The 288,358-nt window shown below is 46.8% G+C and overlaps 1 protein-coding gene across 4 annotated transcripts; it reads left to right on the top strand.

The window, feature by feature from the left end:
- The first annotated feature begins 58,310 nt into the window (after positions 1–58,310).
- On the top strand, positions 58,311–240,905 carry FAM135B (family with sequence similarity 135 member B). 4 transcript variants are annotated; one of them, XM_072774619.1, is made up of 19 exons: positions 58,311–58,409; positions 102,073–102,152; positions 141,293–141,432; positions 149,458–149,528; positions 154,575–154,748; positions 159,288–159,414; positions 196,710–196,863; positions 199,037–199,086; positions 209,312–209,428; positions 210,237–210,310; positions 216,402–216,556; positions 222,446–224,423; positions 226,346–226,512; positions 230,953–231,044; positions 232,749–232,846; positions 234,013–234,164; positions 236,145–236,255; positions 237,675–237,788; positions 238,135–240,905. In XM_072774619.1, the coding sequence occupies exons 1-19, from the start codon at positions 58,333–58,335 to the stop codon at positions 238,338–238,340; spliced, it is 4,137 nt and encodes a 1,378-aa protein (XP_072630720.1). In that variant the 5' UTR covers positions 58,311–58,332; the 3' UTR covers positions 238,341–240,905. The 4 variants fall into 4 exon arrangements, with proteins under 4 accessions (XP_072630720.1, XP_072630719.1, XP_072630721.1 ...); XM_072774618.1 differs by having other exon boundaries at positions 209,312–209,467; XM_072774620.1 differs by lacking the exons at positions 58,311–58,409; positions 102,073–102,152; positions 141,293–141,432; ... (1 more) ...; positions 154,575–154,748; positions 159,288–159,414 and adding an exon at positions 179,970–180,027 and having other exon boundaries at positions 209,312–209,467.
- Positions 240,906–288,358: the final 47,453 nt, after the last annotated feature.

Here is a 288,358-nt window from a genome sequence, read left to right as displayed (position 1 = left end):
AACCTGTAAAGCTCTGGCATTTCTAATTATTACTATGTCATTATTTTATTATTATTTCAACTCTATGTTTTGATTATTTATTATTATTAAACTATATCTTATACTTAATTTCATGTAGCAGGCTGAAACTGATTAAGAGATGTAGTCGGACCAACTACTTGGTATTTATAGACTCTGCAAACCTGATTACTCTGGACATTAGTGGCTTTGAAATCCATGATAGTTGTGCGCACTGAGGCCCATGGCCATTTGTTTCTGCCATCCGTGGTCAAAGAATTTACTGAGCAGGGGCGCCTAGGTGGCTCAGTCATTTGAGCATCTGACTTTGGTTTTGGCTTAGGTTATGGTCTCAGGGTCCTGGGATGGAGCCCCACCTCAGGCTGTGTTCAGCAGGGAGTGTGAGATTCTCTCTCTCTCCTCTTCCTGTCTCTCCCCCTGCTTGTGCTCTTGCACTCTGTCTTTCTAAATAAATAAATAAATAAATAAATAAATAAATAAATAAATAAATAAAATCTTAAAAAAAAAAAAAAAAAAGAATTGCTGGGCAAACAGGCCGAACCGACATAACTGCTTCAGGACATATTTAACCTCCATAGCACTGCAAGAGGACTTGTGTACCAACAACTGTATTTGTTGGATTCGAAGCAATCTTACTTCTACATTAAAATAGAGCCCCAGAGACTTTCTTTTTCTGAAGGTCACACACTTACTTCTAGTTCCCATATTTGTACCCTGAATAGATTGAGCAGATCATCCAGTGAGGCTGAGACTCAGTTCTCTCATTTATTTAACTCAATACTCATCTGGTTGCTTAAGATTTAAGTGAGATCATTCCTTTCCTCGACGTGTTGGCCGAATGCCTACAACATGCCAAGCCCCAGGCTACGGGCTGATAATATTGAGGTAAGAAATGGCCAGAGCTCTTGTTTTCAGGGGGACTGCAGTCTTGGGGAGAGTACAAGCTATGTACAGGGCATCTAGCTGACTACCTGGCATGTTGTAGGTCTGCAGCAACGAGCTGGTCCCACCCCTGCTGGTTCTAAGTCCAGGGGGACACTCTCTGAAGACTCAGCAGCATCAGAGTGAGCTTAAATAAATCTGTGACCACATAGATCCTTTTTTACCCTCCCCCCTACTTTTAAGTGATGAGCAATAGGGGAAGAAAGAGTACTCAGTCAGACCCTAGTAACGTCTTGGTTCTGCGCTATTTGCTTGGTAATATCAAGACACTTTTATCATATGTTTGACCTGAGTTTCTTCTGCCGTTTAATGAGGTGGTTCAGATATATAAACTCCTTTGTCCTTTTCAGGGGAAGATGCTGGAATTTGACCACCATTTTGTAACACCTGTCAGGTGTACTAAGCTTCTAAATCCCAAAAGAGCCCCCATTCCAGGGAGACACGGAGGGCAGTGATTTTCCATGCCAGTGATGAAGGGGAGAGTGGGACATGACATGACTATGTTCCAGTGACCCACTTGACCCTGGCTCAGCCCATTTTTCAGCTGGGAGAATTGGCCTTTGAAGAGAACCTTGCCCCACTCGATGGCTTAGACGCTTAGGCCATTTGTCACAAAGGCATTCTCAAAAGTATTCTTTTCCATTTTAAAAGCTGTGGACTTAAAAGGAGCTCTCCTGCAATCACTTTCCTTTCTCCTCCTGCCTGAGTGGATTTGTGCTTCTCTTCTGCTACCTGTTTGGAGAGAGCTCGGCACCCACCCCAGGCCATGGAGTTGGGACACAGGAGTTCCAGCCTTAGCTCTCCTGTCTGCATCACCTTGGAAAAAAACGCATACCCTGCTGAGAATCAGATCCTTCTGTGACGAAATGAAGAGTGTTAGGTTGTTGAGAGCGCAGGGTAGATCCTCATGCTTTATGTGGATGCAAAGTATTTCTTTCTTTTTTTTTTTTTTAAGACTTTATTTATTTATCCATGAGAGACACAGAGACATAGGCAGAAGCAGGCTCCCTGTGAGGAGCCTGATGCAGGGCTCGATCCCAGGACCCCAGGATAGCGACCTGAGCCAAAGGCAGACGCTCAACCCCTGAGCCACCCAGGCGTCCCAGATGTAAAGGATTTCTGTCTGGAGGATGAGACCTAATGTTACCTGTAAGTTTCTCAGTTATGATCACATTTAACACCCCCACCTGCCCCAGCTTTCCATTCCTCCTCTTTAATCTACAGCCTATGGTCATCGCAGGAGACTTGCACACAGAGGGTGCCTTTTACCCCAGTTAGTACAGCTGTGTGAAGTGGCTATTCATGAGAATTGCAACCCAATGCCTTCCTCACCATTAGAGTGTGAGTTTTTGTCCAGCCCAGGTCCTCAGTGCTTGGAATGTGCCAGATACCCAGGGGATGCTTTTGTCCTGTGAGTAAACTGGGACCTCGTGTGGCCTCAGTTTATTTACAGTAAACAGATCGCTGTTGGACAGAAAGCATTGGACAATACCAACAATAAAATGGAAGAAATTGAAGTATGAGAAAAGCTCCCCAAAGATGGGTGTTGGGAAGAGGGTTCTCTCTGGAAGAACAGGAGTCATTTTTTTTAAAGATTTTTTTTTATTTATTAGAGGGAGAGAGAGAGAGAGCACTAGCAGGGTGGGAGGGAAGTGGAAGGGAGAGTAAAGAAGCAGATTCCCAGCTGAGCAGGGAGCCCAGTGTGGGGCTTGATCCCAGGACCCTGTGATCATGACCTGAGCCGAAGGCAAGATGCTTCAGTGAACCACCAGGCACTCCCAGGAAGTCCTCTTTGAAATCTCATGTCTTTGGGGTGCCTGGCTGGCTCAGTCAGTAGAGCATGTGGCTTTCGATCTTCAGGTCATGAGTTCAAGCCCCACATTGGACGTATAGCTTACTTAATCACAAAAAAGAAAAAAAAAATATCCTTACCTCCTCTCTTTGCCCATCTCCAGAATCCCGCAGATAGTGAGGGTCTCCCAAGGACTTTCTCTCTGATTCCTACTTCCCTCCCCAAACCATCCTGATACCCAGTCCCAGGAGTTTTTGTGCTCTGACCTCTCTTGGGGAGAGTACACTGGAGCCGCTGCTCTTTGTGGCTTCCCTGCTTCTGATTTTACCCTTAGATTAGCTCCGTCCTGATTCAGCTCAATAAACTGGATGCCAGGAGGGGACGCCACAGGCAGGCAGGCGGAGGACGGGGAAGGGAGACCCAGGGAGGACCCTCACTTACAATACAGGGCGCTCGTGATTGTGGACCCCCAGCACATTGTCCCCTTCCCGTCACCTGACAGATGCTGCATGTCCTTGCTGCCCTTCGGCTGCTGTTGCTGCCTGTCCCCCCCGAGGAGAGGGTTTCTGTTCTGGTGCCTCAAGCACTGGGTCTCCCCAAGTCAGTGCCTAGGGAACACTTAGCGACTGAATTAATGAGTGACAGTTTTGAAAATGAAGATGTCTTGGATTGACTAATTAGAAACTTTGTTTGAGTTCTGCCTTCGATGTAAGATTTTAGAAGATCACATGGTATCTCTTGGTTTGCTTTTTATTTCCTGTTTTTGTTCCTTACAGCAAAAGGCCCAGACACCTCAGTGTGCCCGTGTAGCTGACTATATGAAATGGATTCACGTTTCCTGGCTCCTTTTGGAGAACTCCTCTGGAACCAGTATGACCTAGTTAGAAAACAAAGTTTATGAGAGTCCATTAGACTAGATTTCAGTTTTGTCCAAATCACTTACTAGTTTGGGAGCATTAGTCTCCCATTCTGTCATTTGGAGTTTGAGATCTCCTTCACCCAGGTGCCATGAGAAATGAGCAATTCCTGCCAGCAATGCGGTCGATCACAGCCTCTCTCCCTACCTCACACACCTCCACAAATACATGGCTCTTTCTGGGAATGGGACCTCGTGGGGTGGTTGCGTTGCACTTGACGTGGGCCTGAGTAAGGGTCCTGCTTCATCATCAGAAGCAGCCATCCAGCTGCGGTCCACCAACTTAATTCAAGGTAAGCCATCCTCCAGGTAAACCATCAGGCGATGCAGGCAAGCTCTCCCGAGAGCCATTGTCTGGGCCTTTCTGATCTGTCAGTGCCATTGCATTAAAATCGATCCATTTCCCAAACTCCATTGCTGTTCTTTTCTTATCAAATTATAGCCTGGGCTACAGCGCATCTTATCTTCCCTTTCCTCCGGAGAGGGAGGACTCCCATGCACAGCGAGGCTCTTTGACACAATACGGTTTGCTTGGAATTCATTACTCCGGGGACTTGGTGAATTGAAGATCTATTACTTTTTTACATTCTGCTTTCTGGGGCGTGCCTGGCATAATGTTCTGGCCACCCTCCAGAATCGTTTTGATGGCTTCCCTCCCCCCTCCCCTACCCCCCGTCTCTCTCTGTGTCCTTTAGCTTTGTTTTATTTTGCTTTGTGTTTGGTAGTGGAGGTCATTTGGAGATAATATAGTGAAAAAATACATCAATTTTAGGTCTGGAAGGTAGAACCCAAGCTCTAGATTACACACAACCATTTGACATTTTAAAACCTGTTGAAAGAAAAAAAAAAACCTGTTGAAAGGAGGTAATAAATGGCATCTATCTGAGGGATGTTGTATGTGCCTGGCACATAGGAAGTGTGCTTCGCAAATATGTGTTAAGCAAATGAATGTTACGCACACGCGCGCACACACACAGTGACCTGTAAAGAGACATTTATCAATAGTTACCACACTTCCCATCTTTTTCTTCTTACTACACTTGATTGTTTTTAAAGTAGAATGAGACTTAGACTCCGACAAGCTGAATTCTGTTCTTGCTTGTGCTGTATACCTTGGACAAGTCAAGTAATATTTCGAGACCTCTTCTTTCTCATCTGTAAAAGGGTTGGGAAGGGATAGCTAAGCAATCTTTTATGTCCTTCACCTGCTGCATAAAGACTGCTTGACACAACCTGGTATGTTAACTCTCCAGCTAACTGGCTCCAGTCTACACCTCAGTGTATTAGTATATGGAATTTTTTAGCATTCTCCTTTATCTACCCTCTTACTCCCTCTTCCCTCCCAAGCTGCTTCTTCTCTCTCTCTTCCTTGTCCAATAATTATTTCTTCAGTGTCTGCTACGTGAAGGCATTGTTTTTAGGTATTGGGTCAAGCAACAAATCAACAAAAATCCCTTGCTGTCGTGCAATCTGTTTGCTAGTAGGGAAAAGAATAGGAAAGCGATAAGCAACTAGCTTGTCAGGCTGGGTGAAGTGCGATGCCTTATGTTCTTTACACAATAATAGCAATGATGGCTAATGAGTAAAGATTCCCAGTTTGGTCTGAAGCCAGCCAAGGGGCGCCCATTCAAAGTGTCAGCATCCCACTCCTTCCCAGTTCATAGAGACTTGGTGAGTGACTTCAGCTTCACTTGTAATTAGGCAAGTTGCAGAAGTAAGGTGTGGTTTTGATTTGTAGCCTTATCTGTCCTGTCCTGTGTCTACAAAAAGTAAGAGCTTCTGTTAAAAGCTGCCATAGAAGCAGTCTTTGTTCTCTGACCAGAGCGGAGTGGAGATGGTACTCTGAAGCCTAGATCTTGTTTCTTCTTGTTGTCTCTCTGGTGAAGTGAGAAGAAGCCTTCCCACCCAGTGTCCTTAAGCCAAGTTCAGCAGCTACATGGTCTTCAAAGCCCTTGCTGGAACAGGTGCATCCTCCCAAGGACGCATAGGCAGTAAATAAATTAACTGTCCTACAACCTCTTTCCCTGAATTATTAGCATCCCATTTTGCACTGACATGGAGCTCAGCACCACATTTGGCTCTAAAGGCATAAGCAAAGCTGTCTCTGTGGGTGTGTTTTGGGGACTAGGTCTGGTTCCAAGGAACGTGGTTTACAAAGCCTCATTAGAAGAACAGAATCATCAGCAGTTTTTTTCAGACAGAGGTATTTAGTATAGGGAATTGATGATGTAAGTGTTAGAAGATGGGCAAAGCAAGAAGTTTGAGATGACTCGGTGATTAATAATGAGTAATTTTGATTATTCATGACGTATTGATGAGTGATAGTACAAGAAGAGGCAATAATTACCAGGGTCAGTGAACCAAAAGGAGGAATTAGAGACCAGGATTTAAGAGCAGACACCTCCAGGGAAACTTGCAAGCAGCAGGTGCTCAGTACTCAACATCTATGGAGCCTGCTGCTAAGCTATTGCTCTATCCTCTGGGGTGGGCTCTCTGGAGGTGATACTTTGAGTGACAGGGAAACAATCCATTGTGTTGGTGGTAGCTTTGAAGGGAAGAGGAGACAGGTGCCAAAGGAAACGGATGTCTGGAGTGGAGCTGTGCCCTGTTGCTAGGACCACACAGACCAGAATTGAAAAGATGAAAGAAGGCTATTTCCCCTCTTTGTTGCTTCCCATTCTCCCTCTGGCACCTTCCATTAGCAGCCTCTAATAGGAAGTCAGCCCGCTGGTGAGTCAGAGTAGTGTGGCTTACAGATTCCCAGCTCCAGACTCAGAGCATAAAGAAGTGGACTCGGAGCTGCGAGAGAAAAGGTAAATAGCCCCATACAGAGCCCGGAAAGGCAAAACTAAAACCTGTCGTGGCAGGGTATCTGCTGAGTGCTGGAGCTAGACAGACCCGTGATAGCAGTGACAGTCCTGATGGAGTCAGGAGGGCTCCTCCTTGCTGCTTCCTGAGGGTCCTTATGTGCAGGGACTTAGCAACCCAGGCTCATTTACATGGTGTGGTCTTTTGATTTCCTCTCCTTCATGCTCCACCTTCCACTATGCTTATCAAGTCTTGCTAGTTTTTGCCTCCTGTGGGTTTTGGAACTCCTGTTTCTTGTTCCCTCGAGTACAGCAGTTTTAGGCTTTTAACGCCTTTTGCTTTCGTTACTGCAGGACTTACCTGACCTCCTTCCTTCCCTGTACCTTGCTTTCATCCTTCCTTCATAGCAGATCATCTTTCTTCTAAAGAAGTGAATGTATCATTCCTCCGGCTAAAGCATCGCAGTGGCTCACCGTGGCACGCAGGATGAATCCAAGCCTCCTACACACTGGCTCACCTGGGCCATTGATGATGTTGCTTCATTTCTTCCTGCAGGTCACATGCTCTCGTGCCTCCTTCCTGCTCTTCCTGTCCTGCCTCTGCCTGTGATTTCCCCTACCCCTTGCCCATTTGTCTGTACGTAATCTGTGCCCACCAAGGCTTCCTTCCCTGTCACCCCTTCTTTAAAGCCCTTTCTCATCTCAGTCATGGTTTTCGAGCCAACATACATGTGGGGTGTGTGTGTTTGTGTGTATGTGTGTGTTTCATCACAGAGCTAGTGGTATCTCCTTTGCACTTCATTATCACTGAATTTGAGGCAGAAGTGCGAGGAAAAGAACATAGACTTTGGAGCTAGATGGTCTTGAAGTGGAACCAACAGTCTGACACTTAAATGCTAGGTGAGTGTGTCCAAGTGACTTACCCATCCTTGAATCTCAACTGTTCCATCTGAAAAGTGGCCTCTAAGGCCTTCCCCATAGAGCTATTTAATGAAATGGTGTCATTAATTTCCTGCAACAGAGCTTAGCATCCAGAGGATTTTTTTAAAATAACTACCACTTCTTTTCTTTGACCTGAGTATGGCCGGCCACCCCCACTACACTCTCAGCTGCATGAAGTCAGGAGCAAGTTCATAGTCATCATTACATTTCCACAGATCCTGGAGTGGTGTTTGGCACATAGCAGATAGTAGTACATACCTAGTTTCTGGAGCGGTCCTGTCTTCCCTACAGCTGGTGTGTCTGGGGTCCATGACATTCCTTGGGAGCCTCTACAGCCTGAGCTCAATAATGCTCACCTGGTGAAGGAGCTGGGATGAAATCAGAGACTGCTGTGGGACTGTAGAGGCTTTGCACCTAAAGAGCTTGAACAGGAAGCAGGTTCTCTCCCCTTTTGGTAATACGCAGTACCCCGCTCACAGAATCTGAAGGACCATGACCAGCAGTCGAAGGGAAACCTTCCTCTTGTGGCATCTGGGTTTGTGTGAAGCATTTCCTTCAGGGTTGAAGGTGAGACTGTTGCTGATGACCAGCGAGGACCGTTGAGGTCACACAGTGTGAGGAATGATCTAGGCTTTGGGACCAGGCAGGCCTGGGCTCACCCGAGATGGCTTCATGTGTAATTAGTTACTTAACCCCCCAGCCTCATTTATTGCTCCGTGTGCTGTAGATTTCCCTCCTGCTGACCACCCGGGACCATTATGAAACAACAAGGGATCATTCGAGTGGGGGAACTTTTGTGATCTGGCCGTCTTTGTGCTGGCCCTCAACAAAGATTTCCACGGATACATGCTCTGGAAACTTTGCTTGGTAAAGCTCCCCGTGGATAAATGAAGGTCTTCAAATGGGCAGGAAATAATTTAATTTCCATGAAAGTTAATTGAGATCTGTGTTTTCCAAAGGCTAATGGTCTGGTGAGAGATGTCCTGAGTCCAGCTAATGTGATGACCTACTTGTTTTTTTCAGGTACCAGTTATTGAACAGAAGTCCCATCTGTCACTGTTAACCTGTTTGCACAGTAGCCTCTCCGGTCCCACCCACCAAGTCTCCATGGCTACTAGAGGGAAGAAGGCCATCCCATTGAAAGACATGAAATGCTGAGGAGTAGAAGGCAGCTTGGTTTCAGTTATTTCTAGATTCTATTAAGCAGCCTGACCAGTGTTGGCCTAGGGCTACCCTGTGCCAGGGACAGGCTAGACACAGGCTGGAGAAAAAGAAGCCGTGACCTCCATGCTCAGAAGGCTCTCCTTTTTATTGGTCATGGGGAGGAGACTGGAAAGAAAGTGCAAATGTCGATGTATATTACAAGGGCAGCCACGATTCTTTGTAAAATATGCAGGAAGTGAGGCTGGTCCATCGTTTAGGGCAATTCATGCTACTTTAGGGTCTTTAATGATTTCTGACAGCCCAAGAGCAAGTACAAATCCTGTATTATAAAATCATAGGAGACAGGGAAATCAGCCACCCCTTACCCCAGACTTGCTTTATTCTGTTTTATTTATTATCTTCATCCCACTTATCATGATTCAAAATTATATTATTTTTTCTCTCTCTGCATGCACACCCACACATGCTCACAAATTGTCATGTGCACATACATGGGCTCATATATGCACAGTGCATGTGGAGAGGCAGCCTCTTGACACTTCAGTCAATAAATGAGGGCTTTGAGGAGAAGATGGGTACAGAATGCATGAAATGAGGTTTAGGAGACCCAGATAAAATAGTTTCAGTTGTCAATTATATGATATAAACTAATTGCCTCATGCAGAACAATGATAATCTTAGTGAATATAGAACAGAAATTTTAAGAAAGCTGGTAACTTGTTAAAGCCGGTTCTAGAAATATGTCTGGAACATGGTATGTGTGCGGTGGTTATCTGTTGAGTTAATTAATTGATTAATTAACTATTACACTGAGTTCTCAAGCTCCTGTAGCTGACCTATCCAAATACTTCCCCCAAAATATTTCAAAAGCTAGTATCTTTGTGAGAGAAAAAGCATCCAACCTTATAGGATTCTTCACTTTTTTTCATTTGAAGTGGGGGACATGCCAGCTTCATTTCCACGCATAGTTAATTTTCATTGATTGCGAACCTATTTTCCATTACAACATTGAGTACAGTTCTAATGTTGGCTAATTCCAACACCTGTGTCATCTGGGGGTCTGTCTCCATTGATTCTTTTTAAAGAATGGGTCACATTTTCCTATTTTCTGTCCTGTTAACCTGATTCTGGACTCTCTCCTGGATATTGTGAATGTTGCGTTGTGGAGACTCCGGCTTCTATAACATTCTTCTGATGCATGTTTTGTTGTTGACGTTCCTGTTGTCCTCTTAGCTTCTCTGTTGGAATGAGCAACTGACTTGCTTCACCTCAAACTGCAATCTCTGCCTTTTGGGCAGCAATTCAAATCTCGGTTTGTTATTTCATCTTTGATCTGGCTACCTTGGAGTCTGCCCCATACGTGCTTGGCGTGGGGGTCAGCCAGGGATTTGGACAGGATGTGTATTATACACACTGCGTGGTTCTGTTCTCTGCTTCTTTCCTTTGTAGGTTTCCGCCTCACTGTACAGAGGTTGAAGTTTTCCCAAATTCTTTCTTCTGGTCTTTGGGGCCAAGAAGACTCCAGTCTTTTTTTTTTGTTATTTTAAGATTTTATTTATTTATTCATGAGAGACATAGAGAGAGAGAGAGGCAGAGCCAAAGGCAGAGGGAGAAGCAGACTCCATGCAGGGAGCCCGATGTGGGACTCGATCCCGGGACTCCAGGATCACACCCTGGACCGGAGGCAGACACCCAACCACTGAGCCACCCAGGCATCCCAAGACTCTAGTCTATTATAGGGATGGTGCCCTGCCCTTGTGTTCAAAGCCATATAAATAGCAAACAGTTGTGTAATAATAGGAGTGCTCATTGCCCTTGATTTGTAGATTTAGGAGGGAGGTAGCTGGTGTTTGGAAGGCATGGAAATTCTCTTTCTCTTTTCTGTCTTCTGCTGTGTTTTCCAACTCTACCCCACATTCTTGCTAAGGAAGCAGAGGGCGTCCACAGGACCCTGGCCCTCAACTGGGTGGTGCAGTGCCACCTCCTAGACGAGAGACATGGAATTCTAGGAGCCCCCTTGAGTAATAATCATCAAAAGATGTTATAATAAAACTTTGCATTTAAATTGCCTCTTATTCTTAGGATGTCAAAGTGCTTAACAAACATGAATTGCTAGAAACCTTTTAGATTAATTAAAATGAGCAGATTTCCCAGACAAAGAAGGTGACTGTTTTTGTACTTTCAGGTGTTTTTTTTTCTTTGACATGTGAGTGAATTAAAGCACAGATAAATTCTTTCTTCAGACCAAGCTGTTCTGAGAACAGGTGAATTCAGCGTGAGCACAGCAACTGTACTGCCCAATTTCATTGCTCCTTAGAATAACAATGATGATATCAGGGATTCATGAATACTGTGCTTGGGTGAGAGTATTTGTACGGCCACTTCCCGAATGGCATCCTGCCTTGCACTTGGTTTGCATCATTTTCCTCCTAGTACTCCTGTGAGGTAGATCTTACCTTTTAGGCTGCTGTGAGGTGGGTCTTATCTTTGCTTTGCAGCCCAGGAAACGGAGGCAGTTAAACTGTGGTCCTCCAGCTAGGAAGCTTCAGAGCTGGAATTTTAACTCAGGTTTGGCTGATTCTTAGATTCTTCCGGTAGTCTTCTCTGTATTTTTTTATATTCCTATGAAGACTCCCACATTCTTCTCTGCCAATATCATTACCAAATATTACGTTCTCCGCCCCCCCCCCCCCGTTTCTAAACTCCTGAGGAACATAACACATTCTTGGCAGAAATGGCAGTTCATCACAGACCCCCTGACTGGGAACGGGGCTTTGGTCCTGGCAGTTAGAGGACATAAGGGCAGAGTGTTCGTCGAGGTCAGATGGGAGGCCGGGCAAAAATAAAGCTAAGACATTTGGACTTTTTTCTGTTTTCTATATCATCCCATTTGCCAGCTTTAATATTCAGCACTCAGTGGTCCAAAGGCAAGGGGAAGGAGATTTCCATTCTCTGGAGCATATCCAGTGAGCAGACCCTGTAGCAAACAGGTTGCCAAATGATATTCTCACAAAAACCCTTCTTGCAAAAACCCTCATCTCTGTTTTACAGAGCAAGAAACTAAGACTTGGAAGGATTAAAGGATTTTTCCAAGGTTGCATAGCCCTTAAATATGTCAACAGCTTGCTTAACTTCAAGTCAGTTCCCTGCCCTTCTTACACCATTTAAAAAGTCACATTCTGATCAGATCTGATGGCCAAATCCATCCGAGTCGATTATGCCACCTGTGTTGACATGCTGTGTAAGGATTTTCTGTTCAGGGTGGACACACAGTTGCCACGTTCACATTCGGAGACCGTTCTGATTTTCCATCCTGGCTATACCAGCGAAATCCAAGCACGCGCTTCCCATTATACCCATACCAGCCTCGGCATGCTTATGTTTTCAGGCAGCTTTGCCCAGGGATAAATCCAGTGGTGTGCCTTTGCTGTTTCATTTCCCTTTTGTTTGTAGAATTGTTTATGAAGCTCAAATCAGGTCTTTGATACAGGTTGCTGTGCTGGGAACACAGAACAGACATCCATGCGTTTCACAGAAGGCCAGACTCAGGACATGGTGTTCACTGCCCAAACCAGCAGGTGCCCTCATCCCTGCTGTCCAGCTCCAATGAATACATTTTGACAAGTATTTCTGTGGAGTGAGCCATCTCTCCACGATGCACTGCCATCACTCCCCTGATTTCACACTCACGACACATCATGGGAAGGACCGTGCGGGGGGTTTTCCAGGGAAATGAAAAATGTGCCCATTAAAGTGTAATCTTTCCAACCACTCCAGATATACCTTCCTGCCATGTCATACCCAATGAACTTCTCTTCTTGTGGATCCATCCAAAGTTATCTTATCATCTGATTACCAGGGACACCGCTTTGTTCTGTGTTTACCCTCTCCAGGGCCCAATGGCCACATCTATGACAAACCTGGAAGTAAATGCTCCCTGCATGTCATGTTGTATGAAGGTGGAGGACTCCGGCCGCACCCTTTAGGGGCACTGTCGTCGTTACAAAGTTGAGACTGTTCCAGCCCTGTCAGGCCAGTAGGGCACACAGCTTGTCACAGAAGCTGTGGTTGTGAGGCCTTCAGGAAATGTGGGATGTTAGGAGGTCAGAATATCTCTGGGCAACACAGCAGTGGTAACAAGATGGTTTGGGAATATCTGCTGAATCCAGACCCGCAGCCTTCAGCCGATGACGGCATGGCTTACTTCTTGCAGTTCCACTGGGGATCAGCTTTGAAGTTTCCCCTTGTTTTTAAACAAAGGAGCCACAGGACCAAAACTACAATTTAGAAAGATTGTTTTGAGAGCAGACCAGAGGGCCATTGGTGGCCTTCCAATAAGTGTTTTGATTTGTTTGTGTGATTTATTTATTTATCAGAGAAAATTGAGGTAGTGTAGTTGAGGAGACAGGGAAACTTCCAGAACTGTATTCGTAAACTGTTTTTTGGATATTGTTACTGTATTTGGTAAATAATATTTAGTACAGTAATGTCATTGTATTTTAATAAGTAATCTAATGGTATTACTGCCATATTTGAATACAGGGGTGATGCAGCATGGTAAAACAGCACACCTGTAAAACGAAGGTAATACTCTCAGCTTGCTGTGTGGTTAGGGGGCATCTGTGGGATGCCAAGCATGGAGCCTCACACATGGCTTCTGGCAGACTTGGAAGAGGAGGTGTTCCGGGGAGAAGACGGGGATGTTCCAGGAGCCTCGTGGTCAGAGGCAGGCAGTGCGATTGCTCAGGGCTTGTCCTGGAGCTGAGAGGGCCCCATTATGCCTGGTGCCACCATTCAGGAGTTACATGATACAGGTACAGGCCCTCACCTACTTGAACCATGCATTTTTCATTATTACCTCTGAGAACCAGATTTGGTTGGGGTCCCCAATTCATACATAGAGGACAGGTTCAGAGATAATTAGCTCCCCAACCACTATGCGGTGTGCTAAGGTGATAATGGACAGCAAACGTCATAGCCACCTTGGGGAGAGTTTTAAATGTTATTTCCAGAAGGAACTATAGCATGGAGTCACTCGGATGACCATTCTTCATGTTGTGACCTACTGAGACAGGGCAAACTTCAAGTTAGCATGGGATTTGGTGTCTAACTCCTCATAATTGGAATCCTAAAGTTCTCTTCTTACTAGCTGGGTTATCAGGGGGGAATAAATTGCTTATATATGCTTCAGCTTCCTCATCTGTAAAATGGGAACACTTTAACATCTACATTAACTTTGAAAAGCGTAGAGCAGAATCACGGACAAGGCAGGCACTCAGTATGTCACTTTTATTTTTTTATTTTTTGTACTTTCCTAATTATTTTTACTCCCAAAGAAAATGAAGGCTCAGAATTGAATAAATCCAAGAGCTTCAGAAACAACATTAGATTCATATTTAGACAGCAATTAATTTTTTCCTTGGGTAAGAAAAATTATACATTTGCTTCTAAAATATGAAGAGTGGTGATTATGATTCATGCACACATGATTCATAGCGAGAGCTGGAGCTAAAACACAGCTAAACTAATAATATTTCGTCCTTGTGACTAAAGCTCGTCTAAGCTTAGAATGTGTGCCCGCCGTTAGAGCAAAGAGTCCCAAGGGCAGCTTTGCTGATGCTTTGATTTGTTGATGGGACACAAGCAGAGAAGGTGTTGCCTCCTCATAGCCCACTTCCCGGGGTGGGGGGGTGCCTCTTCATCCTCTTTACCTGTTGCCCACTCTGCACCTGCTTAGTTTCCAGGTATGATTGGTGTCTGCTAACAATGCCCAGAGCCAGACTTCATCCTCTGCTCTAGATTATTGCAACAGCTCCTAATGGGTGTCCCAACCTTTAATATCTCTGCCCCTCCAGCAAGCCTCTTCTCTCTCTTCTTCCTGAATGGAATGCTTTGAGTATGGGTCACCTGTGCAGCTGAGAAGAAAGGTCACTGACTTGGGCACTTGCCATTTTCTCACATGTGACTCTCAGCCACCTCACCTTGCTGAGTATGAATTTCATTATCTCTGAAAGAGGGATCGCCACTATTTCATAGTCTTTTTTTTAATGAGGATTAAATGTATAAAAATTAGCTTACACAGTTCCTGAAATAAAATAGATAGACAGTAAGTTGTGTTCGCTCTTCAGTGGCTTCTTCATAACTGGAAAAATCAGGCCTAATTTTATTATGGCATTCTGTGTGCGCCTACGAAGACACCTCCCCCACGTGCATCCTCCTCCCTTCCCTGTCTGTGTACAGCACACTATTTCCTGTCTCTTGCCTCGCTGCTCTGACTTTGTACTTCTTCCCATCAGAGTCTCCCAGAGTCTCCCAACTGCTACCCTTCCATTGGTTTTCTTTCCCTCATGCCTTCTGATTTGATACCCAGACTGTTCCAAGAAGATTAGGGTCTTCTGGGGCCCCCTTATCCCCAGCACACTGGAGCAAGCAGTGCCACAGATCTGTACTTCTGTATGCGATTCAGTGGCTGTTCATCAGGAATGCATGTAGTAGTATGGTTCTGAATTGGGTACGGTCACTGACCTTGAGGATTCGTGTTCTGATAGGAGACGAGAAGGCAAAACAAATTCACACCTAAGTGTCCACCAAGGGGAGTGAGAGAAACATCAGGATGGGCTGGGGAGGAAGGCTGAAATGGGAGGACACCCTGGTTTGCGGGGCATGATCAAAGACTTGAGGAAAACCATGATAGGAGAGCCTGTAACTGAAGAAAAGAGGCAGTTTTTGCAGACAGCTTGGAGCAGTGGAGACCATGCAGGCTTTGGATCAGAGAGAGGGGGTTTGAATACCAGCAGTTCCTGTACCCGAAAGCTCTTTCACAAGATCTTTGCAAGCTTTGCCCCTTGCCGTGCTCGGGGCTGTGTTCAGAGGTGGTGTCCTGTGAGTCCTTCTCTGCACGCTCTTTCTAAAGGTAGCTGTGACCCTATGCCAACTGCAGTCACTCTTCACATCAGACATCATTGGTGGCTAATATCCTCACCCCCGGGGCTCTTAATTTTTTAGGTATGTACCCCTCCAAAACATGATTTAGGAGTCAGAGATCCCAGCGCCAGCCCCAGGGGATTATTCTGATTGACATTAGCCCAGTATATTGGTCCCCTTCCCTTCCCAGTGCCTGGTTCAGGGAGGAGAGGAGACTCAGTTCTGGATGGAGAGGTACAGAGGGACATTGTGAGGCCCTCAAGGAAGGATTGATTTTTTTTTTTTTCCTCCCAAGAAAGGCACTCTTGGGACTGGTCTCTTCTCTTTCTGATGTTGTGGATGTTAGCCACCCTGCAAACTTAAAGGAATACAGTCTTGGATAAAGCTGTAATTTGAAAGTCAGAGAATGGCAAGATGGGAGAAGCTCAAGCATATCATGATGGAAGTGACCAGGACACATGATGCCCTCTTCCTGTGAATCTTCAGTAATTAAGGAGCACAGGGTGGGGGTAATAATGTTTCTTACATGTCTGTCTTGCTTAAGACAGAGATGGACAAGCTTTTTCTGTAAAGGGCTAGATAGGAAATATTTTATGACTTGCAGGCCATGTGACCACCTGTGACAAGCACCTGATGCTTAAACCTAGCCATAAAGACAATGTAAGCCAATAGAACTTTTTTTTTTTTTTTTTTTTTTTTAACCAGGATGGGTACCAGCCCAGGCCCACGGGCCACGGTCTACGGACCACTGGTTGCAGCCACTGAGTAAGGATTGTCTGTTTCTTGCAGGTGGAACTGTGTCCACTAGCACATTTTCACTCCTTTTACCCTGATTCATCTAATGAAGAGCCGCATTACAGGAAACTCATTATTTACCTCTTTGATGATTTAGTTCCTCTGTTACTGGAATGTTAAGTTCCAATGTGGTAGGGGCACATTTTTCTCTCATTCTGGCACGTGGCATGGAAGAGCTCTGCAGATGTGTGAGGGAGCACGTGAAGGAGTGAATGACCTTGGGTGAGCTCATCCATTAATCTCTTCAAATTTCAGTTTGAGTTGGATTTTGCCAATTTCCAAAGGCTTAATGATAATATTAGGTAGAGGTGACTGTAAATCCTGTGTGTACCTGTTGTGTCCACATTGTTACCCAAAGAAGCCCCTCCCCCTCTCACGGAAAGTATCCTGAATTAGATGATCAGTTATATGGTCACTCTACAAATAGCAGCTGTTCATAGAGACTTGTGTGGGGGACAAGGGGTGAAGCTCATTTTAGGCATACTTTTATTTACTCCCTTATGTAAGTGTATGAGATTGGCTGCTATTATTTCCATTTCTGAGGTGCGGGATGCAGGCCTCAGAGAGGTAAGATAACTTGTCCTTGGACACACAGCAGAATGCACAGATGAGATGAGCATGGTCCTAACCAGTACAATCCAGTAGAGGCATTTCCAGAGGTACCTGTAAAGATAACTATAAAGCTACCTCCTGTCCCATGCTGCCTGCCATTTTGCAAGGTGTCCCTCCCACTCCCCCATCTTTCTCCTCTCTTGCAATCTGGGCCAACCCTCTCCCCTGGCCTGACATACAGGATGTGGCTGAGGTGCTGCTGTTTACCTTCCAAGCCTGGACCCAAAGAGACCAGCAGCTTCCACCCTCACCTTCTGGAATGTTCTCTTTTGGAGACGGGCACCAAGTCAAATCTTGACTGCCCAGCAGGAGAGAAGAGGCTGAGTCCAGAGGGGCCAGGCACCATTTTGCACCTTCCAGCCTCAATGGAGAGCTCCCAGGCTGGGTGTGGAGTCACAGCTGAGCTCTGCTCAGATGCCTGATCCACTGAATTGGGAGCAAACAAAACCCTCATGTCTCTCAGTTAGTGAGCTCCGGGGTGATGTTACACGTCAGTAGATGCCGAGAACACATGCCGAATGTCCTTGCAGAGTGCTTCTGAGCGTTAGAGGTGGTGTATGTCCAGAGTCTGAGTGGGCGGTGGCTCACAAGTGACCCATAAATAGTGGCTGCTCTCATGGGTGCAGATGGAAGTGGAAACCCCAGGGGCCAAGGCAGGTGCATGAGGACGAGCGGCACTGGGCGAAGGTGGGGCAGCTACGGCTCTGAAAGGGATTGGGTGCAGGAGTGAAAAATGCTCACTGCATTTGCAATCTGTGTAAGCTTTCCTGTCTGGGAAGTGCTGCCTCAGCTGAATCCCTTGCTTCTCGTGCCGTGGGTACGAAGTTACAGTCGTGTAAGACGAATACGTTCTAGAGATGTGCTGCACGGCGTCGTGCCTGTTGTTAGCAGTATATATCCTGCCAATTTAGAAACTTGAGAGGGTCGATCTCACATTCAGCGCTCTTACCACAACTTCAAAAAAACGTACAAAGTACATCCACAAAGTACTGGGAGGAAAAAAATAATAGAGGATAACAAATCAAACCTGCAAGGCTGGGGCCCAAGCCCCAGTGTTGTCCCTTGCTGGCTCTCTCTGTCCTGGAATTGATCTTCTCAGACCTCAATTTCTTTGTCCCTTGTGCTGCTTGGAGAGGATTCTGAAAGGGGCCTTCCAGATGTAAAAAAAAAAAAAAAAAAAAAAAATTCCAGGTCTGATTTTTAAAGTACCTACGAGTGGATTTTCTCTGGTGCTGAGACAGGGTCTTTGATCTCTGCTCTGGGCTAGATGACACCTCTGCGTGTACACCCCGCCTTGTAAGCTGGTGTTTTAAGCAGGCTTGATGCAAAACAGTCATGGCTCGGGGATTGCGAAGAGTCACAAACAGAAAGCTGAGCTGCTACAAGCTTCTGGAGGAGGCTGAGGAGGAGGGATGGAGAGCAAATTAGCCTCCCAGAGAGGAAGTCGGAGCTAGTCAGCTTTCTCATTCCTTTGACATCCACAAAGTGCTCTTTCCTTCCTTAGGTGTCAAGAAAGTGACCTTAAGTAGAGGTCATCACATGGGGATTGCACTCACTCAAACACTCCTCCCTACACTTTTCTTCAGTGATGGCAGTGGCCACAAGGCATAATGCCAAGAGGATAACATCCGTTGGCCACCTACAATGGGCCACCCAGGACTTCTAGGACATGGGATTGAAGCATGAATAAGACATGGTCTTGACCTTGTGTTACTCATAGACTATTGTGGGAACACAGGAAAACAGGTTACAGTGCAGTGATATGAGTGCTGATGGTACCGAGATAATTAACTCTGCCTGAGAAAGTCTCCCTGACCTCCAAGGCTGGATCCGGTGCCCCAGTATCCTGTTTTAAGGCTCCCCATACTCCTCACTCATAGCACCTACTGCAGTTAGACATTGCATTTGAGAACAATGCCTGTGAGCCTCCCTCACGCACATAAGCACTGGAAGGATGGGAAGATGGCTTTTTATGCACCGTCGAAGCCTCCGTACCTTGGCTACTGATAACCTAAATCATAGGCCTTTGGGGGCAATGTTTTGAGGGAAATAAGGGAGTAAAAGATCCGAGAAGACTTCTGAGGGAATGAGATATGTGAATTAGGTTTTGAAGGTTGAGTGGAAGCCTGTATCCAACACAGTAGGAACAAAAGTAAACCTGAAAATGTTGACAATTTAAAAGAAAAGTGTGACCCCATTAGCCCTTTGTTACAGAATCAGCAGAGATCCCTGCTAAGACTCATTGACATCTGAATCTTTAAGGGAAGAGGGTTTGTGCAGGCGAGAGCCTAGCATAAAATCATTAAGGTTGATGGTTCTAAGCCTAGGTTCCACTGCTGCTTAGCCCCTGTGAGGTCCAGTTAACACATATTCAAACTGAGGAGAATATTTTCTGTCCTCTTAGGATCAGATAAAGTAACACAGGTTGATTCTTTGACTGCTACAGAGGACATTCTGCACATACATGACTCCAGTCTTATGATTCCTCTGTTGCATAAGAAACAGTGACCTAGGGCAGCCCCGGTGGCTCAGCGGTTTAGCGCTGCCTGTAGCCCAGGGTGTGATCCTGGAGACTTGGGATCGAATCCCACATTGGGCTCCCTGCATGGAGCCTGCTTCTCCCTCTGCCTGTGTCTCTGCTTCTCTCTCTCCTCTCTGTGTATTCTCATGAATAAATAAATAAAACCTTTTTTTTTTTTAAAGAAAGAAACAGTGACCTAGGCACTGACATAGACCTCTGCCTCACTTTCCCTGAATGTAAATGGACAAATCATGATTGTGTTACCTCGAGAGATAGCCTTATGTCTGGATCCACAGTACTGGAAATCTGTCAGTCATTCGTCAGTGACAGGCTGAGGTAGTTTGGGATGGAGCATTCAGCATGACAGCCCACTACAACTAGTTTGAACCCCAGATCTTCTTGTTCCGAATTTTGTAAGAAATATATATTACTCAGTCACCTGGAGACTCTGTGTTCTTATTTGAAAACTGGTATAATAACGCCTAATTTCCTCTGTCCTTATCAACTTGTTTCATAATTTCTTTATTTTAAAACTGTCCAACAATGCATCCATGTTGTTTCAGGGATTGATTGGATTATAAAGTAGTGTGTGTAAAGCATGTATCCCAGAGCTTAACACATGGTTGATACCCAGTAAGTGGGAACTGACTATAATAGTGATACTGTTGTTCTTGGAGGAGTAGACAAAGGATGGGAGTTAAAACGTGGGAGAGGACTTTGGGTAGGTTTGCATGTGGTAGGCATGGACATTAGAAAAATAGGAATGCTTTGGACAGGTTGATGAGATGGGGATTCCAAAAAACAGAACATTGGAGTCAAGACCAGGTGCAGAAACAAAATGGGTTGAGTGTGGAATGAGTAGGAGGTTTATTATAGCAAGAATGAAAGGTGCATCCAGGCAATATAAACTGAAATAGGGGAAATTATCAGAGAATGATATAAAATCTGTTTAAACCCTCTATATTGTACAATTAAATTGACATAGCTGTGTTATAGGATATTAGCAAGTCCAGTTTTAGTAGATACTGCTACATAGTTTTCCAAACCATGGAGCGCATTGGAGTAATGGCGTTGCTGGGATTCACTCACTGCAAGCATGTGTTGTGCCAGTAAGTTGTTGGTACAGATTTTCTAATTTAATTTCATACCCACTTTGTGAAGGTAAATGTTATAATTCTTGTCTAATGGGTCAAGGCTCAGAAGGTTTACCTTGTGTCTTTGAAATGTAGTTTTTGCTTCAGGATAAAACATAATGACTTTTGGAAAAATCAAGGTAAAAGGCATATCTCAACATATCAGTGTTATGGGAAAAGCTTAACATTTTTAATTGAGGGATCCCTGGGTGGCTCAGCAGTTTAGCACCTGCCTTTGGCCCAGGGCATGATCCCGGAGTCCCAGGATCGAGTCCCATATCAGGCTCCCTACAGGAGCAGGAGCCTGCTTTTCTCTCTGCCTGTGTCTCTGCCTCTCTCTCTGTGTCTCTCATGAATAAATAAAATCTTTAAAAAATTAATTGAAATATACATTTATATAATCTCAATAGATGTTTTCAAACTCAAAAACCTAGCTTAACTGGCAGACAATCAAGAAATGACATCATACAAGTTCTGATAAATCCCCATTGTGCTTTTTTCCAATTACTGCCCACCACCACTGCCAAGTGTAGGTACAACCTTGACTTCTAGCACCATATACGTTATTAGTTTTGACTGTTTTTGAGCTTTATAGATATGGGGTCAAAAGTATGTGTTCTTGTGTGCTTGGCTTCTTTTGCTCAAACATGATTATGCAGTTCATCCATCTTGCTGTATATGGTAGTGTCTCATTCTCATTGCCATAGAGTGTCCAAAGTATGAATATACCACAGTCCATTCACCCATTCTACTAAGATCTGTGTAATCGCCATTGTTGGAGTATTGTAAAAATGATATGAATGTTCTTTACCTGTTTTTTAATTCATATGTATATGCATTTCTGTTGGGTGTATTATGGAGAATGAACAGCTGTGTTATAGGGTATTTGCATATTCAGTTTTAGTGGACACTGCTACATAGTTTTCCAAAGCGGTCATCTCAGACTTTCTCTAACAGTACATAACGGTTCCCATTACTGCACCTCCTCACACACTTGGTATTGCCTGCCTTTTTGCTTTTGGCTCTTCTGGTCAGTGTAAAGCCGTATCATCTTATGATTTTAGTTTGCATTAATAAAATGGTAAATGAAATTGAGTATCTCTTCATTTGATTATTGGCCTTTTGGCACAGTATTTTGGTGTATGATTTAAGACTTAAGTTCCTTTCTTGCTGAGCTAACTGTAATGTACTAAAATTATCCAATTCCTGTGAACTCTTGTGGGCATCACCTGAGCCTCATGCCTCTGTGTGATTTCAGCACCAGGGGCAGTGTCTCAAACAGTCCACTGGCCAAAGCTCAGGTAAAGCCCAGGGTCAAAATTGCCTAAGAGGCAAAGTTGGGATGGAAAGCCACGCCTGGCCAATCCTGATGCCAGTCCTGTGTTCTCACCACTTTAAGGAGGATGAACAGGCTTGGTTCACCTTTACTTCACTGTTGCCCCAGAGCCATTCCAAATGGAATGCTCAAATAATCCAATGAGTAGAGTCCTTATGAATAATGGGCATTCTAATATGGCCACTGTTGGGAGCAGACCTCCAAGAGATAAGACTGCATTCTCTCTGAACGGATTTATTAATTCAAGAATGGGCTCCATTCCAACTCTCTCCACAACCACATCTTATTGATAGGGCCTTACTCAGAGTGAGATTTGTCTTCTCAGGGACTATACTTGGTGTTTCCAAGTAAGTACTTGGAGCTAAAATACAGTGCCTAAAAGTATGTGCTTTAGGATCTAGTTCTGCTTCTCATTTACTCTGTTTGAGCTTTGGTTAAATTATTTGCCCTCTCTGAGCCTTTTTCAAACCTAATACTGGGGTAATCTCACCCACTTCAAAGGTCATCATTGTAAGGATCAAGTTGTCCATGAGTATAACATACTCAGGAGAGCTCCTGGCAACTACTTATCGCTCACTAAATGCTAGATCTTATTATTAATGGCAATACTTGGGGGCTTAAAAAAGATAATGATGACCATGTGGTTGGCCCAGCATGGCTTTGGGATGCAGACCAGTTTGTGACAGACCTGTTTTGAAGAGGCAAATCAGTGGAGCAGACTGCGGGTAATTGAGCATTGCAAAGGTTGCATGGTAGCAATGCGTAGAGAGTATACTTTGAAAAACCACCCAAGAAATAATATTTATAAAATAAGTGTGTGTTGGGTGGCTCAGAAAATGTTGTGGCTAAGGGAAGGAAGAGGAGGTTCCCTGGAAGCCTGGGGTGAGAGATGACACTAAGAAAGTACATTGAAGCCAACACAGAGAGGGCTTTGAATGACTGCTATGCCAGAGAGGAGGACTTTAGATTCCAGAAATTCCAGAACCACTGGAGGCACGTGATGAAGGAGTAAGTAGATGTACCTAAGGGGAGCTGAAGGGTGAGAGGAAGTTAAGTTACTGTGTCACTGTCATTAGCAATAGGATTACCCCTGGGGCCATATCCCCTTAATTAGCTTACACTAATGAACTGCTTCTTGTCCTTCTGTCTTTAGCCACTTAGATCATTTATGATCTCCTGCAAAGTCATCTTTGGCTCTGCTTTTTGGGAAGCTTCATGATAAATATAAGGAGGTCGGCATGAATTAGAGAGAACTGGGTCCCAGCTCTGTCTCTGCTGCTACCTTGCAGTGTCCTGGTCTCCCTGGGATTCTGTTCCAAACTCTATATTGAGAGAGCTGGCCTGGAAAGTTACCCACTGGGCAAAGATTCTATGATTAAATCCTTTGTCATTGTCACCACACAGATAGCTAAACTGGGAACCGTAGAGCATTTCAGGAAGGTCAGAGAGGGAACTGCTCCTTACTGGACACCTGCTCTGGGCCAGAGACTGTGTGAGGCCCTTTAGTCATGGTGACATAGCTCACCAATTTAGATTTACAAAAGAGGTAGCTGTGTTTCTCTAGGTGAAGCTTGTGTCTCTTTTAACCTTGAGACCATAGAGAATGACAACAAAATCCAGAATCTCTCCTCACGGTTTGGTGAGGTTGAAGCCAACTTCTTGAACTTGCAGAAAGCCACAATGTTAAATATGGTGGTTGACGGTGAGAGATTGGGTGGTTAGCCCCTGATCATCATCTACCCTTACCAGCATCCTTTGAGTTAATGTCTTCCCATAGGATCCCCAGTCATCAACCTCTTGGCCCTTACCCCAGGGCTTCCACTCCTGGCTCCCTGAGCCTTTAAGGTCCTTCTGATAGGACACCAGTTGGTGCCTGAGGAATTCTATGGACCTGCTGTGTCCCCAAGCTCAACCCAGGGATGAGGACACAGGTAATAGGTACTTTCTGCACAGAGTTTCCTCCAGGTCATGTGGGGATTCTCATTCTCTCTTTAGAATAAGAGCACTTGGCAGGGTTTGAGGGTGGGGGAGGAGCACGGGGCCTTTTAGCAGAGAATGAACCAGGAGTATAGTCATCTCTGCTTCCTCTTCAAGTCTCCCTCAAATTGCTCTTATCCAACCAAACTTTATCTAGTTTCTAGGTTGGGGAAGGAGAAAGACGATTACATTCTAAATTTCTGAACTTCTTCTAATTCCTAGACTTTGGAAACTCTAAAGTCATTGCTATGAAATGACATTCTTTCCCATTAAATTCCAAAGTCTGTTTCGAAGCTTACAATCAAGAACCGACTTTTCCCTTTGTATGTCTGCAGTTCTGTTGTCCCAGCTCTCTTCTGGAGGTGGGAATGCAGAGTTCCCAGTTACCCTGAGTAGAGAGTGGTTCAGGGACAGAGGTCTATACTGGAAGGAGCCATCTGTTTAGAGTCAGATGATTTCCTGTAACTGTCACTGCTGTCCATCATGTGAGGCCATGTAGGCCATTATGGTCTCAGTTTTATAGGTGAGGGAACTGAGGCTTAGTGGCCAGGTGACTTGTCCCAGTTCACATATTCTAGGAGAGGACATATCAAATTTCCCCTCCATTCATTACATAGTTGGAAACTAAATGAGCTATCTCAGGTAGTAATGAGCTTCCCACCTTTCGAATGTGTGTGCATGTTTGTGAGTATGTATGTGTGTGTAAAGGATTTTAAGCAGATTCAATTATTAAATTATCCCAGAAGTTCCTAAGTATTTTAAAGTCCACAAAAAAAAAAATAAAGTCCACAATCTGTAGACACATTTCTCAGGTTATAGAGCTTTGGATGCTTCATGTGTTTGCTCTTGAAAATAAAGCCCTCATGGGAGGTGGGGTGTTAGGAGGTGAAGGTGGTTGGCCTAGCCTGGGAAAAGGGAGATGTGAAAAATACTTGCCACCCTCTCCCCAGATTTTCTCTGCATGTTTACTTGGTGATTTCACAAGCTCTCAAATGCACAAGGAGTAGGGCTGGATCTTTGGCTTTGCTAAACTGAGCCAGGGGCTTATCACACTGTCAGCTGAATTTAGAAATGGTAGGAGAATATGTGTTTTTATTCCAATCCCTCTCTTCTAACAGGAGTGAAGAGCTTTTGGATTTATGTTAAACTTGTCATCACTATGTTCAAGGGAAAATTAGTTTTTGCCATTCTTCTTTCATTATTCAATGCACCCATTCATTCAAAGAAAAGTAATGAAGCACTCAGGGTGCCAGATGAAAGAGCATGCATCCCTGTCAGAGTTAAGTTTGCCATGTTTTTTGAGAAAAATGAATAATTTAAGCAGACATATTATACTCAAGGTACTTCCAACATCTCAGACAAGAGATTATAGACCAAATGTGGGGTCTTTGGGGAAGATGTCCTAGATTACTGGATAGGATGACCCTTAAGGCATGTTATTAAGAATACTTAAGAATTAACTGGAAGGTGGGAGGCTCTTCAAAGCAAAGGGAACAGATGAGCAAAGCCTTGGAGGTCTGAAACAGATGGTGAGGTGGAGGACACCTAAGGTGGAGAATGTCAAAGCACGCAGGACAGGGAGGGAGAAAGGGAACTGGGAAGGAGTAGGTCAGATCCTGCTCACTGCCCATGTTCTTGTCACTTCCATTTTACTCTGTGCTCTGCTGAAGGTGGGAAGCTATGAGAATGATGTAACAATATTTGTAACCGTTAAACTTTCAAACTAGAAGGGACACAGTTGGGGACACCCAGCCATGGAGAGAGAAAGCTTGACCATTCCCATGGATTCAGCATCTCTGTTGTGTTGGATACTGTCCGTTTTGGGCTAGCTAGCCCAGGGAGCAGAGCTGGAGATAAGAGCTGTGTGCACACAATACTAGGGAGTGTGATCCCAGGGTCAAGGAAGCAAAGAATGGGAGAAGAGAGAGAGCCAGGTGGCCATGTCCACAGTTCTGTTTACCTACTCCCATCGGTGCGTGGACAGTGCCTGATAAGCAGTATAAAATGTATCTCAGGATGAGATACCTGGAAAGAGGGAAATCATGTATTTGTTGTTCCTCTGTTCTTGGACTGAAGTTTGTTCCAGGGCAAGTTAATACCCCTGCATTTCCAGATTGGACGTGCAGGGGTGCAAGGCAGGTGCAGGAGAGAGTGCAGTGTAAGCTCAGTGTAAGCTCAGGCAAGATCCCTCCTTGACGAAGCTGACTGGAGCCCCAACAGAACTGGTCATCCCTGAGATGATTTGGATCAGAGTCAGGTGAGGTCAAGAATATGTGAAATAGTTGGGGTGCCTGGGTGGCTCAGTCAGTTGAAATGTCTGCCTTTGGCTCAGGTCTGATCTCAGGGTGCTGGAATTGAGCTCCTGAGAAGGAGCTTCTCCTTCTCCCTCTGCTGCTCCCCTTGCTTGTGCTCTTGCACTCTCTCTCTCTCAAATAAATAAAATCTTTATTAAAAAAAAAAAACAAGAAGATGCGAAGCAGCACATAGGAAGCATGTAGCAAGCACACTGTATGAGTTACCTCTGACCTCAAAGGGCAGCAGCTTCAAACAACATGCAGTGTGTCAGAGGGTCAGGAATCCACGTGTGATTTAGCTGGGCAGTCTGGCCCGGACTCACCAGTGAAGCTATTGCCTGGGAGGGTGCAGTCCTCTTACGGATGCTCCTTTTTCAGGCTCATTGAAATGGTGGTCTGCGGGATTCGGTTCCCAGAGGCTGTTGGCTGGGGATCCCTCAGACCCTTGCCATGTAGGCAGCAGGCTCTTAACAGAGAAAGAGGGCAAACAGAGTGGGAGCCAGAACCTTTGTGGTCTTGGGGGAGGATTACACAAGGGCACAGATATCAGGACATCAGGTCTATGTGGCCCTCTTAGAGGCTTCCTGCTGCATGACCCATATCACATTGAATATTCACCAAAGTCCCAGGGGCATGATCCTCTTCTGCCACCAGGAGGAAATCACCTTAGAGGTTTTGTCATCCTCTCCTAGAGTGGAGCCCTCCCTGAGAACGTCAGCCTCATGGGCTGGGTGTCTGCTTTCTCTAGGTTTTCTTGCACACACGCAGCACCCCATGACATCCCTAGTAGACTCTGGCCTTGATTCTATGGTTGGTGCTGTGCACTGTCTCACTCCTGCCACCGGGATGAAGTACTGACAGTATCTTAGGACAACAGTGTTGAGTGTGGGCTCCGGAACTGGCCTTTGGGGTCTTAATCCCAACTCTGTAGCCCTGAGCAACAGGAGTAGCGTCTCGGGCTTCCATTCCCTCCTCTTCCATGGAATAGGAGTATCACAAGGCTCATAGTCCCTTTTGGAGATGGCTTAACTCAATACATGAAACGCACTCAGAACAGTGAAGGATTTTTCTTGGCATTTAATGTTCTCTGTGTCCCTTGAGCCCAAGATTCTCAAGCTCTCCAGGATTGCTGTGGGAAGGACTTGCACGGCAAGACATGTACCCACATCTCTGGTCTCTCCCCACTGAATGCCAGTGGCCCTCCCCAGTTGTGAAAACCAAAAATACCTCGATGGATTTCCAGCAGAATTGCCTCCAGTTGAGAACCTCTGCCCTGTACTAGTCAAACACGCCAGAAGATTTTTTTGAACGTGTGACCACGGATGGATGCTGAGGGGATCATGTGTTTGTGATGAGGTGAACAAAGGCAAGGGGAATGTAGCTCAAATTAAATCTCCTTACAACTTGCAGTCCACTGAATAAATAAATCCCCGAGACCTGCAGAGCGTGACATTCATCAAGGATCTCATGGCTGCCTTGGTGTTCACATCTCGCTAGAGACTCAAAGCAACCTTATCTTGACGAGAGCAGACCTTCCAGGATCCTGCCATTCTTCCTTCATGTGCAAAAGTCCCGTTAGGGACTGACACGTTATCTCTATTGCTCCCCCCAAACCTAAAAGTATATCAGCAGTCCCTCCTCACAGTCACAAGTGTGGCTCTTTCTGCCCAAGCGTCCTCTCCCCATGTGATCATAAAAGCACCTTTTTTGCACAATAAGGCACCTTGAGAAAATGCTTTCTTGAATGTTGCGCTGCACAGAAAAGGGAACGGGCAGAGGGAAAGCTGGGGGGGCGGGTGTAGAATGTGCTGAAGGGGCCAAGCTTCAAGGCCACTGTCCCCCGAGCACAAGGTCAAGGTCCAGCCCACTCTCCGTGGGCGCTGGGAGCCACTTCAGACCTGCGGCCTTGTTTTCTCACCCGTAGAACAGACGTTAAAATCCCTACTTTCTGGATTGTTGTAAGAATGAAATCAAACAATGTCTGTGCAACAACGTGAGATGGTTTACCTTTCATGGCACCAGACTCCCTTTTACACGCGGAGCTCTGTGTTATGGGCCAGCGATGTGATGAGTGGGCTTGAACCAGCCATCCTGAGCCACCGGTCTGCGGGTCCTGGTTCCTGGGCCTCTTTCCGAGGTGGTTCTGGTAGCTTCTGCTGGGTGGGTGGGGCTCGAGAGTAGAGTGTGAGGACCTCGCCTCGACTTTGGGAGGGTCGAGCAGGAGAAGGCATGGAGGAGGCTTGCATCTAGAGGGGAGCGCGTTGAGGAGCTGTCTCCTGGGACCATTGCGGAGCTCCGCTGTGCAGTCAACAGAGGTCATCTTTTCTCATTTCCCCACAAACTTCAGTTGAATCTCTGTTACCTACTTTTGCACTGGGAGCAGAGACCGGTAGCCACACAGGGTGGTGGCTGAGAGCCCCAGTTCTGGAGCAGACTGGAGTGCTGGGTCCCAGCTTGGTCCTGTCCTGACTGCTGGGCCTTGGACAGGTCACCTGCTCTCCTGTGCCTTCCTCTGCCTCACTCCTGGTAGAAAGCACCCAGGTCCTTGGGCAGGAGTGAGCTAGCATAGAGGGCCAGTGTGCACAATGTCTGGCCCAGGGTGAGTGCCTTTCGACTGTGCCAAAGCTGCGGGTCCTGCCTGAGGTGGGCATGGTAGGAAAGAAGCGGTGTGTCCTTTCATACCTGCGTCAGGGACATCCAGGGCTGAGCACGGGATTGGACATGACAGTTCTTCCCTATTTATTTACATGTATGCCTGCAGGTGTGTGTGTCTGTGTGTGTGTATGTGTGTGCCAGCTTTCTTACTATAGTGGAAACACTGTCCTGGCTCAGGATTTTGTTTTATTTTATTTTTTTTTAAGATTTTATTTATTCATTTATTCATGACAGACACACAGAGAGAGAGAGAGAGGCAGAGACACAGGCAGAGGGAGAAGCAGGCTCCCTGCAGGGAGCCCAATGTGGGACTTGATCCTAGGACCCCAGGATCATGCCTGGAGCTGAAGGCAGATGCTCAACCACTGAGCCACCCAGGCGCCCCAAGGATTTTGTTTTAAAAAACTTTTTTATTAAAGTATGATTGAGGGATCCCTGGATGGCTCAGCGGTTTAATGCCTGCCTTCGGCCCAGGGTGTGGTCCTAGAGTCTCGGGATCGAGTCCCATATCAGGCTCCTTGCATGGAGCCTGCTTCTCTCTCTCTGCCTATGTATTGCCTCTCTCTGTGTCTCTCATGAATAAATAAATAAAATCTTTAAACAAAAAATAAAGTATGATTGACACGTAAAAAAGCCATGTCTATTTAATATATACAACTCCATGAGTTTGGGGGTCAGTACACACCTGGGAAACCATCACCGGCATCAAGGCCCCACATGCCCCTCATCCAGTCAAGTTTCCTCCTATCCTCTTTCTTATTCTTATTCTTTAATTTTTCTACAGTAAGAACGTTGAATGCAAGATCTACCCTCCCCACAGGTTTTAAACTTGTAACACAGCATTGTCAGCCGTGGTTGCTCTGCAGTATAGTGGATCTCCTGACCTTATTTGTCTTGCGTAACTGAAATTTTATGCCTTCTGACCAATCACCTCCCCATTTCTCTCTCCCCCTTACCCCTGGCAACTGCTGCTCTAGTCTCTGTTTCTAGGAGCCTCTTTACAATTCTACACATAAGTGAGATCGTACAGTATTTGTCTTTCTGTTTCTGGCTTATTTCATTTAGCCTCATGCCCTGCAGGTTGTTGCAGATGGCAGGATCTTTCTTTTTTAAGATGCAGAAGTAAAGCTATGTATATGCCACATGTCCTTTATCCATTTGTCCATCGTTGGACAATTAAGTCGTTTCGATATCCTGACTATTGTGAATAATGCTGCAAGGAGGATGGGATTACAGGTGTCTCATTAAGATCCTGAATTATAGGGGCATCTGGGTGGCTCAGTGGTTGAGCATCTCCCTTTGGCTCAGGTCATGATCCCGGGGTCCTGGAATTGAGTCCCACATCAGGTTCCTCGCAGGGAGCCTGCTTCTCCCTCTGCTTGTGTCTCTGCCTCTCTGTGTGTCTCTCATGAAAAGATAAATAAAATCCTTAAAAAAAAAAAGAGGGGATCCCTGGGTGGCGCAGCGGTTTGGCGCCTGCCTTTGGCCCAGGGCTCGATCCTGGAGACCCGGGATCGAGTCCCACATCGGGCTCCCGGTGCATGGAGCCTGCTTCTCCCTCTGCCTGTGTCTCTGCCTCTTTCTCTTTCTCTCTCTGTGACTATCATAAATAAATAAAATTTTTTTTAAAAAAAGATGGATTATAATCCTCTGGGTACATACCCAGATTTGGGATCGTTGGATATGTTGGTTCTGTTTTTAATTATTTGAGGAACCTCCACACTCTTTTCCATAAAGGCTGTGCCAGTTTGCATTCCTCACCCTGTTTCTTGAACGTGCATTCCATTTCCCAAGCAAAATAAGAAATCCCTTACCTGGCTTTGTAGGACCTAGGACAATACCAGAAATGCCCTTTGTGTATACCAAGCCAATGGGAAGGGTTGATGCTGCCTGAGAGGAAGTGTTCCAAACAGTCCTGAGTCCACAGGTTTCTAAGACCCCAGAGATTTAGGAGTTTATCTTTAGCTGCCTTTTCTTCCTGTTGCTCTGCATGGAGGCCCTATTGCGTGGAGGGCTTCTGCAGCAATCTCTGTCTTTCTGTCTCACACACATACACATACATGCACACACACACGCATACACACACAACAGTGACAGACACACAGCAGGCTCTCGGTAACTCTTTGCAAACCAGCTGACTGGCATGTGATCTGTACAACTCTCTGTGGAAGTCAGGGCTTGCCTGGGTCAACTGTGCCTCTATTCCCAGGACGCTGGTACTTTCTGTGAAGATCCACTTAAGCCCGACGGTGCTCAGAAATGATCAGGTCTCATAGCTTCACCCTAAGATGTATTACGCTGGGTGGTGTGTTCCTGGCCCATCAGTCCCATTCATCACCAGGCTCTTGAAAAAGGAAATGCAATTGGTCGTTACTGCTACAGGAAGAGACTACATTTACTGAAGATTGGGATGATAGATGTAAAATCTCCCTGGGACCAGCATTTGGCTCAGAGGCCACGCAGGTAAACAGATGGGTTCCTTCCAAGTCTGCGGCTGCCACTCAGGAGAAAGCCAACATGAGCGCCATGTGTCTCCTGTGTGCTTGCTCATGGTTTTCCATTATACCACTTGTGGTTCTCTAGGATGGGGATTGCAAAAGATGCATCCAAAATTCCAATGTTTCAGTGGCTTGCTCAAGTTTTTTTTTTTAATTTATTTTTTATTGGTGTTCAATTTGCCAACATATAGAATAACACCCGGTGCTCATCCTGTCAAGTGCCCACCTCAGTGCCCGTCTCCCAGTCACCCCCACCTCCCGCCCACCTCCCCTTCCACCACCCCCAGTTCATTTCCCAGAGTTAGGAGTCTCTCATGTTCTGTCTCCCTTTCTGATATTTCCCACTCATTTTTTCTCCTTTCCTCTTTATTCCCTTTCACTATTTTTTATATTCACCAAATGAATGAGACCATATAATGTTTGGCTTGCTCAAGTTTACAGAGCTGGTAAATGGGATTGTCCTGGTCTTTAATAGGATATTTATTTGAGTAGATTAGGTTTTCTATAGAAGTATACCACGGTCTAGCAATCCAGGTGATAACCCACAAAATAAGAATTCCACATGAGGGAAGGTGGAGAGGGAGTCTGTACTTTTTGGAGTGTCATAGAGGAAATAATCATATCAAAGTCTCTAAAAAACAAAAGTTTCTGAGAAATACTGTGGGTTTGACATCTGTTTAACCCAGTTTCTTCCAAGTTTCTTTGAACATGGAAACCTCTTTTGATATAACACCAACTGATGTTTCATATAAAAGAGTGTCCAGGTTCATAATTTTACAAGTAAATGCTCAAGTACAAGACTGCTAAGGGCTCTCTCTTTGGGCCCCAAGCATTTTGTGAGTTTCCTGCATTTCCAAGTTGCTGGTTAAACATACTGCATTGTGAAATCCGATCAGAGGTATTAAGATGGTTGATGGGTTAGTTTGTGCAAAGCCACCAAACTTTAGTCAATAAGCAGCAAATAGCTTACCTGTGTTTCAGCTCTTCAACGGAGACAGTATTTCTCATATATTCCATGTCCAGGGCATATCAGAGCCTGGGATTTGGAGGAGTCACTTCCCATAGGTGTGGAATGAAGCGGTGGGTAGCCCAGGGAGATGAAAGGTCTTGGCAGCCTTGGAAGGTAGTAAGTAGCCTGTCTTGAATGGGTTTAACCAAAGGCTGAGCAACAAGATGCTAAAGAAGTAGGGGGACTCCTCAGGTTGCATCAAGCAGCTCCTTCCACATTTGGGGTTCTGCTGGAGAGTAGGCGTCTGACCTACTTTTCCTGACTCATCTTTCCCGGTCCTCCTCCTCCTCTCATTCCTCCCTCCTTCCCACTTCTGTGCAGAGGTAGTAGATGGAGGCTAAGACTTGGAGAAACCAGGGAGACACTGGGACCTCAGCCTTACAGGATGATCAGGCTTCTGGTTTACCACCCATTCTCGGACCGCTGGCGCAGCATCCTTCCTACTCCCCAGCCATTCCAGAACTGAGAGTTGGCATGCTGACACTCTGTTCTAGGCCCTGGGTAAGGAGCACAGTGATTTGCCTTATGTTTCCTGGTCTGGGACATTAGCATCCTCCCATCCTGTCTGAGCTGGGGTAGCTGAGCAGTGCCTCTGGCTGCAGTATTATTAGCCAGCCTTCTGTTTGACCTTAGGCACAATCCCAGCTAAGCACTGCCAGCTTCCAGTGACCCGAATCCCAGGTTCCAGGGAGATCCAACACAGGGGATTCCTTGACCTCAAGCATCCATTCACCCATCTGCTATTTATTGAGTCTTTACACAGTGCCAGGTACTCACAGGAACTCTGGGGAATAGATCCAAATAAAACCTAAATCCTGGAGCTTCTGGCATGAAGGGAAAGACAAGTGAATAAGAAGCTGTCTTATGCTCTGGGTAAGCATAATGGATGCACATACAGGCACTGGGGGTTCAGAGAGTATGCATGCTAATTAAAGGCCAGCTTTGAGGAGAAAATCAAAAGTTTGCTAGATCACATCAACAGATGATGATATATATTCCTGGTTTCTCTTTATAACCTTGCCAAGGGTATATTTTTTACCTACAAGGCCAAGTGAGCTCAAGGATTCCTTCTATAATTAGGACTTTCTGTGGTGTATTTCCATGATATGCCCTCTGGAGTTGGGATGGATCGTTCTAACATGAGTATTTTGGTAGTGAATTTTGCTGTGACTATAATTGGTCACTAGGAAGTCTGTGTTAGTCAGTTCAAAGTAGCTGTTAGCCTGGGAAGTTAGTAGGTAATGACTAGAGTTCATTCAGTCATTTATTTGAGAAGCATTTACTGGGACCCAGTGTTCCCGGCATCGTTCTAGGTACTGGTGGTACAGAAATCAAGAAATCATTTTGTTCAATTTTTTAAAATATTAGACTTTTCCCCCCTCCCCCAAGGAAATCTTGCAGAGACCTCCCCCTCCACCCTGCCTCTGTAAAATACATAGAAGGAGTTTGGTCTGCCCACGGTGGGGGTAGTAGGACCCCCCAGCCCTACTCTCTTGGTTTTCCCAAGTTCCTTTGTGGATCCAAAGGAATGCCTTTCCCTGCCCAAGGCTAAGAGGCACCATCTGAAAACCACCCATTTTGAGAGGTAATGTTTGGGTAGAGATCAGAGCTCAGCCTCGATTTTAGACAGACTAAATTTGAATCCTGGTCTGCCACTTAGCTGAAATAATTAATCTGTCTGAGCTTCCATCGCTTCACTTGTAAAGAGGCAGCAGTAATAAGGCGTATTTTAGAGTGTTGCTATGGGGAGGATGATCATACAAGGTCTTGTTCACACCTGACCACTTCCGAACACAAATGGGGACACTCTTAATCATTGTACCGGGACACTAGATGTTAACGGGGCAGTCTCCAGAAAATAAGGACGTCTGAGTTAATTAAGATGATGCTATGGAATGACAGCCCTAAATTGATGTTTCTTTTTTAAAAAAATTAGTATTATGACTCCCATTCTTTTATTAATGACAAGACTGAGAGTGTAAATATCCTTAACAAGGTATTGTGGTAGAATGGGCTCTGTTCCAGGGTCTTGGAGATCGGAGTTCAAGTCCTAGTAACAGGTGTTTATTCTTTTCCTAGTCAAACTTCCGGGAAGAGTCTGTCAAAGGATTTACCATACTGTACATTAGGGGAAACAGAGGCTGAGGTGGGGCCAGGGCAGGGTGGGGACTGAGCCACAATGAAAGAGGAGGCATTTTTACTTCTTTCTCTGGGGTCAGACCACTGACAGCTCAGTGGCTTCGTTTCAGTGGCTGCTTCACGCAGCTTCCAGCATAGGCGTAAAACCATCATGTCAATGTTCTGCCTTAAAATTCATGGGAGATCTCCACTTTGGGAGAATGTCATCCACCCATTTCCTGCTCCAAGCACCGCCTCTCCCAGCCCACCCATCAGAGCTTTTAATGATTGCATTATCCCCAGAGCAAGTCTCTACACAGCCTGGCGTTGGGTCTGCAGGTTGGTGAGCTGGACTCCTTTCTCCATGGGCTCTGAACTTGGCCGATTTTTCTTAAAACCCATGGCTCACTCTTGCATGTGCTGTGAGCATCTGTTCCAGGTTACCTGAGGCTAGCAGGGGTGGGGAAGAGAGGTAGCAAGGTTTTGACATGTAAATTGAGTAGATTTAATGTGAAATCATCCATAGAAGCACTGCTATTTTTAGCATCCTCATACCCTTGAAAAGCCGGTCACTCTATCCTGGGCCTTTTCACGGCTTGCACCCCAGAAGCACCCCACCCCTGGGAGTGAATATGTCTTGCTTGCTCTCAGCCCCCATGAGCATTGGCGGTGGCATTGTCCCCATGTTACAGAAGCTGCAGTGCGGCTCACCCGGCATCCCAGGTCCTTGAAGAGCGGGCTGCAGATCCCTGTCCTCCCCTCTGAGTCTGCATTGTCTCCTGCTGAGCAAGGGGGCAGGGCTGATGGCCTGGTGAGGAGGCCTACGTCCAGGGGAGCTCTGCACCCAAGCCCAGGACGTGGAAAGGCACCAGAGCCTGGGCTGCACTCACTAGGATTGGGAGAAGAGATGCAGTGCCCACGGGAGGGAGGTGGCCGCCGTGGCTTGGCACTATGATGGGCAAGGGGTGAGGCGGTACCTCTTCTCTGAGGCTGAAAGACCAAGCGTGTGTGTGGTCTTCAGAGGAAAATATTCTGGGGACGTGAACCCTGGAGCGCTGTCCTGTGCGAGATGGAGACTTGGTCCGGGAAGTCTGAACCTACAAGGGGAGCCCGAGGAGGGCGGGGCAGCCTTGAAGTCTGTTATGATAAAAATCATAATAGTTCTTTTTTTTTCAGAGTGAAAGAATTACTTTTTACTGAGCTGTTGGCTGGGAGAGTAGCATAACACAAGCATATTGGCGATTGCACGTTTTCCTGGAAGCGAAGCTGATGTAACATAAAACTTAGGATTTCAAGTGTCTGTTCAGCACCTCCACGATGCGGTGCATCTAGTCCCCAACATCTGCATCTGTCAGCGGCCCTCACTCCTGTGTCTCGTCCCCTCTCCGGAAACCACAAGCCGGGATCATTAAGGAGTTCCCTGTTCTGGACATTCCATAGGAACAGAGTTGTAGGATACATGACCTCCTGGGTCTGACTTTGTTTCCCTGAGCGTAATGTGTTCAAGGTTCGCCCATGGTGGGGGGCTGGGCTCTTGCTTGTGGGCCGAGTTTGTGTAGAGTTCGGGGAGGCGCACAGGCAGGCTCACAGGATCACATCTGCTTGTGGGATCTGCTTATGCTGATGCCGTGCGTTGACCTTGGGCAGCTGGGGCTGGGGCTGATCACCTGGTTAAGCTGGGTCACTGCGCTCCTCTCCCAGCGAGGGGACTGCACACCCCAGCTCAGGCGCATGTTTGCTGGGCTCTCAGGCAAGTTGGTCAAGGAAACTTCTTTGTTCCCACGTTTAGTGTGGGCCCCTGGGCCCCTCGGGCTGCGGGACCCAGTGAACCACCTGAGGGGAAAGGCGAGGGCCCCGTGTATGCTTTGAGAGGAAACAGCTCCAGCCTTGGGGCAGCTCCGGGGAGAGGGCAGCCAAGTGTTCCCTGCTCTGCGCAGCTCTAGGTGGGGAGGTGGGGCGAGCCCAGTCAGCACCCCTGTAGCTCCGGGTGAGGTTTCTCTGAGTGTGGGGGAAGCTCGTGGGAGAGGCACGCACACCCGTGATCTGCACTTTTGCCGTGGGCCCTAGTCTCCCACCACTAGTCACTGGTGGACACAAAGTGCCGTGAGGGTTAAGTGAATAAATGAACGCATCCATACTTTAGTATTTACTGAGCTTTCGCTGACCGTGTGTCAGGGCCTGTGTTGGATGCTGGGGAGATGGGGCAGGTGACCCTGCTCGGGGTCTAGTCCCCTCTTCGTCCTTCCCACCCCATCCCTATGTCCTGGGCACTCAGTACATTAGATGACACCTGAACAGACTCAGGCATGAGTTTACCCTGGGGCACCTGGCTGGCTCCGTTGGTAGAGCATGTGGCTCTCAATCATGGGGTTGTGAGTTTGAGCTGCACATTGGGCAAAGAGATCACTTAATAAAAAAAAAAAAAAAAAACGGAAAGAATGAGTTTACGCTATTTTGTATGGTCTACACAACACAGTTGCCAATCTCCACCTTCTGTCCCTTTCCTTCCTTACTCATGCTGAGTGACAGTGGAGCCTCGCAGGCTGGCCACTGTGCTTCCCTGATAGACGACACATGGTCAGGGGCAGGGGCAGGCACGGGGCTCATGGTTGTGTGGGGAGACACCAGTGAGAGGATCCCCCAGAGGATCTGGAGCCCGAGGCCACTCCACCAGGAAGGGGCGAGTCTGACCCCAAAGCCCATGCTCTTTTCAGCAAGCAGAGATGCGCTTTCATTGCACAGGTGGGTCAACTCGGGTCCATACACGGGAGAATAAATGACGCGAAGCTACAGCAGGGAAGCTGATGTTGTAGTCCGAATGCCCTGAGTCCTCTTTGCAGGAAATAAGCAGAATAACCACATCACTCTGTGGAGCACAGGCCGTGACCCGAAGACCGGGGTCGGGATTCTGCATGCATTATTTCAGTCATCACAGACCTGTGCAAAGGTGACCACTGTTCTCATTTTGCAGATAATGAAAACAAGGCGCCACAGAGTCAAATAATTGACCTCAAGCCATCTCTTTGTTAAGCGGCAGAGTGGCTGAAATCAAGGTCTTAATGGGTCCAGAATTTCTCTGCTCTCTGCCCCCACCCTCAGAGCACAGAGATCAGCAGTTCTCTGTCATGTTCAAATGCCCAGTGCCACGCATATTATTTCGCACATAATATGTGCTCAATAAATGTTTGCTGTGCAAATGAGACCTGTTTCCAAGGAGACCCACCTGGGACCTAGAAAGATGAGATCCCTCCTCACATCTGCCCACATCCAAACCCTGGGATCTGGCAAGGCCGAGTCTCGAGGAGGAGAGGGGACAGCACCAAGGCCACCCCGCGGGTAAGTGGCAGAGCACGGAAGCACACCCAGGCGTGCCTGACCCTCAGTTTCTCCTCTTACCTGAGAGCTCCTTTGGTGTTCCAGGAGCCCTGTGCTGCTCAGAGCAGAGCCCATCTGCAATGCAAAGTAGGACCAAACCTCCTGGCAAAGGATAGGAGTGTCATCTCTCCTCCAGGCTCCTTCTATTTTGGGGCTGCTGCTTCTGCAGGGAATTCCTCAGAGGACAGAGACCACGAGGGAGTCTTGGGAGCAAGGTAATAGCAGGGCTGTGCAGGCAAATTTATGTACAAGCGGATACACTTAAATATAATTAATGTAACTGCGGTCTTATTAGATAAAGGCACTTGGGGTTGGGCGTGTTTCCCTGGTGCGGGGGGGCAGCACTGAGAGAGGCAGAGAGAGGTTTGAACTCCCTGCAGCAGGAGCATCCTGCTGGCTCAGTGCAGGTGCTTGAAGTGTGTGTGGGGGCAGGTGGACGAGGACAGAGACACAGAGGCTCAAATGAAAGTCTCGAGAAGGGACGCTGTGACCCAACTGTACCCACACCCGTTAAATGGTTGGGTCACGGTGTCCCGTCTCCTGACTTTCATTGGCCTCTGCGTCTCTGTCCTTGTCCACCTGCCACCCCTCGTACCTCAACCACCCCACCTACACATGCCCCTCGTCTCTCAGGAAGTAGGGTGAAAGCACCAGCCTCCCCGTGTGTCCACAGGGGCAGCCTCACCCCAGCCCCGCTCTTCCCATTGCATAGACCTGAGTTAGGATCCGTCTCCACCAGTCCGTGGCACTGGGACCTGGGCCATCATGGCCAGGTTGACCCTCTGAGCTCATCAATAAGACAGGAACGCTGACCGTCCCTGTGCTGCTGTGGGGTCTGGGGAAATCCTGTGGCGGGGTCAGGGACCAGGGGAGGGGGCTCCTAGGTGACCTCCTCCAATGCCATTCTCTGATGGTGGAGAAGTTGCTTAGCCTTCCTGAGCCTCTGCTCCCTCATCTGTAAAATGGGGATGATCATAGTAGCTGCGCTGACTTTGCTGGAGGGCCCACCGTCCCTGGGGCTCAGGGCACTGTCCTCTGACCCATCACCTGTCCCTAGAGCCTCCATTTATTCAGTCATGTCACCTGCCTGACCCCAGTCTGGCCCAACTGCCTGGTTCCTAAAGGAGGAGACCAAGTCTCAGAAGGTGCATGGCTGGGTCGCGGGGGTATGGTGTGCCCGAGGGAGATCCGGCTTCCAAACACAGGTGTTATAAATCCTTGGACAGAACTTTGGCTCTCACAATTCCATCTGTCCATCAATCTGTCCATCTCTTGATCCCTCCCTCCATGCATTCAGCAGTACCGTGCACTTGCTTAATGTGTGGCACATGCTGCTGTGCTCCCCAGGACATCAGTGTCTCCAGAGACACCCAAAGGGATAAGGCAACGGCACAGAGGGTGCGGGTCCGGGAGGGGAGTGCTAGGCACATGCCCAGTGGCTCCTGGAAAGTAAACTGCCTGACATTCAGCCTGTGGATACCCACTGAGGTTCTCCTCCATGCAGAGGACTCCATGCTGAAATCAAAATAATCCTTTCCGGCAAAAGGGCGATTTTCTGCTAGTGCGTCTGCCCCTCCAGCCTGGAAGCTAAGTTCATTGCTTGTAGATGACCCTGTTCGTGGCTCATAGCACACTCTTAAATTTTTTTTTTTTTGAACTAAATCAGTGTCATAGAGAGTACCCCCACCCCCAACACCTTGGAGACTGACACTAAACACTGGTGTGTTAAATGCTGCTTAGAGTCTCTGAGAAGTCCTGCAGGATCGAGGGCTGACCTTGTTTAGTCTGGGGGGGGTGCCTAAATTTATTTGACCAAGAGAGTCTTTCAGGAAGAAATACTTAATAAAGAATACATTCAGAGCACAGTCTAATTCTTCCAAGAGGCTTGGGGGAGAGAAGAAGCAGGGGGAGAATAGAGGTTAGTAGCACAAGGAAGAGAGACCCACACCCCTGTCCCCTGCTTGCACTGGGACCGTGTAGGGCTAATCCCCCCAGATCCCTTTGACAGGTGGACACCTGGGAGCTCAGAAGAGGTGAGGTGACTTGCCTGAGGTCACAAAGCTGGAAAGCAGATGGGTTCAAATTCAGGTCTCATTCCAGAGCATTGTTCTTTTTCCATTTTGGCTTAGAAAAATCTCACGCTGGTGGGATCAGTTCTGTGACCTCGAGAATGGACGGGAGGCGGACGGGCCGATGGGGAGTGTTGGCGGTGAAAGGTCAGGCCCGTGCAACCAGCACAGGATCTGTGTGGCTCCTGCCTTAAAATGCATCCCCCTCCCTGCTTCCTTCCACCTGTTGGCTTCATCCACACCTTAGTGAGAATTACCCTAATTAGCTAATGTTTTCACACACAGCAAAGTGCTGCTTTATCTTCTGGCCTAGGGAGCTCTGCGAAGCAGGCTCTAGGTACACATGGCTTAGGAGCAGAAGCCAGCAGAAGCTAGGTTTGGGTGGGAGGGGTCCTAGGCCAGAGGCCAGATTAAGGGGTAGTTTGCAAAGACAGTTGCAAAGTCCAAGAGGCAAATGTTTATCGTGATGAGATGGTTAAAGCCCAAACCCATTTGAATGTGTGGCATTAGGTGTGCAAGATGTTTTCCATACGCTGTGCAGTTTCATTTAGTTAATTCTATTCACCACGTACCCTGGGCCCCCGTGCTCCCGCCTGGGCTAGGTCCGGGAGCCAGTGAGACCCTCCCTGTGTGGTGCCTCCTGGGGGCAGAGGCAGGGCAGCTGTGGGGAGCTGGGACCACAGCCAGACCCCCTTGGCTGCCATGTGGGTTTTGCTACTTCATGAGCTGTGTGACGCTCCGGCAAATTGCTTAAACCGTCTGTGCCTCGTGTGTAAAATGGGGATGATTGTAGTTAAGTGGACGGGGTTGTTGGGAAGATTACATCAAAGGTATGAAATCTTAAGATGGGGCCTGACACACAGGGAGAGCTCAGGAAATATCAACTAATGTGATCGGTACCGTACAACCATGGGGGCTGAGAGCAGGTCTGGCTGGAGCGGGGCCGGGACCGAGGGCCTGCCAGCTGCCCTGCTTGGTGTCAGAGGGCAACTGGCACTTGAGTCCTTCTGGAGGGAAGGTGGGAGGTTGCTGGGTTGGAGAGGTGAGATCAAGGCAGGGGAATAGTCTATGCAAGGCTAGGCTGGAGGGCACTAGGAAACTGCTTGAATATTCTGGACAGCAGTAGGGTCTCCGCGATGCTGGCAGGTAGAGAGGTTGACGGGGTGGGTGGAGAAGGGGGCGGGTGCTGGAGGTGGGGGGTGGGAGAGGCCCAGGAGGCAGAGGGCAGGAGGGGTTCAGCGCTCTAGATCCTCATCCATAAAATGGGAATAATGACACCCACAGGCCAAGAGACATTCGCTGGAAGGGATTGGGACAACTAGCGTCTCCCCAAACCCTGTGTCTCCAAGACCAGAGAGAAGGAGGTCGGCTAGTGGAGAACAGGGCTGCAGGAGCTGGTGGGAGGGAGGGAGAGGGTGGCCCCACAGCGTGGGAGCAGGTGGCCCTTTGGTTTCGCAGCGGCCCTTTGCTGCGTCTTACTCATGTTCATCCCATCTTCTAAAATCCTGCTGGAGGGTCCAGATCCTTGGAAAGTCACTCTGAGGGTGACCCTTCCTCTCTGTGTGCAGAAGCCTCTGCTCCCCAGGTGGCACTCACAGGGTCATCACGGCTGCTCCCCTGTCTCCCCCTTCCCATTGCAGATTTCCCAAGGGCAGTCCCACGTTGCTTATTTGATATCTCACGTGCTTATTCTGCTTCTGCACCACCACAGAGCCGAGGAAGGGGACGGAGGGAAGGAGAAGGCCTATCTAGATGTGGCCACCTCACCACCTGCCTCTTCTCATTTTGCTTTCTCTGCCCACCAGAGTATTTCACTGATGGGCGCGCACACAGGTACTCATGTACACACACACACACACACACACACACACGGTGACAATTCCTCATTAGTGAGCACAGGGGTACCGGGCTAGGGACTTTGTCTTTATTCACCGTTTCATAAATATGTATTCTGTACCTACTCTGAGCTCGTGGTGAGATGGGCTGCCCGGTAAAGTACAGGAAGCTCCGTTAAATCTGAATTTCAGATAAACCAAGAAATAGTTCATCTTTTTTTATTTGTTTTTAAGTGCAAGTAGGTCCCCCACTTTGCATTACTTGCTGTCTTTTTAATTGCTCTGTCTGGCAATGCTAAATGGAGAACGAGGTAGAGGAGGGTTATGCTGGTTGGGTCCATGCGTGCATTCCGGAGATGAATGTGTAAGAGGATAGAAACGCATCATTACCATAGGGCATCCTTGTCCTAGCTGGCCTCGTGCTGGGGCTAAATTGTTCAGGGAGGAGAGTTTCAGAAGAGGATGAAGGGGAGGGACCCAGTTTTCTTCCCTCTTTTATGATAAAATACACAGAACAGAAGATTCACCTCCCCCCCTCCCCCATTTTGCAGTGTAGGGTGGCATTGAGTGCATCCGCAGTACTGTGCAACGGCCACTACTGTCCTGTCCTGGACCATTTCATCACCTGAAAGGGAAACCCGACACCTGTTAACATTCATTCTCTCCATGTCCCTCCTCCTGGTCCTTGGAAATCACTGATGTGCTCACTGTTTCTATGACTTTCCTATTCTGGGCATTTCTTATTAATGAGATTTTATGACACGGGCCTTTTGCGTTGGCTTTGTTCACCTCGCATAACGTGAAAGGTTTGTACATGTGGCACCACTTCATTCTATTTCATGGCCGAGTAATATCCTACCGTATGGAGAGCCCATGTTTGTGTATCCATTCATCCGTCGAGGAAGATTGAATCCTTTTCTGCTCTTTGATTATTGTGAATGATTCTGCTATGAACATTCAGGGACAGATTGTTGTTGGAACACTCAGTTTCAGTTTTGAGGGGCACATACCCATGAGTGGAATTGCTGGGTGAGGCAGTCATTCTGGATTTTGTCATGGAGGAACCACCAAACTGTCCTCCCTAGTGACCGTGTCATTTTTACATTCCCATGGCGACATCCAAGGACTGCAGTTTCTCCAAATTCATGCCAATGCTTGTTTTTGGTTATTTGCCCGTTAATAGCCGTCCTAATAGCCGTCCTAGCGGATGTAAGCTCATTGTGAACGGCCTCTCACTGTGACTTTGATTTGCATCTTCCTAATGACTAATGATGTTGACCCTCTCTTCATGTGCTTGTTGGGCATTTGTACATCTTTAGAGGGACTTGATTTTTACTTAAAGGTGGAAGGGAAACTAATGAAGTTAGAGGAGTGGATTCTCATAGGAATAGACCCTCTGGTTTCTGGGTGAGAATAGATGAAGCAGAGCAATCACTTGGGGAGAGATAACAGGGGCCTGAGTGATGCTGGTTCACAGCTCAGTCATTGACTTTCTGACACTGGGTAAGTCAGCCCCTGACCCTGACCCTCAGCTAACCCTGTATGGAACAGGGGCCCTAACAGTACCGTCCACCCAGGAGCAGGCTTGGGGTTAAGTGGCCGGGTGGTCTCAGAGAGCCTACCATGGGCCCTACCATGGGCTCTGCATGAAGCAGAGCTCTGAGAAGCAGAAATAGCATCGCCACCAGCAGCATGAGGATGCGTTCCTGCTCAAGTCTGATGAGGATGCTGAAGATCCGGTCCCCTGGCAGCTCTATCCACTTCCTCTCCATCCTGTGGCTGCCAGGCTATGGGGAAAACAGGGACAAGGAGAAGGGAGAGGAATGTGGGATAGAGTAGATATATTTCAGACTGTATTTTCTTCTCTCTCTGTCTCTCTCTGTCTCTCTCCAAAGCTCTCTTCGTGGACAGACTCCCTTGTCCCTGACCCACAGAGCCCAAGGATGCCAGAGGCTCCTGGGGTCCCTGTAGCGCTGGCCATGGGGACTATGGGAGGCTGGGCAGGGAGGACCAGAGAGGGACAGATCCTGTGAGGCCAGGCCCCAGCTCCTTGGGGAAGTCTGATTCTGCTTATGTTCACCTCCATGCACCCGATTCCGCCCTCCCCGTGATGCTTGGCTTGTCTACACAACTGTAGGTCATGTTTATGTGAAGTGTTTACCATTCATCTTTAATTCCTGAATGTCAGATAACACTTCATATATGGCTTAAATATGTCAAGTTGAGTCGGAGACAAGTGTCACTTGGCGGGCGCTTTCATACTCGCTCAGCCTTTATGGGGCCTGGGGCCTGTATGGCGGTTTCCAGCTCCCTGACTCATCACACAAACACAGAGGTGATTGGGTGCCCCCAGGGCCCCGTATTAGGCTTCTCGAGGGGTCACCTTAGAGTATTTCCCGTAGTGTATAACAATTACCTGGTGTCTCATTTCCCTTTTTTTTTTCAGTATTTTTATTTAAAAAAAAATTATTTTTCTTTCTTTCTTCTTTTTCTTTCTTTCTTTCTTTCCTTCTTTCTTTCTTTCTTTCTTTCTTTCTTTCTTTCTTTCTTTCTTTCTTTCTTTCTTTTTCTCTTTCTTTCTTTCTTCTTTCTTTCTTTCTTTCTTTCTTCTTTCTTTCTTTCTTTCTTTCTTTCTTTCTTTCTTTCTTTCTTTTTCTTTCTCTTTCCTTCCTTCCTTCCTTCCTTCCTTCCTTCCTTCCTTCCTTCCTTCCTTCCTTCCTTCCTTCCTTCCTTTTTTCTTTCTTTCTTTCTTTCTTTCTTTCTTTCTTTCTTTCTTTCTTTCTTTCTCTTTCTTTTTTTTTTCATTTCCCTTTCTTGAACTCCTGTTTTAAACATTTATGTCTCCCCGACACCCAGTGCGGTTGCTGACACACACGTGGCCTCTAGTCAATAGTAATGTTTGCCCAGTGATTGAATGAATCACAGGTCTCATCGTGACGAGGGAGGTGGCCTGAGCAGGCTTCGCTGAGACATTTGTAGGGCGGAGATAGTTTTTAAAATTTAAAAAGCATCAGTTCATGATTAATTCATGCCCCTACACAAGTTGTTTGTTGTCATTTCATAAAGATCAATATCCATGCCGGTATGAAGGTTCCTGCGGCGGGTTTGTCCTGAGTGACCCATGAAGGTAACTGCCGAAATCCCGGACGCTGCTAGGTCTTCCACTGTCCTTTTGTCCTGGGCTCTCTGCTTCCAACCTTGTTCCCCCCCTTGCTCCCCGAGTGCCCCCGCGTGACCCTGGGTCTGTTTTCCAGAATGCCCATCACCCCTTCTCACGGCCCAGGGCCCATAGCCCAGGCCGTGCTGCCCTGGTGGGGCCGTCCTGATACTTGTTAGCGGTGGGCTCTCCCTTTGCTTCTGTTTCCTCCCACAAAATCGTGGGCCTTTTTAGAATGATCTGTTAGGTTGGGTTTTGAAAACTGAGTGGAGCAACATGATCAAGTATCCAGTATCATAGCTGTTCTGAAAGTTTTGCCCCCCTCCCCCCAGACCTCCCCTGTCCCCTGTGCTTTAAATACACGTTTTCTTGTTTCATATTTCTTCCAAATATGCCCTTGGCTCCTGAATCCTATACCTATTTTAATTCATTTATTCATTTTTAAAATTTAAATTGAGTGTTTGCCACCATAAAGTGCATCCTTAGTTTTAGATGCAGTGCACAGTGATTTATCAGTTGTGTGGAACACCCGGTACCTTCTTTGGGACTCTGCTGGATTTTGACCTTGGGCTCATTCAGCAGGGATGGACGGAGTCAAGGCCCTTTCCTGCCACTGGATAGGACAGCTCGGGAGTGGACGAGACCTTGCCCTCCCAGAGGGAGGGAGGGAAGAGTCCCATGGGGAGGGGGGTTCCCACTCCTAATGTCATAAAAGAGGGGTGACATGATGTGTAGGAACTGGCAGGAAGTGAAAGGCTCCTTGCAGACATGACATTTGAGCTGAGACCAAGAGGGGAAAAGTGAAGGCCAGCCCCGGGGTGGGTTCTGAGAGCACCTTTGAGAACAACCTCATGCAGACCCCGGCCCAGTGGTTTGGAGGAATAGTGAGGAGCCATGTGTAGGGGTGTCCTAAGGGAAGTGAATTACTCACAGTGGAGCCAAGAGGCAGGGGACGTGGGGGCACGCTGGCCATAGCTTTACTAAGGAGCTGGAGGGCCACTGGAGGATGACGTGATGGGGCCCTTTGAAAGAGCCCGTCCCTCATGCTGCTGAGTGGGGAAGCACACTGGAGGCAGGGAGCCAGAAGAGAGGCAGGGACACCAGGGTGGGGGCTTGTGTCCACCAGCTGAGGGCCCAGGGAGGCTGTGATGGAGGAGGTGGCCGGGGGCTAGCCTCCCTATAGAACATGTCTTGCAATGGCAGGACTTTCTGAAATTAATGTTGGGCATCCAGGACCACAATGTTCTCTCTGCCTTCCCTCCCCACTGTGCTCTCATACACCTGTTCTCAGGCTTTACTTTACACATTATTACTCAGGAAGTAAATAATGTGAATAATTGAGAAAATAGCAACCCAGAGTCCTCGGGATCCCGCCCACCTGTACGTCAGCTAACTCGAGTACTTCTTGTGTGCAGATTGCACTTATGTCCGTGAATCTCCACCGTTCTCCTAGGAGATGAGTGTGCTTTTTGCAGGTGAAGAAGCCAGAGGCCCAGCTGCGTTCAGCCACTGGCTTTAAGTTTACAGAGAAAGACACACCCCGGTTGGGATTTGAACCAGAGCCAGTCTGGCTTTCCGGGCCCTGAGTAGAAAGTCCAAGTAACGGAGTGGACTCTGGGTACCTGTGGGTTTCTGGGCTCCGGCCTCTGAATCGTTTATTCTGGAGCTGGAAGAGAGCATCTGCCTCATTGATGTCTGGATCAATAGATGACAGGGCTGAAAGGGGCATTTCTGTGGTTGGGAGGAATGGGGAATACTCTTTGTGGCCATTCGAGGTCATGAACCTTGCCGGTCCTGGGATACCACCTGGCCCGCGACAGCGGACACGTCCGGGTGAGGGTAATGGCTGCACCTGCCCTGTCCCCACACTGTCCATCCATGAGATGTCCTCTTGGACTCCTCCCCACCGTCCTGGGACAGCTTCTTGCTAGGTCGTGCTTGCAGGGCAGGTTTTCAGGGACGTGTTTAAATACTAAAAGACACCCCTCCGTTCATTTCAAGAGAGCCTCTTTCTAACCTTGAATGGAAGGGTCCTCGTTCCTCCAGATTACTCTCCACCGTGTGCTTACTGTCACCAGGAAAGCAGCAGCCACTTTGTTCTCAGTAGGCCAGATACTGCGGCGGTAAGATGCTCACATTCTTGCACTAACCCCGCAAGGAAGGTGTTATGAGCCCTATTCGCAGATGAGAGCATTGAGGCCCGGAAAATCTGAGGCATCCGCTCCAGGGACTAATAAAGGGCAGGCTTTGTCGTGATGGTGGTTTGGTGCCAGACTCTGATGCCTCCGCTGCACAGAGCTGCCTCCCCCTACCCTGAGTGGTCTCAGTTTTCTCTTTCGTGGAATGGAGGCGTTGGGCTCACTGACCGCTGAGGCCCCTCCAGCTCTGCGGGTCTGCGAGCTGACAGCTGGCCCCTCCAGAGGCCGTCCCCAGTGGGGTCCGTGCCCCTGCAGGCTCCATGCGCCCCCGCAGAAGGAGGAACCCCCAGGGATCACCTGCCCTCACGCCTCGCAGGACACACGGACTGTCCCCCTTCCTCTTGGCGCCTGGGAGGCTCCAGGATACGCTGCTCCACGCAGCTTTTAAGCCCCCCCCCCTTCCTGTCCCTGCTTAGCTTTCTATTTTGGCTGGGAGGGTGGCTGGAGGAGGGCGCCCACGCGTGTGTGAGAAAGTCGAGAAGGCTCGCAGATCTTGTGGGTGGTCAGTGCGAACGCAGACGCAGCCTGAGTCACTGCCGCGCTTGGGAAGCTAATGACAGGCGCCGGCGAAGCTGGGTGCCCAGGCGTGGCAGCCGGGCCCACACCGCGCGTCTGAAATGCCAGCCTTGACTCATGCGCTGGGGGCCCGGCGGCTTGCATTCACCTCCTCTCCTGTTTATGCTGAGGCGTCAGGAAGGGTAAATAGAGCGCTCGTCCGCGGAGGGGGGTGGCCCAGGCGTCCCTGCCTCCCACGCCCACCACTCCTCTGCGGGATGCCCTCAGGATGCCCACGGCCTGCGCCGCCGCCCCTTCCCGCTTGGTGGACACGCGCAGGGGACAGAAGGAGCTCGGGTCTGCGCTCAAGACAAGAGGGTCCAGTTAGCACCTCCGTCCCGGGTAGTGGCTGCTTCCACGTCTCAGGGAAAGTGTATTTGATTAGAAAGAAGAGGAATCAGCGTGCATCCGTTCATGCATACGTGCCCTGCCCTTGATTTGTTGATTCTTCCATCCGTCTTCTCCTTCACCTCACACATGTTAACCGTGTACTCTTCTCTGCCCTGTCTTATTGCTAAAAAAGGTGGCTGTCCCTTGCTTTATTTCTTTTAAAGATTTTATTTATTTATTCATGAGAGACAGAGAGGCAGAGACACAGGCAGAGGGAGAAGCAGGCTCCTTGCAGGGAGCCCGACGTGGGACTCGTCCCAGGACTCCAGGATCACGCCCTGGGCCGAAGGTGGCGTTAAACCGCTGAGCCACCTGGGCTGCCCTGTCCCTTGCTTTAAAGAGCTCACGGTCTAACCTGCAGGCGAGGTGCAGGTGGTCAGGGCTGTTTCCGTCTGCACGCAGCCAGCTGGGCCTTGCGTGGGGAGGGGTGGCCTGGCTGCTCATGGGGGTGCTTCCTGGAGCTGCTGCTTGGACACCGAAGCCTGGGAGCTCATCAGGTGGAGATGAGAGGTGGGCTGTCCAGGGGGAGTAGAGCTTGAGTACAGGCAGGGCATGTCCCAAGGGGGTGAACGCTCTGAGGAGGCCAAGGGGAAGGTTCCGGCAGGTGAGGAGACAGGGAGGATGGGCTTCAGGCTAGGAAGGGCCCAGAGTTTGCAGCGCCTGGTGTTCCTGCTCAGAGTTTGTGCTGTGCTGAGGTTAAGGTCTGGTGTGTCAGGGTGGGCTGCCCCTGCCCCGAGGCTGGGCTGTGTGTAGAGTCACGCAGAGCATCCCACTCAAGGGACTCAGCTACCCAAGTCCAGATACAGTTTTACCCCTAGATGCCTCTGAGGCTCGGATGGCTCCTCAGCCACCCAGATGTCCCACATTCTCGGCTCCAACATGAGGGGACAGAGCGGTGTGATCATAAGAGCTTGCACTTACTAAACATTTACCATAGGCCAGGCTCCAAAGCAATTTCCAGTTGGGAAACTGAGGCACAGTGAGTCATAATGGTTTTGCTTGAGGTTGTACAGCTACTGAGGGCTGAGCTCTGGATCCCTTGGTCTGGCCAGGCTCATGTAGGCTGCCTGTGTGGGTCATAGACTTCTCTGTGCATCCTCACATCATGGCACTTACCCACGTGGACCACAGTTGTGACCTGGCTCTCTCCTTTCTGGCTTGTGTCTTCTGAGGGCCCAAGAGCCGTGGCTCGGTTGGCTGTGTGTCTCTGGTGCTCTGTGTGCTTGATCCCCGGGTGTCGAAAAATGCACGTGTCCATGAGAGGCTCCACCGTTTGTTCCTAAGCAACTGCTCTGACAGAACAGTGTTGACCCACATTCTGGATGGGAACACAGAGGCTCAGAGATGTCACATGACTTGTCCATGTGCCTGGAGAGAAGTAAGGCCCCGGGGTTGGGATCCAATGCCAGGGAGATGCTCTCACAGCAGATACTTCTTGGGTGGCCCTCCCTCCTTGATGAAGAAATGCTGATTTTCATGCCTGATGAGATCATTTTCCTGGAACATGTAGCAGGTTCTCCTCGAGGTGATCATGCCAGCCCGAAAACTGGAGTTAGTACCTGGGTAGCATGTCTGCCTGGAGTAAATCTCCTGGGGGATGGGATCCAGTGATGTGGCTACAGGTGGTTGAGAAACATTTCTGCTGCTCGCGGTTCCTCTCAGGCCCCGGGGAACACAGCGCATTCTGATGGGGTGCTCCATGCTCCGGCGTGGCTCCCCCTAGAACATTCTGTGTCGTGCTCTGGTTTCCCTTCTCGGTCCTCACCGTTCTGCTCTGGAGCATGAGAGGGCCCTTTCCGGAACCTGTCCCCACTTACCCTGTTGTAATTCTTTGATTTATAATCTTCTGAGCACATTAGCTCTGCGTGCCCTTTTCATAAAGTAAATGCTGACACGCATTAAGATCAACACGCTTTTTTTTTTCATTTAATCTTTCAAAGGCCACGCACTTTGAAGATTGATGTTTTAAAGGAAAAAATACATATTAAAGGGAGATGTGTTTGTAAAAGGATTTGTTTCCAAACGGGATCTAATGAGGTGTTGAAATGATGGTATTTCTCCAAAACACAGCTGTTATCCACCCTTATCTGCGGTGGATGTGTTCCCGGACCCCCGATGGATGCCTGAGTCCACCGATTGTACAAACCCTATGTGGATGGGGTTTTTTTCCCTGTAGGTCCATACCGGGGACAAAGTTTCATTTATAAATTAGTCACAGCGAGAGATTCACAGCAGTAACTAATCATAAAATAAAACGATAACAGCGCTGTAATAGAAGTTACGGGAAGGTGGTCTCTCTCTTTCGAAACACAATACTCGCCTTCTTGTGTTGGTGGGATATGGCAAGAGGCCCACGTGACGAGAGGGAGTGAGGGGATGTCGCAGGCCCTGTGACAGGGCGTTAGGCCACTACAGAGTTTCTGATGATGTGTCAGCAGGAGGACCGGCTGCTTCTGGGCCACGGTTAACCCAGGTAATTGAAACCACAGAAAGCAAAACTGTGGATAACGAGGGGCCACGGTAGTCTTGATGTTTTCCACAGATCTCCCCAGAGGCAACCGACGCTGGTCTACAACATATGAGAAAATGCAAATAACCGGTTAAACATTTCAGAAACATCGCAAGAAGATTCACAATTATTCAATGTTAGTTGGCATGGAGGCCGGGCCTCCAGGGACCCTGGATCTTGGAAAAGAAAGGAGGGAGGCCTGGATCCCGTGACCGATCTTTTGAATTTCTGCCAGCAGTGTCGAAGGCAGAAATCAAATAATAACCGCTGGCTGCTGAGTGATTGCCAACCGCCAGGAACTGGCTGAAGTTCTTTAGCACCTGATGGTCTCCAGCCCCAGGAGCTGACACACTGGCACGCCCCCCACGTCTGTGGACAGGTGGAGACTAAAGAGGGTCACGTGTTGTAAGGACTCAGACTCCGCTATGACGCCAGAGGGAGGGAGGACCGCCTGGGGAAGAGGGTGGTGCCAGGACAGCCAGGGTGGCGGCTTTGGAGATGGAGAGAAGAGGTTGGATTCGAGAAGCAGTGGTCAGAACTGGTTGTCTTTGGGGGTATCTTTGTCCATTCCGGTGGTCTGAACAAAATACCATCCTGGGTGGCTTATGAACCACAGAAATGCGTGTTTCTCATGCACAGTTCAGGAGACTAGGAGTCCAAGGTCAGGGGGCAGCAGGGTCTGATGAGGGCCATGGTCTAGGTGCAGACTTCTGTGTCCTCACATGGCGGAAGGGGAAGGGAGCCCTCTGGGGTCTCTTTGGTAAGGGCGCTAATCCCATTCATGGAGGTTCCACCCTCATGACCTACTCGCCTCCCAGAAACTTCACTTTGGGGGTTAGGTTTCAACTTATGGATTTTGGGAGGACACAGTTATACCCCAGCATATGGGAAGGTGAAGGGGGGACCACCTGCTGATGCCCGGTTGACACCAGACAACGGGGTAGGTGGTGGCCGCTTGGGTGCCACCCCTCCTGCCTCGGGTGTAAGGAGCGGAGCGTCCTCTATCTCCTGGCTCTGTTCCCAGGGCAGAGAGCCGCAGGCCCCAGTTCTGGAAGAGAGAACAAGCATTCTTTCCCACCCACATCGTGAGTTTTACGTGCCGTTGAATATACCATTCTGGATCCTAGTGGCTTCCAACTGGAGACAAGCAAACACACAGAAAGAAAAAGCTCAATGAAATCGGGTGATGAAGGAAAAAGCAAATTCAAAGTGAAGCATTCCCACAATTAACTGTGAATGCATTAACAGTTATTCTTGGTGACTTAAGCTTTATGTGTCACTGGAGGGTTGGGACTAACATCTGTTGTCAGCCTTCTGTGTTACCCCCGGGGGTAAAGATTTATCTCAGATTTGCAGAGGAGGCAACTGAGGCTTGCAGAGTTTTGTCACTTGCAGTAAATTGTCGAGCAGATAGCTGGCTCCTGGCTTGTTTATCCCCAGACCTGATGATCGTACACACACACACACACACACACACACACACACAGATGAACACACACACCGCCCTGAAGGCCCTGCTCCAGATGCCGCTTAGAATTACTGCTTTCTGCACGACAATTGCTATATCCAGACCACTTTATGAAGTTCTGGAAGAAGAGGAGCTTCATTTCTGAAACAGAAGCATCCAGTTCTTCTTCCCAAAGCTGCTGCCTTGGCCTCCTTAGGTCTTCCGGGTGGGCAGCAGGTGCGTTTCTCTGGTCTCTGGCGCAGGATGTGGCTACTTGCATGGTTTTCCCATCAGAGCTGGCACTAGAAGAGCTGCCTCCTGGAATAAAATTGACAATAGCCAGACTTCGTGCCGGGATCCGGACGCGGACGCCTTCTGTGTATTAACGTTTTTCACTTAACAATCCCATGAAGAAAGTATTGTGATGACTCCCATTTTTCAGAGGAGGATGATGAGGCCCAGGATGGGCAGGAGCAGGTCCTAGGTCACCCAGTGTGAGTGGGACCCAGCCGGCTGGTCCAGAGCATATGTGTGTGTGTGTACGTGAGCCCTGGAGACAGATGCTGTTCTCTCCCCCACCCACAAGCAAGGCCGCCCTGCAGCATGTGTCACATGGCCTCTGCCCCCTGTATCCAGGGTCTTTCATTCACCCTCACTTTTCTCTCTAGGTGCCCGTCCCTAAATCGTGCTTGCCAGGTACAAGCTGCCCCCACACAGGTGTTGCTGCCTGGCGGTGGGGGTGAAGCCTCGCTCAGTGTGGGGGGAAATAGCAGGGCAGGTGTGCCTACCCCAGGTGACCTGAGGCTGTGAGGACCCACGGAGGTGGGGAGCTCTCCTTGCTTTTTGTTTTTAGAGGTTTTATTTAAATCCAAGTTCGTGAACATACAGTGTAATATTAGTTTCAGGTGCACAACAGTGATTCAGCACTTCCATATAACACTCAGTGCTCATCACGCCCTCCTTCATCCCCCTCCTCTCTGGTAACCACCAGTGTGTGCTCTAGAGTTGTGTCTTGGCTTGTCTCTCTCTCTTTCCTCTTTGCTTGTTTCTTAAATTCCACATATGAGTGAAACCATACGGCACTTGTCTTCCTCTGACTTATTTCACTTAGCATCGTGCCCTCTAGTTCTGTCCGTGTCATTGCAAATGGCAGGATTTCATTATTATTTTTTAAAGATTTTATTTATTTATTCATGAGAGACACAGAGAGAGAGGCAGAGACATAGGCAGAGGGAGAAGCAGGCTCCCGAAGGCAGACGCTCAACCACTGAGCCACCCAGGTGTCCCCGGATTTCATTCTTTTTTGATGGCAGAGTACTATTCCATTATAGATAGACACTACTCATCTTCTTTATCCGTTCATCTACCGATGGACATCTGAGCTGTTTCCATAGTTGGGCTATTGTAGATAATGTTGCTGTAAACATCAAGGTGGATGCATCCCTTTTAAGCAGAGGCAGGTTTGCATAGATAAGCCTGGGCCTGGCATGACCTTGTCACTCAAAAATCTGCCTTCCCCGTGTGCCTTCCACCCGGGGAAGCATCCAGGACTCTCTGTCCTCATCATTCTCCTTGTGACTGGAACCTGATTGCTTTGTCCCAGTCCTAAGCATTGTAAGGACAAGGTCAACCTTTAAGCTCACTAGGTGTAGCATCTGGACATGCACAGGCTTTCAGGAAATGCATGTTGGGAGTTGAGCATCTCATCAGATGTGGCTGAATGATTGCCGTCTCTAGCCTTGGAGGTGGCACTGGTGGTAGGAAGCTAGTGCAGGGTCATCTGTGGTGTGTGTGTGTGAGAGGGGGGTGGATATGGTGTCTGTGTGTGGATCGTGGGTCAGGTGTATTGCATGTTGGATGCGTGCTGGGTACATGCCACAGGGATCCCATGTGTCTGATGGCTATTATGTGTTGGCGTGTAGGTATTATGTGTGTATAATAGGTGTTTGTGCTTGTGTCTGAGGGTGCACTGGGTGTTATGAGCATAACATGAATGTGGAGTGTTTTGAGCGTGTGTCATGTCTGCTGTGTGCACATGGACCATTTGGGTCATTTGTTATGTAGCATTAGATACATAACACACACACTACTAGTCCACACATTCTGTATTTTGAGGAGCCAATGAACCCCACTGCTTGGGCAATGGAGATGACCACTCTTTGAGCCATTTGTATATTTATGAACACAGTTGTGTGGCACTTTGTCCTGCAGAGCTGGCATCTTCCTGCCCAATGTGAAATTTTAACAACAAAATCTGGCCTATATTTTTAAAAATGCATGTATCTTGTGAGTAGGCTCTAACCCCATATTGGGCACTTCCTATCTCTGTTGATCGTGAAAACCACCTTATGGGGCAGGCTCTCCTTTACTCATGGATGCATAATGAGGACACCATGGATCAGAGAAATCCAGCAAAGCAGCGGGCACAAGATCATGTAGCCCCCCTGGGAGCTAGTGATCTCAGGCCTGATTCCAACCTCCAGTCTCTGTACCAGTGGTTCTCGAAGAGGTGTTGGCATCAGAATTCCCTGGAAGGTGTGGACACCGATTCCTGAGCCTCATCCCCACAGTTTCTGGTTCAGTGTGTCTGGGGTGAGACCCAAGACTTTGCTTTCAGACTAAGTGATGCTGAAGCTGATGACCTGAGGGCCACATGTGTAGGCCACTCCTGGACACACTCTCTCTACTCACATAGAAAGAGGAAAAGAGACAGTTGGGATCCAAGCCATTGGTTTTGGATTTCTGCAGATTCCTGCAATATCTGCAAATTGGACTAAGTACAATAACCAGCAAAATCAATATGGAGGATTTTTTAAAAAAGATTGTGCTCATTTGAGAGAGAGTAAGAGTGAGGGAGAGAATCTGAAGCAGACTTTGTGCTGAGCACAGAGCCCAATGTGGAGCTCCATTCTGGGACCCTGACATCATGACCTGAGCTGAAATCAAGAGTCAGACATTCAACCAACTGAGCCACCCAGATGTCCCAATATTGAGTTATAAAACATTTTATTTTATTCTGTGTAATTGTTATGGCCATGTAGTTGACATAAGACATCACACTAGTTTCAGGTGTGCAACAGCATGTCTCAACAATCCTGTACATTACTCAGTGCTCACCACGATAAGCGTGGCCGCCGTCTGTCACCACACCTCATGACAGTGTTATCGGCTGTATTCCCTATGCTGTGCTTTTCATCCCTGTGACTTATTTATTTTTTAACTGGAAGTTTGTACATCTTCATCCCCTTTACCTATTTCACCTGTCTGCTGAGCCCTTTCCTTTGACAACTGCCAGTTTCTGTTCTGTATTTGTGAGACATTTCTGTTTTTTTTTTATTCATTTGTTCTTTAGATTCCCCACATATAAGTGAAACCATCTGTTATTTGTCTTCCTCTGTTTGACTCCATTCACTTAGGGTAATATCTGCTAGCTCCATCCATGTGGCTGCAGATATTTGGCAAGATTTCATTCATCCCTCATTATGGCTGAGTAATATTCCAGTGCAGACATATACCACGTCTTCCTTATCCATCCATCCATCTAGCAGTGGACACATTTGAGTTGCTTCCATTTCTTGGCTGCTATAAATAATGCTGCATTAAACAGAGGGGTGCATGTATCTCCTCAAATTAGTGTTTTCATTTTCTTTGGGTAAATACCCAGCAGTGGAATTATTGGATCATATGGTATTTGTTTTTAATTTTGGGGGGGGGGAACCTCCATGCTGTAGAACTGGTATTTTGAATGTGAGCTCATCTTCCTCATTGACTAACTGGGAATTTGCTGATAACGAATCACTTGATCTTCAAAAGGAACAGTCAACTTTCCACCAATAAGCCGTGTTTGCATTAACAAGTTCAGGGCTTTAGTTTATTCGTCCTGAGTGGTAGGATGGGAGGGGTGCTTTTTCCCAGGAGAAAACAGTATTTTGCATGGTGTTCTCCATGCACAAAGTATTTTTTCTTCTTGATATTAATTTCCAAGCCATTCCACTGCCGAGGGTCAAAAGTAGAAAATTAGCATCTGCAGGCTGCAGGGTCAGTGCTGTTCTTCTGTATGGCGAGCGGGGGCCAGTACCACCCGCTGCAGAGATGTTTCACGGAACACGTGAAATAAGTTTGGAGCCCCTCCCACCCCGGGCAGTGTTTGGTGTGCAGCAGGCTGGAGTGTGCACATGTGCTGTCCTTGCCCCCTCTCTGTTCCTTACTCTGCAACATCCTCACCCAGTCAGGGACCAGGGAGGGTCAGGAATGATTGACACTGGCAGCCACAAGCAGGAGTCAGGTGGCTTTGCTGGCTCTGCAGTATCGTCAGGATGGAGGCTGAGCACGAGTCGGGGAAGAGGGGGAGAGGCAGCTGTCCCGGTATTGAAAGTGATAATGAAGTCAAGGGCAGAGTGGCTTTATTTGCTGGTCCTCTGTCCAGCTCTTGCTGGGAGTACCTTGACACTGAAACTGAGCAGTGGGTTTCTGACCTTGACTGGCCCAGCTACGCACCTTGAGGCCTCTGCCATGAGGGAGAGAGGTTTGCAGCACATTTTGTGCGCCTGGCATCCCTGGGCGCGTCAGCTTGAAATACCGTCTTGCAGGATTTATAGAGGCTACGTTCTAGGATCTGTTGCATTTTAATTTGGTAAGTGGAATTCTGCGTCTTCAGAAACGTTTCCCTGCCTGGTACCCTTGCCAGAGCTGAGACGCAGAGTTAAGGCCCTGCTCAGCTCTTGTTCCCTTATTCTGGCTTGGCATGACTGCACTGGCTACAGTGAGGTCGGGCTCTGAACCCCAGTGATGCTGGTCTGGTCATTGAGACGTCAGGGAAGCAAATGGAAGAGAGACTTTGAGAGGAGACCCAGGTGGCAGCCAAGAGAGACTGGATCTCCTCTTAGCTTCCCTCCTCTCTCTCGCATTCTCCCCTTCCCCAAGATCATGCCAGCTGCCTCCCAGTGAGAACCTGCTGGTTCCCCAAGAACCTGCTCATGGCAAGTAATTACCTCCTGTCCCGTGGGGACTCCTCCTAGGTAGCTTGTATCACCCCATTACACATGGTAGCAAACTGAGGCTTGGAGAAAGTGCAGACACCACAAGAACATTCTAGATGAGGAAAATGGGTCCTGATGAGAGCCTCTCTGATCCTTTTCCCTATCTGTATTGTGGGGCAGTAACTTTTATCACTGAATTCTTCTTGGAGAAAATCAGGTAACTTACAGAAAATACTTTACACAGCACCAAGGATATAGTAGCTGCTGCATAAAAGTCAGTTTCTTTCCCTTTCTCCACATCATTGATGTCTGGATGATTTTATATCCTCAGAAAATTCAGCCTGCCTCGAGTCTTTCTTCCTCTTGGTTCATTTCTCTATCTCTCTCTCTTTTTTTAAGATTTATTTATTTATTCATGACACACACACACACACACACAGAGAGAGAGAGAGAGAGATTGAGAGAGAGAGAGAAGCAGAGATGTAGGCAGAGGGAGAAGCAGACTCCTTGCAGGAGCCCAATGTGGGACTCAATCCCAGATCCTGGGATCATGACCTGAGCCAAAGGCAGGCACCCAACCGCTGAGCCAGCCAGACATTTCTCATCCTTGGACTCTTTTAATTTTGCTCTCTCCAATCTTCCCCAGCCAGCCCTCTTGTTATTGGCGCTAAGATCTCCTAGCTTGGAAAATTAGCATCCTGTCAAGTTAGGTTCAACATCTGCTTGGCAACGGCACCCACTCCCTCTGCTTCCAGTGCTTGGTAGAAAGCACATCTGGCCCTGCCACCCCAGGCACCTTCGCACTTTAGAGATGGTATTTATACTAACTGTGATAAAGTCATTTTCAATTACTGTTATTAATCATTATGCGTGTCAGGAACTGTGCAAAGTGCTCTGTGTGGTAGACTCATTTAATCTGTCTGTCACCTATCAGTTTTGTGCTATTATCAGGGCTCAGGTTATAGAGGAGAAGTTAAGTGACTCGCTCAAAGTCCCCCAGGTAGAAGGTGGAAGAGCAGGGGTTCTTGGCCATGGAGCATGTGCTCACAGTTGGGCGGTTTTGCCTACCTGGCACTGACAGGTGAGGAAGGGCGGTAGACTAGCCTCGCTTTAGGATGAGGATACTCGGGTCCAAGTCTGGTCCTTCCAGGACTGAGCTGAGTGACATTAGGTGTATCTTCCTGTCTCTCTGTCTTTTCCTATTAAAGGAACCTCTGAGTGCTGACATCCAGTAGACCCCCCATGGTCCCATTGGTCGGGTACGTTGGGTTCCCCTCTTGGAAGCCCTGGCTCTCTGTTTGGCTTATGTAGATCTCAACCTGTTGCTTTCTCTCTTGTTTTTTCAGGTAATGAACCAAAAAGATCATGTCTGAAGTACAAGGAACGGTTGAGTTTTCTGTAGAGCTACATAAATTTTATAATGTGGATCTCTTTCAGAGAGGGTAAGTATGCATCACTGCATCTATTTGTGTGTGTCTGCATATGCAGTTGACCCTTGAACAACATGGGTTTGAATAGGGCAGGTCCACTTGTACATGATTTTTAAATATGGTGTGGTTCTGTGGATGTCATTTCTGTGCCTTATGATTTTCTTAATAACATTTGCTTTCCTCTAGCTTACTTTAGTGTAAGAATACAGTGTCTGATACCTACAACATACAAAATATGTGTATTTGACTGTGTTATCAGTAAGGCTTCTGGTCAACAGTAGGCAATTAGTAGTTGAGTTTTTGGAGAATCAAAAGTCCTACATGATTTTCGTCTATATGGGTGTGGGTGGGTGCCTTGAACCCCATCATTGTTCAAGGGTCCTTTGTGTGAGTGTGTGTGTGTGTCTGTGTGTGTGTGTATTTCTTCTGGTAGAAAGTAGAAGTGGAAAAGTCAGGTTATAGGGCATTTTGGATTAATGAGAAAAGGATTTTCATTATTTTTCCTGCCCACTTGTTTAGTACAGTTGAAAATCACCCATATACCCACAGACTTGAGAATGCTAACTTGTGCCCTTCCTCCTGCACTTCCAGCCTCCCTCTCTCTTCTGTGTTGCTCTTCCCATTATATATGTCAGCCAGTCAGTTTTAAAGGGAAAGGAATTTATTAGAAATGAATCTTGCTTATGTATCTCTGAGAAAAAGGTATCTGTATGATCAATATTTGTAGGAGCCATCTCCCCAAAACTGCAGATCTTAAAACCTGTGCCTTGATCTCTCAGGAACTGAAAATTTATGATGCCCTCTTTAAATGCAGAATTAAAATAGAGATGCTTGCAGTGTTTGAGGATATGCTCTGAATTTGATATTTTACACGCATGATTTCAGTAGGTCTTCATGGTAGACTTAGGGTCACTCAGGGTCAATGGTTCCATCTATCGATTTGTTTTTGTTGCATAACAAACCGCCCTAAACCTTAGTGGCTTAAAACAACAGCTTTCCATTTAGCTCATGATTCTGAGGGCAGGCAGTTTGAAGCAGGCTCCAGATGGGCGGTTCTGCTGAGCAGGAGCAGGCCTGGCTGCTCTCATCCGCGCTTGTTTCCAGGTCTGGGCCCTCGGCTGGGAGGCAGCAAGTGAGCCTGGACTTGTTTATATGGCAGACAAGCCCTACAAGCAGGAATGGAAATACACACGATGTCCTGGTAGCTAGCCTCAGACTCATGCAGGGTGATTTCGTTGGTCTTCTGCTGGCCAAAGCCAAGTGCAAAAGCATCTAGACTCAGGGTGGAGAAGTAGAGACAATCTTATGATGGAAATGGAAGGATCCATGCAAACTTTTAGAGTCTGCTACTGGGGCTAGTCTCCAGTTTCAGAAGGAGAGTTCTGAAGTTAATGCTTCAAGTGCCTCTTGTATATTATGGCCCCTTGTTACATGAGGTGAAATTCAGAGGTTGGGTCATTTTGGTAGGTGACCCAAATCAGGTGGTGAGGGGAAAAGGAGATGATTCTGACCAGCTGTATTCCAGGGACAGGGGCACATGAGAGGTTGTAGCTGGGGTTCTGGAGCTGAATTTTGAGGAAGCAAAGCTCTGTGCATCCTCTAGCAGCTCATCACCTTTGGTTTGCCCCCCCCCCTCACTTAATCAAAAGTTGTGTGGCATAGTGAAGAGAGTCTGGGCTCGGGGCCAGAGCCTTCTGAGTCCTGGCTTGGTACCTGGAGCTTCCTGGAGCCCCTTTAGTACCTCGCTCCATTCTGGTCTTCAGGTTTGATAAGATCATGTGTCTATCATAGTGTTAGACACTTGTACTGATTATTTCCTAAGTCCTCATCACCAACTATAGAGTGAGTGATGGTATCTTTATTTTGTCGACAGGTAACTTGGGATGAGGGGGTGAAACGGTCTGCAGCTGTTACATAGAATAAGAATCTGAGACTGAGTTGCCCTTTTTCTATTATATAGGCCTGGTCTCCAGACTGGGCTGCCTTCTCCCCAGGGCTGCACAAAACATCTATCAAGATGTGGGGAGAAAATATTAAGATTTCTGCTTACAACTGTTTTCATCAAAAATCAGAGAGAGAGAGATCAAGCCCTGTTAATAATTAGAATCCAGACTGACCCTGGAAGCCTTTTGTGTCCATATGGCACACAGTTGTGAGTTCCACTCAGTCACTCTGGTATCAGATAAAAAGAGGGCGTTCCACTGCACAGATGAGTTGGTGACATTGCTCTCAAGTTACAAAATATGATGGCTTGTGACTGGGCAGTTATGCACATATGTAATTTGTGTTCTATCTTTAACTATACTAGCCCTCATAAAATAGCTAGTGGCTTAAAAACAAATACTGTAGGGACATCTGGTGGTTCAGCAGTTGAGCATCTGCCTTTGGCTCAGGTCATGATCCCAGGGACCTGGGATCGAGTCCTGCATCAGGCTCCCCTCAAGGAGCCTGCTTCTCCCTTTGCCTGTGTCTCTCTACCTCTCTCTCTCTCTCCATGTCTCTCATGAATAAATAAATTTTAAAAATCTTTAAAAAATACTTTAGAGCACTCATGAATTGAAAGTAATATTACTAACGAAAGTATAGCAAACAGGTGGAAATGACAGAACCACACTGAGCTTCTGGACAAGCCTGTTCACACACACACACTGAGGTGGGATGATGAGCAGATCAGATTCAAAAATAAGTAGGCCGAGAAATTCGAACTTACTTAAAGAACTATCTGATATATGGATTTGTAAGCATAATTATTCATAATACACCTTACCCTAATTACATTCTAAGCCTTCAAGTATTGACTAAGTCTTGTATGAAATCGTCACCATTAGCAGGATCTTTCAAGGGACACATCCAGAACTCAGAGAGGGCCCTGTGCAGTTGCTTAGGGAGTTTACAAGACGAGCGTGGAAACCATGACTCACTCAGCAAGCCTAAGACCCTCTAGGTCTGTGTGTTTTGGGGAGTCTTCTTGTGTAGCCATGCTCACCGCCAAAGTCTAATATTTAATTAGACTAAATTAAAACCAGAACATTGAATCACTGTATGCATATTTTTAGTAAGAGCAAAAAAAAGGTTATGTGTTCCTTTAATATAAAAAGTAATTAATTTTTAAAACATGGAATATTACATCCCTTATCTTTTAAAACATCTTTTTCTATTCTTAACAATGCATATTGCATAGGAATATGCAGTTGTACATGTATGTGTTTATCAATAGATATACATATATTGGCGTTGCTCAATGATGTTTTTACTGTAGGTATGAAATCATTGATAGTTGGTAACCAGAGGTCTAGTGGAACAAGGACTCTCACAAATTTCTTCTAGATCTTCATGTCAGCACTTCATGATGTTGGTATGGATGAGGTGATGTGATGAGGGCATAATCTTATGATCCCACATGCTTACAGTGGGCTTTGTAGCAGCCATGGCCATGAATAGGCTGGGGCATCGTTTGGATGAAGGCAGTTAGAACACTTAGGGACATGGAGTGTGTTCTAAGATCTGTAAAGCCCTATCAGCAGTGAGCCCTTGAGGTTGAAAGTCCCCAGTCTGCTGGGATCAGGCTGCAGAGACAGGCTAGGTGCCATGCAAGCCAGGATTCTGCAGCTGCTGGAGGGGCACCTGCCAGGCATGGTCTATGCTGCTCGAGCGCCAAGGATTTTCCCTCTATGAGTCCCACAGGAGCCATGCTCAGAGTGAGATATAGTTACTTTACCCAGCAAACACTCCATGGAAAAGTGATGACTGCAATCCAAGCCTAGCAGGCGAGGTATGTGCCCCACGTGAAAGAAAATGGAGGATTCCCCATGTCATTGAAGAAAAGGAAGACAGCACTGGGGGAGGCTGGCCCATTGTGGGGTGTCAGGATGTGCTCCAAAGGTCCTTGGGAGTAGAAATTAGAGCCAGGGGTTGCAAAGCAAGGAAGATGTCCTTCCTCAGACTGAATTCGACTGTGAGCATCCAGGTTCTAGCAATTTCTCCAGTTAATGAGACATGTCCTGACATCCCAGATCATCACTCCCCATTCTGGCCAGTAGTAGATACTCCCTCTTGATTCACTGTGAGATGCTGCGTTGGAACCATGTGGATGCAGAACTGAGAATATTGCACAAGATTTTTAAAAAGATTTTTAATTTATTTATTCATGAAACGCACAGAAAGTGAGGCAGAGACACAGGCAGAGAGAGAGGCAGGCTCCCTGTGGGGATCCTGATGTGGGAGTTGATCCCCTGAGCCACCCAGGCACCCCTTGCACAAGCTTCTGCCCTGATCTGGGATGGCTTACTTCTAGGACATTTATGCTTATGGATGGTATTTTTTTTTTAATCCCAGAATGCATATTGCCTTTTGGTGATGTTTGCCTTGTGCAAACAGTCAACTTGCATTTATCCCACGTCTATATTGACTGAAGCAGATTCTCAAAGGAAAAGCATCTCCTGAAACCAGTCAACGAGCATTGTGAATTGACAACTGGTGTTGGGCAGCAAGACTCATCCTGACGAAAGAGCAGGGGTGGCGAGGTGCTGTGGAGCCTGGCTTGGGGGTCAGACCTGAATGTGAAGCCAGTCTCTGCCACTTGCAGGCTCTGAGAGCGTGAACATGTCCCTTTAAAACACTCTGGGCCACCATTTGGTCACTTGTAAAACGGTGATGACACAGTCTCAGGGGGTAATCAGAAGTCTTATGGTATCAATTGCATTAATTGGTATAGGTGGAGCAGCTAGCATGGTGCCTGGTATCTAGTAGACGCTATCTCAATTGTCGTTTCTATTACTAATGATGTGACCACCTTGCTTTCCTGTTTACAACCCTCCCACTCGCTCGTGCTCTCACTCGGCTTAGTGTTCACAACATGAATGGTTTGACCTTAAACTTCTGTACTTTGCCTGTGCTCAGATCATTCCTGATCCCTCCCCCTTTGTGATATCTACTTTGAAAACTCTACCCTATTAAGTTCTAGATTAAATATAATCTCCTGTCCAGACTCTTTGTTTATTGATGTTTACCTACTGTACTCGGCCCAGTTTGTATGAATCCCTCATTCCCATACTTTTATTATTTTTATTTTTAAATTTTAAATTCAGTTAATTAACATTCAGCATATTATTAGCTTCAGAGGTAGCAGTTGCATACAACACCCAGTGCTCATCCCATCACGTGCCTTCCTTCATGCCCATCACCCAGTTACCCCGTCTCCCCTCAGTTTGTTCCCTAGAGTTAAGAGTCTTTCATGGTTTGTCTCCCTCTCTGATTTCCTCTTATTTTCTTTTTTCTCTCCCTTATCATGTGATCCTCTGTCTTGTTTCTTGAATTCTACATATAAGTGGAATGTTATGATAATTGTCTTAATAAAAATAAGTTTGACTTATTTTGCTTAGCATAATACCTCTAGTTCCATCCACGTTGTTGCAAATAGTTAAGATTTCATTTTTGTGATGACTGAGTAATTGTGTATATAGACCACATCTTCTTTATCCTTCATCTGTCAATGGACGCCTGGGCTCTTTCCATAGTTTGGCTATTGTGGACATTGCTGCTATGAACATTGGGGTGCAGGTGCCCCTTCGAACCATTATGTTTGTGGTTCAAAGGATATGTTTGTATCCTTTGAGTAAGTACCTAAGTACCCAGTAGTGCAATTGCTGGACTGTAGAGTATCTCTGTTTTTAACTTCTTGAGGAATCTCCATACTGTTTTCCAGAGTGGCCGCACCAGTTTTCATTCCCATCAACAATGTAAGAGGGTTCCACTTTCTCCGCATCCTCACCAACATCTGTTGTTTCATTCCCACATATTTTTTTTAAGATTGTATTTATTTATTCATGAGAGACAGAGAGAGAGAGAGAGAAAGGCAGAGACACAGGCAGAGGGAGAGGCAGTCTCCTCGAGGGGGGGCCCGATGTGGGACTTGATTCCAGGACCCCAGGATCACAACCTGAGCAGAAGGCAGATGCTCAACCGCTGAGCCACCCAAGCATCCTTCATTCCCATTCATTTTTAAAAGCCTGCCCCTCGTGTTTTAGTCTTCCATCCACTCACACAGTCATTACTACAAACACTATTGTAATAGGCTCTGGAAACGTGAAGATGAGAGACTCTGCCCACAGAATGTTTACCAACTAACGAGGGAGACAGATACACACATAGGAAATGACCACACCGTGGGATAAGTTCTGTGACAAAGACAGATTGTGGATGCTATCAAGAGAAACAGCAGGGAGAAGCCACTGTGTGGGCAGAGTCAGAGAAGGCATTCAGGGAGGCGATCACACAGAGCTGTCACTCAAAAGGTGGGTGGGAGTCAGCCATGCAAAGGACCTGGAAGGAGGAGACCATAGAATGGGTCAGTGATGTCAGAGCTCACCCAGAAGGCCGCAGTGAAGTGCGGAGTAAGAAGGGAGGGAGTGTAAATCACAGGGCTTATCCTGCCCGGTCTCTTGTTAGACCAGTGAGGATAGGGATGCCAGGGCCACAGATTTTCAGAGATGGCAGTGGAGGGGGACAGAGCCAGGCTGCAGAAGGGAATGGTGGTGATGTCCCGCCTGGCTTTGTCTTCTTGTCACGTGGCATTAGGCTCCTTAAGGATAAGGACTCCATCTTACCTGACTTTATATGGCTGGTGATCAGTCTGGCACAGAGCCTGGCAACTCCTGGGAGACCCGTAACAGCTTGTATGTGCCCTGGTTGAACTTGCTGCTTCTTTCAGAACTTCTGCAACTCAGATGGGGTCACATGGATCTTTGTTAAATGATATCAATAATGTGAAAACAGTTCCTAATTCCTATTGTACTGTTTATGGCCCGAGGGCAGCAGGGTCACCATTACACTCTTGTTAGAGATGCAGACTCTTGGCCCTATCTCAGACCTACCACATCTGAATTGCTGGTCAAGAGGCTCAGGAAACCGTGTCTTCACATGTTCTCCAGCTGAGTCTGAGTGAACAGCACAGGATGTTTCTATGACAGTATCAACCTAGGCTGTGTGCTACAATCATCTGCAGAATGGAAAGATCCACCCTCCAGGCTAATTAAACAAACAATGTCTAGGATGAGACCCCACACACCAGCACCAGCACTTGTAAAGTTTCCCAGGTAGTTCCCAGTTGAAGAATGACTGGCTTAAGACCAAGGAAAGAGTCCACATGCTGAGTAACCTCAGCTTTGCTTGGAAACATCTTTTTCCAAAGAGAACAGACCCAGGTCCCTTCCTTCTTAGCAGACCTATGGCATCTCCTTCCTCAGCAGGAGACTGGACTTCGCCTCCCTTTGCAAATGCATGCCTCCTGCTCAAGAGCCCATGGAGATTTTGCATTAGCTTTCCAGCATGGATTCTGGAAGCCAGAAAGCAGAAAGGAAGATCTTAATTCATTTACAACAGTTTTCTCATAAAGAAATACTTATGTGAGCAAGTATAAAGTATATATGAGTATAACCTCCCCACACACTATGTAAATATTTATAGGTCATCAATTTATTAATATCTCATTTATACCTATGTATGAGAATGTGAACCTTCGTTCCCAATATTGTTTGCTGAAAGGGAGCCAACATTTGTCCTTGAAAATGTATTCAAATTTCATTTTAAATCTTAATTCACACAAAGCTCTACATCAAACTCACTTTTGTTCCTGAGTGAAGGTTTTCCCTGATACTGAGATTCATCACCTGGCCTTTCTGACACCTTCTCTACAATATCACTTAGAAGATTCTCTGCCCTGACGTTTTAGGTGATTGCACAGACACTCTGTCCTACCCACAGAATAGTTGCACAAAAGGACCCACAATCAGTATTATCAGATCTGATGTCTAAGGTCAGACACACATGGAACTATTAGGATTGAAATCCCCTTTGAACAAACTCACCTGCCTTTTCTCTACCGGAGTGAAAACGGTGGAGTCATAAGTCAAGGGATTCCAGAAAGAAAATGCCATCTTGTATTTATGCCTCGACGTCCCCATCACAGCCTAATGGCCAGAGACAGCCAGCTCTCCCTGTGAAATGAGTTAACCAGCCCTGATGTGCCGTAATAGACTCAGAAATACAATTATCTTTGCTTGCCAGAGATCAATTAATTGATTTGTCTGGTTCTGTCAGAAACAATCCTTTTCTTCACTTCTCTTACTAAAATATGTTGCGATCCTTTTCATTCATTCCATCACTTTTGAAAGGGAGTAGGGATTATAAATGGTTGAGAGCCCCATTGGATGTCCAGCTTTGCCTGGTAAAGGAGAGGCCACTATGGATCTGGGAGGTCAGGGCCCATGCGAACCCTCAGGGGGAGCATCTCCAGGGCTTTGACAGTGGTGGCTTTGCTGCAAAGACAGAGCGGGCGCCCTGATGAATGGCCACTGGGTACGATTTTCACAGCACAGAAGCCGTGGATCTAATACACCATTTTAGGCCCGTGACTTTGCACGTGAGCAAATATACAGATTCCCTTTACTTTTGTATGAGTCAGTGTGATTCAGGATTTTTATCACTCAGCATCAAGGGTTCCATCTAGCACAAGGAGGAGTGTGGGTCGGCTCCAGGGTCTCTTAAGAATAAAATTCCAGGGATCCCTGGGTGGCGCAGTGGTTTGGCACCTGCCTTTGGCCCAGGGCGCGATCCTGGAGACCCGGGATCGAATCCCACGTCGGGCTCCCGGTGCATGGAGCCTGCTTCTCCCTCTGCCTATGTCTCTGCCTCTCTCTCTCTCTGTGACTATCATAAATAAATTAAAAAAAAAATTAAAAAAAAATCATTAAGAATAAAATTCCATAATTGTTTTAGTAAACGTTTGATTCCCTCCTCCCCATAAAAAGGCATTATTAGGATAATTCCTAGGATGTACTCAGGTATTTATGTAATTGGACATGCTAGATTATTTTTCTAGCATATCCACATCCCTGTCAACACCCTGTCCCATTTTTAGTTCTTTAACCTTTGAATCTGTGACTTCCATGAGCTTGCTGCTTTAAGCCTTTTATCCTCTTAACCCCTGGCTGAGGACATGCTCAGCAGGTCTGTGAAGAAGAGACCCTTCCAGGGGGCTGAGCCTTGCCTGTAGCCATGAACATGCCTCTGCTGAGCTCGGAGCCGTGCACAGGGCCTCTCTCCCTCCTGTGGGAATCAGAGGTGAGGCAAAAGCCCCCGGGCAGTGTGGCTCTCTCTAGTTTTGAACTCAAAGCTGTTCTTGTGAAGGCCTCTCAGGGGAGCAAAAGGTGTCTGGTCATGAAAGTAGTGGAATGGGAGGAGCGTAGACACAGATCTTGATTCCGATCCCGATTTTTCTGTTATTAGGCAAGTACCCGTGGGCAAGCTGCTAACCTCTGGGCTCTATTTCTTCACTGGCTTTGCAGGATCAGATTAGAAGGCAGTGAGGGAATGTTTGTAAAGCTCCTTGTTAAACTGAGGTCCAGACCTTGCAGTACTAGTCAGGATGGCCTGAAACGGACCCCTGATCTGGCTGGAGTCTGAATCGGGTGTCCCTTCTATGTTTTGAGCAGCTGATTTATTTATTTTTGTTTTGTTTTTCCTGTATAAAAAAGATCCCAGTATCAAGATAGGAAAGGGGAGAACAAGAGACATACCCTTGGAGTATGAAAATGGGGACGAGGGGGCAGAAGTGAGCAGCTGATTTAATAGTCACCACAACTAATCTCCCAGGAAGAGATAAAGCCTTCTTGGTTTAAAAAAAAATTAGGGGTGCCTGGATGGCTCAGACGGTTAAGGATCTGACTTGGCTCAGGTCATGATCCTGGGGGAATCCAGCCCCATATCCAGCCCTGCATCATCACTGGGCTCCTCGTTCAGAAGAGAGTCTGCTTCTCTCTCTCCCTTTCTTGCTGCCCTTCCCCTCACTCATATGCTCTCTCAAATAAATTAATAAAATATGAAAAAAATTAAATTGTCAGTGGAAAACCTAGTGGACACCATGCTGATTCATATTGGCCTCAGTGGGGGAAATCCTACTTCCTGTTCTTTACCTCCTATTTGGGATCTGTAAGGGGAAAATGCCACATTTCTTATTGTTTCCAGCCCTATTGAGGTATCATTGACCTATAATATTATGTAAGTGTAAGGTGTACATGTGCTGATACTGCATATGTATATATTGTGAAAGGTTAGTTCACACATCCATCACCTCCCATAGTTGTTGCTCTGTGTGTGTGTGTGTGTGTGTGTGTGTGTGAGTATGTGTGTGGTGAGCATGTGTAAGTCTCCTCTTTTAGCAACTTCCAAGTGCACAATACATTTCTGAAGAAATAATTGCTTTGGGGACTCTCATGAAGTATAGTCAATACAGGTGTACTAAATCACAGATGTTTCTTTTCTAGAAGATTCTTTGAATGGATCTTGGGTCGGAGTAGAAGGGATAGGGAGTGAGGTCCTTAATGGCTTTAATTTGGTTCTATTGGTTATCCAATACTGGTCAAAATCCGTTTTTGAATGTATTTCGTCACATTTCTTCATTTTAAGTTTCAATTACACATATAGGCACAAATAAGATAAGTTTTGCCTAGTGAAGGAATCATGTTGCCAGTTTCCTCCTATACTTTTCCTCATTTTTCACAACACATATATCACTTTTGTAATCAAAATTTCCTCCCTCCCTCCCCTTCCTGCCCTTCCCACCTCCTTCCCAGTCCCTCCACCTCTTCCTTTCTCTTCCTCTCCCATTCCTCTTCCTCCCCCTCATCCTCTCCCTTTCTCTCCCTCCCTCTCTTTTCTTTCACTGAGCAAACACTGTTTTATCTGCACATGTGTTTGCCTTTACAAAAATGTAGTAGACCAGTTTGTTCTCTATTTTTTCTCTTTCCCTGCTGGGACTATTCCTGTAATCCTATACATTCCTTTACAACGTGTGTAATAGCTGCAAAGGATTCCATTACAGGGTTCAGCCATAATTTACTTAACCAGTGCCCTCTTGTTGGACATCATTTTATTTAAAAAAAATATTAGAATGCATTTTATTATTTATAATTTGCCATGACATTTTTTAAAATTAAGAAATGTTTCTCTCTTGATAATATAAACCAATTATCCTGAAAATGACTTAATTTTGCTGCTTCATATGCTTCTAAGTCCCTAGTAATGTAGATGGAGGTTAATACTGTGCTTGACCAAGCACTTCTATCATCTGACAAGGTAAAGAAGGGCATGATGTTTAGCCTAACTATCCTTACTCCCAGAACTCTGTTCTACCTCCTCTGGAACCCCCTGGGGAAGGCGTAGTGTCGAGCTCCAAGGAATTCAGTGACTTGTGGCATCTGGCAGTTGATCTCCATCGCTCCAGTGAGAGGAGCTCTTAGAAACTGCAGAAGTCTGAAAATCTCCCCTGCAGTCAATGCCGGGGTCTCCATGGCTCCACTGATCCCACATGCTGACATGCAAGTCTCTGAAGTTACTGTTTGGGGACTTTCGGGAAAGGGGGAGTCACCACTGGTCCTTTTTGGCTCTTCCTAAAAATAGGAGGATTTTTGTGTTCACCAACACATTCCATTCTCCCAAAGGGTGACATTCTTATCTTTCCTTGAAAAAAACTCTCGTTCATTTCATTTGATGAAACCATCTCTTGAGTTCTGTCTCAACCCACTGGAGTCAACCAGAATTTCACTGGAGAAGAAAATTAAAAAATTCTGTATTGCTACAAATAACCTCTCATCACTTGATGAGGACTCTTATCCCTCAATTGCAGAGGAAGCAGGGGCTCACATAGGTGCAGTGTCTGCTGAGGTTCTCATTTTGGCCAGTGAGGTCTTTTTTTTTTTTTTTCTTTTTTTAAAGATTTATTTATTTATTCATGAAAGACACAGATTGAGAGGAGAGGAAGAGACACAGGCAGAGGGAGGAGCAGGCTCCTCACAGGGAGCCTGATGCGGGACTCAATCATGGATCCGGGGATCACGACCTGAGCCACCCAGGCATCCCAGCCAGTGAGGTCTTTATGTGACTAGTGAGTAGAGTAGTTCTCTTGGGGATGCCTGGACCCCAGAGTCTGGGCATTCTGTTTCTACCCCACCAGGCATGGTTGTTTCCCTTGGGCCAGACTGGGTGTACAGATGTCATGATGTCTTGTGTCACCCCTTCGGTAAACACTCTACTTCCGCAAACAACAGAATTGCAAACTACCACCATCAAGGAGAAATCATACCCAGACTTCCTTTTCTGGCTGCCTGGCACCTGCCTGGATTTCTTCCTTGCATAATGAGAGGGTGATGTATGGGGAATATAATCCTCCGGGCCAGTGACTGGTAGACACAAGAGGTGCTTTTTGTTTGTTTGTTTGTATATTTTTTTATTGGAGTTTGATTTGCCAACATATAGTATAACACCCAGCTCTCATCCCGTCAAGTGCACCCCTCAGTGCCTGTCACACAGTCACCCAATCCCCCCGCCCACCTCCGCTTCCACTACGCCTTGTTTGTTTCCCAGAGGAGAGACGTAATTTTAATCAAGAGGATGCATTCTATATTTTTAGTCATTTATCCAGTGAAAGCAAAATAGTTTACAATTCCTATAGCAGGGTTCCTTGAGCCCCTTTAGGAGATGTTCAAAAAAAAAAGCAAGAAAGAAAAGGGAAGAGTGGCTTTGTATGCTCACACTAGTTTTGAAAATACTGTTTTTTTTTTAAATTTTATAAATTTATTTTTTATTGGTGTTCAATTTGCCAACATATAGAATAACACCCAGGGCTCATCCCGTCAAGTTCCCCCCTCAGTGCCCGTCACCCAGTCACCCCCACCCCCCGCCCACCTCCCTTTCTACCACCCCTAGTTCATTTCCCAGAGTTAGGAGTCTTCCATGTTCTGTCATCCTTTCTGATATTTCCCACTCATTTTTTCTCCTTTCCCCTTTATTCCCTTTCACTATTTTTTATATTCCCCAAATGAATGAGACCATATAATGTTTGTCCTTCTCCGATTGACTTATTTCACTCAGCATAATACCCTCCAGTTCCATCCACGTCGAAGCAAACGGTGGGTATTTGTCATTTCTAATGGCTGAGTAATATGCCATTGTATACAGAGACCACAGCTTCTCTATCCTCATCTTTTGATGGACACCGAGGCTCCTTCCACAGTTTGGCTATTGTGGACATTGCTGCTATAAACATCGGGGTGCAGGTGTCCCGGCGTTTCACTGCATCTGTATCTTTGGGGTAAATCCCCAGCAGTGCAATACTGGGTCATAGGGCAGATCTATTTTTAACTCTTTGAGGAACCTCCACACAGTTTTCCAGAGTGGCTGCACCAGTTCACATTCTCAACCAAATATATTCAGGCCTCCAAGACAAAAGTTCTTCCCCTAAATAGGACCCTCACAGATGAACTTTTGTTCCCCCTTTTTCTTACCCATTAGAACCTTCCCCAGTGTCATCCTCCTCAAGAGGGAATGTGTGGCCTCCCTCCCATGGAATTCTCATACACATCACCCCTAATAAAGTAGATCAGTTTCATCTCCTGTTCCTTTGTTTATGCATTTATGAACTCATTAATTGACTCATGCAGGGGACATTGAGCTCTTGCTCTCTTCAGTGATGCCCTAGGAATTCTGACAGAACAAGGAGAAAGAGGCATGAACTCAAGTTCACAGCAGACTTTGGAAGTTAGAGATGCAAATAAAGACAGTGACATCCCTAACAGGAAAATAGAGCTCAGCAAGGATGCCCTCCCCTCACCCAGGAGGCATCAGGACAGCTTACCTGAAAGAGGGGGCTTGCTAGTCACATCAAGATTGGGAAGGAATCCCAGGTATTGGGACTTCCATGTGCAAAGGCCAGAAATGAAAAAGCATGACCTCTCCTATGAAGTGCCTTGGTGTCCAGGACCGCTGCGTAGAGATGGCCTTTTCCACAGACTGGGAGAGTGGGACTAGCCTTGGTCATCATGAAGGGCAGGTTTGTTGTGTCCTGGAGCCAGGATGGCACCTCGTAGCTAATAGAGGGCTATGATACAGTTGAAGGAGGGGGGTTAAGGATTGTGGGGATTGTAGAAATGACTCTTCAGAAGGGGAGAGGAAGATACTTGGGGTGAGTAAAATGAAGGTGGTGAGGATAGCTCAGAGGGAAAACACTTGGGAAATGCTTGAAAAATTGACACCTTTACATAATGTGAAAGGGAAGGGAGAAGTTGCAGTGGAAATCAGCTTTCCCCTTGGGTGAATTAGCAGATGAAGAAGGGAAGAGGGGAGCCATGCAGCAGGGGAAGATGATGTGAAAGATCCAGAGGCAACAAGGGAGCTGAGTCCAAGGACAGGAAGGAATCTGGGCTGGGATTTGTCAGCTCCTGGGTGTTCAGTGCCTTGTGACCCTTTGTGAGCTCAGACTGTGTGCCAGGACCTTTAGTACATCAGTTCACCCGGTGCTATTGACAGCCCTAAGAGCTAGGTATTTTTACTTTCACCTTTTCACCTTCCAGATGAGTAAACTGAGGCCCAGAGATAATATGGCTCTCCCACAGCAGAGCCAGGGTTTGAATTCATGGCTGTCTGTCTGCAAAGTCAGGATTATCAACACTGCTCTTTATTCTGTTGGCAAGGGAGGTTCCATGAGAAAAACCACAATTTAAATACATTTGAAGGTAGAGAAACATGCAAAGCTGTTGAGGAGGTGTCAGAAGCTCCAGAAAAGAGGATAAATCACAGAAGTGAAGAAATGCAAGAGCCTGAAGGAGGGAGCATCCCCGGGGTCACATGTTGCAGTCAGATCAAAGGGTATGGGGACCCAGAGTATCTTGAATTTGGTCTCAGGTGGTCAAGGTTAGCCTTGGTCAGAGCAGTTTGTCTGTATGATGGGAGCTTGGAGCCAGACAGCCTGGTGTGCAGACAGATGTGAACTCGCCCTGCCGAAGAACATCTCTGGATACTGGGAAGAGTGGCATCCTGAGCTGGGGTTCACTATTCAGTGTAGTCAAGCCAAGTAGAGCTAATGCGTGGGGCCATTCAACACTTATTGCCCCCTTTGAGCTGATGCTGCTGGGGAGGAAGAGGGGTACTGAGAGGGCCTCTGGGGGAGGCAGAGATGCATACCAAGGAGCTGGAACTTTTCCTTGTGGGGTTGATGCAGGAGGGATGAGTACAGGATGTTTCAAGTAGGTAAGCAGTCAGATTTGGATCAGCATGTCATTTGGCTGAAGTGTAGGGAAGAGATTGTAGCAGGAGGAAGAGCAGTGTCTGTTGTGAAGAGGATTGGCACGCATATATTTGGACTCATAGTTACTGGGTGAGGTTACTTGTATGAACGGTGTAGCGATGGTGCAGGAGGCATTGACTGAGCCTGGTGACAGAGAGGTTTCTTAGTGTGCTTCAAATCCTATTGATTAGCAATCTCCAAGCTTTGTACAAAGCACAAATCCCACCACTGATCTCTCTCTTCCCATGACTTAGTGAGCTGTAGAACCATAAGAAACAGTAATGAAATGGAACCAGTGTGCTTTATTTATAGCTGGGATGGTTCCTAATACTCTCCCAGTGCAGGGTATTGAGAAAATAGATCCAGCAATGAGGATTAAGCATAGGCGTGGAGGCCGAGATGGGATTTCTTCCCGTCTCTCCCTACTCCAATGGAGATAAATCTTTAGACTCAAGTGTTTAGAGGCAGCAAGAAGGGAGAGAAGGAGAGAAGATGAATGGATCTTTGGGTCCCAGGAGGGGCCCAGGGTCCATTGGCTGAGCTGTAGTTACTGAATATAAGGAATATACTGCAGATAGAAGACTATGGATGGTTCTTGATATTTAAGGCAAAGTAACCCCGCCCTTTATTAAAATGCGTCCCATACAGTGTCACAGGCTTTAACCAATCCCATTGTCAGTGCTCCTCTATGGACACTCACTTCCCAGGCTATCCTGTGTCACTGGCTGCTTGGCTGATGTCATCAGCCCCTTCCCTCTTCCAAATTTCAGATCTGTCCAGCACCTAGTTTGACTAATCATCATCTTGTTATCTAAACGACACCCAGACCAAACACCTGATCTCCCACCCTCCCTTCCAAACCTCTTTCGTCACTCACCCTACCTCGGTTAATGGCAGCTCCATCCCCTGGTTGTGGAGATCAACATCGGAGGGCAATTCTCCACTTCTCTCTGCCTCCCACCTCATGTCACTGCAGCCAGAAATCCTGTCGGCTCTCCTTTCAAATTGCATCCAGAAGATGCCATTTCTCACCCCTACTGCCAATGCCCTGTTTCAAGCCACCATCTTTCCCATCTGGATTTGTATGATTGTCTTCCCTGTCTGGTCTCCCTGATGCCACTCTTGGACATCCTGTGTTCCCCACAACGTAAAAGCTGGACAGTCCTTCTAAAGTGATGATCCTCTGCTCCTGGTCTACAAGAACTCTTCCGTTTGCTGCGAAGAAAGCCAGAGTCCCTATGACGGATGCTTATTCTCCCCTCCTTCATGTCCCACCGGCCACAGAGATGTCTCTGTATCTCCTTCATTGTGACAGACTATGATCCTGCAGTGGAGCCTTTGTGCTGGCGGTTCCTATTTTCTGGAATATTCTTCCCTTCACTCTTCCAAAGCACTGCTGGAAATCCTCTCCTGTAGCAGATGCTGTGACCTGCTGCCGGGGTCTCTAGTTATGCAGCTGGTTACAGGCTGCTGGGCACCTGCAGCTGGGTTCTGTCTCAGGGAAGTTACCTCCATTGGAAGCCTTTGCCTTGCCCAAAGTTGCATGAACCCCATCCCCTTGATGAGTGCTGCAAAGGCCTCTCCCCCTTGCCCTAATCAGGGGGATCTCTGACAGACCATCCCAGATTCTGGGCTCACCATGGATTGACCAAATCTCCTTTGCAGTTACGTCTCCATCCATCTCTCCCGCCCTCCATTCCTACCTTCCTCACTCCCCCATGGGAATGACTCTGAGATCATGCCTCAGTCGTTATTTTGCATGCACATCTCCAATTTGGAGACTCTTTATCAGGAAATCCAACTTGAAACATCTGTCCTGAACTTCCCTCCAAAACTGTAGTCCCCTCGCTGGCTCTCCCAGCCCCATGAATACTGTTACATTGCTCTATTTATATGTTTTTTGTGGTGTCTGCCTTCCCCTCACACCCACCGTGGGCTGTAAGCTCCTGGGAGGAGGGACATCTTGTGTGTTCACTGATATCACTTGGGTGTCTTTAACTAGGCCTGGCTCATCATAGTTGGTCTTCAAGTGTTAACTGAATGAAAGGAATATTTTTTTTTTAAGATTTAATTATTTTTTTATTTTTTAATTTTCATCCCTATTTATTTATTTATTCTTTTTCAATTTTTTATTTATTTATTTATTTTTCTCTCTTTTTTTTTTATTTATTTTTTATTGATGTTCAATTTACTAACATACAGAATAACCCCCAGTGCAGAAGCGCAGGTTGTGGTTGACAAGCGCAGGAGAGGGAAGCTGAGCATTCCCTGCCCCAGTGTGGTGGTACCTAGGGTGTAATGTCAAGGACTCCAGGGTCCCTTCCAGGACGTGCAGGAAAAGACACCCTGTTAACCAAAGGTAACGTTGCAAGTGATCAGGACTTGGTGGTGTACTGGCTTCCCAGGGCTGTACAGCAGAGTGCTAGACACAGGGTGGCTTACACAAGAGAATGTCATTGTCTTACAGGCCTGGAGTCCAAAAGTCTGAGATCAAGGTGCTGGCAGAGTCAGTTCCTTCTGAGTCCTGGAGGGAGAATCTGTTCTAAGCATCCATCCTGGCTTCCAGTGGTCACCTGATGGTCTTTGGTTTGCAGATATATTCTGTAGTTTCTTTTTTTTTTTTTTTTTTTATATTCTGTAGTTTCTGACTTCATCCTCATATGGTGCCCTCCTTGTGTCTCCAAACCTCACCTTCCTTGTGTGTGTCTGTCCTATGTCCACATTTCCCCTTTTCAGGGACACCTGGGTGGCTCAGTTGGTTAAGTACCTGAATCTTGATTTCGGCTCAGGTCATGATCTCAGGGTTGTGAACTCGAGACTTGTGTGAGGCTTCAGGCTCTGTGCTCAAGTCTACTTGAGGTTCTCTCTCTCTCTGTGCCCCTCCTCCCACTTGTGCTTTCTCTATCTTTTTCCAAAAAACAAACAAACAAACAAACAAACAAAAAAACCAAAGACAAAACAAAACACCAAATTTCCCCTTTTCATAAGGACAATAATCATTGGATTATGGCCCAGTCTAATGATCTCATTTCAACTTGAATACCTTTGTAAAGATCCTATTTCAAAGTGATACCATGTTCTCAGATACTGGGCATTAGGATTTGAATATATCTCTTTGAGGAGACACAACTCAACCACTAACAGATGATATCTCCTAGCTTGTGTAGAGGGAATAGAATTTGGACACTTGAAATAACATGACCTGTATGTAGAGTCACAGTGTTGTGTAGATTAGCTCAGAGTTGAGAGCATTCCATGGATGCAGGACTTCTAGCACTAAAAAGGGACTTCTCATGCATACCACCGTGAGCAGCTCACCCCAGGTGAAGCAGGGCACATGCTGAGTGATGACCCTGTGGAGGTAAGCAGGTCACATTACAAGGACTTTGGATGTCACGACCATGAATATTATCTCTTGGAGAATGGGTACCACAAGGGTTCCCAGGGGATGGATATGACCAGTGTTTGTGCCTAGGTGCGACAGTCCTGGGAGGAAGCTTACATATCATCCAGGTCAGTGTACTGAATATGCAACTAAGGCTGCACACATTTGAGGGGACTTGGCCATGTCAATACTCAGACAGCTGGGTGATGAAGAATCCTCTCCGATCTCCCATTTCCCAACTGCTAATCCAGACCATTTGTCTCATAACAAAAATATCCCAAAATGTGTTCAGAGGAACCTGGGTCCCAACTCAGGCAGCCTGCTATATCCTTCTTTTGGGATCTTCTCTGCAGTCATATTTCTCTGCCTACCATATCATGTTGTGTGCTCTTGTGTGTGTGTGCGTGCGTATGCACACGTGTAGTGGGCTGTGAGATGCTGGTGCCCCAAAGCACATCCCTTGGAGAATAACTTCCAAGTGCCTCATTCTCATCAATCAGAAAGGTAGATCTGCAGACTTGTTCTGGATTGGATTCCATCAGCAGCTGAGAATAGTGCACTACCTTGTGTTCTGGTTGTCCAGTCACCTTTTGTGTAAGGAGGACATAGCTGGGGCACCTGATTGGCTCAGTCAGTTGGGCCTTTGGCTCAGGTCATGATCTCAGGATCCTGGGATCAAGCTCTGCATTGGGCTCCCTGCTTGACCGGGAGTCTGCTTCTCCTTCTCCCTCTATTCTTTCTCTCAAATAAATAACATCTAAAAAAAGGGGGGGGGGCGTAGCTGAAAGAAGGGGATTGATAGCATTTATCCCTCTCTATTTATATTAAGTACTCCATATAGGGTGGTTCATTTACATCTTTGAAGTATCATGTAAATGAGGATACTTCTCAGATGAGGACACAAGAAACTCAGAGATCTATCTCTTCAGTGGCCAGGATTTGGGCTTTGATCTCAAAGTGCCCAGTTTATGTTGTGTTGGCTCGAAGGCATCAGAGCAGTATCACCACAGACATGTTAGTTTATTTCCTTGCATCTGATAAATATAGATAATGAGAGTACCTACCTCCTAGGGCTTTTGCAAACAAGAAATGACATGTGTATGTATTGATCCTGATAAATTTTCACTCTATGTGTACAATGAATAATCATCATTGTGGTAATTACACAGTTCACCTAAGGGGTCATTACTGCTGGTTGGTGACACAACCAGATATACACCTAGATCTGGTTCACTTGAAGGGCTTATATTTCTTGTACAGTTGACCCTTGAACAACACAGGATTGAACTGGACAGGTCCACTAATACACAGATTTTGTACAGTACAGTGTTGTAAATGCGTTTTCTCTTCTTTTTAAAAAAGATTATTTATTTATTTATTTATTTATTTGAGAGGGAGAGAGGGAGAGAGAGAGAGAGAGAGAGAGAGATAGATAGATCTGGGGTCAGGTATAGAAGGAGAAGAAGAAGCAGACTCCCTGATGAGCAAGGAAACCCATGCGGGGCTTGATCATGGGACCACAGGATCATGACCTGAGCCCAAGGCTTAACTGGCTGTGCCACCCAGGTGCCCCTGTTTTCTTAATGAAATTCTTAATAACATTTTCTGTTCTCTAGATTGCTTTATTGTAAGAGTACAATATATCATACATATAAGGTACAACATATGTGCTCATCGACTATGTTATCAGTCAGGCTTCCACTCAACAGTGGGCTGTTAGCAGTTTATTTTGGCAGGTGGATTTTTGACTGCATGGAGGTCAGTGCCCCCCAGTCCCCATGTTGTTCAAGGGTCAGCTGTATGTGCTTTGCATCGCTGGCTTCACTTTGTAGGTCTTAGCCTCCAGAACGCGTAGCGTTTATGGGGCCACAGAAACACCTCTGTTGAGTTTGTCCATCCATCTATCCACATGCTTATTCCTTTATCCCTTTGTTCTTCTTCTCATTGTGCATGTATCAAATACATAGCAGGAAAAAAATGAACCAACTTGTGCTTAGTCCCTACTCTGTCCTAGGGATTGAGCCTGGCATTTATCTACATCATTTCATCTAATTATACTGGAGAAGCAGATATTATCTTTCTTATTTTACACATGAGCAAACAATCTTCAACAAAGAATAAAGCAAAATATCTTACCTGAAGCGATGCAGGCTACTACCTATCTGAGCTTTGCACCTGCCCCTACCCCTCCTTAGAGCATCCTTTCTACCTATGATGTTCTCTCCCTGCTAGCTCCTGCTCAGATTTTCTTGTCTCTTCTCAGATGCCACCTGTCTCAGGCAACTGTCTGATGGCTCAGCCTGGGTCACGAGCCTCCTTCCTGCTTTCCTTTGTTCTACCACTTAGGCTAATCACCTCCCTCTTGTACTGCAAAGGCCTGGCATCTGGCTCCCATCAATTCCTCCTCCCAGGCTTGCCAGTCAGGGCTCAGTGAAAGCTTGTTGATAAGTGGATGATTTCATAAGTGTGACTCCCCTCATTGAGTTTTTGAACAATAAAGTGGTATTTATTGAGAGTCTACTATGTAGTTGAGACAGGTCTAGCCACTTTCACGGTCATGACTCAAGTTCTCACACAACATAGGTCCAGTGGGAGAGATGGCCATCAAGCCTAAGCTTTCTTTTCTAGATAGATAATTCAACTTGAAAGTTTGAAATGTGTGCTATGATAAAGTACAGGTGGCCATAGAAATATGTTAGGAGATACCTTGTTTAGATTGAGAGCTCAGGAGAGGCTCCTAGAGGAAGTAGCACTTAATAGGAGACTTGAAGATTAATTTTTAAAAATAAATTAAGTTTTAAAAAATAATTTAAAAAAATTGAGGGAAATAAATGAGGCCAAAGGAGGGGCAGGGAGATGGGATGAGTCTCCCGACAGGAACAAGTTAGTCCTACGACCCAGCAATTTCACTGTTGGGGATTTACCCCAAAGATACAGATGCAATGAAACGCCAGGACACCTGCACCCTGATGTATATAGCAACAATGGCCACAATAGCCAAACTGTGGAAGGAGCCTCGGTGTCCATCGAAAGATGAATGGATAAGGAAGATGTGGTTTATGTATACAATGGAATATTCCTCAGCCATTAGAAACAACAAATACCCACCATTTGCTTCACGTGGATGGAACTGGAGGGTATTATGCTGAGTGAAGTAAGTCAATCGGAGAAGGACAGTGTATGTTCTCATTCATTTGGGGAATATAAATAATAATGAAAGGGAATATAAGGGAAGGGAGAAGAAATGTGTGGGAAATATCAGAAAGGGAGACAGAACATAAAGACTCCTAACTCTGGGAAACGAACTAGGGGTGGTGGAAGGGGAGGAGGGCGGGGGGTGGGGGTGAATGGGTGATGGGCACTGGAGGGGCACTTGACGGGATGAGCACTGGGTGTTATTCTGTATGTTGGCAAATTGAACACCAATAAAAAATAAATTTATTAAAAAAAAAGGGAACAAGTTAGTCCAAAAAAATGTACTGAGGCCACTGTGGCAGCTGGAAGTGGCACCAGATGATGCGTGGCCTCCATGCTCTAGTGAGGATGTCCCCCTAAAGGATCTCCCACTGTCACCCTGGGCAGCCCACCTTTGAGAATTACAGACGACCACACTGGACTGAACTTCAGAGTCATTCTTGACCTTTCTTCTATTGTGACTCTCCTATCTTTCTTATTCCTCAGGCAATGCCTTTGACTTACAGGTACCAGAGCCCCAGACCCAGTTACTCTCCTCACCATCCGTGATGCTGCCATCTCAACACAGCCACGTCATATCTCGTGGAGCCTGTCACTGCCTCCATCTGTTCTCTCTGGGTCCTCCTGGTCCCCACTCTCCCTGTATTGTTACCACAGCAACCAGGGGTCCTTTCAGAATCTGAGCCAGGGAGCGTCATTCTCGGCACCAAATTTCCCAAAGACTTGACTCCCTGCTTCCCTCAGAACAGAAGCCCAAGTCCCATTGCCCTGTTCCTCCTCCATGGACCATTGGGTCCTGTGGGGCTCCCCGCCTCCTCCCACCTTCTATCTGGAACATTCTTCCCAGTATGTGTGCACAGCACAGTTTCTTACCTCCCATTAAGTCTTTGCTCAGATGACCTTCTCTGGTTACACTTCACACTACTACAGGTACAGCTTCCTGCCTCCCACTGCCTCTAACCCCCCAAGAAGCCAGGTAATTAGATCATCTGTGACATCTGTCTTGCTTTGATCCTGCCCCGAAAACAGAAGTTGCCCGAGGACAAGGGTTTTATCTGTTCTGCTGTCTGGTGGGTCTCAGCACTGAAGGTCCTGCCAGACAGGGCATGAGTATACAGCAACTATGAGCTTCATGCATGGAAGGAATAATGTGGAGAGAGACGTGGTACACTCAGCATTTTATTTGTTTAGTTGTGTTTGTTATTTTCCTAGTGATCTCTGCACCCAGTGTGGGGATTGAACTCCCGACACCAAGATCAAGAGTCACGTGCTCTTCTGACTGAGCCAGCCTGGTGCTCATCAACAGCCAGAGGGACACCTCCCCCCCCAACTCTCCCAAAGGAAAACCCATCCCCTCCTTCTGCATCCATCCCTTTTCCTTCACTCCCTTGAAGTGGAGCAGGGGTGCAGCTTCCGTGTCAGGCCTCTGAGTAGGGATTAGAGAATAGGACCGTTGTCAGTGTAGCCGCTTATCGAACAAGAGAAGGAGGCCGAGGGTTGTGTCTGGGAAGGGATGCAGGCAGAGGAGCTTTGGGTCCTGGGCATTGGGGAGCAATCCTGGTGCTATTCCTTTCTTGTGTTCCTTCCCCCAAGTGATTCTTTGATCATCCACCTCATTGTGCTAAAAATGAAGTCTGAGCATCACAGTCTCCTACTCAACCACCCTCTCAGATGCCCTCCTCTCTCCCGGGGTCTGCATGGCTATGTTCCAAGGACAGTTTAAGGACAGCGACCCCTTAAAGGCACCTGAAGGGGCTGTGTTACAAGCACAGGTTAAAGCATTCTCCCTCTTCTCTGATCTGAAAGGAGGCTGTGCCTTTTGCTTCCTTGTAGCTGGTTTAGAGGTCAAAGCATGGATGGATGTTCCTGCTGACAGTGAGCTGAGGAGGTTCTGGGCAAGTCCTCAGTTGCTTGGTGGGACCCGAAGAGTCCCCGCACTTCTGTGGCTCACGGTTCCCCATTGGTCACTCGTGCCCGGATCAGCATGCTCCCGGGTGCTCTGGGATGGATCATGGCCCTGCCTCCCCAGAACTTGGGCTGCTGCTGTAATGTCTGGGAGCCCAGTCGACCTGTTTTCTCTATATCATAGCCTATTTCATGGTATTTCAGGTGTCAGAGGTGAAGTACAGAGATCTTAGCACAGCGCATGGCACACAGTAGGTGCTCCTACAGGTAATTCATGGCAGAGTCAAAGACGGGCGAAGTGCTTGTCGGGCGAAGTGCTTGTCATATCTGTTGGTTTGAGAAGCCCGAGAGCATCTGAGATGACTTTGCATGCCCAGCACTTTGAACAGTATACAGAGCACAGCGGGAGCTTGTGAGAGGCTCCCAGACAGAGGGCGTGTCGTAAGCATCCCATGCCTGCCCTTCCTCAGGGAGCTTGATAGCCTTCCCGCAGAGAGAGCTCTTGCATGAAGCTCTTAAGAAAGACACAAGACATTATGGTTTTGCTTTTGGGACAGGAGGGGTCGCGATAGCAGGAGACGTGCACCCAGCCATGTCTGAGGGCGGTGGGGTGCTGTCAGGAGAGGCTTGCCTTTTCTCCTGTTTTAAACAGATTGGGATAGGGACGCCTGGGTGGCTCAGGGGTTGAGTGTCTGCCTTTGGCTCAGGACATGATCCTGGGATTGAGTCCCACATCTGGCTTCCTGCATGGAGCCTGCTTCTCCCTTGGCCTATGTCTTTACCTCTCTCTCTCTCTGTGTGTGTGTGTGTGTGTCTCTCATGAATAAATAAATAAAATATTTAAAACAGTTTAAAAAATAAACAGATTTTTAATGTGCAAAATACATACACATTAAAAATGTCCCCTTTTCGTCATTTGTAAGTGTGCGGTTCTGTGGCCTTAAGTGCATACACTTCTCTGTGCATCCATTGCCGCCATCTGTCTGCAGAACCTTTTCCTCTTCTCCACCTGCAACTCCAGACTCATCAAACACTAGCCCCCCGCTCTCACCTGCACCGGCACCACCACCCACCTTCTGTGTCCATGCACCTGGAGACTCGAGGCCCTCATGCAGGTGGAATCATACAGTGCTTGCTCTTTCACGTCAATCAGCATGTCTTCAGGACTCATCGGTGTTGGGACAGATATCAGAATTTCCTTCCCTTTTAAGGCTGAATCATGTTCCATGGTGTGGACGGACCACATTTTGTGTTTCCATGCATCTGTTGATGATAGGTAGATGCTTGGGTCACTTCCACCTTTTGGTGACTGAGGCTACTAACCCTGCCATGGCCTCAGGGTGCCAGTGTCTGTTTGAGGCCCTGCTCGTAGTTTCTTCAGGCAGACATGCAGAACCAAACACCTTCTGAGTACTTAATGTCAGGGTCTCTCTCCCAGGTGCTGGGACAGAGGGAGAAGAGACTGTGAGACCAGGTCCCTGTTCTGGGGACGTGCTCAGTCTTGGACTGTGTAGCCCAGGGGGACAGGGCTGATGTAGGTCCTTTTTTTTTTTTTTAAGATTTTATTTATTCATGAGACACACACACACACACACAGAGGCAGAGACACAGGCAGAGGGAGAAGCAGGCTCCATGCAGGGAGCTCAACGTAGGATTTGATCCCAGGTCTCCAGGATTACGCCCTGGGCTGAAGGTGGCGCTAAACCGCTGGGCCACCCAGGCTGCCCCCTGATGTAGCCCCTAAAAGAGGGTGTGGTCATACATGGTCATCAGGAAGTGAGCCTTGAACCAGCCCTTCCGGGGCAAGTGGACATAAAGTGGCACGGAGACATCTGGGTGGAGTAAGCCTCATGGGCCTGGGGCTGGAACATTCAGGATGAGGAAGGCATGGCATGCAAGTGAGGAGGGGATGCACGTGGAAGGGCCAGCTCACAAGGAACCCCGTGTACCAGGCAAAGGGACGTGGGTGCCACCCAGTCAGGAGGATGGCTGGAAGCAGAGCAGTGTCATGGTCGGGTCTTCGGTTACAGATACAAGCAGTGAGCAGGGGCAGGAGGCCTGGAGTCGGGCCACCCTGGGTCGGCTCACCAGCAGTGTGACCCCAACATGTCACCCACCCTGGAGCTGTGTCCGTCTTCTATTTGCAGGTGACAGTATGGATCATGGCATGGACAGAGTGATGTGGCTACAGGGAGGCCATAGTATCTACGAGGATGGGGCTCTTATAGGATTTAGGGAGTCACCAAGATGCTTGCATGGAGCTGGAGGTTAGGCTCAGTGCCTGTCACCGCTCTGTACTCTTTCCCTTTGTTCTCGTGGAGGACGGGGCAGTATGGAGGGCGGGTGAAGTGGCGCTGCCCGCACCCGGGGGCAGAGATGCTCTGCATGGGAGCGCTGGAGTGGCCTTGCTGTCCCAGAGCCCCGTGGCCTGCTCTCCGTGGGCAGCTGGGTAGGGTCCCAGGGACCGGCTGCAGGGGTAGCAAAGGAGTTCTTAGAGCTTCTTGTCCATCCCCGAAGGATGGGTTGGGCCTGGCCTCCAGAGATCACAGGTTAGCTGCGAGGAAATCACATCGAGGAGCCGTGCCCACTGCAGGCTGGGCTGGGCGGTGGCGAGGACAAGGCACCACCTGTACCTTCCCCTCCGGGGGCCCACCTGCCTCACATGCTGCTGGACTAGAAGCCGAGGGCCCCTCTCCATGAGGCCAGCCCTGCCCAGGGCACTGGGGAGGGGGTACCTAACTGAAGGGCGTGGGTGGCAGGGGTGAGTGGGGAGGGATTGTCTTCAGAGTTTTGTAGTTTTAACTGTGATGCTGCAGCACTCAGCTGATGGAATGTTCTCATCGTTGGAATGCAGTCCAGGCCCTGGTTTGTCAGAGCTCACTGTGCTTGCCTAGGGTCTGCAACCCCGTCCCCTGGTTCCTGATATCCTGGAAGCATGCTGGAGATTTTGGGTGCCACCACCCCTGACCTCCTGACGTCAGGGCAGCAGAGACGTACATGGAGGTGGGGGGGGGCAGCTGTCTGCACTGTTTATGTGTAGGAAATATTGTTGAGTTAGTTTTGTAAGCATGATGCAGTTGACTTATCCAGTCTGAATTAATGCCACACAGCCACTAAAGTCTTATGATTGTTTGGGATTTTATAAATGCACACAAATTGCTGGTGGCCCCTGGTTGTCGGTCACCCTGCGTGGGGGGGCTCTGTGCAGAGCGGCCGACACAGGTGCCAGGCTGGTTCGTGGACTCCTAGCAGTGGCTCTGGGACAGGGCATTTTCACCACGAGCACCGGTTTGTACCAGAGCTCAGAAGAGCACCCTGGACTCTGTCTTTGTGGGGAACCTCCCAAGGTCCATATTACATTTATCCTCTTGCGCAAAAATGCATATTCATTTATGTAAATTAGGAAATGCAGAGTAACACAGATCCTATTCCTCAAAACCATTACGGAACTTTTAGAAAACTTACAGACGTCTCTGCATGAATATAGCTACATGTATACACTGTCAGCAATTTAAGCAAAAATAAAATTCTGTTGGGTACATTGGACACTGATTTTTTTTTTCTGATTGTTTACTAAAAGTTGAGTGAATGATTATTTTCTGAGGAGATCTACAGCCATTTGCTGTAGACCAAAGTCTGGATGATGTGAAAATGCAAAAGCATTGCCAGAGCGAGGGGGAGGTCAGGATCAAGAAATCCGTGGGCAGATTCTGGCCACTGAAGTGAATCAGGATTAAGTCATCCACTCATCCCTCAAATACGCAGGTGGAGGGAGTCTGTGGAAATCAATAAGGCACAGGTTCTTCTGGCAAGGAGCTCACAGCCAGGGGCTTGGGGTGAATAGATAAAATGTGCGTGTTAATCCTTTCCTAATCCCTGCCAAGGGACCGGGCGGGCTGGGTGCCAAGCAGGCATCGTGCTGGGGGAAGCAGGAAGGAGGAAGAAGATAGGCTTCTTGGGCGGGGGACAGACTGCCCAGCAGCCAGGCAGCGTCCTCAGGACAGACACTCAGCAGAGGACGGGGACAGGTGGGGCCCGCTCGGCGGCTGTCAGCCAGGGAGCCTCTGAGCTGGGTCCTGATGTGTGAGAGTGATTCCCAGTATGTTCGAGGCTGGCATCTCAGGGAGGGGCAGAGGCATGTGTGCAAAGTGCATCGGTGTGCAAGAGCGGGAGGCATGTGCAAAATGACGACACCTTAGAGGGGGAGCAGAGGCCCCCCCGCACACCCCATACTCGCTGCCCCCCTGCAGCACCTCGTGGGTGTGCCTGCAGCTCCTGAAACCAGTCATCTCACCGGCCAGGCTCTTCTGCCCGCCACGATTTTGCTGATCTCTTGACCTGGGGTGAGAGGGAAGGGACTCTTTTTGCCACATGTGTGTTTCTTTCTGAACTGTTACTTCCCTTGAAAATTCAGTTCACATATCCCCGGGGGTTTTACGAGTTGTGGGTGGTAGCAAACGCAGTCCTTTTTGTCCTGACCAGAGAGAAGGGCCCATATGAGCCCCTGAGAGGGGCAGCATCATTCGAAAGCTGGGAGCAGAGAGGGCTGTGGACTGTAGGCACTGGCTCCCAGAAGTCCCCTTACCTCGAAGGCCAAAGGGGTCAATCTTGGGTTAGTGGAAGAGTCTTGTCTGGGTTCCAGGTGATGTGGTGCCCGGGCCGTGGACTATGCGCCAGGCATTTCCAGGTGCAAAGCCAAGCTCAGCCACCTCCCCGCCGAGAGCATCATCAATCAGAGGAGCAGTGGACAGACTCTTCCTTGCACACATCCTTTTCACTTCTTCTTGCAAGTAAGCATGGAAACATGGCTTCCAGGCTCACCGGGAACTTGAACTTTGGTTCTAAGCACGGCTGAAGGGCTCCTTGGTCAGTTTGGAACAGGAATGAAGTCTGGGCTTCAGAACTTTGTAGATCAATCTTCTTATTTTGAACTTCTAGACAGAGAGGCCTGGGGACATGGGGTGACTCGCCGGAGGCCACATGTGAATCCGGACGGTCAGGGTTTGAGGACTTGTGACTCTGCTCTCCCAGAGGCATCCCATGGCAACATACCAGGGACACTGTACATGCTGGAATCCATGTTGGGAGCTTTGGGGGCTCTGCCCCAATTTTGCTAGGTTTTTTGATCCCAGCTTCAACCCAGCCTGCGATGTGAGAGGTGGAAAGCCAACCAACCAGAAAATGATGGGCCACTCGAGAGTAAAGACTTTTATCAAATCTCCACTAATTTGTCATCAGTGTGAGGTTACTCAGGATTGACTGTGTTGTCTTATCTTTGGAAGAGCTTTCTGAAGTTCTGGTTTATCAGTCTGATAAACCTTGGTTTAAAATCCCAGCTCCCCAGATGCCCAGGTGGCTCAGTGGTTGAGTGTCTGCCTTCAGCTCAGGGCATGATCCCAAGGCCCTGGGATCGAATCCTGCATTGGGCTCCCCATGGGGAGCCTGCTTCACCCTCTGCCTATGTCTCTGGTTTTCTCTCTCTGTGTCTCTCATGGATAAATAAAATCTTTAAAAAAAAAAAAAAGAAAATTATTAAAAAAAATAAAATAAAATCCCAGTTCCCCTGTATCTTTGCTGTGTGACTTTGGGGAAGCCAGTCAATCTCTCTGAACCTCTCTTCTCATATATATTCTGGAATAATGCCCACTTTTAGACCCACTTTTAAAAAGAAATGACGCTATTTTCTGCATCCTCAGGACAGTAGAGCCACTGTATTTCTTCACAACTTAAATCGTAATGGCGTTTGCACATTCTTGATTAAAATGCCCCAAAGTTAGTGCCTTATCTGCCTGAGTCAGATGACAAAATGCATGCCAGAGGGGACAAAGTATATTTCTGTCTTCACATAATGCATTTATGATTGAAGTCTCTCATTACTCAGCACTTTATGGTTTGGGGGTCTCTGTCTTAAGTCAGAAAACGTTTCTAGCACCAACTCTGCATGGCCTGCTAAGGACAGAGGAATGAAGATGACAGATTTATTGAGAGAGGCTGACAGCTCACCATGGGGATGATTGATTGCCTGAAACTCCCAGAATATAAGTCCTGCGACGAAGACGTGGGGTGAGGAGGCAATGAGAGAGCACGGGCCTTGAGGATGGACGGAGCCGCTCTGAACGCCCGCTGCACCGTTATTAGCAGCAGAGCCTTGGGAAAGCAACTTAACCTCTGTGAACCTGTTTCTTTCATTAATAAGATGAAGATAACCACTTAGGTCATCGAAGCCTACAGAAAAGGTGTCCTGGACTGAGCAGTGGCATGTGCTTGGTAGCTAGTGATTGTACTAAGTTTATTTGGAGAGGGCAGTGCCTTGAGCAGGAGGTGTTGAGGGGATGGTGGTGGGGCGGCCAGTGTTCCCTGTGTCCTTGCCATGGCCTGGGGTCGAGGGGCCGACAGCTGCTCCTGTCCTGCTCTTGCAGACGTCACCTGGGCATCGGCCTGGCCCTGTGGCTAGTGGTGCGAAGTCCTGACCCCCCACTGCCTCCCTAGCGCCTCCCAGTCATGCTGGGGGGCAGACCTGCTGCTCCCCCCTCCGTATCCGGCCAAGCCTGCATCCCCACCCCCTGCTCCCCTGCTCAGTGCACCTGCTGGCCCGCCCTTCTGCAGCAGCAGCATATGCCTCACTCGGCGGCCGCTTGGTGCAAACAGCGTCCGCTGTAATTACAGAGCACATCTCTTAAATGGAGCTGAGGGACTTCGTTGTTGTTCCGTCGGAACAGTTCTGCAGAAATAAAGATTGGATTGATGAGGAAATGGGAATTTTTACGCAGATGAGGAAATCCCTTGAAATCTCCAGGCAGGCTTCAGGTCCTGGCAGTTTCCATATCAAAAGGCAATTAAGAGATGGGGGTGCTGCGGGAGGAACACTAAGCAGAGTTGTGACAGTTTCTTCTCAGATGAGACACATTCTGGTACACCTGAGTGGCTCAGTGGTTGAGCATCTGTCTGCCTTTTGCCTTCAGCCCAGGGCATGATCCTGGGGTCCTGGGATCAAGTCCCACATTGGGCTCCCCGCAGGGAGCTTGCTTCTCCCTTTCTGTGTCTCTGCCTTTCTCTGTGTCTCTTATGAATAGATAAATAAAATCTTAAACACACACACACACACACACACACACACACATTCTGATGGAAGGGGCTGGAAAATCGGCTGAGGTTTCTTCCTCCCAGAGAACAGTTGGCAGGTCTGTGTGTCTGTCTGCTGTGCAGCTGCTCTCGTGCAAGATCAGCGGCCTGTGTCACCTGCCCTCATCGCCTGGATAGGAAACGTGGCTCACACTCGACTGGTGGAGAGAGGAGGCAAGGGAGACGTAGAAGAAAATGGTAGCTCAGAGAGGTTAAATAGCTTTTCTAAGGTCACAGAGCTGGGAGGGGATGAATCTGAGACTTAACAAAGCTCAGTTCGATTTCACAGTTGGTGTCTTGAATCACTACACTTACTCCTCTGTGGAGGGTAGTGTTGACCATCTGTTTACACCATAGTAGGCACCAGGGTCAATTTTTGGGAAAGAAATATCGACTTGTAGTTGCTCATTCCCCATCCTGTGCTCCAGTCCAACTCAGCTCCCCACTAGCCCCACACACTCCCCCAGGTCCCACCCCTCTGTGTCTTTCCAGGCTTTCCCTCTACCACAAATGCCTAGACCTGCCCATTCCTCAAGGGGGAGCTTTGATGGCATGTCAGCTTCATGACTTATATTTGTAAAATGGATCAGTCTCTGGATAAGTCAGGTGAACTCAGGCGTAGCAAAATGGAGCACGTACAAAATTCCGTCACAGAGCATCTCCGTCTACCGGGATCTCAGTCACGCTCTGGGTCAGAGCTTGCCCTCTTGTGTTAAAGAGGGGCGCTGTGACTCTCTGGGGAGTCAGGGCTGTGGCTCACGGTCCCAGCTGGGTCCCCCGAGGCCAGCCTTGCAACAAGGCCCTGCTGCAAACGGGTGACATCAAAGATAACCGCCTTCCGCTCCAGCCACTCTGCTGTCGTTCCTGATCTTGAACCCCCAGCTCACATTCCCCTTCCTTCCTTCCTTCCTTCCTTCCTTCCTTCCTTCCTTCCTTCCTTCCTTCTTTCTTTCTTTCTTTCTTTCTTTCTTTCTTTCTTTCTCTTTCTTTATATATATATATATATATATATATATATATATTTTTTTTTTTTTTTACATTCCTGTTTCTTGATATGAGCAATCTCTCCTGCACACTCTACTGTCTTCTAGGGGCCAATTTTAATTCATCCCTGCCACCCGCTGAGGCCATATCTTCCTCCTCTGAGCTAACCTTGCCCTTTATCTCATCCTTTGGAAGCTCCAAGAGCTTCCTTAGGATTATAATTACTAGCTGTGAAGTTAGTTTTTCTCCGCTAGACTCTAAGCTCCTGAGGGCAGGGACCATTGTGTCCTTTGTCTGGGTCTTCAACCTCTGTCCTGGGGCCTTGTACCCACGTTGGCCAGTTTACCATTAACCATAACTGAGTAGTAAGAATATGAAGGAGAAAGCTTGCGGTATCTTTTTCCACCAAGGTCACTGGTATGACTTTTTTTTTTTTAATTTTAATTATTTGTTTCTTTTTAAGATTTTATTGATTTGAGAGAGAGAGCAAAAGTGGGGGAGGGCAGAGGGACAAGCAGACTCCCTGCTGAGTGGGGAGCCCCATGCAGGGCTCTATCCCAAGACCCTGAGATCATGAGCTGAAGTCAGATCTTTGGGGCTTCATAGCCATGAGCTTGCATACTACTTGTTTTTATGCTCTATAAGCCTATGAGTGAGGTATACTTCTTTGGAGCTTCAGCTCCTGCGTAGGATGAGTAGAGGAAACAATGACCATCTTTAATGACTATTATCCAGGTAGACTCTGATATCGCGTGTAAAACATCTGGTCTGGTGCCTGACTCAGTGTTGGCTTGCAAGGGTGGGTGGCTTCCTTCATTCTTGCTCTGATGTGCAGTTGTTACTGTAGATATTTATGGGGTATCCAGAAGCAACAATAGAATAGTTTATCCACCTCCTTGAAGAGTGTCATTTCTTATCACTTAATATCAATATATATACTAGAATTAAATTATGTCTAAATGTATTGGTATAATGGATTAGATGATGGACCCAAATTAGCAGTCTTGTGCTCTTTTGTGGACTCTGCAAACTACCTGGGTAGACATGGGAATCTCCCCCCCACCCCTTTCTGTGTCTACTTACTATTAGCAACATCTATATGTTACAACTATATGTTAAAAGGAATTGCTTTCTGTGTTTCATGCATTGTATCAGGGCCTCTACCTATAGTGTCCCATTTGTTCCTCACAACAATTGATTTTTAAGATGAGAAAACTAGTGCTTGGGGAGGTAAAATGGACAGCTGAAGGTCACACACCAGCAGAAAGTGGCGAATCCGGTATTTAACACCCAGTCTGTCTGATGCAGAAGCCAGGGCCTTGGGTTCCCCAGGGCGTGTTCACACCACGCCTCTGATCCCTCTACACGAAAGACCTGAAAGACCTGTCTTCACTCTCCGACTGCCCTCCGACTGCTCGGAAGTAGATGTCGGATCTGGTCTTGCCAATTAGGAAAATTCTCTCTGCAGAGACCCCTGTCACAGTGTGATTTTGCACAGCACATTTTCTGGTCTGAGGTTTTAAATTACCCATGTCATTTCAAGCTGTGCAAGAAGCTTAAAAGCCTGCTTTCCACCTAACCTCATTTAATCAAGCCACACAAGTGCAAAGAAAATCCAGTGCTACCTCACATCAAAAGGGAAGTGAACTGGCACCTGTTGAAGATGCACTTTGTCCCAGGTGTCTTGTGATGGAGTCCCATTCCATCCTGGCTGTCAAGAAGGAGTCTTCATTTTACCTGCAAGTGGCTCTTTTCTGGGGGACCTGGAGATTGACACCAGCAACTTTTCTGAGACCAGCATTGACACATGGCCACTCATGCAAATTAGAAACCCCAGCTGAGTTGACTCATTAGGTGGAAAAACAGGTTCCCCAGGGAGTGTGACTCATGGGGAGGCACTTTGAAGTGTCCCAGGTCCTGGCAACCTCATTTTGTATACATAGCATCTCCAACTAGGCAACTCCTATTGCTGATTTGAGTTCCTATGAATAGGGATGGTAGTTCACCAGCAAATCAGGCTGATACATAAAACACAATACCCACCGTTTATTAAAGCCCAGGATTGCTCTGCACATTGATTCTGATTTGTCAATCTTAACTCCCAAAGGTAAAAGACCATCTCCATTTGCAAATAAAAAAGAGAGTTCAGAGAGTTTAAATTGTCTTATGTTGGACAAGAAGCCTCATCATTGCTATTATTGCTACGTTGGGTTGGCTTTGTTTTTTTTTTTTTTTTTCCTGTAATCCTTCTCATAGTTTATTTTTTATTTTTTCCTTTAAATTTCTTAAATTTATTTCTTATTTTAGGATCTAGACTCTTTTTTCTTTTTAAATAATATATTTATTTTTTTTTATTGGTGTTCAATTTGCCAACATACAGAATAACACCCAGTGCTCATCCCGTCAAGTGCCCCTCTCAGTGCCCGCCACCCAGTCACCCCCACCCCCCGCCCGCCCTCCTCCCCTTCCACCACCCCTAGTTCGTTTTTAATGTTAGTAATGGGAGAAGAAGGATAGCTACTTTGTACACACTTTGAAAGCTACACTCACAGGGCATGCCTCTTGCAAAGGTCACATTCTTCCCTCCTGCTCCCAGAATTATCCCAGGAGCATAATGAGTATAGCTTTTTACATGAGGTATCTTAGAGCAATGAGAGATTTTTTTCCTGAGGGACCAACAGCTGGAGGCCTGCCTGACAGTGACTTTCTTAGAACTCTTCCAAATTGCCCTCTTATTTAATCTGTGTGGGCTCCATATCTCCTTTAGTTAGAAGGATAGAGTAGTGGTTACCAGGGGTGCAGTGGCGTACTGAGAAATGTTTTAAAAGTGGCAAAAAAAAAAAAAAAAAAGAAAAAAAGAAAAAAAAAGAAAAGAAAAAGAAAAAGAAAAAGAAAAAGAAAAAGAAAAAAAATAACAAAAACAAGATCATTACATTTATTGATTTCCATGGTGTAAATACTCTCACCTTGGCCAGTTTCAAGCTACCAACTTTGAGGTCAAAACACATGAAGTTGTAAACTGTTGACACATCACTGTGTGGCTAGGGCAGCACCATAAAACATGCAGTAACTGTACCTACCTAAAAAGTACTCACCCATCCCGAATATGGACTTTTATAGACATTTAATTTAAAAATGATTTGATTGAACACATATTTGTTAAGTGCCTGCAACACTTCTGTTATTAGAGAGCAAGAAAGAAAGAGAGTGCATAAGAGCAGGAGAGAGAGCAAGCATGCAAGCTCACACAGTAGGGATGTGCCGAGCAGTACCCTAAGATCTCTCATTGAGGGCTGATCTATATGTCTACGTGAGGAAACTACCCAAGACTGAGGGGATTGTTTCCTTTTTTAAGATTTTATTTATTCATTCACAAGAGACACAGAAAGAGAGGCAGAGACACAAGCAGAGGGATAAGCAGGCTCCATGCAAGGAGCCCGATGCTAGACTCGATCCCGGGTCCCCAGGATCACACCCTGGGCCAAAGACAGCACTAAACCGCTGAGCCACCTGGGCTGCCCTTGAAAAATCTTATTTCTGTACCTGTCTGTGGGAATGTAATATACAATTCAAAGAGTTCTCATGAAAAATAAAAGTGGTTTCTGTTGGCGAAAATGCTACATAGTTGGACATGAAGGATGGGATGTTAACGGCAGAAGACAGGTCTTCTTCACAGTTGGAAAGGACACAGGCGTTGACAGTTTCAACCTTTGACCACCTGCATCCCTGAAGTTTTCCGGGCATACAAACAGACTCACAGCATACCCACAGAGTTAAGCAAAACACACTTTATTGTCACCTGGAGCTCCACCCCTAAACCTTGTAGGAGAATGCATTGCAATGGTTAGGTTCACCTTTATGGAAAGGATCCTTTTCCCTCACTAAGCAGCTTTAAACTCCAGTGGACTGAAATATCTGCTTTATTTCTCCCCCAAAGTTTAACCTGTGTTCATAGATTTTAAGATTTTCTACTGTCAAGAAAAAAGACAGCAAGAGATATCAGGTTGCTGATGTCACTTCTTCTGAAATTTTCCCTAGAGAAAATGTGGCCTCAGGAGGGTCTGGAATCAGATTCCATCCACAAGGATTGTGTTTGGCTTCAGATGATCCGATGTATGACTAATCCTGGCTTAACAGTTATAAGATGTCTCAAGAAATGCAGAAGTAGACAGGACCACCGTGTCACAAGAGACACAAAAGACTCAGACTTCTCCTGTTCTTCTGCTCTACTATCCTTTGAACATGGCTTTTATCCTCATGGCCAAAGCATGACTGCTTTAATGCTCTCCAGTATTTTCTTTCTGTGTCAAGTCAGGAGAGAAAGTCAGAGAAGGGACAGATAGCCCAAGACGTCTCCTTAAAAGTATCCCTCTTTGCTCCATCTGGCAATGTGTGGTTTTTCTCTCATTAGCCAGGAGAGGATCACACGATATCTCCTAGCTGCAAGAGATTCGGGATGGGCAAGTACTTTTTTAGGTAGGCATATTTCTTTCTCTTTTATCTGATCTTTTTTTGTAAAGAAGGAGGGGCGTGACCGTGGATATTGAGCAGACAGGTCAGAATGTGAGCATCACACAGACCCTTCCGGATGAGCAAGGAGATGGGATTGAAGGAACGAGAAAACTCATCACAGTAAAACATCAGTGGAATCTGATTTGTGGTAACTATTATGTTTTGATAATATTGAAGTCTCCAGACAAGCTTTGCTGAAAGAGTGGACTTTTCTTAAAAAAGTATCTCATTATTTGCTGTTGAGGCTAATAAAACCCAACAGAGTGGTTTATAGTTCTGTTATGGTGGGTGGACACTGTCAGAACAGATGAGTCAGTCTATGAGTGTACAGCAAAAATATATTGGTCATTTCCTGGGTCTTTTTTTTTTCTTTTTTTAGTTGATTTTTTAGAACATCAAGGCCTCTCTTACTGGCATGACTTCCCCATCTACCCTGTTAGGCCAGAGAGTTTTACCTTGGGACCAGTGGGTCTTCCACTGTCAAGTTAGGTCACACAGCCAGTCAGGACAGATTTCTAGAGTTCACACTCATAAGCCACTATGCTATACTGCCTCAGAGGACTCAAAGAAAGGATTTATTCTCAGCCATATGGGCACATCCATGCCAGAGCAGAGCATTTCTTCTTGTGCCTGCCATTTTGCATTATCAAGTACCACATGCCACAGGCATCTCTGAACCTTGTCCCACCCAAGCCATAACTTTTCCCCCAGCTTCACCCCAGCCATGGATTGGATAGATTGGGGTCACAGTTGAGGGATGATGTCTATTCTACATATCTTAGATAACAGTAACAGCAATATTTTCTCTTTAAATACTAAAGGTTGAGCATCACACTAGGGGCCTTACATGCACCTCCTGTTTGCAGCACATGGCAGTTCTGTGAGGCTGGTACAGATGGCATCACTTGTGAGGAAGGAGGCTCAGAGAAGGAAAGTTATTATTTGAAGTTTGCCTATTTGGCTTTGGGACCTAGGCTTTCTGACTCCCGGGTCTCAGTTTTGACCTTTTTGGAAACACAGTGATTTATACTTCAGGTCATGTCACCTGTCTCTGGGTCAGAGTGGTTGTTTCATATTGTGCCTGATATGAAAATGATTATAAGAAAATGTCATAGATCTCTGTATTCCCATTATAGAATATCATTTCTAATTTTGTTTCATAAAAAATGCATGTGGATTCTTAGTCACTCACAGAGTTGTAGATGTTGGAAGTGGATTGTATAACCCCGTGGTTTTTAGTGGAGTCTCTGTTGTTGGAATCAATCTTTCTCTTTCCTTGGACACCGATTGAATGCCAACTACTACGAGCACCATGTTGATTGCTGGAAATACAGAGATGGGTTGGACATGGTTTTCCTCCTCCAGCAGCTGGTAGTAGTGGATATTTCTATAATCAACCAAGAACAAATGTTTGTTAGATGCTTTTCTCTCCTTATACGGTGCTCAGAGCTTGGGGGAATACAAAAGAGGCAAAAGATAGCGTACCTCTTCCAAAGGTGCTTTTGAGAAAGCAAAGGGAAATACATTAGTGATCAGAGGGAGAATATGATTGGACACCTGGTGACAATAGTGATGAGGAAGTTGAGGGGAGCCTAATGAAGTTTAAAGCTCTTAAATTTGCCTCCCCAAATAAGAGCTTGGTTGAGTCAAATGGCCCTGCATTTTAATCTCTAAACTTTCCATTAACTAACCCTGTGACTGTAGGAAAATTTCCTAACCTCTCTGAGCAATTGTTATATTGTTAACATGGGGATCATCACTCCTGCCTATTAGCTTTGTCATGAGGAAGAAATTTGAAAGCCTATATGCATTTGTTTACTGTAATAAATCACCACAAACTAAGTGGCTCAAAATGACCTAAATTTATAATATAACAACTCTGGAGGTCAGAAGCCTGAAATGCATCCAACTAGGCTAAAATCTGGCTTTGCAAGGACTGTATTCCTTTGTAGAGGTTCTAGGGAAGGATTTGTTTCCTTGTCTTTTCCATTGCATGTTGGCTGCCCACATTTTTTGGCCAATGGCACCTTCCATCTGTGAAGGGAGCAGCGGCTGGTAGGGTCTTTTTCACATTGAGTTACCCTGTCTCCCTCTTCTACCTTCTTCTTCCATTTGGAGGGATTCTTGTGGTTACAGTGGGTGTACCCAGGTGACATAGAATAATCTCATTGCAAGGCCAGGTGGTCAGCAACCTTAATTCCATCTGCAACCTTTAATTCTCTTTCATGGGTTCTCAGATTAGGTTGTAACTATCTTTGGAAGGGGCATTATTCTGCCTACCGCATTATGTAAAGGGCATAGTTTATGCCACCCTCACAGATGGAAGCCCATAAGGTAAAAAGTGACTATATGTATTTATATCCCAAAAGGAGTCATGTGCAAATCCAGACTACTCAAACATGCTGGCGCACTGTCTGAAGATTTCTACCTCCTGGTCTCCGTTTCTTTCTTCCTTCCGACTGCAACTCACTCCCCCCCCCCCACTTGCTCACCCTCCTCCATTGACCTGAGTTCATGGCTCCCTTCTCCATAGTGTCTTCTTGAATGACCCCAGCTCGAAGAAGGTGGATTTAAGATGGGTAGAGGAAATCCATGTGCGAAAAATAAGGTCATTCCTGGAGATGTGCTAACATTACTTACTGAATGTGTGAACTTGGGACAAATCCCTTCATCTCCAGAGGGCGGTTTTTCTCATCTTTAAGATGGAAATCATAGCACGGGTATCAAAGATTTTGCAAGGATCAAATGATGTCATGTATGTCATGTATGACACATGGCTTGGTTTATGGATTTATGACCTGGCAGAAATTCTTGGCAGAGAAAAGAGAATTATTAAAGGGGTTTAAGCATTCTGTTTAATCAGGGCAGAGCCCAAGTGGGCCAGTCTAATTGAAGCTTCTTTCTTTCAACATATGCCTGCCAAGCACCTGAAGTTCAAAATGATGACTGATCCCTTGAAGTAAGACCCAGCAACATCAAGTGCTTTTAAGAAATAAGAACTCAGACGGTGCTTTGGAATCGGTTATAAAAAGTTTTAATGTATGCAATAAAATGTGATTCCTGTGACGGGTAGCAGGCAAAAAAGTTTTAAAAATACATTTATCCCTGGATTAAAATGGTGGCTGCCCTTTTACTACTGGATGAGTAGTTTGATATTTCCAGTGGCCCAGTAGCTTCTCTGGTTAGCACCTGAGATGATGCTCTCTCTCACGGAGGATTTATAGAGGCTCCAGCAAGATTGCGTCCATGAAAGTTCCTGATACAGGCCTTGGCACAGTGGTGCTGAGTAAGTCTTGAGCATAACTCTAACTGCTCTAAGCACAGCTTGGAGTGTGATATATGGTCTGATAGAAAAGTGATGGAAAAGTGATATATGGCCTCTGGCAACGAGTGCCCCATTTTGTGTTCAGAGAAGAAGCCATTAGAATATTAAAACTGGTGGTGGTGGAGGGATTTATATCTCTTCCGCTGATGACGGTATTATTGAAATGCATGAGTCTTTTATTAAAGAAACACCAGAAGCGACATCTTGTATTTGTATAAATCAGAGTGCGCCGGTTATTGGCGCATGGGGAGTTCGCGCGCAAATGTGTTCCATTCTGTGGACACGGAGCTTGATTGTGAATGCTGTGGCCGCGGTGGCTGCCTCTAATTGTTTCACTGTGCCTGTTGTTGCTCCTGCCACTGTCATTAATTTATGAAGCAACATTCAACATTTTAAAGATGTTTTATTAAAAATCCAAGTTTCTGTCTTCCCTTGAAAACCCAAAAGATCTAGCAATACACAGTCAACCTTTCTGCACAGTGGTAATTAGCAACTGCTAAGGAGCAGCTGTCTCCTCTAGACAAGGCCAGAAGCTTCCCTGCTGCCTCAGTCTCCCTCACACAGATGCATGAGCCTATGAGCTAATTTGTGATTGTGCTTCCCCCATGGATTTCACAATGGTAGTAGACTGCCTCCGTGGCATGAGTTGTCGCTCCCCAGGGAAACAGAGTGAGGGGCTGAGAGCCTCTGGTCACAACGTGCTTGTCAACTGATTAATACATAACCTTGTTTTTGGCGTGTTTCTGTTTAAGACAGTGCTATCTACCTATACATCAATCATCTATCTATCATCTATCTCTTAATCTATCATCAGTTTATTATCTATTTTCCTATCTATCATCTATCACCTATCATCTATCTAGTTTTCTATCATCTATCATCTATTTTCCTATCATCTGTCATCTATCATCTATTTTCCTATCATTTATCTATCTATAATCTATTATCTATTTTCCTGTCTGTCATCTATCTATCATGTATCTCATCTATCTATTTTCCTATCATCTATCATCTATTTTCCTATCATCTATCTATAATCTATCATCTATTTTCCTATCATCTATCATGTGTCTATCATCTATTTTCCTATTATCTATCTATCATCATCATCATCATCATCATCATCATCATCATCATCTCTCTATTTATCTTTGATCCACTAACAATGAACTGATGGCCAGTGGCACTATACCTTAGCCCTGAGGTCAGCTTGTCTAATGCATTATCACCTCTGTAAGGCTCTCCACAGTCTTCCTGCATTTAGGGACACCAGACAGTGCATCGACTCTACATGAGGGGCCATTTTAAATAGCAGAGTCACCCACAAAAGGCGCAAAAATATATATTTAAAAAGTAGCACTAAATACGCTGCAGAAGACATGTGTTGATGGCATGAGAACTGAAACAGAAGGTGGTATTGTGTTGTTGGACCTCAAGTGGAAACAGGTGCAAGAGGTGAGTCAGACTTTGCACCTGTGGGAGCATATGTCTGAGTGACCGCGGAGCCCCTGAATATCATGTGAGGTTGCAGGAGAATCTACATGTACAGAATCTGTAAATGATGGTCAGCCGTGTGTGATTTGCACTTTTTCTCTCACCATGTGGCTTGTCTTATAACTCTCTAAGTGGCATGAACTGCAGGACAAAAGTGGTCAGCTTTTCTTTTTTATCAATTTTTTTATGTGTGTGGATCATGCTTTTGCTGTTGGTTAAGAACTCATTGCTTATCCCTAGACTTTAAAGCTTTCTTTTGTTTTTCTTCCTGAAGGTTTAATAGTTTTACATTTTGCACATAAGTTTATGATCCACTTTGAATTAGTTTTTGTGATTTGCACATTTTCTCTCACCATGTGGCTGTCTTATAATTCTTATAATTCTCTAAGTGGCATGAACTGCAGGACAAAAGTGGTCAGCTTTTCTTTTTTATCAATTTTTTTATGCGTGTGGATCATGCTTTTGCTATTGGTTAAGGACTCATTGCTTATCCCTAGACTTTAAAGCTTTCTTTTGTTTTTCTTCCTGAAGGTTTAATAGTTTTACATTTTGTACATAAGTTTATGATCCACTTTGAGTTAGTTTTTGTAGAAGGTTTAGATTTAGGTGAGATTTAAGTTGAGCTCCTTGTTTGGTTTTGGTTATGGTTTTGCCTGTGAATGTCCTGTTGCTTCAGGACCATTGATTGAGAAGGCTACCTTTTTTCCATTGAATTGCTTTTGAACTTTGTCAGAAATCATTTGAGCATACTTTTGGGTTTTTTTTTTAAGATTTTATTTATTTATTCATGAGAGACACAGAGAGAGGCAGAGACACAGGCAGAGGGAGAAGCAGGCTCCATGCAGGAAGCCTGACGTGGGACTCGATCCTGGGTCTCCAGGATCAGGCCCTGGGCTGAAGGCGGCGCTAAACTGCTGAGCCACTAGGGCTGCCCGATTTGAGCATATTTGTGCCCTTGTTGCTGCTGGGCGGGAGTAGAAACTCAGGCCCCCCACATAGTCTGTACTTTACAAAGCTGGGGTTCTCATTACTATCCATAGCAGTGAAAATTTGGCTCCCTACTAGAAGACCTCTTGACAGGTGGGGAAGGTGCCTCATTAAAGCTTGGCAGTGGAGGACATCTAGGCTCCCACTTGGCCTTTGCTGGTATGGGTGGAGGTGAGGCCACAATTTTTGTGTGTAGTATGGCTGGAGTACAACCACTATTGTCTAAAAGTTTTTTATCTTGCTTGGCTGCTCCTTTTCTGGTCCTTTTCTAGGGAAAGTAGGCATTTTTGTTTGGGTTTTTTTTTTTCTCTACAGAAATAGTTTAATAGTTTTTCTACAGACATTAGGATTTTTGGTTTGTTGGCTTTTCTCTGGGATATAGGAAGCAAAAAGAAAATGAAGAGAACTCACTGCCGTATCTTTATTTGGACCTTGAGGTCCTTGGACTATTTGCTTTCTTCTTCATCTGTAAAAATATTTTGTTATATATATATATATATATATATATATGTATATATATATATACATATATATATGTTTTAGTTGTATGTGGTGGGAAGAATTGGGAAAAGTATGTGTATGCCATCTTTCTTAGAAGCAGATGTCATGGCAGGTATTTTTTTTAAATCATCATTTTATAGATACAGAAAAAAGTTCAGAAACAAGTTTAGAGAAATTGTGAGTATTCAAAATCACACAGCTCACAAATTATGTCACCCAAACTCCAGCTATGAATCCAGCACCCTTGCTCTTTGCTCTACATCTCCTCTGTTTATCACGCACACATGTACCACAAACACGAGCATGTCCACAGAACCTTCTATGAGTATATCACAGTGTGGTGTCACCTCCAGCCATAAGCTCAATGAGCCATTGGAGACTGATGTGTTCATGGTTCATTTTACCTCTATTTCACTTTGTTTTATTCACATTCCATTTCACAATGGGCTTGAAATCGGTAGAAGAGAGGAGCAGTCATGATGCCAGAAATGTTCCTGTGCGCTTGCAAGCAAAAGGGCCATTAATTGCAAGCAGGGAAATGGAGAAGATGCTTCTGCACCTGGGGCAGAAATGGGCAGATAGGAGGGTTACTGATAGGGTGGGAACCTGCACAAGGTCCTGAAATGATGGAATTTTGAAATGGGAGTGACAGATTATAAATAAGGGCGCGGAAATACACTGGAAAATGTGGTTGGCAGTACCCTCAGGATTGGCATCCCAGCTGCTGTGTTTCTAAAGGAAGAAATTGTCTGTGTTGCCACATGACGGCAACTCAATTTATGTATGGATTTTATACCATGCGTTAAAGCTTCCATTTTCCTGTAGAAGACTTTTCTGACCAAAGGAAAGCCATTCCCATTAATGTGCCTGTGCCATATGGCCAACCCTACTATCCCTTTCCCTCTCCCCATTACCACCAACCTTGTATGTGTCTTGTATGATCTCACTTCAACTCAACTTCCTGGCTCCGTCTTGGTTCCATCCTATTCCTCTCCCACTGTCCCTCCTTGATGCCAAATGATCATGCAGGCTGCCTGCAGACTTCCATGGTTCTCTATGGCCTTTAGTATTAAGTGTAGGTACTTTTAGGAGAAGCCTCCAGTGAGGAGTCTGATCTTCATCAGTCTGTCCTCTGTTCTTTCCTTAGGTATTACCAGATCCGAGTGACCTTGAAGGTGTCCTCAAGGATCCCCCACAGACTGAGCGCCTCCATCGCTGGGCAGACAGGTGAGCAGGGGGATGGCAGGGGGACATTTGTTGTTCACTGCTAAGCCGTCACTTATCACTACCTGCCAGTGAAGAGCAGAGTGCACCAAAGATGGCGACATTCAGTAAATCATGTTGGATGTTGGATGACTGAATTTTGGAAGGGGACACCCACTGTTGGTGTAGCCATCTGTGAACAGTGCTGCAAGGGGAGCCTGGTTGAAGGAGAACACACTCTCCCAGGGGTAAACCTGGCTGGCAAGGGTTGGCTACAGCCAAGTCAGGGAGGAAGAGGTTGGCAAATGGCATCCTGTTGTCAATGCTGATAATCAGCTAATTATAGAGGACTGAATAAGTTGGCCATTGTGGCAGTTCTTCCTTCCACGAGGGGTCAAAATCATCACTCCCAGCTTAGGGAGAATGATTGCCAAGGACAGCCTAGGTTTTGACTTGGAGGTGCCTGGGTATTAGTGGGCATCCAGGGCTCTCAGCAGGTGCTTGTGTGATAAAGTGTTGTTGAGTCCAAAATACAGAATTTATTACATTAAGAAGTAAGGATAGGCACCAAGAGGGAATACTTACAATAGTACATTTGGGGGAATGTGTTGGTACCTCAGGATGGAGAGGGCACCTGGGTGGCTCAGTTGGTAAAGCATCTGCCTTGGGCTCAGGTCATGATCTCAGGGTCCTGGGATCCAGCTCCGTGGTGGGCTTCCTGCAGTGGGGATTCTGTTTCTCTCCCTCTTTCCTTCCCCACTACTCATTCTTTCCCCTCTGTCTCAAATAATAAATAAAATCTTAAAAAAAAACCCATAAGGATGGAAGAGAGAGAGAGAATAAGGAATTAAAAAGAAAGAACTATGGAAAATCTACTTAACTTTAAAGACACAAATAGAGGTAGTAAAGATTATTATAGACATTAAGTCCAATAGAGTCAAAAGCTCAGGTCATAGCTGCCATTCAAAGATTCCTTTTGGAGTTTCCCTGGCAATTGAGCCATTTCATTATTGGCAGAGGTATTCTGGTGAATGGAATCCCGTGCGATGAAATACCCACAGAGTGGGAGTGTAGATGCAGTGGTTAACTTAGCTCTCCCTGGAGGAGGTGTGGGAGGCATGGGGCAGAGCAGCGGACTCGGTCCACACAGCAAGAATCCAGAACTGCTGGTGGTGTATGGGCAGCGGGTTGTCCAGAGCCTGTGATCTAGAAATAGAAAGATACTGGAGATCACCTGCTCCTCCTCTGACTCTGGGTGGAGGGAAGTGTCAAGTAACAGGCAAGTCACCACATTTTCAGGATGTTCCTTAACTTCCACTCTGTTCCTCTCTCTGGGGAAGAAATCAGGTGACAGACTGGTGGGCACCTAGTCCCTTGTGTCCTGTGTGCATTAAGCCTGCAGTTCCCTGTTCCAGGACTGCTGTGTAGCACCCCATCGCCACCTCGGGTTCTGCTAGAAGAAGGTTGGTGGAATTGGTTGTGGGAGTAGGAACCCTGACATTGCATGAACTCGTGTGTGACCCCAGGCATTGGTAACTTGAAATTTAACTTCCTCACCCAAACAATGAAGATCAAAACCCATCCTCTGGGAGTGCCTGGGTGGCTCAGTGGCTGAGCGGCTGCCTTGGGCTCAGGGCATGATCCCAGGATCCCTGCGGGGAGCCTGCTTCTCCCTCTGCCTGTGTCTCTGCCCCTCTCTTTGTCTCTCATGAATAAACAACTAAAAAAGCAAAATAAAACAACCCATCCTCTGTAGTGTTTTTGTCTTAGAGATTGTAAAGGAAGAAGGACATTCACGGAGATTATAAATGTTACTTGCCAGGAGAGGAACTGGTCCAAAGTAAGTGTCCAGCCAGTCTGACCTGTGAGGGACCACATGATCGGGGCTGTGAGGCCAAGTCTGTTCTCAGGGATGAGGCTGGGATCTGGAAAGCGGGGAGCATCCATGCCCTGGCCCACCTGTCAACAGCCATCCCCAGGTTCCTGACAAGGACTCTGTTCCTATCCCATGACTCTAGCACCTGAGCTCAGTTCCTGTCACCAGCTGAGCCTCTCTTAGAGCTGGAGGTCCCCACCATGAGGACCAGAGGACTGCTGGACATCCAGCCACTGAGAGCCCTGAGAGGGGCTTGGGAAGAGGAGGACTTGCCACAGAGAAACAAAGAAAAATGAAATGCAGTTTGGGGGAGAAAAAAATTGCTTTTCTTCTTCTATAGTCTGGTTCGACACAGGGATAATTGGGGTACACTGGCTATGCCCTTGGGATTTGCGCAAGCATACTATTTAGAACAGAATGCTCATGCAGAGGCCAGCAGCAATTACCATGAGCTTTGCTCCATGAGTCAGGAAGAGAGCATTTTTGATTTCTTACTCTAAGTGAATTTCCAGTTGCATTATTTTCAGTTAGATACCACTGCATTGCCAAGCATGCAAAAACTGAGTGGTTTAAAACCGTGATTTATTCTTGATTTTTTTGAGTCGGCTGGGCTCAGCCAGGTCATTCATGTGCTGCTTTCTGATGAGATTTCTGCAGAGAGGATGGATTGCCAAAGATCATGACATCAGACGTGTCTTCATTCACATGTCTGATCCCTTGGTTGGGATGCTGGGCTGCCCGAGGGAACGGCTGAGCTTCTGTCTTCAGTTGGGTGGTCTGACCTCTCATGTGGTTGCTGAGTTCACTGAAAGAGGGAGGGTGTTGTTTGCGGGGAGAAAGGTGGTTCAGGTCTCTAACAGGCTGGGCTGGGAACTGGCACAGAGTCCCTTCCCCACATTGCACTGGTCAAGGACAGCCCACCTTCACGGAGAAGGGAATATACTCCCACCACCCCACCACCCCCATGGGACGCCCTCTACAGGTACAACAATGAAGGCAGTTATTTTAACAGTCAGGTTTGCATACAATTATCCAGACTTGGTTTCCATCACCTACATGTAGTCCCAAGCAAGCAAAAAGAAAGACAAATATATGTTTAGATCATGAGATAGGATGTACTGAGAAACAACCAGAAGGAGTCAAAACACATGGGACCTAATGGTGTCTTTGACACGCATTAGTGGAGTGGTCTTGCAGGGACAGATGATTTAATTTGACTTTTTTGTTTGTTTCATTTACCTCTAAAACAAATAGAAAAGATTGTTCTTATCTAGAGATGCAGCGTTCAGTAGTGGTGAGAGCCACAGGCTCTGGGCTTCCCAGCTTCAAATCCTACTCCCAACACTTCTCTGCTGTGTGACTTTAGAAAAGTTTTTATAATTATGATTGATTGCTTGGTTGGTTTTTAGATTCCTCACCTGTAAAATTGGGGCGGGTAAGAGGTTCATCCCTCCTGGGTTTGTATTAAGGATCAGATGAACTATGCAAGGAAATGCCCGGAACAGTGCCTGGCACACAGTGAGCTCACAGTACCTATTAGCTGGAGTAAGTGTCCCTATCATCCCTGTTGTCCCTACCGTGGTTGTTGAGTTAGCAGCATCCTGCCCCATGAAGGTCCGTGGGACACATCACTGGGGATCGGAGGCTGCCTTGCTGCTTGGGAGGAGCTCACAGTCCTCCCAGGGAGGCAGAGGAGGGTTCTGAGAGTCCAGCAGAGGAGGACGTTGAGCTGGGGGTCACAAGTGAGATCTGGAATTGGGAGCAGAGGTTGGTTCTGCAGACAAAGGTAGGGAAGGATGATCTGGGCAGATGTAGCAAAATGACCAGGGCCTGAGCAGTGCAAGGGCGAGCACAGGGCAGGAGAGATGGGGGGTGGCAGGGCCAAGGAAGTGGGGCAGGAGAGAAGGCACTGCAGGTGGGGCTGGGGGCTGGCGGCCGCGTCATGCCCACCAAGTGTGCCTTCCTTCCTGGCCCGATGAAACGAGAGCACCCCGAAGGCACAGATCCAAGGCTGTTCAAACACGAGATGTTGTTTCATAAATTAAGGGGCAGAATTATACATTTTTATTCCCTACTTAAACATATCTGTCCTCTGGTAGCCACTTTACGTAGAGACGGCTTCATTTAGGCAGATGATTTAGGTACCGCTTCTCTAGATGCGAAACGATTGCTCACTGAATTTTCTGGGCTCGATGTTTATGGTTAGATTCTGTAAGTAAGAAATAAGAATGATTCCCCCATATGAAACGTACACCATGGTGTGTTCTTTTTATAAGATGCTTTTAAAAGGTGACTTGGGGAAGGTTTCTTCTTGTCTGAGTTAACTGCATGTCTCCTAGAATAGATGCGATGGGCTCTGAGCTCCCCCAGTCGGAAGTGACCATCCCCCCAGGCGTTCTTGAAAGATCCCAGCCTTACAGAAGACACATGCATACAGTCAGGTGACTGCACGCCCAGGGTGACAGGTGTCCCAGGGGCTCTGGGAACTGGGGGCAGGCACAGAGGGGGCTCCTTCTCTGTGGGCATGTGAACAGTGGAGGATGTTTGGCCCTGGTGTTCAGTGGGAATCTGGAGTCCGCAAGGTCTGGGTCATTGCCAGATATAGAAAAGTGTAAATTGCGGGTGATCCCGTGATGACCCACCGAGGCCAGGACATCTTTCGGCTATTCCAAAACCTTCCAGATGCCTCCTACACACCAAAGTCCTGGGACCTCAGAGAGACAGAGATAAATTCTGGTTACTTCAAGTGCGAGGCCTCGGGTGTAACAGGAAGAGAAACCAGAAGCAAGAAATTTTAAGATGTGATTTGCTTGCCTCAGAGCCTTGCCTACCTTTTGTGGGTCTCCCAGAATCATTATCTCTTCTCTCCTGGGGTCAGGGCTACCCGTAATCGATGTGTCCCTGCTTGAGAATAAATAGGACATCTACTGAACTGTGACGATTTCCTTCTACCATAGGGGTGCTAGTTCATAGATGTTTCCTTCTCTTCCTCCCTGGAGGTGTTAGAAGATGTTCCTGGGGGGTGGAAGGGGGTGACCACTGAAATTGGCCTGTGGGGTGAGGGGTTGAGCTGCATATAACATGGGCATCTGCTCCACACGGCTCATCAAAACCAGAATGGGAAATCGTGGAAATTTATAAAAATTACCATGATTACTTTTAGTAATGTTTTAAGAGGTGACTTCCATTCCGTAGATCCTTTAGGAGTTTCATCATGTTGTAGGGGGTGGCAGGGGCATTTGTTCTTTCTTTTTTTTTTTTTTAAGATTTTTATTTATTCATGAGAGAGAGACAGAGAGAGAGAGAGAGAGGCAGAGACATAGGCAGAGGGAGAAGCAGGCTCCATGCAGGGAGCTGGATATGGGACTTGATCCCGGGACACCGGGGTCACGCCCTGAGCCAAAGGCAGCCGCTCAACCACTGAGCCACCCAGACATCCCGCATTTGTTCTTTAAATGCATCAACTTGATGTCTTTTCGGGGTCCATTAAAATGCACCTAAAGGGCAGCCCGGGTGGCTCAGTGGTTTAGCGCCGCCTTCAGCCCAGGGTGTGATCCTAGAGACCCAGGATCCAGTCCCACATCGGGCTCCCTGCATGGGGCCTGCTTCTCCCTCTGCGTGTGTCTCTGCCTCCCTCTCTCTCTGTGTCTCTCATGAATAAATAAATAAAATCTTAAAAAAAAAGATAAAATGCACCTAAATATCAATATGCCTGTTTTCATGGAGAGTCTTAAGCAGGTGAAACACTCGAGCTTCTAGGCTCTGGGCCAGAAGGGAGCGCTGCTCAGGGCTGTCGGGAAAGATGTTTCTCGCTAAGCCAAGACTTGAGGGATGCTTTCCCACCTGTTCAGCCTCCGAGAGCAGCAGTCAGCTCAAACACTGAAGCCCAGATCCCTCACTTTTGACCCCTGGGCAGGTCAGGAGTCTGCTCTGTCAGTGCCACAGGGGCCAAGCCAGTGTTGCTCCTCCTTTGTCCTTGAGCTGTGAGGCGCTCCTCAGGAAGCTGTCTTCAGGCTGCTGCATCTCTGCCTCTGCCCTTGCTGTTCCTTCCAGTCTGAATGTCTCCCCCTCCCTCCTGCTCCCTCGGGTCCAAGAGACTGGCAGGAAGAACCGACACCAGTTCCGTGAGGGCCATGGCCTGCCGTGTTGAATTATCAGTTCCCCACCTGTGCATCCTTCTCACAACTGCATTACACACACGTAGCTCCCCCATTGCCACACTTCTCCCAGCTTCATCCCAGAGCTTCAAAATATGCTCTCATCCCCTGGCACCTGCAATGTGGCTTTGGAGGACCACCCCAGGCTGCCGGGAGCGCTTCGTTCCAGAATTGAACTTGCCTGAGCCTGGAATGCCACTGTCCCCCACAGCCACCCCAACCCCTGCCTGCACCCATGACTATTAGGACAGGGTCAGGGAAGCCCAGTGCCTCATTTCAGGATGGGATAGGCTGAGATGTAACTCATATTCCAGTGTCGTCTGCAGGATCAGGCTGGTTCCCCGCTTGGGGACCTTCCCTGAAATGCACCCCTGTCCACCTTGCCCCTGCTTTCCCTGCCCCACGTTCCCCATGCCGCGCTTACTGGGGCACATCTGTAATATGTTGCCGGCACACAAGCCCTCATCTCTGGGTCTGCTGCTTTATCAACTGTATCCAGAAACCACTAGAAGTTGTATATAGGAAGTGGACTGTGATGTTAGCCATACCTGAGATCACCTAGGTTCCTCGTGACCCTGTGCCAGGAGGCTCTGTGCGTAGCCCCCTCTGTGAATAGGGTAATTGTGATAGAAGCAACCCTGTAGGGCTGTTTTGGGGATCAGGTCATGTGTGTGGGTGCCCTGGGAGCCCCCATGAGCACGCACAGCAGCTCATCGCCTCCTTGCTTTGGCTGCCCACACGTCCGGCAGGGATCATCTCCTAATCCACCCCGTGGTCGGTGTGCATTCTCTGCAGGGACTCAGCATCAAACCCAATTTCCGAAAGCCGGCTGTGAGGTGCAATTGAAGCAGAGCTTTTTAAAATTTATTTATTCTATACACACAGGGAAAGGCAGAGACACAGGCAGAGGGAGAAGCAGGCTCCCTGAAGGGAACCTGATGCGGGACTTGATCCTTGGACCTGGGATCGCTCCCTGAGCCACCCAGGTGTCCCTGGCCTGGGATCTTCAGGGCAAATCTCTGTGTTCAGAGAGCAAGTCCTCATGGGCTCAGCTCACCTGGGGTCAGTATACCTGCCCTGCTATTTCCCCCCACACCAAGTCAGGTTCCCCGCCTCCCTCCCCCAGCAGCAGCACCACCAGCCTGCACCCGTGTGGGGGCAGCTTGCACCTACCGAGCACAATTTAGGGATGGGCACCTAGAGAGAAAAGTGAGGGTGAACGAAGGACCCTGGATATAGGGGGCAGAGGCCATGTGACACATGCTGCAGGGCGGCCTTCCTTGTGGGTGGGGGAGAGAACAGTGTCTGTCTCCAGGGTGCGCACACACACAAACACATGCTCTGTACCAGCCGGCTGGGTCCCACTCATTCATGGGTGACCTAGAACCTGCTGCTGCCCATCCTGGGCCTCATTGTCCTCCTCTGAAAAATGGGAGTCATCATCCTCATCCCTTCTTCATGGGGTCCTGAGCATTGAAAAGGTGAATATTACTAAAACACTTAGAAAGAAGATTGACATCTTACACCTTCAATTAATTCTGGCTGTTTAGTTTTATCGAAGGTGCCAGAATCAGCAGGCATTGGAGGGTCCTCCGTCTTGATCTGCTCCTTCATCTTCATCTAGTGCCAATGCAAAAAGTGTAATCGTGCAAAGAAGTGTTTGTTCCCAAGCTAGTCAGGTGGTTGAACACATGAACTAGTAACTGCGTAAGCAGCAGATAGCCTGTCTCTGTGTAGTCCAGACCCTCCTGGACATGCACCCTGGCCCGGCCCAGGGCTTTCTGTCCACCAGGAGGAATGATCCAGTCAGTCTTGTCCAGGATTTCCACAGTTAAAATGAGGGAGCCTGTGTCCCCATCACATGGGGGGGTTTTTTGATCTAAGGGATCAAGGATAGGTATACGGAACCTCTGGAATAGAGGGAGGGGGAGCTTCTCAAGGTGAAGTTCCTTCTGAGGGGGATTCTCAGCCCCCACACTGGGTCCTGAGAGCTGCTTCAGAACCTCCATCCCGCCGGCCCCAGGCGCTCTTACTTTTGGCAATTCCCCCTCCACTTCCTCAGAGATGTTGAAATATACCAATTTCCCACATTGAATACACACTTTTTTTCTTTAAAATTGGTTTTTATTTTATTATTTTTTTATTTAGAGAGAGAGAGCACACACATGTGTGCACACATGCTGGGGGAGGGGGGGAAGGTGCAGAGGGAGAGGAGAAGAGATAATCCCAAGCAGGCTCCACGTTCAGCTCAGAGCCTGATTTGAGCAGGGCTCGATCTCATGATCCTGAGATCATGACCTGAGCTGAAATCAAGAGTCAGGCACTTCACGAACTGAGCCCCTCAGGCGCCCTAGAATTTGTTTTTGTTTTTTAAATTTTTTATTTATTTATGATAGTCACACAGAGAGAGAGAGAGAGGCAGAGACACAGGCAGAGGGAGAAGCAGGCTCCATGCACCGGGAGCCTGACGTGGGATTCGATCCTGGGTCTCCAGGATCGCGCCCTGGGCCAAAGGCAGGCGCCAAACCGCTGCGCCACCCAGGGATCCCTAGAATTTGTTTTTTAAAATGAATTAGCTCCAAATAATTATTTGTGAAGAGTTGTGATTTTTCTGCATGCTCAGGAAAGGTTGCAAAGTAAGACAGTCTACCTACAAGATCTTTGCCAGGGCAGTGTAATATGTTTATGAAGACTAAATGTGACCAATATATTGTTTTGAGGAATTCCTAATGAAGTATTAATTGGATCTTGCAGTGTTTTGTTTATATCTTGAATACTGTTCTTTTGATTTAATCTCAACCATTTGGGGCCTCGGGCAGCTTGTAGACACCAGGCATCCTGACAATGGTGGCCAAGCCCTAAGACAGCCCCTGCTGATGGGCCAGTGTCCTACATATGGGGCACAGGCTAGAATTACTGGGCAGGTTGATTCAGTGACCATTTCGATGCTGAAAAAGTGAAATTTTCTTTTTCCACATGTATTTTAAGAGCTAGGTTTCATTCGTGGCAATAGGACAAATTGGGCCCTGTGCCAGAGAAAGAATAGGTTTTTAGGGGCTTTGAAGGCAGAGGAAGGTGGACTCACATCTTGGCTCAGTCTGGTATGGCCTTTGTGCCTTTGGGCAAGTCACTTGATCTTCCTGAATTTCTGGCCTTTTATCTGTAGGGTGAGGATCATAATTTGTACCTCACAGCACGCTTAAGGGGCCTAAGTAGGCATTTCCCACAGTGTGGTGTTAACACCAATATTGGTTAATAATTGTATGGGATTGTGAGTGACGCACACATGACATAGCAGGGCTTAAGCCAGATAAAAGATGACTTTTCGCTCACATTAAACTCCGGATGTGAGCAGACCACATGGCACGGTGTCCTCACGTGGCCATCAAACCCACTTTCAAGACCCCCTTAGGGCCCAGGCTGACTTCTGAAGCCCTGGCCTTGGCCTGTAAGCCACGGGCGAGAGGGAGGGGAAAAGCAGAGCCAAGGGTGTGCAGTCCCTTCCTTTTCCTGGGGGGAGCAGAGGTCGGGGAGTGATGTTCCTACATCTCATTTACTAGCATTTACTTATCTGGCCACACCTGAAAAACAGAGATGCTGAGAAAAGTAGCCTTTGAAGTGGGCACAGTTTGTCTCGGGGAAGTAAGAGCCTTTGATTTATCCTCTGCCACTACCAGCCCTTGCCCGAGACTGCTGGGAATAATCAAGATGAATTTAGCGGATTTATGAGATAATGCTCTGAATAGTAATTCCTACGGAAAACTTTCTTCATTTTTAATTTTCTTTCAAGACTGTAAGACTGTTTAATTCAAGAGAAAAAAATGTGTTTTAGGGTAATAAACCTTTGCTAATCTTCCTTTTTTTTTTTTTTTTTTTTTTTTTTTAGCAAGGAGAGCAGGGGCAGGATCATCTCTATTACCTGTCAAGAGTATCTGGCTAGACTTTAGTTAAACACTGTTTTTTGTTTTTTTGTTTTGTTTTGTTTTTTTCCCCAAACAAGAAAAGACACACTGTGCAAAATCAATGTATGCATTTATTTGGGGTCTTAGGGATTCCAATCTGGGAGATACAGAGACAGCCCCCAGCTGCAGGCAATAGGCAGGGTTTTGAAGACACAAGGATTCAAGCTTCCATAAGGCGTTTGAAAGAATTCTGATTGATGCTGACAACATTTAAACTGACTGTCTAATACATGATTGGGTGTCCAGTTAAGTGTTGCATTACCTCTGTTTCAGTCCAGAGCATGAGAATGTTTTCCAGGATGGAGCTAAGCTGAGTTTTGTCCAAAGTCCATTTTCCTCCTGTTGTAGATGTACCTGGGTTCCATCCCCACTCTGCTGTAAACAGACTCCTGGAACCATGCTTATTCCATTGTGAATCTATCATACTTTTCCACCAATATTTCCTATGTTTTTTTTTTTTTTAAGATTTTATTTATTTATTCATGAGAGACATAGAGAGGCAGAGACACAGACAGTGAGAGAAGCAGGCTCCCCGTTGGGGAGCCCAATGTGGGACTCAGTCCCAGGACTCCAGGATCACACCCTGAGCCGGAGAGAGATGCTCAACCACTGAGCCACCCAGACATCCCCCAATATTTCCTATGTGTGGAAAGCAGCAACACCTTAGTTTTTATTTATGAGAATGATACCGATCCCCTTTTAGGTAAATTTTAAAGCAGAACAAATTATTGCAAACATTAAGTCTTGCCAGTCCCAAGTAGTCTGGGGGTATAGTAAAAATCACCTGGGTTTTATGTAAATAACTGAAGTCGGGCAATTGGCCACATTAAATCCATTAATAGGTATAAAGCTTCCAGTTCAGTGTCTGAATAGTTACATTGCACCGCGAGCCGTTTTTATTTCCCAAAAGAGCAAGATTCAGAGGCACTCTCAGTTTTATAGAGTGCCTCTGGTTCCTTGCCCTATTTATGTGTGTCCAGTAAAAAATTAGGAAAATATTATTTGGGACAATGATACAGAGCAAAATTCTCCCATGGAGGCCAACAAATTTGAACAAGATAGATTTTAAACCAGATCCAGGTTGTCCTGGAAAGTGGGACTCCTAGATCAAATTGTAGGATCTCCACAATTTAGCTTTCAGAGCATCTGTCCAATGTCCCTCCTTTCCAAAGACAGCCAGAGGTAATTTTTTGTTAAAAATTTTCTCATGCAGGACACATGGGGTGGCTCAGCAGTTGAGCATCTGCCTTTGGCTCAGGGTCCTGGGACTGAGTCCTGCATCAGGCTCCCCACAAGGAGCTTCTCCCTCTGCCTGTGTCTCTGCCTCTCTCTCTGTGTCTCTCATGAATAAATAAATAAAATCTTAATTTTTTTCTTATGCAGGAAAATTAACAAAAAATGCCCCTCTTACTTTTCTTCACATCTATATTATATTTGAGCAGTTTCAGAACCTCATTTCCCATTTTGTCTTGTTAACTAAGGGACTCTCCCAAGGAGAGTCCAGGAGGAATGCATTCTCTTTCAGGTCTGGCTTTTACTTCAAATGTTCTTGAAGAAAGAGCCTGGGAGTTTTGTTTTGTATTCTGACACTGCTTTTATTTATTTATTTTTCCTTTTTGAGTAGTAGTACATCCACTTTAGGTAGGCGGTAGGTTTTAAAGACTTGACTTAGCTTGACCCAGCACATACATATTCTCGGGGGAATGTTGAAAGCTCCATGCACAGAACCATCAGCCTAACAAGTCCGCCGCTTCTATCTACGTGAGATGCAGTGGTCTGTCCCCTGCACTCTCGCAGGTCAGTTCACTGCTGCCAAAGGCCCATCTTGATAACCTACTCACAGAAGCCACAGTACTCTTTATATACTTGTGGATAATTCACATGATGTTGGTTCCCTGCTCAGATCCACAGATGATGACGATGAGGATGGTGGGGATGGTGGAGAACAGGAGCAGCAGCTAATGCTTACGTAACACTTGATGTGCACCGGGCGCCGTTCCCGCTCTTTGCAGATATTCACTTCTTCACAACTACTCTAGAGGGGAGGTACTGTTATCCTCATTTTCCAGTTGAAGATGCTGATGGACACCTCTGGGAAGAGGTGGGGTCAGGATCCCATCCCAGGCAGTCTGGCTCTTACCTACAACATTGCATTGCTTCTTGTATACCTTGGAGCAAAATACAAACTCACTGGCAGGCGATGGTTGGCATCAGATGATCTGATCCAAGATCAGACCCCTCCCTCTCATCTGCTGCCCCTCGGCCCCATACCTCTGACTTTTCCAAGCTCATTCCCTGCTCAGAGCTCCTGGACTTGGGGATCCTGCCACCTGGAACCTCCACCTTTGCCTGGCTTCCTGCCTCAGGCATCCAGGTGTCTGCTTGATGTCACTCCTCAGAGAGGCCTCTTGCTGTAGGTTTCTTTTTTTGTTTTTTTTGTTTTTGTTTTTGTTTTTGTTTTTTTTGTTTTTTTTTTTTGTTTTTGTTTTTGTTTTTTTTTTTTTTTTTTTTGCTGTAGGTTTCTAAATAGATTTCTTGTTGTCACTCAGTTCCTTCCTCTGCTTTAGTTTTCTTCAGACAACTTCGACTGATGTTATCATCTCTTCATTTATTGTCTGTGTCTCCTCTAAGATTCAATAATAATGCCCCTTTCAGTAAATCATTACCGAGTGCCTTCTCTGTGCCAGGAAATAGAATATTTTAAATAGTTGATGTATGGGAGGCGACTTAAATCATTGCCTCTCCTACAGGTGGTGGGTCCCTCTTTACAGAAGAGTCATTCACAGGAGCTCTGTCCAAGGAGCGACAAACCCAGCCTGCAGGGGCTGCCCAGCCCATGCTCTGGGGACAACTGTAAAGGGCATTGCATTCGCCACCCCGATCCTACTATTTAAATATTTTAAACTTTTTTAAGAGATGCAATGAATGAAATGCTTGTATTATTTTCTCAGTAAATGTTGACACATTGAGGACCTACTTAAGAGTGCAACGTCTACAGTCTACCCGGGTTTGAATCCTGGTTCCAACTCTTTGAAACAGTGAAACAGGTGCCCAGTGCCTCAGTTTCTCTGTATGGAAATGGTAGCTGGGCAGAAGTTTCTCCCTCACAGGGTCCCATCGAAGACTGAGTTAAGTAACGTGAGTCTCTAAGGAATAGCGGTCAGATGTCATGTCAGCTGCCATCCTCTTCCTCATCACCGTCGTCAACCCATGATGGCCTTTCCTTTCTCTCTGGCCATCTTTCAGCTGTGCATCACTGTGGGAGAGACGCAGCAGGTGCACATGTCCAATCACATGACCTGGTGCCAGCGGGCGCACCCCCACCCCCCACCCGTGAGGGACCCGGATGCCAGGCCCGGCTGCCGCAGCTGCTCAGCACAGATTGGCTCTGTGATATGACAACAGATGGCATCCCGGGTCACAATAATATTGTACCATGTGCAACGTCAGCACTTACTCTGAGCTCCCCTTGCTTCGTATTTGACTTTAATATTCATGAGGAAGAGCATGAGCATTTGTTAGATATAATTAGAGATGGAATTCTCCAACAGAAATTGATGACAGACCTTTGTTTCTCAGTCACTTTCAGGGCTCTGGAAATATCAGCGCAGAGAGTGATCTCAGGAGTTAAAACGAAGACCCAAAACCTATGTTGGGGGACAGGGATGGGGCAAGCAGGCATTGATCGCCGACACTTACAAACAGTAATTATTGTAAATGTTAAATATACTGTATCTTATGCGGTCGAGAGGAAAAGAAAGCTCATCCATGCCTCCTTAGCTGCTGATGTCAAGCTGTGTGTCCATCAGAATGGCTTCGTGGTTTCATTGATTTTCTTTAGCAAATGCTATACATTTGCGGTATATGAACTAAATGACATTAATAAAACCACACTTCCGAGTTTCACAGATTCGACTTCCACGTAAGGTAGAGTCTGGAGGGAAGACAGAGGACTCCATTGCCTAAAAATAATTCAGTGTGGCACAGTGCACAAATGCCCGCATGCGGGGGAGTTGGAGCTGGTTCCGGGGAGGAGCTGAGCTGCGGGTAATTCGTGTGGAGTCACCAGCAAACACCCAGAGGTTAAAGCCTGAGGTGCAGACAGGTTTAACAATGTGGAGGTTTCAGGGGCTGGTTGGACATCATGGGGCGGGGGGCAGATGAAAAGAAGCTCGTGAAGATGCTCCAGGAGGAACTGGAGGAAAAGACCAGGGTGGGCTTGGATTTCAAAGAGGAGGATTGGATTTTCACTCAGTCTCAGGGCCAGAGTTAGGGACAGGTTTCTGAGACGGAGCGGAAAGCATCCATTAGGGACACATTTCTGAATTTTGGCTTCAAGGCCTTTGAAATAAAGCTCATCAAGTTGTCCCCTGGCGTGGCCTGGACTGGGTCCTGTTCCCGCTGCTATCTCTGTGACGCCCACCCTGTGTGCTCATCCCCTCCTCCAAAGACTCTTTGGTCAAGTCCTCCTGGACCATCACATTCCTCAGCTCAGGCTCCTCTTCCCACATCCACAGAGCCTTCTGTCCTCCAGGTAGCAGTAATCTCAACTTCTTATAATGTTTTCCTAATGCTTTATCTGAACCTCCCATATGAATCCTACTGCTTAATTGCCACGTGTGTGCAGCCTGTGGATTAGTGCTCCCTCCAATGTGCCGGCGCTAGAATATAGGACATTGGCATGTATCTCCCTCTGTCTCCCCTGCCCTTTGCCCCTTTACACTCCGTCTGCCTTCAGAGCTTTGTCTGCAGGCTCTTTGCTCCTGGAAGCCTCCCCTGGCCTGGCTGGGCGCCGGGTACCACTGCTCCGTGGCATTCATCACCACCACCATGTATTTGTGGGGAAATACTTGGCTCTTCCCTTGGGTCCCTGCAGCTTCAAGCTCAGTGAAGGCAGGGACCATGTTGATTTTGCTCCTGTGTATTCTCAACACATGATCCGTCCCTCGATGCCTGATGTCCATCAGGGCCAGCAACCGTGTTCCCCAGATAAGAGGACCTGTCTCCTCTATAAAATGGTAGCTCCTAAGAGTCAATGTCAAAGCCACTATGGAAACATGCATGCCAGGTTCTCAGACGAGCACCCTTCTCGGACGTCATGGGATGTCAGTCCTCCTTGGGCTTGTGCATGTGAGGGACCAGAGCAGAGGGATTATTAACCAAAGGAATGAAGCAGCAATGGTGGAATTTTACAAACCTCCACACAGGAGGGTGTGAGGGCCTCTCATGGTCTAACTCTTCTTTCTGGTGAGTTTACTTTCATTGACAAAGGATTCTGAAGGTCATTGCCTTAGGTCTTTGAAATAGGAACCAGAAAAACTCAGAAGTGGGAATTAAATGGGAAATTCCACAAAGCTTTAGGGCCAAAGGGGCTTTAAAAATTCAGTGGAAACCTTGCAGACCCAGAGTCATTAAATGGATTGGCCTAGCACCAGTTCACTAGTGGAAAAGCTGATATTTTAAATTCAGGAACTTGAAATCTAATGGATATTTTTGTCTTCAACAAAATTTCTATTCCATGATGAGAAAAGGCCCTCCATTTGCCATTGGAATAGTGAGGAATTTATTTAAGATTCCTGAGTTTTAATTTCCCGTGAGGAAGAAGAGGCCTCGTGTTGTGGTTCAACCAAATGGATCAAGCTCTGGGAAGCTCCCAGCATAGCACATGACACTCTCATGGCAGTTGACATGGATTCTATCCTCCCTGTTCCTACCAACAGTACCCTACTTTTCCTAGGGAAATGTACGCCTCCCATTTTCTCAGCCATGTGGCTGATTGATTTAATTCCCAGCAGCAGGCCTGGCTCTGATGAGCTTATACCAATCAACATATCCCTTGGTCCTGGTCCAGGGAGGGACCTATCTTCTCCCTCTACTCTTCTGGATATTGGGGTGCAGGGATATGATTTTTGATACTGCTGTGTCCATTTTTCTGTCATAGAGTCTTGGACTATCTACACAACAATCAGAGGGAAATCAGAGAAAGGGAAATCAGGGTCTTGGGTTTCATCCATGAGCCAACGAATGAAGCCATCCTTGAAGCTGGAACTGCTACTGGGTTACGATTGAGTTTTCTTTCTCGTTGAAGACAGTTTAAGTTGAACTTTATGACCCCTGAAACCGCTTTCTCATGAACACACATGTTTAATAAATAAGAGTTTTCTTAACTTCCCCTTAATTTTAAGTGTCTTTGAAGACTGAAGAGCAGGCTGCATGATGTTTTGGAGTCCACCATACTTTAAGCATTAGAAGGACCTGGGAGATGTCCTTCAAGCTAAATTTGTTTAAGAGGACTGTGAAGTTGCAGGTTTCGCCTTGGCAGTTTTTACCCATCCAGCCTCTTCCAGCTCCCCAGAGGCCAGGCGAACGGTCTTTTTAGGAGTCCTTGATCCGCAGCCATGAGGCTGAAATCCCCTTCCAGCGCTGAGTTACAGCTGTGAGCACATGGAGCTTTCCGCATCTCTGCTCCTCCTCTCATTAGGCAGGTGGGGGTTCTCTGGGTGGGTTTCCCCTGATTGCAAAACACATGCATATTCGCTGAGAATATATTTAAAACCAAAAGCATAAGAACACAAATAGCCCCATAATGCCACCATCCAGTTATCACATAAGCATAGCACTTGGTGAGTTATCTGTTCAAATTATTTTTTCCTTCTCTTTTTTTTCTCATCACCTCTTTCCTCTTCTCTATTTCTGTTCTTCCCATGCTTTTTTCTAAGCACCTCTCTTTCCAATCTCTCTCTCTCCATATATATATCCATATATATATCACACACAGAGAGAGAGAGGTATATATATAATTGAGGTAATTCCACAGCTTGCATATTTTATTTTTGTTTATTACAAATGTTGACATTTCATTAATTGTGCTAGGAGCTGCATCCTTTTACTTCCTTCATAATTTTCCATGTCTTGGGTCTTGGGTGACTTATTTAACCTCTCCATTGGGTTGCGTAGTTTGACTTTAGTGTCATTTCTTGTAAATGATGACGTGATGAACATTTTGTGTCTGAGTTCTGCCAATGTCTTTGTTGCCTTAGAAATGTCTTACAATAGCCAAGTGCCTAGTTAATGAGCATGCATATAGATGACCTTTTGAGGTCCCAATCTTTCAGGAAGACTTGCTGTTCTCCCAGTCTAAATATAGCTACCTTGATCCAGCCACTTTTCAGCCAAGTTGTTTGTTCAGATTCAGGCTCCTATCAGCTGGCTTAGCGTGTGGCATTTTATGAAAAGTTCTGCATAACAAACAGCTGATATTTGATACATTTTGCAGATCACAAGAACACACAGCAGGGTATGGAGGTGCAGAGAGTCCCCTGCCACCTGTTACAAGCAGCAGTGCATAATGCAAAGTGAGTTTGCATCTTGGCCCAACACTGGGGGGTTGTGTGCACTTGCTCCTCCTGCCTTGGTTTTGGATTCCATGAGAACAAAGGCTGACAGGGTCTTAGGTCACTTTCCCTAAGTCAGCCTCAACTCTCTCAGCTGTAAAATGGAAGAGCTAACAGGCAATGCCCATGGTCTTGCTGAAAGAGTTCAGTGAGTGATAGAAACCATGAGCTGGGGGAGTGTCAGCCTAAAGAGTGGCTCACGTCCTTCCATCCACAGAACCCCTTCCACAACAAACAGCACAACGTATTTCCTCATCTGGATCTCGCTGTAAGATGTCTTTATCAGTTATTGCTTAGTTCCGACTGAAGCAGAGCAGTTGCCAAAGAGGAGGAGAGAGAGCCACGTGGGGCTAGGATGCTGGTGGAGCAGACGCCGCCCTGCCTTTCCTAATCGGGAACTCATGTGACCAGTCCACAGTGCCCCAAGATTAGACACACCTGGGAGGGCAACAGAAAGCACAATTTTACGGTTGGATTTTGCAACCAGAGGAGCCTGTCAACCTTGCAGTTACTGTTTCTGTGGCAGAGCAAAGATGGAAGCCAGTACCCAGGACAGCATCCTGCCTTCACCGTGTGCACTGTGACCTCGATTGTGTCATGCAGACTCTTCCCACCTCGTTTGGTGCTTCCATATAATGTCACTCATGAACACACTTCACACAGCTGTGAGGATGGGGTGAAATAGCAGGTCCTCCCAAAAGTGTGCATAGGACAAGTGTGAAATCTCCAGTGCAGGGCAGACAGTGCACAAAGAGTCGAAGCAGAGGGCCTAGTGTGTGAAGGGGGGCACAGGGGGAGACAATTAGTTGTGCCCCTGACCACTTTCTCTAATACCCGAAGTACTTAGAAAGTGGAGGTAGCCAAGGGATGGCACCTCGCTCCACACTCAGGCCACTTGGCTGAGAAATGTGGCTTTGCATCCTCATCCTGCCTGAGCCTTGGTCATAATCAGAGCAGATGCATGGGTACACCCTGGGACTGGGGGAGCCAAGCCAACTGTGGGGAAGGGATAGCCAAACTCCTCAGAGAATATAAATGGTAGCAAAGCTGCTGCATTAAATTAAAACAACAAATCTTGTGTAGAGGATTAGATATTCCATAAAAGCCTTCTGGTACAGTGCAAGAGGATCCTAGATGGACCATAGCAAACTTCTGCATACAATATATTGCCTAGGCCACAAAAAAAAAGTAAGAAAAAAATCCACCCCCATCCCCCCGAAAAAAGAAGTGGAGGGAGGATGGGGAAGAGAGACACCAGGACATGAAAATAACAAGCGGGGCGTCTCTGAGGACAAATGCTGATATTTGTTCGGGCCAGAAGCCTCAGGCATGGGCCTCCCCGCTCAGCCCCGGGAACATGAGCAGAGAAAAGGAAGGGTAGAGAAGTCCCAATTAGTGCAAACCCCAGACACTCATTAGGCACAGATGTAAATCCGTGCTGGAGGAGAGCATCCTCAATCCACATCCTCGGGATTTTCACAGATCACATTCCACTGCAAGCAGACACTCAGAAAACAATTCCAAACACACAAAGGCACCCCAGCTTCTGGGCCCCACCCCCTGTGTCTCCCTTCTGTGACCCCCTGCATCCCCTGAACACGCATTCCAGCTGGGATCCCTAGCTGCTGTCCCCCGAAGCCACTGGAGGAAAACCGGAAGTCAAGAAGGAGGGAGAACACCTGCCTCCTTTCCCCCCAACATTTCTGGTGGTGCCTCTGGTAGCTGTAGCAGCAGGGGCGGGTGGAGAGGGCCCCAGGAGCCTCAGCGGTGCTTGCACAGCATCCCTGCATCCCACTCTGCATCAGCAGCGAGTCCCAGCAGCCCCGGGGGTGCTGCAAATGTGTCCAGGTGAGCAACAGCAAGTTCCAGCTCCAGAGACAGCGGGGGCTTCCCGAAGCCACCCTTGCACCGACACCCCCGCCCTCGGGCGTTTCCAGCCCTTCCGGTATCTCTGTCTCCAAATCCCTGCACTGGGTCCCTTTCTGCTCCAAGGATTTGGAGGCGTTTCTGCTTTCCTGAGTAGAGACAGCTCCAGTGGGGAAGTAAGCTATGGGGAGTGAAAATCAACAGAGACAATTGACAACAGGACCAAGCTGGATCTCCCAAACCAAATTTGAATGTCTTAAGTGGGGCCTTTCCCCTTGGAATTAGGAGAAAAAGGAAGGTTTAAAGAAAAAAAACAAAACAAAACAAAACTTGCACACGTGAGAGGTAAAGTGTGTAGGGTATGTTGAGTCAGTTGAGTTCTGTTACAAAGGAAATAAAATGCAGGCATCTACTGCCCTTCAGAGACCGAGAGGGATCCAGGGAAAAGTGCCATGGGAACCTTTCATGGGTTATCTCTCTGCAGATTTCAATCCCACTCCCCCCGCCCATGTCATTGCACATTTCCCAATGCAGAATAACTCATTTGCCCCCGTCCTAACAGATGCCTCAGACCCTACCTTTACTTTGTTTTTTTTTTTTTAAGATTTTATTTATTTATTCATAGACACACACAGAGAGAGAGGCATAGACACAGAGACAGAGGGAGAAGCAGGCTCCATGCAGGGAGCCCATGTGGGACTCGATCCCAGTTCTCTAGGATCACACCCCAGGCTGCAGGCGGCGCCAAACCGCTGCACCACCGGGGCTGCCCCTACCTTTACTTTCTTACCCGCCTCTCCCCCACCAGGGGTGGACAGATTCTGAATCCAGCACCTTCCCCACCTGCCCCTACCCTGGCAGCAGTGCTTCACGACGGGGACTCTGTGTAGAGTTCTCAAGTATCCTGTTGATCGCTCCTGAGAAGCAGTTCGGCATTTTTAAACTCTTGTTGCAAGGCACCAGACACAGCGTCTCGTCTTTATAAAGCGTCCAGGCTACACTTCTGGCCCATCTCTGCTTCCTGTGTCTGCTGCTTCCCCCTCGATGCTGCACGTGATGCTCTCATGTCACCAGGTGACTGCAGGGCTGGAGGCGCCTTGCCACTTGAGTTAATTGGATGTTTCATGATCATTAAGTGAGACGAAGAGAAAAACTTTGGCTGGTGCTCGGAGGAGCTCCCAGGAGGCTTGAGGTGGATCATAGATTCCAGAAGTAGGTGTGAGAGCAGAGCTGTTGGGCCGGAAGGCTGCAGTGCAGGGGAGCCCAGTACCAAGAGGGGTTGCACTTGGGATGACTCTGGAGAATGAGGTGTCCCGGTCCCCGCCCTAGGACAGTCTCCTGGGAGGACATGAGGGTGCTGGGGAGGGTCCAGAGCCAAGGCAGAGCTTAGGGACTATTTATTGAATGAGTGAAGGTGTATGATTCACTGATCACTCGATCGACCCACTCAACGGCTCTGAGGGGCAAGTGCAAGGTAGAAACTGAGAAGAAAAGCCTCCATGATCTAAGGCTGGTGGCTCCTGTTAGGCGGGGTTTCATGGTGATTATGAACTGATTTTCTCCTGATTGTGGGGGCTTAGACCACAGTGTGCAAGAATCTGCCTGCTTTGAGAAGTGATGCTCCGAGATTTGATTGACAGTTGAAAAGGCTCTAATGCTGCTGGCTGAGCTGAGAGTGTATTTAAAGGAAGGAAAGGAGGGAGGGAGGAAGGAAGGAAGGGTGGGAGGGAGGAAGGAAGGGATGGAAAAGAGAGGGAGGAGGTAGAGAGGAGGGAAGAAGGTGGGAGTGAGGAGGGAGGGAGGAGGGAGAGAAGAAAACAGAAGAAAGAGATTTTCATCAACAAAGAAACTGGACATGTGCCCAAGGAAATGAGGATTCAGGTTGGTGGTGGGTACTGAGAGGCTTAGCAGGAAGGTGCTGGGATGACAGGCGAGAGGATGCAGGGAGGACTGTTTCCAGAAAGCGTCAGGGCGTCAGGGGGACCAGCCTGCAGAGGCCCTGCTGCAACAGGAAGGAAACCCATGTTTACCCAGACCTGCAACGTGACGGCCCCCCTTCCAGGCCCCACGGGCTGAGTAATCTCAGACACATGTCCTAGAAAAAGGTTTTCAGGAGGCTTTGTCATCCGGGGATTTGTTTTTGAGGAATTTTATGTTTTTGTTTGCTTCTGACATAAAGGTATTTTGAGGACCCATGTGGGCCTGGCCTCGGAGCTTCCGGGCGCCGGCCCACCTGCCCGCCTGGTGTCAGCTCTCCACACTGCCTGGGCCTGTCTGCCGGCGAAGTTCCAGCCCTGGTGGCTTCTTGCACACCCCCATGTCCCCTGCGCGCGCGCTCTCTCTCTCTCTCTATCTCTCTTTCTCCCCCCCCCCCCCCCTGCAGCCTCTCACATGATCTTCCCCCTCCATTGCTGTGGCTGCTCCTCCCTTGCTCTTCCCTCTGCTTCCCCCGTGTTCCTGTACTCTAGATCCTTCTGGTGGAAGGATCCCCCAGCACCCCAGACATCGCCAGTGTCACACCTACTATGCGCCTCCTTTCTTCCTTTCTCAGCAAAGTGTATACCCTTTGTATAGTACATATTACTCCTTAAGTGTTTTTCCAGCCTTTATGAGCTCCCCCAGGTCGGGAAATTTGATGCACGTCTTGCTCACCACCATGTTCTACTGCAGAACAAAGTAGGCACTCAGCAACAACTCCTTTAATGCTTGAACGAGCAGATCTGGTTCATTTCCCTCAGAGTGCCCTGGCAGTGGTAGGAGGGAGCATACTGGAGGACTCCGCATTGATTGGTCATCCCATTAATTTGCCCCACAAAGAATACAACTATGTCACTTTGGTGTTTACATTATTGTTTTTTGTTACGTAAGTGATCTGTGACTACGTTCTCCTTGAGCCTGTTATAAAGAAGGCTAAAGATATCTTTGATTACTATGTAAAGGCAAGACCCCACTCCTCCCCAAAGAAAGCATTGCTAATGTGTTGGTAAATATTCTCTATTTTTTTTTCCATTCATTTTCATTACCACCAGGTAATACGTAGATGTTGGGTTTTCTTACTTTTACAAAATCAGTTCCCACTTTTGGGGGCCGTGGTACATGTGCTGCGATTGGTTTGCACCAGCTCACGAGAGCTGGCTGGGTTCCTCTCTTCCCAGATTTAGAGATTTCACAGAGGCAGCTTAAAACTGACCATGGGTGGGACTGGTTGCAGCAGGCAATCCACAGACACGACACACCCAGTGTGTTTGGAAAACCAGTAGTTAACCATGTGCCAGCATGCCACTATCTGGGGGGGCTTTTGTAAATGGAGATGACTCAGGAAACATTTCTGTGCGTGCCTCCTTGTGCAAATGTGTGAAGAGCTTCTCTAGGGGAGATAACCAGAAGCCCCACTGCTAAATCAGTTATAGGATGTGCAGATTTAATTTTTTTTAACAATGACTGCCAAAACTGCATTTCACAGGGCCAATTTAAACTTCCACACGTAGATTATGAGGCTTTTTCTCCCCACAAGTCTAGAGGGATAACATCTAGTATCTTGTTTTCGTTTGCATTTCCCTGAGGTTGACCCATCTTTTTGTGTGTGTCTTAATCATTTTTATTTCCCCTTCTGTGAATTTCCCATTTATGACTTTAGTTTCTTTTTCTTTGGGTCATTTGCTCCTTTGTTATACAGTTTTGCTTCCTACCTCCGGCCAAACACATCTTCCAGAGCAATTCTTTGATCTGTGCAGTGGAAAATCTCTTTTCCTGGGCTGTAGCGTGCCCTTTAACTTTGTTTGCAGGTAATTTTGGTCATAAAGAAAGTCCAGCTTTGAAGTCTAATGTATCAAAGATCCTGCCTATTGGTCCGTTCAAGATGAGCCCTCCTGTCACACTGTGATCATTCATTCCTCCCAACAATCTGATGTTGCAATGAATACCCCCATTTACCGGAGGAGAAACAGAGTCTTAGGGAGGTAAAGGGTGAGGCAGGATCTGTAGCTGGGTCTCTTCGGCGTCATTATCCCTTTGCCTTTGAACCACGGCTCCATGCTGCTACTGCCACAACCCTCAGGACCCCTGCCTGCTGCTCCGCAGCACCTCCTGCTGACTCAGCTTGCCCTGCCTCTCCACCTCCTTCCTCACTGGGCCTGTTTCATCTACACAGATGCTCCCTGCTGGAGTCTTCTTGTTCTTCCAAGTGATCCCCTTGGTCCGGCCTTAAAACAGCCCCAGGCCAGCTCTCCTCCCCTCCCCACATGCCTCAACTCCAGTCCATAAACAATGCCTTTTTTTCCCTCAACAAATTCCACATACCTAAGCTTATCCTAATACATCAGCCTCTGTCCCATTGACCTTCACTTTCTAAGGCGTGAGACGGGCACTGGCTCTTTGGTCCCCAGACTGCGGGGATCTGTATCGGGCTCTCTGAGTAGGCCCTCCACGTCTGGTTGTAAGAAGGTGACACCTCTTTGCTCTCCTCCATTGGAGAAGATATAAATAGAGACTGACTTCACAGCAAGGACTCTTTCCAAACATCTGCACATATGCTTTCTCCAGAATCCTGTCTTCCATCTCCATCTGACACCATGTTATCCCCAAGCCTAACTGAAGGTCAAGAGCCGTGGTTCCCAACCTCTCCATCCGGAGCCCTGCTTTTGAGTCTGGCTCTTCACGTTGCTTTGCAGGCTTGGTTGTGGCCTCTGTCAAACTTCAGTTTTAATAACCCATAAAAATGGTTGTCTGTATATCAGCTAACTGGAATTGAACTAAACACTTTAAACAAATGCAAAAAAAAAAAAAAGACATTTCCAAATCTAAAAAAAAAAAAAAAGAGAGAGAAAGAGAGAGAGAAACCCATTATGTAAATTTAAATCATTTGAAATAATTAATAATGTAAAAATGAGGTACTGTGTTTCATATGTGGTAATTGAATGTTACCATCAAAGATTCATAACGTCAATTATATGAAGAGCTTTCATGAAAGAATCTTGTTGCTGTTAAGAAAAACAATTGTTTTCATCTTTAGGCCATGAGCACCCCCACTCCAAATTACGTACCATATCTCCTTCCATCTTTATTTTTGCAGCATTTAGGATGTTATAACTAAAGGATTACTTGAGATTTTTGATTTTTTTTTCCCCTTAGTATAGCAGAAGTCCCAGGAGGACAGAACTCTCTCTCTTCCTTGCTGCCATGGCTCAAGTGCCAGCGACATGTCTCCATCACTCAGGGCTCCATGCGGAGTCAGTGGATGGATGGGTGGATGGAGAGATGAGTGTGAATGACAAGACTCTCACATCACTCACATCACTCCCAGACCTCAGTGAAAGAGCCCTCCCCCTCTCACCTCTGTCTGTTTGAGAGCTTCACCTGGGCACACATCCCCCAGTATCGATTGCTTAGGTTTAGAGCAGTTCAGGTCGATATTGTTAAAGTTTAAAGCACAATAAAAGTCATGACTCCTGAAAATGAATGTTCATGTTTATCTTCCTTGAAGTAAATGTACTTCACCTCAGTTTCCTGAGATACGTACCAATGGCTGACCAGTATTTTTATGGATCGGTATCAATGACACTAATAAATTACCATTGATTGTGCAACTGAGTATATCAGGCATTGTGCTTGGTTTCTTGTAAATATTATAAAAACTCTGAACAATCTTTGGAGGGAAGTACCTCTGTTCCTATTTTCAAAGGAGGAAACAGGATCTCAGTGAGTTTATAAATGAGTAGAGTGAAGGAAGTTGGGTATTTCTGAGGCATTGCTATACTTGGGTTATTAAGTTTGTTTTCTCAAATGGATAACTGAACTTCTCTCTTTTTTAATTTTTATAATGGTCACATGAGAAGGAGATGATTTTTTTTGTTAAAACAGTCAATGAGTTAATAGCTTTATACTTTATAGTACTTTTTTTATACTTTATAATACTTTATAATAGTTTTATACTTTGCAAAACTAGTAATACATATATTTTTTTAACTCCACATTCAGCAAGGACCTATCAAGCAGCTCCTGAACCTACCCTACAGGCATTGGGTCTGTTTGGGCAGAGAGAACCTTGCAGACACTGAGGACTTAGTCTAATATAGGAGACGGCCATTCATATGCCAACTACTATCACAGACCCTCAGAGAGGTGCACTGTGTAGTGTAATGAGAGCCCGTAGTCACTCCCTGTCAGGGAGATCAGAGAACACTTCCTGGGGAAAGAGATACCTGAACTGAGGGCAGGAGGATGAATGGAAGTCAGTTGGGTCCTTGGGGGAAGGGAAGCACCCCTGCCAGTGGTGGGAACAGCATGGGTGTAGGTGATATGGTGACAAGGAGGGACTGGCTGGTCAGGGCGGCTGCAGGGCAGTGAGCCAGGGAGCCAGGGGTGAGACGAGGACAGAGAGAAAGATGGGCAAGGCAAATGGACTTTGAGGACTCCACTTGGAATTGTTTCCCTTTACCCCTAAGATGTATGGAAATATTCTGAAGGCTTTTGATCAAGGGAACAGGTTGGTCCTGTTTGCATATTGGAAACATTCTTCTCTGGGGACATGGTGGGGAATCCATCTGCAACAGGGCAGGTGCAGCAGAACCAAGTCCTTCTGTGGTCCAGGTGAGGGCCAGGGAGAGCATGGGCAAACCCATTGGTGGCTGAGATGGAGTGAAGTGGGAGGGTTTGCTGGGAGATTACATTTGGGAAGTGAGGGGAGAATCCAGGGTGGCTCTCAGATTTCTGGCTTATGCGAAAGACTGGATCATAGAACCACTTACTAAAATAAGGAATCTTGGAAGAGAAACCAGGTTTTTAGCTTTTTTTTTTTTTTTTTCTTTTTTGTTCTAGTGATGATACGGAAAAGTCACTTAAAAAAAAAGATTTTATTTTTAAGTAATCTCTACATTCCGTGTGGGGCTCAAACTCATAATCAAGAGTCACATGCTCCCCCGACTGAGCCAGCCAGGTGCCCCTGAAAAAGTTATTTTTAACCATGTTAAATGTGTGGTGCCTTCAAAAATCCAAACGGAAGACTTCAGGTCGTCAATCCAATGTACAGGTCGTGAACTTAGAGAAAAACGTCTGGGTTAGGAACATAACTTTCATTGAGTGGCCATGTGCTACGTTCCATTTTATGTACTGTACTCAGAATGCCCGAACAGGCAAACTTATTGCTCTCCTAGCGCTTAGGTTCTGGCTGGAAGAACAGATTGTCAATAAGCCTCCAGTGTGGTAATGTGTTATGGAGTAAAATAAACCAGTGGAAGGGAGGTAGGAAGCGCCGCTGGGGAATGTGGGCATCCCTGACTTTCAGAGAGGTGATTCTGACCTGGAAACAGAGAAGAGCTACCAGAGTCAAAAATAAAACTAGTCATTTCTCAGAGGCCAAGAGAAGAGCATATTTCAGGGCTGAGGAGTTGACCCACGTTGCAGGACCCTGCTGAGGATTGAGCCTGATGTGGGCTCAAACTTATCTTAAAATCTGAGCAGTGTGTAGGGTGCTCCCTTGGTGGTGATAAGGAGGCAGAAATCAGGTTTTATTTTTGCGGGGGGGAGGGAGGTTGGAAGAGCGGGTAGGGTACTGAAGAACAGGGGCCCCCAGTAGGCATTCTTCGGGTGAGTTCATTGCTGTGGCGAGAAGGGAAGTAGGGTAGTGGCCGGAGGCGCTTGGAGGTTTGACTTCTGTATGTGTTTTATTTCTAATGAGAGGAAGTTGACTGTATTTAAAAGCCATGGAGGTGGAGCTAGTTTAGGAGAAGCTGAATATGTAAATTAAGAAGAGAAAATAATTGAAATGGTCATTAAAATTTACTTTTTCTCTGACCCTGTGCCAAATGCTGTGGCTGCTGGGATGAGCCATAGCATGACTGTGCCACCAAGAAACTCACCCAGATGTGTAGACCAGTAATGCCAAGATGCTGGGTGGCCCCGAGGAGCATGGGGCAGTGTGCATGGTAGGCCAGCACTGGTCGGGGTTGAGTGCGCAGGACGTCCAGCTGTCCCTGTCCCCTGACCCCGACAGCTTACACTGGCCGGTGGATAGTGACCGTGGCACATAAACAGCAAGCTTGCAGGATTGCTTCCACACCAAGGTTCAGATGTGAAGACAAACGAGCATGACTTAGCAGGCCATCTGGTGATTGAATCTAAAGCTGCAATAATTGATTCTGAGGACGTAGGCCTAGGCGTGCATTGATTTTGGAGCCAACTGGCTAAGCGTTGGCTGACACCCAGGCAGATGCTGCTGTGACTTTCAGATGCTGGTTATAGAATTTGCACAGACATAAAGACATTGAGAGATCCTTGGAAAGAGTCCTTCAGTGCCCCAGGGAGCATCACAGTAGGAGGACAGGGATGGGCAGGAGGAAGGGCCTCAGATTGGGAAGCTGGAGTCTGGATTCCATTGCTGGTTCTGCCCTTGGGCTGGATTCTCCATCTCCCTAAGCCTCCCATTTCCTATCTGTGAAATAGGTTTATAGAATGATGCGATTTTCTTTTGGCCCTCAGCCCCCATTTTGAACACGTGGATTCTCAGACTTAAAATAGCGGCTCAGAGATGAAAAAGGAAAAGCTGCCTTTTCTAGTGAGGCCTCACCCTTCCTTTGGGAGTAATCACAGTCCCCAGGCCAACCATACCCTTATCTTGCTAGACTCCCGTTGAACATTTAGTTTATTCAAGTGCTCACCTAGGTTGCTGGGAAGACCCAAATGACCAGCCTATTGCCTATGCCTTCCCGCAGCTTGTAGAGGGCAGAGAAGCTGGCAGTATGTGGGTGGGGGTAAGGTGATTTCAAGATGAATAAATAGAAAGTGGACCCTGTGGGATGCAACAATGGTGTAAGGACGGAAGGATAATGTGGGGGTGGATGCGTGTTTTTAGTAACAATAACTATGCCAGTCATTGTCATATCTACCACAATGACCCTTTAGAAGAAGAATGCCCCATGATTAGTTTATATATGAAGAACATTAGGCTCAAGAGGATAAGCAATTTACAAGTGAACAGAGAGAGAACTTGAATAGAGATCAGATTTCGAAGCTTCCACCTATTGTCACTACACCAAAGGGAAACATCTCCATGAAGAGGTGACATTTGAAAGGTCATTGAGACACAGGTAGGATTTTGAGATGAAGATGAGGCTTTCGATTCATTTAAAAAATATTAATTGTGTGCCATTTATGCCAAACGCCTTGCTGGAAGCCAAGAAAACACAGTGGTGAGCGATGTACTCTGCAAGCTTAGAGAACCTTCAGTCTCTCTAAGAGAGAGAAAGACACAGAGAGCTGTACCTCTGCACAGACAGGTGTCCTTAACAAACTCGTGCAAAATGTTCTGGGGACAGAGGAGGGAGCAATTATCCCTGCTATGGGTGCCGAGGGAAGAACTCCCAAAGAAGGGACAAAACAAATGAGGTCTTGGTGGATGAGAAGCAGAAAGCTAAGTGGGGAAAAATGTCTGAGGAAAAAGAATATTCAAAAAATATTTCTAGGGGGCTCCCGGGTGGCTCTGTCATAAGCATCCAACTCTTGATTTAGGCTCAGGTCATGGTCTCAGGGTTGGGAGATCAGGCCCCATGTCAGAGTCCACACTCAGCATGGTGTCTGCTTGAGATCCTCTCCCTCTGCCCCTCCTGCTCACACACACACACACACACACACACACACACACACATACTCTCTCTCTCAATAATAAACAAAATCTTTAAATATATATATTCATAGATTACCCACTTGGGGCAAGGTTCTATGCTAGGACCTCTGAAAATCAACAAATAGGTCTAATCAGAAGATACTTGTATTTGGTGTGGTGGAAGTCACTGAGTGAATGCTTCCTGACCAAAAAACGTAGTTAAGAAAGTGATCAAAACCTTGAACAATAGTGTTCATTTATAGTGAACCTTAGATGCTCATTTCCGTTGCCTGGCTTGATAGTTGTGGCCTCTCTGTAATTAGAGACTCTGCTCCATTTTACAGAAAGTGGAGGGATGAAAGGAGCATCGCGCGTGTCCTTGTACTAAGGAAAAATGTAGACTCTAACCCAAGCTTTTCAGTGCCCCCCACAAAGGAGCGCTCGAACGTTCCTCACACCTTCTCGACATATCTCTATAATTGACCAAACCTACGGTACTGATCACCTGTATAGGTCAGCAGTGCAAGACTCAACAGGTGATACCATGGAGGAAATGATAACCTTTGTTCAAGGAGACACAATGATCATGGTCCTTGTTAAGAACAGGAGCTGTGTTGAGTCTAAGCCTTGCGTGGGCCTTGGATTCTCAATATTCTTGTTGAGTGGTGTGAGCGTGTGTGTGTTGGGGGCTTGCGGTGGATTGAACAATAGCATCTCCTAAATGCTAAGTGGTGTTGAGGAGTCGATGTATGGGATCCGGAGGAGAGGACATTCATTTTAGGCCGTGGCAGCCAGGGAAAGCTTGCTCCCAGTGAGAGCGTCTGCAATAGGTCAGAAAGATGGAAAGGGAACAGCTCCTGCATCAGGCCCTCGGGCTCCTATTCCCTGAAGTGTCGACACCAAATAAGCAGCTGGCAGCTGTATATGCTCCAGCTGTGCCTGAGACTGGTCCGGCTGTGGGCAGGAGCTGGCGGGGGGGGGTGAGTGGGGGCAAGTGCAGATGAGCAGATGAAGAAGTATCCCAGAGCTTGGTCAGGGTGTGTGGTAGCAGCCCTTCTGTCCTGCACATGCTGCGTGTGGCATTGAAGGTCAGTTACCAGACTCAGCCAGGGCTAGGTCTGAGTCAAGGTGACACACAGGGACCCAGATCACCAGTTGAGGCGGGGCTCTAAGGCATGCGGGCCAGCTGGGAGACCCTGGGAGCACTGAGAGATAGGGGAGGTCTGAGTTGCAGAGGGGAGCCCTGGCCCTGGGGTACTACCCACATTCACACACGGCCAAACCGTGCTTCTGTGGCATTCGGTGCACAGATGTACAGCAGCAGGAGAAGGAGCTGTCGGAGGGAAGGGGGCGGTGTGCAGGAGCATCCATGCCCTGGAGGACCAGCTTAGGCCTCTCTGGACTGCCCCAGGGTTGAGAGGGAGCAGGTGAAGGATGAAAGATGTGGGCTAAGAACACAAGCCCTGGCTGCAGGGCCGGGTCTCGGCAAGGATGGCTGGGCTGAGCTGCACAGGCTATGAAGGTGCCGTGTTCAGGTCAACCAGGGGCAGCATTCTGCTATTACACAGTCGTCATAGGAGCCCCTGCCCTAAACCTTCCAAGCACCCCACCTATTGGCTAGTTGGCCTGGCCCCTCCCCCAGATCTTCACATTCCCTACAATCCATACTTCAGGGAGCTATGTCTGGCATAGCAGATGGCCTTCAGGGTCCCGCTCATCACTCTTCCTGGCATGTATTCTGATTGGTGGGCACCCGCACTCAACCAACTTGGAATATGCACCCCCCCCCAACTATAGGTACAGCCCAGGTATATGCCCTAATGAGCAGGATGGAGGAGTCCAGTAGGAGAAAAATAAGCCAAAGGACAGGGTTCAGGTGAGAAGGTCCTATGACTGGAAAGATCTCTGCTCATTCCTGGCTTGGGGAGGGGCAGGGGTTGGAGGACAGCCCTTGGAGGGAGAAGGGGGCTGAGGCTGCTGATCTTTCCACTAGTCAGTCCTGGCTCAACCCCGGGCAGTGGGGCTGGCTTTCCTTGTGGAGAAACCTTCCATCTCTGTGGAAGGAAAAGGCAGAGTGACCACCTGGTCTCAGCTACTCAGCACTGACTGAGGCTGGGTACTCCCTGCTACTGTGGTAGCAGGTCACAACTGTCCCTGACATCCTGTGGATTCCCGTTAAGGCCAAACCAAGGTCACCATGGACTGGAGAATGGCTCTGTACTCCTTGGAACATCCTGGGGACCATGACTGGGCCTGGGCATGGTGGCTACAGCTCCCACAAATATTTGATTAGCTGCAATTGTGGCTGTTCTTCATTCTCCTTGGGAAGCATATGGCTGAGGCAGATGGCTCAGAAAAGTCTGAATCACATAAACAGGGCTCTTTGCCTCCCATTTGCTGTCTCCTAATGACTTACTAACAGAACGGGCTTCAGGATCAGAAGACGGGGTTTGATATCCTCCTCAGAAAACTCTATGCTGTGCCTTGCAGGCGTTCTTGTGCCTGCCTTTTGGAGGGGAGCATGGATCGGTGTGGGTGCCGGGCCATCGTGAGGACGTAGCAGGAAACAGAGCCAGCCTCCTGAGCTAGCTGCTCGAGCCTTAGACTCAGCTCACTTCCACAAATGTTTATTAAATACCACTGCCAAATTCTCCGGGATTGGGTCACTTGGAGTTTTGGGCAGCTGCACATTCTATAAATATTTGCCCGGCCTGGACACCTCACGAAGCACTGGCTCTGTGCTAAGCCCTCCCTTGACTGCAGTGTCCACACTGATCATTTAGGACCAGTGCATTTAGATTTTATTCTAAGTGTCATGAGAGGCGGTGACACTGGGTTTATATTTTATATTAATCGACTCAAGAGTGGTAATAGTAGAAGCATGTTCAATATTGAGAGAAAATCCTAAAACGACAGAGAAAGGATTAGATTCATCAGAGCCACACTTTGAATGTGAATTTACAGGATTCGCAGATGATTGGCAAAGGAGGTGGGGGGGCAGGGAAGAGGAATCAGAGATGACCAAGAAGCACTGTACTACTAGGGGTAAGAGATGGGGGGGTGGTCAGGGAGCACTTTTGGGAAACTAAAGCAGAGGTCCTACCTTGGATGTGTAAGTTGATATCTGACATCAAAGGCAAACCGTCTTGGGGCTGAGGGATCATGCCCATGACGCAGGAGAGGGACGAGGCTAGTGTCACACAGTTGAGAGTTCTCAGCCTCTAAGTGGTATATAAAGTGCGGGAAGGGACTGAGGTCCCCTGGGGAGAGAGAAGAGCCCATAAAGGAAAAGAGACATGGCTCTAAGACCCGGATGGGGGTCTATGCCCCAGAGAGGCAGGGAGCACAGTCAGAGACATCCTATGGGATCGAGGGGGAAGCAAGGTGCTCAGCAATAAAGAGTCATAGTTATTATTATTTTTTTCTCAGAACTGAAGCTGGGAGCATTAAAAATCCACACCCTCTACCCCCAGATCTCCTGAGAAAGCAGGGGGAGTCTCCATGCCCCTTCATCCTTGCAAGCCATGCCCACGGCCCTGGCCCAAGCCTGCTCTCTCCGCAGAGCTGAAGGCACCTGAGGATTCCCCCTCGCACATCCCCTGAGCCTTTTACCGGTAGTTGGTAGACTACATGCTGCTGCCCGTGTGGCACCAGCTCTTCTCTGAGCACCTGCTGCTTGTTAGCATCTGTGCCAGATGTTCTCATGGGTCATCTTGTTCAACCCTTCCAGCCCCCAGTTCCTCCAGCCCTCATTTCTGTTCCTCTCCTATCCCCAGTTTAGAGGGGAGGAAACTGAGGCTCGCAAGCACACAATGTACAAATGGCAGAGCCCAGGGCACATCCGTGGCATTGAGCTCAAAAGCATTTCTTGTCCTTGCTGAAGCCGGAGGCCGTGCAGTTGACTCTGCCATGGAAATGCACATGGAAGCACCTGAGCTGGCTGGGTGGGGAGGACAGATCGGAAGGAAACCCAGTGGGTCACTGGCATCTGTTGGAGGCCACATGCTGGCCTTTTTATTTGAGATTATATAGCCATGCATGTTATTGGCTAACAGAGTGTTATCAACTGCTGGCCTTACTGGGCTCCCTCTAATAGGTAGGTCACAATGGTTATAATTAAGTAATTAAGTCTGCTCCGTGGAGATGGGGGAAGGCTCACCGCTGAATTGCAGTGGCAGCGCTTGTTCATTTTCAGTAGGTTAAATGATGGTTTTTCTCTGCATTCTTTGATTTAGTTTCTGTAAACATGAATTTTTGCCAGACCACAGTATCTGCCGGGTAACAGGAGTCTTTGTGCGGAATAGGCTAGGAGGCTGACATCCTGGGTGCCAGGACTACTGCTGGCATTCAGAAACTTCTGAGCGCCACCCCCCACCTTTCTTTCACCCCACACTCATTAGTCATGAAGTCGTGGATTGATTCCATGCTATTTCCAAGCGACTGTTGTATGCACAGCCCACTGTTCTGTCGTTCTAGGATTTCACTTCTTCTACAAAACATAATTGATGGAGCAGTGTGAGTCCAGGGAGGAGAGAACAAAGCTGGGAAATGTTGGACTAAATGTTGAAGAATATTCCTTGTCATTGTTGTACCATCACCCGTGACTGGCATTATGTCTACCATATTGCCTGTGTGGTTGTTTAAACAACACATGAGTGAGTAAACAAACTTAGAGATGAAAGGATGGAGTCTCCGATGGACCGTCTACCATATTTGATGCTGAGGATGTAACTTAACTTCTGAGATCCTGAGCTTCCTCAGGAGTAAAATGAAGACTCTCATACCCCAGGTCAAGTGAGATAAGGGATACAAAGGACTCCAACCGATCCCAGGCTAGCTTCTGTGGAGCAATTTGCAATGGGTGAACAGATTTGTATTTATTATACCTTACAGAGAAATGATGTTTCCAAACCATGTAGTTAAGAAATAATGACATCTACGCTCAAACCCAGTTTGTTGTACATAACTTGCCACCTCAGTTCAAATTGTTTACGTAGGCCATATAAGATGTTGTAAATTAAAAAAAAAAAAAAAGATGTTGTAAATAATGTAGTGTATCCAGGGAGATGAGAAAGGCATTCAGACAAGGAGATGTCTGTGGAAATGAGCAACAAAGGGATGACCCATTCCCTACTCCACAGACAGATGAGCAAGACAGATACACCCCATAAGGCTCTCTGATCATCCATTTCTGAATTCCAGTGTCTCCGCAGGACCTGACGCATAGAGGGTGATTAATAAGAATTTAATGAATACATGAACATGTCTTATCACAAAAAACACAGAAACCTATTAATCTGGGATTATGGGTAAGGCATAAACTCCTATCCTTGTCAATTGAAGCAAAGTATTCCATATTCCACGGGCATCACATATTTTAAATAGAAAGCAAGGAAAACATTTGTATTTTTTTTCAAATGGCAATACAAATGACAAGTAAAATACAGCCTTTTATCAATGTCACCAAAATAATATGTTTCAGAAATTGAAGTTACATTTACATCTCTTCAGATATTCCACAGAAGCGCTTTTGTATCTGAATGCCCTGTTAGCAGAAATGCTGACCCGCTTCCCCCATCTCACATTGGCGGAGGAGCCCTGGACCTACATGATGAAATGGGATCCTCTTTTGAAAGCCAGGTTAGGAAGGATCTGGGTCTGTTTAGTCTCCTGCTACTGGGGCTTTTTCATGGCCACACAAGTGCTCTGGTGAAGAGGGTTCTTTAGAGTCCTAGGAAGCTTGTAGCCTCAAAGGTGAGCTCCTTGCTGGTCCAGGCATCTGCATAGGGTTTGGGGGTCCTGCCTCAGGACTTCAGATTATCATTTTTTAGGTGACATTTACATGTTCAAAGCCTTGAATGTTGCTATTCAAAGCACACCCTTTGTGCCAAGTTTGATGGACCCACAGAACTTTCCAGCTCATAATGTAACCAAACCAACCCTTCTACTCATGAACCCTTGGGACATTATGAACATCCAGAGTCATCATCCTTGGCTCCACTGCTCCTCAAGCTACCTTTATTTCCGGAAAACGGTAGTCCTTACCATATCCATACAGTATGTTAACACCTCTTTGGTTGCAGAAAGTCTCTTCCCAGTCCCAAGGGTCTCCTTGGAAATTCCAGAAAGAGTCATCAGCACCTTGGCTGTTTTCTCCCAGGAGTTATACTCTCCCTGCATGGATTGTTTTACTTGTGGTCTAGTGACAGGGGTCTCCAAGGAAAGTAGTAGCTACGGTGGGGTCACACAAGGTCATGTCATACCCCTCTAGCTTGGCAATGAGTGTTACCTGGCCCTACCAGCCAGAACACATGTAGGTGATAGGGGAAGTCACTCTGATCATTCTCTAGAGAAACAGTAAACATCTGCTTCAAGGGAGTTTTCTTTTCTGCCTATTCTTTGAAACTGTTAGGAAAAAATAATAATTTGGCTTCAAGGTGACTTCTTGTCCTTGCTGTTCCTAGAAATAGCCAGAAAACCACTTGGTTTAAAGAATCATTATCATCTTCACCTTACTAGGAAATCTGCTTGGGTTTTGAGAACTTTACAGTTAAATATACTCCTTTACTCCTCAACTCATCAGAGTCTCAGATTCATTACAGAAATTAGGCTGGGTATGATTCTTGCTTTATGTAAGCTCAGATTGAATGGGATGCCCGAGGGCCATACAGTGAGAAAGCAGAGGGGCAAGTCTAGGAAAGTCAGTTTACCTCACTGAACGGGGTCCTTTGCTAAATGATAAGAAAGCCAAGGTCCTGACCTTGAGTTGCTCTTAATGTAACTTGGCTTTTCCACTCCTATGAGCTCTGTTGTGTTGGAGGATTCTCATGTAAGAACATGGCCTGGGTTTGAAGAAATTCAGTGATGGCTTCTCAGCATCTTCTTTGGCCAATAGCCCATGTCTCACCCAGCCATCCCCAGACCTGGAGGGTTGGAAGGAGTCTCCCAGAGATTTGACTGTTCAGCACAAACCTGACTCTCTGGGGAGCTCCTGTGTGCAGGCAGAGCCATGGCTATGTTCTTGGAGTTGAGAATGGGATTCATTCCACAATTAAATGCCCATGAGAGTGCTGCAGGCTTGGACAGAGGGTCCGTGTCAGATGGACAGAACCTACACTGTCTCATCTGCACTCACAGGGGCCTCTGGGGCTGGTGAGGGTGTGCAGCAGAGAGAAGGCCATCCTTCAAGTTGTAGACATTTAGAGGTAACACAGATATGCAGATTGTCAGTATCACTTGTGTGTGTGTGTGTGTGTGTGTGTGTGTGTGTGTGTGAGGAGCTCAGTAGAGCATAAACATCTTTTTACTCTTGCCTTATGGCCTCAAATATCAGATTAAGATGTTTGAAACTCGCTTCTTGAATGATGGGAGCCATGGAGGAGTCCTTCTACATCTGCCCTATTCTGTTCCCCCTGTTCCTTTCCTTTCCTTTTCCTCTCTGTTCCTTTTTCTTCCTTCTCCTACCTTTTTTACATTACCTCTTCCCACTTAAAGTTCCGGCTGTCCTTTCAGATACTTACATGTGATACCAGCCCTGGCACACACACAAGCAGACAGATGTTTGGAGAGACTCTAGTCTATACCTTTTTATTGGACCACTTGAGCATTTGAGTAGAAATCTGGTTACCATCAAGTAAAAATATTCTAAAGAGAGACATGGCTCTTTACCCCACAGCTAAGAAAGGGAAGCATCCTGAATATCCATAAGGTTTCCAAGGATGGAGAGAACATGCACGTTCCTCATCTCTGGGTGCCCAGTGCCTGGTGCACAAAAGGCGGGTGAGCTGCAACAAGTGTTTTCTGTTTGCAAACGAGAACTCTATAAAATGAGCTGGAGAGCCAGTACTAGAAATTCCAGGAAGAGGCCTCGCCAAGAAGATGAAAGTCACATTTCCTTCAGAATGTCAGAAAGAGAGAGCCAAGATAATGGGCAAGGTATCAGAGTGTGCACTGTCATTGTTGGGGGAAGAAGCTGAGTGGTAACAAAGCAGGCAGGCACTGTCTCAGTGATGCCCACGATCCCAGAGGGTATCTGTGATCAGTGAGCCTTCCTTTGTTAGTAGACACCTGTTTTATGCCCTCCTTAACAGCGATAAGAAAATGACACAGAAAGTCCCATAAGGCATAAGAAATGCATCATCCTGGGCCTAATGGGGTACTTTGGGATTTAGTGATCTTCAAATGCCATGGAGTCCTGTGGTCTAGTTTGTCAATATGCTCAAAGTCAGAGGAGTTTAATCTCCCATAGAAATGTGGCCAACAGGCAATGCCTGGGTTGGTTAAACATCATACTCATAATCTCAGAGTTGTAAGATCAATCCCCACATCAGGCTCCGTGGTCAGCAGAGAGTCTGTTTGAAATTCTCTCTCTTTCTCTGTCCCTTCCTCCTGACCCCCACTGATGCACACACGCTCTCTCTCTCTAAAATAAATTCTAAAAATCTTATAAAAAAATGTGGTCAGTGGAACTGTATTCAACAGAGAGCACTTAGACCTTTTTCTAAGCACAATTAAATAGTCTTCCTACTGCATATTGCACATCCAGTATGTGCCTGGTATTAGGATCTTAATTTATTTTATGCTCTTTGTATCTATATGGATCCCAGGAGGTCAGGGTGGATATGACCATTTTTCACGTGGAAAGCTGTGGTTACAAGGGGTGATGTCACTTGCCCAGAAAGGCTGGTGATTGAACTGTTTTGCTGGCTGTCCCTCCTGGTACTAGACGGCTCAGTGCTGCTCTGACCTTCAGAGTCTTTACCCCATCCATCCTCTGCCACAGTGTCGGGCTGGCTGATAGATCAACTAGACCTTGACAGTGATAGAGAAAGGGCTGGTGCAGCAAATAAAAACAGAAGGGCATTTGCACACAAGGATCACTTCTATTTAAAAGCCACATCAATTTGAATCCAGTGGGTCTAAATAGGTCTGCATTAGCCTGGTAATTCCATTTCCTTCATGACGAAGTGCAAATTAGAGCAGGAACATCTGAGCAGCCTTGGCAATGACCTGGAATTTTACACATTTGTGTTCTGTCCTCTGAAGCTACAAGGCAGGTGTTGACTTGGGTGTCACTCTGCACTGGGAGGGGGAGGGTAAGAGTGACCCTTTGTTCCTGTTTCCAAGGGATTCTTCAAGCCATCTGAGGCCAACGCATGAGGCATTTAAGCTGCGGCATTTCTTTGTTGGTTGCACTGATTTTTCCTAATATTTTTTGGGCTTTCTTTGCAAACATGCTATTTCATTCTTTCTGTAGTGAGTTACAGAGGACTTACCTTTTGCTAGGAGGTGGGTGCATTTTATTCATTCACTTGAGACTTCTTGGTTGCTAAATAGATAGATGCGAGGATGTATCCACACAATGACTTGTTGCATAGCAAATACCAAGAGTCCCGCATCTTTTCCTCTGAGCCTTCATCTGAAATAAAATCTTCCCTAGCAATTTCCTACAAGGATCAAGGAATTAGGTAACATACAGGAAAGCATGTTAGAAGCTGTAAAGTACCACACGGCTGGTCATTTTATGAGTAAGTAATCATTGCCTTATATTATATAAATATTAGCATTATTTATTTTAGATTATTTTTTTCTATTTTCCCTAGTGTGCAGTTTATGTGTTAAGTGGTTCTGAGAAATTCAGTTCGCTTTCCATAACTCTGCTCAGTGGATGCAGCCAAGTCTCTTGTCATCATAGGATAGATGTGTCTTCCTGAAGTTGAACTCAACTTGCAGACAGTGTTTAGGGACTAGGGTATATTTAGAATGCTTTGGAAGACAAAGAGTCGAACAAGTTCCTTTAAAAACCTGATGTCTAATACAATTAGAATTCACTTACCTAAAACTCAAGATAGAGTGTTCTCCATATGGTACCTGAGGTATAAACAACATTTTCAGGAGAGAGACTCTCTAGGTACTAGGAAGTCCTTGGAGAAGGAAAAGAAGTTTCCGTATTTCTCTGTTCTCCTCTTTCTCCCTGACTTCAGGAGAGGAGTATTATGGAAGACCTCAGAGTGTAGGGGAACATGTGAGTAGGTGAGAGATTTAGCAGGCATTAATTTTCAGCCAAGGAGTGCCACATGACCAGATCATACAGTTTGTGAGGGATTGGTAAGGTTCTTCTGAGATGCCAGCCTAGTTCACTCAACAGGAGTCTTTATAGGTTGGGATGTCATCCTTCAATGGTTTTAATCTTTGGACACCATACTGTAATTGGGGGCCATTCCTTTCCTTGAGCCGGAGTGGCACCTGAGCAGGCTGGAGGGACAGGACAGGACTGGAGCTCATGGGCTCCCGCTGGTTCTTGTTTTTCAGACAGCAGCAGCCTGCACTCAGCCTGCGCCCATGAGAACGTCGTGCACAGCCGGGTCTTTCAGATCTTATACAGGAATGAAGAGGTTCCCATAAATGACGCTGTGATCTTCCGAGCTCATTTGCTCTTAGATGGAGAAAGGGTAAGTCATGGCATCTGCCGCCAGCCACAGGTACATCTGTGTCCACTGTGAGGTAAATGGTAAGTGAAGGAGACACCATAGATTTGCTCTAAAGTCCAACAGGGATCCATGACTTTAGAGAATTCCTGCACTTACTTATTTATTCATTTTTGTACTTATTATTTCATTCATATGCTTCCTCCTGACATATTCCAAGCAGTTTCCCTTAATTAGCTTACTGATGCTTTTATTCATGGTGTATGGGCCTGTTTGTTCATCTGTTCTTGCACTCTGTCAAGGAGCCAGTCAGTGGACACCTACTGAGTATCTGCTTTCTGCAGGGCTCTGTTTGGACCCTTGACTGAGGGACAAAGCTGCAGAAGGCAGCAGGAACTCTACCCTCCAGGGATGGGGAATTTAGGAGGAAAACAAGTATAGGAACCACCACCCTGGTGGGTGACATGCACAAGGCTGGCTGTGTATATAAATAAAGGGCCCCAAGGATGGAGCAATGAGCTCTGTGGGAGGCATCGATGGTTCTACCAAGGAACCAGCTTTGAGAAGCACAACCTGTGAGTTCCTCAGACTAAGAGGTGTAGAAAGAATGCCCCATGCCCCATGCCCCATGCAGGGGGTCAGCATGAGGAAAAGCCCATAGACTTTGGGAATCTCATTCCATTTATTGGTGACTTGATAGAAAATTCTCTATTCCTCAGATTAGCACATCTCAAAGGAGTATCTGAGGTCTAAGGCATGGCTCTCGGCTCCCCAGTCCTACCTCCGATCTCCACTGCCACATCCCAGCTGCTCATTTCCTCCTAGAATACCTTTAAACATGTGGAAATGTATTCCCATTTCAAGAAAGTCTGATTAGAGGCATGTCCCCCACTCACATTCCCTAAGTGGTGTGTGGAATGGTTCCTGCAGGACCAGGCATTACCTTCCTCCTCTCATGCCTCACGGCTTTCCATCCACATCTTTTATGGTCTAGGTGGTGACCAGGTTCCACTGTGTGGCTGGAGGTGAAAACCTGTCACTTGTTCTTCATTCATTCACTAATCCATCCATCCACGATTTATTGAGTGCCAACTACCACCTGCTAGGGGCCAAAGATAGAATAGTGACCAAGAAAATAGCCCTGGTGTCGTGGGGCTTATATTTTACCATTAAACCAATACATTTCAATGTAGTCAAAAAAATAAATCAAGTATATCCTATCACTGAGTCTCCCACTGTTACATGCTCCATGTACTCATCTATAAGAAGCACCCAAAAAGGCCATAAGAGTGGGAATTGGCACCCCTGTTGGAGGTCCTGTGAGTCTACACTGGACCCAAAGTAGAAGAGAATTCACGGTAGGTCCCCTCTGCAAGACTTTTGCTGCTTCACCATTGTCCAGAGAAAAGCTCCTATACAACATTCACACAAGCTGGAGATTTTTCCCTGGAGGGGAATAGACAGGGGAGGCCTCCCTGAGAAGTCAACATTAAGCTGAGACCCTGGTGCCGAGGATTCAGGCATGCCAGGAGCTCAGGAGGATGCGTCCCTGGAGGAGGGCAGCAAAGATGAAGGCTGTGAGGTGGGAATGAGGTGATGTGTCCCAGCAGAAATGATAAAGCCAAGGTGACTAGCACAGTGAGTGGAGGGAAGGAGCAGGAGGTGAAGTTATAGAGGTAGATGGGGCCAGACTTGGTGTTATGGGACCCGGGAGGGAAGGCAGAGCTTATTCTTGGGTTACAGGGAGCCATTGATTTTGCCAGAAAGGTGGAAGGGCATGATGTTTGTCTTAGATTTTGTTCCCCACCCCCCTTCAGTCTATGGGCTTCTCAGGGCTGGAGTTTCCTCTGTCTTTGCAACACCAGTGCCTGCCATGGGACTCCATGTATGACACCCTATGGGTGTGGGCAGATGGGACTTAGTTGGTGAATGAACAGCTGAATTTGGAAGCCCTCCTTTTAGGGGCTTTGTAACCACCTTCTTTCCAAACAGAAATGGATATCCCCAGTGTGCCCTGTTACCCTTCAGTTACCCTGAGCCCCGGCTCCCCAGTGCCATCACGGTGACTATGAACACTTGATCTGTAACTGCAATCAAAGAGACCCAGACCAGCTCCTGTTAGCTGCGCTGGCTGTCTTCTGACAGCTGGCGCATCACCCCTCTCTGCCTTTCCCACCTGCTTTGGATGCCAGAGCGAATTGCATCCTTACCTTCTGGTTTCTGTTTGGGCTCAGAGTGTGAGAGGCCTGGTGGTGATTGGAGGAAGAGAGGAGAGTGTGGCCAGAGACTCCTTCCATGCTGGCTCAGAGAGGGCTGCCTGTCCCATGTGCTGGAGCCTGCTTAGGCTAGCTTGTGAGAGCCAAAGGTACACGTCTCTTTCTAGCTCCTCATTCAAGGATATCACATGGGTGGCTGGAAATCAATGCTGTTGGGAATATTTGCACCATTTGCACCAGAGGAATTGGCAATACTGCAAATTAAGGTTTTAAATTTTCCTTCTGAGAGCCAGATGTTAAACATTTAGCCAACATCTCAGCTTAAGGCAAGGGGCTCACTTCATGTAGCTTTCTCTCCAGTTCTGATAACCACTCCCTCGGCCTGCTTCTCCTGGTGCAGGGTAGCACAGATGTCCTGCTGACCAGCCCTGCCACACTGGCCATCCTCTCTGGTTTTCCATAAATCCTCCCCACACCATTGTGAATCATCCCTTTCCTGGGATGAATGAATTCTTCATTCCGAGTGGATCATCTGCTCCCTTCCCAAACCCAGTTTAGGAAGAGATCCCTGAGGTTGTTTTGAGTTGTTAAGGAACTCCAAATTAGGCTGTGCACTCACACTTGGCTTGCCCAGATTCTGGCAAGAGAACATCACTTTATCTCTCAAGGGCCATCATCCTTTGGCACGTTAACCTCAAAGCCGTTCCAGTCAGCAGTCATGTTGGGAGGCTGGGTTTGGACATTGCTCAGGTGTCTTGGTCATCTTCCATCTGAATTCCAGCACTTGCTCCTGCCCCTGCAGTTGGTAAACTTTCCCAACACCCAAGTTTAGCTCGCGTGAGGTTGTAACAAGCCTTGGTTTTGAGATTGAACAGGGAGTCCATGTGACCGTACATATTGCTTCCTTCTTATGCCAAGTCATTCATCTCTATAAACTAATAATTTATTATCATGTTGAGGTAATCCATACAGCAGCAAACAATGCTGCAGTTAATCATTATATCCATATCAGTGACAATTAAAGTTAGATATGTCCATAAACATTGTATATCAAGAATGGATACATTAGCTCTTTTCCAGGGAATATCTGTCTGTGTTTGGCAGCCAAAGCACTTCCAATAGCCACTTGGCCAGAGTTCATGTTCCTGGGTGCGCACAGCCCGTCATTGTGAACAGTAGACACTTATGTAATGGCTTCTCATCAAGCACACTATTGCACGAGCTTTGGGAAATGCAGATATGAAGATTTTGCCCGCACCGTGAGAGCACGGGTCAGTGCAGGACAGGACCATGGACAGAAGCCATTGCTGCTTAAGGCATAAGATGGATGTTTTCATGATAGTTGCCAAGAGTGAGTGTAGAAGTGGGATGACTATTTTATTTATATACACTCTGCAATCACTCAGAGGATTTGGGAAGGCTGACAAAATGCATGGAATAGTAAAAGAAAAAAAAAACAATAACAACAACAGCAGAGTGAGCCAGAGTAGAGGAAAAATACAAAAAGGGGGCAGAAATGCCTGGAAGCCTGGGATGAATGTCATAGACCAAAATATGCAAACATGGCGCTAAACGTTGCTAATGGCAGCCAACACATCCAGCCCTCAGCTTCCCAGCAGCCAAGGCAAAAAGGACAAATACTAACAGCAAAATGCTTTGTGCCTTGAGGAGGACAAGGAACAGATTATATCAAAAAGCGTTTATCAACAAGGTTGCATTTTTTATAAGCTTAAAAATGAAAAGCATCTCAACATGGGATTCCGTACTGTACTCACACCACAGAACCCCCACAGTACTTGTTCAAAATGCAGCTACTCAAGCCATCCCAGACCTAGTGAGTCAGGCAGAGGGGACAGGGAGTTGATATAAAGAATTTTGAATTTGTACAGAATGAGTGGAATTTCCGCAGGAGGCTGTGAAGAGCTTTCGAAACCAAGGGTAGCGTGTTGAGCGCAGGGAAATGCAGCGAAGTAGATGGCAGATCTGGGGAGGAGAGGGTCATTTCCAGTGGGGTAAGAGGTGGCACAGGTGTGTGGCTGGACAGGAGAGTTAAAGACACATCTTGGAGCACCATGCGTGCTCTGCTGAACACCATATGTTTACCTGTTCTGCAAGCAGGAGGCGCCCTTGGGAGTCAGGGGGAGGAGAGCTAGAATTCCAAAAAGTCCATCTGGTGGAAATATAGAATGTGGAGCCCAAAGCCCCAGGGCATGGAGGCAGTGCTGTGGCCCATGCGAATGCTGGTGAGCACCAGTGCAGAGGCAGCAACAGTGGGCACGGGTGGAAAGAGTGAACTCTGTTCCGTTGGGAGGACAGCCCATAGACTGGGACTTAGGTTAAGCAGAGGGATGCAGCACATCCTGTAGTCAAGAAAGTTCAGTGGGAGTTGACTGTATGGTTTGGCCATGAAATGGGCTTGGGGTCCATTGACAGCCCTGGGTAGTTAGGAGAAGAGGCGTTTCCTTTGGGAAGTGATAGGAATTCAGATTGAGTCATATTAACATCCTCAGGATAGTAACAGGAATAGAACCTTGTATTTATTAGGTGTGTGTTGTGTGGCAGGCGTTGTGTCGAGTGCTTTCTTGGAAGATCTTGAATCATTGCTACAGTACTGCGATGTGTTTTACTGTGACTGTTTTACAGATGAGGATACAGAGATGTGGAGAAAGGAAGTAATTTGTGCAAAGTCATTCCGCTCGGAAGTGGGAGAGCTGAGATTTGATCCCAGGCAATCTGAGCATGACGCCTGTGTTTACAAGCAGTATTCGGGCCTCCGGTGTGGAGTCAGTGCAGGGGGGGAGCCAGGCCCTCAGTAATTTAGAAATAATAACAATAATTGATATTTGTTGAGAATGATCTTTGTTCATACGCTATGTTCAGCCCATGGTGTGCATTTTCTTGGTCTCACAATAGCAGTGCTGTCTAAGGAGGAAGAGTAACATTTCACCCTCATTTGGCAGATGAGAAAATCAAGTTAGAGAGATTGATTGGCCCAGGGTAGAACCAAGAATGGCACCCATGTATCTTAGCTCCCAGATATGCCACCAAGAATGGCACTCATGTATCTTAGCGCCTTCTTTCCCGCCCAGCTGTGATGCAGCTCAAGAGAGAAGCTAAGAACAGAGGGGAAGATGTGAGAGTCACCATGATGAGGGGTGTCAAAACCAACCAGGAGAGAACACACAACCCAACAACACAGATGAGACCATCAAAATAGGCCAGAGCAGTGGACAGACCCTTGACCAAATCTGGACCGTGGGACTCATTCATCACTTCACCGTGGGGAAGTTGAATTGGGAATTCCCTACTACCCTGAGCCTCAGTGTCCTCACTTGTGAATGGGGACAATATTTTTGAATCCATAGTTTTATTCACATTGAGTAACAGTATGGGTAGTGGACTGTGACATAGGAACTCCTCTGCAAATACTAGCCACTATGTCCAGAGCTACCCCAAAAGCCTTCCTGGTGCTAAACGTTGACTCTTAAAGGGAAGTGATGTCTTTAGCCAAGTAGGACAGAGCAGTGGAAATACATGTGTACAAGTGTGTGTGCATATGTGCATGTGCAAATGTGTGCATGTGTGTGCACTCTTCTGCATGAATCGATGTGCAAGTGTGTGTGTGTGTGTGTGTGTGTGTACATGTGTGTTTGGAGGGAGGGGAAGGCAGCCAACAGCCAATGGTGAACTCAATGGTTAGAGAAGCCAGTGACGTCATTCTGAAGCATCTTGGAATTCAATTATTGAGACATCAGTAAAGTCATAGCCAGGCTCAATCTAGCCCCAGCTCGTCCTGGCCCGGGATTCCTCTCCTAGTTCCAAAGGAATTGCAGCAAGTTTAAAACTGGAACTTACAGTGGATTTTTGCTAGCCAGCATGCTCAGGAGATGCTTAGGCGGGCTAACTTTGCCAGTCTCACTTCCTAGGAACGGGTGGCAAGAGGCTCAGTTGCTTGGGTTGTGTGTACGAAGCAAGGTTTGTGATTATGCAAAACAAAGCTAGAAGCGGAAGTTATTCATAGCACTTGGATCCAGCAAAATGTTAACTTTTAAATGCTTTTTTTTCTTTTGAACAAATTTTAAAACCCTGGGGACCTAAAGATAAATTCCACCCATATGTCTCTGCCTGAGTTATGCTTAACCAGGAACACGTTTCCAGAGATGCCTTTGGGTAAGAGATTTCCACCGCTGTGGGATGAGGACATTTTGCAAAGAAACAAAAACTGAGAGGAATGGGGGTGGAGAAGAGCTTTATTTATTCCTCAGGATACATTAATACTTTCTATGTGGCAGGCTCTATTCCTGGAGCTGGAGATCCAGAATAAATTAAGACTACTCTCCCTTAATGGTGACTGATTACTGTGGACATGAGGCAAGAAAATGGCCAAGGGGGTTTAGCCACAGGCCAGATGAGGATTGTCAATGAGCACCGTGAGCCTGATCCAAAGGAAACTTCCAGATGCCAGCCCTGCATTGCCAGATCCAGGGATTTTTTTTATTTAATAGAAGCTGGAAACTTGCAATAGAAATGTGAAGTTGCCTGATTTTTTAATGTTTGCAATTTGCGAGTTGCAACTTGCAGCTCTGTGTGGACTGAACAAAATGTATCTGCAGATATAATTTGGCTCACAGGCTTGCAGGTTAGGAACCTGAAGCCATTGTAACAGAAAGCATTGAATGCTGAGATAGAAATTAGAAACCAGGGGTTTGTGTTGCAGGGGAGAGAGGAGGGCTCGGGCCAGCTCGAGCATAGGGAGGAGCCCGAGTCCTGGCCCAGGTGCGCTGTGTTGACCTGGGTTTCTCTGCGGAGCTGGGGCAGCGGTGGGACCCAGTATTCGGCAAGCAACCTCCCTGGAGATGGGGGGATGGTGTCCAGTGTGGAAAAGAAGAATGAGGGGTGCCATCTTTTAGACACTTGTGGGAGGGATGCCTGGGTGCCTCAGTGGTTGAGAGCCTGCCTTCAGCTTAGGGCATGAATCCAGTCCTGCGACTGAGTCCCGTATCAGGCTCCCTGCAAGGAGCCTACTTCTCCCTCTGCCTGTGTCTCTACCACTCTCTCTCTGTGTCATGAATAAATAGATAAAATCCTAAAAAAAAAAAAAAAAAAAGAATAGATGCATGTTGGAAGCTGGCAGTTAAAACAAATAGATTCCTTTGCCAATTGGTGAAAAATGGAAAGTCAAGAATGAAAGCAGCTGTGGATAGGACAGGACATGCCAAAGTGTCTCAAGGTGTAAATGGTTGAATGTAAGGGACCTCAAGACAACAATGAAAGATCTGCCGTCTTAGGAAGATGAGCCACCTTGCAGAGTAACTTCACTCCTGAGCATCGCAACCTCCTCTGGACACCCGGACAGTAGGGCCCACCAGGCGGGCGTGCCCGAGGGCAGAGACGATGTCACCTCTCACATCATCCCATCACTAGCCAAATGGGGTTTCCTCTGAACGAGTTCACAGCTCCCCCAGCCCTTCCCAGAGCAGGTGCCATGGAACCCTCCCATCCCGCCTAAAAGGATCCCAGATCAAAGCTGTTTTGGGGAGAGAAGGTTCTCAAAAGTCCTGTGATACAGCAAACTTGTTTAACTTTTTTTTTTTTTTCAAATTGGCTTTTTCTCCATGTGTGACCACATAAATCCCCTCCTGTTTTCCTGGAAGTACTCACAGGCCCTTCAACCAGAATTCCAGAGAACATGCATGGGAATTCTGCTTGACGAATAAATGATGTCAACTTTGTGGCGATATTCTTTTCCTAAACTTTGAGAAATAGGTCAGCTGCATTTCTCATTTGGGCCAGATTTGACTCTTCAATCTCTTGCGCTTTGTTTCTCTTGCAGGTGGAAGAGGCGTTAAGTGAAGTTGATTTTCAGCTCAAGGTGGATCTGCACTTCACAGACAGTGAACAACAGTGAGTGTCCCGAAATCTCTGAATCGTGGTGGTATGGATTCCTTCCTCCAACCCTACTCTACCCCTGGGGCACCTCGTGGCCATGAACCCCAAAACATCTCTCAGAAACCCAGTTCCTGAGACACTGCAGTGCCCTCCACTGCCACAGCCCACCCCGCCACGGGGCTGGGAGTGTCTACGTGGTCATTTCAGACTGCACGCATTTTAGGCAGATGGCCCAAGTGCTGCGCGCACAGAAAACACCTGCCTGCTTACCCTAATTATCTAGCACCTTCTCATGCCTGACACCTCCATTCATTTTCAGTGCAGCATTAATTCGGTCTTTAAATTAATGACCCTGTGAGGTGGTAAGTCTCAAGGCTCCTTCTGAATCACAGGAGGTTTGGCCAAGATTCTGCATCTTTGTACTAAATGCCTGCTATTGTGTTTCGACTCTCTGAAAAAGGAAAACCCATTTATTTTGTAACCTGCTGATTAAACAGGCAGGAGACAGGCACTCTTCTTCCCCATAACTGCTTCCTCTCATCCTGTTCTGGGGCCTCCGCCTCCTCCTACTCTGGGTGAGCTGTCAGCCGCAGGTTCTATCAGGTCAGAGATAACTAGGCCCTGTTTCAAGGATTATAAGTCTATTCGAGGATATTTCCAAAACTGCAACCTCTCATCCAGTTTATGACCTCTTCCTTGCTCCCTTCCCTTCCTGTTTCTACCACCACCCTGAGCAAGCTCTGGGCTTGCTCGGATCTGGAAGCCCCCAGGCCAGGGGCAGTGTGGTGGTTGGGACAGCACGGTGGGTGGCTTCATATTTGCTCCTGGCCCCGTCTCTGCCCAGGTGTGTGGATCTTGCAGGGTCAGGTGCGGTAAGGAGGAAGGAGATTGCAGAGGGCAAGGTTCATGTGGGATAGGTTCCTTAGCAAGCAGGACTTTCCATATAGTAGAGGCTGAATTGCTAGGTTCTTTGCTCTTGGGGTATCCCTATACATTGTGTGGGGATCTATCCATAAATTAGGCAAGCTCCCTCACTACCCCCTCTCCAATCCTGCAGTGCTTTGATATAGTGATGCCTCCTACGGCTGGTTCATTCACCCCTTGCAGGAAGCTCTTCTGGCATATTCTTCTCCAAAGAACCCATATCTGATCCTTGGGAAATGAACAAAGGCACTTGAATCCTTCACTGATGAGGCCTCCCTTCCCCCTGCAGTCTTCTTCACTCTTCCTTTGGTCATTGCAGCCACCCTCAGCTTCTCTCCTGAGGACTTCTACAGGATGAGTCAGGTACAAGGACCTATGTTCCCCTGATTCTAGGGGACACAGGACAAGCCCATTCAAAGATCTCTTTCATTAGGCTTACAGTTATGGGGAAGACACTCCTTTTTCCTCTGTGCTGTTAGAATCTCAGAGAACTGTTTCGACCACTCTCCACAAATTAATTTGCACTTCTGGTGTCTGTACTTCTTCAGCAGTTGCTTCACGTTCTACTATGGAGAATGGAGAACCAGTTGGCCAGGTGGTCTTATGTTGGCAAGACAATCCCTCAATCCCTTCCAAGTCCAGACTCCCTATTGGAACTTTCTCCCTTTCCTCAAGGGCTGTCTCATCCCCAAGATGTGTCTGATTGTTATGGGAGTTTCCATGACACGAGGAATAGAATCAGATGGGATTCTCTGAGTTGCCCATGACCTGATGTGTCTGCACATTAAGAATGGGCATCTGCTGATGTGCAGATGGTCATGTCTAGACTCTGGGCAGTCAAAGTATCTGTCCATGGTCTTGCCATGGTGTCTGGGCTCAATATCACAGATTCCTCATTTTTGTCTGGACCCAAGCCCCTCTGGCCACCTGCTTCCCTCATCCTTGCTGTTTACTCCTTTGTGAGATGGTAGATGCTTGGAAAATCTCATTTTCCTCATACCATTCCCAGGATTTGCTGTTCTAGCGCCATATTGAACTCAGCCCCTGTAGGAGGCTGGCTTTCTTCCTAACCTATAAAATCAGAAGTGAAGCCCCTCTGTCTGGTCTCATATGCCCCCTCCACCATCTGCGACTCCTATCATTCACCCACTTCATTAACCCACCCTGCCTTACCTTCCTCTGCCTGCTTCCTTCGGAGACATTCATCCATTACTCCATGGTGGACGTTTCTAAGGCATCAGAGAACTCTGCAAGTCAGCCTTGAAGTCCTTTGCCATCCATTCCACCAGGCAGGCTGAATGGTAGTCATGGTAGACCCAGAAGATGAGACTATCTTGCCATCAAAACAGTAGTCGACAGAGATAGGCCCAACGTGTATGAAAATCAGCAGTGCAGGCTCTGTGCTCATCAGCCATGAGATGCTGGTCAGGTCCCTGAACATCTTAGCAGCCTCATTTATAAAATGGACATTGTTATACAATCATGCCTCTGAGGTCTGTTATGAAGATTAACAGAGACAAAATCTCAAGTGTGCGGCCTGCCAAATCAATGCCTTCTTCCTCTCTGTGGCTTCCTAAATGCACATGGGGCCAGGCTCCCCTGTGTCCCTTCCTCGCTGTAATGCAGAGTGCTTAATAACAATCAGAGCAGGGGGGCTTCATGGAGGAGAAGATTAGCTAAGAGGAGCAGGAAGCCAGAGGCTGCGGAAGAGTTCATAATGCCATATTTTTTCATTTTCATAAATTGGGTTTAAGGATGATACAGCGTCTGTAGCCCATCCTGGGGACAGACATAAGGCTTTGAAACATGCCCAACACAGATGGCTTCTTTAAAACCATGCAGGCCAGAGACCAAACTAGAGAAGTGTGGTGTGGAATATTAGGGATTGGGGAGACCCCTTGACACCCATCTCCTCCAGTGGTCCTCACTGTGGGTAGGGCGATTCTATGCCCCAGGGACATTTAGCCACATCTGGAGACATTTTTGATTGTTACACTGGGGGTGGTGCTACTCGCCTGTAATGGGTGGATTCTCTGGATGCCGATGAACATCCTGCAGCACACAGGACAGCACTCCTTCCCCAACAAAGCATTATCTTATCCCCAAAGTCAACATCACCCTGCTCTAGTCTACCCTTACACCTGCACCTGCTATGTGGTACAGGCCCATGAGCGTACTCCTCCACGGACACAGGTAGCTCCCTCCTTGCCATCTGATCCCATTCCATCCCTGGACAGTTCTGCCTATGAGGAAATTCTTCTTTATTTAAGGAACAAGTCCTTTTGGTGTGCCTTCCCTCGCTTGCCCTCGATTTTAGTCCATGCCACCCCTTAGAAAAATTCTCAATCAGGATGACCCTTTGAGATCAGATAATAAGACTCTTCAATAAAGTCATCTCTTCATCTCCAACTAAATATCAGGGCTCTTTCTCCGTGTTTTGTGGGTTTGTTTGTTTGACTTTTTTCTTTTTGAGTTCCTTTATAAGAACACAGACAGTGTCTTCTCAGTGCTCTCAGGTTTATCTCCATCCTTTCTAAACTGAGAAACCCATGAACTGAGTTTTAGCTCCATTGATTGGCTCTAGCCATTTTAGAGAACAAAACAGCTATCACCTCCTTTATTCTGAGGTCTTTACTCCTATTAATGTGGCTTAAATTCTTCACATTTTTGACACCTTTGCTACCCTGACATGTACTTCCCATCCTGTTGTTGTTTGAGCCTAAGAATATTTCTGTGATTCCCACAACGCTGTGACCAAATGCATTCTAAGTAATAGAGTCCAGTACTGCAGAATGGACTGCATGGTTGGCTTTATCTTATGACTTTGAACAAGTCAGTTAACTCAGGCTGGCTTTACTTCCTTATCTGTAAATACTAGAAAAGACCTCATACGATGGTCATACGGGTTGCAGGAAAAGAACTGGATTCAGTTCCTAGTAAGACCTCAGCAAATTGTTGTCAGAATTAAAGTGACTATAAATGATAATGACTTTCTGAGGCTTAGAAGGTGTGCTCTTAACCCCTTCCCCATCAGGTTTCTCCCAGGTAAGAGAGGAGGCCCTGTTTGTGGTCTTTTATGGAGTCACACTGGGCTGCAGCGATTTATATACTTGGCGTCAGTTTGCACACAAGCTGTAAGCAGCAAGGATTCCAGGAAGCATAACCTGTTGTGCTGGGTCTTGGGAGTTTGCTCCCCTTCTACTCTGTGTCTCATTTCCCCATCTACGGAGGAAGGAGAAGCCTGTCCTCTGACTATTCTCTGAGCTCTCTGCTTTACTCATGGAAGTAGAGCTTCCCAAGTCCCAAGTGCTCTGGTTCAGAGAAACTTGAGAGAAGCTGAGTGACCGGTTTCTAGAGCTTGGGATTAGCACTGGAGGAGCTTCATTTAGAGCAGAATCAACCCCGTTTTTATCATCAGAGGCTCGGTTGGACCTTGCCTCCCAGCCAGATCATCTGTTAGGAATCAGACTCACACCGAGGACAAAATACTGGAGCAAAGGTAGAGGAATCCTTGATGAAAGTGGTCAGACTGTTTAACAAGTATGATTTGGGACTCATTTACTCATTCGGGCAGACAATTATTCCTTTTAATAAACAAACATTGAGCCAGACTCTGTAGTGTGCTGGATAGGATGCTAGATGGTGGAGATAGAAAGGCGAGTCAGTCACATTTCCTGGTCTCAGGAGGCAGAGATCTCGTAGAAAATACAAACTTACAAAGGGAGTGCTGTCCTGGCTGTGGGTGGAGAGAGATGAGCAGGGAGGGAGGCAGGCAGGCTGGGAGGGAGCTCAGGGTGGCTCCAGTGTTGAGATGAGCCTTGAAATGCATCTGGGAGTGTCTCCACCACTGGCCCGACAAAGGGCTTGGTGTCCGTGGCAGCAGAGCCTGAGCCCCGGGGGCTGCCCAGAGGTAGCTGTGTGATGCCTCCTGAGTTCGTTTTCTTCTTGGGTGCTTAAATTCTTCAGCTGCCGATCATGGGAGAAATGATTTCTACCAGACAGGGTGATTGTAGGGATTGAATAAGATGATGTGTGCGTGGTGGTTGGCCCCGGGGTGAGGCTGTCACGCAGACCTGCCTGGGTGACAGCAGGGATGGCCTGCCATCACTCACATGCGCTCGCTCACTTGCCTTCCAGGCTGAGGGACGTGGCGGGGGCACCTCTGATCAGCAGCCGCACGCTCGGCCTGCACTTCCACCCCCGGAGGGGTCTGCACCACCAGGTCCCCGTCATGTTCGACTATTTCCACCTGTCAGTGATCTCGGTGACCATCCACGCTGCCCTGGTGGCTCTGCAGCAGCCCTTGATCAGGTATGAGGTTATGGATAGCATCTGAGACCTGCGGGGGTGCCGCCCTGTATTTCTTGTTCTGCTCGGTCCCCGGTATGGTCCAGGGGCACCGGGCTGGCCGGGATTAATGGGCACAGACCAGAGGAGTATCTCCCAGGCCGACAGTCTAGGCTCTGGGCCTCCTTCATGAGCAGAGGAGAGGTGAGCAGTGGGTGGGAGCCGTGGAGAGGGCTTCAGGAGGGCACAGGGGTGGGTTGTGCTGAAGACCTGCCAGCGGTAGATCAGATCCAGATTCCATAGGGGTCAGACCCACGCACCTGCCAGGCTTTGCTTTTTCTAGCTGTGCCTTGTCTGAGAAGTCCCCACATGTCCCTGAGATACACAGTCTTCATCTGTAAACCAGGAGTGCTCATGTATCCCATGACTCTTAGACGAGGATGTGGCCAGGCCCCGGGGCAGGGCTCTCTTTTCTTCCCTCTCCCCAGCTTGCTCTTTGTTCAAAAGCAAGACCACCTGTGTGGCCCCATGTTTTCTCCAGTCAGTGAAACCCCATAAACCACTGAGGTTTCCTGAATCCTACAACTGCAGGAATGGAGCTGGCACATTGCATTATGCACCTGACATGGCCAGATGTGTACACGGGATCACTTCAGAACCTTGCCCATGAACTGGGCATGGGCTGCTCACATGTGCAAAGGGCCATTTGGGGAGACAGTCTTGCAGTGTGACATCTCAGGAAGGAGCTGATTTTCCAGTGTCCCCTTTCAGGACAGCTTCTGGGACTCCCCAACTGGGAGTTCAAATGACTGTGGGAGAGACTCCAGTCCCACTGAGTGTTGGGTGAAGCCCAGGCACTGATCGCCTGCTGGAGTCACCGAGTAGGGAAGGAGGAACCGGGATCCTAGCCAGGTGATGTGGTCAAGAGGTGCTATTCCTGGAGGCCTTCACTCCATCCTGTGGCCCTCGGCCGAGCTCCTTCCCAGGCTGCGTTTGTTGATGGGGTCAATTCAGACATTGACCTTGAATGGTGGACCTGATGGCTATGTGTCAGATCAACCATCATCCCCAAACTGAGAAGTGTCACGTGGAGATCAAGGCTCGGTGGGCTAAAGAACATGGTGTCTGGGAGAAAGGGGCACTACATAGGGCGAGCCTTCAGCAGTATTGGGTTTTGACCTAGGGAGAGCCCACGGCAGGGTGTTAGTTCAGAGCCCATGAATGGAGCCAAGGCCACTGAAGTTGAAGAGAGCTGGCGTCATGGGTTGTGCATGCGGAGTGCCTGGCTTCCAGCATTCTACAAGTGAGTGTAGACATTCTCCTGCCCATCGAGGATTGAACTCCTCCATGAAAACCAGACCCTGAGGGAAAAGAAGGTGCCTCTGTAAGGGAGACCATAAGACTATTCACTGGTCTGTCTGAAGGGCTGTATCAAAGGCCTGCTGTGCCCCAGGAACAGCATTAGGACATGAAGAGTATACTAGAGAGACACTGTGATAGACGATTCCCTCGAGGAGTGCAGACTTGGATGGAGGGAGCCCATCTGCATTTATGGCATCATCATATGGCAAATGCTGCGTTTGACAGGAAACATTACAGAATCAGAGGAAAGCAGACCTGGATTTGGGAATTTGCAGGAGACATAGAATCCAGAAAGCCGCAGGGTGTATGATGATCCTGCTAAGGATGTTCCCTGGCTGTGTGCTCGCTCTAAGGCTTGGCAGAGAGTGGCCTTGGCGCAGACGTGAGGACACAGTCTGTCTGCTGTCAGCGACACAGGGTTGATGGCCAAAGGTGGTGTCCTGTGAGTGGCTGGCTCTCCACTGCTAAAGGTGAGCTGAGAGCCCAGCTGGGAAAAGCAGAGCTCCCTGCAGGCAGTTCTGGGTTCCAGAGATGGAGCTCTTGTGCCTCAGCTGCATCAGAACCCATCCTGATGTCTAGCACCACCAGGTAATTGCTGGAGATTCTTGGAGGGGTGTCTAACTTCTCTAGACATCTGGTTCAACATTGAAATAAAGGAGGAAGGAAGGAAGGGAGGGAGGGAGGGAGGGAGGGAGGGAGGGAGGGAGGGAGGGAGGGAGGGAGGAAGGAACTTACCAAAATTAGCAGTGATACTAACCCAACAGAAATGAAGGGGGTGAGATGAAGCACACAGTCAGTGCCAACATATGGTGAACACGTGCTTGATTAGTGGTGGGTATTAAGCTTTAGCCATTTCTGGAAAGGCCGAGCCAGGAAGCTCTGGGATGAATGGATCAGATCTGGGACCCTAAAAGGCTTAGAGCCCAGCAGGGCAGAAACACATTTAAGTATTTAAGTCTAGATCAGTATGCAAACCACCCTGGGAGCACGATGTGGGATGGGCTTAAAAGGGTTGGCTTTGGGGTGCAAGGGATCTGGATTCTGGGTTCCATTTTGAGTCTCCTGCTGATTAAGCATCTTAGCTCAAACAGGTGACTTTTCACCTCCCGGGGCTTCTGTGTCACTACATGCCAGGAGGTTGTTAGAAGGGTTAAATGAGATAGTACACATCGTTGAGACCCTGGCCATGCATTCAGTTGATTAAAATCTACACAGTGCCTACCGTGTCACAGGCCCCGATCTCGGCCTCCTGGCTAGCACCCAACAAGCACGTTCTGAATTGAGAAAACTTTAAGTGTGGGGAAAAAATAGTTCTGCTCAGGGGAAACCAGGATGGGCTTCAGAGAAGAAACAGCCTTTGAGTTGGACACAGGGAGATAAACTGGGGTGGGTAAAGCTCACATTTAACAATGTGACTAATAACACATTACAGACTTGAGAATCCATTTACTGTCGAAGAAGGAAGCATGGGAGGTTTTGAGCAGGAGCATCCCCTCCTGAGAGCTACACCATGAAGATCCCTCTGGTGGCCAGAGTGGGCTGGGCTGCAGGTGACATCAGGGTGGAGGCAGGAGGACCAGCGAGGGTCCAACTAGGAGATTCAGTGTTCACACTGACCTAAACAGCTGTGAGAAGCAGGTGTCACTCCTCCTGCTGCTGGGAGCCTTGATACGATCTAACGAGGAATTGGGATCTGGAAACTCCTCATAGAAAATGTAACCTGACGGAAAGAGCTCCTTGCAAATCTGATGCAACAGAGAGGAGCCCACATAGACATTCAACGTCAAAGCCTGCTTCTCCAGGGATGGGGGTAAAAATAGAACTGTCTTCTGTTCTCTGGATTCTACAGGAAGGATTTCTATTAGTTCGCTCACAGTGGCTGAGAGCAGAGGAAACCCTTTAAAATTATAGGAAATACCTGTCAAATAGGGCAAGCTCTGGTTTTTCCAGAAAGGTGAGCTTTGCAGTGTCAGTTAAAACCAATCAGGAAGATGCAGGTGTGAAATTAAAATGTAACCTCAAAAGGCCTCCCGCCTTTCCTGAAACACCCCGAAGAAGAGAATCTACTTTTTAATCCTTAAATGGGAAGAGCTGGATTTCGGCGTGAGGGGTTCAGATCGACTGGGAAAGCCAGCCGAGCCCACAGTTAAGTAAAATAACCAGTGACTCCAGTTATTCATTTGCATCCTGCCCCTGAACGTGCCCTGAGCATCGCTGCTCATGGCATGTATTCTCTGTTTACCCCGAAACGTCCCTCTTACCCATTTGTAGCTAAACTGCACGCTTGCTTTACATCGCCGCTCCAGCCACACGAGAATGATGATTATATCACACCCGGTGATATTTGTGCTGTTATCAACAGTAACTATCTAAACACGGTAATGATGGCGTTCGATTTTATTATATTTGTGGCATGATCGACAACAGCTGGAGCATTTATGGAATCATTACCGTTTGCCTGATGCTGTACTTAAAGCTGTGTTGGGCTCATCTCATGGGATCCTCAGGGCTGCCGGGGAAGGTGCTGAGACCAACCCTTCCCACGTCTCAGCCCCTCAGAGGCACCCGGAGCTTGTGGGTGCTGCCCCTGGGCTTCGAGCCCACCAGGCCGTTCTCCACAAACGGGTCCTCCTTCACTTGGTTGGTTCCAGACGCTGCTCTTCTGTGCTCACGGCTCGGAGTTCACCTTGCCCCTACTACACCTGGCTCCCTCCCTAGGCCACAGTGTCTTTGCAGAGAGGCCCATGCCTGCTGCATCCGCTGGCCTCCCCGCCACCGAACACGCGCCAGCTGTGTGCCACGCACCTAGCACATATTTGAATAAATGAATTAAGCAGAAATACAACAGGAGCTTAGGGAAGGGGGGAGGCTTGAAGGAGCTCACTCCAGATTGTACCCCAAAGGGAGTTAGAAGCAAGACCCAGACGGTACCGGATGGAGCCCCCCGTCCTTCTGGCCTAGAGCCCGTCCCCTTGGAGCCCTGCCTCAGTGTCTCTCGGCAGGCTCGTGGTCAGCCTCTAGGATGTGTGCCATTTTCCTGCCAGGATCTCATGCCAGGTGCACCACCTAGGCCGGAGCAAACTACGCCTCCTAAATGCCTTAGCTCCCAGTGCCCCACTGACAGCCCCGAGGGGCTGAGCTCCTGGCACCATCCCTCTCTTGACACTGTTTTTCTCCCTCTCCAATCCTCGTGCCTTGCAGTTTTACCCGTCCGGGAAGAGGCTCCTGGCTTGGTAAAGGCGGGCCAGACACAGGACCAGAACAGTCCAGCCTCTCTCTGGAAAACCTGGTCTTCGGAGCCGGATACTGCAAGCCGACATCCTCAGAGGTAAGGTCCACACAGGGACGTGGCCCTGAGGCCACACTCGGCTTTCCAGGGCGTGGGGTGTGTGTCCCTTCCTCTCATCTGCCCATCCATCCCTGCCTTCTTGTGAAACCTATCCTGATGCCGGCCTTGGGGCAGACACTGGCCCTAGGGTCCTCACATGCGTCTCTTCTGTGTGGTCCCCTGTGAGGGGCCTCCCTTGGATGGCATCATAACCTTAAAAGCCTATTGGCCTTGAGCTGTTTTCAAAACCTGGCCCCGTCTCTCACTTGCTCACTTTTCTGGGTCTTAACTCTCCTCCCTGCCCCGCCCCAAAGGGTGAGGTCATGAAAACTTAATAATCTTCTGGGGTCATGTGTATACCCGTGGCTGTAATGGATGTAAAGTTCCTAGCCCAATGCTGGTACTCAGTAGGTACTCAATAAATATACATACCCTGACCTTTCCTTCGTTCTTTCTTCCCCATCAGCACCCATCCCTACCCTTCTGTAAGGTGCACGGCTTTGGCCACACTCAGCATCACTCTGCCCCTGTCTCTCCTGAGCCAACACAGGAGCATTTTTATTAGGGACCTGCTCAAAAATACCCAGCCCGCATTAGCCTGGCTTCTCCAGAGAAACAGAAACAGCAAGAAATAGATGGAGGAACAGATTAGAGTATTTCCAACGAGCATTGACATATTTATGTCTACACTATACATATACATGAAGATCTGTTGGACAGAATTGGCTCATGTGGTGAAGGAGGGTGACAGGTCCCAAGACCTGACCCCCTGCCAGCTGGGACCCAGGAGAGCCCAGCTGGTGGTATTCCAGCCTGAGCCTGGATGTGCAGGCAGGAGAACACTGGTGCCCCAGCTGGAAGGGAGGCAGAGAGAGGACATTCTCTGGCTCAGCCCTTTGGTTCTACAGTCTTGGCTGGTTGGGTGATGCTCACCCATGTCGGGCAGGCGATCTGATTCAAATGTCATCCTCATCCAGACAGTCACACCCAGGATCAGGTTTAACCAAGTGTCTGGACACCCTGTGGCCCATTGGGTTGACACTTTGAACTACCATCCCACAGCCCATAGTATAAGTGTGGAAGGCTGTCTGCACTCAGCCTGCCCCCCTCCGCCCCCAAAGAGGCACCCCACTGTGCTGTGCGGCCCCACTCCTGGCTCACAGGGTCCAGCATATCCAGTCCCCTGCTCTGCTGGCTCTCCTATGACATCACCTCTCCTAGCCTGAGCCCCAGCCAGGGAGGCCAGGCTGCAAAAGCTGCCCTAAGTCACATGTCCATCTGGGCCAGGCTTCTATGTCACGTGTCCTCATGTGGGGAGCTGAGGAGAGAGCTGCTGTGAGCCTCCTGCGGGACAGGGACTGGTCCCAGGACAGGGCTCTGTGCTTTGAAAGGAGGAGACTTTAAAGCCAAATAGCACTTCGTTGAAGGTGGACTCTAGCGACGTGTGGATGTAGGATCTCAGGCAGCCACTGAGCCTCTAGAACCCATGTCCTCGGTGATGACACTGGACCCAGCAGGGAGTGGAGGCCAGGGGACCAGCCAGCCAGGCAGGGGAGGTGGGTGTGTCTGTATTACCTCATGCACACAGATGGCTTTAGGCTCCGGCATAGGACTGGGAAGGAGTGGAAGGCCAGGACTTCCTGTGCCCTCTGCATCCCCAGGGCCACCCACTGACCCCTCCTCCTTAGCAGATGCTGTGTGCTTCCCTGGATCGGCCCCGACCCCCTGCTGCAGGCCTGGCTCCAGACTGCCTGTGGGTGGGCTGAAACCTTTGTTGTGACCACATCACAGCCCTGCTGCACCCTCAGCTGGGTCCTGCTTCCCTCTCCCGTACATGTGCTGGCACAGAGCCTCCCCAGAGATGGACCTGAAAATCTCCAGCTCAGACCATTTTCCAGGTAATTGGCATAGGACATTAGGGAACATTGGAGGCCGTAGGTCAATTCAAAGCATTTTGACGCATATTCCAAGACAGGCCTTTTGCTGGATCCATAGGAGCCTGTGAGGACGATTATGATAATAGTGTCTCGCAGAAGGAAGTCTAATGCACATCCTCTGAGAAGCAGTCTCTGATTTCCTTGGAAAAGGTTCTCTCTCCAAAATACTTCCTCCAGGCTTGACTCTAGGCAGCTCAGACTCTCCTCCCCTGGTGTCTGAACGTCTGGGGACAGAGACCAAGCTCACTCAGCATCACAAGCCCAGGCCCGGCACCAGGCAGGGCTTTCCTTGGAGACCTTTCAGAGCCCTAGACCTGGGGTGGACTGGGGCAGGGAACATGGACCCTGGCATCCGAGAGGCTGAGCATGACCCAGCCAGATCCCTGCCCTTGAGAGAGTGTGATGTGGGAGAGAAAAGATTATGGTCTCAGGCGCCTGCTGTGCTCCTCAGCGCCATGTGACTTGGGGGAGTTGACTCACCCCTGGAAACTCAAGTTCTCAACTGGAGAATGGGATAATACCTGCTTTTAGAGAGAATCTCAGGAGTTAATATGTATCAAGACAGTACAAAAATAGACCCATAGCAGGCACATGATACAGTATAGTTTTTCCCCCTTCTATTTCTTTTCTTGGCTATTTTTGGGGATGTGTGTCAAAGAAGACATCCCTGTCTTTTACAAGAGTCAGATAAAATAGCTTATTTGTGGGTGCTCAGCAGTGAACTTGCTCATGGAGCTTAGCTCAATGGGTTATTTTCAGGACCTGATTCTTTTCCTGTGTATTTTCCATTTGGGTCCCATCCAATTATGCAGGCTCAGTGCTGCGCACCCACCCCGTGCCTTCCCACCAGGCAAGGGCTGCCAAGCAGAGAATAAAATCCACTCCCCCTTCCTCCCCTAGGAGCTGCGCATCCAAATCCCCAAGAAGCCCAGTGCATTAGCAAATAACATGGGAATCCACGCAGACTGCAGCATCAGCTGGAAGGATTAGAGGCCAGGTGTTCCCTTCAAAATAAGCCTTTCCGTGCAAAGATGTTTGCAGAAACTAGAGTTCCATAGCAAAACGAGCTGACCATGTGAAAAAACACGGGAGGCGAGGGTCCCTTCTCCAGTAGCCAAGCTCCTCCCTCCACGTATGCAGCCTCGCTGGAGGTGGAGCCTCTGATGTAGACTTGGAGCTCGCATCCCCTCCCCATCACAAGCCAGCAGCTTTGCCCTGTTGAAATTATTTTCCTTCTCTGATTTGCAGCTTATCTGTCAAAAAGGGACACTAATGCCTGCCTTGCAGGGTTGCTGAGAAGATTAGTGACATAAGCATATAAAAGCCTGGAGCCTAGAGCCTGGCACAGAGTGATCAATAAGACCCTCTGTTGGATTATTTTTTCTTTTGGTTTATCCACATAATTAAATTGAATGTCACTCCAAGAGCCCCCATGGAGTCTCATGGGTAGGACATCGAACAGAGGGTCTTAGGTGTGCTTTCGTTCTTGGCTTCGGCACCAACCTGCTGTGTGACCTTGAGTCAGACACTTGCCCTCTCTGGCTCTCTGTTTCCCAATGTGTAGAACGAGGATTGGATGAGATTGTGCTGGGCCCCATCTCCCCACGCAGCATTCCCTGTCCCTATCTGGTGCAATTGGGGGCATTTGACACATGCTTGATTTATTAGTCCAGATTCTCTAGAGAAACAGAACCAGGAGGATGTTTCACACAGATTTATTTTAAGGGGTTGTTTCGTGTGATTACGGAGGCCAGCAAGTCCGAAATCATCAGGTTAGTCCTGATGGAAGGAAGGAAGTCGCAGAAGGAAGTCTAACGCACATCCTCTGAGAAGCAGTCTCTGATTTCCTTGGAAAAGGTTCTCTCTCCAAAATACTTCCTCCAGGCTTGACTCTAGGCAGCTCAGACTAACTCCAGCTGGAGACCAAAGTACGAGCTGCAGTTTGAGCACAGAGGCAGTCTATTGACCCAATGACCAAATTATTTCTTCTTGTTGGGTATGGGAGAGGGGGATCAGTCCTTCTATTAAGATCTTCGCCTGATTAGATGAGGCCCACCCATGTTATGGAGGATAATCTGCTTTCTTCAGAGTCTGATGACTTAAATGCTAATCTCTAAAACATAACTTTATAGAGACATCTAGAATAATGCTTGGCCAAGGAGCTGGGTACTGTGGCCTGGCAAAATTGACACATAGTAGTTGCTATCACACTTAATAATGTTAGGGCTCTGGCGGACGCTCGTTGAAGATCAAGAATCCAAATCCAAACCCAACAAATCCCTTTTTCCCTCCAGGTATGCCACACCCTCCCAGTGTGTCACTGAAATCGCTGGGTCACTCCACTGCCCGAGGGCAGGATAGCAGCCTGGTGGAGAGGCACACAGGCTTGAGGACTCTCCTTGTCCTCAGAGCTCGGCCTCCCCTGGCAGGGACATCAGTGTGCTTGTGCTCATGCATCGGTCACATAGTAGGCCCCAACTGTGTGCTAGCACCTGTGTGCTGCAGGGCTACAATGAAAGCACCTCTGTCTCCCCTGCAGTGGGTCCTGGGGTCTAGCGCATGAGACAAAGCAGGAGCTGAAGCTTTACAATTGTGCAGTGGTGTGTAAAGTGATGTCAACCATTTCACATCAAATGTCTGGACACTTGCTCTCTTAAGTCGTGGGTGCACATGCACTCCTCGACCACCAAGGTGCATTTCCTGTTATAGAAAAAGGACCTGGGATAGAGGTTAAGCTCGAGCTCACAGCCTTGCAGCCTCTTGCGGTCTTGACACCCATTCTTCAGCCCTGAAGGGTCTCGTGGGGGACCAGGGAAGGGGCACTGACTCCTGCGCTGCGGGGCCGGCTGTGGTTCTGCTCTGTCTGTGTGCATGCCTGGGGCAGGGCACATGCACGAGTGTCAGAAACCCATGGAATCCCAGAACTTCCAAATGCAGGAGAACAAAAGCCCTTGCAAGTAGACTGTCAGGCCTTTCACTTTCCAACAGACGTGGTCTAGCTGGCACCTTGAGTGTCCCTGGTCCTGGGCTCACTGTGGAAATCCCAGAAGTCGTGCTAGGGGCGGGCTGCGCTCTGCAGAGCAGATGAATTGTCTGAGATGCATGTGGTGGCTGCCAGTGGGAAACCCCTCCATCCTCAGCGTGACTTCAAAGGTGCTTTCCAGACCCAGGAGCATGGCACTGAGAGAAAATTCTAGATCGTAGCTCTGGAGTCACTTCCCTTTTAAGTCGGATTGCCAAGAATTGCAAAACGGCATCTTCCTGGGAGGGAATAACATGCCCACAGAGGTGAAGCACTGAGCTTCACGAAGCCTCCTGTGCTTAGCAGCCCCTCACTCAAGGCAGGCATGTGTCTGGTGGGGTTTGGGGTGTGGAAACTGAGGCACAGGGCTGACTTCCAGACAGACGTCTATCACCTCCTAGGCTCGCCCTTCTTTTTACCTCTTTGCTTCGCTTTTTATTGGGTTCCTTGTACTTCACCCTTGCTTTAAACTTACCCTTGCTTGTTACTGTAAACATCCTCATATTCCTTTCATGGGGATCCAGAGTCCCAGAGCGAAGGACAGACATTCATTATTGCCATTAACACGTCACTGTATTACCTCTGGATTGTGACGTCTCTATGAGCAGAGATCCTGCCATTAGTCCATTTGCTCATCAGATATCCCGCAAGCACCTATTAGGTCTCGAGCACGAGACAAGGAGTTGGTGACAAGGTGCTAATGGGGAAATGCAGCCTCAGCCCCCACCTGGTGGGGCATCTTCATTTCTGTCACCCTTGGCACCCACTTGAGTTGCTTGCATGCTGTAGGTGCTCCCTCAGCATTGGAGGTATAGATGAGGTGAGATGGTATAGCATTAGGTTCTTTTTATTTTTTTTCATTTTCATTTTTTTTTAAGATTTTATTTATTTATTCATGAGAAACACAGAGAGAGAGAGAGAGAGAGAGAGAGGCAGAGACACAGGCAGAGGGAGAAGCAGGCTCCCTGCAAGGAGCCTGACATGGGACCCAATCCCGGGATTCCAGGATTATGCCCTGGGCCGAAGGCAGGCGCTAAACCACTGAGCCACCCAAGAATGCCCCCATTAGGTTCTTTTTTTTTTTTTAAAGATATTTATTATTTATTCATGAGAGACACAGAGAGAGAGAGGCAGAAACACAGGCAGAGGGAGAAGCAGGCTCCGTGCAGGGAGCCCGATGTGGGACTCCATCCCAGGACTCCAGGATCATGCCCTGGGCTGAAGGCAGCGCTAAACCGCTGAGCCACCCAGGCTGCCCCATTAGGTTCTTTTTAAAAAGATTTTATTTATTCATGAGAGACACACACAGAGAGAGGCAGAGACAATAGAGGGAGAAGCAGGCTCCCTGCAGGGAGCCTGATGCAGGACTCGATCCCAGGACCCTGGGGTCACGACCTGAGCCAAAGGCAGACCCTACCACTGAGCCACCCAGATATCCTTATCATCAGGTTCTTGATGATGTCTGAGGAGTGACCACGGCCAACGTAGCCCTCAGACACAGTAGACAGGACACGGGCATCACAATACTTGAAGGACCAATGAAATGTTTTAATTTCTTGGAAAATCAAGACAAAGTATGTGTGGATGGACAGATAGATGGTATGTAATTATATCAATGCAGTCATGAAAGTAGAATTTTAAGTTTATATTTCTTTTATATTTTCTAACAGGTGAAAAGTGCCTGGGGCCCATCAGAGGCATAATTTGGCTCTGGGAACAATTACGATTAGCCCTCATTTTTACTTCATGATTAAATAAGGTCTTAAATAAGACCTAAATAAGCAGTACCCCGTATACCTAGACAATTTTCCTGTGGTGGGCAGGTGCATGCTTAGAACTCAGCTGCCTCCTTGGCCCCAGCGTGATGCCTGCATGGGGAGTGTGTGGCACGAACACTGGTGTGGTGGTGAGATGCTTGAGCGCAGAGGAACAACCGTTTGAAATTTGTGAGCAACACGCTGTCAGGTTAACTACCTGGGGAAGAATCAGAAGTCATCAGGGAATCCCAATAGTTATTTAAAGAAAAACATGTTTTATCGCTTAAAAAAATGGGTTTAATGATGTCTGCTATTTCAGCAATTAAGATGTCAAGCATGGTCGTACTTACCTTCTCCATGAGAATGAGATCCTCTAACGCTTTCTCATGTACGTGGTGATCTGATTTACTATTTTTTAAAAGATTTCTTATTTTTTTATTTTATTTTATATATTTTTAAAGATTTTATTTATTTATTCATGAGAGAGAGAGAGAGAGAGAGAGAGAGATTGAGAGGCAGAGACATAGGCAGAGGGAGAAGCAGGCTCCATGCAGGGAGCCTGATGTGGGACTCGATCCCGGGTCTCCAGGATCACGCCCTGGGCCAAAGGCAGGCGCTAAACCTCTGAGCCACCCAGGGATCCCCTAAAGATTTTTTTTAAATTTATTTATTCATGATAGACAGAGAGAGAGAGAGAGAGAGAGAGAGAGAGAGAGGCAGAGACACAGGCAGAGGGAGAAGCAGGCTCCATGCCGGGAGCCGGACGTGGGACTTGATCCCGGGACTCCAGGATCGTGCCCTGGGCCAAAGACAGGCGCTAAACCGCCGAGCCACCCAGGGATCCCCTGATCTGATTTACTAAAACCTTGCAAAACAAACAGCAAGTTGCTACCTGGCACAGAGCTATGACAGGCTTTGACTCCCTGGCACGTTGCATTCGTGTGTGTATGAAATTCCATGGGTCATTTCCGCAAAAGAATATAAATCCGTGAAAATGGGCTTTTCATGCAAAAGTCTGCAGTATCGCTTATTTATGCCCCATCCTTTTCATTAACGAAAACCGCCTTTATCATCACCTGACTTCGGAGGCCTTCTTCCTCTCCGGAGTTTCTGGGCGCAATGGGATGTCAGGGGGCAAGGATGGGCCAGAGGTATCCCTTCCCAGCCTGTCCTGTGTCCAGTGCAGTTGACACCCCGTGGACACAGGCTGAGTGGTCACCAGGTGAGGGGGGCAGCAGGGCACTCAGGCAAGAACACTGGGCTCGAGTACGGAAACCGGCAAGGCAAGGTCAGGTTCTTCTGTCGATGGCCTGTGAGAGCTCAGCAAGTCATTTGGCCACTCTGAGCCTCTGTTTTGTCTTCTTTTCCTATAGGGGGAGCATGAAACATGTTCACCCTGTAAGGTTTGCCTAGACTCAGGAGGGGAAAGCTCCTTAGTCCTTTAGGGATCCCTCTCTCTCCACTCCCTCCTCCCTGACCCAGGGGTATTGGGATGACATCACCACCCATCCCACTGGCCTTCTGATGTAACTACGTCAGCTTGTCAGCTGCATGTTGAACCCTTACACATGTTAGGCTGTGTGCTGACCGTTTTTGCTGTGCTTCCTCACGGCTCCTGGAATAGATTCACATCATTACAGGTGAGGAATCTAAAACTCTAGTAACTTCGGAGAGTCTCCAGGCATTGGGCAGCTGGTCCCTGGGGGGCCTAGATAGGTGCCGAGGTCCCCTGTCGTCCGGCACTCACCTTGGGTCCCCTTTGAATTGCTTTTACCTTCTCTATCCTGGGACCCTCCCAGTAAGTGGGACCCTCCCAGTAAGTGGGTGGCCATGGGCTGCATATTTACTGCTGAGCGGGCGGGTGGCAACAGGTGTCTCGGTGTCTCTACTGATGTCTGCTCCTTTTGGCGGTTGAGGAACCGAAGCCTAAGCCACACTTTCTGCTCTCATCGAGACAGTGGTTGTATTTAACACTCAGGTGGAAGAGGAAGTGGAACCACCATCAACAAGTCAGCCCCGAACCTACCCTTATGGAGTTGGCAATTTAGGCAGAAAAGAGAAAGAGATTGAAATAGTAAGTTGATGGGAGATAAACATTAAGAAAGAATTCATCTTGAGTGTTGTAGTTTGCTGGGACACTTGAGACAGGGGCTCACCACCCGGGCTGATTGATGGAGAGCTTCCTGGAGGGAGGGACTTGGAAGAACAGGATGTAGGACTCTGCCTCTATTTCCATCTCTTGCCATGGACTAGTGGTTTCCTATGTCCTTTGTCTTCCAAAGCCACACAGGAGTAGGGGCCTTCCAAGTCCTCTGGCTCAGTTAGGTTTTTCTGTTTTGTTTTGTTTTTTAAGAGAAGGAGGGAGAGAGGTGAGGAGGGGCAGAGAGAGAGGAAGAGAGAGAATCTTAAGCAGTCTGCATGCCCAGCACAGAGCCTGATGCAGGGCTCGATCTTACGACTCTGAGATCATGACCTGATCCAAAATCAACAATCAGATGCTCAACTGACTGAGCCACCCAGGCACCCCTGGCCCATCATTTTTAAAAGAAAGAATATCCTTTCCTTGAAACTTTATTTCTTGCTTTACTTAACATGTTTTCCCAGAGCACCTAACTCGATTGCCCCAGTGATGGAGTGAACAAGCCCAGCCTAGGGAGAGACGCGCAGACCCCAAACAGGAACTGACACGGCAGGAAATCAGCCATTTGCCGGTGGTGCTGGCATCTGCTCGTGAAGAACCAAACAGGACCAGGTTCCCGGGGCTGGGACGCGGTCCAGAAACACTTCCCAGAGTGAAGGAGCGCTGATGTGAATCAGAAGGGGGTGAATTGTCGGTTGTGGAGGGGAGCGGAGGGGTGAGGAAGGGCAGTGTGAAGGTGAGGGCAGTGAGGGAAAGGGCGTGTCCCTTCTGGGGCCGCCAGGGAGGTGAGTGCGGCCAGACCCGGGGCTGGAAGGGTCACCGGAGGCCCGATCCTCGGGAGCCCCGTAAGCCTGGTTAGCCACGGCAATACTGCATGAGGGGATCCGTGCGATAGGACGTGTTCTCCTGCAGCTCCGTACAGGATTGGTCAGAGGAAGTAGGGCCGGGGCAGAGAGGGAAGCTTGTGTGCTGTTGCGGTGGCCCAGTAGGGAGTGGGCAAGGTGCAGGGGAGGTGAGCAGGGCGGAGAGATGAAGGGATGTCCTGCCTGTAACTCAAGTAGAACGCAGGGAACCTGAAGGATAAGCACAGGTGGTGGTCATCTGTCATGGGTCCGAAGGGCTGGCTGTGAGCTAGCTACCTAACAAGGAGAATTGGCAAATTTTATTCACGCTAAAGTGCGAATGGCTGAGAGCATCCATTTTGGGTGACCCTGATTTAGGCATTTATGGTTTTTTATTATTTATTTTTTAAAAGATTTTATTTATTCATAAGAGATACACAGAGAGAGGCAGAGACACAGGCAGAGGGAGAAGCAGGATCCATGCAGGGAGCCCAGTGTGGGACTCGATCCCTGGACTCTGGGATCACACCCTGGGCCAAAGACAGATGCTCAACTGCTGAGCCACCCAGGTGTTCCATCATTTAAGTTTTTTTAAATGAGCATTTAACTCAAAGAAGGGGACATCTGCTATTCGTTCTGCCCTAGATATCGTCCTCTGACCCTCTTTCATCATGCTTTCCCCTGCAAGAACTCCTATTTATCCTTCAAAGCCCAACCCAGTGATCGCCACCACTATGACACCTTCTTTGACCACCCAGGTATCCTAACCCGCTATTTTCTCTTTCTTACATTTATACTTTGGACATGCCTCTGCTGTCTTGTCGGAATGTCTTGTCTGAATAATTGCTTAATGCATCACTCGGCTCCACTTAAAAGCATTCCGTGAGGGCATAGCCATTCATAATGCTCACAATTAAATCCCTCCAAGGACATGTCACCCTTCTATCCCAGGATGAATCACCAAGCAGTCGCCTTGAGGAAGCCGACAGGTGACAGGCTGGCTCAGTCATCAGAGTTTTAAGCAGGAACGAGGACCCTCACAGTGGGCTGACAGTCTCTAGAGCTCTTTGCCACTTTCCTGCCTGTGCCCACCTTATGCATGTCATGACGTGTCACATGGAAGCCTGAACTAGGAGCATTAGGGACTCTGGGAGGTCAGGGCTTTGTGTGCTGCTGCTCAGGCACCAGAGCTGAGCTCTTGGGCCGATCCTGTTCCATATTGTCCAGCACACCAGCAGCCTGCCGGGCGCCCATATGACAATTGCCTCCATTACCCACTTGCTCAAGAGCCAGCAATGGGGTACCATTGCCATGAGGAGGATGTCCCGGGAGAAAAGGCATAAAGTCGAGGGCCAGACACTTGTGTTGAGGCTGGATATGCGTTTGTATGCGTATTTGATCCTTCATTTTATAAACATCGTATTGCATATCTAACCTGCAGCACTAGCCCCTGGGAGTTCAGCTAGGAGCAAGATACACGTGCAAGCAGACACACTGATCTTTACTTAATAATATCGTCACGAATGCAAAGGCACTGCTGTTCTGGGGAACCCAGCCTGGTCTGCATACAGAGGAGCTTCCTTGAGCAAGGGGAATTTAGGCTGTGATGTGAAGAGTGAGACATAGCCAGAGGTGAGGGCAGGGGGTGGTGACTAGGGCTGCCCTGTACAGCTGTGCAAGTTGTATACTACACAAAGACACCTGGAGGAGCAGGTGAGTTGGGATTGACATCCCGCCCACCCTCCACTTGCCAAGCTGTGCGTCACTATAGCCGTTTCCACCTAGACAAGGGCCCTTCCCTCTCCCCATTCATCCACCCAAGAGGGAAACTCTGGTTAGCATAAGGGCACCCTCTGGACTCACCGTGGCCCTGGAAGAGGAAGAATGTTTGAGCTCAGGGTCCGGTGGCCCAGGCCTGGCATGGGAGAAAGCGATGTGATGAGACGCCCGCAGCCCTGGGCCTGGGACCAAGTGACTGAGGTGGGGAGGGAGGCGAGCAAGGCTCCTGAGGTGGTGGTGGGGAGCTGTCACCTGCAGGAACCTGCAGACTGTGTGCTGAGGAAGCCGGCTGAGCTCCCAGGGTGACAGTGATGCACAAGCACGGCGCGGGGGTGAAGCACCCAGACAGTGCCTGGCAGGATGTTCGGGTTGCATTGCACACACTGCAGTGGGGGTAGCCACTGTCGGGCACTGCAGCAAGCTCCCCTGCAGCACTCGCTCCCCCGCAGGGTCAGCTGGGCTTCAGCCAGCACCCCGCACGCAGCCGTGCTAGCAAGGTGGTGGTTAGGAGACGGAGCAGAGTTCGAGTCCTAAAGGCCCGAGTCCTAAAGGGCAGGGGGTTAGATCACACTCTTGTCGAGATGTGTCCCATGTTGTGGGAATTTGAACACCAGGTCTGGACATGAAACCTTTCACCCTGGATATGTGTCTGAAATCTCTGAACCACGTCTTGCTGAATGCCAAGAGCCCGTAACTGACTTTACCCAGAATGCTGGCAATGCATTTGGTTCTCCCCCGCCATCCAGCTGGGAAGACATCAGCTGGTGGATGTAGAGAAGGCCTTTCCTATGCGATGTGGTCTCAGTGGAATGGACACTGACACGGGAGCCAGGATTTCAAGCCTCCAGAGCTGGTTTCCCCCAGAGAGTGTGCTGTGCCCATGGCAGACGGGCCAACTCGGGAGATGCAGAACCTTGCTGTGCAGATGGGACAGGTGTGGAGACATCGAGGAGGGGACTCCACGCTCCTCTCCTTCTTCCCAGCCACACCTTCAGCTCTGTGAGGCCGTGACACTAGGCTCTGGTCAGTGAAATGGGGGCAGAAATGACATGAGCCTCTCTCCTCCTTGCTCCCTGCGCATCTTACTTGATGCTCTGGGCTTCCTTTCTTCGATGGTGACCTCAGGGGTCTTGTGTTTGGGGACAGCGGTGGTACAAAACAAAAGGACCGGGGTGAGGAGACAGCATTTGGAGGAGAGCCACACAGGAGAGTCACTGAGTGGTGTGGGACTTTGGGAAAACAACAACAAAAAAACATGTTCAGTAACTGAGATTTATGGATTGCTTATCACAGCAGTTAGTGTTACTTTAATAATAATAATAATAATAATAATAATAATAATAAAAACTCGTAGTTTCTGTGGTCTTGCCTTACCAAAAACCTGAAAGCATGGCATTGACCTTAGCGAGCAGGAATCTAGAAGTGGAGACCTAGCAGTCAGAAGGTGGGCACACGGGGATCTGCGTTGTGCAGGGGCGGAGCATTTGGTCGGCTCTGCGGCCACGGAAGACAGACCCAAGGCTGCCGAGCTGTGTCTCTGGCAGGCCCTCAGCCCCGGCACTACTGACATTTGGGGATAATTTTTTGCTGGGGGGGCATAGGGATGGGGGCTGCCCCGCGTACTTCAGGGCATGTTAGCAGCATCCCTGGTTTCTACACTGTTAGATGCCAAAAGCACCCCCTCCTCCCCTGCAACAACCAGAAATGCCCCCTGGACACTGACACACACCCCCGGGAGGCAGAACCGGCCCTGGCTGAGAACGGCTGCCCTGGAGGAAGAAGCTGGGAGAGTGAGCATCAGCCATGCGTCTGCAGCACCCGTAGCTGTGTTTGGAGAAGTGTCGCAGAGGCAGGTGAGCTCAGGAAAAGAATCAGCCAGCTTTCACGCAGACAGCAGGGGGGACAGACAGGGAAAGTCCTTGTGGGCATTTGGGAACTGGCAACCTTGGAAAAGCCTGTTTCTCTTTCTGAACAAACACGGAGGTTGTTTTCAAAACAACCAACACCCAGGAACTTCGACAGAACCCCAAGAAAACTTCTTGGTTGAATAAAGTGATGGTGACTTGAGGCAAGAACCAGATTAATGCCTCAGCTCTCCTATGTGTCGACCTAGAAAGCTCCAAGGCAGCTCCTGTTTAGTTTCTACAGAGGCCTGGGGCCAAAAAAACAGAAATGCAGCAGATTTAAGAGCCCAGGGAGATGACTGGAAACAAATAGATTGACAGCCTGCAAAATTTCCCCCAAAAATTGTGTTGCTGAAGAAACCACAAGCTTGGACTGCAAGACTGTTTGGCTGTTCGGGGCTCATCTCAACCCTTGGGGCTCCCTCCTGGTGTGCGTCCCTCAAGGGGCCACACGCCTCCTGCCACCCCAGGCTCCCAGGGAGCAGGAGACCCAGGGACTGTGGATTGCATGGATCCAGGGAGATGGACCGAAGAGTTCCATCATATGCCTCATCTAGAACCCAGCAGATCAATGTCTGCTGTGAATCCTTTACTCTTCTCCATCCGTAATGGGAGCATCCATGTCTATTACTCCTTCCTGTGTCTACCATTCCCCATTGAGAAGGGCAGTTAATTTATATTCTTAGGTCTCTGGCTGTTGGGATAATAAGGCCATATCAGCTCCAGCATCAACAGTACCCTCCACCACCCAGAAATCCTACAGCCGGAATAGGAGGCTGTGAATGCCTGTGACCAGGGCCGCCCCCATCTTGCGTGAAGTGTAGTAGGGATAGGAAGAAGAATGGAGCAGTCTTGGTGGTCAGGATGATGGTGGTGGCCAACTGGCTGTGTCCTCACCAACCTCATTTCTCTTAATGCGCATATGTAAAGACGTTTTGCCAAGCCTCCCTTGCAGATAGTTGAGGGCCATATGAATTGTCCCTTAAAAATATTGTGCATGATGCTCCAGGCTATCTGTCCTTCTGTGGTGTCTTTGAAGAGTACATGGCAAAGGGAGTGTCACAAGATGGGACGCCCTTGGGTCCCTGAGTCTCTGCTTACAGGAAAACTGCCCACAACACTGCTGATCCACGGTGGCCTTTGTGTGGGTGATGACTCAGCTCCCACAGTGTTGTGCATGGATTTCTCAGGCTTATTTGTTACTGCAGCGCTGTCAAACCTACCCTGACTGTAACTATGGGTCTCTGGAGAAAGGCGTCCGTAGATATCAAAGACCAGAAGTCCGATGCACAAAACCTGTTTAGAGACTATAGTGTGGTCTTGAATTCCAGGGTTCATAGTGGGGTTTAACGGAGGATGGGCCAGATCACAGCAGGTCTCCAGTGCCTGGTCCAACGTCCTTGGTGGTGATTCCCTTAGGCTCATTCTAGCAGGTCCCATTCTGAGGGTGCCAAAGGAGGGATACACAGCAGGTGTAATGCAGGGCACACAGGAAATAAACTCAGTGACCCTCTTAAATGACATCCCCCCATAATGAAAGTACCTAGCTGCTAACTGGCTGTTGGGCAACAGAGTTGTCAGCATCTGTGAGTGTGATGTGCACACACATACACATGTGAGTGCTTACACAGGCACATCCAGTTATGTTAGCAGAAGAAATGAGGCAGTTTCCACCAAAGTATCTCTATTCTGTTGTTGTTTTTTTTAAATATTGTATTTATTTATTCATGAGAGACACAAGAGAGAGGCAGAGACATAGGAAGAGGGAGAAGCAAGCTCCCTGCAGGGAGCCTGATGTGGGACTCAATCCCAGGACCCCAGGATCATGCCCTGAGCCAAAGGCAGATGCTCAACCCCTGAGCCACCTGGGCATCCCAGCCATGTTCTGTTTTGAACCCAATAAGCAGAGGAGCAGGATGGAGCAAGCCTATTTTTCCAAGGCTGCTGCTTTTCACTCCGCCATCTAAGATGTTACCTGGCCCAGCGGGGCAGGTGCTGCAGGCAGAGGGTGGGGAGAGGCCTGGAAACCAGGAGGTCATCAGAGCCCCTCCCCACCATGCAGGTAGGACTTGCAGGCCTACCTGACCTCTGCCCTCCTTCCTCCTCTTCCTGGTCTCACCCTGGACTAAAGATCGGCTTGCACTTTTTAGAGGAAGAGAGAGAAATTGAGATAGGCAGCCTCAAGGCTGGCCTGTGTGCCACCTCCCCTCCTCCCTCCCACGGTAAGCTGGCTCAGGGGAATCGGCTGTTCAGCTCAGCCTATCAACCTACCTTGTCAAACCCAGGTCTATCCACTGCCAACATATGCCTGTCAAGCTTCACAGCTTCCCTGCTGTCAGCGTATATGTTAACATAGGTATAGACATCAGAAGTCCAACAAATTCATACCTCTTAGTAGCTCAGTAGTTCAAGCTCAGTAGCTTGAACATGGTACGAGGTCACCCACAGAGAGACCCTTTCCCTGGGGCTGCCCCTGCAGTTGGAAAGGGAGCAGCAGTTATAAACCAGGAATGCACAGCAGAGTTTCCTGGGGAGCTTTTTTAAAATATGCCAATCTGAGCCCTACTCCCAGGGACTTTTTAAAAATACTTTATTTATTCAGGAGAGACACAGAGAGGCAGAGACACAGGCAGAGGGAGAAGCAGGCTCCCCACAGGGACTCTGGGATCATGACCCGAGCCGAAGGCAGACGCTCAACCACTGAGCCACCCAGGTGCCCCAACTCCCAGGGATTTTGTTTAGGCACAGTTAGATTGGGGTTTAGACCACAGAATTTAAAACATCTCCCCAGGTGGTTCTGATGCCTCCTCCTGTTGAGGGCTCCTGGAATGGACCAACGGGTACAGGCTTTGGAGTTGGACAGAACTTGGGTTCCAACCTAAGATCTATCACTCTAGTCCTTGCACTCATCACCTCTGAGCTAGAGGTAATGCACAGAGCACTCAACATGGAGTCAGAGCTCCAGAACATTCTTGGCTGGACTGGGGATTTGTGTTGTGTCTGTGAAGAAGGCAGCGGAAGCCCCACCACATATATGTCTTTATATTTCCTTAGGGATCCTTTCCACTGAAAGCCTCCCAATTTCTCCCCTCTCCCTTGACCCCAGGCTGGGCTAGGAGGCCCTTCTCTGGGTCCCAGATAACTTCTTGCTTACTCTTACCACTGCAACCTTTGCATTTTGTTGGCATTGCCAGTTTTCTAGCCAGTCCCTCACTAGACTTTGAGCTGTGAGACCACAGGTTTTGGGAGCAGTAACTGTTCCTCCAGAACAATACTTGCCCCCACATGTGGACCCTAAGTGAGTAACCATTGTCATGGGGCTATTGACACTGTCTCTATGCTTCATCCTATTTAATGCCCTTGACAACCTTCTGAGCTAAACCTAATCACCTGCATTTTGGACACAAGGAAACTGAGGCTCAGAGAAAGGAACTTCCTTGCCTTGGGTTACACAGATAGGAAGCTGCAAAGGATAGCTGTGTGTAGCACACTGTGTAACACCTGTGTGCTGTTTGCGTAACCTTAAGATCTACATGTGGAAAGACCTAGTCCACAGTGTAAAGAACCTCTTCTCTCTCTCTCTCTCTCTCTCTTTTTAAGAAAGATTTTATTTATTTTAGAGAGAGAGAAAGAGAGTGAGGGGTGGGGAGAGAGCGAAGCAGACTTGCTGAGCAGGGTCCCAATGTGGGGCTCGATTCTGAGGACCCCAGGATCATGAGCTGAGCCAAAGGCAGACGCTTAACCAACTAAGCCACTCAGGCTCCCCAGGAACCTCCTCTCTTTAGCAGCAGCCTCCCACACTAACACGCACTGTCCCTCGGTGTCCTTGCCCTCACCTGCAGCTTGTACGGAACATTTCTTTTTCCTAAATATAGCAGAAATGCTCTCTGATTTTTTTTTTTTTTTGTGCTTGTAACTGTTCCATCTGAGAAAATACAAATTATAATGTGAGCACAACTATTCACTGAAGAGTTGAAGACTTGGCATGAGTTACCAAAAAGAATAATTTCATTTTCTGGCTCTTAGGAATCCCTGGACTTGGAGCTAAGACATCCATCTATAAATTGGACTCTGCCATTACGAGCTTTTGTCCTTGAGTCAGTCAGCAAAACTTCAGGACTTAGCCTCCCCTGGTCAGTAAAGTAACAATAATACTTGTCCCCTTTCTTCTTTAATGTATTCGCCAACCTGGTTACTCTCTATGTTCTTGGACTGTGATCATCTTCAGTAAAACTGCAGTGAGTAAGACACATGCTGTCCTGGCCTCATGGATAAGCAGGGCACTGGCGTGCTCATATGTTGTTAAATACCTAATTATATAAATAAGTCATAAGCTATCATTGTGATAAGAGTTATAAAGAAGCAGAGTAGGCAATGCTATTCCACTCTGTGTCGTCACATTTATGTGCTTTCTTGTAACTTTCTGGTCCTGCCCCTAACTCTGTCCTACCCTCTTATAACCCGTCTCTCCTCTCATCTCTCCCCTCAAATCTCCCTCTGCTTAGATGACTTGCCCCTCTCACCCCCTTTTCCCTCTGCTTCTACCTCCTTCCCCATCTCCTCCTTCCTCTCCCCCATGTCTCCACCTCCCATCTCTACCTCACCTCCTTTTCCTTGCTGTAACTCTCTTTGCTGAGAGCCACTCTGTCATCCGTGTCATTTTTTTTTGTATCAGTTTCCACTGTTTTACTTTTCTCCCCCTTATGTGTTACATATCCCTGACTCTGTATGTCTAGTACTTTTGATTCCATGCCAGGCATTGTGTTAATAGTTTCATTTTCATTATGTAAATGAAATAAAAATAAAATATGTATTTATAATAACAAGTACATATAAAACAAATATGTTTATATCAGTGTATATACTTAGGGAGAGAGCTTCATTATGGGATGCATTTAAGTTTTTCTTTTCTTTCTTTTTTTTTTGCATTTAAGTTTTTTATAATCAGTTTGATCCTTCCAAGGCTTGCTTTTAAGCTTTGCTAGTAGGGACCAGAGAAGTCTTTCCTCTAAGGCTAATTTTATCCAGCTGCTGAGATAGTGCCCCTCTGAGCTTTGCTCATTGTCCCATGAATTGTGAGGTCTTACTGGTCTGTGGATGCACCCATCATGCCCAGTTGTGTACAAGCTCTGGGAATTGTTTCCTGTGCTCTCATCCCTAGCGCGGTGTCTTGTGAACTCTGGGCCATTAGTCTTCTGAATTCTCAGCCCCATCTGCTTGACTCAGGGAGGCTTCTAGGATTTTCATAAGCTCCGCCTTCTCATGTCATGTCCTGGAAAGTTCCTGCAGGCAGTATGTTAGGACAGTAGTAGAACTCACTTCAGTTGTAGTCTGTGCAGCCTGATGGCCAATGTCTGAAACCATTACCTCATGTTTTTATGTGGATTTTTAGTTTTACAAATGAAAGTGTGACCTTGGTCTCTGTTACTCCTTGTTGCCTCAAGCAGTCGCCCCTCCTTCCAGCCCCCCTTTTGGTGGAATCTTTAAATATGGATGTAGGTACAGACACTGTTGTTGCTGTTACTATATTTCCTGTTTCCTTGTAAACCAGGAGCTGAACTCTACACAAGCTAATTGAATAGAGGCCTTGAATATATATTTTCCTAGAAGTCTTTTAGGGGGTAGAGGTATATACACATGGCTTCTTTATCCTTACCATTACCATCACCACCATCACTACCATCATTGTCATCATTGATGTGCCAAATATACTTCTAAGGTATTTACACTGATTTACTCATTTAATTATAATGACAGCTTCTGGGCCAGGTTGTTATTCATGTCATTTTTAAGATGAGGAAAAGAAAACACATAAAGCTCAAGGAGCCAGTTACTGGGCAGCACCTAGAATATGAACCCTGGCTTCAGAGATTCCAGGATCCACAATTGAGGCTATTTGCTTCTTCCTAGCAGCTGAACGCCACAGGGCCTTTCCAGGCTGCCCTAGAGAAAGGAGCAGCACTGCAGCTGACCAAAGTCATGTTTGAACTTCATTTAGAAGGAACCTGGGTCTGAAGGAAACAGCAGGTTGTCTCTGGATTACAGGCTAGAATGATGATCCAGCCATGAGCCAGGAGGCTCTTGTCATCTTTGGGTAACCCAAACATTTACCACCCAAGTTAAATACCTACTAGAGTGCCTGTGATATCCACCATAGACTCCAATCCCCATTGCTATGTTCTGTTCTAGACTCAGCCACTTCTTGTGTGTGAGCAGGTGTGTGAAGGTGTGTATCATCCTATGCAAGTTGCTTTTTCTTTTCTATATCTGAGGCAAACTCATCAGTAAGATACAAAACAACATTACTGTGTAAAACTCACAGGTTTGGGGTGAGAAGTAAATGAGTTAACATATTAAAATACATAAGATGGTGGGAAGCACAGGCCAGCCTCCCATAAGCTGTTAACACTGTTTTTGGTTTCTAGTAACTGCTAATCCCTAGCACAAGGGTACCCATGTCTCTCATCCAAGAAGCTCCTAGAGGAAGGGAATAGAACAGGCAGGAGGCCCTTAGAGCAATCCAGGCCAGAACCGAACCCAAGGAATGAAAGCAGAAAGTGAGGCAGGGTAAAGAGTGGGGAGCATTTTAGCAGGAGAATAAGTAGATCTAGATGAAGGAGAAAATCCAAGCATGACTCCTGTTTTTGATGAATTAGGGAATGGTATGGCCTTTCCCATGTTACCTTAAACTGCTCTTTTGATATTTTCTTAGTCTCCATCTCAAATATTTAACCAGATTTGAAGTTCTTTACTACATGATTGCTGAGTGGTCTCCCTGAGTTGATTAGGGCTCTGGGCATTCATTGGTCCCTGGTGGGCGTTGGTTAAATGACTGATGGCAGGAAGTCAGTCCTCTGGGATGAATGCTTCCAGGGGCAGGTTCAGGGCTTAGCAATTCTAGTAATCACAGGACAACTGTATATTGTGATCCCTTCTCCAAAGTATCGGCCTGCTGCCCTAATCATTGTCCTCTTTCCTCCCTGAAAAATGAGCAGGACCAAAGGAATATTCCAGACCCCACACTTTGTATCTCCAATGTTATGCATAATTGAATATGTTTGATAGTTTCTATCCTCTTGAAAAATCAGTTTTCAAATACTGAAATAATAAAAGATCCATCAAAGAACAGTGGTGTGATATTACCTTCTGTTCCCATGGAGACCAAATTGCTGGTGTTCAGCTGTGTGTTTATTAATGGCATTTGCCCATGAAGCATGTATTGGCTCCTCCTGGTAAGTAGCACATGATATTTATCATCTACCTGTAATGTGTTCAACTCATTTCAACTTCTGTTTATTACTGAGATCTTAGAAATGGTTTTATTTGCTAGTTTGGTTAGATTTAATTTTCTTGAAGGGCATATTACCAATGCCCGGTAAACTGTTTCTGTGTTGCTCTGTAATGAGGAACCATTCTATTCACACATAGTGTGTGTGTGTGTGTGTGTGTGTGTGTGTGTGTGTGTGTGTGTGTTCAGGGGAGACAGGTCATTGAACAAGGTCTCAGGAGTGTAGACTCAGTGGCTATAGCACACATTGGGAGGCACTATGTTATACCCAGTGTTCAGTTTCTGCAAAAGTCATTTCTTCTGTGTCTTCTACATCCGCCGACATTTCTAAGCATGAGGCCCTTTCTACAGGTGGAGAAACTAAGCCTTTGACAGACTAGACATCTTTCCTAAGGGCAGTTACTTGAACGGAAATTCTGGCCCAACTCCATATAATTCTGAAGTGATTGTTCTGTGAATTTTGTGTACTGCACTAACTTACTTAGTCATTCTCAACAGAACATAATGCCAGCCCCACGGGTTGTTCTCATGGTTAATGTACTTGCAGTGACCAGCACGTGGTGAAGATTGAATAAGTGGGCGCACTCGTCTCCTGTTTTTATTTTTTCCCTGTTTTTAGCACAGCTACAAACAGAAGTCACAGAAATAGAATTATTACTGTTTTGGCTCACATGCACAGAAAAAGTTTTGGTTAACTCAAAAGCTACGTTTACATAGATTTGGTTTTTGTTTTCCGCCAGAGTCTCATTGCTCACATCATTGGAAGTAATCTCAGTTATCATGTTTCCATAAACACTAAATTTGCATCCATTAGAGTCTATCGATTATAGTTGGTATGAAAGGATGTAGTTTAAAAATGCCTTCCACAGATATTCCCTCTGTCACTTAGAAGAGACAGATTGTTTTTGTTATAGAAATGAGAATTCTCTCAACTTATAGCCTGCCCAGAAGAAACCCTTTAGGTTTCCTGTCTTCTTCCCATGGCTTTTTCCCTGTAACATTCTATGTCTTATCTTGTTCCCAATCTGTCCCCACCACTGCAAAAGCTCAAGGAAGGGACTGTGTCTTTCTTGAATACTGTGTAGCCAGTGCCTTGCACATGGAAGGATGCTCACTCCTTGTTGCTGTGGAAGGCAATGATGAGGGAACAGATGAGAAACCCTCTGGGCAGCAGTAAGGCTGATTTTTTTCCCATCCTGTGGAAGAGGATATTGAGATTCCAATATCAGTTCTTTCAACATTTAAGCTAAGAGCTCCTTCAACTGTACCATGTTATTGTCTATATATGAGTATCCAGATGAGTATCCAGATATATATAGGTAATTCTAGCCAGAAAGCACAGTTTTCCACCTAGTTACCACTTGTGTAAATGTAGATTGCAAAAACACTTTGCAGATTCAACATAAGTGGGCATGCTTGCCAGGTGCCATAGGGCGATGGCAATTTTGTTGATGATGTTAATGACAGCCAACGCTGTAGATGACCCCATGAACCTTCACAACAACTACGAGGCTTCCATAGTTGTAACTGTGGTGTCATCAGGAAACAGGCACTGGGAGATTATGTTATTTGCCCAAATTCACACCACTAGTAAGTGAAAAAATTTGGTAGACTCTATAGGTGAGGGCCTAAGGAAACTCTGCAGCCCACTAGTTATGTGGTCTCAGGTCTCGGTTTCTCCGCTTACAAAACAGTGACCCTTGTGGCTCTCTTCCAAAGACATGGCTTATGCTTATGTGAGCATGTTTCTTGTGTCCGCCAGGACAAAGGTAGTTGTGGATAAATCAGAATTTAGGGAGCTGATTCTCACTCTCCAGCATCCCCTCCATCACCAGGTGTTCAGTCCAGTATAGAAGCAGTGATGGCTTCCAAGAGCCATCTTGTTCACAAACGTAAACAGAGGAATGACCGCCTATATTCCTCCAATGAGTGAAAAAGGCAAAACATGAGAGATTTTTTTTTTTTTTTAGTTTTTCCCCGGCCCGTCTTTCAGGATCCAGGTCGAATGTTCCTTTCCCAAGGAGGCTCTTCCTGACAACCCAGGCTTGCTACAAACCTCACTCTCTCATGCTGCCTGCTTGGTGCAATGCCCACCCCATTGGAGACAGTTGTCTGTCTTCCCTGCTAGAGGGAAGGCCCCAGGGCAGACCATGGCTTCCTTCACGCTGTGACCTCCTGGTGTGGGCCAGCACCTGCACTCGGTGCATGCCATATGCATGAGTGCTCACAAAGTATAATCCAAGTCTGATCCCTGAGTGTGGTAGATCCGGCCTCATTTATTGAAACCCCCCCCCCACACACACACACACACCACCTGTTGTAATTTTTTTTTTTAAGATTGTATTTATTTATTCATGAGAGACACAGAGAGAGAGAGAGAGAGAGGCAGAGACACAGGCAGAGAGAGAAACAGGCTCCATGCATGGAGCCCGACATGGTACTTGACCCCGGGTCCCCAAGATCACGCTCCAGGCCAAAGGCAGCACTGAACTGCCAAGCCACGCGGGCTGCCCCGTTGTTGTAAATTGTATTGCCAGTGTCTTCATAGCCAGTTTTGTTGGAGTCACTTACAGTTCTATTGGCAACCAGAAACTCCCTGCCACCTCTCACTCCGGACCTCCCATTTCTAACCTAAACACAGTAGTGAAACCCTCCTGGAATCTGGCCTCCAGACCGATGCGGTACAGACAGGGTGCTTGTCTGCAGCCCCAGGGCTGTGCTGGCTGTCCCTTTCACTGTGGCAGTAGTCTGCTCCAGGATTTATTATTGGAGATGACTCTCATCCCTCACTGCCTTCTGCCATTCTCTCTGCCTCACTGGCTGCCTTCTCTGGGTAGCAAAGAATCCTGTTCCATATTGATCTCATTCACTTTCCCAGGAGAACTTTCAACGAAACCTATGCTTGCTCATGGCTGCCAGAAAGTCGGCTGGCGGCTTCAGGGAATACTCTAACCTTTGCCTAGCTTGCCTATGGGATGTGAGCCTTCAGGGGTGGAGGCGGGCCGGGGCGTGCACAGCCCATGCGCATTTCCCAGGATGGCTGACTTAACACTTTTCAAGAGTCAGCACTGATAAGGCGAGTGATGGCAACACTATCTATGAGTTCCTCTATGCTCTCTGTCCCAAAGGCCTTTGGTCCTGATATTTCATTGGATATCATCACAGCCATGGAATTAGTTAACCCCTCTCAGAGAAGGGGAGCCTGGACCCTGGGGGTGGAAGTAACCTGCCAAGGATTGTCCCCATGGTGAGCTTTAGGTGCTGGATTGAAGGCTCCCTATACAGGTGCTCAGTGTGCTACCTAACAGCTGCCTCCAGTGATCATGGGGGTGAATTCAGAGACGTAAGGGATGTGGTTCCGTGGCTAATATTCAGACCATACTCCGTGCTTCCAGTTAATCAATAGAACACTATTAGCTAAACTGCAGAGTTCTTCCCCTTTCCCAGCCCATCATTTTTTTTCCATCTTTTTTTTTAAATTATTTATTTATTCATGAGAGACACACACAGAGAGGCAGAGACTCCCTAGGCAGAGGGAGAAGCAGACTCTCTGTGGGGAGTCCAATGTGGGACTTGATCCTAGGACCCCGGGATCATACGCTGAGCTGAAGGCAGATGCTCAACTGCGGAGCCACCCAGGTGTCCCTTTTCTAGCCCATCTTATAGGCTGCGTGCACATTCTCTGATTTACTCTTTACTCACCCCCTGTGAAGAAGCTATTAGTATCCCCCCCCCATTTTACAGATAAGGAAACTGAGGCTTATGGAAATCAGTAAGGTGGCCCAAGGTCAGGAAGGCTGTGAGTGACGGCACTGGGATTCCAATCCCACTGGTGGGGTTCCAGAGATTCAATCTCAGATGCTGCGTCTCCTCTACTGGGAAGAAGTTTATCTCCCTGGCAAGCTGCTGCTTGTGGATTGAAGCAAGAGGAGGGCAGGTGCAAGAAGCGAAAAGAAACAGGAGAGCGGTGGCAGGCTGTCTAGAACTGCAGGGGCCATGGGGGGCTCACCGGGGAGCTGGGGTGCACGTAGGGGCCAGCACCAAGCAGGCACCACAAAGAACGGGAGGGAATGACGGCCTGTGCTCTATGTTGCTTATTGGAGTGAGTCTCCAGGAGCCTCAGAATCATCCCGGGTCCCTTCCTGTCTAGCACACCAATGCCAAGGACGGACTCCCTGCAGACTCTGTAACCTGTCTTCGTTTTCACACCTCTCCTCATCCCCCTCCCGCTGCCTACGCGGATGCTTCCCGCTGCACAACGCACAGCTTCCAGACTTACCTGCTTTCTCTTGATTCTCTTCCCTCCACGCTCTCTCCGCTTGGCTCCCATGAGATGGTGAACCTTAAAATCATCCTCATGACAAAGAATAGAGGCCCTCCTGCTGCCCCGGGCCTCAGAACCGAAACCCTCCTTCATTCAGCCTTGACCCCACATGTACACTCTGCTGACATCATCTCAATTTTATTTTTACATCTGCAAAAGGTTGCTTGTCATATATGAAATTTCCCCCCTCCTACTTTTACCTGCTGATTTCTTATTTTTATTTTTTTTAAGATTTTATTCGTTTATTTGAGAGAGAGAAAGAATGAGCATTGGGGAGAGGCAGAGAGAGAGAGAGAGAGAGAGAGAGAGAGAGAAGGCTTGTCTCCTGTTAAGCAGAGAACCCAATGGGGGGACTTGACTCCAGGACCCTGGGATCATGACCTGAGCCAAAGAGAGACGCTCAACCACTGGGCCACCCAAGTGCCCCCCACTAAATAATTCTTGAGTAAATGCACAATGAGTGACTTGGGCACCATGTTAAGCATGTCCTCTGTTCTACTTAATTCTAGAATATCACTGTGTGGAGTGACACTAACCATAATCAAGCTCAGAAGCATCCCAAACTCTCCTTGAAAGAGCTGTCTCTGCCTCAGGGTAGCGGTATCACTAGCAGCAACATTGAATAGAGGAGATAACAGAGAAGCTCCCGACAGGGAAGAGGTCTGGTTCACCAGGAGGGACAGCGTGGGACTCTGTCCGGCCATCTGCGACACGGGTGTGGGCAGGTGAAGGCGCCGAGCCTGGGGCGGGAGGACCAGTCTCAGGGCCAGAGCAGCCTGCTGTGGGGCAGTTAAAGCCAGGCCGTGAAGCCACGGGGACGGTGACCAGCTTTGGTCTCTGGGGGTGAGGGAGCAAGGGCCACATTCAGAGTCACTGAGTCAGGATAGGGGCTGACTTCTGGGCGTAGTGTCCGGGGGGATGGGAGTGCTCACGTCTATCATTCCCTCCCGTTCTTTGTGGTGCCTGCTTGGTGCTGGCCCCGACGTGCGCCCCAGCGTGGTGGGGCTTGCTGCCCTCCCTCCGCTCCCTGGTGAGCCCCCCATGGCCCCTGCAGTTCTAGACAGCCTGCCACCGCTCTCCTGTTTCTTTTCGCTTCTTGCACCTGCCCTCCTCTTGCTTCAATCCACAAGGAGCAGCTTGCCAGGGAGATAAACTTCTTCAACATTGGATCCTCAACCAGCTAAAAATCTTATCCCCGAAAGATATTTCTGCCAGATTGGAGAGCCAAGTCTTAAAGATTTGAAGACTCGCTTAAAACAAAAGAGAATTACATGAAATCGAAAACAACGCACAGAATGTAAGCACCCTCTCCCGTCGCTCCATCTGCCTGCCTCCTGTAACTCGTGAGTGTGATCTACTGATGAGAAAAAATGAGGTGACACTCTATTCACACTCTAATGGTACTGATAAAAATAATACGCTTAACCATAATGATAACAATAAAAATTATTATTTTATTCATTGTATCTACTATTTATGGAGTAACCAAACAATGCACTTAATATCTCCCCGGCATTTGATTTGTTGTAGAACAGATCCTGCCAACCGTCGTAGAGATGGCATCTTGTTCCAAAATTGTTTTTAATAGACTCTGTGTGTACGCGTGAGGAACCCGGAGAAAGTTACAGTGTGCAAAGCTAGTGTTTGAGTTTGGTTTGACTCCAATGATGGACCATACGCTTGTTTCACACAACACACCATCTCTCATTTTTAAAATATCACATGTAGTGACTGGTGATTTTTAAGAGACATTGATACAGCTGATAGAGTTGGAGAATAGTTTTTTTTTTTTCCTTTAAATTAGAGCCTTCCTTCAGCTAGACTGTAAAAATACATTCATCAGAAAGGTGTTTGGGGTTTTATGATGATCTGACAACTAAATTGCTTGTTCAGTGTGAGTTGTGTAATGTTGTTCTCAATTAGATTAAATATTAAGAATCCAATTTGCCAACTGCTAACAAAATTGCTGAACATTGCACACAGTTTGGGGAATTGCTTTTAATGAAGAACAAATGGAAGTAAAATACCAGAAACTGGAAGTGCCAAAGCTATAAATGTTTCGATGGATAGATCCAGCACTTTCAAATGTTGGAGTGTTAAGTGTTTTCTGCACTGGAGTGATGTATTGAGTGCTGTCACCTTAGCTAAAGAATTTACGGTCTGCAGAGTTCTTGTTAATAAACACAGCGGTGAAGTGGCCTCTTCACATCATTTGTAGGCTCTGTGTACAATACTGAAAAGCAAAAGGCCAGAGGGTCCCCTGTGTTTGGAAGACTGCAGGGAAGTGGGTTCTGGTCCACTCTTGTTTCCTCTTTCTTTTTTTTTTTTTTTTTTTTTTTTTTTTTTTTTTTTGTTTCCTCTTTCTATACCTCATTCTCCTCGGCTCAGAGAAAAGCGAGGTGGCGTGTGCACAGTGTGGTTGCCAGGATCATGGCCAGCATCCTCACCCTGCCTGCAACCTTCTGACTCGTCCTCTCCTGCCACCTCTGCAGACTGGCTGGCCTGCATCTCTTTTGTGTTCCCCGGATGCAGTGTTCTTTGCCAGTTGCTCTTCTCAGCACCTTACGTCCATTAGCCTGCCTTCATTGCGCCTCACCATCTTGCTCGGAAATAATTGCCTTTATTATAAGAGAGGCAGGAAAGGATCACAAACACACAATGGGGGCTCTGTACCTCGTGGAGGGTGCCCGCCGTGTTCGACAGAGTACTACCAAGTCATAAGCAGTCGATAGATGCGGAGCAGCATGGACAGCGTGGATGCCATAGCCTCGATTAAGTGTCACAGTGCAGTGCCAATGCAGTCATTTTGGCAGCCATCCATTTAATAGCTTTATCTTGAACCTGAGGCAGATGCAAGTCATAGAACGGCACAGCTCTATTTGATCACAGCCTGGCCAGAGAGGTGATCCAAACTTTACTAAAAATGTGTTCGGATTATTTGGGGGCTATTAATTTTGACAATTTCTTTTCTCATAGGAAACTCAGCTCCTGACACTATGTCTGACAGATCACCACTGTGCCTCCTCATCCATTGAATGAGCCTAAGAATGACCTGTACCTTACAGGGCTGATTTAAAGGCTCTAGATAGACTATAATTTATTATACACATGCTTTTGTTTTGGTTTCTACTGTTGCCACAATCATTGTAATGGAAGCCATTCTTGCTTTGAGCTGGTTTTCTATAGAAATAAACATTCTAAATGTGGTAATATTGATGCAGTGGCCTCCCATTTACCTTGATAATCTCTCAGAACAGACTTATCTGTTTCAGCAGAGGCCAAGTGAGGGCCCACATTCGCTGAGCATCTTCTACAGGGAGGCAGGAATCGGCAGTGGTTAGAAGTGTGGGCTCTGGGATTAGGCTCGCCTCATTCAAGCCATAGCCATGCTGGGTACTGATCATCTGACTGCAAGACAGACAGTTACTATCGCTCCCTCCACCTTGCTCTTGGACATGAGTCTGGGTGCTCTGTGCATCTCAGATAAGGAGGTTTATGGGGAGACACGTGGGTGTTTGTACGTTTGCTATCAGAACATTGAATCCGTGTTCAGTGCCGGTCTGCTCTGGTCTACTTTCCAGGTTCCCTGCAGAATGAGCCATATAGAAAGAGCCCACCAGATATACCAGGAGGAGAGACAAGGACCAAATCCACAATCTCCCAGTAGGAGAGTAATTGTAGATGCTGAGTCTATGCCTGCCCCAGTGATAGTTGAAGGAATTTAATACCTTTCATAATTAAAATCACAAAAGCATAGAATTTTACACCTCGAAGAGACCATAGTGAACCACTCTAGCTTCCAAAGTAGAAACAGTTATAATGGTCGCAGTAGCCCCCTGCAATTGACAGCTCCCTCATCCTGCAGATACGTTGGAGGTGATGGGTCTCTGACCTCTTGGGAATAGGAGTAATATCCGCTCAACCCTTCACACACTGCATGATTAATCCAGCGTTTCTGATGGCCATTATCCTTGTTCTCACTGCCCTACCCTCAGTTTGGAAGACTTTGATTCTGGTAAATTCAGAATAGTGCCCTGTGGGATGGAAGAGCATGGCTATGCTGTTTTGGAAACCTGGACTCGTCTCTTAGCATTTATGAGATCAAGGGCCATTTACCTCATCTCTCTGGGGTCCTTCTACTTTTGTAAGTTTACATTATGATTTCAACTTCGCTGGAGGTTTGGAGTACCAGATGCAGCAGCTAGGGAGAAGCCAGAGTCCTAGAACAGAGCCTCCACACATGCCTTCCTATCTCCCCTTGGCAAGTGCACTGGCACACATTGTGTACCTTTCTTGGGTGTCTCTGGGTTCCTGAGAATTGAGTTGCTTTTTGTTTTTGTTTTTTTGATGAACCTGATATGCCTGACCCTCCATGGTTAGATCCCACCTGTCTGTCTCCTGTTTTTCCCTCCTGAACTCATGTGCCTTAGCAACATAGTTCAGATTGTAGTTCTCTGCACTGTATTTGTTCACCCTGTATTTTTGTTAATAGTGGCTCCTATAATTGACATGCCCTCTCTCATCCTTTCTCTGCCTGCCTAACCCTTCAAGATCCAGCTGCAGCATCACCTTTCCTAGGAAGCTTTCCCCGCTCACATCCTTCCACACACTCAACATCCTACAGTTTCTTCCAGTGTGACATCTATCTGTAATTATGCATCTGTGTCCCTGGTTCCTCCAGCTGGAGGATATGTTCCTCCAGGTGGGGCACTGCATGCTAATCTCAGGAGCTCAAGTGTTTATTTTTTAAATTTATTTATTTTTAAAGATTTTATTTATTTATTTGACAGAGAGAGAGAGAGAGAGAGAGAGAGAGAGAGGGCACACAAGCCATGGGAAGTTTAGAGGGAGGGAGAGGGAGAAACAGATTCCCTGCTGAGCATGGAACCTGATGCAGGGCTTGATCTCAGGGCCCTGAGATCATGACCCGAGCCCAGGGCAGAGATTTAACCAACTGAGCCACCCAGGTGCCCTTGGAGCTCAAGTGTTTATAGCAGGGGGACAGGCACCAGTAGGGACCAAATACAGAGGGACTGGGTTCATGGTGATACATGGAGTTGGAATGACTCCATTGACTTGGTGAAGAATATAAAGAAACCCAATGGGACTCTCGATCATAATACCTACCATGTGAAAATGTAGTTCTCTAAAGTCAAATAGATCAATAGCAGCAATATGTATGCATTTGCCCAAAACTCATCACAGGCATTAAGGTAACTTACAAGACATGAATGATGCCTTTTAAGTGATGAATTATTCAGGGTCATTATATCAACCTATTTAATTACTCATGAATTATTACCTTCTAAAGTTCAAAACAGGTCAAAAATCTCTTGGTGATACAGGAATTGACCAGTTTACTAAAGGAAATGCCATGAAGTACATCAATGGAAGGATTCATATGGAGTTCTTACCTGTAATGATCATAAGACTAATGCTGCATGTCTCTTGTACTCTGTGGAAGGTAAAGAACTACCTCCTTCACCCTCACTCTTACTCCATGAGGGCAGCTAAGTCCCTGTCCAAGGTGTTAGATCTTTGACCAAGGGGGAACCTGGATACTGAACTCTAGAAGGAACCACTTACCTGGTCAGGTATAGGAGTGTTGGACAGAGGCAAGCCTCCCCAGCTGAGTGTCTCCTCTGCCAGGACTCCTCCAGGGCTGAGGGTGACAGAGACAAGTACCTCCCAGGGAAGACTTGCTGTCATGAAGAAAGAAGAGGAAGAGTCCAGTTTTTTATCCCCAACTCATCGTGTGCCCAGCAAATGGGCAGAGGTGAGCCAGGGGTGTCATGCTAATGGGTGTCCCTGCACATTGAAAACATATCAAGAGTGGAGAAGAGTGTTCTCACCCATAGCTTGTGCCTCTAGACCCCCTTGGTGGGACCTTGTGCAGCTGTTCCCCATGACGACCCATTAGAAGGTTCAAGGCAGCTCTTTGGCTTCACTGTGGCTCTTCCTCTTTTCTCACCGTTGCTTCAGTCATCTGGACATATGCATTGCCCACTATGTGAAGGCCACTGGGAGTAGATGAGTACTATCCTGTCCCCGACTCCCAGAAGGGGAGGTCCGGATACAGCACACACATGGAGGGAGAGAAACACTAAGCCACATTCACTTCTTTTATGGCCAAAGCCACACAGATCTCTCTGTGGTCACTCAGTGGTCATTTGCGGGATCTGTTGGTGCTGGAGCGATGTGCAGGTGGAGGGCGGCCAGCACATAATGTAGACTGGAGACATGCCTCAGTGGGAATGTCTGCACCCTAGACCAGGGTCTGTCAGCCACTTCGCTGACCCCTGTGCCTGAACTGCTCCCTGCTCAGGGAGCCTTGTGGGCTGTCAGTTAAGAGGACCATAGGGGCAACTTAGATCAAGTCGTATTAATGTGAAATCAGCTGTGATTTCTGTATTTCAACTGTTTTTGGTAAGAGATAGTTGGCATTCAACCCACAGTTAGTCACTGCCGCCCTGTGTGTTGGGGCACCAAATCAGACACTGCTCACTAGGATGGCAGCGGTCTGGTGCTGACCAGATGAAAGAAAGAAAGATAGCACTGTTATCTGGGATCCCAGCTAGTTGGTTGCAAAGGGAAGTGTAGCCCAAGGGATTTTCGATTCCCTTTGGAATTTATAGAGTGAGGTTCCTTTTTAAACCTGGGCCCTTGTCGGTGCTGGAGGCTTCACTCTTCTGTATCCTGAATGTGGGAACACAGGCTAACTATATAAACCTCCTCCAGCTTTGTTCCAAGAGGAAGCTCAGTGCTGTGAGGCTTTCCACCCAGCCCATGCCTAATTACTAACCACCACTTGCTGGCCATCGGACCTGTAGGTGGGTTATTTACCACTCTGGGGTTCAGACTCCCAGTCTACCAAATGGGGATAAATAATTGTACTTATCTTCTAGGTTTGGCATAAGAATTAAATGATTAATACATGTAGAGTGCTTGAACAGTGCCCGGCATGTAATAGGGTCAAATAATAAATGTTAGCTGCTTATTAATGTAATCGTAGTTTCCTCATTGATTAAAAATAAGATGATAATGATAAAACCCATGAATTACCGAGAGCCAGCATCCAGAGACCAAAAAAATAATACCAGGCACACAGCAGGCATCTACTGAACAGTGGCTACTATTAATAGAATTCTAGATGGTGAGGTCTGATAGAGCTGCATTCCTATTTCAAATAAACATCCAGAATATTAAAATCCAATTCCACATATGCATTTTCCCACAATTGTAACACAGAAGATGTACTGATATTTCTGTACAAAAATTATGTCAACTTTCATGGGCGTATTTTTATTAAATGAAAAGTTATCAGTGCTTACCACATGCCAAATAAACCTCAGATTGTGTAAGTATCTCATATAAAGCATAAGTAAGTATGTTTGTATAGGACATAAAGATCCATAGCATGATTTTTGTGGCAATCTGGCAAATCCCAATACCAAGCCCCAAACTTTGTGAAAACCCATGGTTCTCAAAAGGGGGAGGTAATGGTTATTTGGACCTTCTATCTGGACCTGTGTTGTCTTGTATTCTTGAGACTCCCAGAGGATGCTACAGCTCATTCATTTATTCTTTCTTTTTTTTTTTAAGATTTTATTTATTTGAGAGAGAAAGAGCACAAGCAAGCATGAAGAGGGTGGAGGGGTAGAGAGAGAGAGAGGGAGAAGCAGTCTCCCTGCTGAACAGGGAGCCCAAAAGGGGCTCAGGACCTGGGCCAAAGGCAGATGCCCAATGACTGAGCCACCCAAGCACCCCTATTCTTTCTTTCTTTAATCATCAAATTTCTGTGTGCTGTTTCAGGTTCAAAGACAAACCGCTTCTACCCTCTGGGTGTTTAGGGGGGTGTTGGGGAGACCATTGTGGTCTAAGGAGGTGCGTGCAGGACCTGGGAGGAGGGAGAGGATGGAGAAGCTTCACAGAGGAGACGACATTGGACCTGAGTCTTGGTGATGAGTTACAGGCAGAAAAGGAGAAAAGCAACTAGAGCTCGGATGTAGAACAAGAGGCAGCAGAGGACCTGGAAATATGTTGGGGACTTACCACTCAAGGCTTTGAGTGGCATCCTAAGGAATTCAAACTTTATCCTGTAGACAGCAGGTAACACTATAAACTAACTTGCATGTGCTGATGCCACAGATGGAAGGAAAGACCAGTGGGATGAGACCCTATAGAAGGATGCTTTAATAATTGAAGGAAGCAGTGTAGACTCAAACTAGGGCAAAAGCAAGAGCATGGTAGAGGCAAAACCTTCAAGACCTTCTTAACAGATTGTGAGGTGAGACAGAAGGCTGGAGTCTGGGACAATGTCCCAGCTATCGGGGATGTGGGGCCAGATGGGTCCAAGTGGTTCTTCCAGAGGGAAGAGAAGGATTGGGTCAGGGGGATGCCAATTAGCCACTTTGACAGTAGGCAAGCATCCAGCCAGCACTCTGGAACAGAGATCTCGAGCCCAGGGCAGTAGTTGCCACTTGATGTGACCCGCGTTGATATAAGGTCAGAGTTGATGGCCAGCTTGCTTTCTCGATTAGGTGATGAATGAAGTCAAAAAAAGCAAACCTTCCTAACTAGCACCTAGGTGGGTGCTGAATGTCACCCAGGCATTCTTGAGAGCACTTCGGCTCTATTCCTCTCCCGACTTCCCATCTGACACAGACACTTCAGAGGATGGGTTCTCGCCTGGTCACACCATTACTGAGGGACTGACCCACGAGCCAGGGCCAGGCCACTGGTCTCCAGATTCTAATCAAACCGCACCCCAGTGGAGCCCCTGAAGTGCTTCACTTGAGTTCAGATCCATTGTTTAGGTTTCTAAGTGGATCCTCGTTAATGTTTGAGCCTCATAATCCGTAGGTGTGTTCCTGGAGGCCATTGATGGATGCATCTTTTTGTGCCCCCTGATGTTACCCTGGGACATTGCAGAAGTCCACATCCTATTAGAATAATCTTGTTTGATCCTTAACAGCCACCCTAAGGGGCCATGTCACGACCATCCCCTCTGTACATCCCTTTGTGGCTGTTGTACTGTGGGCCCTGATCTGGAGCTCACCATGGTGAGTTCAGGCACAACTATTCTGCTGGCCATGTATGGGGCCTGCATATCGTTTTAGGGTTTCTGTTCCAGGCTGTGGGAACAGGCAGTGCTCCAGGGGCCTTTCTTCATGCAGGGTGATTTTTTTGGCCCACTCCATGCAGGGCCAGTGGAGGCACACATGTTCTTCTTCACTGCCTTTGCAAGACCCCAGGGGGCGGCTAAAAGGATTTTCTGCAGCAGCTCACTCACTTTTGAAAAGTTGTGCTGTTGACTCTTTTCTAGGGAAAAAGATTTGTTTTGTTCATAATAATCTCAAGCCATGCCTTTTTTGAGGATTTCTCTCTGGGTTACCATTTTGACTTCATGTTGCCTCAATAATCACATTGAATCAGCCTTGCGAAGATTTCCCCAAAGATTACCTTATGTGTCTCTTGAAAAATCTATATGATATTGGTATCTCGTTTCCAAAGTCAAAGTTAATATCAGACTTCAAAGATCCCTTGCCTTCAATAGGTCCTGAAGCATTTTCCATTGGAGGCATTGGTGATAAGAAAATTCGGTTGCTAGCAGGTGGCGGGACCAGGAAACGGGATGCTCAGGGCTGCTTGAGGCAAACAGAAAGGGGGCTCCTAGCTCCTGGGTCTGATGCCTTTGTTCCTCCCGTGTCTGCTTTCATTTCCGCTTAGTCACAGCTCCTCGAGGCTCTGCAGGACTTTAATTAATGCCTCGGTCAAAGCAAGCCACCCTGGTGGAGCATCTGTCCTCAGCCAGGCTCGGTCTCCAGGGCACCTGTGCACACTGAGAAGACACTGCCCCCATTTAGCACCTGAATCGGAGAATCATTTCTTCTGCGGGCAAAGCAGGGTGACCTTGTACGAGTCATTTGATTCTCTGACCCACAATCTTTTGATCTGTGAAATAGAAATTGGAGTTCCTAACCACTTATTATGTAATCAGAAGGAACTTTTAAGGCATGCTAAGTGATAAAAGCAAAGAACAAAGAACCATCCAGAGCATTTTCTGACTTGTGGGTGCATCTGTGTGTGTTTCCAGGACATATATTCGTATATTAAGTGCACATAAAACATATCTGCACATATGCATATGGAAGTATTCTAGAAAGATCCACAAGAAATTATTGGACTGTGAGGAATGTGGCACTTTTTGTTGTGTTTCCTTGGGTAATATTGTGATTTTCACCATATGTGTCTTCTAATTTTGAAAGTCAAAATTCAAGTATCTGCTTTGTACAGTTTGTTGAGCACCACATGACATCAAGGTAGTGGGAGTACCTAGATGCGCCGTGAAGAGTGGGTTCCTTCTTGCTCCATAGGGCTGTGGAGTCTGACATGCACACCCTGCTATGCACAAGCTCTGCCCGTCTTTCTACAACTCTACTGACTTCTGTTCCTAGCATACAAGGAAGGATGAGAAATGGGAATATAGGGATTACCCTGAGTGTCTTGCTGACTATTTTCTGCTTATGAAATGGAAGAGTCTTTTGATGATTCCAAACCTCACTGAATGTCTCTCATAAGCTCAACTCAAAAGGGACCCTGCTGGCCTCGGAAAGCAAAGCCCGGGTTCAATGGAGTCCCAGGGAGTGGACTCTCCAGAGGATGCTGTGCTGCACCATCCATATCCTGCCCCCGGGCCTGAGTAATTCATTTTCTCAAATTGCCACGGGTGGTGGTAGCCAACAGCCCCTGGCCATGCCTGTTTCTGGAGATTGCTCATCTGAGAGAGCTGCTGACCGAGGTCAAGCCTCCTTCCCGGGGTAACCCATGCTCAGTAGTGGGCAATGCACGAGTGCAGAGACCTGGCCCTTCCTCCAAAGCCACGGGCTCTGCAACTCCAGCACTTCCCATGGGATATGCTGAGGTCTCTATGGTGCTGCATGACCGTGACCGTGAGTGCAGCTCCTCCCCCTGCCCCTTCCTGCGATCCCACAGGGTTACTCCCTACTGCACACCCAGTACCTGACGCAGACACAGCTCTGTCTCAGAGTCTTCTTCCTGGGGAGCTGACTTCTGACCATCCCCGAGCCGGGTGACAGCAGCCAACCTGACACCTCCATCCCCCTTTCCCGATTTGCAGCACCCCGCGTGCCGCACCCATCACGATGCCGTGATTAGCACGAGTCCAGTGCACCCACGATTGTCTACTCTCCATGGGGAGAGCAGGTGACTTGCAGATGGCCACTGACCCCTCTCAGACCTGCCCCAAGGACCAACCGATTCCTCTCTGATAGCAGCAAGGAAGGAGACCAAATGGGACGGGAGGTTGCCACTTCACCGGCTCGCGAGAACCTGGAGCGGGGAATCGAACCAACTCCCCAGGTGGAGTTTCTTCCCATAGGATGGGCTGGGCAGCATGGGATCATGAAGGGCTGTGTCCCTCCCCCCTCACCTCTGGGTGAGCAGTAGATGGACAGGCAGGTCCCACACCCATGGACTGCTCCAGCCTTGTGCTGGCGCCCCCCTCCTCTGCTGCCCACACCCCTCCTCTGGGGCTTCCTTTCTCTGCCCCCCTAAACAAATCCCCACTGAAATTCACCCCAAGACATCCTTCTCTCTGGAGTTTGCATGGAAGTGAGGCCTGGCCCCTGTCTTCTCTTCCGCCGTGTCTGAGTCTCCAGACACATGGTGGAATTGGCCCTTCTTTCCTCATCGCACAGAGCACAGTTGGGTCATCGTACCGGTGTAGTGCACCCTCCACCTGCAAGCAGATGACATTGTGCAGAGCACCTGATGCTGTGGCTTCCTGTTTGGTGTCTTGCCAAATGCAGCAGCCAGGGTTGAGTCTCTAACCTCACATTTTGCAGCAGAGCATCTTCCTCCCCCTGGGCATTATGTACCACTCACCCAACTCCCGCCAGAGTCGCCACAAATACCATGTCGCCCTGTGAAAGGGACCCCCTCTGTCTGTCCCCGTCTTCTATGGTGAGCCGTGCAGCAGCCAGGGAACGAGGGCTTGGAAGTGGGTCCCTTTAGGTGGCCCCAGACCTTCCGGGTCAGTGCCATCAACCTCATCCTCACTCTTAATATTGCTGCTATTATTATTATTATTATTATTATTATTATCATTACTTTAATATGAGCACACAAGACAGAGGCTTGGCAGATGGTGGTGTTTTCTCCATGCACACAGGTGGGGGGAGGGCCTCAAACTCTCTTCCCCTGGGGTTGTGAAGCCCTCCACGGCTGTTGTCAGAGCCGGCGTGTGGTGGCCTCAGCTTCTGTGTCTGTCCCGCCCGCAGGGGAGCTTCTATGTGCCGTCGGAGAATTGCATGCAGCACGCGCACCGGTGGCACCGGGACCTGTGCTTCCTGCTCCTACATGCCTACCGGGGGCTCCGCGCCTACTTCCTGGTCATCATGAGGGACATCCCCGAGCTGCCGCACATGGAGCTGGGTAAGGGGTCGGGCTCAGGGAAAGCCTCAGGCCAGCAGCCCAGCTGCCCCGTTTGGGGCCTGGCTTGAGAAAGCTTGCAGTTTTGCAAGCACCATGGTGACAAGTGCCCTTCCAGGTATGTTTTCTGTGCGGTGTCTCGTTCCAGCAGGAGAGAGTTTCGGACGTGCACCTGCAGGAGGAAAGGGCAGGAGCACCTCGAGGCACGTGCACTCATGCATTTGTTCACCCACCAGGAGTTTAGTGCACACTTGCCACACCGCTGGCACCGCTGTACACAATGTCAAGTCGCTTGCTAAGGGGAGTAGTTATAGGATTGCAAATGACAAGAGTATAAAACAACCCCCAAAAGAATATACATAAATTCTCTATATGCTATAAATATATGCATATTTTATACAAATATGTATACAAATACATATTTTATACATATGTTATATGTTTTTTAATCTGGATGATTATAGAGCCCTCTCAGCAGCCTTCCTATGTGGTTTTCTGAGGATGAATAGCTGCATGCACATCCTCAGACATCATGGAGATCATTGGGCCTGAATCCTTCTTTGCTGACAGATGGGAAGCCGAAGCTCAGAGAGGTGCAGTGACTGCTCGGGATCACACAGCAATGCGTGGCAGAAACAAGATGAGAGACGGGGACTCCTGCATTGACTCTTGGGGCAGGGTCCCTTCTGTCATCCCCCTCATTTGCAGCAGGTGACACAGTGTGATTCTGCTCATAGTCCTCTACTGAGGCCCCTTTGCTTCCGGAACCGAGGCCAGTTGCTTAGCCTGGTTCAAGGTTAAGAATAATCCTGCTGGGGTAGCTCAGCTTCCTCACATGCACCCCTGGACCTCACCTACTGGGACAGCCTTAGAGCCTCGTACACTGCCCATTACTGCACTGAACACGCCAGGTGACAATGATTTATTTGCATGTTTTTTTTCCCCACTAGACACGGGGTCTTGAGAACAGAGCCCCCCATCCCCCCAGATCCCTTGCGCACAGTGCCTGGCAGGTAGGGTCAAGGAGTAGGTGCGGTGCTGTTGATGAGTTGTCCTGCCATCTTAGCATCTGGCCTTATCAGCCTTAACACCCCGGACAAGCCAGACGCTACTCTTTGAATCACGTAATAGTGAAGCTGAATTTTTTTCAGGTTCAAATGTTATGCACACAAAAAAGGCACGCACAGAATCAGAGCCAGTTTCCGAAGCTCATAGGGAAGATGGAGATGGTGCAGTGCTAGTTGACTTCTTGCTTTAATTTCTTTTTACCCAAAGGAACTCGGTTTATTTGCTCATTCATTCACGATCATATTTTTACTGGGTATCTGCTGTGTGCCAGGCGCCACGGACAGAGCCATGATCAGTGGGACAAAAGTCCGCTGTGCCTGGTGGGACTCCCAAAGCCGACGAAGGTGCTGGGGGCAAAGGCACTGCACTCATCAGGCCATCAGTGAGGATACAGAGGTGTGAGGGAATTGCTCCCACTCACCTGAGCAGCAGTGCTTTAAGTAAAACCCATGCCGTGGCCTGGTGCAAACCACTGACCACAGCATCATGGGACTGAGGGGGGAATTCAAAGATGGAACTGCCAACATTGAATTACAAATGGCCAGAGGCCAGAGATTCCTGCTAAGAAGAGCTGAGATCACAGGCTTTTCTCTGGGGTGTGATGATCGTGGGTGTCACAGTGGGTGGAGCTGGGCTCAGCTGTGCTGCTTGCTCCACTACTCTCTGTTTCCCAGCATTTATCTATATGATGGAGATCTGAATCCATGCCCCACAGGTGTCACACACAGGTAGGTGCAGGTGTGTGCACGCTTGGATGCACATATTTGCAAAAACCTCAAAAGCTGTGGGATCACATTGAACCATGCAAACTAGTGTGTGGACCTGGGGGCCTTCTCCTCCTCAGAAGAGCATCCATGAGATTATGTTGATCTTTATCTAGTGTGGGGTCACAAGGCTCCAGATCAGGTTTAACCTTTTTTTTTTTTTTTTTTTTTGGTAAATATGACCCCTTTAGGAAATTAGAATAGAAAAGGAGGAGAGTCCTCGGGAGTTGTGTGTCTTTCTGTGACTTTCATGCCAACCTGAACCTATGTTGCTTTATTGCAGTTAGTGACTGTAGCATTTCCACATGTCCATTTAATTGTCCGTCTTTCTTTTTTCTTCCTAGAGTCCCTTGGAGTTGAGGAAACGCTCTCTCAGCTTTGCTCAGAGCTACAGGTAATTAGAAAACTGGCCCAAAGGGCAGTTGTGCGATTCAGGACCAACATAGGTCCCGGCTCGATGTAGAAATCAGAGATGAAAGCATAGGGCGTATGAGCTCACGCTAGACCAGAAACTGAAAAGATCCTCTTCTGTCCCATCACTCTCTGTTGTTAAGGGTCCACTTGACCCCTCTGCGTGTCTAGCTCTCTGCTAGATGTTTTGGGAAAAAACGAACAGGTTAACAAGTCTCTATCCCTGGAGCCGACACTGCGTTTGTCTCTTACTTGTCCGTTGAACAAAATGTATTGACTACCAGCTATGTGCTTCTCCTGGAGGGCGATGGAGACCTTGCACCTGTGCCCAGATGGCCTCAGCCATGGCAGGGGTCTAGCAGCATGATGATGCTGGTCCTGAAAACAGTAGCACGCATCTGTCAAAAATTCATTGAGTATCCATGAGTAGCCATTAGGAATAGGTGCTTAAATAGACACCTTGGCAAATTCCTGCTATTGTCCTTTGCAACCTCTGGAACACTTTCCCCCACCTCATTGTGTGGATGGTCTTGGTGGGTACTGCACGTCGTCCTTCTAGAGCAAGAGGCAAGATTAAGATGGAAGCCAGGGTGGCACCTTAGGCTTGGTGACACTGCTAATCAGTGCCGGCAGCTGGACTCAGAAAACTGTCTCTTTGCAAAGTGACATCGCCGTCTCTCACACCAGCGTTCTCATCCCTTGCTGCACAGTCAAAACACATTTGGAACTTTATTTTTTTTTTAAGATTTATGTATTTTTTTTGAGAGAGAGAGAGAGAGAAAAAAAGGAGAGAGAGAGAGAGAAAGCAAACAGAAGGAAAGGAGAAGCAGGCTCCCCACTGAGCAGTGAGCTATGGGGCTCAACCCCAGGATCCTGGGATGATGACCTGAGCCAAAGGCAGACACCTAACTGACTGAGCCCCCCTCTCCCCGGTGCCCACATTTGGGACTTTAAAGATGTACCTTTGCCTGGGTCCCATCTAAACAGGGTGGAGACAGTATCAGGGAGTGGAGCTCAGGCATTTGTACAGTCATAGCTCCCCAGCTTGATGGAAACCACAGTGAGATATCCCCTCACACCTGTTAGAGTAGCTGCTACCAAAAAGACAGACATCAAGGGTGGTGAGGATATGGTGGGAGGGAAGGGAGCCCATGTGCACTGTTGGGAATGGAAACCGAAGCAGCTGCTGTGGAAGACAGTACGGAAGCTCCTCGAACATATAAAAATACAACCACCCTACGATCCAGCCATTTCGCTGCTGAGTATATATCCAAGGGAAATGAGATCACGGACTCGAAGAGATGTCTGCATCCCCGTGTCCACTGCAGCGTGATTCACAATAGCCAAGCCGTGGAAACAACCTGAGTGTCCACGTACGGGTGAGTGGATGAAGAAGATACGGTGCATCTATGCAGTGGAATTCTACTCAGCCATATGAAGAAGGAAATCCTGCCATTTGCAACAGTGTGAACGACGAATCCCGAGGGCATCATGCTAAATGCAAGAGGTCAAAGACAAGTAATGGGGGATCCCGCGTACATGTGAAATGTAAATCGAACAAAAACCTAACTCGTGGGAATAAAGGACAGATTGGTGGTTGTCAGAGGACAAGGGAATGGGTGAAGGTGATCAAAAGGTACAAACGTCCAGTTTTAAGGTGGATCGGTTCTCGGAATGTAACATGCAGTGTGTGGGGCCCAGAGTTGGTAATACTTGCCGTGTATTTGAAAGTTACTGAGTGTAGGTCTTAAAAGTTCTCATCCCAGGGACATCATTTCAAGTATGTGAAGTGATGGGTTTGTTTGCTAATGTTCTTGTGTTCATTTCACAATATATGCATTTATCAAATCTTGTATACCTTACATGTACACAATGCTATGCGTTAACAGTATCGCAGTAAAACTGCAAGAAGAAAACTTAGAAGAGGCTCCCCAGATGTGTATGCTGCGCAGCCATGGTTGAGAACACCTGCTTTAGAGCACATTATATTTTTTTAGATACTGTATTTATTTGAGAGAGAGAGAGAGAGAGAGAGAGAGAGAGAGACAGAGCAGAGGGAGAGGGAGAAGCAAACTCTCCACCGAGCAGGGAGCCTGATGCAGGACTCGATCCCAGGACTGTGGGATCATGACCTGAGCCCAAGGCAGATACTTCACCGACTGAGGCACCCAGGTGCCCCTAGAGCATGGTATAATATCAGCAAAGCTCAGTGTTACGTGGACAGGCAGCAGCTGGGCAGGAAGGCAGAGTGTAAAGGTGGTGCCGGGAGCTGGGGTTGGGAGGGTCTAGGGCGGAGGGGCCATGTGATATGAGCCCTGAAGAAATGGTGAGACTTAGCTGTAGGATCATCAAGGAGTCCCCTTGCAGGTGCTTGTCCTGATAAAGGTGGGGACGCGTGAGGGACACAAGAGGTCCATTTAGAGAGTGTGGTGGGGAAAGACCGGCCAAGGACGGAGATGCTAATGTGTGGAGCATCCATTCCCTCAATCCGGAGCAGGTGAAGGCAGTGCTAAGAGGGACGGCTAAGCTGACCTCAGGGCCCAAGACTCCAGGGACTGGAGCTCCCCCTTCCTCCCCGGAGTGCACCCAGGGCAGCATCACCTTGGAAAAGCCCGCAGGCTTTGCAGGTTCAAGTGCACACTCCAGCCCTTCTGCACATCAGCTATGTGATCCCGGGTGTGCAATTTAGGGTCTTCATGGCCCTCGGATTCCTCATCTGTGTGTCGTGGCTGTGGTGAGACCAGGAGAGAGCTCACGAGGGGACCCTATGAACACCCAGCTTTCGTCTCACAGGTCGGGTCTGCTGCGCAGAGCTGGCCTCTCCCTCCAGGCCTGGATACAGCTCAGGGTCCCAAGGAGACACTGATGCAATCTGTACATTATCAAAAATTTCGTGTTCACAGTTTAAAAAAAATGCAGCTGTTGGCAGCTGTTACTCACCACACCCACCATCTTTGCTGCCACTGGCAATGGGATGAGCGGTCCGAGATGGGGTGTCCTGTGGGTTCTCTGCTGGCTCTCAGGTTCCCAGAAGCTTCTCTTCTGAAGCCCAGGAAGGCAGGCTAGCCCCCAGTGCTTTCACCAGAGCATCCCACCACCAGGAGCAAGGACAACCTGCATTTAGCCAGCGTGCGCTCTGAGCCAGGTGCAGGCTTAGTGCTTGTCGTGTAGACTCTCCTCTGGCCTCCCCATAACCACTGAGACTTGGCCTTTATGGAAGCACTTGGCTGGGGCACCCAGTGAGTGGTGGAGGGAGATGGAGCACACACTCCCAGATGGCACAGCACCCAGCCCACCCGCTGCCTCAGTTTCCCGCTGTGCCACACTCCTCTGGGGCAGGGCAGGGGCTCCTCCCTGATTCTTCCTTAGACCTTACTCGGTGGTGGTGGTGGTTGGTAGGTTGGGGGACTGTGGATGTGATGAGGAGTCGTGATGTGTTGCAGATGCGGTCACATCAGAGCCGGGAGATCTTCCGACTTTAGACAAGCTGCTTAAACTTTCTGGCCCTTGATGTTTGTTTTTTTTTTTAATATTTTATTTATTTATTCATGAGAGACACACACACACACACACACACACACACAGAGATGCAGAGACACAGGCAGAGGGAGAAGCAGGATCCCTGCAGGGAGCCCGTTGTGGGACTCGATCCCAGGTCTCCAGGATCACACCTTGGGCTGCAGGCGGCGCCAAACCGCTGCGCCACCGGGGCTGCCCTGGCCTTGATGTTCTTATCTGTAAAGTGGGGGTAAAACCGTTTGGTTTTTATTAACCTCTTTTAATCTGAGTCAGTAAGCTTGCACACTGGCCAGCTGCCGGCGTTGCATTTCCTCATTTAATGAGCCCAGCAGGTGTACGGCCTGGCCTGAGGGATCCTGTTGTTCTCAGGGGACAGGGAATCGGGGCTCAGCTCACAAAGGAGGGGTTGTTTGCCCAGAGTCACAGCACTGGCAGCGCAGGATCAGGCGCTGGTGGCCGCGACGCCGGAGCCCTCTCTCCCCACCGCGGTGCCGTCCGGGGAAGCAGACGCGTCCCCTGCAGGGAACACAGGCCCGGTCTGTGAAGTATCCGCATGCAGCTGGCAGGGCGGTGAATGCAGGAAATGCTAACTTGCATTTGGATCAGTTCTCACTGCGCTCTGGCTTGTCACGTCCCTGGCCACAGCTCCCGCTGCCACACGTGCTCGGCCAAGAATGTGGTTCAGAGGCCACGTTGCTCTCGGTGACCACGAAGAGTCAGGTTTCCGTGGGGACTACCCTAGAGTGTTGGCTCAGGAGCTCTGACTCATTTCAGCAAACACTCTGAGTGCCCAGGCCTCGCCAGGCCGCGTGTTGGGCCCCGGGGGACTCAGCAGGGACAGGACCCCATGCCCTCCGGGGCTCACAGCCGATGGAAGTGACTGGTTGACTCTTGAACCCGCCCTGGCCAGAGGCTTCGTTCCTGGAATGAACAGGTGCACTAATGAGTCGCAAAAACATACAAGCCACCAAAGGTGAGGGAGCGAGGGAGCCTGGAGCAGCTGTCATCCCCCCGAGGCTGTTGGCTCATCTACAGACCGAGGCAGGAGGTGGCATGCTGTTTCTTGGTTCCACAGGCCCCTGGGTGATGCTGTGCCATCACGCACCAAGGAGGAGCAACGGTCGGAGCCCACATCCGCGTGGACTGTATGGTGTGTGCTGGGCGTGCGGGCTGACTGTCCACTTTGGGCAGCCGTGTTCCCTCTGGGTGGCTTGTGGCCCACGTTGGGTGGGCCGTTCTGAGGGTGAAATGAGCTCGCATGAGCACACGGTACCGCTGCAACTTGCCCCTGTCCCAGTCGTCCTTGTGGGCTGGTGGGGATGGCAGATGCGGACACAGACATGCGTGTGGTTGTGGGACCCCGGGAGAATGTGTCACTAACCGCCTCCGGGGGTGGGGGGCAGATGCTGTGGACCCCAGAGGGGAGGCTGAGTGAGGGAAGGCCTCGTGGCCTCCGGTGAGAGGACTGTCTAGGCAGTGGCTCTGGGAAGGGGAGGCAGCGGGAGGGGGCTGAGCCCCGGGTGACAGGGAGCCATGCAGGAGGGTGACAAGCTCGCTGGGGGCTGTGTGGATGGAGGAGAGCATGTCTTGAGGCAGGGAAGGGTGGCAAACCGCATTTACAGCCAACGCCAGTTGCCCTGTGCCGGACGCTGGCTCCCACCTGCGATGCATTGGGCGCTGCCCCCCAGCAGCCCTGAGAATACAGGGGGACCTACAGGTGTGTCCCCATTCATTCTGCCATAGCGGACTCCGAAGGGTGCCTTCCGTAAAGCTTCTGCTGTATCGATGCATCGTCCCCGTGGGGTTCAGGTGGGAGCTCGGGCTGACAATGAGCCTCTCCGATGCATCTCACAAAAAGCTGAGGAATGGGTCACCTTCCTCCTCTGGCGCCGGGCCCAGGGCTGCAGGGATACTGCCCCTGCTTCTGAGTGATTGCGCTGTTGCAGGCTTAATTTTGTACGGAGCAAACCAGTTAGCCCACAGATGCAGGGATACAGCTGGGTGATGGGGAGGGAAGCGGGGGTGGGCTTCAGCCCATCCTGTTGTTTGCTAAAGAGCTGCCCTGATGCTCTCAGTGGAGGAAACAGACCCCCTCCCTCACACCCCCAAAAGGGCGCTCAAAGCCCACCAAGCATTTAGAGGCAGGACATCGCCACCTACTGGGCAGCCACACCAGGGCGCTAACTGTCCATCAAAGAGAATAGATGAGGTTTGGGGGGGGGGGTGCGTAGGCATGGAAACGTGTCTGTGATTTAAGAGAATTTGAAAACATCGAGTTCTGTAGTCATGGAGCAATTCGTATGCATCTTTATTCCAAGTGAATCCATCGTGTCAACACTTATTAAGCACCCACGGTGTGCTGGCGGCCACTTCGCTCTTCGTTGGGAATACAATGGAGACACTTTCCCAGGACTCAAGAGGAAGAGGCTTGTTCAGAAGCTGCCAGTAGGGTCAGGGCTCGACCAGGGGGTGTAAGACGCGGGGGTGCCTGGCTGTCTGGGAGGCTCGCCATGCAGGGGTCAGGGTGTGCCCGCTGGCAGGGAGGGAACAGCCACACAATCCCGGAGTAAGGACCCATCGGGCGGCAGCCCCAGAGCCAGGAGCCCGGAGCACGGGAAGCCTGTCCTGGAGGCTGGGCTGGAAGGGTGAGTCAGGCACAGGGTAAGGTCCCTGCGGTGCAGTCTCATCAGGGAAGGGATGCGGTATGCTCTCTACTCCGCTGGAACTCAGCCACCTGCTTGGGCACAACGGACAGGCTTAACATGTGCTGACTACCTACCTGAAGGCAGTTGCCAGTTCTCTTTAAAAAATTCAGCAAAACAAGGTTTCCTGTCACAGAAAAAAAATTCTTTCTGGGTTTCCCCCATAAACTTCTGGGAGATCCTAAATTGCTGAATGGCCTTTCCCTGAGCTGTGCCCTCCTAGCAGGAAATACTAAAAATTAAGTTATGGTGCATAAACAAACAGCTACCAGTTGGGGTGGCCTGGGTTTTCCTTATTTTCTTTACTTAATCGTGTGGATTTTTTTTTTTCAAATTGCCTTGCCAGAGGGTTTTTAAAAAATTATTTCACTTAAGCCTGAAAACATCTTTGTGATGTGGTTCAAAACGATCCCATTGATAGGGATGTTCCATGACTTCTCATTGAATCCTTGCTTGGGTCTGTAGGTTTGGGCATGCAGGTTTTATTAGCCTAGCTCCCTAGCAGAGGAAACTAAAGGTGTAGAGAGTGCCTGTCCCCTGTGATCATGGTGACTTCTTCCCTGGCCAGCTGCGGTCCCCCTGGGCTGAGCTCTGGAAGGAGCTCACAGTTCTGATCACTCATATCCCGTCTAGGGTTGCCAGGGAGCGAAAGAGCTCTGCTAGAGGCGACGCATTTGAGTAACATCCATATCTCTGTCCAATTTTAGAATCTCTCAGACTTGAACATGCATACGAAATACCTGGCCATCTTGCGAAAATAGAGATTCTGATTTGATCTGGGCTGGGGCGGGAGACTGCATTTCTAACACTCTCCCGGGAGGTGTCTATGCAGCGGTGCCGTGAGGCTGAGCACAGTCTGACTCTGCTCAGCCTGGCTTCCCTTCCCCAATGTAACCTCCCCCCAAAACTGCAGGGCCCCCTGAGCATCCCCGCTGAGGAGTGGGGCTTTGGAAATGAAGCCCAGAGTGCCCTTCAGGACCCTCCCCTCGAATGTGGGGGTCCACGGACCCAGAAGGACCTGGCCATGCTGCAGAGGGACTTCTTCTGTAGCTGCAAGGCTCTGGGTGCCAGGGAATGTGGTTAGTTCAGGAAACATATGGAGGCTTCTCTTTCCCTTGAGCACCCAGCATAGGGATCACCTCCTCCAGGAAGCCTCCATGACCCTCCGACAGCACTCAGTATATATCTCTTTCACAGCACATGGTAGGTGTATTATAGCTCAATACGTGGTTGTCACTGAGCCATGCGCCTCTCCCAGGCCTGGGTTTTTTTACCTATGGCTCCCCAGGGCTGAGCACACCCCTCACATAGAACAATCACTCAATAAGCAAAGTGAGCGGGGCCGAGTGAACAAAGGAGAGCATGGTGAGAGCCCGGATGAGACACGTGGCAGGAGTGCAGAGGTGAGTGGCTGAGCATTCTTCAGGCGGCTTCACTTGAAAGAGCGTTGGGCCCCGTTGTGTCCTCGTCCGCCTGAAGGGCCTCTCCTCATCCTGCGTGAGATGCCCCTCCATGCCCATCATCTGTAATTACACAGGCCTGGGCATCTGTGCGAGGCGAAGAGTCCTCTTGTGGCCTAATTAGAAGCTTCCTTAACCTTATCTGAAGCCATTTCCGTAATCAACCAAGGGGAAAAAAGATCATTCTCCCAAAGACACATTCAGTGAGTAGCTTTGCTCTCTCTCCTTTTTGCTCTGGCGGCTGAGCTCAGCATTCACGCTGTGTTGGCTGGTGCCACTGCAGTGAAGATGGCAGAGCTCTGGGGGCCGGAGTCAGCAGCCCAGCAAGGGAAGTCCAGTTACTGAGGCCTAGGGTGCCTCGCATCGATGCAGAGTCACCTGACTTTTTCCAATAAAGAGTTACTGAAGCCCCATGAGTGTCCACCACCGTGTAGTTACCAGGAATACAGAGAAGTCTAATGCTCGGAACGCAGGTAGAGGAGGGTCGTGGAAACAATGTGTGGCCAGTGGTGCCATGAGAGTGTGTGTGTGAAGTCAGGTCCGCTTCAAGCACAGGGAGGTTTGACGTCCCCTTGAAGTGGAGTAGACGTTCCTAAAGAATCATCAGAAGCAGGGGGGCTGCGTTGGCTCCTTAACAGTGCCCTGGGGGAGAACAGACATGTCTTGGGTGGTGAAGCAAGGGAGAAGGGAGTCTGGAAGATGAAAGGGGAAGACCTTTCAAGGAGGATGTGCAGTGTGGTCGGAGCCTAGTACTTGGAAGGAGCTGGGTGTGTTCAGGTCACGGTGAGCAGGTGGTGTGGCCATAAGGGAAGGTAGCCAGAGGTGAGGCAGGCCATGGCATCGGGATAAAATGGTGCCAAGTGCTGGTGCGGGTGTTTGGTGCTCATTGGCAAGGGTAACTGGTGGAGAGGAGCCACTTCTGGTCTATCCAAAAACCTCATATTGCAGCCTGGAGGTTCCCCAGAGGATGACCGTGTCCCCCACTCTCCCCAACCCACTCCTATGTGTTCTGCTCCTGACATATTTGGCCACAGAGTATGGGGCTGAGCCAAGAGTGGACAGTCCCAGTTTGCCCCCCTGTCTCCCAATAGAGCCAGTACAGGAAGGAAGCCTTCCACCAGGAGAAAGTAGAGCCATTCTCCCCCTCTGGAGCTTTGGAACTGGTGTCTTCATCAAAGACTGACCTTTCCTCTTGGAAGAAGTGGCTCAGAGATGCTCCACTTGATTGATGCCCTGTATCTGGCAGCCAGTCCTTGATCATTAAATAACAATTCCCAAGAACTCTAAGAACTTTACTGACTGCCAAGTTGCTTCTTCCCTCTTTTCCCTCCTCTTAGGTAGATGCCTCACTCTAGCCCAGCTGCCTTCCTCGAGCATCAACATTTAGCCCAAGACTATCAAAAGGAACTTCCACGGGTGGAAGCAAGCCTTTGAATTTACTTTTCCTATTGTTATTACATCCTATAAGTGGTCACTTGCTCTGCATATGCATTTTACAGATGAAGAAACTGAGGCACGGGGCAATAATGGGCTTGAAATGGCTATGGTTGTGTGTCCTGATGCATCTCTGTGGCAGAGTGATTCCCACCACTCCTAAGCTTTAATTCACCTTTCTGCCTCCTCCACTCAGTGAGGCTCCTGCCAGTAGAGACCCTAGCCTTATTCATTTTCATGTCCCTGTTTATTCAAAACATGTGCCTGAGACATGGAAGATGCACATTAAGTGCTTGCTGAATACATGACGAGATTGAGCACTCAGTGTCAGGTTTTAACACTTGCCTCCCTGTCTCTCTCAGAGACCTGATCTCCTCTCTCCCCTCTGCAGAATCAAAGTCTGCCCCACCCCCTAATGGATGACCTCCCAGTTCTAAACTAAGGCCACCCAAAGGTTCCCCTTCAAAGGCTCTAGGTGTCTACGGCCATACCACCCTGAATGCGCCCGATCTCGTCAAAGGCTCTAGGCCCTCTCTAGGCTAGTGTCTTCAAGGTGTAGTTAAGGCAACCCAGGATCCCCCTTAAGCTATTTGGATTGGCAGTGGTAGGGCTGTAGAGCACCCACCCTGTGCAAATCACCTAACTAGTCAGGTACTCTGAGATGATAAAGGCATTAGCATTTCTCAGGAAGTGTTTTCAACACCTACTATCAAAAGGCAGTGTGGTGTGGTGGGTCTGTGGTCAGCCATGCCACTAAATCCCAGCTCCATGTGGCCTTGGCTGTGCTACTGAATTCCTCTGATTCTCATTTTATTTTTATGTGAAATGATGCACAAGAACTCTATTAAAAGGTAATGGTGAGCGTGAAATGGGGAGCACACACAAAATGCCTAGTGTCCTACCTGCCAAATAGCCCTGAAGACGTAGAAACCATAATGACTGTAGAAGACTGAGCCCAGAATGGAATGTGATACAGAGTCCAGAGAAAGGAGAGATTCACTAAAAGCAGGGAAGTCAGCAAAGGCTTCGGGAGGGATCCTGCAGTAGATTCACGCAGAAGAGGTCCTTTACTGCCACCATTTTGCCTCTGCAGATGTTGAACAATCCAGAGAAGATAGCTGAGCAGATAAGTAAGGATCTCGCCTGGCTCACCTCCCACCTAATGGCTCTGTGGACCCAGTTCCTAGACACGGTGACTCTACACTCCCAGGTGACCACTTATCTCACCCAGGAACATCACACCTTGAGGGTAAGGTGTCAAATGGTATGAATTCTCTAATCACACGCCAGTGGCCCCTTGAGGAAGCTTTCCAACAGTTAGTTCACTGGGCAGAACAGGAATTGGGGTTGACTTCATAGACATGAGTGCCAGTCCTGGCACTCGACTTTATGAACCGTGAGCTCTCGACTTTATGAACTTCTTCAGCCTCTGAAACCTTTGCCTCTACCATTGATTTAACACCTGCCTTGGCTACCAGATGATAGCATGAGGGTGTTACACGTGCCCTGCAAATGTTTTAGAGAAGTGCTTTGAAATGTAAGATGTTGTTCTTGATGTATTTCTTTGCTATCTATGTGGATGGTACTAATGCATAATAGAAGATGTTGGTCTCCTCATTTACAGCAAGAAGACTGAATATCTGAGCCCACAGAATACTTATCAGTTGCACTTACATGACTGGCTTTGCAAACTCTGGTTCGCCTGCATTTACTTAATGGTCATGGTCTTCAAGTATATTCTTCTAGTAGAAGAAATAAGACCTAAATAAACAAAGTATAGAAAACAATGCAAGAACAGGTTATCATAAATATGCATTAAACTGTGTCTATAACCCAGCTTTGGGCTAAGTGCCCTAGATGAGAGAGGGAACCTGTGGAAGAGCTTGTTTTGAAACCTCTTGGTGGTGGACTTATCTCTCCTTTGTTCCTATCACTTGCCTCTGTGAGTCCCAGTTTCCCTTTGGAAATTAAAGATCATGCCCACCCAGTGCATTAAACTGCATTATCTTATTCCTCAGGTCCGAAGGTTTTCTGAGGCCTTCTTTTACATGGAGCACCAAAAACTTGCAGTCCTGACTTTCCAGGAAAATCTGTAAGTAACCAATTGCATGCCCACATCACACTGTGAAAGTGGCCACCCAAGACATTCTTGTTCAAAGGCGCTTCTTCCCTTCGTCTCTGACTGCAAAGGAAAGAAGTCTGCCCACCTCTGCACATTCAGGCTACATTTTCTCTGCAGGCAAAAGAGTCAGACAAATTGCAGAGGCGGGAGCTGGCAGGTGGCAGAGAAGGTCAATAGCCAAAGTTTTCTTTTGTTGAATGTTATTATGGTTCTATAGACAGAATCAAGACTTCCTAGGTCCCTGAAGACATCTGTGCTGAGTCTTCTTTGTAAAACGAATTAGAAGCAGGTGGCATGGCCACAAGCTATGTCAGAAAAAACACAGAATTCGCTGGAGACTCTGCAGTAGCCTCGAAACGCATTTCGCATAAGAATAAAGACGGAACTACCTAATTAGGAGGACTGATGAATTTCTGAGTCTGCCTTCCTCCAAAATTAAAAATAAAAAAAGGGAAAACATACAAAAAGAGTCAGAGGGTTGACAGAAAATGAGGTCATTCTCTTATAGATCTCCCCAGTGGGCAGGAGCAGATGGGTCCCTCCAAGATGGGTTGGCCTTTGCTAACCTAGTTCAAGGGGCTCTTTTTGTTTCTGAATCATACATTCACCTCAAAGAATAAATGTGGATGGAGTCATTGTTGGAGATGGCCTGGTAAATCCAGCAGGAGAAATACTTCAGGTTCCTCTGTCTCGCAAGACAGACCTGAAAACCTTCTCGCCCTCTTTTTTATGACCTTCTCTTCCTTCTCTGCACACGTCATCATGTTGGAAAAGTATGGCGGCACTGACAGTTTGCCTTGTGGAATCTGGAGGGGGCTGGGGCAGAGAAAATACATCTGTGGAGAGGACAGCTTGTCTGGAACCAGGTAGTCTTCCAGTCACTCTCATATTCATTCATTCTGTCCAGCAGCTAAGATGAGAAGAGTTAACGTGATAAATGTGAACAGAACCATGAGGGCCACTGGGCAAGATGCTGTGAATCAGGATCCTGGCAGGAACCTGCTTCTTGAGTCTCCATGATGGGCAAGCCCTCGATTGCAGGACTGTGCTGTGTGCCCAAGGGGCATGGATGGGTGCACATGGAGGGGACAGATACATAGGCAACTACTCTTATAGAGGAGTTTTGTTGAGATGTTGACCACTTATACCAAGTATAGAGGATATGGTACTTGGCCAAGTTGGGATCAAGATCCTATTCCTCCTTTGGCCTACAGCAGATTCTTGAGAAAGTACTGTTCTATTGTTGGGTTATTTTTCTCTTCCCCTCCCTTAATCTTAGTTTGTCTAAAATGGGCAGGACAATAGCTGTAAGGACCAAAGGAGAACATCCATACACGGAACACATTGGTTAAGCCACAGACACTGATCACAAAATGTTAGGTGATGACTAATACGTTATACAATTGTGGATTGTGCAAGTAGGCCCTGCGACCCTGCAAGGGACACGTCACTGATGCCGTCCTTGTGGGTCTCTCATTCTAGGGCAGCCACAGGCAAGATGTAAATCCAGTTATCTCAGGTAGTGACAAGTAAAGAAAACCAAATCAAGGTGAGGACACAGAACATGATGAGAAGGGATATGGCCAGCATCCTCATTGAAGGACTGGCTCTCCGAAAAACAAAAACAACTTAGGTCTGTAGTGCTCACTGATTTTCACTGTGTGAATGCTCCCACCACGGTGGTGTTCAGGCCGCCAATATGTTCTCTCTGAACACGGGGGCTGGGAAGGGATGTGCACAGTTGGCTCTTGCAAGCTGGTGGGACTGGCTCCAACACAGCACTGGGTGTGAGATAAGGACCGTTGTAGCCCAAGTGCTGGGAGGGAATCTTTCTGAGGATGTGACATTTGAATGGAGACCGGAGTTATAGGCAGCCAGACCTTGATATGAAAGAAGGCCAGTCAGGAGGAAAAGCTGGTGTCAAGGTTCTTGTATGGGAACACAGGGTGTTGGAGGAGCAGCTGGAAGGCAAACAAAGCTATAGGATGGAGGGAGCTGGAATGAGAGGGGAGATAGGCAGGACCAGCGAGGTGGACAAGTCTATGTGGGACCTGATGGACCAGGATAGAGAATTCAGACTTGGCACCGTGACAGTTATGATTCAGGCCTTTTTAAAAAGCTGGCAAGTAATATGGTGGAAAGACCTGATCTCAAACTCCTATACATGGTTTGAAATCTTGGTTCCGTAACTAACAATATTTCTGACACCAGATCAGTTCCTGCACCTCTCTTAGGTTGCTGCCTGGAAATGAAAAGAAGAGTCCTTCCTTCAAGATACTTGCTTAGTGCTGACTATGGGCCTGACACTCTTGTGGGTATTAGTCAGCAGTGACCAAAACAGATGAATCCCTCATCTCATGGGGCTTATATTTTCATAGCAGAAGGTATACAAATAAATAAATATGGTATGCCAAATGCGATAAGTGCCAAAGAGAAATATATGAGTGTGGTCAGAATGAGGAGGTGCTGTTCCATCCAGCTATCACAGAAGAGTCCCCGAGAAGATGACATTCAGCCAGAGGTCTGAAGCAGGCATGAACTGAGCCCTGCAAATACCCAGGAGACTAGAGCATCTGCCTCACAGAACAGCACGAGAGGAACTTAGTGCTACTCGCTCGTAGATATTAACCTGCAAGGGAAAGTATACACAAGGCTAGCAGCAATATTATTCAGGAAGAAGTAAAATTTAATTAGATCATTAGGAGTAAGAGTTATGGAACTGAAAGGGGAACATTATGTCAGACTGAGAAGGTTCCTGAAGTAAAGGTACAGAGTGCTATGAACAGAGTTTCATCTCAGGGTGAGGCCGTGCTAGCAAGGGTGTGTGGGCATGGTTGTGCCCCCCTGAGGATCGGAGCCAGACAGGGAGGGTGTACATCAGAGACAGAGCCATCCTCCCAAATCAGGATGGACAAGTGGACAGACAGGATGGCCCCGGTGACACTCATCTGTCAAGACCCGTCTTGGTCAAGCTCAGAGTAGATTGTGTTTCTCAAACACAATCATTGAGTACACTGTGACCTCCACCACTGCACTTCCACATGAAAAGGATTGGATAGGACGGGCTTTGACAGAATAAGATGGAGTAGAGAGTACGAGACAGACACGTTTCTGAAACTTTCACTTCAGTGTGTGCTTCTGGGAGTGTGCACTTGTACTCGGTCGCCATGCGAAATGGAGATTGTTTCTTGCCATGGTTGCAGGATTTAAGAATGCAATGTTGCAGTGTTTAAAAGTGGTTTAGAGCTGGCTGGTAGCAAGGGTGTGTCTTATTGTCTCTCTCTTCTGCTTTACAAGTGTCTAGCCTGTGCTTTTCATGCAGTAAGGAAGGGCTCAATGAGAGATTCTTGAATGAATGAATGCAGAAGTGTTGATGTACAGGACAACCTGTCTTGGTGATGTAACCTCTGTAACAATGACAATTGATTTATCACTTTGCTTCTTGTGTTTTTCTATAATAATAAGTATAGCACTAAGTTTTAAAGATTACTCATTTTACAAGATGCTATGTCAATAGCATTGAACCCAAGAGGCACTTGCCCTGCCTTCCTGGTGCTTTGTTTATTGAGATGACTCTGCTAAGAAGAGCCCAGCCAAGTGCTTTTCCTGCATTGGCTCATTTAATGTCCACACTAATACCTTGAGCTAGGAACTGGTTGTATCTCCACTTCACCGAGGAAGAAACTGGGAAAACCTGGGCTCAGACAGGTTAAGTAGCTTATCTTAGACCTCATGGCAAGCATGTGATAAACACACGAATCTACTGGAGTCTGGATCCCACATTCCTACCATCCTTGCTGTGGATCTGGTCTATAGTGGTTAACCATTATCCTGAAGAACTGAACGTGGATTCCTCAACCTCCAAAATAGAAGGATCTGTGTGTTGTTGGCTAAGCTCCTGGAGTCAGGAAGATAAGTAGGTGATGGACTGGGTCCTGGGTGCTCCAGATAGCGGGTGTCTAGAACCTATCTTACTCCCTTGAAACTTTATGCCCATTGACCAGCCTCTCCCCATTTCTCCACCCAGCCCCTGGCAACCACTCCTTTATTTATTTTTTTTACTCTGAATTTGATTATTTTTCGATACCTCCTGAATGTGGAATCACCAGGATTTGTCCTTGTGAGGCCGACTCCTTTCACATAGCATAATGTCCTCAAGGCTTATCCATGTCATCATGTATGACAGGGTCTCCTTCTTTTCGAAGCCTGAATCCTATCCCATTGTGCTGCATTTTCTTTATCCTTTTTCTGTTCATGGACATTTAGCTTGTCTCTGTAGCTGAGTTGTTGTGAATAGTGCTGCTACGCATGTGGGGGTGCACAAATCTCTTAAAGACCCTGATTTCTTATGGATAAATACTCAGCAGTTGGATCATCAGATCCTAGGGTACTTCTATTTTTACTTTTCTCAGGAACTTCTGTACTGTTTTCCATGGCAGCTGTGGCGTCTTGCATCCTCATCAACAGTATATGAGGGCCGCACCCTCTCCACATCCTCACCAACACTTGCTTTGGTGTTTGTTTTAAGAATAGCCATCCTAGGTGTGAGATGATAGAATTGTGCTCTAGAATTTTTAGTCATTTTTTTAAACATATGCTAAGCACTGTTGTAGGTACTGGGTCACATTCACGAAGCCTGTACGCTCAAGAAGCCACATTCTGGCAAGAGGTAATGCCCTGCATAAAGTAGCCTGGACCCAGCTCTGTAGAACCTCTCATGCTGTGTTATAGTTACTTGGTTAATCACCTCATTAATTCATGACTATAAGCTCTTTAGGTCCAGAATCAGGTTTCCATCCTGTAGGTATATGCCCTAGCTTGTAGACCTGGGCCTCCATACATGGGTGTCCAGTCAGTAGACTTATTTAAGAAATTAAACACTGGACCCAAAGGTCTAGGTTCACATGACAGCAAAGAAGTGCAGGACTTATTGCAACAAAAATCTATTTAAGTATTCAGGAAAGGTTCACAATATTATAAGGTTGCTGCAGCCTTCATGGCTTTGAGGAAGAGAATACATTGCTTATCACTTTTCTTTTTTTATTTTTCTTTTCTTTTTTTTTTTTTTTTTTCTAGAGACAGGGAGTGGGGAGAGAAAGAGGGCAGGGGTGGAGCGGGGGAGAATCCCACACAGACTTCCTGCTGAACGCAGAGCCCGACTTGGGACAGGATCTCATGAGCCTGAGATCACAACCTGAGCCAGAACCAGGAGTCAGACTCTTAACCTGAGCCATCCAGGTGCCTCACACTGCTTATCCTTTTTGATCATAGGTTAAAATCCAATTGAGAAATAAAGAAATAAAATATTTGTAGTTCAAATGCATATTCAAAATACGTGTATAAAATATCCTATGGGCATATACATTCATTATATTTGTTCCTGAGAGTTCAGAATGAGAGAATTTTCCCTGGGCTTGTGTGGAGCTCTGTAGCTATGAGCTGTTCTGTGGGAGCAGGTGACCTGCCTACATGGCTGAGGAGTGACAATGGGGGCTTCCAGAAGTCAGGCTACGTTTTTTTATCCTACATGGAGGAACCAAAACACATAGCTCCCAAACTAGGGGTACTTACACCCCAATCAAGGTTGCTGGTGTTTACACAGGAAGCAATAAAACAAGAAAAAAGAAAGCATTTTAGATGGTTTTTAATACTTATGCCACAGCATAGGATTCAGACCCTAACGTCCTATAGGAGGTGAGAAAAGCAAGAGTAGAGGATATGTAGAGCTTGAAGTTTTTTCTCCAAAGGACTAATTTAAGATTCCTAGCCATTTAGAAGCTCAGCTCCTGCTCCACTAGAGTGTTATTTAGTGCATCCCACTGAAACAGAACGTGATACGTGCCTTGATCATACCATCCGTGACCTCTAGGCTCAGTGCCCAGACCAGTTCCCACCATGGCCCTAGGGTCTGGCTGGGTGGTTGGCAGGGAGAAAGGAAGAGGATGGACAGACAGACGGTGTCAGAGCCCGCTGAACGTTTTCTTGGAGTCAGGGGTTGGGGCAATGATTCTTACTGCATTTTAAACTTCCCCTGACGCTAACCCAATCCGTGCGTCCCCAGGATACAAACCCACAGCCAGCTGTCTCTGGACATCCGGAATTCGGAGTACCTCACCACCATGCCCCCACTGCCCGCGGAGTGCCTCGACATCGATGGCGACTGGAACACCCTGCCCGTTATCTTTGAGGACAGATACGTGGACTGCCCTGCAACAGGTTGGTCCTTGCTCGGGAAAGACTCAACACTAAGGCTCCTCTGTGGGTCCCCGGTCAGTTGCCAGCAGTGGGACCAAATCAAGGCAGTAATTTGTCAGGCTGTGGAGGGGAAGCAAAACCTCAGGCTAAGCTTAGTTATTTGGGGTGACTTTGTGTCAGTGCAATTTTCAGATCAGAGTCACAGAAGGACAGCTATGACAGAGATACCCTTCCTGACCCTTTCTGGGGTAAAATCCTGCCAGGGGCCTCAGTATTTTCATCTATAAAACAGGAACCATAGTCTCCCCTCACCAGAATACCCTGAGCAGAGGACAGACATCCTTTCTTATCTCAGAGGCACGACACAAATATGAAGTCATGTCTCGTTGAACTTTGGCGGCATTCAGTTCAGACTCCTATGGAGAGCTTGGTTCATGCCATGAACCAGGCCCAGTATTCGAGAAAGTGGGCTGCCCCAGTGACTGAATTAGTGGGTGAGCTGCTCACTCAGGGAGAAAAGACAGCATGCTTGCGTGGATCTGTGTCTTTGTGTCCACACCACAGTCTCTCTTGCTGTTCTGCGCAGCGTGTTAAGGAACTGGTAGGTTAGCTGGAGAGAGCCTGGTGCGCATGGGGCATTCCGCGGTTGCTGGTCCTCTGTCCCCTCCCGCGGTCCTGCTCATGGAAGCCCACAAGCCATCACAGTCCAAGTAGACCTGTGATCCATTAAAGAGCAAGAAAATACCTGGCTGGAGGTTTTACATGTTTTATCTTTTTAATCCTATTAAAAACAAAACAAAACAAAACCCTCATGCACCCTGTTTCATAGAGAGAAACTGAAGCTCAACAAATTGAAGTATGTATTAAAGATCCTACAGCTTATAAAAGCCAATGTTTGGGGCACCTGGGTGGCTCAATGGTTGAGCGCCTGCCTTGGACTCAGGTTGTGATCCTGGGGTCCTGGGATCGAGTCCCACATCGGGCTCCCCGCATGGAGCCTGTTTCTCCCTCTGCCTGTGTCTCTGTCTCTCTCTGTGTCTCTCATGAATAAATAAAATCTTTTAAAAAAATTAAAAAGTAAGTAAATCAAATAAAAGCCAACGTTCAAAGCAAGTCGCTCCAGCTCCAAGGCCCAGGGTCTGTCCTACCATCTCTTTGTGAGGCGGTTCAAACCCTGATGTTGGGATACCCATCGTTTAAATGATGTGCCACTTAAATTCCAGAGTTTCTGCAGGCAGAGATTTGTAGGCTCTTTTAAAAGCCCAAGTGGACTTCCAAGGACAGTCCAGCTTTGTGGTGGAAGGATGTTCCTGGTTCTCAGCTGTGCCCTGACATCTAGTGTCAATGCTGTGTATGACAGCTGGAAGGTACGCGCCCCAGAGATGGCGGCCTCAGCAGCTGGTCCAAAGAGCTTAACACTTGACCCCAGGCTGCATGTGTATGCGTGTGTGTCCATGTGTGTGCGTGTGCACTCGTCTTCATTACAGTGACATCAGGTAGCTACAGAACCCTTGAATAGGGAGGGAAGAAATTTACAATCAGCCCCAGCGATTGGACCCTGGGATGTTGCTACTGGGCTTCGTTGCAGGTCTTCCGATCTGTTTTCCTTTCCATATGAATGCTGTTCTGCGCAGCGTGTTAAGGAACTGGTAGGTTAGCTGGAGAGAGCCTGGTGCGCACGGGGCATTCCGCGGTTGCTGGTCCTCTGTCCCCTCCCGCGGTCCCGCAATGGACGTAAATCTCACTCCTGCGACTCATGCGTACGATTGTATTGCATATCTTTATGTTTTATAAATCTTCATACCAGCTGAAGCCGAAACTTCCCTTCGGCAGCACCAGCCGGGAAGTCAACCTTGGGCTTACGGGGGCTGCCAGGGGCTGCCCTCCTCCTCTGCGCGCCAAGGTGGTGCCCTAGACTTAGGTGTGGCTGGAGGGCCACCTTTCCTAGGCCATCTGCCCCTGCAGGTTCCTCGAAGCTTCGTATTGTCCATCTCTGCCTGTGTCTGCAGAGTGCTTGGGACGGGGAACTTAACTTTGAGTCTGTGACCCCAGCAAAAGGATCCTGTCTTCCCAGAAAGACCCCAAGACAATTGCTCTCAGAGGGGGTTGGCTGTCTCCCCAAGACTCCTCTCTACAGATCTCTCACCTCTCCCTTCCCTTTCCCAAGACTATTTCCCCACTCAAAACTCTTCCTGACCTTTATTCCTTCACCATGTGCTCTGATGACACTTTAATCCCAGAGCAAAAGCATCAGCAGATAAAGAATGAATTCCCTTTCCCTCCAGGGGTTAGTGACCTTAATGTAATTTGCAATGAGGTCGTGCGATTTGCATTCCATTGTTGCAGTGTAATGAAGAAATGGAAATAAGAGTCCCATTTCCACATTAAAATAGGAATATTTATTCCCGGTCTGCTATAGTACTGTGGCTTGATACCTACTGTGTGCCAGGCCCTTGCAAAGTCTGTCTATATGGTCTGTGATCGCTTCTCCCAGGTACCCCCCACTCCTCTGTCCCAAGGCAATTGAACTTTTTGCCCAAGGGCCTTAACCATTGGCCAGGCTGCCTGAATTGGAATTTTTTCCCCCGACCATCAGTGACTGTGTAATTGGACAAAAGGAATTGTAATTTATATTCCGCAGGCCTGCCATGATCAGTGGATACATCCATCCACAGGACACTTAGGAGTGACCGGCACAAAGGAAGTGATGAATGGATGTCAGCTAATGCCATTAGCTAGTATCTGACTAAAGCCATTCTCTTTGAATTAGACCCAATGCCACTCTCATTTTCCCCATAGTTGTGGTAGTGAAACTAGTGTTGCTATTTTTGACAATCCGCTTCCTTGCTGGGCTTTCTGTGTCCTGTCTTGAATTGTCAAGGACAAATCAGAGGCATCTTTCATTTTTCGTTCAAGAATCTGCCAATCTTCCTGTTGCCTATAATGTAAAGACCAGACCCCTCGTTCATAGAGCATTCGAGTCCATCCATATCGTGGCTTCCCTATACCTCATGCCCACTTGACATCCTTGTTCACTCTTGCTCCAGCCACATGGGATCTAACTGATGCCTGACTAGACTATGCACTAGTTTTCTGGTCTTTGCCTTTGCTGTCTCCCTGCCTCCTATGACTCATAATCTCCTTCTCTGAAGAACCCAATTCATATTCTCTAGGATACAACCCACGTGCTTTGGGTGGGAGAGCCAAGTGCACTGTACTTTGTATGCTTCCCAATATTTTGAAAATCCCTTAGAGACAGAGACTAGTTCATTGTTATAACCGATCCCACTTGCCCTCTCCCTAACCCATGGCCTAGTATAGGGCTTTGTGCAAAGCTGTGCCAATGTTTTATTCATGGATTAAATAACATTGACACTGTGGTTTTTCAAACCAACATAAACATCTAGTGAAAGTAATAGTCTTTGTTCTACTGCATTTCTGTTCTATTCTCAATTCATTTTATGAATACAATTCACTATGTGGCAGCCCATGGTGTTAGCTGTGGGCGCACCAATATTCATACATTATAACCCTTCTCTCTATTGGAGACAGGAAATGCACAAGTGGATCGTTGTATGGTGGTGGTGATGTGATAGTCCATGTGTGTAGAGGGGATGCTGGGAATTTGCTCAGGGGACATCTAACCTGCTGTTAGCTATGGGGAAACTCCCCCAGAGGAAGGGACATTTGCTCATCTCTCAAGATGCAAAGAATATATCCACATAAGGAAGAGACCCGTTTTTTTCCCAATCTTTGTTCTAATCTTTGACCCAGTCATAAATATCATCCCAAAATGTGAGCTGGAGATGTGGTTTGTAAGTGGTTCACTTCATAACATCCAAGAATGGTTATACTCTTTTAACTTCTATGAAAACCATTTGAAGGATTTAAAGGTTTTATTTTATTTTTTATTTTTTTAAAGATTTTATTTATTTATTCATGATAGTCACAGAGAGAGAGAAAGAGGCAGAGACACAGGCAGAGGGAGAAGCAGGCTCCATGCAGGGAGCCCGTCGTGGGATTCGATCCCGGGTCTCCAAGATTGCGCCCTGGGCCAAAGGCAGGCGCTAAACCGCTGCGCCACCCAGGGATCCCGATTTAAAGGTTTTAAATGAAATAAAAGCCCAGTCCCCTCTTTTTGTGTTTGGTGTGCATGGAAATTGAATAACATATCAGATGGCTTTTTCAGGAGAGATATGCTAGAGATAGACATGGGAGACACTTGTTTTCTTCCAGTTATGATTTATTAGAAGGGAGAGAAAAAGAAAGATTTGGCGAGGAAGAGCTGGAGGAGGAGGGGCAGGAGGGCCAGGAGGAGGAAGAGAGAAGAGGAGACAAAAGAAAAGAGAGAACAGATGGAGAGATAGGATGAAAGAGGTAATAGTTTACCCTAAAGAAAAATAAGAGAAAGAAGGTCATGCTTTGACCCCCACCATCCTACCAGGAAGATCAGAGTGATCTGGGAACTTCTGTGGTCTGAATGCCGTGCAGGATAATTGTCCTGGTGACAGAGCTCAAGCTTGGAGGGTTTCTCTACAGAAAGCAGGACTCTGTCTTCTCCATGTGTGGCAGTTCATATCATGACTCTCCTGTGAGCTGTGTCTGTGAAGCCTGCTGGTTGCTATGAATTTGCCCATCTTAGAGTTGAGGAAAGTGAGCTTGAATGGGGGGAAAAAAACTTAAGTATTTAAGTTCCATCATTGTCGAAGGCCTCACGGCTGGGGGTTGCCAGTGTCAAGATGAGAAAGCAGGCCTTCCTAGCTCCAAAGCTCTTTCCACACTGTAAATGCTACGTGATGTAGAGAAATTCTTTAATATTTATAAGAATTGTTAAGAACTTTTATTAAGTAAAAGACACGGGATCCCTGGGTGGTTCAGCGGTTTGGCGCCTGCCTTCGGCCAGAGTATGATCCTGGAGTCCCAGGATCGAGTCCCGCGTTGGGCTCCCTGTATGGGGCCTGCTTCTCCCTCTGCCTATGTCTATGCCTCTCTCTCTCTCTCTTTCTCTCTCTCTCTCTCTCTGTGTGTCTCATGAATAAATAAATAAAAATCTTAAAAAAATAAAATAAGTAAAAGGCAAATCATGAATTACAGTATTTTACAGTTTTGCATTAGTGCAAGATGATTCTGACACTGATTACCTAGTGTTAGGTCAAATAGGTTAAAGGCACAGCCTCTGATAAGACCACCCTCATATCAGACAGAAGCTTGGGGGTTCCTAGGCCATCTGCTCTCCTGACCAACTGGCTACCAATTCAGAAGGTACCACCACCCCCTCCGGTTTGATGACTTGCTAGAACAATTCCCAGAACTCAGGAAAGTGCTTTGCCTATGATTACAGTTTTAATATAAAGGATACAAATAAAAACCAGCCAAAAGAAGACACCTATATGGCAAAGTATGAAAGGGTCCCAAATATGAAGATCCCATGTCTCCAGAGCTGGTCATCCTGGTGAATCAATGTGTATTGCCCAATGGAAGTTTACTCAAGCCCAACTATCCAGTTTTTATTGGGGTTTCATTATGTGGGTATGGTTGGTTGAATCATTGGCCACATGATTGAACCACTCTTCCCAGATGTTGTACTGGTACCACCTGGCTCAAAGCCCCAACCGAATAATTGGTCTTTCTGGCATGGCAAGCCCCCATCCTGAGTCATCTCCTTAGTACAAACTATTAAAGGACTCATCATGAGTCACCTGGTTAGTATAAGCTTTTAAGGCTTGCCACCAATAACAAAGACATTTCCATCAAATGGGAAATTTCCCAAATTCAGAGGTTGTCCCCCAGGAACCAGGAGCAAAGTTCAGCCAATTTTTTTTTATTTTTTTATTATACAGTCAGGCTTTGGGATAGTTTGTGGACATAGTTTCTTAAACTACAGTACATTTTTCTTTCTTCTTTTTGTAGGGTGCAATTTGAGTGTTTACCCTAATTTTGATGTTCCAACAAGTCCTGCAATAATGAATCTAAAAGACACAGAAGAGAACGCTATTATAAATAGAAAATCACCTTTTAGGGAAGACCTTGTCTTGCCCACCATGAAACCACTTCAGATGGACTCTGATGAGGAAGTTACTAGGTGTCCAGAGCCAGACAATAGTATAACCACACCAAAACATGTGGATGTGTGCTCCAAATCTCAGGTGTATCTGACAATTGGTGAGTTCCAGAACAAGGCAGATCTGCCTGAAGATGAATGTTGGACTGGCCAGAGGTCTGATGTTGGAACACATCCACTGGCAGATGAGGACCTGCCCAGAAGGAGTCCAGGTCCAGAGGATGGCCAGGCCCCAGTACTCACCTACATTGATGTGAAATCTAGCAATAAGAAGCCTTGCAGTGCTGAACCCACAGTGGTCATTAGTGCTCAGCATGAGAGTGGGCACTCTCAAGATAACTATGAATCAGACAGAACTGTGCCAGGCAAAGACATAGCAGGTGGAAGTCGTCCAAATGCCATCATTTTGGAGAAAACAACACTCCATGAGTTAAGTACTCTAGGAAAGGTTGCAGACCAGGAGGGCAAGGTGGTGCTGCTAAGTCTAAAGCTCATCCCCTCTGAGCCCTGTGATCCACTAAACTCCACTTTGAGGGATCCCTTGGATGTTAGGGCTTCCCCAAAGGACCCTCATGCAGAGGAACAGGAGGAAGTGTCGGTGCTCTCTGGGGTCATCAAGAGGTCCTCTTCCATCATCTCTGATTCAGGCATTGAGAGCGAGCCAAGCTCTGTTGCCTGGTCCGAGGCACGAAGCAGGGCCCTGGAGTTACCCAGTGATCGAGAAGTCTTGCACCATCTGGTTCGACGACATGCCCTGCACAGGAACTCCTTAGAGGGTGGACACACAGAGAGCAATACGAGTTTGCCAAGTGGGATCCAGGCATCTCTCACCTCCATTAGCTCTTTGCCTTTTGAGGAGGAAGAGCGGGAGTTGGCCAACACCAAGTTGACCAAGTCTGTGTCTGCACCCCAGATCAGTAGCCCAGAGGAGTCCTCTGAAGACACGGACACGATGCAGCAACGTGGAGGTCTTGCTGAAAGGTCAGCCATACCCATCAAGAGCATAGACTCCCCAGGTGCCGGGACAGACTCTTTCCCTGGGCAGGTGGTTTCAGGTGCTGACAACCAGCAGGGCCCTGGTTACATAGACATCCCCAAAGGTAAAGACAGTCAATTTGATCCTCAAGGACCTTGTTGTCTTGATGGCAGGACTGAGAACCCTCCAGACATTGAAACCAAAGGTCTTAATTTAGAAATACCACGTGTCATAGCACTTGAAAACCCTCAGAATAGATCTTGTCCTGGAGTACTAATGGAGACTCCAAAGGGCATGCCTGAAGACTTGAATGTGGAGAAAGGAGCTCTTTCCGACAGCAGCATCTCAGATGATGAGACTGTCGCCCACCATAAGGTGCCTGAATGGAGCTGTACAGCAGCCGCTAATGCCAGTGACCTGGGTTCAACAGGCGAGCAGAGCAGCTCACCTTGCATCATTGATGATGCAGCATTTAGCAAAGGATCTCAAGCTCCTCTGGAGGCCGGACATGAAGCAGGCACTGTGTGCTCCACTGTGACTCACTCCATTAACTCCCAGCTTTTAGGAACCCAAGAACCAAGGGCAGTCACTTCCGTCATGGTGTCCCACCTGACCCCTGCAGAGACCTTCACTCTGGACAGCCTGAAAGCCGTGGAGGTCGTCAACCTGTCTGTGTCTTGCACTGCCACGTGTCTTCCTTTCTCCTCCGTGCCCAAGGAGACCCCTGCCCGGGCTGGATTCGCCTCCAAACAGACCCCGTTGCCCATCACTCATCAGCCTTTGGGTTCCTTTGGAGTTGTTTCTGCCCATTCCAGCAAGTTGGAGGAAGAAGTCAGTGAAAGGATGTATAGGTAAGCTGATGGCTGGCTTACCCTCCCCAGCACAGTTTTACATTTCCCACATATTTCTCAATTTCATGCATACTATTTCAACCTTGAGATAGGAGTTATTTCCTGGTTCAGATAAAGTAATATACTTACGTCCTACAAATCAGAGATACAGAATAGTATAAGTAAAAACTATCAGTAAGCCCATCTCTCAAATACAGCCACTGCGTAAGTCGTCCTACACTTGTTTCTATTTACATCTCTATCTAGTCCTCTTATGCAAAAATAGGATAGTTGTGTACAAACTGTAAGGTTTTTTTCAACTTAATGTATTGGGAACATTTCTTTACTTGTAAATTTATTTTTGCGTTATCACTTTAATGTTTAAACCATATTCCATCATATAGATGTACCATGATTTATTAACAAACTCCTTTAAAAAGGGACATTTGAGGGGTTTTTTCCCCCAGTTTTTGTGATGATAACTCTGTTTTGAGTGTCATAATACCTCTGTCTTTGCACATTTTGAGAGGGCAGTTCTCTAAGGGCCTTTGGGCCCTTAGCAGATTTGTCTGCTCGGCCCCTTTGTGCAGGTCTTACGTGTATCAGTTCTTTTGCCATGCCAAAATCCATCCCTTAATCTTTGCCTTACATTTGCATTCATTATCGCTCCCTCATCTATAAACTCTACATTTGATTAATTATGTTATAGAATCATTTTATTACTTTTCTGCAAAATGCTGAAGAGGTACATATTAATGATACCCATGAAAGAGATTGCACAGGCAGGTAAACTTTGGGTCCCTTGCTTTATAAAGAACATTAAGTACCTATTATGCTCATGGGATCAATTTAATAATTGCAGTAGACTGCAAGCACTGCCCAATGCTTGGCTGTGGGGTCTTGGCTGTTACTGTACTTCCAGCCTAATAGGGAGACAGAAAGTGAGAGAAGTGAACAAGGGTAGTTGGGTAAACAGGAGGGTTCTTGTGTGTGTGCAGCTGAGCTGGAAATAGAAGGAACCGATCTGGCTGGGGACACCGAGTGAGCCTAGAGACGGTGGCCTGGGGGAACCTTTTAGAGGTGGCTGCCTAGCAAATATGAGACACAGTGGTGAGGATGATGATGGGGATGGTAATGGGATGGTGATGATGGTGAGAATGATGATGGTGATAAGGCTGGTAACAGATAATTTTTTTTTTACTATTTAATCAGTTTTGAGTACCATTCTAAGCATTTTTGCATAGACTATATCAATTAACACACAAAATAACTTTGTGGATTAGATAATGGTGTATTCCCCTTCTACAAATGAGGACATTCAGTGCAGAGAAGTTAAGTGGTCAGTCCACAGCTAGTAAGGGTCAAAGCTGAGATTCTAACCTTAGCAGTCAGACTCCTGAGTCTGTGCTCTTACCACCTTGTCCAATAATCAGGCAAAGATTGTGGTAACCCTGGGGAAAACGCATTTCAGAGAGATTTGAATGCACAAAGGCACGAAAATAAGCAAACTGAATTCAAGCAGGGAATCATGAGAAATGTATTCTCTTTGGAGGTGGGGAGATGCTGCTGGGAAGTGGGTGGAGGCCAAGCCATGGTAGCCTTGTGGGCCACTTTAAGAAGCTTTCACTCTGGGGAGATCTTTTTTTTAGGATTGATGGATCCTGGGAGCTGAATGGAATCATAGAAGTCCTGCTCCATGCAGGAACCACATAGAAATCTGCAGAACCCAAACCAACAAAACTTTTCCTGGAATGCTTTCCTATCTCCTTGTTGAGAAAATGCTTCCCTCACCAGCATCTCCTGCAGCCTCCTATTCTGCCTTTGTTGCTCGCAGATACTTCCTTGTAGATATTCATCTCTCCCGCATCCCAGCCACCTCAACTCATCTCCTGCTCAACACGGCATACACAGTGTGGCTTCTGATTAATTAGTGTATTCTCCAGTTTTTATCAGGCCAAAGAAAAATTTAAAAAAGAACTGAAGATTGATGGATTTCTGTACAGTGACTTATCTGTACTAGCTTCTGATATACCGTATTTCCCACCAGAGGAAGAGGAAGAAAATTTGGAAGATGGGATTCACCTGGTAGTCTGTGTCCATGGCCTAGATGGTGAGTGCCAAAAAGGTTTCCACCTCAAAATTCTGTATTATACACAGTTTTTAACATTTATAAATTAAGTCAGGTATTCACTCAATAGTGTTATTAGCAACCATGGGATGGCAGCGTGCTAGGTCTAGGGAAATGGCCTGGCCTTGTTCCCAAGGAAGATATCTCTCTGGCACAATAATCTGTTGAGTAAATGAAATTTATAAATGAATGCAATAAAGCAGTGAAGGAATATATGGAATAAATAAATATTGGAATGAATAATTAATGAAACTAATGAACAAAAATAAAATAAAGACTGGAGTGGATAGGTGGATGGATGGATGGGTGGGTGGGTGATTAGGTGGCTGGATGGGTGGATGGATGGATGGGTGGATTATTGGGATGAAAATGTTAATGGGAGCATGAATAGAGTGTATGGGTTAATGGAACCCATGTGTCAAAAGCACAAGGGAAGAAACAGAGTGGAATGAATGCATGAATTCATTTGGAAGGGACGTGGGTTAGTGGCCGAAACTGTTTCGTTGCCTATTTTTATTCATTTCTCACTTATGAGGCAATTTTTGTATGTCAGATACTGTACCAAGTTCTGGGATTGCAGAGACCCAACATGGTTCCTGACCTTAAAAAATTCTTAATTTTGTGAGATCAGCAAATATGGACTGAGAGCTGAATGCTACAAAAGAACTATCTACCAGTCCTGTAGAGGTCCAGGGGAGGAGAGAAGGGAGCAGGAAGGGCTCCTGCTTGTCCCACTCTCCAAAGGACCTAGTCCCCACTGTCAGATTTCTTAGGGTTTCTCAGTCAGTCCAAAATCTCCGTAAGATACGGAACTTAGCTCTGCCAGAAGATCTTGAGGTCCCAACTCAGCCTGGACCAAAGTCAAACCCTTAGTCCTCTTTCCCCTTGTGAATTCCAGCCTCACCCTAACTGGTTAAAGACAGCAATCAGAGCAGCTGGAGATACAGGGCATCTGAGTTCTCCTCAAGCTCAAGTTTACATCATAATTGATCTGCAAACTGGAATGTGGAACATGATTTCTGGAAAAGTCTTCACATCCACTTTATATGGACTCCAATGCATAACTAATGTCAGATAAAGGAAAGGACTTCTTTAGGCCTTCCTGGGTGATGAGTGGCAAAACCTGTGGTCACAGTCTTCTGGTGATAAGTTATTAGGGAGTGGTGGTGTGCTATGCTTCCAGGACACAATGTTCTTAATTCCCAATCCAGGGGCTAATGCATGTAATTGTCTGGCTTTATGCCTTGGAAACCGGGACACTCAATCAACAGGTCTATTTGGTCAAGTGTCAAATAATCCAGTGGTAAATAATACATTCTAGATGAAGAAGAGGAGGAAGATGAGAAAGAGCAGCAGCAATGGCATATCTGTCACCAGGGGCCAGGCACCATTCTAAATGCTTAACATATATTAATGTCAATGATCCTCACAATAGCCCTGCAAAGTAGGTGGTATTATGGTCCCATTATAACTGGGGAAACTGAGTAAAAGGGCAGCTAACTAACTTGTGTAAGTTCCCTTAGTTAATGTGGTTGAGCCAAGGTTAAAACCCAACTGACAGACTCCCAAGACCAGGGTTTCATTCTGCCTTATGCCAACAAATTCATCTCTTTCCCCATCCAAACCTTCATCCCCATCGCTGTTTGAGTCATCTGTTAAAAATCTTACCAGATCTGGTCATGCCAGTCTGTTACCAAAAACCTTTTTTTGTAGCTCTCAGAAAATAAAATAAGCCTTTTAGAAAGCTCCTGTATTCTAACCTTCCCCACTATCATCTCCTCCCCTTTCGCTCCTCTCATTATATCAACTCTGCGTCTTTCTCAGGGACGTTTGCCATCTCACACCATTGTGCCTAGGGACCCCAGGCTTTCTCTCTCTGGTGAGTTGTCCCCACTCAGCATTGACATCAGTGCTTCCAAGGCCCAACAGTTCGCATATCTTTCCCTAATTTTACCCCACCCAGGTACCAAGTACTAGGATTTCAAAATTTGTACTGAAATTGGAATACTTTTTGAATAATTTATTTAAAAAAAAAAGAAACCTCAAATCACTACCACAAATGAAATACTAGAACCAGTTGGCCAGCAGGGAGTGTAACACTAAAAATAATTACAGTGATATGAAAATAATCCTCTTGAAGTTTGGCCCAACTGTCAGAAGACTGGGCTTGAGGCTCATTTTCTTTCTTAAAAAGTAAGAAGCTAATGAAGACATACCTGTGGAGTTTGTTTTTGTTTTGATTTATTTATTTTAGAGAGAGAAAGCAGGGGGAGGGCCAGCAGAGAAGAATCTCAGACTCCTCACTGAGTGTGGAGCCCCATGTGGAGCTCCTTCTCATGACCCGAGCTGAAATCAAGAGTCAGATGCTCAACTGACTGAGCCGCCAAGGCGCCCCTGAAAACATACTTGTTTTTAACTGGGACTTCCAATCAGCAATGCTGCAAGAAAGACAAAGAATGACCTTCTCACTCATCAGCGTGATGTACTTTCAATGCAGATGCGATGGAAAACTTAGCATCATGTCACTCATGAGTAGTGTGCTCCTCCTACTTACCTGATATTAAATTAAAATGAGAAAGACTCTCCATTTCTTCATGAAAGTGAGAAGTCTTGTCAGGACTTTTATTTTTGTCCACCATGTATGTTGAGCAAGGAGGTTATAAAGATGGAGCAGCCTCATCCATCTCTGAGCTGTGTCAGAAAACAGAGCTGTCAATTACGGCATTATCACCTGGGCATAAAGTCATCAAAGAGACAACCAATATCACGCGTAGGTGCTTTTGAAGGTTGTTTCTCTGGTTCAAGGTACATATATATCCAGACTCTATAGAGTTGTACTAGACCCACTTGTTCTGATGTCACTTCCAAGGATATAACTATATTAACAGAGAACTAAAGAAGTTAATAAGAGTTAATGAATATTCACACAACTCCTCATGATGTGCCAAAATCCGAAGATTGGTATTCTTGTAAATGGTCTCAATGTAACACCTTATCAAATGGTATTTTCTGAGAAAGTTTCAAGTTGCAGAGCGTTCTCTCTTGCTCAGTAGCTGAAGGAGAGGGGCCACCAATGCTCCTTATTTAGACTCACTATGCTAAATATAAACACTCGCTACTTTTCTTTTAAGGCCAGGTCCTGGAAGGTCAGTAGGTTGCTTTAAATAAGAACAACAGCAGGACCAAAGAGCCTAATTTATTATCAGAAATGAACAGAAAGAATAAAATTTAACTTAAAAACACAAAATAGAAACCTTGCCCATAATAACACGAGCATTTTGTGACTGTGACTCCACAAGTTTTGGGCATGTGCTCTACTGGGCCACCATCGCATGAGGTGTTTGGGTATATCGGGTCATCCTTAATGGTTAGGGATACCCTCAAATGCCTGTAGTTCTCCCAAATTCCATGTGGCATTTCCACCATCTTTTGAGTCAGTTGTTAGTTTCAGGAAGAATGATAAAAGTTGTTTGTAAATGATATCACTTCTAAAGATATAGCTTATGGTTATAGCACTGTAAGTAATATTGTTTACGAACTACTTTGAAACTCTGGTTGTTTGGTAAAGTAGGTTCCCTGTCTGTCCAATAAGTAGCTTCTAACTCTTGACTCTACAGGGATCCATCTGAGGAATAGGTCAAAAATTTAGGAGGATGCAACTGAACCCTAGAGCCTACATGAAGTGTACACTTAACCATCCTTGAATAAGAAGCTTTTGGGGTTATAGCGGATCCATTCTCCACATGATTTTTACTTCAGACACTACAAGGATGCTCTTCTATGAGCAGTGGCCTCTTAGATTCCTCAGCTGTTACTCCTCCATCCTGGTGGTCACTGTGGAGCAGATGGCATCCATGGAGCTGGCACATTCATAACTCCTGGTCCTAAGGGCAGTTATTTTATTGCACAAACCTGTGCCCTAACTGGCCCATCTGAGGGGCTTGATGGCTGCTTGTAGGTAGCAGAACTAGTCTTTTTATTAAGCAGGAAATTGAAGATGGGACATGACATGTCAGTTACGCCATGTCAGCCATCAAGTGGTACCATATGCAGAATGTCCTCAGTGAACAGAACTGGCTGTGGAAGAGGAGGAGGCAGTGTGCTTGCAGCTGTGTGTGGAATGTTCATGAACCACATGTTTGTAGATCAGTGAGTACGTCCAGGGAGATAGGACTACTAGAAAGGTCCTGACCTTGTGCCAGGGTGCCAGGGGATAGGGCTTGAGGGGGTGGAGCGTAGGACCACTAGGTTGGATTTGTTTTCATTGTTTTTATTATCTGCTTAACTAAAAAAAAAAAAAAGAAAGAAAAGAAAAGAAAAGAAAAAAAGAAAAATGGGAGAAGAGGGAGACCTAAATCCCTCATGTGTCCATTTTCATATAAGTAACTATGGGTCTGGGGTGGGGTTATCTGTTGTTTTTAGGGAACAGTGCAGACCTCCGCCTGGTAAAGACTTTCATAGAACTGGGGCTTCCTGGAGGAAAGCTGGACTTCCTAATGTCGGAGAAGAATCAGGTATGACGACAAAAACATCAGAATTGAGAGAATCCCTGAGTTGTGTCTACAAGAGCCTCCTAAAGCCACCCTGATAGTTTGTGGATGCTCAGATAGAAGGGGACCTCGCCAAAGAACACTCTTCAGGCACTTAGATGGTCTGGAAAGAAAAGACTCATTGTTTCCTTTTGGGGAGGGTTAAGAAAGAGTAAGATGTAAGAATATGTGGGTCAGGTGGCCGGGGCCCAAGGGTAGGTGGAAGCTCAGAGCATAAATGATCTGGGTGTCCATGCATCTCTACTAGGTTAAGGGTGCTGTCATAGGCATCATCCAGCCCCTGTCATGCAGCTCCCATGGCAGAAGGATATGACTGAGGTACCATAGGGATGACTTGACTGGGTCTTGACAGAGATAATGAACTGATGTCTGTGTGTGTGGAATGGTCACTCAAGAATGATTACGTTCCACAACATGTTGTCATTACTACTTAAAATTAAACCTCATAAACATGGATTTCTAGTACATCCCTTTAGAATTACATCCCCTGGCTGGGGAGTTCTTGGTACCTTTTTAAACCTACTGTGTCTTCCAAACATTTCTCATTAAGGTCAACTCAGGCCTTAAAATGACTACCAATTATTCAATAAATCGTGTTAAATTCACAGAAATGCTGAAGAGACAGCGTCTGAGAGGCTAGAGGGTAGTGAACACAGCAGCATCTGTCTTAGATGTGTTGTAAATAGTTTACCCAAGCCTTACACTGGTGTGAGGAGTAGGCTGCATGCTTCTCTGCAGGGCTCAGGAGGAGGCAGGCTCGCCCCAGGGAAGAGAAGCTGCCCTCACAGGGCCTGCTGGTCTGCAAGCACGGGTCTCTCTAACTCCATGGACACTAAGAAAGTGACCAGTGCTGCATCCCTGCAGTGCCCTCAAGGACCACTGTGTGGCAGGTGACAATGAGCCACAGGCCTTCTTTTTGCTCCTTCTTTCCACCCTCATGAATATTCATGAGGCCTCTTGTCCAACTTTGTAGCTTGGCTCTTGGCATAGTTCCAGGTAGCCCACAACACTGTAGGACAACTCCACTTATGAGAAAGTGTTTTTTATCTTGACCCCAAATCTCTCTCCCTGTGGTTTCGGTTTCCAAAAGTTCATCTTTGAAGTTATATACACCAATGCAGTATGTCTTTCCCATGTCTGCCCTTTCAGATTTTCAAAGTCATATATGATGTTTCTCCTCATCCTTTATGCCTGTATCCTCTGACCACCCCTGCTGAGTTACGGATGGCTTTGGATCCTTCTCTGGACATGGCCTGCTAGTGCAGTCCCAAAGCTGTGCTGGAGGAAGAGCATGGGCATGGGTGTGAGTCCTGGTGGCATGGGCTTCCGCTTGAGCCTGTTTCCTTCTGGTGCAGTGGGGCCAGGAGTCCACAGGCACATGAAGCCCCTGGCACATTATGACCTGTTGGTAGATGCTGTGTGCGTGCTGCTCTTGTCCACCTGCTTCTCCCATTGGTTTCCAGCCAGCCTCCTGACTGAGGATTCTCCAGTGTCTTAGAGCCCCTATCTATGGGCCCCTCTCCTTGGTGCCGAACCCTCATCTGTTACCCCAACATCAGGCTCAGGTGTCCTCCCAGAATGTTCCGCCATGGAAGAAGGTGGGCTTGTACACAGAGCCTGGTCTCACTGTGACCCCACCCAACACCCATTCCCTCTCTCTTCTTCCAGATGGACACATTTGCAGATTTTGATACCATGACGGATCGGTTGTTGGATGAAATCATTCAGCACATCCAGTTGTACAACCTCTCCATATCCCGAATTAGGTAAAAGGAATCCACAGGTAGTTAATGCTGGGGGAACAGGGTGATATTTCTGGGTGTTGACTATATACAAGTTCAGCGTGATGCCTTCTGTCTACCACCTTCCTAAGCTAACTTGTTGCTTACTGGTTAGGTGACTTTCAGAGCAGAAGCAAGTGGAGACAGGAACATTTCATAGCTCAGTAGGAGGGGATTGGACCTCAGAAATCCCGAGGTTTGGATTGCTTTTCAAATACTCCTGTGTTAGAGTCCGAGGACTGACTCCACCATGCAGCCTGTCTCAGGCTTTCCAAACCTCTGAGCCTCCATTTCTGCACCTGCTGGGTGAGACTAGCATTGATATCAGTCCTTCTACTCCAAAATTAGCTTGGCTAAAATGTTTCCTGATTAAGGTGATAGTCTATGGCTTGCATTTTCTTTAGCATGCAGTATGTGGACATGGTGGTGAGTCCACATGTATCAGTTGTTTGAGGCCCCCAAGATAAATTATAAGTTCTTTATTTTACAAATGAGAAGTCAGAGGCCTATGGAGATGAGGTTGAAAAGCGAGGTAAAACAATTTCATAGACAAACGTTTGTTTCCTTTCTTGGCCTGTTTTATGTTCACCATGAGCAGAGCTATGGACCTCTCATGTGATAGGGTTTCCATAAACAGGCACTCAACTTGAAAATAATGATGTGTTGGATCCTCAGATGTGTGAGTTGTTGTGACTGAAGCAGAGCATACGAGGGCGTCCAGCAGCGTGGGCTGGCAGTGGGCAACTCCATACATTTGTAATGATGATGGGCAAGGAATAAAATCACAGAGGGAGTCAGAAGTCAGGTCATGAACAGCCAAGGAAGTGGAGTTTCACCCTGTAAATGACCAGGACCCCCAGGTGGCCAGAGATGAGACACAGAGCACAGGCAGGGCTGCTCTAACAATACAGAGCCTGGCCACACACCCATGTTTCTTCTGATCACACTGGGTGGCAGAGGCCTGGTGCCCCGGGTCTCCATCTCAGGCTCACTGTGACCAGAGTCTGGAAACCCAATGAGGGTGGGTTGGAAGCCCTCTTTGTCAGATCTCCCGAGTTGGGGTGGAGGAGGGCGGCGACCCCTCAGTGCTCCCGAACATAGCAGCTGGCCTCCCGCAGCCACACTCACGTGTGTGACTTCTGTCCTAACAGCTTCATTGGCCATTCCCTCGGCAACATCATCATCCGGTCGGTCCTCACACGGCCCCGGTTTCGGTATTACCTCAACAAACTCCATACATTCCTGTCGCTGTCTGGGCCTCACCTGGGGACCCTGTACAACAACAGCACGCTGGTCAGTACAGGTAAGACTCCTCCAAGCCCATCACTCATCACAATCCATTTGGAGTGGAGAAAAGATGAAAGCAGAAGCAGGTTCTTGGTGGAATCCTATGGCGTTGGAGCCTCTCCTAGCGTGGGATGCTAACCGAAGACCTGGGTCTTACAAAGAGGGCCTCTCTTGTGTGAGTCCAGTGAGGTCAGACTAGATGTCACCCAAGACCTTGTCTGGGAATGGAAGGCTGATGCCCTGGGGTCCTGGCTGGACAAGACCACATAGGTGGCACCTTCGCTCAGCCCGTAGCAATGGGCTTTGAATCATATCATTGCCAGGGCAAGCCTGTGGCCAAGTTCTGACCCCACACATGTAGGGACAACTCTGGACAAGATGGTTTAATCTCCCTGCTACTTAGTTTCCTTATTTTTAAAACAGAGCTAATGTCTGTATGTATGTCTGTGTATATGTATGGATACATTTATGATTTTTAAGCATAGGTATGTGTGTACCTGTGCATGTCTATAAATGTGTCCATCAGATCCGTGTGTGTATCCGAATTGTTGAGGATTAAGCAGGAGAAGGCAGAAAGAAGTTGACTACAGTTATGAGACGTCAATCATAGCGGGATTCTATACTTCTTGCTGGAACGAAATGACACGACCCATAGCTTTGAGACTTTCAGAATTCCCTCTGTCAGGTTAGGGACACTATGGAGTGTAAGGAAGCAAAGCTCAAGGAATCTTGAGCAATCTCAGACAATGAACAGAATTTCCAAGACAGTGAGTTGGTGGGACAAGTTTTTTGTGCAGAAGAAAACAGTAGGTGTGACAACATAGAAGCGTGGCATAATCGGTAGACCACAGGTGGCTCTTTGTGACAGAAATATAGGATGAGCTAGAGGGGCAGGAGGTAGCAGTGAAGCTCTCAGCAAAAGCCTGATGATGAAGGGCCTCATGTGACGTGATGGGGTTAGAGGAACCTGCAGGCCGCATGGGTACTACCCAGGTGCTGGTATCTGTAGGAGCACCATGGCTGGCAGATGGCAGCCCACCGGGGGCATCAGGTCACATATAGTAAGAACTGGTTTCTTTTTTTTTTTTTTTTAAGATTTTATTTATTTACTCATGAGAGACACAGAGAGAGAGGCAGAGACACAGGCAGAGGAAGAAGCAGGCTCCCTGCGGGGAGCCTGATGTGGGACTCAATCCCAGGACCCGGGGATCACGACCTGTGGCAAAGCCAGATGCACAACCACTAAGCCACTTGGGTGTCCCAAGAACTGGTTTATTGAATCATACTCCTAACAAAGACTTCAGTGGTCCCCGGTTGCCCTAACCACCTTTCTGTTATTTTAAGGACATCATTTGAAACGTTGATCGTAATGAATGGAGGACCGTCCCTTTGCCAGTGTCTCTGTCCTCACAAACCAGGGAAGCCATCGTTGGGCAGCTTTAAATGATTAAACCACACTGAACTTTTTTCACACTTGTCATCTTGCGACATTACAAAAAGTTCTGTATTATATCCGTTTCCTTGCATTTTTATCAAGCTCACTTTTGTCACAGTGGCGCCATACTCGTCAGCGTTTCTGAGATCCAGATACCTCTTGGTCATATCCAACCAAGGTCAGGTTGGACTCTGACTCAGAAGTCTGCTTTCGGTTCTTCCACGCACTGTGTGGATCTGTAAGGAACGTTCATACACTGGCTTTATATTTGGGATTGTTTCCTTAGGCTAGACTTATGAGAGGACGTCGAATAGGTCAAAGGGTACAGAGGTGTCCTGACTCCTGAAGCCAGCCGCCGTGTCATTTTGCAGGATGATTTTATATCCTTGCCACAAATACATGAGACAGTTTTTCCTCCAGCTTCCCAAGAATTTGCCCCAGCGTCTACTAGTCTCTTATTTTAAAATTAACTAAAAAATCTCAGTTTCAGATCAATCTCTCTTTTTGACTTCCTTTATGTTATATTTTGATTTTTGTTTTGTTTCTTTTTGGCCTTTCTAGGTTTGTGGCTCATGCAGAAATTAAAGAAATCTGGGTCCCTTCTGCAGTTGACCTTCAGGGATAACGCTGATCTGCGCAAATGTTTCCTCTACCAACTAAGCCAGAAAACAGGTGAGTGCCCTTCTCGGCAGCAGGCTGCTGTGGCCACGAGCATGAGCTGGAGGTCCAGCCCTGAAACCCAGAACCACTCCATCAGGGCGCCGATGCACGCAGGGAAGGGTAAGGTCAGGGGGTACTGTGTGCACAGGCTCTTCAGCTCCCAGGGAGGCACCGGCTACCCAGGAAACCAGCTGCTCCCAAGAAAGGGTGTCACAGATGTGCCAAGGTGTGCGTAGAGGTCATCTGCCCACATGAAAGCTGTAGCCTCTACTTCCTGCCAGGCTTTCCATGCCCTGATCATGAATGAGCCCTAGGTCTGCGAGCCCACTCACTGCTTCTTCCCAAGTACAGATCCGCCCACTGAAAGGGCAGGTGAGCACCGTCCATTTAGGTTGACACCATAGCAGGGAGACAGGGGTCCTTCCCAGCAGGGCAGAGGTCACGCTTTCATGGGAAGTGTCGGAGCCCCTGCCTGTGTTGTGAAAATGAGCAGAGGACAGCAGGGGTCTGTCTGTGTGTCCACTGAGGGAGCAGAGAGGTGACCGGCCGAGCAAGCCCACTGGCCCAGCCTCTGTCCCATGTCACCCTCTCCATCATCCCGTGAACACCGCCCCTGCTGACATCTCTGCATCTCTCTGAATGTGAGGCCCCGGGCAAGCCCTGACCCAGCATGTCCCTCTGCACCAAGCTGAGCTTTCAGGATTCCCCCACCTAACCCCAGGCGGATAAGAGGGAGGAGGACTATGCAGAGAGGAGTCTGGAGAGCACTGTGGTCACCACCGAGAGCTCGGGAGCTGGGGCGACCATGCAGAGCTGTCCTGGCATGGGGAGAGGGCTGGTCTTTAGAGCCCTGGTCAGTGAGGCAGCCTGGCCCCCAGCAGGTGGTCTCGGGATGTGGTGGAGAGGCACTGGGGGCAGTGTGGGCAGCGGGCCCAGGGTGGGGTGCAATGCAGGGTCTCTGTCTGTGGCCAGTGCTGGGCTCTGAGGACGTGGAAACACGCAGTGCCCTCCAACCCCTCTGTCTCAGCGCCGGGGACGGGCTGCAGACAGGGAAGCGCGCTCAGAGGCTGTTTTCATCCAGTGGTGACGGGAGGAGCACTGCAGTTAGGAGCTGTCCCCATGAGAAGGAGGAGCAGAGTCCTGGCTTTATTCCTTGGGGATCCTTAGCGCTGGCCACACAGAAAGGCCCCGTCATCAGCTGCATGTTGCTCACCTCTCCCTCCTGAGAGTAGCTTGCTCTTGTGTCCTTAGCTTCTCTGACGGCCTCCCCTTCTTCCTGAGGCAGGGACAGCAACAGTGTTGCAGCCAGCTGGGCTCCCCGCCTTTCCCCTCTGCAGGATGAGTCCACACTGCCCTGTGCAAACCCGGGGCTGCACCTGGTTTGCACACAGGTAAGGACCTGGTGAAAAGCTCCCTCCTGGCTCGTTGCAGGTCTGCAGTATTTCAAAAATGTCGTGCTGGTGGCTTCTCCCCAGGATCGCTATGTGCCATTTCACTCCGCCAGGATCGAAATGTGTAAAACTGCCCTCAAGGACAGACACACAGGTAAGCCACATTTCATGTCTCCTTTTTAACCGACTTTCTGATAAAAAAAAAAAATGAGTGCTGGGTGATGGGCACGAAGGAGGGCAGCGATGGGCCGAGCACCGGGTGTTACGCGCAATCTAATGAATCATTGAACGCTGCGTCCGAAATGAACCATGTACTTGTATGTTGGCAAATTGAGCTTCAGGAAAGAAATACAAATAAAGAAAAATAAAAAGCACAAGTAAAATTCAGGAAATTGCCGATGCCCACGAGGGCGCCCGGGGACAGGAACCGGGACACCCCGGGCTTTTCTCTAGATCCCGCTGGCCTGACTTCACCTCCTCCCCTCCCTCCCTCCTCCCAGGGCCCGTGTATGCAGAGATGATCAACAACCTCCTGCGCCCTCTGGTCGAGGCCAAGGACTGCACTCTGATCCGCCACAATGTGTTCCACGCCTTGCCCAACACTGCCAACGCGCTGATCGGCCGAGCCGCCCACATCGCCGTGCTGGACTCCGAGCTCTTCCTGGAGAAGTTCTTCTTGGTGGCGGGGCTCAACTACTTCAAGTAGCGGCCTGGGGGCCGGGCCAGAAGCTCTGCGACCCCGGGAGCGCGTTAGCGGAGACATCCTTGGTGGCCCTCCGCCACTCCAGGCGGAGCTCAGAGAGGAAGGCGCCGTGGCCGGGAGGGTGGGGTGGGGCCGGCCATTCCAGGTGCTTCCATTTCGGAGATTTGGGAAAAGCTGAACCGGTCCGGTAGTGTCACCGACAAGACTTTGTCCGAACCTGTCCAGCCACCTGGAGTCTCTTTCAAGATGCTTTCTAGGGAAAATATGACAAAATAAAGAAACAGAATACTTGGACCTGGTGAGCCCACCTTTTACCCACCCCTGGCTCACAGAGATTGCTCCAGTGTTACTAGGTCTGTCTGGTATGTTCCTAGCTCATAGCTTTATCATTCTGATTAAATTAAGTGCATACAAGCATTTCAGAACTCAGGTTAACCTCTGTGTGGAAGTGGAACGTCTTTGTGTAAATATAATCCTTACTAGATTCAAATGTGCCACTTGTGCAAGACAATGTGATGCCCACACGATCATTCTCTCTCATGTTTTCTCAACAAGGGGCAAAGGAATGCTTTATAAACTCCGATTCTCTTTCATTAACAGCAGTGGGTGGGGTAGGGTATGGGATTTAAGGTACGGGGGCCGGACAAAGGCGATGCTCTTGGGAAATGCAGGTTTGTTACAAAGAAAAACAACTAGAAGGAATGTGGTGGGGATGAGTTGCTTCACCCACTCCTCCAGACTGTCTATGCAGAGCCCTGGCCCACAGATTATTTCTGTGATTGCTTAAATCTCTGTCTGTAGTCGGGAAAACGGACTTAGATCAAACCTAGCAGAAGGGGGCACTGAGGTTGATGCATGCATGTGAAGCTCCTGCTGAAATTCTTCCAAAGAAATGCTACGTTAGCATCTGATGCAATTGCAAAAAAAAAAAAAAAAAATACAAATACAAATAAAACCATTAACATGGCCAGCTGCTTCTCCTCTCCGTGGAAGGAGAAACATCTAAACGGAGGAGTGCTGGATTAAACCTCAGGGGAGCTCTAAGAAGGTGCTGGTTATCTTTCAATAGAAATGTCTTCTTGCCTTAGGAAAATAAAGGGCTAGGAGAGGTCACCATTGATAAAAACCAATAAATGGCAGGGACGACAGTGAGATCAGAGAGGAGGACAGCAGCCAGATTGAGGACCCAGCTCAAATTGTTACTGGTAAGTCACATAAGGGAAGTTTTGGAAATTGCCAGGGTATTTGATAGGGTTCCAGAGACTGAGCCCACTCTTGGCCTAAAGGAAGCCTGGAGAATCACCTAGTCACACTGAAGGAATGGGTGAACCAGGACGGTAGGGATGACTCACCCGAGAGACCCATCTTCAGGAAGCAGAAGCTCCTGTTTCTGCAGACTCCCCTCCTAACCTGCGGAAACTAATCTGCCACCAGGTTCCTGGTCCCAGCGCCTGGACCGAGCCCTTTGGTCATCAGTGCCATGGTCTTAAAACCAAGTAAATCTTGGCCCATCTGAGAATTTCAGTCCTCCCGTGTTAACAATGGGACTTTGCAGAAACAAGCGCAGACCGTGAGAGACCAGTGCAGGTAGGCAGCTTCGCAGGATGGTAGACTGGTGGGTTTCTCATGAAAGAAGGTGGGGGCGGAGTTGAATGAGCCCCAAAGGCAGACTTCCACACGGTGGAGTCAGAGTTTCTCTGTGGGACTTCTGCAAACTTTCATTTTGTCCTAGGCCTAACCCATATGGGATCAGTTAAGTCCTGTGGGTATTTTTCCAAGTTCTCGATGTGCGTAGACTGGTTGCTCGTGAACACCGAACGCAGTATAACCCAGGAGGAATGGGTTCCTGCAGTGGAGCCCATGACGTTGTGTTTCCTGGTCCAGGCGAGTGTTCATGCTCAGTGCGGGACCATACGTTTGTAGCAACTTCTCCTTTTTTGGCCAAACGAGGAGCCCTGCCCCTCTGATGAGAGCATTTCATTTTGTGTTTCCGATACCCATCAGCAAAGTTTGTCATTCCTCGGTCACTTGAAAGACCGTGTAGCCGGTGGTTATGGAGCCAGGGTGAATCCAATGACCATCGTCTTTTCCAATAACCGGATGCCATTTTTAACTTCAATATGCTGTCTGGACATAGTGAGAACTAATGGCAATAAACGTCCAGCTGCATGGTGCACCCCTTTTTTATGGGGGTGATCTGCTGTCTTTGTAAACCCTCTCTGGCCTCTGAGCATCTATTCTATTGTGTAGAAAGTACATCTCTATATTGTAAATAAGAGTGTCCAGTGTTGCGTGTCATGCCTCATTTGAAAAGGCTTTTTTATGTCTCTTTCTATTGAAGTATAGATATCTAATATATATACATAAATATATATATATATATAATGTAAAACAGGGACATTATATTATTTATTATAAAATTATAAACAAAATGCCTGCCAAGATAATGGTCTAGTATGTTTTCATTCTTAGCATAACTTTTGTGGGGTTTTTTTTGTTTTGTTTTTATGGTTAAGTTTCTCAGAAGTAGGTAGAAATAAAAATTGCTACTGTTGAGATTGATTGGAATCCATTGTTCACAAGCCAAATTCATCCAAGAAGTGGATGTGAACTTAAAGTCACCTGGCGGCTAATCTAATGGCGCGAAGGCAGGTTGAAAGCGCTGGAGTGCTATGAGCCCGGGGAGAGGCTGGAGAGAGGGGAGGCTCCTGCTGGCACCCACGGTCCACAGGTGTTTGCCGAGCGACTTCCCTCCATGCCAGATGGGAGCACAGGGATGGAGGGCACAATCCCCGCCACAAAGATCACAAGGGAGAGGCAGCCTTGTTAGGACGATCTGATGGAAGGAGGGCTTTGGCGAGGCCCGGGGCAGGTGCAAGCGCTGCTGGAGGCCCATCATCCATGCCCTGCAGAAGGCTGTGAGCAAGATATTTGCTTTGCATAGCGTGTCACCACCAAGGGCACTCGTCCATCAGTTCATCAATCCATCCATCCATCCATCCATCCATCCATCCATCCATCCATTAATTCATTAGTTCATTCATCCATTCAGCAAATATGTATTGAGGGACTGCTGTGCCAGGGATGTACAGGTAAGAGTGAGTGGCTTGCAGCCCAGTCCCAGATGGGAAAGTGAAGGAGGTCGGCGCCACCCAGGAATAGGGATCGGAGTGTGCTCAGAGGAGAGACACCCAGCCCACACTGGAGATGTGTGGCTTGCAGAGGAGAGGCCTCTGCAAGAGAGTCCACGGCCACACACCAGGACTGAGTCAGGGCTGGCCTGGTGAAGGTCGGTTGTGGGGAACTCCAAGAAGGAGCAGAATTATTGAAAGGCTCGAAGGGGGGGAGCCCTGACCCTCGGCTCACTGGACAGGCTGATGGAGACGGCGCCGGGCTCCGGAGTAACGGGGCAGAGGAGTGAGCAGTCGGCCAGCCTGCGGGGCCCTCTGCTCTTCCAGGAGGAGATCCCATCGTTCACACTAGGAGGAGAATTTCCTCTTGGAAGCAGGGGCTCTCCCAACCCCCTGTGTTCACATCCTTCTCCCAGGTTAGCTCGTAAGACAGACCCGATCCCCCCCCAACTTGTTGGGGAGCCCAGAGCCATGTGGGCTCACCCTCCACTCACTTCCAACGATACAGGTGACGTGTCTCCCCGGCTTCTCATGGAGGAAAGCTGGAGCAAACAGCATCATGTAAACAGCCACGAAGAGGGAAGGGCTATTTGGTTAAAATTATTGCAATTGAGCATTATTGTTACCATTTTCTTCTTTTTCTGTTTGTGGGTGGAAGCGTTCAGGGGGGAGTCCTGCCGTGGAGGTGGGGGTGGCCGCCCTAACCGCTCTTGAGCACAGTTTATATGGGCAAGCGAGGGCCCGGGGCTCAGTTGACAGCTGGCCGAAGCTCCTGTCCCGGTTCAGTCGCAGCCGGCCACGGGCCAGCTGTCGGTCACAGAGCAAACGCAGACATGCAGAGAGAAACACAGCAGCCCGTCCTGATGGAGGATGCGTGGGGCCGGGGCTCGCGGAAAATCACAGGTGCGGTGAGGTGGCGAAGGCCAGGTTCGCAGGGAGCCGTGGGAGGAGCCCATGGGTGGGGGGAGGGCACCAGCACAATGTGCAAATGGAAGGGACAAAGTGGAAATGGCGGCCTGGGACCCAGGTTTTCCTGTGTTGGGACCATGACAGAGTATTCGATGAACCCTCACTTGTGTGAGACAGTGGCATCTCTCCAAGACACGTCCATTGAGCTGAAAAAGCTGGGTGTTTGCAAGCCCCCAGACCTAATTGTCACTTTTTTTTGCCATGTGATTTGAGCACCAACGGTAACACCATACCCTGGTGTTTCATTTCTTTGTTTCCTTTTTTTTTTTTTCATTTGCTTATTCGCCCCATGGTTTATTGAGCATCTATTTTTGTGCTGAGTTTTGTACTAGACTATAGAGCTATTAACATATGTCACATAATCCTAAATACTAAAGGGATCTCGTGGGATAATAACATTTAAGATTTTATTTTTAACTGTTAGTTATGAAGTTAAAGCTATGAAACCTCAGCGCCGTAAGAGGAACCATGAATGTTTATTCCAGACTCTATGGTTCACATCTTGAGCTTTGCTCTTCCAAACTCTGTGCACACGTGTCTCTGTCCACATATCACAAAGTAGGCGTGCACTGCAGTGACATTACAAGTCTATGTTCCACCTTTTTTGCTTTTGCTTTTTTTTTTTTTTTTTTTTGCTTTTTCCATGGTACCTCAGCATTACATACAATACTAGGGATGTCTCAATAGAAAACACCATTGAAAACCTTTGTAAGCAAAGCTGAGCCCTTCCCACTTCTTTTCATGTGAAATGGTAACAATACGCTCTACTTTCCAATGGGCTAAGCTCTGTGCACCAATTTTAATTTCAGGGAGAAGGGCCCCAATGGCTTCTGTCACACGAAGGAATGTCCCCAGTGTGTAGAGCTGGACTTCCAGTCGAAAGTTAACGTGTGGAAGCTGCTGGGTCATGCTTCACTGATCTCTAAAGCAGGTTATGTCCCATATTTGTAAAGTTCAGAATGTGCTTTTGTTTTCATTTCATGGAAGTGGTTATGATAATATGGCTTTGAAACCATCCTCAGACTCAAGCCTTCATGGTTCATCACAGATTCAGAACTTGTGGAGGTTAAACAAACCTCAGGCTCATTTGCTTCCTTTTTCTCAAATGAAGGAGCAAATGAATAGAAATAGCACTCTGTGTTCAACGTCTGTTGGCAAGGTCTTCTGCATGTGTGATTTCATTTCATCTTTAAAAGCTGAAAAACAGGGACATCTGGATGGCTCAGTTGGTTAAGAGTTGGGGGTCTTGATTATGGCTCAGGTCATGATCTCAGGGTCATGAGATTGAGCCCTGCATCAGGTTCCTCACTCAGCACAGAATCTGCATGACCTTCTCCCTCTCCCCCTGCCTCTCTCCCCACTCCTGCATGTCCTCTCTTCCTCAAATAAACAAATCTTGAAAAAAAAAAAAAAAAGAAAGCCACACAACATACAAGCAATGCTGGTACAAGTCAAGTTTGACCTGATGAAGGTCACACAGCTCGCCAAAAGTGGAGTTAAGGCTTGATCCCAGAGCCTCCATTTTTTTAAAAGAAGATTTTATTTATTTATTCATGAGAGACACACACAGAGAGAGAGGCAGAGACACAGAGGGAAAAGCAGGCTCCCTGCGGGGAGCCCGATGTGGGACTTGATCCCAGGACCCCGGAATCACGACCTGAGCTGGAGGCAGACGCTCATCTACATCTCCCCGAGCTTCCATTTTGTCTGTTAGGCTATGATTTCTCCAACCCAGAGAAGTTCATAAATCATAAAAGTCAAACATCTTGTTGAAATCAATGCCAGTTTCAGTCTTCATCATCTAAACCACCATCTTGTGAGCTTTCTCATACAATGTGTTGCTATATAAGAGACACCTTCCTAACCAGCAATCAGATGGTGGACAATTCCATGACAAAGGTGGTTTTAGGAAGCATGCTCTGGAAGCATGGTCCATGGTTCGCTGGCATCTATGCTCCCCAATCACTGTGTCTCAAGGCTCTCTTCGTCCTGCTAACCCAAAACCACTTTCCCAAAACCATGACACCTCTCCTCCCACAGCTGCCCTAGACCACCCTTCCATTTACAGCTCCTGCCTCTTTCTGCTACCCCCACGTTTGAATATTCACCCAGGAATTCGTGCCCTGTGCCCATGAGCTTTGAGCATGCACTAAATGCTTTGTGGACTGTTTGTTCCTGCTTCGGGGTGAGTCTGGGCTCCTTGTCCTACCATCAGAGATAAATCTTCTTAAGGTTCCAGGAACCACTCCTTTCTCAATATGACAATGTTGTGTGTGTCCTCGTAGGTCTCCCACATGGTGCACATGTAGTTTTTTTGAGAGCAGAAACCAGGTGTACATTGTTAGTGTTCCCTGCTGCTCTCTCCATGGCCTGGCACAGAGTTGGGGTTCGGTGAGAATCTTCTGGGAGGGTAAGTTCCTCTTTGAAAGCTCACATTTTCTTCTCCATGGTAGCTGATTCTGATGCAGGAAGGGTTTAACCTTGATCTATGTTTTTCTTGTAACCTTCTGAATCTGTAAGAGGAAAGTAGTTTCCTGAGACCAAAGATCATACGGGTAGGTTTTCAAATGGGAAGAGCCATTCTATCTCCAGGGCATGCTTTGAAACCAGCGAGACAGGGTTAAGTTACCTTAGCCATTAAAAAAAAAAAAAAGTTGAAAATACTTCAAGAAGTAGTTGGTACCTACAGATGAATGAGGGGGAAATAGAGGTTCTGGAACTGTGCCTGCATAGAGCAGGTGTTTTAAAATTGGCTGGTGGGTAGCCTAGGAATACTTTACAGCAAAAATTTGGCTATAGGAAATTTTCTTTGTAATAAACTAAGAAGTTGTCTCCATGGGCCTCAAAGAGATTGGTTCCTTGAGGGGGATCACCTTGAATGAAACTTCAGGCTTAAGCTTCCTGCATTCAGAACATTCCACTGTGATTCCAGGAGCCACCAAACTGGAGCTTTTCAGCTCATTTCAGTGCATAATTGGAATATCTATGGAGTGAAGCTGTTTTCTTGTTGCTCAGGGTATAGTCGTTTTAATTTGAGGGTCAAGAAAAGGCAAGAACTTGACACATCGCCAAGAACAATACTACATTTCATTATGGCGTTTGGAAGTTCAAATTCTGTAAACATCATTCAGAATCTCCTTATTGCATGGAACTGAAGAGACCCCTTGAAATGTCTTTTAGCTCAAGGTTAAATTTTCTGCATATGGGAAAAATAGCCTGCTTCATGCTTCTAGTTCCAGAAAGTTTAATAACAATCCAGGTATGTCCGATAGCTTGTGAATACGTCTTTGCCTTTTTTTTTTTTTTTCCTTTTCAAGAGAGCACTTCACTCTGTTCCATCTACTGTCTTGTCTGTATGTAACTTAACATGAAAGTTTGTAATTTTTTAGCTTCATTCACCAATTCCTGTAACTTATTCTTGAATGCATTCCTTTCTAAATAGCGTTTCGTCTCTGCCCAGTTCTATGCTAAGCCCTGCTGGCCACAGTAATTTGCCACAGAAGACCCTGCCCTTCAAGAATTTATAATCTAGTAGGGGGAGTGGATACCCACATAGAGGAATGTTCATGTACATAGGATAATAAGCCAAGAGAACAGGTTGGAAACATTGAGAATATCAACATCCCGATGCCCCTTAAAACAAATCACCCTTGGCATTGGGGTTTGGACATCCTTTCAGGGTCTGGAGGCAGAAAACCAGCCCAGGTGAGAGGCCATTATGGCCTCAGCCAGGCCACTCAGGACTTGAAAGCTTCACTTGAAAGCAACCCTTCCCCAGATCAGTGTCAAGTTAAGGAAGTTACTAAAGGAGAAGCTGAAATTTGCATGTACTACAGCCCAATCTGTCAAGAAACACGACCACCTGAGTGGCCTATCACTCCTTGACTACTCTTACTAGTTCTTTTCAAATTAATAGACCAACACAGCTTATCAAGTATAAAAGGCAAGGCAGTAGTGTCTGTAAGCGTTGCCATGCTCAGATTTGACCCCGAGAGCTAGCCTGTGGCTTGTGTCTATTCTCAGACAGCAGAGGGTTCTGGAACTTATTTTATTTTATTCCAGTTTTCTTTAGTTTTCAAATGTGACCTTCTGTGTCGTAGAAGGTAAAGAGAGGCAGGGTCTTTCGCATGGTCCCTTTCTCTGAAAAAGAACTTGAATGTACAGCTTGATGCCACTGTGAATTCCTAATGTGTATCTATTCTGGTGACAATATCTGTATACAATGATCACCACCTCCCGCACACCCCTGAACACTGTCTGCAAAACAACAATAGTAATAACCAAGTTGATAGTGCCAATATAATTCTACTATTTTTCTACAGTTGCTCTTCGGTTGGCATTTTGTGTAGCTTGTGATGTGTATAAATGATCAACAACAACAATAATAAAATCCTTTGACTTTGTTTTGCCAGGACTTTGTGTTTATGGGATGCACAGTAGCCACTCTCCAGGAACGTATTTAGGGCTGAAGGAATGATTTCTATGTGTGTTGAGAAGACACTGGGAGCGTGGTGGTTCTTTCTGGGATCCACACTGTAGGGGGGAGCTGGGATATTCTCACATGGCTGAACGGAGCAGGGAGGGAACGCCAAGTAGGGACCCTGGGAGGGTGGGGTCAGAAAATGGGAGATGTCATTTGGTGAACAGGCCACCCTGGTCTTCATCCCTCTATTCAAGGTTCCCCGATTAGTTGGACTTTTTAATAATCAGAGTTGCTCATTCAAAGTGCCTCTGGAGGGATGCATTCTCAGTCTCTGCACAGCATGGCTGGGCCTGTCTGGAGCCCAGAAGCAGCATGCTAAGGGAGGGAAGGTCCATTGTTTCCACAGTACTGAAAGGTTGGCTGTGATGAAAGCCATGCCCAAAGTCTGGTTCCAGTAGAGACCACCCCTGACCACAGCTCGTGCTGGTAAAGGGGCCCCTGGGCGGTCTACAGTTGGTGTGGACACCAGGCCCTACCATGGCCCTACCACTTGGCCCTACCCCACCGGCCACAGATCACAGGACTGGGGATGGATGATGGGACAAGGACAGAGCTTCTGTAGACCCGCAGACAGGCAGAACAGGGGTGGAGAAAATTAGCCAAACCCATAAGGATATCTCTGAAATCTAAACTGGGGATTGCAGTGAGCCTCAGGCTTCTGCAGTAGGAGGAGAGGAAAGCCACCTGCTCAGGCTGGGTCACTGCAGAGCAGGGCGCTAATGGGGGAGGTGGCTCATCACGCCGAGGGCAGCAGAGCGACCAGCCCCTGGACCTGCCTTGGATCCCTGACCCCAGTCTCTGTAGGATCAGAGGAGGCCAGGGACCTGGGATTCCCATGTGACACTGAGGGTCCTGCATCCGAGTGAGGGTCAGGACGCCCAAAGGAGGGGTGTTCAGAACCCTGTGAGTCAGGGCCACAGCTTAAACACACTTGTCCCACATTTATGTTCTGTTGATAGTGCCAATATCAATTGGCAATCAATGTTCTGTGTGTTTTTATAGGTTCTTTACATTTGTGGTTCCAGACAAGCCTGTAAAGGAGGGGGAACAGATAGGATTGACCCCAACTTAGGCAAAAAGAAACCATGACTCCGGGAGACTTATGAAATTAACCCTCTGTTTCCACGATAATGAGTGATGATGGCAAGACTTACATCCAGCTTAGATATTATGCAAATATTTTATGAGTCTCTGGAACCCGAACGTGTCGGAAAAGGGGGCACTGCAGTTATCACAGATGACACTGGTGCTCACGCTCACCTAGGGGACCCTCACCAGGTTCCGGAAGGCAGGAGAGGGGCAGATGCAGATTCAAAGGTGCAGAGAGTTCTAGCATTTGACCAAAATTATGTCACTGATAAATGCAAAGAATGTGCCCAGTCTCCCCTCTTGTCTGCTTGTCCTTTCCATTACTTTTTAGTGGGGATACAGCTGAAGATCCCTTTCTGTGGGGAGCACCTGGTGGGGGAGCAGTGAGTCTCGAAGGGGATGTGGAAGGACACCCAGGGGCTGAATGAATGGGAGGTGGGAGCGGAGGACAGTTTGAGCCAATTTCACCATGTGCCTCAGGCTTCGATTTCAGAGATCCCAAGTCACTGTACAGATGTGATGTGTAGGGGAACATGGGTGGGTGGCTGGGGACAAGCGGGTCCACGGGACACCCCTTCAGTGTCAGACAGCCGGCCAGGCACTTCCTTAAACCTCAGGGCCAGTGTCCCTGTCCACATCTGATGGCAGAGGAGACTGGTTGGGCAGCGTGCTTGAGTTCACCCTGGAGCTTGGCATTGGTCTCTGGGGGAATCTTCATTTCCTCCTCATAGTTACCTACAAGACCTTGCTTCATCTGGCCCCTTGTGCTGCTCCTGCCTAATCTGCTCCCTCCCCTGCATTCGTCTTTCATCCTTCCTTGTTCTCACCTGCCTGAGCTCATGGGCTGCTTCACTGTTGCTTCCTTACACCAGCAGAGCACTGCCCCAGGCCCACCACTGGCCACCCACTCTCCCAAGTTTCCCTCCATCCCTTCCCTCTGGCCTTTATTACAGAGTCGCCCTGTTCATGAGGCTTTCCCTGTTTCCCTGCTTTGGGGCCTCCCGCCTCCCCACACAGCCCAGAACCCATCACACCCCACTTCCTGTTCCACATTTTCTCCTCTGCGCTTAACCACAGTCAAAAGTGCTACAAGTCTTCCTTACTTATTTATTGCCTTTCTTCGCTGGAATGTCAGCTCCCTGATGGAGGAATGTTTTTGCTTTCTGCCCTGCTTTCAACTTCTGGATCCCAGTACCCTGGCACATAGTGCAGCTTTAATAAAACATTTGATGAGTCAATGAATGAATGAATGAGCATTTGGACACGGGCTAACCAGGGCTGTGCAGCCCTTTCTGCCACAGGCGGCTCCCTCCCTGGGCATCCTTCACCAGCTCTGTGGCCTCGCACCTGGGGCCTCTCCAGTGTTTTCCCATTATTACTCTCTCCTCCCAGGGGGGAAATAGCCCGTGGCTGCAGGGATACAGCTGTGGGGAGACCCCCCGCCTGGCTCCCACACGTGAGGCAGGCCGGTGGGCAGAGATGGATTCATACCACCTGCAGAGGGCGCCCAAAGACCAGCAATTGGGGCACCCATGGAAGCTTGGTGATTCCGCTCCTGGTTGCCAAGCTCCCTTCAAGGCTGAGCAAGAGAAAGGAAGGATGGGATTTATTTGGGGGAACAAAAGGGGAGCACGGAAGTCAAGAAACTAGAACCAGGGAGGGACAGCATGACTTTTTAGGATTTTTAGCTAGGATTAACAAACAAGGTGAATGAATTTATCCTGGTGCAGTCCATACACCCTGAGAGAGGCATGGGGGATGCAGGCCATGGTGCCAGGAAAAGACATCCGTGTAAGGACAGGCTGCTCTCCTAACTGAATCAGCTAACTGTTCAGTGATGATCTGGAGAGTTGCCTTCTCAGACAGGGGCTCGCCAGTTCCTCTCTGAAAGATGGTATTTGCTACTTCCATTTTGAAGGAGCCCCCTGCCTCCTGCAGGGCCAAAGAAATCCTTAGGAAGTTGGAAATCATGCTCTGATTGCACAAATATTTATTGAAGCCAACACTGTTCAGGCTCTGTTTTAAGCACTCAAGAGAATCGTTTGCCAAAGCCGGAATCATTGGCCTGTCTTAATGAAGCTTGCATCCTACTGAGGAAGCCGACAACGACCGCAGACATAATAGATGAGGGAAGATGATATGTATATTGCTGCCTTCTTCAGAAACTTTTCCCCGGGGGGGCCAGAGATGGAATTATTTTTCATCTCCTTTCCTTGGAGTATTTTTTTGGCCTGGCTCTGAGTGCACATCATGTTATATAATAACATTATTGATTATTTAGAACTATTATTGCTAATAATAATTAATAATATTAATGTCCCATCAGATTGGAAACTTCTAGAAGGAATGACCATTGGACATGTCAGTGAGAAGTAAAGCATGGGTGGACTTTTCTAGGTTTCTAATTCCTCGTCTTTAAAACCATGGCAATAACTTGAATATGCCACATACTTCCAAAGGTTGCAGGGAAACCAGGTCAACCCTTCCTGGCAATGTGACTTTGTCCTTGTCCTACAGCTTTCCTTCTGGGACCCCTGCTGATCTGACCCCCATGAGAGCCCAGATAAGCATCCAAGGCTGCTCCCAGGGTGCAAAAATAGAGGTGGGACAGAGGGGACAGCCTTTTCCCCAGGCTCTCAGCTCAGGTTCAGGGGACAAATATCTTGCCTGAAGCAGCTACCTCATGTCTCCTTCCTGGACTTCAGCTCCTACAAGCAACTTGCACCATTTCCTTTCCCATCGAAACAAATGTATAAATTAAAGCAGATGAGTCCCCTTAAATCTAACCCCTTCACACCTCTATTTTCTCCCCCATTAAAAATACCAAACAATATGTCATTTAAATCTCAGAGACAGCTCCAGGCTAATCTAGCTAAACAAGAGCTGAGCAAGATCTCTTGGCTCAACATTCCATTTCTGCTGAGGCAGGAGGGGCACCAGCTCTGTGCTCATACAATATGCTATAAAATAAAGACATATGGTAATCCCTTCTCTGACCCCATCCCCCTGTGTCCCACCCTAGGTAAATCAAGCTCCATCTGCAGGGCTAGGACTGCTACGCTTTGCAAGGACACTTTCTGAACTCCCTCTACTGCCAGCCCCTACCCATGCACATTTCTAGAATCTTTGCATATGTAAATCATTGCTGACCTTCTTGTCTCTTGAGGGAATCTGTAAGTATTAGTGCTTCCTCCTTACTGTCCCATTATTCATGTAGAGGAATAAACTTAGACCCAAAGATAATCTAAGGTGAAATGATGTGCAAAGTGCTCTAGGGACACAGAGGCACAAAAGATCAACGATGCCAAGGGTAGCTGGGTGGGGGAATTAATAGTGAGAATGAGGTATGACTGGGTTTTGAAAGTGGAGGTTGTGGAGGACAGTGTGCAGTCACAGAAAATGGTGTGTGGAGATCCACATCTGGAGATTGATGAGGGCTGTCGTGCAACAAGAAGAGGAGAGGGCTTGGGATGAGGTGCTGGCTGAAGGTGAGACCCAAAGAGCCTCAGAATCCCATGTTCTGAACTGAAATGGGGAAGTGCATGCATATGATGGGGAATGGTGGAACCAAGCTTGTGCAAAAAATGCTTAATATTCAATTATGCTCTAAGTAGCACAGCAAAGAGATGCAGTAAGTTTAAGACAAGCTGCATGATATATATCCGTGCTCAACCATAGTGAGCATGTCCATCAGGCTGACAGGTGCTGGATCGATGCTGGTCACCTCTGGAGTGGTGGATTGTCAGGAGACTTGGCCTTTCTCTAAAAACAACCATAATCTAGTTGGTAATATTTTTCTTACATGTGTATTTTTTTAAGTGATATGAATTGTGCTGACAGATGTCATTATATGCCAATAATTCTCCCAAATACATTGCATGGGATGCAGTGTGGTCCATTGAACATCTGGCTGGCTGACGGTGGCCTTAGGCTGACTAACCAGGCAAAGGCAATTGCATGCCATAGTCCCAAGGTGGAAGCTTGTCGCATGCAATCACTGGCCCAGCACCTATCAGCCCATCAGCCCACATACTGTTTTTAAGGGCAGAGACTCGTATTAGCAGTATTAAGAGATTTGGTTACCTAAAGTGGACACAGGTAGTGTGTGAGGTTACTGACTTTAAAAGACATACTCCACTTCTCACCCACTGACCCTCATGCCACAGAACTTTGCTTCTGCGCTGGGCAGGTCCCTGTGGGCAGTAGAACTTTCTATGGCACCTGCTTGTTGCTCATTTAGTCTTTCTCTTTTTTCAAAAAGCTGAATACAGGCATTATGCCATTTAATCCTCAAAACTCCATGAAATATAAATGGATATTATTCCCATTTTTTTGATGATGAAATGGAAATTCAGACTGTATCTTGCCAGCAACACACAGCTGGTCAGGGGAGCGAGGATGCCAGGAAACCACCTCAGGGCATCTGGGAGCAGAGTCTGTGCTCTTAAAAACCACACTCCTGGACTCATTTCAACTTCTCTTTTTCTTGTCCCTCTTTATTTACTTTTATGTTAGATGAATAGGCTTATTCCAGAAAGTTTATTAGAGGCTCTGACATCTGTTGGATGGTGGGGAGGGAGAGTACTTAGATGGCCACAGACTGCAGCACCTGCTGGCCAGTGTTTCCAAAAGTGATAAGAATCAGCTAAGGTATTCTCAGGCTCCAGTGCTCTTGGCCACACTGAAACCAATTCCTCTTTCCTGATGATACAGAGGCATCAGTGCCTTTGGAACCAAGTTTCCCTTAAAAGCATCTATTCAATGACCCTATTTTACAGTCGAGAAAATTGAGATGGAGAAATAGTGTTTCGGTTGCTCCAGGCCACACAGTGCATCCTTTTGGCCCGGGTACAGGTGGCCAGGAGGCCCATCCCCCGCCCTGTGCTGGCCCCAAGGCCACCGGAGTTCCCACGTGTCTGTGGGAGGTGTGTAGTGAGCCTGCTAAACCTGATGGCATGGTCACTCCAGGTGCTTCTCCATCGGTGGGTGATGCCATGTAGGGCAGAGGCTTGTATTTGGGAAACTTCCTGTCCCAAATGTCCTTGCCTCCACCCTGTCCCTTAAAAAATATACATATGGCTGAAAAAGGAAGAGTGGCTTTCACTCATACTTCAACCACAAAGATGTTCTCATCCCCTTTACTCTGAGACTAGTTGTTGAATGAGTTCTCATTAAGTCTTGGGCTTGTAGGTTGAACATCAATATTTGCTTTCTGGTGTCATATTATCTTAAATTCTTCCAATAATATATTTTTCAATAAATTAATTGGAACTTTCCAATAAATTAAATGGAAAAGGCTTTGGGCCATGTTCTCTTCTTCATGCCTTTTTCCAGTCACCCATGGTGACAGGGTCCATAGTGGCCTGTCCTCTTGGATGAAAGAACGATAATTAGAAATGAGTCAGAGTAATTGAAAATGGATATTGGGCTCAGAACACCATCGGAAGAAAAAAATTCAGCCCTTGCATTTGTAAAAAGCTCATTTCAGAGACTCACCTTTTAAAAATACAAATGTGATATGTCGCCACCTGTTTAACATCCTGCAGTGGTTCCCAGCTGCTCTTGGAGTAAAAGCTAAATTTCTTATAAGACCTGACCTGATCCAGCCTGCTCTGAACTGTGCCTCTTTTGCTCGTCGTCAAATCTCCAGAACCCGGCCCAGGGGCTGGATATGGATCGCAGAGTTTCATAACGGACCCTATCCTTCCCTCATCCACCATGTTCCGAGAACCTGCTTTGGGGTGAGCATCAAGGATGTAGAGGGGGAAAAAAAAAAGGATGTAGAGGGGGCATCTGACCATGGGACTTGCCTCAGTCTAGTGTACACATCCTGGATAAAGGGTTGAGACTTCCAGAAGGGAGCTCAGTGGACACTCTTCCCAGCACAATAGCACTGTAACTGGTAAAAAGTCAGACAGGAAACAACCATTCAAAGTGTCAAAGCAGAAACTGCCTTGGGTCAAGTTACCCAGGCAAGTTAGCCTTCCTTCCGTGCTACTGCAAAGGGGAGAGAGACCTGTGGATGATGATGGCCTAAACCAATTCTAGATGGGAACATCATAGATTTCTACATCTGGGATATTTAAAAAAAATCCTCCTTAGTCTCCCATACAAATTCTATCAATGCCTCCTTGATTACCATTAAAAAAAAAAAAAAACTGAAGAAGAAAAATAAGAGCTCATTGTAACACGTGTACTTAATTTAGATTTTAGGAGCTACAGATTTGTCCTGCTTGTAGTCCAAGAAACCATGAAGTGTTCCTCTGTTCCTGCCAGTGCATGTGGCAAAATGAATTAAAAAAGGTAAAGAGATCTTGCACCTGAGTGGGTACGCTTGCAGAGATGGAACTGATAGAGCCCCAAGGACAAGAGGAGGGAGGCCCATGCAAGCTCTGCATGCTCCCTCCTTGATTCCTGCCTCCACCCGGGGAGAAGAAAGTGCTCCAGCTCTGCAAAGAGACAGACCCCGTGTGAACACTGCACCCTGGCCCCAAAGCTACAGGAAGTGGCCTCCGTTAGAATATGAAACCAGTACCCACTACTGAGGGCAGGTGGAGAGGTTCCCATGAGATGCTTGCTACTCAGTAAACGTGGTTGGGCTGAACTAACCATTCCTTTATCTAGCACTATGTTTAGCAAAATGATGTTCCTTGTCACTCTTCATCTTGCTTCTTCTATACATTCTTCTGTCAATCAGAATTTGGGGTCTCTGTCCTCAGAGCTGTTCTCCCCAGCAAGCACCAAGGACTTCACATGCAAGTCCCAATCAGGCATTGCATCCCCCACCCCGGACCTTCGCCTTCCTCACTGGCCAGTGCCCGTCTCCTCACTGAGTCCTGTGGATGCTTCCATCACAGCACACCCCCCACTGGACTGCGTCTCATCATTTTTGTGGTCCCACTTTTGTTCAAGCGACCACCATCATCTGATCACTGCAAATTCTCCTTTCTCCCCAACTTTCCCTGCTGAGCACTACCACCTGTTCTTCCAAAGCAAAGTCAAGGCTTATCAGGTCACCCTGTAGTGCAGCCTGAAGGATGAGTTTCCTTTTTCTGTAATGCAAGTGCCTGACTTAACCATAATTGCCAGACATCCACTTCAAAATAGCCATCTCCAATAAACACCTTGCCAGCCACAGGGCTGGGTCAGAGCCAACCCTCCCCCTTTCCCCCCCCCATCTCAGTTGATTTCCATAAGTGACCACGTGGGCCACTTGCTTTTCCCCCCCCATTCCTTTCTTACATTTTAAATTCACCACTAAAGAATGAGCCCTGAAGATTTAAGCCCCCCCCTCAACCCCAATAAAAGCAGCACCCCTTGGCCCTGCGCACCTGCTTTCTCTCTGCCTACAACCTCACGGTGTGGCCCTCTGTGTGCTCTGTGCTTTCCGGGACCTGCAATCCGTGAGCTGCTGCTTTTTCTTCTTCTTCTTCTTCTTCTTCTTCTTCTTCTTCTTCTTCTTCTTCTTCTTCTTCTTCTTCTTCTTCTTCTCCTTCTCCTTCTCCTTCTCCTTCTCCTTCTCCTTCTCCTTCTTCTTCTTCTTCTTCTTCTTCTCAAAGTTTCCTGATGATTATTGTAGAGAGCTTCCTGCAATCGTAATAAGAACCACAAATGCTAGTCCTGCCACCACGTTGGTTATGGATAGGCTGAAACTAGCACATGGTTTATCTTCCTCCTTAACATCCTCAAGTGGCTTCATATTTTAGTTGGACTAATGCCCCTTACCCTGGCCCTGTGGGTCCTCCACGATCTGGCCCTTGCTCAGCGCTGTGCCCCGCTTCCTCTATGTGCTCCAGCCACATAGAACACATCCAAGGCCTTTGTCCTTCTCCACCCCAGGACCTTTGTCCGAAGGCTGGGGCCTTTGTATGGTCTGTCCTCTGCCACTCAGATTAGCTTCACCTTCTCTGAGAATCCTCCTTGACCACCCTAATGTCATCCTCTGGGGCCTGTAATTTTTCTCTGCCAACACTGACAATCATGTGGATTTTTTTTCTGCTTCATTGAGGTATCATTGACAAAATTGTAAGATATTTGAAATGTAAAACATGATGATTTGATATGCAGATACAATGAGAAAGAATTTCCTCCTTCTATTTAATTGTCACATCCATTACTCCATATATTTATGAATTTGGGGGAGAGAGAATGTGGAAGGTCCACTCTCCTAGCAGATTTCAGTTATATAAAACAGTGTTATCAACTATAGTCATGATGTGATAAGATAGATCCTTGGAACTTGCTCATCTTATAACTGCAACTTTTTATCTTTTTATCAATCTCCCTATTTCCCCAAATCCCTAGCCCCTGGTAACCACTTTTCTGGTCTATGAGTCTACGAGTTTGATTTTTTTTCTTAGATTCCACATATAAGTGATACCATGCAATATTTGTCTTTCTCGGTGTGACTTATTTCACTCAGCATAATGCCCTCTAGTTCTATCTATGTTTTGCAAATGGCAGGATTTTCCTCTTTTTAAAGGCTGAATAATATTCCACTGTAGGCCTAGACACCACATTGTCTTTATCTGTTCCTCTGCTGAGGGACACTTTGGTTGTTTCCATACCCTGGATACTGGTAAATAATGCTGCCATGAACAAGGGGGTGCAATAGCTCTTAGAGATTTGTTTCCTTTGGAATCATACCCAGCGGTGGGATTGCTGGATCATGTGATAGTTCTATGTCTAATTTCTTGGGGGAACCTCCATACTGTTTTCCACAGTGACTGCAATAATTTATATCCCCACCAACCGTGCAGGAGGATTTCCTTTACTTCACATCCTCACAACCCTTGTTACCATTTATCTCGTTGATAATAGCCATCCTAGCAGGTGCAAGGTGGTATCTCATTGTGGTTTGATGTGCATCTCCCTGATGATGAATGATGTGGAGCACCTTTCCATGTACCTGCTCACCATCTGTCTGCCTCCTTTGGAAAAACCTTTATTTAACTCCGTTGCCCATTTTTAATATGGATTTTTTTTTAATTGTTCACTGTCTTTTTTTTCTCCAAGTAGAATATAAAGTTCATGAAAGCCAGGGTTTTGTCCGTTTCATTCATCTCTTTCTAAGGTATTTAGGACAGGATACAGCATAGAGAAGACCCACAGTGAGCCCTCCAAGATGCCTTAGGTGAGACTGAGTCCCTACCTAGCTCTCTTTCTCATCAGAGGTGGTGACTCTGACTGAACACAGCTCGCCTCCAAGATTTGTGTTTTGCATGTGCGTCTCTGCAACTAGACTTTTCTCCACTGGAGGGCAGGGTTCACTGCTTTTTAAAGATTTGTCTTTCAGAAAAGGGCCTTCCTTACTTTCTGGAACAGTCTCAGGGCGGCTTTTTAGTCTAGAAGCAATAATACCTGAGGGGCTATCAATATCCACAGAGCCAACTGTTTGATATAACATGGTGTCTTGCCTATCAAAGTTGGAAATTAAAATGACTGAAAACAAAAATCAAAATAAAAACTCGCATTTTCTATTAAATGGTTTTTCTTCTTCCTAAATGCTGGCACAGCAATAGCATGTTCAAACCAAATAAACACATTGTTATGCCTACATTTTGCATTAATTTCAGATCAATCACTCCAAGCCCCTACTAAATATAAGTTACACAAATATTCAGAGACCTTCAGTTTGGAGGGCAGGATATTATTGGCTTCTTTGGGGCATCTCCTGTACTCTAGGCAGCTGACTTCCTCTTGCCTGTTGTAGGTGGGGCCTGGAGTCTTCTCTCTCCTCACCCCCTTGCAGAACCAGGCCTGATCCTACTGCCTGGGCAGTGATGCCCAAACTCGCTGGAAGGTGGGAATCGCCAGCCGTAATTGTTACAGACACACATTCTTGGCGTCCATAAATAGCCAGCATGAGCCCAGAGGTTTAACCTCTTCATCAAGCAGATAGGTCCAACGAAGAATGTCCTTCTCTCTAATGAAGTGGCTCTTAAAGTGAGTGTCCGTTAATATCATCTGGGAGCTTTTAAAAATCCTAGTGCCCACTCATCCCCTGAATTCAGTCAAATTTTCTGGGGCAGAGCCTAGGGATAGATATTTCTAAACAGTCACTTAGATGTGCAGCCTGGGTTGAGAATCACTATGTCTGATCCTGATGCGATGCTCACGCCTGGTAACTGGGTGTTTCATACATTCCTTCACTCAATCACTGACTCATCCACTTAGGCAATCCATTGTCCCTTCATCCAAAGTGCTCTCTTTTTTAATTTTTGAGAGGAGAATCTTAAGGAAGTTTCCATGCTCAGCACAGATCCTGACACGGTGGGAGGGGACAAAAATCAAGAGCTGGAAAATCAAAATCAAAATGCTTAACTGACTGGGCCACCCAGGTGCCCCGGAAGTGCTTTGGTTTTTCAAAGCCAACAGTGAGAACTCAGAAAAGTGATCTCACCTCTTGAACTTCAGTTCTCTCCTGTGTATTCTGGAGACAAAGAAACTTGTGTACATCGCCAGATTGTTGTGAGGCTTAATTGAGATCATACAGGAGAAGTAGTCGATAAATAAGTGTTCAATAAATTGTAGGTGTTATACTATTCATTTATTCTATAAAACATATATTATAAAACAGAGCTTGGCTAAGTTCTGTGGTTATGGTAGACCTGATATTTGCAATGAAAATGTCCCATGGCCTGCCCAAATTTGCTGATTCAAGACCACATGCTATATCCAGACAAGATCATAAAACATAACGAGAAAGAATGATCTATTCAAACCCTCTGATGATCCTTTTAGCTCAGAGTTAAAACTATTGGTGTCTGGAGATCACTCCTGTATGGCTCAGAGATGCTGTGCCAGCTCTGTGAGTGAGGACTGTGGTCAGGCTTGGTTGGACCAAGTGGCCATTGCAAGAGTGTGACTTGGGGAAGCCAGACTCAAGCCAAGTATAAAGTCACCCCAAGTCATCCATCCAAGATAGTGATAAAACCATGAGCTAGCAATCAGAGGCCTCAAGGATCCCAAAGAAACATCCACTCTGGAGAGCGGGTGGAAATTGAAGTGCTGCCAAGAGGAAAAGAAAATCCAATGTAGCCATGTCTTCAGATGTTTTCTTTGTAGAATAAATAATTATGGATTCCTATATGAAATCTTCCATTTTCCAACAATTGATACAGATTTTTAAAAATTAAATATACCGCAGCACAAATACTTCAGCCCAGTGGGTCACCATTCTGTAAACTCTTTGGTCTGTGGGACTGGTAAACCTAATGAAGGGCTCTGAACTAGTTTGGAAAATCAGAATAAATGTTGTCACTAAATTAACCAAAACACAATACTGAATCCTTTTTTTTTTAAAAAAGCTTTTATTTATTTATTCATGAGAGACACAGAAAGAAAGGCAGAGACATAGGCAGAGGGAGAAGCAGGCTCCCTGCAGGGAGCCTGGTGTGAGACTCAATCTCAGGACCCAGAGATTACGACCTGAGCTGACAAGGCAGATGCTCAACCACTGAGTCACCCACGTGTCCTCAACACTGCATCTCTATAGAAGTTCCCAAAACTATTTGGTTTGGCCTCCAACACTCTCCTTGATGAGCTCCCTGGACTCATAGCAGGTGCTCTCAAAGCACTGTGGACAGTGTCCTAGTATTTCAGGATACCCCCCTCTCCTTTGGGCCATGGAAATGTCCTCACCTCCTCCCAAACCTTTTCCCATAGAAAGTGAAGGGCCCTCGGTGTACGGCAGCGCCACCTCACAGGTTAACCACTTTCTGGATTTTGTCAATTAAGAAACTGTTTTTTTTTCTCTGACTGAAATGTTTACTTGAACAAATGGTGTTTGTGGATTTATTCCGCAGGGGAATGCAGACTGCTGCCAAGTTCGTTTTGCTCTTTAGTGAACTGTTTCCTGGAACAACTTGCCTGGGTCCCTGTCTTCCCAGTTCTCTAGACGCATGCCAAGGATGACAAGCTGAGGGCTGTTGAGCAGAGGCAGCCGCCGGCCTCCCCTGCTGAGGCTGGCCCAGGGCCCAGGGCTGAGCACAGCTGCTGTTCCCACCGGCCTCAGGATGAGGGGCATTCACTGTGCTGAACATGAGTCCCGTTGAGGGGCTGACTCCCCACCCTCGCCTCCCCCTCCAGGCCCACCTGCCCTGGCCCTGCCCAGAGTCAGCCTCCCTTGTCCCCAAGGGCAGTGGCAAGGGGCCACTTGCCTCCGCCTGGAGTATCTGCTCCAAGCCTAAGACACCAACTCCTCTCACGCCTCTCTCCTGACTCCTTCTCTAGGAAATGTCAAAAAGTGCCTAGAAGGTCCAACTTAGACCGCACATCCTCCTTATCTTGCACTATTTCTTTATTCTTATAAATCTACATAATAGCCTATTTCTATCCTCACAAATCCTTGCTCACATCCACAACAGCTCCGAAGACACAGCAAATGTACCCCATGAGGTTTGTGCACCCTCCCAGGTGGTGAGGAGGAGGTCTGAGGAAGAGCATGAGTGACTGTCCCCATGTCCCGGCTTCCTGAGTGCCACTGGGCCTGACGCACAGAGAGCATAGACTCATTTCCTTTTCGTTCATTCATTCAGAACATCTTTACTAAGATGAGGAGGCTCAGGGCAAGGCTGGAGATGCTCAATAAATAAGACTCAGGCCTGCCTTGAAGGCCCTTGGGGGTGTGGAGAGGAGACACGCTTGGGGAGGATAGATTGCAGAGCATTGTGAGATAAGATAGAGGAAGATCAAAGGCACTAAAGGGCAGAGTGGAGGAGGTAGGACGACGCTGGGGCAGGAGGATCATCTCAGAGAGGTGAGGCTTGCATGGTAAGTAGGGCTTGGCCTCTTCAGCGAAGAGGGACTGAGCCATTCTAACAGCAAGGGGGCGCTTCATGCACGTCTTGGGGACACACACTGAGCTCTGTTCTTTCACTCACCCATCCAGCAGTTAGTCACGGAGCACCTCTGGGCGCAGTGGTGAGTGACACAGGCAAAAATACCTGCCCCATTCTGGTGGGATTCATGCACTCTAATGTTTCAGACATTATACACAGAAGGAGGGCACTGAATGGCTTGTGAGGGGACCAGTGCTGCCTGGAATGCTGAGAGCCCATCCAGGGCCAGACCACAGGAGAGTCTGAAGGGGGACACATGTCTGCTTTCGGCTCAGGTCGTGATCCCGGGGTCCTGGGATCAAGTCGCACATCAGGCTTCCCACAGGGAGCCTGCTTCTCCCCCTGCCTATGTCTCTGCCTCTCTCTCTCTCTCTCTCTCTTGAATAAATAAACAAAAATCTTAAATAAAAGAGGAGGGGTCTGAAGGACACACCTGGCACCATCGTGCCCACTGCCTTTCTTAGACTCCGCACTCCTGACCTATGTGCCTGGGTAACCTTCATCATGAAGCATGTCCTGTGAGCTGCAGGGTGCTTAGCAGCATCCTGGGCCTCTACCCACTGGTGGGTATCCTCTCCCTCAGTTATGACAACCAAAAACATCTCCGCACGTTGCTAAATATCATCCAGGAGCCAACGTTGCTCCTGGGTGGCATCAACTGCTGCAGGCTTAATCAGTGACAGGTTCTACTATGGAAGGAACAGCTACAAGCTTATGCATGTGGGCTTGTGTGACACCACTCCACGCACACACCACACCAGTTCATTTATTTGGAAACAAATGAGTGCGTGGCATGGAGACTTCTGAATCTTCCACATACAACTTAGAGCAGGCTAACATCCATGCTAGGAGTCCCACATTCACCACAGCAAAATGCCAGCCTCTCACAGGCCAATGTCTTCCTTTGAAAGTCATACCATTTGTTGAGATATGACCAGGACCTGCATCCTCTGCCCCAAGTAAGGGCGAAAGACACAAGTTTGGGTCCTCTCGCCAGAGACCAGTGTTCCTCATTGCCCTTTTGGATGACCTTTCACTGGCAAAGCAGAAAATTTAAGAGAAAAATGGAAAGCAGAGACACTTTGCAGACTCATTCAGGGGATTTCAAAGCCTAGACTCCATCATGATGCTTTCAAAGGCCTATAAAAGCTACAGTTATCACTCATCATTGGGCTTTCTCTTCACAAAAGGGCAATATATATATATATATATATAACAATGGTCTGAAAGGGCTAAAAAGTAGATGTTTAAAATGGTTCAAAATGACCCCTGGCTTTTGAGGTCTCCCAATGATATGATTAGCAATGGGGGAGACCTTCCTTAACCCTTTCTTTCTCTCTCTGAGGTCAGCAAATGCCAATCAGCCTAACTGAATGTTCCATTGAACATTCTGAACACTTTGTTGGTAGCCACATGGTGGACATCTCCTTAATTGACTGGGCAGATGAATCTGGTTGGAAAATAGGCAATGGGAGCTCACCCAAGCCTTCAATTACCACCATGACTTTAGTTATACCCTGTTAAAGCCCGCTTCTCTCCTTGGGAACTCTCTAGTCATGGTAGAGAAATATGCAGAGGAAGCTGGCCTGCTAAAAGGGATGGGGGCAAGATGTAGTCTCTGATTAAGTCCCAAACAACAGATGCAGACAGGGCTTCTTGACCTCAGCACTACTGACATTATGGGCTAGATCATTCTTTCTGTGTGGGACTGTCTTACATGTTATAGGATGTCAGAACAAGCACTGGCCTTCACCCACAAGATAGTATGTCCCAGTAATGACAACCAAAAATGTCTTCAGATATTGCTAAATAGCCCTGGAATAGGATGGGGAGTTATCCCAGCTTGAGAACCACTAGACTCAGAGGAGGTTAGTTCTAACGAGGATAAAAAGCTTGCACTAGAAAGTAGTGTTTTGTTCCCATGGGCACATCTGGAAAGAAAGAGCACATGGGATATGGGGTGGGAGAGTCATTTGTTGAGCAAAGATGGAGGATAAAAGCTGGAATGTTTATTTGGGGAGGTATCCTGGAGTCTGGTGTGGCTGGATGGGGGTGATGCTCTGGCAGAGGTAATCCCTCGGGTCCAAACGTGAAGAGGTTGAAAGGCAAAGTTGATGATGGACTCTAGGTCCCTTTCAACCCTCAAAGCTGACCAGATAGCAGTTTATATTTTCCTATTTTTCAGGATGGTAAACTGAGGTATAGAGTGGCTCTCTCAGGGCCATGAAAGTTAGTAGTGGCATTCTCTTATGTCTCTTCCATCCAAGGATAAAGTGGTCACCTTCAACTGGAGCATTTGTGGTCTTGGATGAGCCAGATGTCTGGTCAGGTGACAAGAAAGTGAGGAGACTCCACAAGAGCTAAATAATTTAGGATATGATAACATGGCAAACACCTCTCATGTTCTTTTTTTTTTTTTTCTCACACATAAATTGAGGGAACAAAATTACGTGGGATGGTGCAGATGTGGGATGGCTCTGTCCAAAGCACCCTTTGATGTCCCCAGCATCTTCAGAACAAACACTTGCAGAGTGGAAAGGGTTGGGGGAGGAGAAGGAGGACCCCTTTTTACAAAGCTTATTTTCCAAATGTCTCCACAGGATGCACATGCTGCTAACTGTCTAATGAGGCACAGATTGAAAATGGCTAAAGACTCTTGTAGTGAAACCAGGGTGATGGTACCCAGAGGCATTGTGAAGAAGTTCCTCTAATTGCAACTTTTAGTTATGACCAACATGGTCCCCATACTTCAGGGATAAGTGCTAGAGAGCTGTTCTTACATTATTTTTTTTTTTAAATACCATCTCCAGGAGAAACAGAGATTTGGCACAAGACCAAGGAGAAGCCAGCCTGATTGCCTTCGAAATTTCAATGCCACTCTTGCATATTCATATTAGAAACTTGTTAGAGAGTCAACAATATGCAATAGGCATTGGGCTAAAATGATGTCTATGTTGGTTTTGTTAATACTCTTAATGGAATGATGGCTGTTGACATTGAGTGCTTACCACATGCCAGATGCTGTCGGACATCATTGATACACATTGATAATTCCAGGGACCATTTTGGGGGTATATGTGGGGTCAGGCACTGCATTAGATGCTATGCACATAAAATATATAAAATATATACTATGTAATTTAACCTTGATAAGGATTCTATGATATGAATATTATTGTCACACTCTGTATGGATGAGATACAGGTTTGGAGACTACACAACTCGCCCAAAGTCACAACAATAAAGAAAAGGGTAGAGAAGCCTGGACGGCTCAGTGGTTGAGCATCTCCCTTTGTCTCAGGTCATGATCCCGGGGTCCTGGGATTGCGTTCCACTTTGGGCTTCCTGTGGAAGACTGCTTCTCCCTCTGCCTGTGTCTCTGCCTCTCTCTGTGTGTCTCTCATGAATAAATAAATAAAATCTTTTTTTTTTTTTTTTTTTTTTTTTTTAAAGAAAAGGGTAAACATTCAAAGTCTGGCCCTTTTGGCTCCAAACTCTGTGATGTTAACCTTGGAGAGCTACCAGAGGGTAACAATGCTTTGTAGTAGTCTTGTACAAAGTTTAATTTTGTACAAAAAGGTGCACAAGTCCTGAGTGAATGGTTCAATAAATTTTACAGTTTTGTTTTGCATCTTTTAAAATAATTTTTACACCCATACACTAAATGCAAGTCTTTAAAGACAACAGAAACTCTTGTTCCTTTTTGTAAGTATATATTCCTAAGGCAATCGCTGTTCTGAAGGCTGCCACCATGAATTAGCTTTGCTTGATATTATACTTTACATAAATGGAATCAGACTTTATTACTCCTTTGTGTCTGGCTTCCTTCACTCAGCATTATGTATGTGAATTTCATTTTTATTGTGTTTTTTTTTTGGAAAACAGTCATTGTCACTGTATTCCACCATATAATTATATGGTAATTTTACGTACCCATTTAATTTTATGTGGGCATCGAGATGTTTCCCATTTTTGAACATTAAAAATATTATTGAGTGTTAAGGATATAATATTTTGAATATTAAGACTATAGACTCGTCTATGTGTTTTGGCGCACATATGTGCACATTTCTGTAGGTACATACTAGGGGTGAGCGGCTGGGAAAAAGTAGGCATGTTTTCAGGTTTTGTAGATACTGCCAACACTTTTCCAAAGCTGTTGTATAGTTTTTCACTCCTTCTCTAGTATGTGTAGAGTCCAGTTACTTCGTTACTTCACTGATGAAGATACTGCCATTATTTTGCAGTTTTACACATTAGGTGAACTGGGTAATGAAATCTCATTATGGTTTGAATTTTAGTTTCTCAGATGGCTAACAGTGTTGAGCATTCTTCCATTTTTATACAGGTCACTTTGATATTTTCACTTGTATTTTTTGCCTTTAATATTTGTGTTAACATTTTTTTCTCATTGATGTCATCAAGCATTACATTTACTGCATGTACTCTTGGTAGGATATCTTATATCCATCCCAACATCTTTTCATTCTCTTAGTTGTGTCTTTTGATTAAGGATGGTTGGCTAGAGTTGTTTTATGGCTTTAGCTTACTATGTCTTATGTGAGAACTCTATCCTATTCCAGCATCAAGAAGATACTGTACCTTTTCTTCCAGCAGCATGGCTGTTTGCACTTTCACAGAGAATTTTTTAATTTGTCTTAAATTGATTTATACCAGTCATGAGGTGGAAATCAAAGTTCATTTTTTTTTCCCATTTGGGTATCCATCAACAGCACAATTTAATGAAAAATCCATCCTTTCCCCATGGTCCTGGGAGTGTTATCTTTTTTGTGAATTAAGAAACCATACATACGTAAGTCTGTTTCTGGTCTCTGCCCTGCTCTGTAGTTTACACTTTTACCAATTCTACAATGTCATAGGTATTAAAGCTTTATAATAAGTGTTATTATCTGCCAATACCATCTGATTCTGTTCTCATTTAAATTTGTCTTGACTTTTATTGTCATTTTGAAACACCATATATATTTTAGAATCAGTTTATCAATTTCCACTTTAAAAACTTTTGGTATTTGATTAGAATAACCACAAATCTATGGTTTAATTTAAATAAAATTGACATATTTACCACAGTGATTTTTCCAATCTATCAGAATGCATCTCCCCTTTCAGTTAAGGTTTATTTAATTTTTCTCAGTGTGTTTTGTAGTGTTGTGAATATAGGTTTTGGATGTCTATGATGAGATTCACTGCCAGAGATTTGACATTCTCTTGCTATTTTAAATGGCATTTTAAAATACATACTTTAAAGTTTTTGATGGGATATAGAAATGATAATTGAATTTTGTATTTTGATCTGCATCCAACAATCTTCTAAATTGATTTATTAATTCTAAAAGATGACTGGTCAACTTTATCACATTTTCTACTTTTGCAAATTATAGCATCTGCAAGTAACATATTTTTCTTTCTTTCAATCCATATATGTTCTCTTTAAATATTGGGTTTCATTGCAATGGTTACAAAAGAATCTGTGGGTAATACTTATTAAGAAAGTTTGCTTCTATTCTTTGCTAAGAGTTTTTCCTTTATATTGTGAAGTGATGTTGGCATTAATAAAATGATATCCTTCCATCTACTGTGATGATCACATGATGGCTCTCCTTTATTCTGTTAATATTGCCAAATTATATTAAGTTGCAATTATGAAGCCACCTGTACTTTTAAAAATAAACTCAACTTGATTGAAAAGCATTTTCTGTGTGTTCTATTTTAGATTAGCTATTCATTATATATTGATATTTTAAGATTTTTGCATTTGTGTCTGTGAGAAAGATCAGTCAATAGTTTTCCATTTTTGTAACTTACTTTTCAAGTTTCCATATCAAAAAAGTTAGAATTTTCTTTATTTTCTCATTTTCTGAGGAGGAAAAAGGGAGCACCAGAATAGTGTCATTTCTTCTTTCAAATGCCTGGAAGGGTTTATTGGTCTGGCTGTCATTTTCCTGAAGATGTTTTCATGTACATATTTGTTGTTTTTAATATGTATGATTATTCAGATTCTATTTCACTTTGTTTTGGTTTGGGGGAGGATGTATTTTTACAGCACTTTTTCCATTTTACCTGCATTTTCAAATGCAGCTGTTAATTATTTATTATATATTTTTAATGTCTGTAGGACTTGGCATGCTCTCTTGTTTTATCATCCTTGTTATTTCCTTGTAATCTCTCCATCTCTTAGGTCAATTTTACAAGGGGGTTCTGCTGGTCTTTTCACAGAACCAACTGGGCTTTGATGATTTTTATCTTAGGAGGCTTGTTTTCTGTTTAATTAAATTATATTCTTATGTTGATCATTGTTTTTTACCCATTCCTTTTGGGTTTAATCTGCTATTCTTTTTCTAATTTCTGCAAACATAAATTCAGATTATTGATTTAGAATATTTCCATATTTTGTATAGACACCTTTTTAATTCAATTATTTCATAACTTGTAATGAATTCAGCAATCTGTTTCTTTTTAATTGACCTTTTTTAATAATAAATTTATTTTTTATTGGTGTTCAATTTGCCAACATACAGAATAACACCCAGTGCTCATCCCGTCAAGTGCCCCCCTCAGTGCCCGTCACCCATTCACCCCCACCCCCCTCCCTCCTCCTCTTCCACCACCCCTAGTTCATTTCCCAGAGTTAGGAGTCTTTATGTTCTGTCTCCCTTTTTGATATTTCCCACACATTTCTTCTCCCTTCCCTTATATTCCCTTTCACTATTATTTATATTCCCCAAATGAATGAGAACATATAATGTTTGTCCTTCTCCGATTGACTTACTTCACTCAGCATCATACCCTCCAGTTCCATCCACGTTGAAACAAATGGTGGGTATTTGTCATTTCTAATGGCTGAGTAATATTCCATTGTATACATAAACCACATCTTCTTTATCCATTCATCTTTCGATGGACACCGAAGCTCCTTCTGTAGTTTATGCCTTTTAAGGAATTTGTTTCTTTTTTTAAAGATTTTATTTATTTATTTGAGAGAGTGAATAAGAGAGAACACAGCGGGAAGAGAGGCAGAGGGAGAGACAGAGAACCAGAGAGTCTAAAACAGAGCCGGATCGGGGCTCAGTCACAGGACCCTGGGAACATGACCTGACCCCAAAGCAGACGCTTAACCATCTGAACCCCCCAGGCACCCCCAGAATTTGTCTATTTCACCTAGATTTTTGACCATAGGACGTAATTTTGTTTATATTTTTTATTATCCTTTCAATGTCTAAAGAATCTATAGAGCTGCCCTCATTTTCATTCCTGATATTGGCAACTTGTGTCTTCTCTCCTTCCTCCTTGTTCAGGCTGTAGTGGTTTATCATTTTTATTGATCTTCTCAAAGTACCATTGTTTTCCATTGATTTTCTATTTTCTTCTCTTTACAATCTCATTGATTTCTGCTCTTTACTTTTTCTTTTCTTTTGCTTGATGTGTTTTCAATAGCTTTTTTTCACCTTCTTAATACGGATGCTTAGATCACTGATGTGAGGACTTTGCTCTTTTCTAATAGAAACATTTAATGCTATAAATGTCTCTTGAAGCCCTGCGTAGCAGCATCCAGATGATTTACCATGTAATATTTTCATTTCCATTTGATTTAAAGTATTTTTAAATTATTTATGAGTGTGTTGTTCAATTCCCAAATAGTCGAGGGTTTTACTCTCAGATACCTGTCAGTTTCTTGTTTAAATCCATGCGGCCAGGGAATATACAATTGATCCCTCACAATCCCATCCTCACAATCAACCCGGAATATGGCCTATCTGGGTGAATGATTCCACCTCACTAGGAAAAAACTCTGTCTGTTGCTGAATGTTCTGTGAATCTCAAATAGATCAAGTTGTTTGACAACGTGTTAAGTTCTTTTATGTCTTTGTTGAATGTCTCTGTTTTGTTCTTCCAATTATCAAGAGGGGAGTATTGAAATTTCTAGTGCTAATTGTCAATTTGTCTATTTTTTTTATAATTTTAGAGCTATTGGTTTTGCCTCATGTATTTTGAAGCTGTGTTGGTAGATGGATATAAAATTAGGTTTGCTATGTCTTCTTGGGAAATAACTCCTTTATAATTTTATAGTGCCCCTCACTATTCCCAGTAAAACTCCTTGTTCTCAAGTCTTATATGTGTAATATTAATGCTGCTGGAACAGCTTGCCTTAACAAGCCTTTGCAATGTACATTTTCTTCCATTCTTCCTGGTGATCTATGTGTATATTTTTTTATTGTTTGTTGTCATGTATATATGTGTGTGTTTTTTTTTAAAGGGTATTATATAGTTTGGCCTTTCTTTTTGTCCTCCAAACTGACAATACCTGCCTTTAAACTATTGTGTTGGGAGTATTTATATTTAATTGGTTTATATTATTTATTTACATTCTGAGGCTTAAATATATCATCTTGTTGTTTTCTATTTGTTTTATCTGTCCTTTGTTCTTTTTTTTTTTTTGCCTTTTCTTCCTGTTTTTGGATTAACTGGATGTATTTGTGAATTTATTTTATCTCCACCATTGGAATATTCTCTGTTTTTAAGTTTGTAATGGTTACCTTAGAATATGTATATATATAACCATCCAGATTTCTGAATATGAAGGTACATATCTCACATTAATTTAAGTCTACATAAAGTAGAGCCTCTATACTAACATATTGAAATTTACTTTCTGCTTAGCCTTTTCTGTTATGTAAACAATTATACATTTATTTGCCATTCTAAAATTTCAGGATCAAATTTACACAATTTTGCTAAATTTCCATGTTTGCTCAGAAGCAGTTTACAGTACTAAAACCAAATAGCCAAAGAACAGCTTCAACAGAAAGTTACGTCCAAAGGGCAAGAGAGAAAGAAAAAAAGAAAAATGATAAGAAAATGCTAACTAAGGTAAAATGGATGATGGCGGGGAATGAGCAGTCACAAATGTTCACAGATATATATGTATCTAATTCATCACAGCCAACCTCCGAACAATGGAACAATGATATACCGTTTTATGTAAACTATTGTAAGCTCATGGTCTTGCAACAATATCAGTTCAGTCTATTAACTAGTTCTATTTTTGTCATGCATTGTTTTACTTTACGTATATTCCAAAGCCATAGTACATTGCTACTGTTTTTGCCTTAGACCATTCTCTTTTAGAATCTCTTTTTAGAGAGAAATGCATTTATATATTTATATTTGTCTTTTTTTCCAGATCCTTTAAATTTCTTTGTGCAAATCTGATTTTTGTATCATGTTATTTCTTGCTTGACAGAAACAACCTGTATGTCAGAGCAAAGAAGTCTAGCAAAATAAATGGAATCCGATGTTTCAATTGTTTACCATGATATTGTCCCTCATGTACCAGTTCTGGACAAGGGTTTATATTGGTAAGGAGGGTTCTCCTGCACACAGCATTCAGCGCCTGGGATAACAGCCTCTGTCCCGTCTTCAGTGCTTGACTTCTAACATTGCCCTGCATATTGATAACAGGCATCCAAGAGGAAGACAGTGGGCAGTTGTTATGTGCGAGGAAGGCTGGAGGTAGCTCCCCTTCTTCTGCCAGCACTCCAACAGCTAGAACTCAGACTCATGGGGAAGCTGAGAAATGAAATATGGCTTCGTGTCTAGAAAGAGAAGGAAATTGTGTTAGATGAGAGCTAGTAGTCTTCTTAAAGAGATATGGCTGAGGCACATGTTAAATGTTACCCTACTTTCTCCTCCAACAACCCTGCAAGAAATGTTATCATGCAGATGGAGATAAATTTTTGAATCCAGATAAGCCAAATGGTCACCTGTCTTATGGATAAATATGACCTTGGAACTGGAGACTAAGAAAAATTTCAGGAACCAGGCAGCTCTGGAGAAAGAGTATGAAGAGCAGAATAAAGCAGGCCTGGCTAGAAAGCATATTGCTTAGACAGAGCTGAAATTCTTCTGGGGGAGGATTAAGAGGAATGTGATGATGTGGCTTAGGAAAATTCACAGAATCTGCCTTGAGAAAAAAACTATACATGGAAAGCATCCAGAGAGGAGAAAAGTGGAGGCATTTCTAGATATGCTATTACTTAGGAAACTCAAAACTTTTATTTTATTTTATTTTTTAAGTAGGCTCCACACCCAGTGTGAAATCCAATGCAGGGCCTGAACTCGTGAATTTGAGATCAAGACCTGAACTGAGATCAAGGGTCAGATGCTCAAACAACTGGGCCACCCATACGCCCCATGAAAGATAATTTTTAAATATTTTTATTTATTTATTTGAGACAGAGACAAAGAGACAGTGAGAGCACAAGCTGGGGGAGGGGCAGAAGGAGAAGGAAAAGTAGACTCCCCACTGAGCAGGGAGCCAGATGTCGGGCTGGATCCCAGGACCCTGGGATCATGACCTGAAACGAAGGCAGACACTTAACCAACTGAGTCACCCAGGTGTCCCATGAAAGACAATTTTTAGTGGTGAAATAGATCATTTCCAATTTTTTGAAGTTCTCATGTGCAAGAATGTTCTGATTTGATATCGTTGAAAAAGTGCCCAAAAGGAATGTCTCCTAATGCATGTTATTCTCTTTGCTGGAAGAAAGATGTGCAGCATGAAACCTACTAGATGCTGCTGAGCCCTCTCTGCATCTTATCTGGTAGCTATGCCAGGCACCTACTCCTGCTGCTTTTTACTGCATTGCCTCTAGGAGCCACATCCTCTTCCAGTGGAAAAAAAAATGGTGCTGTGGTCTCAATGTTTTTATCCAACCCCATCAAATTCATGTGTCAAGGACCAAAGCTTACAGTGATGGTATAGGAGGTAGGACCCTTGGGGCATGGTGGGGGAAAGTGATGAGGTCATGAGGGTGGAGCTCTCACAGATGGGTTTGGTGCCCAGATAAAAGAGATCCTAGGAACCTCCCTCACCCCTTCCACCGCAGGGGGAGGACACTGCAAGAGGGCTACAGCCTAGAAGGGGCCTCTCACCCATCTATTCTGCCCCTTGATCTCAGACCCCCAGTCTTTAGAATCATGACAAATAGGTTCCTGTTGTTTATAAGCGCCACCCCCCCACCCCAGCATGTGGCATTTTGTAGATAGATTGAGTCCCAACCAGTCGGTGGTAGGCTTGGAGAGAGTCTGCAGTGCCTTTTACTTATATCTGCATGTCCTCCAAGCCTTACCCTTTTGTTGCCATATTTATACCATTTTAGTTCTAGTTATTGCCATCATAATTACTATAAAAACATTTACTAGGACATACAGAAGGTTGTCTTCACAGTTTTATTACCACTAAGACCATGTACCTAGCTCATGTCAATATTTATGTCCCCTTTGCATAACTTCAACCTCCATACATGCCTACATTAAACTATATGACTCATTTTTAAAAACTCTACATAACCTTACTACCATTTTATTAACTTTTAGCCACATGCACAAGTAGCAGAGTTGAGATTTGAGTCCAGATATCTATAGCTTAGAGATCTTTTTAAAAATGTATATTATCCTATGTCTCTAAAATATTCCATTATACAAAGTGCTTGATTTTTTCCTTAGATTCAATAAAACTTGAATTTCAGCTTTGGCTTAGCTATAAGCACCAACCACAGTTCCTTTTGCAGATAACAGAGTTCCCTCCAGATGATAAATTGGAAAGAAATTTAACAGGTGCAAGGCTCTGAACCATTGGTTAGGCTGGAGAAGCAGGCTTCAGTTGGGGAGTTCTGGAATGACTTCCAAAGCCACACTGCAGAAGTGCACCACCCAGGGAGCTGCTGCTTCTACCAAGGTTAGAAATCAGGAATCTTTGCCTCATCTTCAAATATCTGAAATTATGCCACTTTGGTCATGCAAATGAAATGGGTGCCTTAGTACTCTACCTCTTTCCACTGGAATCAATTCCAAATTGAGCCCCACACAGGTGTTCATGATTCTGATTGGTGGATTTTAAATTTTAGCCTGTGCTAGCTGTAAGGGAGTCTGGGAAATGTAGTTTTAGCTTTCATTCCTTTGCAAACCCAGTGAGCACTGCAATGAGGATTACATGTGCAGACCCACTGCTCCCTCCTACTCCAATGAACAGATTTGCTTTTGACAGATCTGTTGGCCTCTTTCATCCTTTGTCTTACTCTCTAAAGTGAGATCTTAATCCTGTACTGACTGTTTCTTGGGGCTCTGAGGTAAGAAAGAGATGCTGAATGTCAATGCACTTGGAAAAGAGCAGATATCTGCAAGATTTGTAATCAATACAGACATTTGAGATTGTGTGACCTAAACATGGAGGTTATTTTCTAGCAAAATGGAAGCTTGAATACTGCCTTATACATGTTAATAGAAAAAGAATATATAAAACTATTATTTATCACCTACTGTGTGCTGGGAATTTTCACAGACAACTTCATTGCATCTTTTATGATTGCAAATCATAATGATGTTGGAGATTAGTAGCAAGTACTTTCTCCACCAAGATTATTTGGTTTTGTTGACTACTGTAGCTGGATGGGGCAGTCAGAGGGAAGTCACCATTGTTCTTCAAAAGAATTGGGTCTTTTATTTATTAAAAATACCTGAAATTCTATGTTGTGTGGGGAAAAAAGACCAAACAATGGATTTCAAAGTGAAAAAAAAGACAAGTCTGATTCTTGGTTCCTGAAGGATCTTGTTCAGATGCTCTCTGCTGTTTTGATATATGTAAAAAAACCACTGTATTTCATTTGAAATATGGAAACCAAGGAGAGAAAGTGCTTGGGGCCACCAGCACTGTAGCACTGTGGAGAATGATTAAATAGATAGAGAAAGATGACTTGCAATATAAACACCCAAATGAATTGATTAGATGAGACTCAAAGTCTGCCAATTAAAATTTTTAAAGGGGGTATAATGCTTTATCTAGATCTATCCCATCTCCTTCCCAGTATGTAAACAAGAATAAGGAAAGATGGAATTGATCCAACACAAATTGTCTTGGATCATTAGTCCTAATTCAGCCTTTTAAAAAAATTGGCTATTTTAGAAGGAGGGGTGACCAAGGGGCCAGTGGCTGTCTTTATATTAATCTGGGTTTTGATTTACCATTGTCACTTACTAGGTTGAGATGCGGCAATTTTTTAAAGATTTTATTTATTTATTCATGAGAGACACACAGAGAGAAACAGAGACAGAGGCAGAGGCAGAAGCAGGCTCCCTGTGGAGAGCCCAATGTGGGACTTGATCCCAGGGTCCTGGGATCACGACCTGAGCTGAAAGCAGACACTCAACCACTAAGCCATGCAGGTGTCCTAAGATGTGGCAATTTTATTAGACTTCTGGGGTCCCAGTTTCCTTTATGTTTAAAATATGGAGCATAATTCCAATACCAGAGGTTTTGTTTTTTTCTTAATTTATTTTTTATTGGTGTTCAATTTACTAACATACAGAATAACACCCAGTGCCCATCACCCATTCACTCCCACCCCCCGCCCTCCTCCCCTTCTACCACCCCTAGTTCATTTCCCAGAGTTAGCAGTCTTTACGTTCTGTCTCCCTTTCTGATATTTCCCACACATTTCTTCTCCCTTCCCTTATATTCCCTTTCACTATTATTTATATTCCCCAAATGAATGAGAACATATAATGTTTGTCCTTCTCCGACTGACTTACTTCACTCAGCATAATACCCTCCAGTTCCATCCACGTTGAAGCAAATGGTGGGTATTTGTCATTTCTAATAGCTGAGTAATATTCCATTGTATACATAGACCACATCTTCTTTATCCATTCATCTTTCGTTGGACACCGAGGCTCCTTCCACAGTTTGGCTATCGTGGCCATTGCTGCTATAAACATCGGGGTGCAGGTGTCCCGGCGTTTCATTGCATTTGTATCTTTGGGGTAAATCCCCAACAGTGCAATTGCTGGGTCGTAGGGCAGGTATATTTTTAACTGTTTGAGGAACCTCCACACAGTTTTCCAGAGTGGCTGCACCAGTTCACATTCCCACCAACAGTGTAAGAGGGTTCCCTTTTCTCCGCATCCTCTCCAATATTTGTTGTTTCCTGCCTTGTTAATTTTCCCCATTCTCACTGGTGTGAGGTGGTATCTCATTGTAGTTTTGATTTGTATTTCCCTGATGGCAAGTGATGCAGAGCATTTTCTCATATGCATGTTGGCCATGTCTATGTCTTCCTCTGTGAGATTTCTGTTCATGTCTTTTGCCCATTTCATGATTGGATTGTTTGTTTCTTTGGTGTTGAGTTTAATAAGTTCTTTATAGATCTTGGAAACTAGCCCTTTATCTGATATGTCATTTGCAAATATCTTCTCCCATTCTGTAGGTTGTCTTTGAGTTTTGTTGACTGTATCCTTTGCTGTGCAAAAGCTTCTTATCTTGATGAAGTCCCAATAGTTCATTTTTGCTTTTGTTTCTTTTGCCTTCGTGGATGTATCTTGCAAGAAGTTACTATGGCCGAGTTCAAAAAGGGTGTTGCCTGTGTTCTTCTCTAGGATTTTGATGGAATCTTGTCTCACATTTAGATCTTTCATCCATTTTGAGTTTATCTTTGTGTATGGTGAAAGAGAGTGGTCTAGTTTCATTCTTCTGCATGTGGATGTCCAATTTTCCCAGCACCATTTATTGAAGAGACTGTCTTTCTTCCAATGGATAGTCTTTCCTCCTTTATCGAATATTAGTTGCCCATAAAGTTCAGGGTCCACTTCTGGATTCTCTATTCTGTTCCACTGATCTATGTGTCTGTTTTTGTGCCAGTACCACACTGTCTTGATGACCACAGCTTTGTAGTACAACCTGAAATCTGGCATTGTGATGCCCCCAGATATGGTTTTCTTTTTTAAAATTCCCCTGGCTATTCGGGGTCTTTTCTGATTCCACACAAATCTTAAAATAATTTGTTCTAACTCTCTGAAGAAAGTCCATGGTATTTTGATAGGGATTGCATTAAACGTGTATATTGCCCTGGGTAACATTGACATTTTCACAATATTAATTCTGCCAATCCATGAGCATGGAATATTTTTCCATCTCTTTGTGTCTTCCTCAATTTCTTTCAGAAGTGTTCTATAGTTTTTAGGGTATAGATCCTTTACATCTTTGGTGAGGTTTATTCCTAGGTATCTTATGCTTTTGGGTGCAATTGTAAATGGGATTGACTCCTTAATTTCTCTTTCTTCAGTCTCATTGTTAGTGTATAGAAATGCCACTGACTTCTGGGCATTGATTTTGTATCCTGCCACGCTACCGAATTGCTGTATGAGTTGTAGCAATCTTGGGGTGGAGACTTTTGGGTTTTCTATGTAGAGTATCATGTCATCGGCGAAGAGGGAGAGTTTGACTTCTTCTTTGCCAATTTGAATTGCCTTTAATGTCTTTTTGTTGTCTGATTGCTGAGGCTAGGACTTCCAGTACTATGTTGAACAGCAGTGGTGAGAGTGGACATCCCTGTCTTGTTCCTGATCTTAGGGGAAAGGCTCCTAGTGCTTCCCCATTGAGAATGATATTTGCTGTGGGCTTTTCATAGATGGCTTTTAAGATGTCGAGGAATGTTCCCTCTATCCCTACACTCTGAAGAGTTTTGATCAGAAATGGATGCTGTATTTTGTCAAATGCTTTCTCTGCATCCAATGAGAGGATCATATGGTTCTTGGTTTTTCTCTTGCGGATATGATGAATCACATTGATTGTTTTACGGGTGTTGAACCAGCCTTGTGTCCCAGGGATAAATCCTACTTGGTCATGGTGAATAATTTTCTTAATGTACTGTTGGATCCTATTGGCCAGTATCTTGTTGAGAATTTTTGCATCCATGTTCATCAGGGATATTGGTCTGTAATTCTCCTTTTTGGTGGGGTCTTTGTCTGGCTTCGGAATTAAGGTGATGCTGGCTTCATAGAACGAATTTGGAAGTACTCCATCTCTTTCTATCTTTCCAAACAGCTTTAGGAGAATAGGTATGATTTCTTCTTTAAACGTTTGATAAAATTCCCCTGGGAAGCCATCTGGCCCTGGACTCTTGTGTCTTGGGAGGTTTTTGATGACTGCTTCAATTTCCTCCCTGGTTATTGGCCTGTTCAGGTTTTCTATTTCTTCCTGTTCCAGTTTTGGTAGTTTGTGGCTTTCCAGGAACGCGTCCATTTCTTCTAGATTGCCTAATTTATCGGCGTATAGCTGTTCATAATATGTTTTTAAAATCGTTTGTATTTCCTTGGTGTTGGTAGTGATCTCTCCTTTCTCATTCATGATTTTATTAATTTGAGTCTTCTCTCTCTTCTTTTTAATAAGGCTGGCTAATGGTTTATCTATCTTATTAATTCTTTCAAAGAACCAACTCCTGGTTCTGTTGATCTGTTCCACAGTTCTTCTGGTCTCGATTTCGTTGAGTTCTGCTCGAATCTTTATTAACTCCCTTCTTCTCTTGGGTGTAGGATCTATTTGCTGTTTTTTCTCTAGCTCCTTTATGTGTAAGGTTAGCTTTTGTATTTGAGTTCTTTCCAGTTTTTGAATGGATGCTTGTATTGCGATGTATTTCCCCCTTAGGACTGCTTTTGCTGCATCCCAAAGATTTTGAACGGTTGTATCTTCATTCTCATTAGTTTCCATGAATCTTTTTAATTCTTCCTTAATTTCCTGGTTGACCCTTTTATCTTTTAGCAGGATGGTCCTTAACCTCCACGTGTTTGAGGTCCTTCCAAACTTCTTGTTGTGATTTAGTTCTAATTTCAAGGCATTATGGTCCGAGAATATGCAGGGGACAATCCCAATCTTTTGGTATCGGTTCAGACCCGATTTGTGTCCCAATATGTGGTCTATTCTGGAGAAAGTTCCATGTGCGCTTGAGAAGAATGTGTATTCAGTTGAGTTTGGATGTAAAGTTCTGTAGATATCTGTGAAATCCATCTGGTCCAGTGTATCATTTAAAGCTCTTGTTTCTTTGGAGATGTTGTGCTTAGAAGACCTATCGAGTATAGAAAGAGCTAGATTGAAGTCACCAAGTATAAGTGTATTATTATCTAAGTATTTCTTCACTTTGGTTAATAATTGATTTATATATTTGGCAGCTCCCACATTCGGAGCATATATATTGAGGATTGTTAAGTCCTCTTGTTGAATAGATCCTTTAAGTATGATATAGTGTCCCTCTTCATCTCTCACTACAGTCTTTGGGGTAAATTTTAGTTTATCTGATATAAGGATGGCTACCCCTGCTTTCTTTTGAGGACCATTCGAATGGTAAATGGTTCTCCAACCTTTTATTTTCAGGCTGTAGGTGTCCTTCTGTCTAAAATGAGTCTCTTGTAGACAGCAAATAGATGGGTCCTGCTTTTTTATCCAGTCTGAAACCCTGCGCCTTTTGATGGGGTCATTAAGCCCGTTCACATTCAGAGTTACTATTGAGAGATATGAGTTTAGTGTCATCATGATATCTATTCAGTCTTTGTTTTTGTGGACTGTTCCACTGAACTTCTTCTTAAAGGGGAATTTTAAGAGTCCCCCTTAAAATTTCTTGCAGAGCTGGTTTGGAGGTCACATATTCTTTTAGTTGCTGCCTGTCTTGGAAGCTCTTTATCTCTCCTTCCATTTTGAATGAGAGACTTGCTGGATAAAGTATTCTTGGTTGCATGTTCTTCTCATTTAGGACCCTGAATATATCCTGCCAGCCCTTTCTGGCCTGCCAGGTCTCTGTGGAGAGGTCTGCTGTTACCCTAATACTCCTCCCCATAAAAGTCAGGGATTTCTTGTCTCTTGCTGCTTTAAGGATCTTCTCCTTATCTTTGGAATTTGCAAGCTTCACAATTAAATGTCGAGGTGTTGAACGGTTTTTATTGATTTTAGGGGGGGATCTCTCTATTTCCTGGATCTGAATGCCTGTTTCCCTTCCCAGATTAGGAAAGTTTTCAGCTAGAATTTGTTCAAATACATATTCTGGCCCTCTGTCCCTTTCGGCGCCCTCGGGAACCCCAATTAAACGTAGGTTTTTCTTCCTCAGGCTGTCGTTTATTTCCCTTAATCTATCTTCATGGTCTTTTAATTGTTTGTCTCTTTTTTCCTCAGTTTCCCTCTTTGCTATCAACTTGTCTTCTAGGTCACTCACTCGTTCTTCCACCTCGTTAACCCTCGTCGTTAGGACTTCTAGTTTGGATTGCATCTCATTCAATTGATTTTTAATTTCTGCCTGATTAGCTCTAAATTCTGCAGTCATGAAGTCTCTTGAGTCCTTTATACTTTTTTCTAGAGCCACCAGTAGCTGTATAATAGTGCTTCTGAATTGGCTTTCTGACATTGAATTGTAATCCAGATTTTGTAACTCTGTGGGAGAGAGGACTGTTTCTGATTCTTTCTTTTGAGGTGAGGTTTTCCTTCTAGTCATTTTGCTCAGTGCAGAGTGGCCAAAAGCAAGTTGTATTGGGAAAAAGAGAAAAAGAGAGGAGAGAAAGAAGGAAAGAAAAGAGAAAGAGAAAAAAAAGGGAAGAGAAAAAAAAACGAAAGAAGAAAAAAAAAGAAGAAAAAGAGAAAGAAAAAGAAAGGAGAAAAAAAGGGGGGGTGGGGGAAGGAAACAAATCAAAAAGCAAAACAAAACAAAACAAAACAAAACAAAACAAAAAAAGAACCACCGGGGAGTATCTTCTGATTCTGTGTACTTTAAGTCCCTTGGCTTCTCCTGGAAGTTGTCCGTCCAGCTGGTCTTCTGGGGGAGGGGCCTGTTGTGCTGATTTTCAGGTGTTAGTTGTTGGGGGAGCTGCTGTGCCCCTGCCTGGTGCAGGGCTCAGTGGGGGTTGTTTACCCCGTGAGGCCGCAGGAGGAACAGCCCCAGTGGCAGGGCAGCTCTGGAAACCTGGATTCAGCTCCGGCAGGAATTCCGGAGCTCTCCGTCTGCAGGGCCTGGAGGCTCCGGGGCGGGGCCGCTGATCTGCTCAGCTGGGGCAGGAGCGTCCTTGCTGTCCTGGGCCCTCCCGGCCTCTGCCTGTCCCGGGGGAGGCCGGATCCTGGGCTGTGTCCCGGCGCCCTGTGCTCCGGAGCCTGCGCTGGTGGATTCGCGCTCCCGGGCCACGCAACCCCCTCCGCGGAGCTGCCGCCCGAGCCCCTCCGAGCTGCTCCTGGAACCGCGCAGGCCCCTCCGCACGGAGCCTCTTCCTCTGCCCGAGCCCCTCCGAGCTGCTCCCGGGGCCGCGCAGCCCCCTCTGCGGAGCCGCCCCCGAGTCCCCCCGAGCTGCTCCGGGTCCCGCCGTGCGCGCTGCAGCCCTTAGGGAGCTCGGCGCACTCTCCTGGGCGCGGAGTTGCTGTTACTGTCCCCGGGGAGCCCGAGGGCATCCCCTCCCTCCTGGGTCCTGCTCCACCTCCCCGCGAGCCCCTCTCCGCCCGGGAAGGTCGGTGCAGCTCCTGCTCCTCCGGGACGGGGCTCTCCTGTCCTGGGGACACTCGCCCCGGCCTCAGCCCGGCTCCTCGCGGGCCCCTCCCCCTTGGAGGCCTTTGTTTCTTTATTTCTTTTTCCCCGTCTTCCTACCTTGATAGAAGCGCGAACTCTCCTCACTGTTGCATTCCAGCTGGTCTCTCTTTAAATCTCAGGCCGAATTCATAGATTTTCAGGATAATTTGAAGGTTTTCTAGGTAGTTTGGTGGAGACAGGTGATTTGGAGACCCTACTCTTCCGCCGTCTTGCTCCTCCCCCTACCAGAGGTTTTGTGAGAACTGAATGAGACAGTAAGTGTGGAGTGTCCAGCCCCTATAACACAGAGCCTTCTAAGTGCAGAATGTCATCTACAAAAAGGTGGCTGGTAATCACATGGTCATGATATAATAGATTTGGAACGGATGGCACAGAAATAATGCCCTTTCATAGCCAGGGTAGGTGGAGGGTAACATTAGCACAGGTGCCCAACTATGACCAGAATGGCAGGGTGAATGTCTGGATGTGATGAATTAGAGATCAGATGACATCCAGAAAAAAGAGGCAAGGCAAATCCTGTACAAATGCCCTGTTACCTACTGAGTGATTGTTTTGGTGGGAAATACTTGGATTCTGAGACTTCTCTGTTAAGACAGAAAGAACTGGAGGCAGGGATGGGGGTGCATATTATCTGATAGGTGGGAGGGATCATATAACAAAGCTATAATCCAGAGGCAAGATTCCAGGGGCTAAGCAAAAAAAGAAATGTGGAATAAGGTCTAGAGAGATGTATATGTATTTTTTTTAGACAGACTATCCATACTATCCATATGGATATTTTTACAGAAGAAACAAGTGGATAATCTACAGGCTGTAGGAATCGGGGTCAGGGAAGGGAAATCTGAGATAAGATATTCATTTAGAACTGGAGTACAGGATCGGGCCTGGGCCAACAGCTATGGGGACAGGAGATTGAATCCTAGAAAAAACTGATGAGAGCTCTCCTCTGATAAGTTCAGTGGATCCCAGTAGAGTGGGGGCCGTGAGCTGGGTATTGGGTTTGACACATGAGGCCTCTTATGTTAACCCAATAATTATAAAAAGCAGGTGGGTGAAGAGTCAACTCCAGTCCGTTTTTGTGGAAGGTGTCAGGTATTTCTCAATTGACTTAAAGTTACATTTGGATTAAAAACACCTAGGGTTGGGGGAATCCAGTGTCATAATGTCCATGAAAAGACGGGTACATCATTATCTTCTTGCTCTCAGCCCACACTATCTATAGAGTGGCAACATGGGCCGTTCAGCACCTGAAATGTGGCTCGCTCAAATTGAGGTGCTCTGTAAGTGGACTTCAAAATCATAGTACAAGAAAAAAAAGAAAAGAATGTTGAATATCTCATTAATTTTTGATTTGATAGTATTTGTGGCATGTTGAGTTGTCATATATATTAATTTTTCTTGCTTCTTCCTTTTTAATAAAACTACTACAAAATTTTAAATTACCTATGTGACTCACACTGTATTTCTTTTAGACATGCTACTTGGAGCCATCATCCTCCATCTTCAGGCAGTACCATGGATGGACCCCAGGCCTGATGATGGGACAGTTTAACTACACCGCATCACTTAGAAGTGAGCCTTGGTTTACTCTAACCTACCAGGTAGGGTACAATGACCATGGCAATGTAGAATTTAATCTGTACAATTCCACTTTCACAGTGTAGTGTCTAAACTTCTAGATGCTGTAAGGTAGATCCTGAGAATGAAACCAACCAGAAGAAGCAGAATCAAGAACTAGATCCAGAGAATCACTCAAAGTGGATCATTTTTGCAGCCAGAGCTATACCTTGGGCTTTTCAGTTTCATGAGCCAAAGCACCTTCCTATTTAAACCATATTAATTTGTTTTTCATTTCTGATGTAAAGAATACCAGCTCTTCCTAAGCACTTTTCAGCTCTAGAGGGCTGTCTGCATATACACATACTCCCTGTTCTGTCATTTCTGCTGGGGATGATGAAATCTGAGAATGTTCAATGACTTTCCTGAAGCTACGGTGTAAACAAGTACAGGTTCTGAAGTAGCACATCAGGGTCCTGACCGCCAGAGCCCTCCAAGCCCCCTGTGACACCCCCAAGAGGAGTGAGGATAATAAGTGCACAGAACAGCACAAGGTCTGTCTGAGCCCTTCTGTCCCTCCCACCCTCTGCAGCCCTGTTCAGTGTAGGCCAGCACCCAATCCCAAGCCAATCCTGGTGATTGCTTAGATTGCATTAGAACCTTCCAGACTGCCAGCCAGGCTTTCTTGCAATAGTCCTATTCCCCTAAACCTAAACTAGTTGTTGAATGAGGCCTGGACACAGACTTAACTACTGTGCACAGCGTTCTCTCAAACCTTAAACAGTGGCCCTGTGGCATTGTATTTTTCCTTGCTCTAGTCATTGGCATCACCAACAATTGGCACCAAAAACTGCCAGTTTTGCACTGATTCTGGGATCAGAAGAGGAGGGGATCAGGAGAGGGATGTTATGCTGAGACATGCCACATGGAATCATGAGAAGGAGAATAAAGATTCCTCCACTAACAAGAAGATCACAGGAAAAGAAATAACCCAGGTATTCAGAAGGATGTTTCTTCTTACATCTATCGTTTTAGCTGCTGGTTTAGCTTCAGAAGCGAGTTCACAATTCTTTACTTAGACTACAATGGCCTTTTCTAAGTTATTCCATAAAACAATATAGTGGTTGGTTTTTCTTTTTTTTTAAGATTTTAAATATTTATTCATGAGAGACACAGAGAGAGGCAGTGACATAGGCAGAGGGAGAAGCAGGCTCTATGCAAGGAGCCCCATGTGGGACTCGATCTCGGAACCACAGATCACACCCTGAGGTAAAGGCAGATGCTCAACCACTGAGCCACCCAGGTGTCCTATGGTTGGTTTTTCTTCATGTTTTTCTGTAGCCTTGAATTTCCTCTCTCTCCCCAAATGAGGATACCTTGAATGAAGATGCCCAGAGAAGTCCAGACCTCACTTGTGTGTGAACCACTTAATGCTTCAGGCAAACGGGGGACATGATGATGCCCGTGAGAAGCACACCGTTTTGTTACACGGGAGAGAGAAGTCATTGAGTGCCTGGATGCTGCTGGGACATTTCTCAAAAACTAATCACCCAAGAGATACTGGAGAAGTGTGAGAGTGAATCAGGTCTTTCTAAAGTGTAATTAACAGCCACTCGCAAGGACCATCTTGGAGCTCACTGAACACAACGCAGGAGCTCCAAACTGGAGAACACCTGTTTCCAAACATCAGCCTCCTCGTTTCTTCTCAGCTGGCATTGCATGCGATGTGCTCAAGGCTGCATGGCGGGTGAGGAAGAGCATTCTCTTTCAGAGAATTTTCTCTTCCAGAACCCCACTGCTGCACTGCACATGTGCCCCATAAAATACCATTGTCCTTTCCCCAGACTAGAACACATAAATCTCTTCGTAGAAAGATGAGTTTCTCATTTCTTTATTATGTATATGTGATTTCCTGTTTTCTGTGCTGAATAATGAAAATTTAAAAGAGGAAAAAGAAAGAAAAGTAAATAATTCTGTTTTTTGTTTTTTTTTTTGTTTTTTTGTTTTTGTTTTTTTTTTTTACTTCAGAGCATTTGAGGCAAATACAAAAGCTGCTTGTCGTGAATCTTGTGGTTTGGTCAGATGATATGCACTCTAGTTTCTTTCTTCTGTGCAACCCTGTCCTACTGGGGTCAGAAACCTATTTGCCACATTTCCCCATCTTTGCTTGTTTCTAGAGTTCCAGATGTGATTTAGGGCATTTCAGTTAAATGCATCTAGTTGGACTCAGAACAGATCTAAAGCAAGGGGTGGGGGAGCTGTTGGGGAGAGAGAGAAGCCATCAGCTGGGCCCCCAAGGATGGTTCTGTCCTGGGAACCATCCTGGGACAGTCTGAGGTTCCGTCCCGGGAGCCAGGCTGGTCCTCTGCTTCTCCCTAATGATACTATTACCTGCTTAATACGCTCTAATCAATCCCCTGAAAGTAGCTAGATGGGCTTCTGTTCTCTGCCAATGAGCCCTGATTAACATATCATTCAATTTATATGCTTAAAAATAGAAAAATTGGCTTCAAAACAGAATATAGGAGTCCAAGTAGGGGAAGATTGACATTACCAGTCTTTGTCTGCAGACGTGATATTCTTATAAAGGCTGCCAGAGCTTGGTGTATGTGTGTCCCCATATAATACTATTGACTCATGCTGAAAACAGTACAAGAAAAAGCCCCTAAAACTTCTAAAGCACTTGTTTCCCCCCCACCCCCCATTAACCTCTCCTAAGAGACTTCTAGCTGCTGCTGATCTCTTGGAATGAACTACCCCCCATATACTTTAAGGAGAGCCAGGCAGGGAGTGGAGAAAAGGCCTTCTGGATTATTTAACAAATCCAAGAGCTGGTGCAATGTTTTCTCTCCAGAGAGAGAAGAAAAGGGAGGGTGAATATTATAGAGTCGCATGTAGTTCTGGGTCATGGTGCTGAGTGACCACAGAGTTCCCAGGTCCTGCAGTGAAACCTGCTCCAGAGACACCCTGGCGGCCAGGCTATCCTATAAACAATGCCTTGTGCCCAGCTGCTTAGAAAGAAAACAGCTTTGAACAGCAGATGCCCTGTTGAGAACCACATGGGTAGTCTGTGGGTAGGAAACCAAGGTACTGAGAACACTTGGCTCATTTCCTTAAAGACTCATGAGCTTCAGAGGCAAAAGTTTGGATTCAATCTGGTTCTATTTTTTTGTCCTTTTAACTTTTAATATGTACCCAGATGTCCAGTCAACACCCTAGACAGACATGGGGCTGCCTCCAAGGCACAGTGCACACCACTATGTTAGTACACAACACTGGTCTATAATTGTGCATCTATGCAACTTCCTCCCCCACCGATGGGCTTCTTCAGGCAGGAGCTGGACGTGTCCAGGTGGTGAAAGCATGGATTTTAAAAGCAGACCAAAGCAGATTGAAATCCCTCCTTAATCAATTTTTAATGCTCCTTTATCCAGGAATTTTAAATTCTCTCTGTCACAGTTGCTTCATTAATAGAATGGACATAATCATGCCTCACCACCCAAGCAGCCAGAATGAGTTTGAGCGCATGGAGCTCCACAGTGTGTCTGGTTCCTGGGAAGCAGCCCAAAGCATCAGCCAATAGGTGCCATTTTTATTTTCAGGACAGAGTCCTGGAGGGCCCAGTGAATGCTAACAACCAATAAATGTTAATCACATGTGAGGACATGCAGGAAGGAACCTCAAGCCAGAAGGACCAAGTTCAGGTCAGTGGTTTACCAAGTACCAGCTCTGGGGCCTTGGACACCAGGGCCTCCGTCCCATAGCCTCCACCCCGGCCTGTAACCCACAATGACAGCCTCCTCACAGGGCTGCAGTGGGTGATAGAAACGGAGGGCATGCAGGGGGATGTTCTTGATGAGTCTGTATAAGGGGCCCCTTGTCACCACCCACATTCCCATCTGCTGCCTCTCAAACCCAGAAGCTTTCTCAAAGGCCAGGGCACTTTGTCCTGTCAGTGTATCCAGCACATAGGTGGGGAACCAACCAGGAGGGGCCTCCAGGACAGAGGAGGGTTTGTGGGGCAGGAGGAGGGTCTCCTGCTGGTGGGAGTGTGGAGGCAGGAGGGGCAGCACCTGAGCCTCCCATTCTGGGAAGGGGCACCTGAGGGTGTCCCTGTGCTCTCCAGGGACTGTCCTTCCTAGTGAGGCTGCTTGAGGGCTGCAGGGGGCATGTGTCCCACAGAGAGGTGACCCTCCATACTGTAGTTCTGAGTCACACTCTCACCTGTTTGACCTGGTGGCCCAAGGCACTGTCTTCTGGCAACATGTTATTTGAGGCTCTCAGTAGATATTCCTCTACTACTGTTATTTCGTCTCTACTGCTTATTTTGGATTTGATTGACTCCTATTTTTTAGCTTTCTAAGGTAGAAATCTAGAGGATTGATTGTAGAGTTTTCTTGTTTTGTAATGTGGATATGTGGTGCTATAAATTTCCCTCTAAGCACTGCTTTCACTGCAACCCACAGATTTGGATAAATCACGTCTTTGTTTTTCCATTTAGTTTTACAGCATTTTAAAATTTCTCTTGGGATTTCTTTTTTTTTTAAAGATTTATTTATTTATTCATGAGACACACACACACACAGAGAGAGAGAGAGAGAGAGAGAGAGAGAGAGAGAGAGAGGCAGAGGGAGAAGCAGGCTCCATGCAGGGAGCCTGATGTGGGATTCGATCTTGGGACTCCAGGATCATGCCCTGAGCCAAAGGCAAACGCTCAACCACTGAGCCACCCAATCATCCCTTGGGATTTCTTTTTGACACACCTGGTGGTTAGGAGTGTGCTGTTCAATCTCCAGGTAGTGGGGGGATTTTCCAGTCATCTTTCCATTATTACTTTCTAGTGTCATTCCATAGCATTCTGAGAGCAGACATTGTATGATTTCTAACCTTTTAAATTTGTTTAGGTGTGATCATGGCACAGAACATGGCCTATTTTGGTGAACTCGAGAGGAACATGTATTTGACTGTTGTTGAACTAAGTGGTCCTCCGATGTCCATTATGTCCAGTTGATTGACGCTGTAGATGAATTCAACCAAGTCCTTACTCATTTTCTGCCTGTTGGATCTGTCTAGTTCTGATGGGGGGGGGTGCAAAGCCTCCACCATGGCAGTTGGGGCTTCTGTTTCTCCTTACAGTTCCAGTAGCTTGTTCTTCACCAAGTTTGATGCTCTGTTATACGTTGCATATAGGTTGAAGTTTGTTATGTCTTCTTGGAGAACATGTGATGCTTTTCATTGTCCCTAATAACTTTATTTACTTTGAAGGCCGCTCCATCTGAAATTGATATAGTTACTCCTACTTTCTTTTTTGATTAGTGTTAACATGGTATATTATTCTTCACTGACTTTTAATCTACACATCTTTACATTTAAAGTGGATTTTTTTATAGCCAAAAAGTGGGTGGGTCTTATTTTTTTGTATATGCTTTGACAATATCTTTTATTTATTTTATTTATTTATTTTTAATATATGTCTTTTAATTGGTGCATTTAGCCCACTAGCATTCAAAGTGGTTATCGATATAGTTCGATGGATACCCACCATATCCATTACTGTTTTCTATTCATTGCCATTGTTCTTTGTTTCTGTTTTCATCTTTCACTCTTTTTCTTCCATTTGTGGTTTTAGCTGAGCCTTTTATTATTGAATTTGCATAAGAAAGCATATGCTTTCTTAGCATATTGCTTATATTTCTTTTTTTACCCTTTTTAATTGTTGCCCTAGGGTTAGCATTATATCACTAATTCAAACCTACTTTCAAATAACACTTCATGAGTAGTTTGAGTGCCTTATAATAAGAAAATAATCCTATTTGCTTCTGCCCTTTCCTGTTATAATTGCTCTTGTTCCTTGTACTTATGGGTAAACAGATATAAGTGTGTGTGTGTGTGTGTGTGTGTGTGTACACTCACACAATCACATGCATTGCTGCTATTATCATTTAGAACAAGGTTTTGTCCATTAGCTCAATTAGAAATAAGAAAAATAAACATTTTTGTTTTACTTTCCCTATTCCTCCTTTGGTGTTTCTTCCTTTATGCAGGTCTGAGTTCCTGACCTATATAATTTTCCATCTCTGGGACAAACTTCTTTTTTTATTTTTCCTAAGGCATGTCTACTGGAAATAGATTCCCTCAATTTTTGTTTGAGAAAGTCTTTATTTCTCCTTCACTTTTGAAGGATAATTTTTCAGGGCACAGAATTCTAGGTTGGCATTTTATTTTTCTTTCCACACTTTGAATATCTCACTTCACTCTCTTCTTTCTTGCTCAGTTTGTGAGGTGAGGGTCAGTGTAACTCTTATCTTTGTTCCTCGATAGATGGGGTGATCCTGCAGCCCCAGCTGCTTTTTGGTGTTTATATGGCTTAATGTTCTGTGGGATTCCTGTATTTGTGGTTTTCTGACATTAATTTGGAAGAAATCTCAGTCATTAGCCTTTCAAATATTTGTTCTGTTCTTTCGCTCTCTCTTCTGATACTCCCATTATGAGTATGTCATACTCCTCATAGTTGTCCCACTGGCCTCAGATACTCTGTTCTGTT

The sequence above is a fragment of the Canis lupus genome, chromosome 14 (genome assembly GCF_048164855.1).
Source record: "Canis lupus baileyi chromosome 14, mCanLup2.hap1, whole genome shotgun sequence".
In the NCBI taxonomy this organism is placed as follows: Eukaryota; Metazoa; Chordata; class Mammalia; order Carnivora; family Canidae; genus Canis; species Canis lupus.
Note: the sequence above shows the minus strand (reverse complement) of the source record. Positions and strands in the feature narration are given on the sequence as shown.

Excerpts from the sequence above, each read along its gene's own strand:
- FAM135B (XM_072774618.1), top strand. The coding sequence starts at position 58,333 with ATGTCTGAAGTACAAGGAACGGTTGAGTTTTCTGTAGAGCTACATAAA. Across the intron at positions 58,410-102,072 it reads GTGGATCTCTTTCAGAGAGG|GTATTACCAGATCCGAGTGA; the intron begins GTAAGTATGCAT and ends TTCTTTCCTTAG. Across the intron at positions 141,433-149,457 it reads TGCTCTTAGATGGAGAAAGG|GTGGAAGAGGCGTTAAGTGA; the intron begins GTAAGTCATGGC and ends TTTCTCTTGCAG.